General features: G+C 36.1%; 2 protein-coding genes across 3 annotated transcripts in view; one reads left to right on the top strand and one right to left on the bottom strand.

Moving 5' to 3' along the window:
- Positions 1 to 52,661: 52,661 nt before the first annotated feature.
- On the bottom strand, positions 52,662 to 200,348 carry LOC150096381 (calcium uniporter protein, mitochondrial-like). Of its 2 annotated transcripts, XM_090409152.1 has the most exons (7): positions 200,206 to 200,348; positions 168,123 to 168,225; positions 148,869 to 149,039; positions 129,296 to 129,400; positions 111,441 to 111,601; positions 91,825 to 92,028; positions 52,662 to 59,681 (listed from the first exon to the last, which is right to left on the bottom strand). In XM_090409152.1, exons 1-7 carry the CDS (start codon positions 200,296 to 200,298, stop codon positions 59,463 to 59,465), a joined length of 1,056 nt encoding a protein of 351 aa, XP_090265278.1. In that variant the 5' UTR covers positions 200,299 to 200,348; the 3' UTR covers positions 52,662 to 59,462. The 2 variants fall into 2 exon arrangements, with proteins under 2 accessions (XP_090265278.1, XP_090265279.1); XM_090409153.1 differs by lacking the exon at positions 168,123 to 168,225 and having other exon boundaries at positions 200,206 to 200,256.
- A 28,282-nt stretch (positions 200,349 to 228,630) lies between these two features.
- LOC150096380 (polycystin-2-like) overlaps positions 228,631 to 240,000 on the top strand; it is a 286,011-nt gene continuing 274,641 nt past the window's right edge. The window contains exon 1 of the mRNA XM_090409166.1: positions 228,631 to 228,954. Within this exon, the coding sequence (XP_090265292.1) occupies positions 228,759 to 228,954 (196 nt within the window). The 5' untranslated portion in view covers positions 228,631 to 228,758. The remainder of the gene's footprint in view (positions 228,955 to 240,000) is intronic.

The following is a 240,000-nucleotide window of genomic DNA, read 5'->3' as shown; positions in this document are numbered from 1 at the left end:
CAAAGAAGAGTTGTTTTGGAGTTCAAGCAGCTCACTGAGCCTGGCATTTTGGCAGCATTGACACTGAATGGCATTGAAAATAAATCTAAAGAAGACTACTGGTTACGAAAATCACTAAATCTCTCTTCGAACTCGCATCGCAACACGGCTAATTTTGTAGCGTATTCATCAAAAGACGAACAGATAGACTCAGTGAGAAGATGAAAATGAGTTCAGTTTTTTTGCGAGTTGTGCCTCCCAAAGTTTGAGCTTGGGCACAAAAGCTTTGATGTGATCAAACAGAGTGTGCACCAGTTGATCTTTGGATTATAACCGCGTATTTAGGTCATTCATATGCAACGAGATGTTGGTCACAAAGGCAAATTCATGATCCACTTCGGATCGTTAAATTCTGCAATTGGTTCCCCTTGGTTTGCATGAACTGCTAAATTTCGCTCCTTAAGTCAAAGACTCTTTTAAGAACCTTCCCTCTGCTCCACCAACACACATCACTATAATAAATCACATCGTCGTGATCCGCTTCGCACTCTTCGGTCAAAACCTCTTGGAATTGACGATGATTCAATCCTCTTGCCCTAATAATGTTGATGACAGTCACAATAACTTTCATGACATTCTCAAATCCAATAGTTTTCGCGCACAAATTCTCCTGACAGTGGTAATGGACGAAATCTTTTTCTTATAGTTCCGGTTCTTTCCGTAGCAGCGCAACAAACCCTTAGTTCTTTCCCACCATAGCAGGGGCAACCATCAGTTACTACACCCTCGAGGTTGGTTAAGCTGAGGTCGAAATGCTGGAGCGTTTTCTTGGGGGCTTCAAGAATACAGTGCCTTTCGTCGTTCCCTTCATAGGTACGAATGCTGGCAGTTCTTCTGTCATACAAATAATCTAAATATTACTCTCCAAAGGAAGAGAAAAATCAAAAACATTAACGAGGTTAATAGGGATGCTTGTTCTTGATTTAAATGAAACTGAATGCCCAAAACGTGAAAACATAACGTGTACTTTTAAATGCTTTTGGAAACATAACGAAAGATTCTGTGCTTTTAATAATTCTCAGAAGTATATGTATTGGTTTCAAAAAAAAAAAAATGCAACCCTTAATTTTACTACAGTAATAAATTCCCAACGATCACCAAATGAAAATTAACTTTCAGATGAGAGTCACATTGTCAAAAACCACATTATGGCAATTCCACAAGCATGGGAAGTACTTTTGAACAACAGTGCAAATTTAACAATAAGAAGATTAAGGAACAAAAAAAATAGATTGTATTTTTCACTTTATTTATTTTCTGTATGTTAGATTCAGTAAATACAATTTGTAAATAATATTTCATTTAAATAAAAAGTGTAAATTTAAAAAACAAATTGGGTGTCATTGATGTGTTATACAAATTTAAGTAAGATCATAACATTTTTTTTTCCTTGTGAAATTTCATGCCACAAAGTAACCAGAGACTTTTTTTTTAACTGAGTGAATTAAAAGTCTTATTTGTTCAATCAAGCCCTCAAATATTTCATGAAACTGTCAACTCTTGGAAGCAAAAGGAATAATCGGGTATTAAATTAATAGCCAGAATTTTAGTGGAGAAGATTTCACCTGAAAAATCACAATACTGTTAGAGTTTGGTTATTTTACAGAGCCATTAGATATTTTAAACCAACACGTTACTAAAACTCTTAAAAATATTGCTATAGAAAAAAAAAGGTATCATAGTGTGCAGATAAAACCAAGTGAATCAACATGCATATATCAACTAATACTCATCATTGGAAGAGAAAATGAAAAAAGTAAAACATTGACGAACTTAATAGCCAGATCCGTTCTTCATTTAAATGATACCAAATGATGAAAACAATATTTGAATGTATTTCAAAACTTTGAAAAAGCTGATGAATTTCTTGTTTGCTGTGATCATAAATATTTATCTGTGGGTAACATTTTTTTCTATATATATATATATATATATATATATATATATATATATATATATATATATATATATATATATATATATATATATATATATATATATATATATATATCACGTGAATTATACGTAAGCACAAGTGGGAAATCATATACTATGAACATCAGCGCCAATGTGAAATCAGAAGAATAAGAAAAAAATACTATCTTCTTCACTTTATTTAATTTCTTTATGTTAGATTCAGTAAATACAATTTGTTAATAATATTACAGTTAAATAAAAGGTAACAAAGAAATTAACAAAGTATATATATTACCGAGCTAATATTCATTTGAAATAAATTCCAGTTTCCTAGCTACACAAAATGTAAACAAACAAACAAGCCATCTACTTGAAAACAAAAACTGTATAAAATCCTTAATCAGGAATGAATAATTTTAGGATATGTGTCATAAGAATTTTACACTAGAAAAAGAGTCGTACTTCCCCAAACTGATAATACTATGCAAAACATCAAAGGGAGAATAGTGTCATGAAAAAGGTGACGTTCGGATTGTCGTGTGGGAAGTATTATCAAACCCTCAAGTAAGACCAGGATAATTCCAATCCCCCAGTCATAAAAGTTTACAAGTAGACACAACAATTACCAATCGCTGGCGGATATGTTAATCAGCAAAAGACAGTTTGAGGTTACACTCACCACCTTGGGAATAAAAACATAGTATGACCCAATGTGAAGGAATTAACAGTGTACCAAACGGACAGAAAATCTAAGGAACAAAAGTCAAATAGCTTTTCAGATTATTACAGAAATTTTGTTCTTTCCAGATTGTGTTTTTGTGTGTGTGTGTTCTGCTGTGGATAAAAATTCAACTATTTTTGAATATGTATTTGCATTAAGAAGAGTCATTCTGGAAAGACTATAAGTAAATTTAAATTATCATCAGAATTTCTAGACTATATACAAAAAAGTTATTTTAAGCCTTTAAGTCTCGTTTATTTTTAATTTATTTTTTTAAAATACCATTTGGTTTTTCTCTTCACAGTAAACTAAAAAAAACACCAATACCCAATTGTAAACAAGATAACGTAAATTCGAAAAAGAGGTCGTCATATGTAAATAATCTTTTAGTGATGTCACATCCAACTGATAGTGATGACTTTGGAGCAAAAAAAGTGTGTTTGAGGGACACCAGCATATAATTAAATTATTCAGAAAAACCTAATCACTGCCACCATCACGACTCTACTCTAAGAATTCCCACCCTTTAACAGGAAAGAAATACCCCAAAATGTATTGGAAAATTAGTACAGCCATCTATAGACAACCCAAGACAAAACATGACGACAATGTCAGATGTGTGTGTGTGTGTGTGTGTGAGTGTGTCACCTTGGGAAAATTCCAAGATATCTTATCTCAAAAACATTGCCCACAATTCCGTAGGCAAACCAAAACACCATGTGATATCACAGAGAGACATATGTTCCTCAGAAATTTCCAAACACATAACGTCACGATTCGTATCTCTAAATATTACCCATAATGCTATAAGCAAACCAAACACACCATCTGATGTCCCTGACAGACGAGGGCCCCAGCGAAATTCCAAACATTCCAAACTCTATAATAACACACATCCACGTCACAATTCATTATCGTATCTTGATCCTGATCTGGTTAAAAGTGTCCCACCAATCACGACACAATTGCTTATCCACTAACAAATTACATCACTTATCTTCATCTGATAATAATACACATCCATGTCACTATTCCTTATCTTATCTTGATCTGGTTAAAAGTGTCCCACCAATCACGACACGAATCCTTATCTGCTAATATATCTTCCTTTTCCATTCAAAACAATAACAGCACTTATTTACAACTAACAAATGACATCACTTATCTACATCTGATAACAACACACCTACGACACGATTCCTTATCTTATCTTGATCTTGATTTGGTCAGAAGTGTCCCACCAATCACGACACGAATCCTTATCTCTACCATCACCCATAATTCCATACGCGAACCAAAACACAAGAACTGACGTCACTGACACAGGGAAATTCCTAACATTCAAACTCATGACGTCACACACAATGACGTCATCAAATGAACAACGAATCACCTCACGATTCCTTATCTTATCTTGATCTGGTCACTAGTGACCACCCTACTACTGCGATTATTGCAGATGCTGAGTCGTAGGTCCTATGCGATGGTAGTGTGTATTCTCAAATCGTCTACTCAACTCGCTCCCTCCCCTTCTAAAATTAAATCCTGAGTGTGCCACTGGCCAAAGGATTTGTTTGTGGAGGCTGAAATTCTCATTTTCTTGTTATTAAAAAAAAATGAAGACTTTTTTGCAATAGTCGGACAATGAGATTTCGAATACCCCATGGCTAAATCACTCTAGATCTAAATTGTTTGTATGTTTGTCGACTTTTTTTTTGACCAGCAAAAACACTGGTTCACTAGTAACCCAAGTAGGGAAGGTATTGCTAATAGAGAAATTGACTGTTCGCTGGTGGGAACAGAGTATGAGGAGCTGTATGTGTGTGTGGGGGGGAGTGAGGAGTTCGTAATTATAGCAAGGTGAAGTTCGTCAGATGTAGACTTGAAACACAAGGGTAGCAACAACGAAATACTACCCGTTTCTGAATGTCAGTGAGGTACTTGGTTCACTTTTTTAAAATTCGGTATGATTTTATGACTCTCAATAAAAAAATATGAAATTTGTCCTCTCATTATTTTCGCAATAACTTATTTGGAGAGAGAGACTGACGTGACTCAACAGGAATGTAATATGAAACTGGGTGGGAATTGTTTCTTTGTATGAGAAAGAAGCTGTATTTTGTTTTCTGAGAACTGAAAGAAATCACAAAAACAAAAGATATTTAGGTTGGCAGACACATCTTTGTTATGCTTGTAAAATGATATTATTGCTAAATTATTTTTGTTAAGTTCCTTTGATTTAGTCACTTCACCCAAACACTCAGCCATTGTTTTAGATTATCGACTATAAATGTTGCTTGCCCTCAGTGGCTCACCTGGGAGGGGGAAGGGGACTGCCCCATAGAAGCAAAAGGGGAAAAAATAGAAAATTTTCCAAAAATCTTTTCCTAAATAAAATTACTTTTTTTAAAAAAAATTACGTTATGTTGTGTTTTCTATTTGTATACTACTTATGAATTAGCTATCATTGCAGATGCTCAGTCACAGGTCGTGTGCGATGCGTAGTGGGTATTCTCAAATCGTCTACTCGAGTCGGCCTCCCCACCCCCAAGATTAAATCCTGAGTGCGCTACTGCTTGCTCTAATACGTTAATATACAACGAAGTCAAGATTTTGTAAAATGAATTACATGGCATGTTATTCTCTTTATGGAGAGAAACAAGTGAATTAAATCATAATGCTAAATGAAATTTCGTGAGAGAGAATTCAAAGAAACTATTGCACTATGGTAAGCGGAGGGGTAAAGAAATGTACGTTCAATATAACTTTCTTATTTGAAATTTCCTTTTATTGAAACCTAATTCTTACATGACTCCGTGTAAGCCAACAGTCACTACCTCTGATGGACAGTAGTAGCTCCTGTTCGACCCGAGCCTCAGTCTTCAGGGCATACGGGAAAGCCAGGAACCTCCATTTGCCTCCTTAATCGGTTTCGTGGCCGTATCGAAAGTGGAACTCCATTCCTGACTCCTGAGTTCCTAATGATCCTGAAGGCCGAGTAAATGAAGGAAGTTTCCAGTTCACCACCTCCTATCTCTTAAGCAGTCAACAGGCATTCGAGATAAGATCAAATGAAAGAAGCAACAGTCATTTCGGACCTTAATTGCCTAAAATGTAAACAAAACAAGAGAAAGGTGAAAGATCCTGTTTCTTTAGCCAACCTTCAGATACAAGGGGTGAAATCAGAGGCGTGCTCTTCCCACGTTCCAACTTGGAGCTCATGTAAATGAAGGGGAAAGAAAAGGAACGACAGACAAAACTAGTTGACATAAATCAAGGGGTAAAAGTTTAGGTTTCCCTGCTCCTGAATCCAACCTTGAGTGCCAGAGGCGACGAGGGGGCTGAAAGAAGTAATTCATCCCTTGCTCAGTCTGACCTCGGTTTCCGATTGATACAGTGCAGCAGTATTCAAATAGTAGAAAAAGAAGATGAAACAAAGACGAGTGAAGGGAAAATAAGACAGCAGTTTGCAATGTCTTCCTTTATCCAACTTCTTCAGATTACATCTCAAGCGGCCAAAAAGAGTTTCCTCCTCCAAAATCGGCCATTCTGGAGTTCCGAATTATGTCTTCTGAATGGAGGGAAAGAAGATGGCAAGTGGCGATGCGTTTCTCCATTCTCCAAATCCGGAAATTAAACACATCAAGGGAATGGAGAAGCACGTTTGCTGCAAAATCTTCCAAATCCGACCTTGAAGACTTCACAGGGGAAAAGGCATTTACAGAGGCCTTGCTTGTAATTCAATTTTGAATAAGGTTCGAAGGTGTCCTCCTTTTTTCACATATTCTGGAATATCGGTTAACAGCTAAAGAAAGAAGGAAGAGAAGAGAAAAGTTCCTCCTTTTAAACAGCTTCCGGAACCAATTAGAAACAGGAACGAAGTTGCTGCTTTCGATAGGACCGCGAGAACCGATTAAGAAGCTTTGAGAGAGATGAAGGAATCTGACTTTCCCATACCCTGAAGGTTGAGGTGGAGTCGGAGAGGATTGGGGATTCGGCTATTTGATACTTAACCGGGGAAAGGAAGAGGGGCTGTTAGTGTCCATCAAAGGTCCACCGATTGCTTATTGGGATGGGAGAACAAAGGGAAGCGAGGAAGCCCTTTCCAGGAGACCCCGGCGCTCTTCTTATTTTTCTTTATTTCTTTTCTTACTTTAGATTTTATTTTTCTTCTTCCTTTGTTTTCATTCAAGCAAGAAAAAATCCCGAGTTTTCCACTGTAATAATGTATTGTATATTCCCAGTCTTTCATCGGAGGGAATAACACTACAAAAATCATAAAATAATAATAAACAAAAAAGGAACAGTAGATTACTTCAACATCTGTGTATATATCATAAGTATTTAATTATGATAGGAGTAATAAGGTTGATATTTCAAATCATTATGTAGCATCATGCTCACCTGGTGAAGATAGTAAATCTTTGGTTTTTCTCCATTTTTCAATACTGGACTATGTATGCATTAAAAAATGTTCACGAAACAAAATATTTTCAGTCTATGTTTCTAGATGTTTATGACCTCTCAATTGAAAATTTCCAAGATCTCTTATAGAACAGAGCCATGTGTGGGTAAGAGACTAAGGAAAAAGAGGTAATCGATTGATGTGTTTCTTGTAATCACTTAAGGCAGTTGGAGGTTGTAGTCAGTCGGAAAACGATTTTGTTAACTGTTCCAAAGAGGATGGGTGGATAGAATGAAGAAAATGGAGAATTTTATTCGGTATGCTTGGAGTTAGGGCTGTCCAGTGGCTGCTAAATTTCTTACATGATTGGATGATAATGGAAGAATGGCAGTAGCCAGTTCAGCAGAGCAATGTCAATGAAAGAACCTACAGAAAAGTCATAATGTGGAAACAGTGCGCCTATGGAAAAGTGACTAAAGGAGAGGGGCCACCTATTAAGCAGATCGACCCCTTCTGTATAGAAGCTTTCCTAGAGATTCACTAAGAATCTCTAGGAAAGTTTTAAGCGCTCTACATCAAATGCTAGAACAGTATTGCAAAGTATATCACACCTAATACTTCTAAAGTGTTAGGAGTTGAGGAAGAAAAGGAATGATTTGAACGAAAAAGAACGCAAATATTTAAGCGTCTGAAGAGATGTAATATTTTTGTGCCAGCATAAACTGGATGTGATAATCAGCCCAAGAAGAGAAAGCTGATGTTGATTGGTACGTTATCAAAAGTAAGTAGGAATTTGAAAGTTTATTATTACTAAAAAATTAAATTGGCGCCAAACAGTCAGTGAAAACTCCAGTATTTGCATCTATGAGGGCCCCCGTAATGTGGTATATACGTGACGTAATATATGAGAATCATAATTGGACATAATATGTAAGTTGTAGTGATCTCTTATAATATACAGGCTGACATAAAATAACTTTCCCTGTTTGGAGGAATCTGTAGCTAAAACCAATAAACGGAATGAGACCAAATTTTATATTGAGACTTCTGAAGGCATGGAGATGATTCCCGCGAAAAAAAGATTTAGTACCAAAAGTCGCGATAGGGTAAATTTTGGCGCTGGCGAAGCCGAAAGCAGTCAAATATTTGCAGTAAACACAAATAAGGATTATGCAAATTTTACTGTGATACGTCACAGCAGTTGCACATTTACATTTTAAAATTTTTTTGTCATTTTTGGGTTGGGGGGGGGAGCAAGTTTGGCACTTGCCACAGGCCTTCATACCATCGTTACTGTACTGATGGTCACGAGGTGACAGAAATGGATAAAACAGTTGAGTTAGTGACCACTCGCCAAGGATATATCATCCTAGTGAGATTACTGCTTCAACCTATGTGACAGGAACTAGACAGAATGGTTCTTATACAGCTGTAGGATTAGATGGGATATCACCTAGGGTTTTGCGAGAATGTACAAGGGAACTGGAAACCATTGACCAAACTGTTTAATTTAAGTCAGCTCTGGTAGAGTTCCAAGAGTGTTTCCACTCCATTGGGACTCTACCAGAACTCAGACTTAAATTAAGGAATCAAAGGCATTACCGCAAAACCCTAGCCGATATCCCATCTAATCCCACAGCTGTATTTACATTGAGAGTCTGCAATATCCTAAGAACCCCCAATATACTAATGTGGGAACAGAAGTATATATCAGGTAGTAGTAACCTCCCTAGGATGATATATTCTTGCATGGCCACTCAGTAGCTCAACTATTTTATCCATTTCTGTCTCCTCTTGTCCCTTTGCTTAAGGGAGGTTCTAAGACTGCAGTAGCAAATTATAGACTAATCAGTATCTCAGGCGTGGTAGTAAAAGTAATAAAAAAATTCGATAAAAATAGAATTCAAGAATGGGTAGATAAAAATATGATACTGTATGAGAGTCAACATAGGTTTTGTGAAGTGTCAGTCATGTTTTGTAATTTACTAACTTTTCATAACGTAAAGAGTGAAAGTGACCATGCCGTCTTGACGTGGGAGATTGTAAAACTCGAAGAATATTCAATCAATAAGGGGTATTTGTGGAACTACAAGGCAGGTGATTATGACATGCTTAGGAAGAAGCTTAAATCTGTACCATACAAAACATTGCAGGTAGGTAGTGCATGGGATAAACGAAATGAATTTGCTGAATTTTGTAAAAGTATTTGACAGAATACCACAGGGAACACTGTTACTCAAATTAGAACAAATGAGAATGGATATGACACTGGTTAAATGGACAAGAGGGTGGCTGCTGGACAGATATCGAAAAGTGGTACCATGTGCGGACTTGTTCATGGAGAAATTAGAAAATGAAATTCTAGCCAACATTGTTCCAAAACCATCAGTCTGGTGGAGATACGTTGATGTTTTTATCATTTGGAAAGAAAAAATAGAAAGCTTACACGTGTTCTTAAATAAAATCGACTCGTTTCATAGCAAAATCAAATTTACTTTAAAATTGGAAAACAATCAACAACTACCTTTTTTAGATAAATACTGGCCAAAAGACAAGAGAATGATATTAATTAAACGTACTATATATAGAAAAACCAACAGATACTGGACGGTGTCTGCATTTTACTTCCAATCATCACCATACACAAAAATACAGCGCCATCCATATGTTAAGAAATAGAGCCCAAAACATAGTCAAAGATATACGTACAGAACTTGCGCAAATATCGAAATCGCCATCTCAAAATGGTTATCCTCCAAACATAATCAACAAATTGCTTTATAAAACTAACCTCCAACAACAAAAGATAGCTACTCAGTACATTTCATCCATAGTCATCCCCTATGTTAGTTCAGTCTCAACTAAAATTGCTAGAATTTTGAAGCCTTACAACATCAGAGTTGTGTTTAAACCGACTACAACCATTAGACAGTTTTTAAGATCCCCTAAAGACAGCGTTCCATTTTTCAACGTTGGAGATGTAAATCACAACAGAACGGATACCTCAGGTTTCGCCATCACTTCTCAACTTCTAACCATGCAATAGATTGGGAAAACAGTTCAATGCCATATATAATTACAGATTTCGAATATTCAAAGCAGCAGCAGTGGTGGTGGTCCTACGGACAGGAAATGACTGAACATCTGGCTATATTCATACATTGTCACGTGAACTGTCAAATTTGGTTGCCTAACCGTTGTAAACGGTAACTGCATTCTTTCGTTTTTTTGCATTTATTTTTTTTCCACCTTTTTTAGTCTTGACAAAGCTAGACAGTATGCTAGCGAAACTAGTCGGCGTTCTTGTACATATGTGTATTAAACCGATGGTCTTATAATCAGAATACGTTTTTGTATTTATTACAGTATATAAAGACCAACTATGAATAGTCTAAATGTTTAAATTAAAATCCCTGAAATATTCATTATCATGATCATCAAATTCCCGATGGGTACGTTGAAGGAACTTGCCAACATAACTATGACAGTATTTACATGAAGTTTGCATCCATGAATTCAATTTTCTCTCTCTTTTTTTTTTAAACTTGAATATATTTCAGATAAATTACACACATCATGTAAATTTTAAGCAATAGTACTACATTTTCTTCTGCGTGACTGAAGAACAGATTCTAATTAATGCTATTATAATATGCATAACATGCAAGTGAGCTTCTTCTCTTCTTTGGTATTCTGCATTTGAGCAGGTTCTTCTTTTAGTAGCAGAAAAGTTTCCTTCCACTGTCTTCTGTTCTGAGCCTTCTCTTTCAAGTTTGTGTACCTGTCTCCATTCCGCATTTCATCTAGCATTGTTTTCCGTACTCTTCCTCTGGGTCTTTTACCGTCTATTTTTCCTTCGATGGCATCTGATGATTCCATTCCCTCTCAGAATATGTCCGATCCAGTTTTTTCCCTTGCTTCTTTTTATCCTCCTTAACAGACTTCTTTCTTCTTCTACTCTTTATAATACCTCTTCATTAGTTATTTTATCTGTCCATTTGATTTTTTACATCCTTCTCCAAATCCACATCTCAAAGTTTTCCAAACTCTTAATTTCTTCTTTCTTAAATGTCCAAGTTTCAGCTGCATACAGGGCAACACTCCACACAACATTTTATTAGTCTTTTCTTTAGGTTTCTATCCATTTTACTTCTGAATAAATTCCATTTTCTATTAAAGGCATCTCTTCCCATCGCTTTTACATCTTTCATCACTGCTAATAACACTTCCTAGATAAAACGTATTATTAGTGTATTTAACGTATAACATAATCAACGTCTTATTAGTGATAATAATACTACAGTAATAATTTACTATCGTAGTTCGCAGTTAAATAAGAAAATATAATTGCATGTTAAGTTTACATATTACAAAATAGGATTATTCAGAATATGTACAATTTACACCTCTTATTTTTGTTTAGTGCAATATAAGAAATATATATATTTTTTATTCAACTAAGATATAGTTAAATTATTTCCTGTCTACAAGGATTAAGTGTATAATCCTGAATGTATTCAATTTGTTTTTAATAGATATACATTTCACAAGAAGATTGTTCTCATAATTCAGACTATTTATAGTTATATGGTTAGCACATTGCAATCTGTTCAGAGTTCAGCGTGTTAGTGAAATAATAGCAATATTAATAACAACTATGATTATGAAGATTAGTTTATTAAGTCGTGCTTAGGCGGACTAATCCCACCTAATTTGTTGCTAGAATAATAATAATTCAGTACAATTAGCATTTTTTTCTGTTGAGTACAAAAATTTGACACTGTGTAAAGTATACATTTCTTACTTGCTTACTTTTTTTTAAATATAAATAATTTAATTTTCCCCATACTAATATCATAATTAATCATTATACGCCTTGAGCTTCATTAGCTCAGTCTATATAGACAAAACCCTTTGGTAGGAAAGACCTGGGTTTGATTCCTATGCATGTCATGGATGGAAATCATGATTCCCATCCATGACCTGATCTCTTTCGATTACAAGCGAGTTAGTCGGTCTCATAAGCAAAATCACGTTTTTCATCCCTCAGAACAGGCAAATAGACCCCATGAACACACACACAGATTTAGTCATAAAAAATATATACCTAATCCTCATTAGCAGTGGCTCAACCCCGTCCCCTCCTAATGAGGGGACGGGGGGGATAATCTTATACTAACCTTATATTATAATAATATTATACTTCTGTAACAGAAGTCACTAACCTTCGTGATAAATGAGATCAAATATCACATCTGGAAGATGAGGAAAAAACGTGCAAACAACATGAATCCTCCGAGCTGGAGAGACATCTCTGGGATGTGCTCTCGTTTCTATGGAGCTACATGACAGATGATGTCCGGTCCGACGATGAACCAAATAGGAGTAGGGTAAAGGGAGGGGACGTAACACCCCTGCCTGTGGTTATCAGTTTGAGATAAGCGACATAATTTATCAATGTAGATACGTGACGTCATTGTAGTGGGTGCCAGCCGTTCTCTTAATGCTGGCACCCACTCCTTGCGGAAATGTATACTGCCATGCATTAAGAGAAGGATGGACCCACCTTACCTCAGTCCTGAAGATATTTTCAGGCGCAAACTTTGTTTGCTTACACTTGGATAAAGGATTAAACTAGATTTATTATAGTGTAACCAACTTTCTAATATGTTCTGTTGACTTGATGCTACTGTCCTGTGGTGGGTGGACAATGTTTGATTAACTGTCTTATTTTGACCCTAACCCTCAAACCTAAATTAAAATTGGTTCAAACTTGTGTACTGCTAGATTTCATCGATTTTCTTCGAACTGATTCGTCTGGCTTGGCATTATTGTTATTAGATCTCCCTGGAGTCAAAAGATTCATGGGAAGGTCCCACTGTTACGCAGACTTACAGCTCATAAAACCATGCCTTAAATACATTCAACTTCTCTGCACACAACACATTTTTAGATAATCCAATCATTCACTACTCTCACACAGAAAGAAAAAAAAAATTTACTTCTCATCGCTTGTTCATACTCTTCTTATACATCATCTAGGGATGGCTTCTTGTTCTTCTCCATTCTATGAAAAACTTCAACCACATTAATCTGGTAATAATCCCTTACCAAGCTACATGTCTAAATCATATTCTCTCCTACTTCCTCCTATCCAGTATACTTCTTAACAATTACTTTCTTACTTCTACACAAGTGTCTTCTGCATCATGGTCATAATCCATGAGGTCATTACAATTTTAGTGATATATCCCATTAATTTTAGTTCCTTATCCACCATCACTCCCAGATTTTTATCTCCTCCTGTAGAATATTCCCACCAACCACATACTCTGCATTCCATCTTTGCTTCATTAAAACCTTAAAATTTGCAACATTGATCTGGCAATCTGCTCACTTGCCCACTCATTAACTCTGTTGATGATCTCTTGTAAATAAAGCACAGCAACTACTGTGTTCCTCATAACCTTTCTAACTTTGCATCATCTGTAAACAACTGCATATGTCTATTCAAACATGTAAGGTTATGCATTTTAGGGTGAAAAGATTAGCAGCAGTATACCACATTGATGGAACTGTACTCCATCAGATTGATAAGGCCTGGGACTTGGGAGTGTTGGTGGATAGGGAGATGAAGTTTAGGGGGCACATTGCAAAAGTAGCTAAATCAGCTCATCAACTCACTTGGTTGCTGAAAAATACTTTGACGAGCAGAGACAAGCAAGTTATTGTACCTCTGTACCGAGCCTTGATAAGACCTCATCTCGATTACTGTGCCCAGATTTGGTCACCGAGGTTTCTTCTTGATGGGGAGGAGGTGGAGAGGATCCAGAGGCAAGTGACCAAGATGATAGCAGGTCTATGGAATGAACCTTATGAGAACAAGTTGAAGATTTGTGGGTTGCAGAAATTAGTTGATAGGCAGAAAAGGGGAGATATGATTGAGACATTCAAATTGCTAAAGGGTTTCTATAGGATTAATTCAGGGGATATTTTTGAGATCAGGACTGGTGGTGGGAGAACTAGGGGGACATCTATGGAAGCTGGACAAGAGTGTGGTTAGCAAGGGTGTTAGAGCTGAGTTCTTTACTTTTAGGTGGTAAATGAGTGGAATAAGCTGCCAGAATCTGTTATGGGTGCTATGACAGTGAATGAGTTCAAGGCAAAGTATGATAGATACTGTGAGAATGACGAATAGTTGTGTGGTCATGATGTTTAGGGCCTCCCTGGAGTCGCCCGTAATAATAATAAAACCTTTCCCAATATTAGTAACATACAAGATAGCATCAGCCCCAAAACCTTGGGGTACCCCATTAGCAACTTTCCTCTTCTGGGATATTGCTCCCCATATACAACTTGAAGATATCCTATCAGATAGCTAATCTCAGACACTAATCTGTTTTCGTTATTCTTTCTAGTGTACCTACCAACCTGACTTGTGGTAGTTATCTTCAGACCTCCATGGAGTCAGACTCATCATAGGAGGTCCCTCTGTTACACACACAGTTCATCATGCACAAAATCTCACTTCTTCATAGAGCTTTCAGGGATGACCTCTTGTTCTCTCTCCTTCATACTCCATCATTCTGTCAAGAACATCTTCATGTTAATCTGGCCTCTCACTGCGAGTGGTAGAAGAAACCTATCAATGATGGCAAGTACCTTTTTGTTCATCCCATTTTCTTCACTCTACTTCTCCTGAATCTTTTTACTGTACTTTTTTTTCAGATCACAATTACTGAGATCTAAACTCCTTGTCATGTGTTTGCTGCACAGTGCAACCCATGGACATGTGGAAAGGAGAATTAGTACTGTTTTGGCCTTTGGCAGTCCTGGCTTGCCCTACCAGGATCACTCAGCTAGTGGGTTTGCCTGCAATGATGAACAGTATTACAGTGTCTCCTATCCCGTGGTCCAGGGATAGGGCTCAAGGCTTGTTGTGGTGCTGGCATTCCACTCACGAGTGCAGTCATTGCTTGCCTGTCAGTGGGCATCCATGTGTGGCTCCATGGTGCCTGGGAAGCTCTTATGACAGCTAACAAAACAATCTCTCGAGCATGAATTTTTCATCCTCAAATATTTTAGGATGAAGTACTGATATTGTAGTTACATGATTTGATAACAGAAGAAAGAGTAGACATGATTCCAGTATAAATGTACCAGTTTTTGTAAGCATCCATGCAACAGGTGAAAAGCCAATAAGGAAAATGTCACCATGTATTATTCAAAAGGATTTAGGAATGCCAGGATCTTCCAAAACAGTGCAGAAGCTACATTCTGGTGATATTCTTGTGGAAACATCATCTCTGCAGCACTTAGAAAAAAAAAAAAACTAGTCAGGGCAACATTAATGGGTGGAATAGCAGTCACAGTAACACCTCATAAAACATTCAACCTGTCTAGAGAAGGGATATCAGAATGAGATCTCTTTGATGTTCTGGATAAGAAGATATGTTCAGAGCTTAAAGATCAGGAAGTGATAAGTATGAGGTGCATTCTGATATGTAGGGATGGTTACCTGGGTCCAACCACGAACATCATCATTACTTTTAATGCACCTAATCCTCCAACATATGTAAAAGCAGGATATCTCAACTGTCCCATTAGGCTGTAAATCCCAAATCCACTGAGATGCTTTAAATGTCAGAAATATGGGCACATCCAAACTGCCTATCTTGGCTCTACCACCTGTATCTGATGTGGTAGTAAACAGTATGGCAAAAAATCTTACTCTGCAAAGAAAGCTAAACATGTTAAACTGTCAGAGAAATCATCTAGTCTACTCCCATGCATGTTAGAAGTGGGAGAAGGAAAAAGAAATACAAAAGATAAAAAAAAAAAAAAAAAAAAATATATCAGGATGCAAAAAGGAAGTTGGCCACCGTGACAGCTGTTCTTGAAATCCTTTTGTGCTGAGAAGGTGGCAGCCAATAAAACAGCAACTCAAACTCATGTCTATTCCACCATATGATAATTTCATTATATCCGAACTTTATATGATCATGAGTGCTTCTCTGTTTAGCACATCAGTCACATGACCTGCAGTCTTACTCCAGATGCAATTCCCAAAACTGTCTTATTCGATGAGAACCTACTTCTCAAAAAAAAAATGGCAAGGATAGATAAACTACAAGATACTCAACAGAAAAAGATGGATACTTTAGTATCCATTGAAAGTAAACTGAACTTACCAAATAATCCTGACACATCATGATATATCGATAATCTGTCCATAGAAGAGGACACTGGCTGTCCATACCTTCCAAAATCAATTGATAAATATAAACCTGACAAAGGTAAACTCTCAACACCTTGGAAATTGGCCAAGTCTACAGTCGAAATATAGTGGAGTTCACCAGAATATCAAGATTCTACTGCAGAAACACAAGCCATTCTTTTTAAATCCACCTTAAGGAAATTCACAGTCATTCGTTAGGACAGAACTAAAAATGGTCCTGCTTGTGGTGGATTAGCTATCCTAGTAGGCATTCATACTCCTTTTCAACATGTCCAGCTTAATACTATTCTGGAAGCAGTAGTGATTCACCTGTTAGTGAGATCTATTATTACAGTATGTTCAATATATTTATATTTACCACTGGATTATGAGCTAAAAGATACTGAATTTGATATCATATTTTAACTGCCTTGGTCCATACTTCTCATGGATGACTTTAATGGACACATTACTCTGTAAGATAGTGCCGACACTAATGGATAAGTACATGTCGCTGATTATATGCTCGAAATTAATGACCTCTTCCTTCTCAGTAACATTCAGTACGCTCTCCCATGTGTCTAACCACTTGTATTCGGCAATAGATCTTATCTGCTCCCCTGCCATTTTTCCATTGCTCATGGGATGTCAAACAGAACATCTATGGAAGAGATCATTTTCCAGTTATTCATACTGTATTCCCAAGAAGCATATTCTCCTATAAGGATGTCCATGTGAAAAATGGACCAGGCTGACTGGAGTACTTTTTCCCATCTTGCAAAATTTAATGTGAAGCAGTTAATGAAACACCTATCAGTGAAGCATGTAACAGATTGTGTTTGTCTAGGCAGCAATAAATGAAATTCCAAAATCATCTAAATTTTCACTGTATCCAAACCTTGGTGGAACCCTGGGCATGAAGCAGCCAAAACAGAGCATGGAATATATGTTGTAGATACCGTACCACATCAAATCTAATAGTTTTTAAATGTCTATTTGTCCAAGCACATCCTATGTAGTGTTAAATCGTGAATGAGGCTTGCCTTTACTAGACCGACACTCATTCGTGATCTAAACAACGAAAGGAGCTTTAAACCAGAGAAAATACCTGTACTGCTGGTCATAATTGTATTGTAAAGAAATAAGGAAGTGGGGGGAGGGTAAAGTGTATCATGTAATTGTGTATCGAGTGTAAAGTGTATCATGTAATTGTGTATCTAATAATAAGTGTATTGTGAAATATTATATGTGTAATTTTAATGAAGGAAAATAATGTGTATAAATCGAAATAAAGGAATGGTAAGCTACGGCAAACAAAGAAAACATGATGACTAAGAACCTAAAGGGCATGACCTTGATAAGCCCATATTGGAACCTTACAAGCAAGGATTAACTAATTCTCTGAGAGGAGCTCTCTCTCATGGGTTTGCAATGAAGCAATCTGATGCAACCGTGAATGTAAGCTCTTTGGAAGTAAAAGGTGAATAATCGAAAGAAGGGGGGGAGAAAAAGTAGGAGACAGAGAGTGATGGACACGAGGTGAGAAAACAGGGAAAGAAAAGGAGGTAGAAAGTGAGGATGATCTCCGACTAGAAAGGGAAAGCTCGGGTCTAAGTGAAACCTGAACCGAGATGTTTCCCCTTGAAGGATCCAGAAATCCCAGACAAGCACCTCAGATGTTCCCAGCTAACGGCAAAATTTCAGGTGCGCGTGAATCCATGAGACGGGAAGGAAAGAAATCTGCAGTGTGAACAAGGATCCAACTAGGATGCACACGTGACTAACAGGTGGTGATTCAGTGAAACAGTGAGCAGCCAGAAACGGTAAGGAAATTTTGTCCTTTCTAAAGTTAAGTGAGAGCGCTGAAGGAAAACACGTTAAGCAGTGTTGTTAAAAGGAAGACTGAAACTAGTTTAGTTGTCGGGGTAACTTTAGGAACATTGGACTGGTAGTCTGAAGAGCCATCAAGTGATTCTTGCTCAATCTAGTATGCAAATGTTACCTTAGCTCTTTTCCCTGAGATTCTGTCTAGATAAATTTGTATTAATTGCCCAAGTGCATGCCTTTCTTAGAGAATGATAAATGTGTTAATTTGTGAGATTTTCATGTGATATTGTTTGAATGTGATTTAATCTAATTAAGATAACAGAAGAATTGAATATTTCATGTTTAATGTAATTTTATTAGTGTAAAATAAAACTTTATGTTTTGTCATTTGAAATCCTGGTATTAAATTTGTGTTTGAGACCGACATTTGCTACTCACTAAACTACGAACCGTGATTAAGGGGAAAGAAAGACATAAGCAAATAAGAAAAAAAAAAGGGGCCACGACTGCAACATTTTGAGAGCCCCGAACATATCTAAGGTATAATAACTCTAACTGGCGCAGCATAAATATAAATTTGTTAGGATTTGTTACCCAGGGAAAACCTTACAATCCCTGACCACAGAGAAAGTAGTTATAAGACACATTAAGAATTGACAATCTAACAGTAGCATTTAGAACATAATGGCAGAATGCCAACACAAGTAAACCTTATAATAGGATTGTAGAGATGCATATGATGTAATTTCACAGTAATTTTTTAATAATCTGCATATTATTATATTTATTATGTGTACTTTTTTTAAAAAATTAATTATTTTTTTTTTTATTTTTCACAGAGATCAAGCTAGTATAAACAAGTTTCGAGAGTAACAATGGGAGCTACATCTGGTATTTATTGATCTGGAGAAAGCGTATGATAGTGGCAAGGCAAGAAGTCTGGATGTGCTAAGGGAGAAGAAGGTATCGGAGAAACATGTCGGACTGGTGCAGGAGATGTACAGAAATGTGAAGACAAGAGTTCGAACCTGCCTAGGAGAGACAAAGTTTTCCAGTGATAGTTGGCTTGCATCACAGGTCAGCATTAAGTCCATTCCTGTTTAATATTGTGATGGAGGTGGTGATGGAGGAGGTGAGAGAAGAATGCCTTGGACAATGTTGTAGCAGATGACATCGTGCTGTGTGCACAATTCCCATAACAATACAAAAGATACTTTTATAAAAGTTGTAAAGCTAGACATAAGGGAATAAGAAGGTTTTTCTTTTTAGTAAGTTTATCTTATTCTGAAAAAGTGGCAGCTAAACTGGAAAGTTGGAGAAAAGTACTAGAACAGAGAGGTATGAGACTGAGCAGAAGTAAGACAGAGTATATGTGTTGCAAAGTGGATGGCAGCCAGGAGACAGATCTGGAGCTGGAAGGAAATGTCATCAGGAAGGTCAGTGACTTTAGATACTTAGGTTCAACAATGAAACAGGATGGTGAGGCTGAGAAAGGAAGTGGATGCAAGAATACAAGCAGGATGGAGGAATTGGAGAGAGATGGCTGGAGTGCTATGCGATAAGAGGGTGTCGATCAATCTAAAAGGCAAAATCTACAGGACAGTAGTGAGACCAGCTGTGACATATGCTATGGAAACTGTGGCCCTGAGGAAAAATAACATCAACAGGAAGAAGGTAGTGGAGATGAGAATGCTTAGGTGAATGTGAGGTATGACCAGAAAGGATCGTCTGAGAAATGACTATGTAAGGGGAACCGTGAAAGTGACGAACTTAGGAGCAAAGATACATGAGGCAAGGTTGAGATGGTTTTGTCATGTGATGAGGGAGGGAGGAAGTGCATGTGGGAAGAAAGGTCATGCAGATCTATGTGCAGGGGAGGAGGAAGCATGGGCAGCCAAAGAAGAGATGGTGGAGGAGGACTTGAGGATGAAGAACTTGGATGTGACTACAGCCCAAGACAGGAGGTTGTGGAGGAGACTCACTACACAGTAACCCAATTAAGTGGGAAAAGCTGCAGAAGAAGAAGAAGAAGATTTATCTTACTTTTATGTAATGTCGAATAGCGTGTGTTGTGTTTATGTTTTCCAGATGATGACCTTGATATAGAGGTTGAAACAAGTGTTATATTTTCTTAATTGAAAGTAGAGTAATTGCTCTAACATGTCTTTAGTCTCCATAAATTCTACACACTGAATATGTGATACTATAGTATAATTTTCCTGAAGAAGAAACTTCATTTATTACCTACAAAAATAAAAAAAAAATAAAAAAATCTGATCTAATAGAGTACACACAATTCATAGATTTAGTCAAATCCTTCAATCTTTTAAGTTTGCTGTTTATACAATTCAACAAAATAACTGCTAAAATCAACACACTGAACTTTTACTTCTGAAAGCATATATTTCATTAAAAAAAAAAAAAAAAAAAACCCACAAATGTTAGGAAAAACTTAACATTATTCACTACTACATCATAGAATGTAAAGCTAACCTAACCTGTGAATATATTGTTTATATGGGAGTAGTGCTTTAATTTCAGTAACTACTGGTGTGAAATTATGTGAGTGAGCATTTCAGTAATGACACGTCACCATAGTAAACTGAACTGCATTTTATCAATGTTTTGCTGAAATAACTGTACATAGTTTTGTACATCATTACTTTATCTTATACTTCACATGAAATTTAATAACTCCAGTGAAATATAACTGGATGAGAAACAAAACACAAATTATGACTGTTAGAATTTCTAACAATACACAAAAAGAAAAATAATAATGGAGGAGACAATTTAATTGAAGGCTTACCTTTGTTTTAAATATAATATTAATTTACATACTTCAATATTTCCTTTATCAAATATTATAGATTATACAAAATATATGCCAGAGAATTATATGTGTAATACATAAATATAGGATAGGAGTTTTCTCCAAGAATATTTAACATATATACTGATTGATAACTATTACTAATTTTTGTAGTGAATTTTTAGAATGAATTAGATTACTGTGTCTCAAGAGAAGAATATGCAAGTTTTTTCCTTGTAGAAAATATAGTATCCAATGCATGCTAATTAGTATAAATTAGCAATTATAAAAGCAATAATTGTAATCTTTAATATTATTATTATTATTTTGGTATCCTCCATGAAGTTAACAAACTCATCATAGGAGGCCTACTCAACCAGCACCATGTCTATCATAATGAGCTTAGAAGTGACAAAAAATGTTATTTTCAGAGTACAATTTATAAAAACTGTTAATTATTTAAACAGATGAAAATTTGGCACATAAATATTGCATTATATGAAATTCATTTCCCTTTATTTGTTTATTTATAGAAATATTAACTCTGAACTATAGCAAAATAAAATAATAACCATAAAAATCATAAAAGACAATTTTATCAGCCTTTCTGATCATACCTACCTATGTGGAAAATTACTATATTTTCTATAAACACTATATACATATATGGCACCAAATATATATCACCAGATTTTGATCCCATTTTGGAAAACTCTAATCATGAAATGAACATCTCAAAGCGTTACTTGCTTTGAAATGTTAACCAGTTACTGCATGATATCACGCAGTTACTTCACAATGTTACCTGATAATATACATATTAAAGTGACATATAATTTACCAATTTTAAAGTAAAAAGTATCGACAAATATAAATTTGCTATAAATCTTTTACTATTGGCAATGTATAAACTAAAGTTCTAAAGATAGAAACAAAAAGTGAAATCACAACATTGATAATGATATAATATTAAAACTTGCAATTTGAGTACCACCTTTTTCTTTGTAGATGTAAAAATGAAGTATTACAATCTCATTTCTCAAAAATATCAATCCATTATAAGAAGTTCACAAAAGTATTTTTAAAGTATGCTTTCATTTCATAGTAAATTACAAGCTCATGAAAGCTGCATCTTTGTAGGATATCAAAATATATACATGCCAAAACAAAATTCATCTTGCTATCTAGGAATTCTGTTTATAATCTAATTATGAACATGTTTATATTATGTTAACCCTTTCAGGACCATGAATCCATAAACTTCCAAGAAACTTACTACCTTAATATATTTTTGTGTGTGTGTGTGTGTTGTGAGAGAGAGAGCAATTTAGATTTTATTTCACTGTTTATTTATGTAGAAAAGGCTAGCTAATAAAATCAATTCACTTAATGAAAATCATTGTCTCCACTGTTTCGGACTGAGGGAGAATTATTATCTGTGTAAAATATAAAATTATATCATGCTGTAGAAAAGATTCCCCCACCCAATAGCAGAACACTTGCTTTAATTTCTTATATGAATATCTCTATGGAGTCTGCTGACTCACTACAAAAGCCTTACACTAAACTTTATACATACATTACCTATTACATACCTCACTTTAAACATATTCACTGTTATTTTGATTCCATTCATTCACCACTTTCCAAGAGCCTCCATAGCTCAGTCAGTATAGGCGAAGCTCTTTGGTCGGAAAGACCTGTGTTCAATTCCCGTCCATGATGCGAGGAACCTTTATCTGGTCTCTTTCAACTAAAGGTGAGTTAGCTGGTCTCAACCAGTCTAAAGGGATAGTTGAGGAACAGGGGATCCTCACGCAAATAAATTAAAACCACTCTCCAAGCAAAAAATCTAGTCCACACACTCTTACAAACCACATTTTTACAAAACTTCCAAGAGTGTCCGCCCCTCCAGTTCTCTATTTGTCATATATTGAAAATTTTCTTTTATGTCAATCTTATGGAACCCCTCTAGTAACTTATAAGTTTCTATCATGTCTCCTCTTTCAACCTATTAACTAAACTTTGCAACCCACACATTCAATCTGTCCTCATAGTGAGCATTCCACAGACCTGTCACCATCTTGGTTTATTGGCTTTAGATCCTCTCAACCACCTCCTGCTTCCTAAGAAACCTAGGCTACCAAATTTGTGTACGGTAGTCAATATGTGATTGAATCATAGCCTTATAAAGAGGGAAAACAACTTCTCTATCTTTGTCAATGCATTCTTCAATATCCAAGTAATCCTTTGACCTAATTTTCCAACTTTTGCCATATATCCTCTGAACTAAAACTCTGTCATCACTCCAAGATCATTAACCATGTCAGTTTCCTTTGTATCATATTGTATCATAGCATCAGATATAAAATATGTAATATTTTCATCTCAGAATGCATAACCTTACATTTTGTAACATTATATTGACAACCATTATCCTTTATCCACAATGCCAATTTATTTAAATCATTGTGCAGAATATCTACATCACCATTATCAACTAATGTCCTCTCCAGTTTTGCATAAACAGTAAACAACTGAATATATCTCCCTTAAATCATTCTACTTCCAGAAATCCATTCCACTCATACACCAAATCTCCAAGCAAAAAATCTTAATCCACACACTCTTACAAAACTTCCACGAGTGACCACTGGTTCTCTATTTGTCATATACTGACAAATGTAACAACTTATGTAACAGTTTCCCCATGTGATACTGTATAATGCCTTTGTGAATTCAGCAGTATTATAGTATAGCCATTTCCCTTATCTAATTCTGCTATCTCTCTATTATAAAATGTAAGGCAATTCCACAGGACCTACCTTTCATAAAACCATGCAATACATGTAAAGCTGTTCCATATAATAATAATAGTTATTATTATTATATAGAAATTTCCATGGAGTGTGAAACTCACTGCAAGGAGCCCACACTAACCATTATTCACATGATAACTACTATAAATTTCTTTAAACTCTTACACAAGTCCTACAGGTGATCCCTTGTTTCTCTCTCTCTCTCTACTGGTCATGTACTGAAAAACTTCTGTATCAGTCTTATAAACACCCCTTTGGTGACTTACATTTTTATCATGTCTCCTCTTTTCCCCCATTCAAAGCAAACTTTGCAGGCCACAGATCTTTATCTTCATAGGGAGCATGCCATCAATCTCTGTCGCTCATCCCTGGATCTCCTTCACAATCGTTTCATAACAAAAACAAAACTAGTCACATCTTTGCACAGTAATCAAGATGTGACTTTATCCAAGCCTTATAAAGAAGAATAATAACCTCCTCATTCAGTAATCCAGTGAGCTGTTTTGTCCAATTTTGCAGTACATCCTCTGAACTTTAAATCCCTATCCACTATTACTCCAAATTTTGAGACTTATCAATTTTCTGCATCCCAGTTCTATGAATGCTATTGCATAGCATGTAATCTTTCATCCCAAAGTGCATACCTCATATATTGCATGCAAGAATCATCCTGCAGGATCTTTACATCACCTTTATTGATTATATACTCTTCCCCAGCTTTGTACATCAGCAAAAAATTGGACCTCTGAATATAGACTACTCCCTGTGGTGCACCACATATTCCTATTCTCCTGGATTCTACTCTGCCACATACTGCAAATATCTGTCAGCTACCCACTTCACATCCATTCCTATTTTCTCTAATTTACATAATAGATTTTCATGTGGTATTCTGTCAAATGCCTCTACAGAGTGCAGCAGTATCATGGTATAGCCAAATTCCTTTATCCAACTCAACTGTCTCTTTATTATAAAAAGTGACTATATTACTGATTGCAAAGGTAGAGCCCTAGCTCTACAAAGCCAACAAAAGCCATGTTGACTTTGCTGACTCCAGAGAGTATCATTTCTATTTACCTATTCCCGAATTTTACCCTTATCCCACTTTTTCAAAATCTAAGCCACTACTCTGGATAAGATAACTGATCTATAATTTGCTGCTTCAGTCTTGGAGCCTCCTTTATGTGAAAAATCATCTTGTTTTCTTTTCATTCCTTCATGACCTTGTCAAAGCAGAGACTTCAATTAAACAGCTTGGTCAGAAGTACATTTTCATAACACACAAATAAATATTCCATCCAATTCCACAGTTTTATTATTATTATTATAATTACGGGCTACTCCAAGGAGTCCTAAGACTTGTCAAGAGAGGCTCTAAACATCATGTCAAGAGCTTTCCAACATTTGCACAATATCTATCATACTTTGCTTTAAACTCATTCACAGTCATGGCATCTACAACAGCTCTGGCAACCTATTCCTACACTCATTCACTACTCTCCAAACAAAAAACCTAGTTCTAACACCCTTGCTAACTGCACTCTTACTCAGTTTCCATGGATGGCCCCTAGTTCTCCCACCACCAGACCTGTTTTGAAAAATTTCCTCTGAATTAATCTTGTAAAAACCGCTCAGTAATTTGTATGTCTCAATCACTCCTTTTCCACCTATCAACCAGCTTTTGTAATCCACAAGTCTTCAATCTGTACTTAAGGTTCATTCCACAGATCTGCTACAGTCTTGGTCACTCACCTCTGGATCCTCTCTGCCTCCTCCTGATCACCAAGAAACCCTGGCACCCAGATCTGGGTGCCAGGTCTTATCAAGGCTTGATAAAGAGGAAAAATACCCTACTTATCTCTGCTGGTCAAAACATTCTTCAGTAACCAAGTAATCTGATAAGCTGCTTTAGCCACTTTTGCTATGTGTTCTAAACTTTAGCTTCCTATCCACTAACACTCCCAAGTCTCTGGCATTGTCAATTTCCTGGAGTACAGTTCCACGGTATACAGCTGGTAATCTTTTCACTCTAAAATGCATAACTTTACACTTTGCTACATTAAATTGGCATCCATTCTTCTCTGCCCAGTCTGCGATTTTATCCATATCATCCTGCAAAATTTAAACAATAGTTAATACATAATCTGTATTAACTATTGCTCTACCTATATCATTAATGTACAAATTAAACAGTAGCGGTCCAAGAACAGAACCCTGATGCACAGCCCTAGTACAGGCCTTCTTTTGGACTAACTCCTGAATAAACTACTCTCTGATATATCTCCATCAACTGACCTCCTACCCACCTCACCAACCCTATATCCATCCCCGTGTGCTGCAGTTTAACACTGTATTTTGCAATATGTTAAGCCCCTGCAGTTTATTTCCTATCTCACACTGAACTCTGCTACAAACAACTGTGATATCTCCACCTGTATATGCCTTGCATTCAAAGTAATTCTTTCTCTCATAAACTCACCACATATCAAAAGAATTCTTTGGATTTCCTTTGGCCTGCTCAGCTAAGTTCCTCTCATAATTAGATTTTGCCTTCTTACTGTACTAGTCACTCTTCTTGCCTGTGCTAATGCTCATGATTGTGTGGGTATTCAGCCTGATATCTTGAATATGCAGTCTGATACTGCGCCATCAAACAACTCAAGGATATTTCACATGCACTACTACTGAGATCCTTCCCTTTTCTTATGCCACAGCACTGCTCGTAGTTCTGCTCTACACTGCCTCCCAAGTTTTTCATCATTAGTTGCTCTGTAGTTTTACATATATTCCTTAACTGAAATTTCCATATCAGCAACCTGCATGTCATTTCCCAATTGGAAGCAGACCCAAACCCTGGGTCTCTCCATCACATGGTTCCAAATAATTATCTCTCAGTAGCTGAATAAATTCCATTTCCACCCTTTTTCTCTTTCCATACTTGAATTTCTCATAATCTGCCAATGCATGCCATCTTTCTGTTCATCCTCTAGCCTATAAGCAGCAACCACCTGTGTATTTTGTCCTGCTATCCTCCATCTCATACCAGATAGTCCCTCCTGAACAACCTTTACTTGCTCCTGCTTAAATTTTGTTGTAATTCTTTATCATCAGTAATAATTACCTCTCACCCAATAGTCCTTCCACTCTTCCAGAAAATACAATATCTCTTATATTCTATATCCCTATAAATCATCTTCTGACAATTAAATTAAAGATGCCAAGAAATTATATTCTTGGTTTAAACCTTTATTCAAGTGTAAGCAAACAATGTTTGGGTGTACTTGTATATAGAGGCTAATGACTTCACATCAACTGCCTTAGTATCCCATAATGCAAAGCACACATCTTTTCAGATGTGTATAATGTAATATATTATGGGAAGGGCTGCTACCCAGACCAGTTTCGACCTTTTGAAAATTGCTTGACACTATGCACACCAGTACAAATATTTTCCTCCAGATAGCAGATGTAGACAGAAAAAGTGCTTGAAATAAACTGAATTATATTCATAGTAGATTTCACATCATGATTTCACATGCCTAAGAAATTCAAATGTAAAGTGAAATGGTTAACAAAGCATGAAAACACAAATGTTAGAAATGTATGAAAATAGCAAAGCAAAAAATTTAAATAACAATTTAAACAAACAAAATAGATCAAGAGAAATGCTGACATATGCCTTTAGGCAGACAAAGCAATTCTCACAATTCTGAAAATGCAATGCCAAGACATTTGGCAGTGAAAAAATGCAGTTAAAAAGTTATATCACATACATGATTATAGAAGAACAGTAATTAACATAATAATAATACGCATTAGTAAATCACTTAAGGAATTGACAACATAGATAAGAATATAAATTAAATTACACTTTAATAAATTTAATTTATATATTAAATAATTTAATTTATATTCTTATCTACGTTTTAAATTCCTTAAGTGATTTAGTAATGCATAACCAACATATAAGCTTGTCTACGAGAATATTCATTAGATAACTGAAATATGTATGAAAAGCATTTTAGAGTTTTATGAATTATGAAGATTATCTACTGAGGAAAATATGCAAATTTTTTTATGTTAATTCCGCCTACAAAAGGTTACAAAAGATATAGCTCCTTAGTATCATACTCCTTAGACCACCCATGACACTTGGCTAGAGACTCAACATGAAGTTTTTCAAGCCATTTCATGCTTCCAGTAAGCAGTGTATAGTAGTCTCACATCACCCATCATCTAAAAACATTCACAAACATCAATGCCATGGTGGGATTTGACCTATGGTCTATCAGTTGGAAAATTGAGACATGGTTTGCATATCATTGTTAAAATGTCTTTCACACTACTTCCAAATAGGCATTATTACTGAATGAAAATCTTGGCAAATAATATTTGATGATGAATTTACAATAAATTCATTATCTCATTTATACCAAGTAGAATTTTGTGAGCAAAGTATTCTAATTAACATTGAAATATAAATTTATCCTTGTATTTACATACTCCCTTTTAAATTCTATTCTATTCACAGTAGTAGCAATGCTGATACTGAATCACCAGGAAGCAAGAATATGAAAGTTAACAATGGTCTGAGTTGTCAAGAAAATTAACACTTTTTTTTTTTTTATAATAAAAACATAACTTGAAACTGCTACGTCTTGAGGCATCAGTTTGAAAAACACTGGTGCAATAATTTAATTCTATGATTTTATCTTTGACATTGTAATGGATTTTAATAACTGTAATAATTTTTAATATTTTCATATAACAAATTTTAAAACAAGTTTAACAAAAGCATCATATTTCTTGTTTCCTAAGAAATACATGAACATTTATATGGAACTGAAAGGGTTAAGATATCTAAAGCATATCTCATTATTATTTCAACAATCTAACTTGAAAAGTTTGTTAGCGAAAGTTCTTGTTTTAGTTCTATTTTATACTATTAGTTAAAATACAATAACAAATATAAACAAAAGTACAAAACTGTGGCAACATGCCTTTGCAGATTAATTTATAGCAGAATCTGAGCAAAGTAAGTTTAGATCAAGCAGCATCTAATCTATACTCTAGATCAGGTTTGTCCAATGTGGTGCCTGCTGAAATTTGAAAGAGTGCCATTCAAATAATTGTTTAACAGTCCTTATTTTCAAATAGAAAAGCTTAAAATTTTCAATAGAAGAAGAGCAGGTAAGTAACAATATTTGTACATTGAAATTTTCTAAATTTTTAACCAATCAATAACTTAGAAAGATTCATAAGCACAGCCAACTTATATCTTGGGTTAAAAAGCCTCTGAAGCTATTAATCACTTGCTAGATTTTGAAAGTTTTGAAGTACAAACATTGCTTATTTAATATTAAATAAATATAAACATTTAATATCCTCTACTGGAATAATGTTCCGATGCCAAGGTTAAGTGTTAGCTTTTCAATTAATGTGTTGAGATACCTTTGCTTGAATTATTTATGGTATTTTGTTCACACTGATAATCTTTCTGTTTGCATTTAGATGCTCCTTGGAATGTTTACACATTCAAATTTCTTAGCTAATGTCTTAAGACTTGAAATTTCCTAGATCCTATCTGCTCAGTTTGTACTGAATGTATCACTAACATTCAGTTTTACTGCCAATATTTATTATGGTTAGTATCAAGGATTTTTACAACTTTAATTTTGCATATACCATAAACAGATCTTTTATTTATAATTTTAACTTCTGTCCTTAAATTGTTTAACTATATACACATTTTAATAATTAACTTGACTTCCAGAATGCTCCTGAAACAACGAGCTTTGCTGTGATTAGTATTAATAATTGTACAAAGATTATAATCTCGATGTCCATTCAGTAGTATAGGAAGTTAAGAAACTTCCCTCCATCCATCATTTCTTATCTGAAATTAGCTGGGTTACTTAATTAGTGGTTATAGGCAGTTTAATGCAGCTAACCTTGTCATTCCTCCACTCCCTCGAAAGGATAAGTATTTTATGTCTGTAGATGTGTGTTCATTGGACTAGTTTGCAGGATGAAAAACCAGGCAACCTCCATATGACACCAGCTAACTCATCCTCAATTAAAAAGCCCGGATGAAGATTTTTTGTGTTCTAAATGGGATTCAAACCCACGTCTTTCCAACCAAAAGGCTTTTTCTACATCAACTAAGCTATGGAGGCTAGCAAAACATTCAGAATATTGATGTATAGTTGAGATTGGTCATATGTAACTAGCTTACAACTAGTTACTAAAACATACCATGATGATAGAAATTTTACACATAGTTGACTTGACTGGCATAAATTTCTTAAATAGCTCCATTCATTTGTTTCTAAAAATAATTGCACTTTTTTTTAAACTTTAAATGTTGAAAAAAGTTGCAGTTAGTTGTAATCACAGGTAGTAATCACCGGTGTGAAACATCATACAAAACATAAAATCATACAATGATTTTATGCCTTTGACATTAAATTATACAGATTAATACGGAATATTTGCAATAAATTAATTTATGACTTTTCTATTAAAATGCCCCAAATATGTTGTTGAAAATACTTCTTTATCTAAACTATCATAACATTTTATTATTATTCATATTTATGAATTTAGGGACACAAAACATGTGTTGAAAAGATTATTTTACTGATTAATAATAAAATAATAACTTGACGTTTCAACCCCTGTATTGAGGTCATCACCAGAAGGATACATGTGTATAAGACAAGCTACATGCTGTTGCACTCTGTACAGGTAAATTACATCTACGTGGTTAACTAATCTTTTTTTCTTAGCCTGCCCTCTAGTGATAAAAAAAAATTACCAATAAAAACTACAATAAACTCTGATAAAGCCCTCACATACTAGGATTCTTCTGGAATTATACAGTTCATATTGTTATATTACGATTATCTTCTGGATTTGTACAGTACAGGTTGCTATTGTTAAGGAGGGGAGGAAAAAAAAAAAAAGAGATTTTTCCTTGTGGTTGCAGATGGGTCCTCCACATTCTTGGAATGGTTAGACCATCATTTTTATTCAGATTATGTTTGAGCATTTCACAAGCTTCCTCAAATTTCCGCTCGAACCAGGTTTTGGTGCAGTGTTCCAAAATAATGGTTTGAGCGGAAGTTAGACCATCATTTTTATTCAGATTATGTTTGAGCATTTCACAAGCTTCCTCAAATTTCTGCTCGAACAAGGTTTTGGTGCAGAGTTCCAAAATAATGGTTTGAGCGGAAATTAAAGGAAGCTTGTGAAATGCTCAAACATGATCCGAATCTGAATAAAAATGATGGTCTAACCATTCCAAGAATGTGGAGGACCCATCTGCAACCTTCAATACAAGAAGTCTTGGTGAAGTGTTTTTTTTTTTTTTTTTACATGTATCCTTCTGATGATGACCTCAATACAGGGGTCAAAACATCAAGTTATTATTTTATTATTAATCAGCAAAATAATCTTTTCAACACGTGTGTGTCTTGTGTCCCTAAGTTCATAAATATGAATGCTGATCACCGTGTAACCTTAAAAGAAAGAGCGATTTTATTTTTATGATTATTTTTGTCCATCACAGGAGAAGTTATATTACAGTCTCTACACCATACAACCCACCACCAGCATGGTATTTATGTTATTTATAATATACATCAATAATGGTATTTATTAAAGCAAAATTATAATTTAGTTATCTTACTGCTGCTTTTACTTTCACTTCAAAAATATTCCTTTAATAGTTCATGATGTCGACTTCAATTTCAGCATTACAATATTATAGTAATATTGTAATGCTGAAAGTTAGTCTAGGAAAAACCCACTCCTGCCAGGCATGTCTCTCTTTCTCTCTCTCTCTGGTGTCGGATGAAGGAAGCCCTACAAGGGTTGTTTCAAATAAAGAACAAAGTAAGAAGCTGTGGATTAATGGAGGGTAATGGATATTTCATCCATTCTAAATAAGAGGCTTCTTCAATCCTACTTCTTGAAGCGACTGTCACTTCAAAACTTGGAGTTTGCATTAGTATCAGAGCTGCATTCAGAGCTTAGGTAGAGAGTCCTGTTCAAGAAGTATACAAAAGACCCTAAATTAACCTCAGAGATGAACTTTACATAGGTACATGGAATGTCTTGTGCTTCTGATGGGTACTGTTGACATTGTCTGCAGAGATGGAGAGATAGAGAATTGACATCCCGGGAATTAAAAACCAATGAAATGGTTTTTAATTTCAGAATGCAGGCTGGTGAACTAGTTGTTTATCTGAGGGGGGGAGATTCAAAGCTCCATGGAGTAGCTGTGGTGCTGAGGAAAGGTCAGGCAATAGGCCTGATGAAGAGAGTGTGATGAAACCTAGAGATTGTTTTGGACTGCCTGTCAAGGAGAGATGTTCTCTTCATTCTACGTGAGTTTACTGCAAAAGTAATAAAATAATTCGGCCTGAGCATGTCAGGTATTGTTTGGAAGAACATAACACCCATGTGAAAGACTGCTGGAATTTGCTTATGCAAACAAATTAGTTATTACTAATACCTGATGCCAGAAGCACCTATGGCATAACTATACTTGGACATCAAACACTGATAAGTCAAGGCACCAAACTAATTACATTCTGGTATTGCAGTAGTGAAAGACAAACATATCTGATGTGCAAACTGTGGCAAAGACAATCAACTAGTAAGAGCCAAAGTAAGACAGAGTCTCCAAACCTTCCAAGTCAGTTCTATCCAACTTAGAACTTAGACTGGATGTCAAAGTAATTCCCAGAGGGTTTACAGACGAAACTGCAGAAAGGGTTGATACTCATAGATACTCATCTGGAGACCAAGGATGATGATAATAATGATTTATGGTTTTAAATGCAAGGCAAGGACAGCAAAGGTCATATTGTCCCATATCAAAGGTTATACCAGTGCACAAGGAAAGACAATCATAAACATCTATGCCTGCAGCAGGATTCAAGCCTGCAACCTGTGGGTGGGAGAGCAGAGACACTAACTTTGTCCAGCCAGGTACACAGGAGACTGATGATGAGAACACATTGTATTGGTTACAATACAGGATACAGCCAAGAAATAGCTTGGTTCAATTAGCAAATCAATAGACACATGGATTGTGGAATCAAGAAGGGATCTGATTAATAGGAGGAAGTTGCAGAACCAAAGCGAGACATAGACTGAAGAATATATGAGATTATACAGAAATGTCAGAAAACACATCAGGGAGGACAAGGAAAATTTTAGATATGTTAAAATATGTGATGAGGTAGTTCCAGATGAGAAACCATTAAAAAAAAAAATGGTGTTCAGGTTAGTTTGCAAGTTTAATCCTAAACTGAATGTTACCAAAGATGGGAATGGAGTAGTACTAATAGAAGAATAATCAATCAGAGGATCTGATTGTAACAGATGTCATACTTGCCCCCAGTTGGCAAAAGTGACAATATGGTGCTGACGTGGATGAACAGGCATATAAAGGTATCAAGGCAGAAGGATATTTATGTGGAATTACAAAGCAGGCAACTATCACAAGCTTAGAAAGTAGCTTGCAGCAGTATAATGGATAAAGAAAGCAAAGTCAGTAGTGCATGAGAGATATTTAAAAAAAAAAAGCATCGACAGCTTGGTAGGTTGTATACCTGGAGTCTTGAGTGAAGAAAATAAAGCAATTTGTACTCAAATTGTTGACAAGAGAAACAGAAGGAACTGCAGATGAAAAACAGAGGAGCAGCACTGTGAGGGAATATACAGTAAAGATAATTAGGAACATTTGGAAGAGATCCTCTCTTGGGGGAGATCTCGAGTTGGAATCCTCTTCACTCAGGCCTGAGGTTGAAAGTGCAGTTAATGAGCTTAATAACTTATTATTTATTGTTGTTAATAAAGCCCCAGTCAGAGCAGGGGAGAATTCTCCATGCTTGCTGCACAAGTCATTACTTGAGAAAGAAGTAATATTTATTTGTTAATAAATGCATGCATAAGCATTCCATTTAGGCTTTTATTTTTGTAGACAGAAGATGTTTTAAGCTTGCATGGCAATAATCGAGCTTTGTGTTGTGTATCGAAGGCCGATACTTGCTCATCTAGTCAAAGCTACTTTGGCTTGCTCGGTTGTGGGAGCTTCCAGGTCCTCACTGCAGCACTGTTATTTCATGCACGCGCATAGCCATTTCCACTCCCTTCATGTCGTCTTAAACACAGGCCATACGCAATCAAAGTAGCTCTAGCCAGTGAGCTTCAGCCAGCCTTTACAAGTGTGCATGTTGCTTAGGAAAATTAAGTTACAACCAACTTTTTATGACGATGGCTCATAAAGAAGAACCATAGGGTAGAATTTGTATTCAAGTAGCTAACTTGAAAAAGATAGAATATCATTTGTAAAATAAATGTTGTATTTGTATGATTAAATGCACATAAATTTCTAAATATATAGTTTTAATTAGTAAGTAATTCATTATTCCGCTAATAAGACTTCAATCACCCCCTCTCACTTCCTGAATGATAACAAGAGCAAGTGTGAATTTCAAGACTTGCATTCACCTCATGAGTCAGAGTTACTTAAGGCTACAGGAGATGGAGTAATAAGAGTATTTCATATATACTGATAAAGATATAAGCACGTTTCTTTGGTAAAATGCTTCACTTTGACTGTGTGAAATTGTGAGAGGTAATGAAAGTAATGGATTTTTCTTGACACATTATCAGACTTATAGCTAATTTGTAGAGTGAGCAAGAAGCCATGGTAAGATATTAAATTTAAAAAAAATAGGTGTTGGAAAAACTGATTGGCTTCTGGCTGAGGATCATTCATATAGCACTGAATGGCTGAAGCCAAGAATTAAATTAGGTGGCAGATGGGTAAGCAATTAGATATGGTGATGATACAGCACTCTGCTGTAATTGCAGTAACTACTTTTTCAAAACCTACAGAAGTCTGACAGGAAAAGACAGCTACTTTTTTGATATTTTACAGGAGACTGTTGAAGATCTCATACATTGAAAAGGAGACAAATTAATGGGTTCTCAGAAGAATCCATAGAACGCCTTAAGAAAAGTGAGAGAAGAAAGTTAAAATACTTTTTGAGCACATACAAAGAATGGAAGGAGGACTTTTTCAGAACGGTTATACATGGTCAAGTTCCTGCAAAAATAGTAAGTGGTAGACCATCAGAGAGTTGAAGCCTCAAGAAAGCTTATAACTGGACCACTTGGTAAGAATTTGTATGGTGCAGGCATGACTGAGGTACAGAGTATGGCATCTGCTGATGTCGAGTGAAATTATGGAAACATTTAGCACAAAAAGGATATAAACCTATTGTACATCAGTAATATGGTGGATTTACAGATTAGATAATCCAGAAACTTGGCTCTGCAGTCATAGTACTTTTTTCAAGGCACTTCAGATTTCTCTCAAGAAGGGTGATGGTTTTTATTTCCATTAAGTACATTAAGTTAGCTCTTGAACAGACTGGCGACCAGTCTGTTGAAGAGCAAACACTCTGCCAATCAAGCCATCATTCAATGCATACATAATAAAATCAAAGTGTTCAGAATGAACCTAGTCCATTCAAGTTGTCAAGAAAAGTTAATTCTTATACAGTATTAGTTTTCAAATCAAGATCATGGTAAAATCTTGATTAAAAGCTTGATATGACAGCAAATAATGTTATGATTTTTCATATTAACATATGAAGGCTTTATAGTCACTGTTCATAAATATGAAATATGCTCCTTGATATATCTACACAATTTGTTTATTCCTATTGACTAGTTTTGCTGATACTATGTTCAGTTTTTTTCAGAAATCTGCTTACAAACTAGAATGTTACAAATACAAGAAACTTAATTACAAACTTAAGTTATGCAAAAAAAAAAGAACAAAAACATACTGCTCATTAAATTTTACTAGTTCATTTAATTATAATTGCAAATTACTATGCAACATGCCATGTTCATTGTTGAACTTGCGCCTATTGTCTTTTGTATCACGTCTATGCCGGCCTGGTTGACCGAGCAGTTAGCATATCTGCTCTCCAGCCAAAAGGCTGCGGGTTCGAATCCTGCTATGATGGCATGGATGATTGCGATTGTCTGTAGAAATACTAGTGGTGGATGGCGTTGGTGTAGTTGTGGTTAGTTGTAGTTGGTGGATTGAGTGGTGGAGACAGAGAGATGTAGAGTAGGTGCCCTCCCTCAATGAGTCTTTGGACTCCCTGGAGGTGTCACGTAATAATAATAATAATAATAATAATAAAGCAGAGTTTTTTTTTAACCAAGGCTGCACATGTTGAAAATAATGCTGGGTTTTTTTATTTGAAGGGCATATCACCTCTGCAGCCCAGCCTTTGTAGAAAATAAAGAATTTTTTTTCTCTCTCTGTATAAATAATAGTATGCTTTTCTTTCATGGTATGGAAAGTCAATCAAGATTTATGAGTCCTTCTTTCTCAATGTCTTTTCTGTGTTCCTTTTGTCTAATTTCTCTTGAATGGTTTGCCTAATAATTATATTAGGCAGACCATTCAAGATTAGGCAGTTATATTGCCTAATAATACCCCTACCTGAAATTTGAGGTAGGGGTATTATTAGGCAATACAGCCAGAGAAAAGAGATCTTGAAAAGTTTGTTTATAGTCTCATCTCTGGAGATGTTTGAATACTTACTGCATTTAGACTTATGATCACATCCATGGCTTCTGGCTTTGAAAATCATGATTAGGTTTAAAAAGAAATAATGTGGGGTAAGGCCTATAGATTTCAATACAAATATTAGATGAACGTTGGCATACTTTGCTATCCAATTGTTAGGAAAAGCACTAGAGAATATATAAAAAGACCTGAAAATTTAACCATTGTTTTTAATTCAAGAAAGTGATAACATAATAGCTAAACATGCGATTATGTTGTTGTGACAAGTCCAAAAACATCATGAATTTATCTATGTAACATTGAATAAAGTCCATAGGTAGTTACTGGCATAATAGAGGTCTTACATATTACACAAACAAATAACAGATTTCCACATGTGAAGTATAATGCCCTCGTTTCTGTTCAAGGCACTGTGTGAATTACTTCAGAAGACTCCTTGAACATTCTAGCAAAAAAAGGTCTTGTAAGTATTATGGCTTGGAAATGAAGGCCAATCTTCTCTGAATATCATATTCAGAGAAGACATGCAGTGAGAGTACTTTTCTCTTTCCTGTTCCATGCGTTTCTTTACAAGATCTCTATTTTGCCAATAACAACCTAGGGACTTTATGCAACAGTACACAGACTATACGTATCTAATGACATAATGATTAGCTATTACATTATCAATTTCTTTCATTTAAAAAAACAACAACAATAGTTAAGTGTTCAGATCTTTCTGTATGTTCTCTAGTGCCTGACAGTGCTGTCAACAAAGTGGACAGTGAAACATGTGGAAGTTCATCTAATCTTTGTAATAAAATCTATGAGCCTTTTCTGCATCATTTATTTTTGTGACAAGTCCTCATAATTTTCATACAAGTACATAATTAGATTTTTTTCAGTGAAGTATTGTGAATTTGTTATGTCAGTTGTTTTGCTCACATACAGAACAAACAGGTGGTCTCTGGGCTGAACTTCTGTTTCATGCACCTTGGGTGCTCCATATATTCTTGGTGTTTCTGGATGTATTAGAAGCTATGTTGTCTTTTTACTTCTTGTGGACAATTATATAGTTCTATGATCATAATATGTTTTGGCATGCACTGTTCATATAGCACCATAGCTTAGTCAGTATTAAAATTGAAAAAAAAAAAAAATAGTTTTCAAATCCTGCAAGATGAAACAACCTTTATAAGGGTCCTTTCTTTTAAGGCTTACACGGTGATCCGAATACATTTTGGAAAATTATGGAGACAACTACCGTGTTTGAGTAAAACTTTAGTTTAATATAAACCAAAATCCACATTCAACGTTTCGACCTTTATATCAAGGTCATCTTCTGGAGCATGTATACTATATACAGAGAAACAAGCTGTACTACAATCAACATGGTTTGTTAAAGTTACTGACCAACCATTACAACAATTATTGGCCTGACCTCTGGTGAAAAAAAAAAAAAAGTAGTAAGTAACCTTACATGATGTAGTAAGGTTTTTTTTTTATTTTTTCACCAGAGGTCAGGCCAATAATTCTTGTAATGGTTGGTCAGTAACTTTAACAAACCATGTAGATTCTAATGCAGCTTGTTTCTCTGTATAATATACAGGTAACCATCGTATAATGTGGTACTTATACAACGCGGTATACAAATCGTAGCATCCCTTGTTCAACGCAGTTTCGATATAACGCGGTCTACAATTTCTAGTAACCCTTTATTTTACTTTTTCATATTTTTCACCACGGGACTTAAAAATCAAATTTTATCTTCGTTAAATTTGTCTGCCCATATCGCGCAAGTAGTTATAAGTATCGAATTTAGTTTTATTGCATCACAGAATAAGGTACTGTACAGAGACTTTTGCAGTCTGTGTCATTCTCAACAAATAGTGCAATTAAAGACAGATGGAATAAAAACGGCGCTAAGTAATAAATCACACGTCCCCTCTCACAGAAACTATGCTGTACAGACTTAAGCAAAACCACAATATGTTGCACTGAAACACAGTATCTAACTAAAAACTATTGTCCAATTTTTCAATTATGAAATAAGTGTTTGTTTTATTGCATTTGAAATTCTCGATGTCATTGTGACAGATCACAAAGGCTAACTTAAAATAAAAGACTACCAAGAATTGAAACATGCCATATAATGAATGTGTGACTTCGTCTGCCACCTCAAATGCAAACAAAAAGCCATAAAATTCAACCAAGGTTGAATTTTATGGCTTTTTGTGCGAGTTGAGCCAGTCAGTAATGAGAAGTTCCATCAGAACGATAAATGACACCCTGTTGTGAATGTGCTAAAACTAATAGTGAATGTTGTTATGACATTTTCAGATGTTATGGAATTCGATTGAAGAGAATTAGCATTTCAACTCAAAACTTTTTGGTTGCTTTTGTCTTTGGGTCATGCGATCATTTGTTAATACCACACCAATCATATGCACGCCTTTATAGCTGCTGTCTTGTGTAAAACAAAATTCGGCTTGTACGTATTGTAACAATTAAAAAAAAAACTTGAATAACTTATAAGAGTATAAAAGGATATCACCTGTAAATCGTTGAAATGTCAGCAAAATTCTCAGACGTGCCACCTCTAGCACGGGTGCCATAGGTTTGCCATCTAGAGTTTACTGTATAAAGTGTTTATTGCTGAAAATTGTCTTCATTTTCTGTCAGGAAAGCGCATTTAAAATCATAGGTGTGTTAATCTCAAGCTGAGCAGTTTATTTTCTGGTGAGTTACATACATATGAGAATTATACAAATGATATCCAAGAGATTTCAAGTGGTGACGACCTCCGGCCACTTAAAGAACATGTACGAAATGTTATTTCTGAAGACAGTGATGACGATTAAAATATGCACTTTATTTTATTGCGTCTAAAACATTTATGCATTATGTGCAATGAAATTTATGTACAATTTGTAATTTTTATAATTTTATACTACGTATTTGTCTCATAGTTTATGTATTCTTAATGTACATGCATTACCTGAATTAAATAAAAATATTGTTTTTGTTGGATATGTCATTGTTGTTTATATAATTTAAAAAAAAAACGATTTCAGAACCTAACCCTACTTTTTCTATGTGATCTAAGTTTCGTCTAACACGATTTATATAACACGCCGTTTCTGAGGAACCTAACATCCACGCTATACGAGGGTTACCTTTATATGCTCCAGAAGATGACGTTGATATAAAGGTTGAAATGTCAGCCTTTATATCAAAGTTTATTAAACTTTGATATAAAGACCTTCATTGACCTTTATTAAACTAAAGTTTTACTCAAACATGGTAGATGTCTCCGTAATTTTCCAAAATGTAACCTTTATAAGGGCTTTGCCATTGAAGGTAAGTTAGCTGATCTCATACGGAAGTGGAGGTTTTTCTCCTAGAAACTCAGGTTTTTCATTCAACAAAACAGACAAACTAGCCAGAACAACATATGAAATTAACAGACATAATACACTTACCTCACAGCTTTTGTTGCTTTGGTTGAAATCCAAAATAACATAAATATCATAACCATGTAGTCTACTTTTAGTTTTTAATATTATGGTATGATAACATACATCAGCTAAAAAAAATAAACATGTAAAAACAATATAACATTCATAGGGCTGTCAATGTGCAACATATAGCTTCTCACAGTCAAGTCATCCTTACCTTCCTGTGGTATATATAGTAGGACACTGGCAAGCATTGACACTGCAAATGGAAGACTCTTATTCAATTATTTGTATGATTGATAACAAAATTAATTTAAAAATTAGTTTTTTCAGTTTCCTGGCAATTTGAGAGGATTGGTTTATTTGTGCAAACTATTGTTAATCTGTTATGATTTCCCCATTGAGAATGGTAGTGTAAATCATACTAAAATGATATTGTAAAAATGAAATCAAATTTAATGAAACTATCTAATAATATTAGACAATTTTCATTGACTGGTGTGAGACCACCTCCTGCATCTTGTGGATGCCTAAAGTGGCAAAAAAATATGTCTGGAATCAGCTTCTGGATTATCTAACCATTAGATCCTGCAATTGCTAAGGATTAAATACAATACAAAATCAGTGCTGTTACAAGAATTTTAACACAATGCTCCAGAAATGAAATTAATGGAGGTATTAAGATAAATTCTAATTCTTTAATTATTTTAACCCTTATATGTAAGTTATATAAATGAGTTTGCTTACTAACTGAAACAGTGAGATTTGGGAGGTAGGGGTAAAAGTGGGTTGCTGCCCTGGAGTCTACAAATCACAAAGGCACAGGAGCCAGTATCATGTTTGATTTTCCATAAACTTGGATGTTCACACTGCAGCTCTACAAGAAAATTAGGATGGAATTGTGTCTATTATTTTATTTATAAACTAAAAAGCAAAACTTTGACAAAGCTGTAAACAAAACAGTTGTCCTAATAACAAGTGCTGAATGCTCACTCAAGTTTAATAGTTACAAAGTTTTTAATAACGTAGTTTACTTTATTATATTCTTTGTTAAATAATCAAATGATTAAATATTTTTGTATCTTTATATTTTAACAATCTAGCTGAATACAATCAAGTTATTCAGTAATATTTAACTACCTAGAATAAAGCAATGTATTTCTTTGACAGAAGAAAACATAGATTAAATCTAAAATAACATTCGATTACTTGTTTATATTTTGCAAATAATTTCAGCTAGCATCATTAAAGACCAACAGATTTATAAAAACCATAGGAAATGGTACAAAATTCATCCAAATAATTCAGTGTTCATTCTGAAGATATAGGCTAGAGCAATATTTAATTTTTTTTAAAGTATTCATTGGACCTTCACAGATAAAGAAGTTTATCTGTGAGGTTCCAATTCTTATAATTTCTAATGAAGTCTACATTGTACCTGCTCTAATGATAACTGAAATTAATGGCAAAAAATAAACAAGCAACTAAATGCTGCCTTTTTCTCAAAGAGACTCTTGTCTCAGATGCAATCATTAGAATAAAATGTCTGTCACAGAGTTGGCTCCTAGTGTCCTCCATTAATTAATAAGTAAATAATGAGTAACATATAGTAGCACTACTTCCACTGCACTAAACTTGATTCAATTTATAATTCAATTTACATTTTTTCCCCTCTCTCTCCTCAACATAATATGATTTTTATCTTATTTCTGTATGCATTTACTATTATCATCATTATTTTTTGGTGCATACCTACAGTTGTGCAGTGGATATTATAATAGTCCAACACAGTTACTATTTCATAACTAATTTCCAATCAACGTTTTTTTCCCTAACTGGTCTGTTACTTGTTAGGTCTGATATGATCATCTTTTACAATTTTGATTACAATTTGATCTTCTAAAGTACTCTTAACTGCATCAGCCTTTGACCTTGGGATTTTTTTTTTTTGCCACTTTTGCAAAAAAAAAAAAAGCACCTTAAAATAATTGCCTGTTCTGTTCATAAATGTGTAAGAAGAGCTAATGTCAAATTCTTTTCTGCTGTCTTCATTTTTAATATACGCTCCTGCACTGATCTCAAGTATCTGTGATTCCCAATACTTAAACTCTTTATACCTAACCCAATTCTCCAGGAATCCATATCATAAAAACTGATTTGTACACTGTTACAACTGTATACTGCTAGCTTGGTCTTTTGACTGATTTCTTTCTTATTCCATATACATTTATTTAACTGGCTTCTGATCATCTTATCCTTATTCGGTTCTCTCTGTTAGTATTTAACTGCCAATCTAAATTAAAAATTGTGCCTAAACAACTAACAACTTTCAATAAATAGCTAACATGTAATCTGTTTATAGTGGTCACACAAATTTTATCTTATAATTTAACATTTCCCTACACTATATGAGTATCACAGAGCATAAATATATATATATATATATATATATATATTATTATTATTATTATTATTCAGGCCTCCAAGGAGTCAAAAGACTCTACGAGGGAGGTCCTTCCTAAGACATAAAGTCTGTCAAGACTCATCGAGGGGAGATCCCCCCCCTGAGAAACACAAAGTCTATCATACCACTCTTTAAACTCACTGACCGTTCTCGCTCCCACCACTCCATCAGGCAATGCATTCCACGGCTCAACCACCCTCCACACAAAGAAACCACTCCTTACCCTCTTGCTCACAGTTTCCTTTCGTAACTTCCAGGGATGGCCTCTTGTCATCACTCCTTCCCGCTGATCAACCAAGCGAAAGAACTCCCCGGTGTCAACCCTGTAACCACATCTCAACAGTTTAAAAGTCTCAATCATATCACCTCTCCTTCTTCTATCCACCAAACTCTGCAGTCCACATTCTCTCAGCCGATCCTCATAACTATCCTTGTACAGTCCTGAAACCATCTTTGTCATCCGTCTTTGTATCCTTTCCACAGTTAATTTATCCCCTTCAAATCCTGGGGACCAAATCTGAGAACAATAGTCCAAGTATGGTCTTATCAGAGACTTATATACAACGGAATGATAACCCTCTTATCTCTGCAGGTCAGTGTCCTTCTAATAATAACAGCAATCCTGTGTTACCTTCACCACCTTTGCAATATGTCCCCTAAACTTCAGGTTTCTATCAATCATCAACCCCAGATCTCTTGTCTCCCCTACTTCCTCCAGTATAACTCCTCCCATAGAGTATGCAGCATCCCATCGATGTTTCCCAAACCTGAAGACCTTACATTTTGCTGCATTAAACTGACACCCAAATTCATTTGCCCATCTATCTAGCTTATTTAAATCCTCTTGCAGGGCTACCACATCTGCACTATTATTAATAATCCTTCCCAGCTTCGCATCATCCGCAAACAACTGAATATCTCCCTGCAATCCACTGGCCATGTCATTGATATAAAGGTTAAACAATATAGGTCCTAGTACTGAGCCCTGTGGGACCTCACTTGTAATCCTCTGCCTCCTGGAAACTGCTCCACCATACACAACTCTCTGATACCTATCAGACAGTCAATCCTGAATCCAGTTGACCAATCTGACATCTAGATCCATGTGCTGCAACTTAAATATCAGCTTATCATGTGGCACCCTGTCAAAATGCCTTCACCAACTCTAAGAAAATTGCAGTATATGCCTTTCCCTCATCTAATGTTCTTGTAACTTTATTATAAAAGGCTAGCATATTGCTAAAACAAGAGCATCCTTTCACAAATACACGTTGATTCTCACAGATAACATTACCCTCATCTGCCCAATGCTGTATACGGTCCCTCACTACTTTCTCCACGATCTTAACAACTACTGATGACACACAGACTGGCCTATAATTAGACACTTCCAGTCTGTTACCACCCTTATGCAATGGCACTATCTTACCTTCCTTCCATTCCCTGGGCACCTTTGCCAAAGCCAGACTTTCATTGAAAAGCCACGTTAAAGGTACTGTCAATTCCCTAGCACATTCTCTCAAAACTCGTGGTGAAATACCATCCAGTCCCACAGCTTTACTGACATCCAGAGTACTCAGTATCTGAAACACACTCTCCTCCTGTACCTCCAGACCTCGAACCAGTCCTTCCCTCTAGCATTAAAACTGACTACTCTAGGATGAAATACTCCAATAAAGTGTTCATTGAACAATTCCACTATGTCCTCTGCATCAGTCACTCTATTCTCATTTTTATCCCACAATATCATTCTTCCACAGTCATTTCTCCTCCTACTGGCCACATAGCTAAAAAATTCCCTAGGATTTTCTTTGGATCTTAGGGCCAATCTCCTCTCATATTCCAGTTTTGCTTTCCTTATCACACTAGTCACTCTTCTGGCCTGTGTCTTATATCCCTCATGCATCTCTTCACCTGTCTCCTTATATCTCTTCCATAGCCTCTTTTACGCATGCAATTCCTGTTTAATATTGTTTGTCATCCACTTTACTTCAAATTGCGTCCTCTTTTTCACTTGTGGTATACAACTTACCATTGCTGATAACAAATATTCTTTCACAATTTCCCACGCACTGGTGATATCCCGGCCTTCCAATTCCTCCCTCCATGAAACTTCCCGAAGTTGACGTCTAAGACTATTATAATCACCTGCCTTATTATTCCACATAAGTTCCCGTCTCTTTGATACTCCTGCGTGTCTATTCATTTTCCAAGTCAACACCATATGGTCGCTTTCTCCAACTGGTGGGAGAGACGTCAACTCAGTTATTATCAACTCTTCTGATGCTATAACCAAATCCAAAACTTTTGAACCTCTTGTTCCCTTTGTTACATGTTGCCTAAGACATTTGTCCCTCAAGAATTCTAGAAATTCCATTCCCCTATTGCTACATGCATCTTCCTCTCTCCAATTTATACTACTGAAGTTAAAATCTCCCATAACAATCATTCTTCTTGCACTTGCCAAACTTAGCTGTCTAAACATCTCCTGGTCCCCATCCTCTGTGCTCCTGGGTCTGTAGCAACACCCCACTAAATATCCTGTCTTGCCTACCTCTACCTCACACCATACGCTCTCAAAATCATTTGTCTCACTTCCTTCCAAATTCTCCACTTTTAGAGGACATAGGTCATCACTTATCATAAGCAGCACCCCACCACCACGCTTTCCCCTCCTATTCTGACGAAAAATGCTATACACAGCGACTTCTATTCCTGTTGTTATATCCCCTTCTGTCAACCACGTCTCAGTGATCGCAATAATTTTTGGCAATATCGCAATAACACACACACACACACACACATATATGTGTGTGTGTGTGTGTTATTTAGTATTTAATGACTAGAACACTGAGAATTAAAAAATAAAAGCAGATTTTATTTGCACAACTAGTTTCGTCTTTCACAGACTTTTTCAAGCAAAAAACATAGAAATAACCAGCAAGATAACCATACAGGAACTGGCTCTGAACAGTACAAAAAAGCATTAGTAAATAACTGTTAAGGTTCAAGCCTTGATGAGTTTAAAAAAGAAGAACTCTCTCTAACTGTATTATTAGACATACACATTTGTTTAAGATCTCGAGCATGCCAATACTGGAGAGCAGAACAGTGACAATCTGACAAGTTGTAACTAAGATTACTGTTGTTATGTACAGGGTTAAGGATAATTTCTTTTGATTCTATTATTTTCCTTTCTATTTCGTCATAACAACGATGAATGTTATTTGACTTTTCCCAGAGAACTGGCTGTATGAGCCCTTCTTTGTTGGAATTTGCAGAAAACAAAACATGGCTAGATAAAGCACTGGCTTGTGTCCTATTGTAATTTATGTCTCTTTGATGTTCCTTAATGTGAAGTTCAATTGATTTTTCCATCTGGCCAAAGTATGATTTACCACAATTGAAGAAAATCTGGTGGACGCCAGGATATTTGAGGTTGTTATGTCTAGTCTTCAGCCGACTTAAAAGGGAACATAGTTTTGGTAGTGTTGTGAAGCGAGTCCATATGTCATATTTTCTTAGAATTTTCGCCAATTTTGGTATGACAGAGCTGATTAAGGAATGGAAAAGTTCCCTTTAAAAATTGTATCTTCATTGTGGCGAGGGAGAGGATTGAACATGAGTTTGTTGATAGTCTTCATTGAATAGCCATTTAGTTGACATGTCTTGCTTCTTTCTACGAAGAAGAAAGAAGCGAGAGTGAGCCAGATGTCTAAGTGTAGAAATAATCCCGAATTTCTGTGGAGGATAGTGGTGGGAGTGAGTGTGATATGGATAGATACCTGTCCATATGGGTAGGTTTTCTGTAAATAGAAATCTTAAATTTATCTGCTGAATGGGATAGTTTGACATCCAGAAAAGACAGAGAACCACTGACTTCCAACTCCACTGTAAACGTTATGTTAGGATGTATATTATTCAGGTGGTCATGGAAGTTCCAGAGGGATTCAAGGCCATGTTCCTAAATTAAAAAGATGTCATCAATACAATGTTTCCAAATCTTTGATTTTAAAGGGAAGGATGAGATAGATAGCCTTTTCTTCAAAATCTTCCAGGTAGATGTTAGCGAGTACTGGATATAAAGGGTTTCCCATAGCTAGCCCCGAATTTGAAGTATCTGGAATTAACACAGTGTGTCAATAAGGCTAAGATCTTCTTAGATACTTGTCTTTTAATAGTGAAAGAAGCTTGAAACTTGTAAATAAGGAAACTGGCCTTATTTACAAATGTTATCAAAACTGGCTATGATTTCTGTGTCTTTGATGGTGATATCCTTAAGGCTGGAGACAAAATCTGTTGAGTTTTTGATAAAGGATGAAGATTTGCCAGAGAAACATTTCAGAGAAGTGGCAAGATATTTAGAACGGTTGTACATTGGAGAATCAATACCTTTAACTATAGGACATTCTCCTTATGGACTTTAGGTAATCCATATAGACAAGGGATCAGTGGAATTGCCCAGAAGACGTAAACATCAAGGCAATTCCATTTTGTAGTTCACAAAAGATTGTTTGTGCAGTTATGAAGTTCTCTACTAGGATCTCTTTCTAGAATAGAATAAGTGTCAGTTTGTCACAAATCTAGTATCTTATTGTGATAATCTGCTGTGTTGAGAACAACTGTAGCATTTCCTTTATCTGCCAGAAGAAGAATAATGTCTTTATTATTCTGAAGATGTTTAATAGCCTGTCATTCTGAATAGGTGATGCAGCCTTCTCAATCTTGGTAAGTAATGTAATAATTCTTTTGGAATAGATCTCGGCGACAAAATGAAATTGACGCCTCTGGAGAGAATGTTCTTCTCAGCAGGTGAGAGGTTATAACTAGATTTGTTGATAACAACCTTATCTTGAGAGAGGTGTGGGTTTGGAAATTAAAGAGTTCTCTTGTTTTGTTTGAGAAAATTAAATTTTCTAATTAATTTCAGTTTGTTTTCATTTTGGATCTTGGAAGCAAAAGATTCACTCACTTCTTTAATATGGTTCCACATGACACTATCAAGCAAATTTCAATGTTGTTAGAAAGTGCACTTTTTTTTTTTTTTTTTTTTTTTTTAGCAAACAGAAAGGCTAAGGGAAGCTTATTGCCAAAAATTCTCTCGGCGAGTAGTTCTGATTTTGCTCTGTGGTCAGTTTAATGCAGCAAAATGTAAGGTCTTGAGGTTTGGGAAATATCGATGGGATGCTGCATACTCTATGGGAGGAGTTATACTGGAGGAAGTAGGGGAGACAAGAGATCTGGGATTGATGATAGATAGAAACCTGAAATTTAGGGGACATATTGCAAAGGTGGTGAAGGTAACACAGAGGATTGCTGCAATTATGAGAAGGACACTGACCTGCAGAGATAAAAGGGTTATCATTAAGTCTCTGATCAGACCACACTTAGACTATTGTTCTCAGATTTCGTCCCCAGGATTTGAAGGGGATAAATTAACTGCGGATTACCTTTGTCATCCGTCATACAAAGACGGATGACAAAGATGGTTTCAGGACTGTACAATTTTGGTTATGAGGATCGGCTGAGGGAATGTGGACTGCAGAGTTTGGTGGATAGAAGGAGAGGTGATATGATTGAGACTTTTAAACTGTTGCGAGGTGGTTACAGGGTTGACACTGGGGAGTTCTTTCGGTTGGTTGAACAGCGGGAAGGAGTGATGACAAGAGGCCATCCCTGGAAGTTACGAAAGGAAACTGTGAGCAAGAGGGTGAGGAGTGGTTTCTTTGCATGGAGGGTGGTTGAACCGTGGAATGCATTGCCTGATGGAGTCGTGAGAGCGAGAATGGTCAATGAGTTTAAGGAGTGGTATGATAGACTGTGTTTCTTAGGGGGGGGGGACCTCTCCTCGATGAGTCTTGACAGACTTTATGTTCTTAGGAAGGACCTCCCACGATGAGTCTCTTGACTCCATGGAGGCCTGAATAATAATAATAAATCCTGCTTGCCCGTTCCATTCTGAACAGTGACAATCTGACAACTTGTCCGATTGTCACTGTTCTGCTATCCAATATTGGCATGCTCAAGATCTTAAACACATGTATATGCCTAATAATACAGTTAGAGAAAGTTCTTTTTTAAACTCATCAAGCTTGAACCTTAACAGTTATTTGCTAATGCTTTTTTGTACTGTTCAGAGCCAGTTCCTGTATGGTTATCTTGCTGGTTATTTCTATCTTTTTTGCACCTGAAGAAGTCTGTGAAAGACAAAACTAGTCATCCGAATAAAATCTTTTATTTTTTAATTCTCTGTGTTCTAGTCATTAAACACTAAATTAAATACTAAGCATGTACTCAAATCGAGTAAATCAATCTATAAACATATATATAAATATATATATGATACATGTGTACTTGCGAATTTTATTATTGGAAGTAATTGGAAATACACAATACCATACTATGCCATATACTTTATAAAACACAAAGGATAGGACTTATGACATTGTGGCTTAAGTATATTTGGGATATGCAAAACTGTTTTACTTTATACAAACTTTTGGAGGAATTAGGGGGGGCGAGTGGATGTGTCATCTGGCTTTTAAAAGAAAACCCTTTAGATAATAAAGCATCTACCAGTTGCCCTTTTAACATTAAATGTTTTTGCAGACAGAATTACTGGACTAACCTGCTCTAGATAGCATTTTACCATTTAAGTGCACACTTTTGTCTTGTTTTATGAAAAAAAAAACATTTTTTGTAACAAAGTGGAAATATATAAATGGAAGATATCAAAAATAATTAAAATCAGCTGAATGTGTTTACAGATATATATATATATATATATATATATATATATATATATATATATATATATATATATATATATATATATATATATATATATATATAAATCCATAAATGATTTTTAACTACCCAAATGGCTATATAGATGAACTATAGCAATTAATTTATGCTTTATATCCATGTTATTTCAATATTATCCACATTTATTGACATGTAAACACATCTATGTCAGTAAGGAGGTTAATCGTCTTACGGGGATGAGTGAGACTATATATCTTCAGTTACTTAAATGCATGGCTCATGTAGCCTCATGATAAAAACATTTACCAGGAATTAACAAATATTATCTCTAAAGAACATATATAATGCAGATTATAAAGCATGTTGAAAAGCACAATACAATACTTTTGTAAAAAATGTTTATATTTGCTCAGAGCTTTGTTTCCTGATACTTTGCAATATAAGATCAACAAGGACTATTAGAAATGACAGATTTTTTAATTACTTTCTATTTAAACTTTGTATTCTATTTCTTATTAATTACATGATGCTCCATAAAGATTGACTACAGCTATTTCTAAAACATTTCTGTAGCATGAAGGAGAAATAGTAGTATCACAGCCAAGCCTAAAATGGACAGTTAATCCAAGATAGTTCAAGAGACCTCTGGAATATGAATATGAACAAATGCTTTCATGAAGAGCCCACTGCCAATTGGTATACTATAGTGAAAAAGAAAATACAATTACAAAGAGAAAAAAATATAGATCAGAGAGAGAGGACCTTTTGAATCTTAAGTGATACCTAACAATGTGAACTGTTAGAATAAACAACAACTTATAAGAAAAAACAGATACTAATATATGTTTTAATGAATACAACTTTCTCCTGTGGAATACTAAAATCCAAATCCACTTTCTTTTCATTTAACTTGAGTTTAAAAAAAAACTTATGTATTCAAAACTAAATTTTCTGTCTCAGTGTAAATTACCATTTACACTGAAATAGGAAACAATGTGAGTAACAGAAATTATAGCAGACTGTTGTTGTAATGGACAGAGGAAAAAAATGGCTGCCCAAAAATTATTACTGATAATTAAGATAATCCTTTCTTCTTGGGTTTGATATATAAATATATAATGGCTAGGAACATTAAACACCAATATTAACAAATTCTACTGCTACGAAACTAACAATTTTGTCCACATATTTCAAATACTACCTCCCCCAATAGACATGCAGGTCATCTGTTATTTATACTTGTTTTGAAAATGTATCATATAAACAAAGCATAAGGAAACCTATTTTTTGAATATTTTCTTCAGCTTCTGCTTATGCAAAAATAAGAGTTCGGGCATAAGGAAATCTATTTTTTGAATATTTTCTTCAGCTTCTGCTCATCCTTTTTCATTTTTATTCTGAAAAGGAAGGAGGGGAGGGAGTAAACCTGAAATGTGTTAAAGTTGCAGCATCAATTTCAATGTTCCAGGTTGAAATCAGTCATTTTCCTATCTTTAAAAATTCAGTTCTCTAAGCCTAATTATTTTTTTTTTAGTCTTAGTATTATTTCCTCTTTCCTTCACATGATTAATATTTGTATAGATATATGGATATCTTAAAATCATTTTATGGGTTCTCTTATGCCCGAACTCTTTAGCTTCAAATTTTGGTGATTATTTTATAGAAACTAGAATAGGTTCAATTATATAATTCTGGATGTACAATGAGTCCCTACATCACTCATCTGAAGGCATCATTTCACCAAAAGTACTATTTCATCATTTCACCAATATGATATAGAAACCAAGGTTCAGTGTTTCACATAGCACAAGTGAACTACACTTAATGTTCATTATAATAAATACCACTCTAGTGATATATATATATATATATATATAAACAGGGTAAGTGCTCAAATACATCGACTTTACCATGAATTTGTCTTCTATATTTTTTTTGTTAAAGACTTGAAATGATATCTTACATAAACTGAATCCAATACTGTATTATTTCTCACATGACCTCCCTAAAAGTAGGAAGATCAGAGAAACAACCAAATTTCCTAGTACAGTAAATAATCTTCAAAGTAAGAAATAAGAAAAAAGTGGAAAAGCAAAACATAACTGAAAGTAACTGTTTTGTCAAATGCACAACTTAAATTTTATTTAATAAGTGGCATTTACTTTTTAATTTCAGTTGATCCATTTTAAATCACTCCTATCTGATCCATTTAAGTTAATTTCACCTCTCTTATAACAGGAATAGTAATTACTTATATTCTGTTGAGGGGGGGGGGGGGAATGCTTTTATATAAAGAGAATCCTGTCAAGACAACAGAATTTTGTTTTCATAGAGAAGTCTTATTTATAGTGGTTCCAATTTCTGAAATATATGACACTTTTCAGACCGAGTTGATCTGAATTATTCCAGAATTTTAGTATGCAGGAACGCTAATAAAAATCTAATCAAAACAGCTGTCCTACTTAATCTCTAATATTTTGATAATAAAAATAACCATTTCCTTGGATTTCAATATAAAGCACTGACTCAAATAAATCAACTGAAACATTATCAATACAATGGCAAATAATATAAAACTGAATATAAGAATAATGTCATATTAAAAGTTTCTATAGTCCACACTAAGCTATATTAGATGAATAAAAAATGACAATATCAGTAAGCAAACATTCTTCAAATATACAGCTTGTTTGATCTGTAAACTCCTTCTAGAGAATGTCCATCAGCTTTCTAATAAAACAATCCATTCCCAAACTTCTATTCCACATGTCTTTTAATTAAAGATTAATCCTGCAGCATCATGTAAATTAAAATCCAGTTAATGTAAAATAAATTACATTAAGTATAACCAAATAATCTAAAGCTATAAAATATCACACTTTGCCAGCCTAAATGCTACATTTCAGCTCTTAAAAATATATATTTAAGTGCTTTTCATGAGGTTCAAAAATTATAAATAAAAAAAAAAGAGTAAATAATTGAAATTTTTAGCTTAATATACATTATTTAATAGCACAAATCAATTCCCAATATTCTCTGGTACTATATAAAAAGAAAATGTTTAAAGAATGGTTTATTGAAAAACACATTAAAACACTTTATATGAGTATCTTTTTAGTTCAGATTTTTAAATATGAATTTGTTTACCTAATCTTAAAATTTAGTATAAAAAGCATCACACTAAAAGATAATTTAAGATTGCATTTAGAAGCCAAAATTCAGAATTTTTTTTGTTGTTGTTGCTAAAATTATAAATATAAGTATTCTATAAATATTCTAAACATTCTATTAAGCATTCAATGACATTTTTTAAAAAAAATTATCCTGCTTAGTTTGAATTTTAGTTCAACTGTTCTCAACACAACTTATTGATGAACATATTTTACAGCAAAAGAAAAGTTATTATTAGATGCATTCAGATAAAGTACTATTTAAACTTGTGGTTTATCAGCATATGAAATGCATATAAAAATTAAATCAATTTCCATTCTGAAGTTCTTTTGAATGCAGAAAATGTTTAATCATTAAACTTGTATAAAAGATTTTAATGAAATTTATTATATAATAATCAGTCTTTATCAGAATGGCACAAAACAACAAATCTGTTATAATTCCAAACTTTATATAACAACCATAAACTGTATTTCCATTACAATACAGATGCAAAAAGGAATCCTGAAACTTAGCATTCCTTTCTGACAAAGTGATATACCAAACTCAAAATACTTGTCAAGAATTGCAAAAGGCAAACTAGGAAGAAAATTGATATCCAAAATAAAAAGGATGATGATAAAACTTCCTAAACACTGCAAAATACTGTATGTATGTCTTTTTCTTTACACACACAAACTAGCATATATTAACAATAAAATATTCACCAGATATAAATAATGAGTGTACATGTACTAAGTATTTATAATTCCTAAGAAAAATGCATATTTTAAAGTTTATTCAGTTGAAACATTAGCAACAAATGTTACCCACTCATTTTAAATGTGATAACCAATTTTACTACATTTTTGAAAGAATTTTTATGCTTAGAAAAACAGACCCATCCATGATTATTTTAACCATACAAAAATGTTTATTTAAATATTAAGAGCAACTTCAAGTCCAAAGATTTACATTAAGAATAAATTAAAGGACTGAATACAAGCTCTATTTTTTTTTTAAGGATTGGGAGAACTGCATGACATTTCAGCTTTTATATAAAATGTACAGCTTAAATGAAGGCACATGGCATCATTACTAGAGATGCCATCCTTTCTAAAAATATCCCTGGATAATAACTCTCTCAGGAAATCATACTTTCCACTCAAAAAAAAAAAAAAAGTTAGCAAACATAAAATATAAAAATCCATCAACTATAGAATAATTAATATAATAACATACATAAATACCAAATTGAAATATCCATATAATTGAATAACATTAAATTCCATTAAAATGTGCAAATGAATCTGTTAAAATACTTCCGATATCACAGATTTAACAAAAAAAAAAAAAAAAAGTACTAGCATATTTAAGAAAGATATTTTCACAGGAATACCTATTACCTCATAATTACATGATTAAACTATAATACATAATATTAAACAGTTTCCCATGAATGTATATATGATACAGACAGACCCTGAGATGTGAAAATCCATACTTAAGAAATTCCCAAGATACACAATATTTACACATAGTGTTTACATGAAAATAGTATGCATAAGCCAAAGCTCAGTCCCACATGCTGCATCATCCCAGTTCCTGCATGTTTCTTGTTATGAACACACCTATATAGTGCTTAATTTCATATTTTTTTTATTTTTCTAATTATTATTCACAATTACTGGTGGTAAGAGTGCCCTCAAATCAAAACATCAACCATGTTGAAAACATATTGCAATAGATCTAGAGATGAAATTACAGATAATAAAGAAATATGATGGTAGACAAAGCTTATCAGGTATAGCATTTGAACTCAGTCTTGGAGTATTGACAGTAAATACCATAGTCAAGGATGGCACATATATAAAAGAACATATTAAAGGAACAGCCAGCATGAAAACAACCATAATAACATACAAAATGTTAAGGTGCACTAATAGAGATCGAAAAATTGCTTATGATATGGATGGAAGACCAGATCCAGAAACACATTTCTTTGAGCCTTATGACAATACAAACTAAGGCAAGAAGTTTATTTGAGGACCTTATGGGAAAATAACCTGAAGGAAAACAGTCATTTGCACATTTTAAAAATTGTCCTGGCTTTCATAATGTGCACATATCTGGTGAGGCCGCTAGTGGCACTACTGAAGCAGTCACTTTTTCCAGAGTGGCTATAATCCATAATCAACGAAGGCCATATTCACTGAGAAAATATTTAATATGGATGAAACAGGCCTGCTTTATCAAAAAATGCTATCTCACACCTATTTCTGTAGAGGAAATTACTATGCCAGGACACAAAGCATCAAAAAAACAAGGTAACACTTTTGCTTGGGGGAAATGTATCTGGAACATGCAAGTTGAAACCATTACTTGTTCACAACTCCAAAATCCCAAAAATATTAAACAGTGTCACCAAAGCAACACTTCCAGTCAATTATCGATCCAATCAGAAATCATGGATAACTCTAGCATTATTTGAAGCCTGTTTACCAACCTGCTTTATTACTGAAGTAGAAAATATTACAATGAAAAGACATTCCCTTTAAGATACTGTGTATTTTAGACAATTCTCCCAGCCATCCTGTCCATTTGGACGATTTCCATCCCAACATAAAAGTTGTCTACCCTTCCACCCAACACTACATCATTACTCCAGCTGATGGATCAGGGTGTTATAGCAAACTTCAAGGCGTACTATTTACAGAGAAATTTGCCCAAGCAATTGAAGCACTGGATACAAATTCTGAAATAAACACTTAGGGAATTATTGAAAAAGCCTGGGAAGATGTTACTCCAACAAGTTTGAAATGAGTGTGGAAAAAAATGCTTGCAATTTATGTATTTAATACAGGATGTTTATCATTTTTTTTACTATTTAATATTTCTGCATGACATTACATGTTTATTTTTTGCATGTGCATTTGGCATGACAAAGTCTATTATAAAAGTTCCGACTTGCCTATATTTTGACTTGCAAAAGGAGTTGCAGAATGGTCTACTTATGCATATCAAGGAGTGTCTGTGAAATTTCCAATAGAACTTTCTAAAATTTCCAATAGAGCTAATGATAACTGTTTTTGTTCTTACCCATACATAAGCTACAAGATATTATACATTTCTCATAATGAATAAATGGCTATAATAAACTTTCAATAAATGGCCATGATAGTATGCCTATCATTAAAAAAATGTATGCAGAAATGACAGAATGCAATAAAAATTGTTATTTGTCAGTTCAGAAAAGACAGAATTCTTTTTTGATACTACTTTCATTTCTTAACAAGAAATAAATATAAACAGAGTTAAATAGCATGTTTGTGATAACTCTAAGAACTTTTAGCTTTCATTTTTGCATAATTATTGAAAAGAAATCCTGTCTAAGTTAAGAAAACATGTCTAAAAATGCTGATGGTAAAACATTTAATCAAGTTATGAAATAATTAAATTTGCTTACATTATGAAGTAAACCTCATTACTATTAAAACTAGACATAAAACAGCTTTTCATATTTGAAATGTAATTAATGCTATATCTTTTCAATGATTTAAGTTAATCTGTCATTCTCTACTCACTCCCCCCCCCCACCAAAAAAAACCATTCCCTTTGTTTTTTTTTTTTTTCTTTGTGTAAATACTAATCTTTACATGCTGATCTTTATTAACATCAAGACCTCCATGGAGTCAAAAGACACATCATGGGCAGTCCACTGACATATAAAGCTCGCTAAACCATACATGCATGGAGGGTGGCTGAACCATGGAATGCATTGCCTGATAGAGTGGTGAGAGTGAGAACAGTCAATGAGTTTAAGGAGTGGTATGATATAGACTTTGTGTTTCCTAGAAGGGACCTCCCACGATGAGTCTTGATAGACTGTTTCCTAGGAAGGACCTCCCATGATGAGTCTTTTGACTAAATGGAGGCCTGAATAATAATACCTCTGATTAATTCAAAGTTTCTTACCACACCCTCAGACAATGCATTTCATTCATCTCTTTATGCAAAGAACCTATTCCTCACTTCCCCTACTCATGCCCATCTTCTACCCATTTTCTACAACATTAATCCAGTAACAATCCTTTAATAACTTACATGTCTGAATCAAATACTTCTCTCCCCCCACCTTCTCTCCTCACAATACCTACATATATTTCCTAACTTTATCTTCATACCCTACATTCCACAAAATGGAAACTGATATTTATAAAGCAACTCTGTTCTTTTATAAAGATCAGCACAAAGTGCAGTCAGCAGATGGCAAACAGAAGTTAACAGAAAACTAAAATTAATACTTTGTTTAAAACTAAAATTAATAATTTGTACTACGTACTTGAACTACGAATTAACTTACGCTTATGTTAGTAGTCGCTGATACTTTTATAGTTACTATATTCGGGATGAAACTCTTTGATTCCGATCTTTGAGTTTCTTATTCGGTTTTAAAACAATCTGGGATTTAATATCCCCTTAATTTAAATAAAATTAATATTTTTATTAAGTAGTACTTAAATATCAGATTGATCTAACATCAGATTGATGTTATTTGCCATTCATAACAGAAGTACAGTTTATATGCAATGACTATTCAAATGATAGGTACTAAGCATCAAGCTATTTTTCAACTTTTTTAAATGTTCTTATTAGTAAAATTTATCAGAAAAGGACTTAGTTTAATTTGTTGTTCCAGAATATTAATTTTTATATTATAATGATTTTTTTTTAATTTAGAAAAAGGTGTCAAAAATCTTTTATCTTTAAAGTCATTTTTAATCATCTTTACAGTATTTTCCTGACATGATATTGTTCAGCAGCAGTGGCCAAATGTCTATCTGCAGACTGGATCTGACATGTGATGCACTGCAGCCCAGTCCATAAAAAAGATCACTGAATTATGTGTAACTGTTTTTCTACAGTATTTGTTTTTCTTATTCAGAAACTACTATTAATAATTAGATTTGTGTGTGTTACAACTTGAAAAATGGTGTAACAGTTTCATATAAAAAGAAAAATTTTGTATTGAATCCTTTCAATCCCTGATCCTCTTTTCTAAATCTGTATTTAGAAAAGTGGTCTTACTCTAATCTCATGAATCTTGGGTCTGGTGCTTCAATATACATAAATTAGCTAATGGCCTTTGTTGCTGTTAGTATAAAATTTATAGAATAATAACAGTCAAATAAGGGATTTTAAAAACATACTAGGTTTAGATGAAATTTTAAAGATTTTGGATGACAAGAGATTTTAAATATTGTACCATTTGTTCTTATGTTTCTGGAGAGATAAACATACTGCAACTTCTTCAATGCAAACCAGTGCAGCTCACAATCAATTCCATTCTCATCTCATTTAAATATACACATTATAATGTGAACAGCTGCTACTGCAACTGTTTGCGGTTCGATGTCCTATCCTGACAAACTGAAAAATTCCATGAAATATATAAACACTAAAATGAAAAAGATGCAGCAGATGAAAAAATACTGCCCAAAAGTCCAATCTTCACAGGACATCTAAAGTTAGTAATTTGGCATTTTTGTTGTGAAGACAATATTAAAACTGGAAAGCATGTAAAGTCAATGGTTCATATTTTAGCATGAAAATAAAGCAACAAGCTTACGGGTTGTGTGTGTGGGGGGGGGGAGCAGTAATAAATGCTTAATACATAACTGTGCCTGTATCGCTATCTGACAAATTCCTTTATCTTATATTTATTTATTTAACGAAAATGGGTAACTAAACAATAACTAAACCATTCTATTATAAAAATAGTTAAATAATACACATGGTTATTAATGCAAATAAGAAAACAAATACAAATGTATACATTTTACAAAAGTGAGCAATTTGATATTATGATAGATTATATTAGCTATTGAAAAAAATAACTGTGAGCACCTTTAAAATGATACAGTCAAACCCACTTATAACATTCATAAATATAACAATTTTCCATCAATAAATAATTCTGTAGCCACACTTAATATCACAACAGATTGGTGAAATGATCTATCAGTTACAACTGCATATTTCATTCTGCCAACTTGAGTGGATAGTATATCACTTTGCAAACAGGATGTAGGTTCCAAATCACACAATGACATGAATGTCTGTGAAAGTGGAAGATTATTATTGCTTAATGAAAGCTTGATAAGGTTTGAAGAAGTAATATATATCCAGTGTACATCTAGATTATCCCTACGTAATCTAGATATACTTTGCAGAGCTTACCCACATGCTGAATCCAGTTTAAGTTCATTCTTTTATGTGTGTGTGTGTGTGTGTGGGAATTCAAACCTACAACCTAAAGTGATAAAGCACAGACTTTATCCACTTGGCCCCAACTGCCTCAATAAACACTTAAAAACACTAATTTTGTAAATTTCTTTGCTATATGAATCTCACATCACCTACAGTGCACTATTCTATTGTATATATTAATAATGTAGGTAAGGAAAGGGTTAAATATCTGAGAACCTTGCCTAGAGAAGACCCAAACATGGAACTTTTATCACAGTTATATTATGATTCTAATAAGCATGGGGGGGGGGATTCTCACACTGGGCAATGAGACTTATTTTCCCCTAAAGGCATTCACAAAACACCGATAATCATGATGGGATTGAATCTCACAACCTGCTGGATAGAGAGCTAAAATACTAACAATCAAGCAAGATGACTACTATTGAGGCAAATTAACCAAAACAAACTGATAAGTCAAACCAGCAAAAAAAAAAAAAAAAAAAGTTTTAATGTTTAATCTTGTGTTGAACACTACTTAATTTAATAAACTTAGAGTAACAAATTCTTTTCTAGTTTCTTGCTGACAGAGTGTGGTTTTATATTCCATAAACACAGTATTAGTTTATATATAATATGGAATTGAATTTGAGGCTCTTATATACAGCTTGAAGTTAAAATAATAGCAGACAAAAGAAAATACTGATATACAAACCACTTTCTAATCAAAAATTCATCCTACATATCCATTTGTATCTTTTTTCATTAAATGTTATAATTGGGTTTGATTACAGTTTCCTTCACAAACAAATATGAAAAGTTATCACAAAACCATCACAAGTCTAATGTCAACAAAATAAGTATATAATAAGAATCTCAAACATCAAACATGAATTTGCTTAAAACTTCCCTTGAATATATCAATTGAAGTGTGTTAGTTCCTTTGCATACTTGTAAAATAAAATAAAAGGTAAAATCACAGTTGAAATTAATCTCCATCTGAAGGTTAAGTGGTTGTCTGGTTTGTACGTCTGCAATTAAGTGTACTTTCACGTAATGGTAAATGCAACTGCAGAGGATCTCTCAATCGCCTTAAATCATCCTCAACTTGTGAAATGGAATCCTTGATCCTGTTGTAATGCCATACATCAAAGTCATGTTTCTGGGCACTTTTGTGAAAAGCAAACAAGGATTTTCGATCCCACACATCAGGAAGAACATATTCCTGCAATACAAAATATATAAAGTGAAAAATTATCTATTTTTATGTATCAAAATTTAAGTCTACAAATGACAAAGTTTGAGTTACATGTCAGATACAAAAAGTCATTTACCAATTAATATCTAGTATTTAAATCATCAAATTGAAAGAGCAAAACTGAAAAGTTTATATTATTTTACTATAATCTAAATCCCATTTTCAATGATTTTATGTAAGCTTGTATATACTATTGGTATTTTCAAGAATTAGATGACAACATATACAGTGGTGTCGAAAAGTTAAGGACGAACTACATTTTTACCTGTATATGAAAAAAATTTTCATGACTAGTCAAATGTGGACATAAAATTGCCAGCATACTAATAAATTATATTACACAAAAAATGTGTCATAAGTTTCATACAAATTAAACTGCAATAGGTATTTGGCAAAAGTTACAAATTTCCTAAGTACGTATTTAAGGAATTAATGTACAGTGCTTACAAAAAACTATGCAGAGAGACATTTCAGTATGGAATATGTCCACCCCAAACTGCAATGCAAGCTCTCACAACATCATGCCATGCTTAGCACCAAGTGATTCAGGAATTCTTGAGGCAAACTAGCCCTCAGAGCAAGACCTTGTTTGTTTTCTGGAAGGGAATTTTGAGCAGCATGCATCTCCCTATTATTGCAGCATTTCTCAACCACCAAGGACCACTAAAATGCCAAAAACAATTCTACAGACCACTAAGTTACAGAGGCGTAACTGGGGGGGGAGTACCGCCCTGGGCAGCACTTTTGTGCGTTTAAGAAATCTTGCCATACTGTCTGCCAATAAAACTATATTGTTGTTCGCTTCACCCCTCTTTTATTATTCATCATTTTGCTACTACAAATTTAGCGGCAGAATGACGAATAATGAAAAGGGTGAAGTGAACAACAATGTAGTTTTATTGCTTCTGCCTTTGAACATTCTAATGCTATTTGTTGGTTTTTTTAAGTCTCCATTTGATTTCAATAATTTTTATTGAATTATTCAATTCAATAAAAATTATTGAAATCAAATCTTACTTATTCAATTTTAATTTGTTTTGTTTGGATAATTAAAAAATATATATTTATTCAATTAATTTAAATCCGTCTGCGGACCACCTGTCCCATCGTCGCAGACCACAGGTTCAGAAACACTACCCTATTGCATCCGAAATGTTGTTCTATGGGTTGAGATCTGGGAGTGTGCTGCCCACTCAATTTGATTAATATTCCCTGTCTCTAGAAGTATATCCTACTGCTCATGTACTATGTGGCACTATCATTCATAAAAATGAATTCTTCACCTATAGCACCACAGAATAATTGAACATGATGATCAAGAACTTTATTGTGATATCGTTTACTAGTCAGTCCTGTTTTTTTTTTCTAGCATTTGTAGCTCAGTGTGTTTATTAAGCATAATGTCTCCTCACATCATGACCCCAGCAACGCTGTGTCTATTCCCTTTCAGGATCATTCTCACAATGGCAAGCAGTACCACTTTCATACCAGATCAAGTGTCATCTAGAATTGGAAGAAAGACTAAAACAACTCATCTGTAAAGAGTACGTTAGACTACTGGTATCTTGTCCAATTTTTATGGATACAACATCACAGAGAAGCTGTGGATAAAGGGGGACACAGACTACAGGCCTTCAGGCATATAGGTCTACTTGTCACAGATGGCAAAAATCTGTCTTTATGCCTCATGGTAGATCAAGGGCGACCTCTTAGCAAATGTCTGGAATACATTTCATTGGTTTGAAATGTTGCCTGTAGCCGGATAGAATGATATGCAAGATTCCAAACTGGCAATCTCAGTAATTCTTCCCTGAACAAAAGATTTCGAGCAGAAAGCGGATACACATCCAAATCATCTAGATATCTTTGAGACATTATAAGACATCCAAGTTTGCAACTTTGTTCCTTCAAGAAAAGAGCTTCCATCAAACACAATTCGCTTAGCGCAGGCTTTTGTGCTTTATCTTGTATAACTAAAGATTTGGAGCAGAAAGCAAGTACACATCCAAATTTTAAAATCAGGCACAAAAGGGTCACGTGGTAGCACTCAACCCTTTTGTGCATGATTTTAAAATTTGGATGTGTACCTGCTTTCTGCTCCAAATCTTCAGTTATACAAATTGCCACAAACTAATTCATCTGAATTTGCAGTTGGAAGCGTTAGAAAGTGTTCATCCTTAGGTTTTAGACACCAGTGTATAATACAACTATAAAAAAAAAAAAAATTTACTACTTTTATATATTTTGCAAAAGTCAAGTTAGCATCATCAAATAATATACACAAGTATAGATAATTGCAGACACTACCTAGTGTCTGCAAATAGTGAGAAAAAATACAAGTGATGCCTATAGTCCTAACAGAAAGCTTGGCCAGTCAATTTGAAGATCGAAGAATGAAAGTCTCAAAGATATATATCAATTTTTTCATTGCAATCTGTTGAGGTTAGAGTAGTTAGATGTGTCATAGATATAATGACCTGAAAAAGTTGATTTCTGGTAGGCCAAAGTGGAAATGGAACCATCAGCTCACCATCCATCTTAAAAATATGGCATTGTAAAATCTCTATCATCCATAGCACACGAGATTTGTTCCTCTGAAGAATCTCTAAAACAAGAATTGGAAATTATCAAAGAAACAGCTTTACTAAATGGATATAATCCAAAAATTACCCAAAAAATAATTAACCACTCCCCTACAACTCAACCCAGACAAGAAGCCCACAGGACTTCTTGTCTGGGTTGAGTTGTAGGGGAGTGGTTAATTAGCCCACAGGACTACTCCTATACCATATATATTATTATTATTATTACGTGACACCTCCAAGGAGCCCGAAGACTCATCGAGGGAGGGCAACTGCTCTACAACTCTGTCTCCACCACTCAATCCACCAAACAACGAACTGTAACTACACTAAGGCCATCTACCACCACTGGTATTTTCACAGACAATCACAAACATCCATGCCCATGGCAGGATTCGAACCCATAGCCTTTTTGGCTGGAGAGCAGATATACTAACCACGCAGCCAACCAGGCCAGTAAAAGCTTTATTTGTCCAATGTGGGGCAAATATTAAAAGCATCTCTGATATCTCACCCATGACAAAAATTATGAAAAAAATACAAACTTGTTAATACATAAATACATGTGGAGGGATTCCAATTTAAACATATGCGGTAATTTATTTTGAATGTCTGAATTTAGTTCCTATTGTTGTTTGATAATTGTACTCACAATGTCTTATGATACATAAGATGAAATGTTTACAAATTAAAAAGTTATCTACTGTGGTATACATGTTATTTTATAGTTATGAATACTCCACAGATTTCACTATACAAGAAATTTCTTTTCATAGTCCAGCTTAGCTTTCTGTATAATACTCAATTCTTTTTCTGTCCTGTGCTTTATATACAACTCTTCTCACTCTTATTCTCATGATATTCCTTTCACATCATCTCATGTTATGAATCTTTCACTTAATAAGGTTGCATACCCATTTCACTCCCATCCTATTTGTTCTATGAACTCTAGGGACACATTCAGATACAGCATTATTTTAAGCATCTTTTCAAAGCTTTCCATTCATTAACTGATAACATGGGATCCAATGGAGAATTCTACTGAGATTGTCATAATTTCTAGATGTAGTTCAGTTTGGTACGTAACCTGTCCTGATAGAAAAATCCATATAGTTGGCTATTTCCTAAGGTCAGTACCTGGAAATGAGACACCTTCTGATGCTATGGTCAAATGTAACACTCTTGTCCACAAGTTGCTTCTTTCAAGTGCTGCTTGAGAAAGTTGTCTCACAATACCTCAGTAAATTCTCTTTTGCTCTTCTACTCGATGTTTATTCAGATAATTTAAACCATCCATGATTATTACTCATTTAGTATCCCATCGGGATAATTTGGTGATGCATTTCTTTGTCCCTAGCTCCTCCAGGTCTGTAACAACACTCCATCACATATTTCATTCTGCCTCCACTTCACACCATATAGCTACATGGGATGTTAATACCATTATTGTTTTCATGAGTTTCCACTCTAAGTAGATTCAAGTCATCTGATATCATTAGTACTCATTTCTATCATGTGTCATTTTTAACAATACTATACCCTTTGCAATCAATTCCCATTATTACATCTGAACTCTGAGAGCCAGGTTTGACTAATGCCAATAATTTTATGCCACAACGTATTCACAAAAGCAACAAACTTAACCATTTTGTTTCTAATGTTCCTGACATTTGTGTATAGACATAAGTTACTTCATTTCTTTTTTTTGTTGTTGTTATACTTAATCCAGTCTGCTTGGCCCAGTTAGGCAACTTTTTCTTTTCCCTATAAAATCAAAACATCATTTACTTACTTCACAAAAATATAATCCTTACTTCAGTCTAGTAAACCTAAACAAAGTATTGTAAATATCCTAGAGTTTACCACCTATGGTGGGACTGTAATATTAGTGATGGAAATATCTATCGAGCAACTAACTGTAGACATGTCAGAGAGACAAGGGATATGAAACTATAGCGCTCTCTCACTGCATGTATTATCTTCAGTCAACCCTAAGTAGTCAGGAATGCATCTGAAATCCTACAACTATTACAAGAATGGGGGAGAAGTAAATCCAAACATTAATCTGTCTGACCACTTGTCAAAAGCCCGACTGACTGATCTACTTTGTAACAATAAGAATAGGCATAAGATTTCTAAAGTTAATATAAGGCATCAAGGTAGGGTTGGGGCTAATGAGGGCCTTAAATTCATGTACACTAATACTAGGAGTATTAGGAACAAGAAGGAAGAGTTTTTGGCCATGGTTGGCACTTCCAGACCACAGGTTATAGGTATTAGTGAAACATGGCTGACTGTAGATGATATAACTAGTGGGATTGAATGTGATGGGTATAGTGTGTTCAGGAATGACAGAGAGAATAAAATGGGGGGAGGAGTATTGTTGATAATAGCTGATGAGCTACAGCCAAGGAGAATAGAAGTTGAATTGCAGGATAGAGAAAAGAGCACATTTGAGGCCATTTGGTGTGAGATTGTGGCTAGCAGAACTAAATATACAATTGGGTGCTGCTATAGAACAGGTGATGGAAAAGATGGTGGTGACAGTATGCACAAGCAAATAGAAGAAATGGGTGGAAGGAGGGTGATTATTATGGGAGATTTCAACTATGGTCGCATTGATTGGAGTGAGGAGAGGACACACGGGAGGAAGGAACTGGATTTTATGCGGTAATTAAGGGATAACTATCTGCGACAGCATGTAATGGAAAATACTAGGGGTCAGAGAGTGCTTGACCTAGTAATTACATCTGAGGATTTGGCTGTAACAAATATGACCACATTGCCACCAATCGGTGAGAGTGATCATAGGGTCTTAACTTGGGAGGTGGCAAAAGGTGCAGAATTTTCAATTAAGACAGGGTACATGTGGAATTATCGGGCTGGAAAGTATGACAAGCTTAGGAGTTTGATTGATTCAGTGCCATGGCATGTACAACTGCAAGGACTAGAAGTTGATAGTGCATGGGAGGTAGTTAAGAAGTGCTTGCATGAAGCAATGGCTGACTGTATACCTAGAGTCCGAATAATAAATCAAGTAGGGGTTAAATGGATGAATAACACCATTAAGCTTGAGTTGCAAAAAAAAGAAACAACTATAGAGGGAATTTAAGGAGAAGGGTGACTGGCAGGCACATGAACGGTATAAAGCGCAGGCCAGAAGGGTGACGAGTGTGGTAAGAAAAGCAAAAAAGGATTACGAAAGAACATTGGCCATGCAGGCTAAAGAGAATCCTAAACAGTTTTTTAGATAAGTAGCAAGTAAAAGGAAAAATGTACATGGCAGATGGATTTTAAAGAATGCCGATGGTAGGGAGGTAACTGAATCAGTTGAGATAGTTGAGTTACTGAGTGAGCACTTTGCAAAAGTATATCATCCAGGTGGTGACATTGCAGAAACGAATAAACCAGTAGATTATACGGGAATTGTGGTTAATGATGCGGAGGTGAGTAGTCTATTGCATAACCTCAATGTCAATACATCTGTGGGATTGGATGGTATACCAGCTCGTGTTGTACGAGAAGCAGCTAAAGAATTGTCAGTACCCTTGACCATTTTGTTTAATTTGAGTCTCGGGTCTGGGTTAGTCCTGAGCGGGTGGAAAGAGGGGAAAATAGTTCCACTGCATAAAGGTGGTTCCAAGACTGCTGTTGTAAATTACCGACCGATTAGCATATCAGGAATCATTGTCAAGGTCTTAGAGAAAATAGTCAAGAGGAAAACACAAGATTGAATAGAAGAAAATGGGATACTGTATCGGGGACAGCATGGTTTTGTGAAGGGTAGGTCATGCCTCAGTAACTTGCTCACGTATTATAACACAGTGACGGCTGAACTGGATAAGGTTAATGGGTTTACGGTGATTCTACTGGACCTTGCCAAGGCCTTTGACAGGATTTCACATGGAATTCTAATCAGTAAATTGCAGCATATGGGAATGGACATAGGGTTGGTGAGATGGATAGGAGGGTGGTTGACGGAGAGATATCAGAGAGTGGTTTACTCGGGAGTAGAGTCCACAAGACGGCCTGTGACTAGTGGTGTGCCACAAGGATCTGTTCTTGGACCACTGCTGTTTAATTTGTTCATAAATGATATAGGAAATGATCTGAGAGGAACAGTTCATTTGCTTGCGGATGATGCGAATTTGGGTAGGGCAATAGTGAATGCAGATGACGTCAAAATTTTGCAGGATGATTTGGATAGATTGGAGGTCTGGGCTAAGGAGAATTGATGTCAATTTAATGTGGCAAAATGTAAGGTTATGCATTTTGGGGTGAAAAGATTGGCGGCAGTTTACTGCATTGGTGGAACCGTGCTCCAGGAAATTGATGAGGCACGAGATTTAGGAGTGTTGGTAGATAAGGAATTGAAATTTAGGGTACACATTGCAAAAGTGACCAAAACAGCTCATCAAATCACTTGGTTGCTGAAGAATACGTTGACAAGCAGAGACAAGCAGGTTATTGTTCCTCTGTATCGAGCCGTGATAAGACCCCATCTAGACTACTGTGCTCAGATTTGGTCACCTAGGTTTCTTCTTGATGGGGAGGAGGTGGAGAGGATCCAGAGGCGAGTGACCAAGATGATAGCAGGTCTGTGGAATGAACCGTATGAGAACAGGTTGAGGATTTGTGGGTTGCAAAAATTGGTTGATAGGCGGAGAAGGGGAGATATGATTGAGACATTCAAATTACTGAAGGGTTTCTATAAAATTAATTCAGAAGATATTTTTGAGAACAGGGCTGGTTGTGGGAGGACTAGGGGACATCCATGGAAACTGGGCAAAAGTGTGGTTAGTAAAGGTGTTAGAGCTGGGTTCTTTACTTTTAGAGTAGTGAATGAGTGGAATGCGCTCCCTGAGTCTGTGGTGGATGCTGTGACAGTGAATGAGTTTAAGGCGAGGTATGATAGATACTGTATGAATGTCAAATAGTTGTGATGAATATGATTTGGGGCCTCCCTCGATGAGTCTAATGACTCCCTGGAGTTGCCCGTAATAATAGTAATAAGATGCACAAAGCAACAGGCATATTATAATTATTATTATCCAGGCCGCCATGGAGCCAAAAGACTCATCATGGGAGGTTGTTTTTAGGAAACACAAAGTTCATCATACCACTCCTTGAACATATTGACCATTCTTGCTCTAACCGCCCTTTCAGGCAATGCATTCCATGGTTCAACCACCCTCCATGCAAAGAAACCACTCCTCACCCTCTTGCTCACAGTTTCCTTTCGTAACTTCCAGGGATGGCCTCTTGTCATCACTCCTTCCCACTGTTCAACCAAGTGAAAGAACTTCCCAGTGTCAACCCTGTAACCACCTCTCAACAGTTTAAAAGTCTCAATCATATCACCTCTCCTTCTTCTATCCACCAAAGTCTGCAGTCCACACTCCCTCAGTCGATCCTCGTAACTGACATTGTACAGGCCTGAAATCACTTGTGATCTGCCTCTGTACCCTTTCCACAGTTAATTTATCTCCTTCAAATCCAGGGGACCAGATCTGAGAAAAATAGTCTAAGTGTGGTCTGATCAGAGTCTTATACAATGGAATATTAACCCATTTATCTCTGCAGATCAATGTCCTTCACATCATCTGCAAACAACTAAATATCCCCTTGCAATCCATTGACAATGTCATTGATATAAAGGTTGAACAGTACAGGTCCCAGTACTGAGTCCCGTGGAACCACACTTGTAACCTTCTGCTTCCTTGATATTGTCCCACCATACACAACTCTCTGATAGCTATCAGTCAACCAATCCTAAATCCATCTGACTAACCCATCAGATGGATTTAGGATTTCCTATGTGCTGTAACTTAAATATCAGCTTATCGTGTGGCACCTTGTTAAACGGCTTTGTAAAATCCAAAAAAATGGCAGTATATGCCTTTCTCTCATCAACTACTCTTGTTACTTTATTATAAAAGGCTACCATATTACTAAAGCAAAAGCACTCCTTAACAAATTCGTGTTAAGGAGTGCTCTTGAACTAATTACTCCAAGACCTTAGCAACTACTGATGACACACAAACTGGCCTATAATTAGACATTTCCAGTCTGCTACCGCCCATGTGCAGTGGCGCTATCTTAACTTCCTTCCATTCCTTGGGTTACCTTTCCTGCAGCCAGACTTTTATTGAAGAACCAGGTCAACGACGCTGTCGTTTCTTTAGCACATTATCTCAAAACCCATGGTGAAATATCATCCAGTCACACAGCTTTACTGATATCCAGAGTATTCAGTATTTGGAACACACTCTCCTCTTGCACCTCTAAACCAGTGCTATCCCTCTAGTATTAAGTAAAAACCTGCTTCTCCAGGATGAAATACTCCAATAAAGTGCTCATTGAACAACTCCACTATGTCCTATGCATCAGTCACTCTATTCCCATTTTTATCCTGCAATGTCATTCTTCCACAATTATTTCTCCTCCTACTGGCCACATAGCTAAAAAATTCCATAGGATTTTCTTTGGCTCTTAGTGCCAATCTCTTATATTATCCTGCATCTTATATTCTTCGTGTATCTGCCCCTCTCCTTATATCTCTTCCATAATAACAGCCTACTATTGCTGCTAACAAATATTCCTTCACAATTTCCCAAGCACTAATGATATCCTGGCATTCCAATTCTGCACTCGATGGAACTGCCCCTAGTTGATACCTAACACTATTATAATCACCTACCTTATAATTCAACACATACGTTCCTTTTTCTTTATTACACCTGCATGTCTATTCATCTTCCAAGTCAAAACCACATGGTCACTCTCTCCAACTGGTGGGAGAGAGATGTCATCTCACTTATTATCAGCTCTTCTGATGCTATGACCAAATCCAAAACTCTTGAACCTCTTGTTCCCTCTATTACATGTTGCCTAAGACATTTGTCCCACAACAATTCTAGAAATTCCATTCCCTTATTGCTACATGCATTTTCCTCTTCCCAGCTAATACTGCTGTAGTTAAAATCTCCCATAACAATCATTCTTGTTGCACTTGCCAAGCTCAACTGCCTAAACATTTCCTGCTCCCTGGTTTGTAGCAACATCCTGCTAAATATCCTGTCTTGGCTACTTCTACTTCACACCATATGCTTTCAAAACCATTAGTGTCACTGCCTTCCAAAGCCTCCACTCTTAGAGGACATAAGTCATCAATTATCGTAAGCAGTACTCCACCACCACGTTTTTCTTTCCTATTCTGCCGAAAAATGATGTACCCTGCCACTTCAATTCCTGTTATTATATCATCCTCAGTCAGCCACATCTCAGAGATCCCAATAATCTTTGGCCAGGCTGATGCTATCAGCACCACCAATTCATCTCCTTTATTTCGGATACTTCTGGCATTAGTATAGAGCATAAAAATGTCACTGCTTCTATACCTATCATTGTCCCCTCTTGATCCCACTGGACTCGGTGTTATCTGATGTCGTTCCCCCAAGAGGCCACCCCTGATACCATCCACCCTGGGAATTCTAGTTTCCCCTGCATTGACACACTGACTCATTCAGAAAACAGCAATCCAGATGCCTTCATCCTTCCTCATTCAAATGCAAGTGGTCTCTAGCATACAGTTCCCTTCTGTCCTCAAACACTCTCCAAGCATCCACATATTCCAATCCTCTCTTCTGACACATTCTGGCTATTATGGTTTTCAGTATTACTGGTCTTCTGCTCATCACTATCATACTGGCAACAACACACAATCTTTCCTCTCTCTGCTTTTTCTTTTGCACAACCTCAAACAAGAATCTCAGATCTCTCGCCACCCAATTTACATTGCCTCAAGTCATTTCATCCATCCTTTCACCCCTCTTAACTGCCATAGCCATATTTTCTATCATCCCTCTTCACTGTTATTTTAAATTATCAGAATCCTATTTGATGCTGTATATTTGTTGACAATACATTATTCCTTAATGCTATGCTATAGTGAACAATTTGTTATTCATATCCTTTGTAATAAAGACAAAGCTATGCACCATATGCAACCCCACATACTCTTCCTGGCAGAAACTCAAATCTCACCTCCCCCCAGCATCACTTATCTCAACCTTCCAAAATATCCACTCTGACATACCTTGCCAGAGAGCACCCAACCTTGACCTACTTTGGTTAAAAATATCCCTTCTCCATTCATTCCAATTCATCTGCTGTCTCTATCGCTCCCCCAACACAACCAACCACCCTGAGCTCCCTAAAAATCGACTTCCACAATCCCACTTTCCTAACAGCGAAATCATCCTCCTAGGAGATTTTAACATCCACAACACTAGCTGGCTTTCCTCCTCCAGTTGTACATATTTGCAGGCAAAGATGCTGAAACATTTGCCATCACTAACAACCTTACATAACTTGTCCAGATGCCAACCAGAATACCAGATAACTCAAACCACTCCCCAAACACCCTAGACCTCTTCCTCACCAATGACCCCTCCAAATACACAGTGAAAGTAGTGAGCTCCCTGAGCAATTCTGATAACAACCTAGTGCTCATCTCCTCCCCCATGCAACAATGTTTACACAGACACTCCCATACAAGAGTAGTTTGGCACTATAACAGTGCCAAGTGGGACAGCCTCCGTAACTTCTAATGCCGCATTTCCATGGTTGGACTATTGCTTCCGGCCTTCCAACCCAAACATATGCACCGAGCTTATTACCAAAGTAATCCTCACCGGCATGAATACATACATTCCACATGGCACTCTGAACTTCCATTCCCTAACGAAACCATGGTTCTCAAAAAGATGTGCCAAGGCTGTAGAGATGAAACACCAGACATACCACAACTGGCTGAAATCAAGAACCTCATCCTCCTTTAAAGCTTACACCGAATCCTGTAACAGATGCAAAAAAACAATCAACGCTTCCAAAACAGAGTTCGAAAGAGCAAAAAGCAGGAAACTAGCAGCCTGTCCAAACAGCAGCCGAGCCTTTTGGTCTCTCGTCAAAGCAATTGGCAGTAACTTCTGTCCAACACTATTCCCACCCCTATCATACCCAGATGGCTCTACTGCATTATCACCCACAGAAAAAGCCAATCTTCTGGCCTCATACTTTGCTTCAAACGCATGCATAACTGACGATGGTAAATGTCCCCCAACCATTCCAGACACCCAACAACAATGCCCCCTATATCCTTGGCCAGGATGAGATCAGAAAAATACTGTCCAAATTAGATACAAAAAAGTCTCCTGGCCCTGATGGCATTACCCCAATTGTTCTGAAAGTTCATGCTGCAGAACTGACCCCTATCCTATGTCACCTATATATACTCTCTTACTCCACTGGAATCTATCCCAGAAACTGGAAATTGGCCTATATTCAGCCCATTCCCAAGAAGGGTGACAAGTCACTGCCATCCAATTTCCACCCTATCTCGATCAATTCCCAACTCTTACACTATCTTGAAGACACTCACCAAATAAATGACTGCCAGTATGATTCCACCCCCGCTGATCAACAGGAGGTCTACTCACATACATCACCCATCTCTAAACAAATGCTATGAAGAGGTTTGGCGAATCTCAAGTGGTTGTGCTAGATATTTCCAAAGCCTTTGACAGGGTGGGTCTGGCACAAAGGCCTACTAGGCAAACTACCATCATTTGGTCTGACCCAGGACTTCTGTAGTTGGATTGCCAGCTTTCTGTCTGGACACACACTGTGTGTGATGGTGGACGGCTCCCTATCCTCTCACCATTCAATTAATGCTGAGGTCCCACAAGGTTCTGTCCTCTCACCAACCCTCTTCCTGCTATGTATCAATGACCTACTGCAATTGACCTCCAACCCAATACACAGTTTTGCAGACGACAGCACACTACACTCCTCGCTTGCATTTGATAAGCCTTACCCTACACAACTCACCTCAACCTACAGAACATCAACCACCACCACCCTCAACTCTGATCTCCACGCCATCCTACAACGGGGTTCGGATAACCTCATAAATTTCAACGCCAATAAAACCCAGTTCTGTACTATTTCCCATAAAAAAGAACCTTTTTTCCCAGTATCCTTTTTGATAGTACCCAAATTCAGACAGTTTGAGATCTCGCTTCTTGGAATCACCCTCACATCAAACCTCTCCTGGCATAAACATATCACAACCATTGCATCCTCAGCCTCAAAAAAACTAGGATTTCTCTTTCGCTCAAGACGTTACTTCAGCCCCGAACAGCTATTAACATTATACAAATCACAGATCCATCCAGCTATTGAATACTGCTCCCACATATGGGATGGGGTCTCTAAAAGCTCTCTCAAAATGTTCGACTAAATACAGAGGAGAGCAATTAGACTTATCAATGATCCATCCCTTACCAACTCCCCCCCCCCCACTTTCACACAGACATATGGTCTCTGCAGTATATATATTCTACAAATTTCCATGGGAAATGCTCATCTGAAATATCATCAATAATTCCTCCGCTCAGTACTAAGCTCATTGGAACACGTGCAACTGCTGCACAACATCCCTTCACAGTACACTTAGAAACAAACAAAAGAAATTTTTTTTCCCTCTTCCTTCATCCTTGCAAACTGCTGCACTGCAGAAGTCTCCCACCTGCTGTGTTTCCCAAGGAATACAATTTAAAGTCATTCAAATTAAATGTAAACAAATTCCTCCTTTCCCAACCCACTACCCATACAAGGTACTAATGTACTATAGGTTGACCAATCAACCTCCTGTGTATGGACTCAACATTAAAAAAAAAAAAAAAAAAATATATATATATATATATATTGTAGCACATTCCGCTATTTATTCTGGATTAGTCACAAACTTTTGCCCACCCAACCATATACATATATGAAAAATAAATATATAAATTCATAATGAAAATCATATATATTCTTTAATTCTATTACATACTTGACTACAGTTCAGAAGTAACTGATGGGGCTAATCTTAAGCAAACAAGAAATTGAATAAGAATAGTTTGTAATAAATGTCAAGAAATCTGATGTTTATTTTGTTCTTTTTATGATTTGAAATAAAATAAAATATTTTCAACTAGTGTAAAAAAGAAAAGTTTGAGGACAGAAAGAATAAATGGTGATAGCATACACCAAAAGTGTTTTGAAATACGGTATGGGAAGTATAGATCATGTCACAAGCGAGATAAACAGAATTGAGAACAGAAAGGACATGAAAATGCAAGTATCAGAGATCATGTAGATAGGAATGTAGTTGTAGGAATGAGTGAAGTTGAAGAAATGCAAATGATAGTAGAATGATGTGAGGAAATATAATGTGAGAAATGGTGTATCATGAAAAGAATGACCAAAGTAGAAGTAATGAAAGAAATTGCATAATAAGCAGCATTTTTCGAAGCATGCGCTTAAGTGACCAGAGAAATGCCTGGTGAGTAACATAGCACAGAAGAAAGGAGAGTACGCAAGAGTGTGAGAAGGAGAGTAAGAAGACAGTATTTTATAGTGATTCCATGGTCAGAGTGTGCTTGATGAGAACATGGAAAAATTGTGTTTTCCTGAAAATCAAAGAGGGAAGTGAAAGAGTAGACAGATTTGGCATATGAATGATTTGAAAGGAATCAAGCATAGAATGAGAGAGACTGGAATGAAGATTGTAATTCTGTTGTCATGGCATGATAGGAACAAACTGAAAAGGAGGACTATGATGCAAATGAGTCCACGTATAAGTCGTGTAGGACGAATGTGGTGCAGTATGTAGATGTTATGGAATAAATTTGATGGATGAAAGAAGTTATGACTAATGATATATAGATTTTCAGTTAGTGTCTGAACAAAGTATTGTTTGATGAGATAAGGACAGGGAAACAAGAACTATTAGAGAAAAAGCTGATGGGAGTGTACGTGAGCACCCTGGAAGTGAGCATGAGAAATGTGAATAACCAGAGATGCAAAACAGTTTCTATGGTTTCAAATCTAAATGGTGAAGTTATGAAAATATGCAAAGGCACCCATGCATCCAAGAGAATATTACAATTCTTGTATGTATGTAGTACATATATATCCCATTTTCCCTTGCATTTCAAGCTCAATGCCTTGTCACAGCCAAGTAACTTGGCTTCACTGACAACCTACATGATGCTCTGATAGGATGATTAATCCTATCTACATAATAGATTTAGTTTAATCCTTTATCCCAGTGAGAGCAAACAAAGTTTGCGCCTGAAAATATCTTCAGGACTAAATATAGTGTTGTACTATCTTATCCAGTAAGTAGTGCAACACCAAGGCAACTCGTGGCAAAGGTGGAGCAAGCTACCAGGCACTTCTAACCCAGTATCTCCCATATCTCCCATAATGCAAAACACATTTCCTATGTGGATATGTATACTGTTATGCATTAAAGGGATTGGCCATCTACCCAGACTAGTTTCGACCTTTATTGAGGTCTCTTCAGTGGGAGCCAGGCCCAAAGCTGGAGATACCAGGCAGAAGCAGTAGCAAGTCATCTGTGCCTATGGGAGTTGCCAAAAGGTTTATCACCTTTTTTAAAAATTACTCTGGATTTAGAGAAAGATGTTGAAAATTTATTTATCACTAGGTTAGACTATAATAGATTTAGTTTAATCCTTTATCCCAGTGAGAGCAAACAAAGTTTGCACCTGAAAATATCTTCAGGACTAAATATAGTGTTGTACTATCTTATCCAGTAAGTAGTGCAACACCAAGGCAACTCGTGGCAAAGGTGGAGCAAGCTACCAGGCACTTCTAACCCAGTATCTCCCATAATGCAAAACACATTTCCTATGTGGATATGTATACTGTTATGCATTAAAGGGATTGGCCATCTACCCAGACTAGTTTCGACCTTTATTGAGGTCTCTTCAGTGGGAGCCAGGCCCAAAGCTGGAGATACCAGGCAGAAGCAGTAGCAAGTCATCTGTGCCTATGGGAGTTGCCAAAAGGTTTATCACCTTTTTTAAAAATTACTCTGGATTTAGAGAAAGATGTTGAAAATTTATTTATCACTAGGTTAGACTATAATAGCTCCCACTGAAGAGACCTCAATAAAGGTCGAAACTAGTCTGGGTAGATGGCCAATCCCTTTAATGCATAACAGTATACATATCCACATAGGAAATGTGTTTTGCATTATGGGAGATACTGGGTTAGAAGTGCCTGGTAGCTTGCTCCACCTTTGCCACGAGTTGCCTTGGTGTTGCACTACTTACTGGATAAGATAGTACAACACTATATATTTAGTCCTGAAGATATTTTCAGGTGCAAACTTTGTTTGCTCTCACTGGGATAAAGGATTAAACTAAATCTATTATATAGTCTAACCTAGTGATAAATAAATTTTCAACACCTATCTACATAGTGTATTATGACTGTCAGTTGCATTTGTTCTTCTGGCTGATTTGCCTGGCTATGGAATGAAAAACATGTTTCTGGAAGGAAAATCCAAGCCACTTCCATATGAGACTAAATAACTCACAATTGAATGAAAAAAACTGTGATAAAGATTGTTCACATCCTAGAAGGGATTCAAAACCAGGTCTTTCCATCCAAAGGGCATCATCAAAATGAAATGAACTATGGAGGATCATATGCATGCACGCGCGCGCAAACACACACAATGGGGGCTGAGAAGATTCTGATAAACACCTAGAACAAAAATTATATTAAAGCAACTGATATAACCACAAGAAAGAACATGTAGCAGAGTTATGAAGGTAACTTATGTTCTTATATCCTTGTATGTTCTTTCTTGTGGTTATAAGTTACTTTAATATATATTTGTTCTAGGTGTTTTATCAGAACTTTCAGCCCCCCCCCCAGTATATATATATATATATATATATATATATATATATATATATATATATATATATAAAATTCAATAAATTTACCAAGAGATACCAAAATAGAAAAATATTATTCATTATTTGAAAAGATGCAAAGGCAAAACTAGTTTCATCTTCTTAGAAAACTTCATTGGGCACATAACATGAAAAGAGAAATACAAAAATATACATTACAAAAGAATAGCAGCTATAAATTAACTTGCAAACATACTGCTAACATTTTTGTATGTTATGCACCTGCTCTAAGAATATGAAACTAGTTGTATGCTCACATAATAAATGATATTTTTCTATTTTGGTATCCCTCGGCCTCTAGTCATTAAATTTATTTAATTATGTCACATAGCCATAATCCATAAGGGTAAATCCATTGCACCAAATATATATATATATATATATATACTATTTATTATTGGTATTAATATTGTTACTTATATTATTATTAATATTATTATTACTGGAAGCAGATATATATAAGGGTGATCTGAAAAGTTCTTGGCCTAACAATGAAAAAACGAATTTATAATTTCAAAATTATTTTATTTTTCAACATAATCTCCCTTAAGACATACATTTATTCTAGCGATGCTCTAGGGCCATTATCCCGTCCCTGTAGTGGTTCTCAGTAAGATCTGCAAAATACCTCTCTACAGCTGCAATCACTTCTTGATTCGAAGAAAAATGCTGACCAGAGAGGAAGAGATAGAAGTCAGACCTATTCCCCAAATCTGGGGAATAGGTTGGATGTTCCAACAATTCATAATGCAGATCCCTTAATTTTTCCATTGTCAAAACACCTTTGCGGGCAGGTGCATTGTCCTGATGAAAGATGATTTTTTTCTTCTGCAAACCAGGTCTTTTCTCACGAATTTTTTTGTCTAGTCTGGTTAAAAGATTAGAATAATATTCCCCGGTTATTATTTTACCCTTTTCAAGATAATTAATAAACAAAATGCTTTGGCATCCCAAAACACCAATGCCATGACCTTTCCTGCTGATGGAACTGACTTCTTTGGCATTGAACAACCAGCTTCTGTCCACTGTTTTGATTGTTATTTGGATTCTGGTGTGTAATGGTGAATCCAAGTCTCATCCATAGTAATAATTCAACCCAGAAAATCTGTTTTATTCTTGTTAAAATGCTCCAAGCACTGTCCGGAGATTTTCATGAGAGTGCATTTTTGATCTGCTGTGAGCAAGCGGGGCACCCATCTTGCACAAAGCTTTTTCATTTGCAATTTTTCATGCAAAATATATCCTACACGTTCTTTTGAAATGCCTATAGACTCAGCAATTTAACACACTTTGACTCACTGGTCATCCAATACCATATCGTGCCCTTGATCAATGATTTCTAGTGTTGTTACACTTTTTGGACGTCCTTCAAGTGGATCATCTTCAAGGCTGGTACGGTCACGTTTAAATTCGACAGCCCATTTCTTAATTGTCGAAAATGAAGGAGAAGAGTGCCCATAAACTTTTATGAACTACAAATGAATTTCTTTTGGCGTTAAACCTTCTTTTACAAAGATTTTATAACCGCACGATACTCAATTTTATCCATTTTAAGGAATACAGACAGCACTTTTGCTTCAGCTGTATAAAACAAACTACTTGCAATTTCACATAAATGCTTATGACAGATGTATCGACTTAGAAAAAAAAAAACTCTTGCCGATAGTGTTGCTATTTATGGTTGAGACCGAGAACTTCTCCGACCATCCTCATATATATATATATATATATATAAAAAATCGGCTTCTGGTCATTTAATCTACTTGAAATGTCTCTCATCCAAGTAAATCTGTTATATCATACACAAACACAGATAATGCTAAGGATTTAGGTGTGATGATGGACAGAAAGATGAAATTCAGAGATGCATTGCAAAAGTGGGCAAAATAGCATAACTGATCACTTGGATGTTGTACTCAGTAACAAGTAGGAATAAGGAAAGTTTATTTTTACCTTTATATGGATTTGATATGACTACATATGGACTACTGTGCACTGATTTGGTAACTTGAATTTCTTAGGGATAAGGAAGTGGAGGAGAGGATCCAAAGGTAGGTGATCAGGATTGTAGCAAGCCTGTGAAATGTTCTCTATAAGGGTAGACTAAAGATTTGTGGGTTACAAACTTAGCTGACAGAAAGGAAAGAGGAGACATAATTGAAATATATATGTATATATTACTAGGAGGATTTTATAGGATAGCTTATTATTATTATTACAAGGATATCACCATGAAGTCAGAAGCCTCATCACAGAATACCTACACTCAGAGCTGGCTGGTGGCGTGTGCGAAGTGTGCAATATACACAGGCGCTGCAGAAGAAAAGGCGCCTAAAAGATGTCAAAAAATATGAGATAAGACTTTAAACAAACAATGGTACAGAATGGTAAATATAATTATGAATGTACATCTTCTTCCGTTTAAGCTACTTCAGATCTTCCTGGAAATGAACAAATAAATTCTGAAATTCTATCCTGAAACCGATTATATCACTGTAATTTTTTATTAAAATTTACGAAAATATATTCTTTTATAGTTCTTTATTTTTTGATGTATCATAAATCAACTTATGATTAATTGTTGAGTTCCGTGTAAGGGCCGTATCCTAATTTTAATCGGATCGGATGCATGTGGTCCGGCCCTAAAAGTCGGCTTACTACTGATAACTCATTCTTCTCTACTTTATTCAAAAAAAATTTCTTGGAAAGGTGCTGAACATTAATCGCACACACAAGAAAAATACTATGCGCTGGTCCTGCCTACACTAAACTTTATACACACAATACCTATCATATCATAGCTCAACAGAAGTATGAACAGCAGTTAGCTAATGAAGCCAAAAAGAATCCTAAGGAGTTCTTTCGATATGTAGCCAGCAAAAGAAAGAATGACATTGATTGGAGAAAATGGTATAAAGACAGATGTTGCAGAATGTGTGGTGGAGACACTTAATGAGCAGTTCATAACGGTCTTTCAATCTTTTGAATGTGACTTCGTGGAGGGATTGAGAGCAGTTGATGATGGGGAGGAGAGACTGGCTGTAGGTGAGCAAGAGGTGTATGGAGAGTTGAGTAAACTAGATGTTAATAAGGCTGTGGAACTAGATAATATATCATCACGTATTCTGAAGGAATGTGCCAGGGAGTTGACACCTGCCTTGACATATTTTTTTCATACGAGTCTTTCACTCAGTCAAGTTCCTAAGGAGTGGAAAGAGAGCAAGATTGTGCCACTTCATAAAGGAGGTGATCGAACTCAAGCATCAAACTATAGGCCTATCTGTGTGTCAGGTATTGGTTAAATTGTTGGAGAAGCTTGTGAGAACTAGGATCCAGAGTTGGGTTGACAATAATGGCATTATCGTTGATGGACAGCATGGATTTGCTAAAGGGAGGTCATGTTTTAGCAATCTACTTACTTATTACAGTAAAGTGACTGCTTCCTTGGACAGAGGAGAAGGATACACAGTAATATACTTGGATTTCGCAAAGGCTTTTCATAGAGTACTTCATGATAAGTTGACAGTCAAAACAGAGCAGATGGGGTTGGATATTAGATTAGTGCATTGCATTGGAGACTGGCTATCTGATAGGTACCAACAAGTTGTGTATGGGGGAGCGATATCCAGGAAAAGGATAGTCACTAGTGGGGTCTGTTTTAGGGCCATTACTGTTTAACTTGTATATTAATGAAATTGGTGAAGATTCGGATGAAGATATTCAGTTGTTTGCAGATGATGCAAAGTTGGGACGAACCATGAAGAGTAGTGAAGATTTTGTGGCCTTACAAGAAGACTTGAATAAATTGAGTGATTGGGCATGGAAATGGGGATGTGAGTTCAATGTTGCAAAATGTAAGGTTTTAAAATTTAGAAAACAAAGATGGGATGCAGAATTTATGCTTGGTGAGGATATATTGTTGGAGGCAGAGGAAATAAGAGATCTGGGGGTGATAGTGGATAAGGATCTAAAATTTAGAAGACACAGCCAAAATTGTGAAGAGAACACAAAGGCCTCTGGGAATGATGCGGAGGACAATGAGGCTTTTAAGGCTTTGATTAGGCCACACATGGACCATTGTGCCCAGATATGGTCACCTGGTTTTCAGAAGGATGAAGAGATGTTGAAAAGGGTCCAAAGGCGACTGACTAAGGTAGCTTCTGACCTCTGGAATGTAGAATATGAGGAAAGATTGAGAAGATGTAATTTGCAGAGTCTAGTGGATAGGAGAAAGAGGGGAGATATGATAGAGACCTACAAGTTGGTAAGGGGTTGTTATAGGATCAATGCTGGAGAAGTTCTACAGAAAATAGTGGAGGATCAGGGGAGAACCAGAGGTCATCCCTGGAAACTGTATAAAGAGGGTGTGAGTAGGGGAGTGAGAGGAAGGTTTTTTTTTTGTGTAGAGTTGTGAATGATTGGAATGCCTTGCCTGAGAGTGTGGTGTCTGCAAGGAGTATGAGTGTGTTTAAGACACGGTATGATGAGATGTGTGTGTGATAAAAGGACCTCCCAGATGAGTCTTTGACTCCATGAGGTCTTGGGGTAGTAATAATGGTAGTAATAATAATCTCTTCTTAAACTTGTTCACTGTCAGGTTACTCAACTAATTTTGGCAATCTATCACTCACCACTCTCCAAAGCAATAAATCTAGTTTGCATACCCTGACTAACCACTCTTACACGACTTCCCAGAGGTGACCTCTAGTTCTATCTTTTTTCCTTTTATCCGTTCTTTCTGTTTTATCTTTCTAGTTCTATCAAATCCCTTTAATATGCAAGGCTTGTTCAAAAAAAAGACCGAACGTTTGCTATAAAGACTTTATTGCTCATTTTACAACATTTTAAGCACTGTCCCCTTCAAAGTAGTCCCCTCAACTGGCAATACATCATTCCCAATATTTCTTCCATTATTGGAATGCTTCCTGGAACGCAATTTCTGTGATGTGTGCAGTTCTATTATCACATTTTCCTGAATTTCCTCTATAGTTTGGAAACTATGTCCTTTCAAAGTGGTTTTAAGTTTGGGAAACAGGAAAAAGTCTGATGGGGCTAAGTCCGGAGAATAGGGATGGATAGGGCACCTGACTGATTTCAACACAGTTCTTTTTCTGCTCATCAGTCAACGAACGCAGCACGAATTTTGCACTGACACAATGCATCTGAAGCTTTTCAGTCAAAATTTGATGGCAAGATCCTATGCTGATGCCCACTTTGTCAGCAACTTTTTGGACAGATAAACAACAATTTCCACGAATCACGGCATGAACTCTCTTGACATGGTCGTCGTCATCTGTTGATGTGGAAGACCATCCAGGCCTGGGATCTTCACTGACTGATGTTCTGCCCTTTTAAAAATGGTTAAACCATTCATAGCACTGTGTTTGGCTCATAGAGTCCTCCCTGTATGCTTGGTTAAGCAGTTGAAATGTCTCTGTAAAATTTTTATCAAGTTTTCAGCAAAATTTTATACACACACACATGCTGCTCTTCGAGCTCTTTCATTGTCACTTTGCCACTAACCCGATGAACAACTTGTGCACATGCTCACTTCAGCAGATGTAACTCAACAACTAATGGCAGTTTGTTGTCAAAACCTGCCGCTAGGTGCACTCAGTAGCCACAGCATGCTCTCTGTGCTGGTTGGCACACTATTTAAAAAGTTCGGTCTTTTTTTGAACACTCCTTGAATATAGATTACCAGGCAAAGTTCACATCTTTTAAGTACCAACAGGGCAACTCATGCTGTATTTTTGTAAGCTCTTGTTCATGTCTGAACTTTCTATAGTCTAGAAAATGATGTGTACAGTATTGTGTTTAATTTGGTGAATACTGCAAGTAGCCAAAAATCCCACCTTGTCAAATGAGAAAATATAGTCAACTCTAGCTATAGCAAATGCATAAAGCCCAAAGAAATAATTTGTTATGGTGAAAGGTTGCAGCAAATTTTCTTTAGATCAGCATTGGAATTATGAGAATTTGGTCATAACTTTTTTTTTTGGATGTTGTAACAAGTGAATTCATTAAAACAGTATTTGCTGAAAATAGTGCAGTACATTACACTACACTGACATTGCAATACAGCACACTAACAGTACAGCACAAATACCTTTGGCTGGTTATATAATCAAACTGAATCTCTCTCTCTCTCTTACCCAACATCACCGTATAAGAGCTGCTTCAACATTAAGACTATCTATTAGGCATTTGTGCTTACACTTTCTTCCCCTTTAGTATTATTGATCGATACATTATATGCTCTGAGGTTTCAGCTGTCCACTCAATGTCCCTTTATATTTCACTGGAACAGCAAATATCCCTTTCACATTTGCTATTCCATTTCGCAGACATCACGAAGGCTAATCACGCTTGTAATTAATAAACCTTACTGACCGATATTTTTGCCATTATAGACTTATTATTCAGCACTTGCAGGATTGATTTAGCAGATGTATTTGGATTAGCATATTCTTGCTATCTGTGCAGTCATAATAATGGTAGTTGTTTTATTTTTATATTTAACTGTCAGAATATGCTTTAATATGTAATTCACTACTACTACTACCTGCTGCTTTCTTCATTACAACAAGGCCTTGTATGTTCAAATAAGATTATCAAATAGGCTCTAATCATGTAAATGGACATCGATATAAATAAAAATAAACATGTATATAAATGAATAAATAATCAGTTGTGATAAATATTAATTAATGATGTGAAATGTTGGACTAGGAATGCAATATTGGGAATGAAATGAAAAAGAACTCAGACAATTGAAGATATTTCAATGGAAAGTTTAATGAAGGACTGTTTAATAAAGATATATTTCTGAAACCAAATGAATAAATATAAAATTCATAATATAAAATTTTCCAGAAATGATATCTATAAAATTCATTATTTTAATGCAAGAGACTTGAAAGTTAAGAAGAATGAAATTTCACTTATCAATAAGCACTGATATCCTTTAGGTATATCAGAGCTAACTGACACAAACCTCCCTCTTAAAACATTTCTTAATACATTAATTTCTCTGAATCCTGAACTATCTACAGGGTGATCAATTTTCTCCATATCATCTTCCTCAAACTGAGTTGTAACAGCAGTTGCAGTATGATATGCATTATCGTGTTGAAAGAGACAGAGGTTTAAATTAAGGGGATAAAAATCCCTTATTGTTTTTCAGCCAGTATGCGAAACTCTAAGATCGAAAACTACGATCTAAGCATTTCATGCTGACGAACTATCGGCGAATCCAAGCGTAAGTGACCACTTGGTAGTACCACACCAAGGCAACTAGATGCAAAGGTGGAGCAAGCTCCCTCACTATTCTTGATATTTTCTCATAATGTAAAGTAAAGCAGTATTACATCTGCTAGGAGCTGTGTGTTTTTACATTATGAGAAAATATCAAGAATAGTGAGGGAGCTTGTTCCACCTTTGCATTGAGTTGCCCTGGTGTGGTACTACCAAGTGGTCACTTACGTTTGGATTCGCCGATAGTCCGTCGGCACGAAACGCTTAGATCGTAGTTTTCGATCTTAGAGTTTCGCATACTGGCTGAAAAACAATAAGGGAATTTTATCCCCTTAATTTATCAACTTCGCCAGAAAAATAGCCGTTTGGCTTTTCTTCTTAATTATGAGACAGAGGTTTGTTCTGTAAAACTGTCAACACAATGTAGGAAACATTACATTAACTAGAAATGTTACATATATCTGTAGGTATTCATCTAAGATTACAACCAAAAGTGTGAGCCTATACTATTACAGGTGCCATACTGGTATGGGAATATGAAAACCATAGGGAAAAAGGGGTACATTACAATTCACTGCTCTATCATAGATTCTGAGGCTTCCTTCAGTCCTGAGGTTATCTTGCTAGATCTTGCCATGCATTTCTTGGCGAGATAACTTTCTAACATTTCCATCACCTAATAATGCTGATTACAACATGCAGTGGTCACAATGTATTTTATTATTATTATTTTACAGCATCTCCATGAGTCTGAAGACACATTATGGCAGACCCTAATTAACCATTATACACACAAATCCTATCATAGCTCTCCTTGAATCCATTCACCTCAGGGACCTCACAACCAACTCTGGCAATCCATTCTTCTACTCATGCACACTCTCTGCTCCCCCACACTCCTACTAACCATACTCATAGCCAACTTCCATGGATGGTCCCTAGTTCTCTATTAGTCATATATTGAAAAATTTCACAAAATGGCCACGTGGTTAGCCTAGTGACTATGCGCTTTGCAACGATATGCCTGGGGAAGGAGTGTCCTAGGTTCGATTCCCGTCAGCGATATGAGGAGCTGAAGGATCTTCCTCAGCCATAGCCAAGTTAGCCGGTCTTGGGTGTGGACAGCAGGGTTTTTTCCCCAGTTTATTCTGGGGTTTTTCATCCCTCAATGCAGGCAAACCGGCCTTGAGAACTCAACACTACGGACATAGGATACACCGGGGCGTAGGGCTGACCACCTTATCCTGTCAACGGTTTGAAGTCCAATGATTAACTAACCCTAGATACCGCAAGGTAAAAGAGGGAAAAAGAAAGATGAGATGAGAAGATGAAAAATTTCACTTGTTCCAATTTTGTAAAAACCCCTTTAATCTATCAAAAGTTTCTATTATATCCCCTCTTTTCTGCCTATCAACCAAACTTTGTAACTCACAAACATTCAACCTATGTTCCATTTGCTTGTAGGAAATATTCCACAGATCTGTCACCATCTCTACCACTCATCTATGAATCCTCTCTACCAACTCCTGATCCTCAAGAAACCCAGGTGACCAAATCTGTGTGCAGTAGTCAAAATGTGGCAAATCAACTTTATAAAGAGGAATAATAATTCCATTATCTTTGCTTGTTAGCATGTTTTTCAACATCCAAATAATCCTTTGAGCTATTTTACCAACTTTTGTAATATGCCTTCTCAACTTCAATTCTCTATCCACCATCCTCGAATCATCAATTTCCTGTAATCCAACATGTTCAATATGATACACTGTATACAACAATTTTAATGCAAAATGCATAACCTTACATTTTGCAGCATTAAACTGACAATCATTAGCCTTTGCCCATGATGATGCCAATTAATTTAAACCATCCTGCAGGATATCTACATCCCCTTTATCAACCACTGTTCTTCTCCTCTCTCTCTCTCTCCAGTTCTGTACAATCATGAAACAGCTGAATATCTCACCCCCTCCCTCTTAAATCTTTCCCTATATCATTGATATACAAATTAAAAAGTAGTGGCCTTAGTACAAAATCTTGTACTTCATATTCATTTCCATTTGCTCCAGATTTTGTAATAGTTTTCCATGTAGCATTCTGTCAAATGTCAACTGCTGAAACAACTAACTTGATTTAGTAACTATAAATGGTTGAAGTTAACTATCTAACTGAATGCCACAATAGTTCAATTATTTCTAATTCAAGTGACTTAGAAGACTGTTCAAATCAGACTGGCTTCTCTTTCTTAATAAATACATGAATGGGAGAGCTTCCAATGCTCAGTCAGTATCAATGATGCTCTTTTAACCGGAAAATACTTGGAAACTTGGGATTTTCATCCTGCAAAACAGACAAAACTGATCAGAGAAAACACAGCATGATAGATAGAGCAAACTAAATAGGATAAACAACCATATCATGATATTGAGGGATGTTTAGGGGTCAAAGCTATATAACTAAGAGGAGACTTCCACATAGCCTTTAAAGGAATGCAGAGAACTGACCAGGGCTTCTGACCTAAAGTCCAATCCTCACCTTCTTGTGGTGCACCCTGTTAGGTATCTACTTGGATAGTGAACGGACGAGGATGGGCTGGTAATTTCGGATTTAGCTGATCAAATTGTATTGTTATTGGCTTAAACCAATATACAAAATGATGGTACAACATAACAGAATTTCATGTCGGCTAAGGCGTCGCTTAGTTAAACAAGGCACCTGTTGTTTTCGGCAGGAAACCAGGGCAAGCAGCGAAAAGTCAGCTACTGGAACAAATCCTAAAACCCAGCCCAACTCAACATCACCAGAGTTCAAGATTGGTACAATCAACAGGCAAAAGAAATGGAGCTAGCTGAGGAATTGGATAAGTACCAGATCAACATAATAGGGGTGACTAAAACAAAAAAAGGCAAAAACTGGTGAGATCTTATCGAGCAATAAATACAAAATGTTATATTCAAACAATGACAATCAAGGAAAAGAAGGAGTAGCCATTGTATTTCAACACTAAATACGAGGCTAATCTTCTTGAATGGCAGGCAGTCTCAAGTAGAGTGATGTGGGCAATATGAGATTGGGGAACTGGACAATGAGACTTATTTATGCCTATGGTACCACAGAAGGTTCCATTAAAATAGAAGTGGAGAAATGCTTTGAGGCTTTAGAGAAAGCAACTGACACAATGAAAAAGGAAAAGCTGGTCCTTGTTGGGGATCTAAATAGCAGACTAAGAAATGATTGTCAGTCATACAAAAATATTTTAGGAAAATTTGGAGAAAAGAGCAAAGCCAATAATAATGGCAAATACCTGTTGGATTTCTGCTCAGGACATGGACTGGTTATTACTAACACAATGTTCCAACATAAAAATGTGCACAAATTCACATGGAGAAAAGAGGCAAGGAATAAGAAAATTCTCATTGACTATGTTATTGTTGATAGTGATGTTTTCTCCCTGGCAGGACACCAGAGTGTACAGAGGATTTGAAATTGGAAGTGATCACCATTTAGTCTTGAGAGGATAAAATTGAATTTCATATTAAAAAGAAGAACACGTAAGAAAGTTTTAAAGCAAATAAAAGTTGAGCAGCTCTCAGATGTGAACTATAGACTAAAATACACAAACATTATTCAAGAAAAAATGAAAGCGTTTGAGAACAGGAACCAAACCTTGGAGATTCAGTGGCAAGCCCTGAAGAAAACACTGATTGATTCAGCCAGAGAGGCATGTGGTGAGGTTATCTGCAAGGATAGAAAAATCAGAACTCCATGGTGGACACAAGAAGTTAAAGAGGCAGCAAAGGAAAAGAAGAAAGCATATCAAAAGGTCCTGGCAAATAAGTCAGCTGTGCTCTTAGAGAATACAGAGACAAATGTAATTATTATTATTATTATTATTACGGGCAACTCCAGGGAGTCATTAGACTCATCGAGGGAGGCCCCAAATCATATTCATCACAACTATCTGACATTCATACAGTATCTATCATACCTCGCCTTAAACTCATTCACTGTCACAGCATCCACTACAGACTCAGGGAGCGCATTCCACTCATTCACTACTCTAAAAGTAAAGAACCCAGCTCTAACACCTTTACTAACCACACTTTTGCCCAGTTTCCATGGATGTCCCCTAGTCCTCCCACAACCAGCCCTGTTCTCAAAAATATCTTCTGAATTAATTTTATAGAAACCCTTCAGTAATTTGAATGTCTCAATCATATCTCCCCTCCTCCGCCTATCAACCAATTTTTGCAACCCACAAATCCTCAACCTGTTCTCATACGGTTCATTCCACAGACCTGCTATCATCTTGGTCACTCGCCTCTGGATCCTCTCCACATCCTCCCCATCAAGAAGAAACCTAGGTGACCAAATCTGAGCACAGTAGTCTAGATGGGGTCTTATCAAGGCTCGATAGAGAGGAACAATAACCTGCTTGTCTCTGCTTGTCAACGTATTCTTCAGCAACCAAGTGATTTGATGAGCTGTTTTGGTCACTTTTGCAATGTGTCCCCTAAATTTCAATTCCCTATCCACCAACACTCCTAAATCTCGTGCCTCATCAATTTCCTGGAGCAGGGTTCCACCAATGCAGTAAACTGCCTCCAATCTTTTCACCCCAAAATGCATAACCTTACATTTTGCCACATTAAACTGACATCCATTCTCCTTAGCCCAGACCTCCAATCTATCCAAATCATCCTGCAAAATTTTGACGTCATCTGCATTCACTATTGCCCTACCCAACTTCGCATCATCCGCAAACAAATGAACTGTTCCTCTCAGATCATTTCCTATATCATTTATGAACAAATTAAACAGCATTGGTCCAAGAACAGATCCTTGTGGCACACCACTAGTCACAGGCCGTCTTGTGGACTCTACTCCCGAGTAAACCACTCTCTGATATCTCTCCGTCAACCACCCTCCTATCCATCTCACCAACCCTATGTCCATTCCCATATGATGCAATTTACTGATTAGAATTCCATGTGGAATCCTGTCAAAGGCCTTGGCAAGGTCCAGTAGAATCACCGTAAACCCATTACCCTTATCCAGTTCAGCCGTCACTGTGTTATAATACGTGAGCAAGTTACTGAGGCATGACCTACCCTTCACAAAACCATGCTGTCCCCGATACAGTATCCCATTTTCTTCAATCCAATCTTGTATTTTCCTTTTGACTATTTTCTCTAAGACCTTTACAATGATTCCTGATATGCTAATCGGTCGGTAATTTACAACAGCAGTCTTGGAACCACCTTTATGCAGTGGAACTATTTTCCCCTCTTTCCACCCGCTCGGGACTAACCCAGACCCGAGACTCAAATTAAACAAAATGGTCAAGGGTACTGACAATTCTTTAGCTGCTTCTCGTACAACACGAGCTGGTATACCATCCAATCCCACAGATGTATTGATATTGAGGTTATGCAATAGACTACTCACCTCCACTTCATTAACCACAATTCCCGTATAATCTACTGGTTTATTCGTTTCTGCAATGTCACCACCTTGATGATATACTTTTGCAAAGTGCTGAGATCTGTAAAACTGGTCTGTAAAATTAGTCTGTAAAACTGGCTAAGCAAAAGTCATGGGAGGACTTTGGTAAGAACATAGAAAATAAATATCAAGAAGTGACAAGATATACTGGAGGTTATTGAAAAAGCTCAGAAATGGAGGAAAGAGTGCTGTTAAAGGAATTAGAGATGATAAATGTGACATGAAAACAGGAGAAAAAGATATCCTGGAAGTATGGAGTAATTACTTCGAAAAATTGAATGAAACATGCAGTGATGACAGCACAGTGGTAAAAAACACTGACCAGGCATGCAGTCAGGAATACAATCCATACTTGAAGTAAAAAAAGCCAACAAAAGCCTGAAATGTGGAAAGGCAGCAGGAGTAGATGATATTCGACCAGAAATGCTGAAGTATGGAGATATAAAAGTCTTACAGTGGTTGCAGTGCAACCACTGTAAGACTTTTATATCTCCATACGTCCGTCTGTTCAGAAGGCCTGGACAGATGGACGAATTCCAGATGATTGGAGTAGAGCTCTCCTAGTACCCATATATAACAAGGGAAATAAAACTGAATGTGAGAATTACAGAGGTATTTCATTACTGAGTGTTCCTGGTAAGCTATAGTCAAGTATACTTGAGAAATGGTTGAGGATTGTGGACGAGAAGCTTGGTGAAGAACAAGCTGGATTCAGGCCAAATAGAGGCTGTCAGATCAGATTTTCACCTTATGAAAGATTGTTGAGAAATTATGGAAATATAACAAAGATCTGTATTTAAGTTGTGTAGATCTGGAAAAGGCATATGACAAGGTGCCAAGAGTGAAGCTATTCAAAACACTACAGTTATATGGTGTTAATGGGGCATTATAGCAAGCAATACTTAGTCTTCTGAGTTGTAACTCAGCAGTTAGAATTCAAGAAAGTACAGAAAGGTGGTTTAATGTTAAATCTAGTGTCAGACAAGGATGTACATTATGAAGGAAAGTGGTATTAAACCTGATATCAAAATTGGAGATGTTAATCTCAGCTCTTTGCTTTATGCGAATGATTTATACTTCTAAATAAATCCAATACAAGTCTGCAAGATTCCATGACTAAATTGAATAACTGTTGTAATAGATATGGTATGAAGGTCAGCATTAAAAAGACAAAGACTGAAAACAGGAAGAAACATTGAAAATATCAATTGCATTGTGAATGGAGAACCTATAGAACAAGTAAAACATTTCAGCTACTTAGGAACAATTTTTAGTGAAGATGGCAAATTAAATATGGAAACAGAGAGAATCAACAAAGCTGGTATGGTAGGAAGTCAAATGAATAAATTTATATAGAATAAGAGAGAAATTAGCCAAAACACTAAATTAGCTGTATACAACACAGTGTTCAAACCAATTTTATCTAATGGATCTGAGAGCTGGGTTAGAAGTAAAGCACTTGACCAAAGACTAGAGACCACAGATATGAGAGTCCTGGGCATGAACAGATGGCATCAATGGCAATATCATATCAAAAATGAGGATATTAAAAAGAACTTGACATTGTCAGCATCCAGGAATGCATTAGCAGAGATAATCTCAGGTTGTATGGTCACTTAAACAGAATGGGAGAGGAAAGATTAGCAAAACAAGTGTTCTCTGGGTCTTTTTCCTGCCAACCTGGCAGGAAAAAGACCCAGAGGAAGACCGAGATATAGGTGGATTGATACAGTAAAAAGTGCCTTAGAAGACAGAAATATAAGACCTGATAATATTGAAGTCTTGACAAGTAAGACTGATTTGGAGGAAAATTGTAGATGGAAGTTAGTAATGATGTAAATTTTGCATGTATTGAATAGTACTATCATATCCTGTACACCCCTTGAGGGTATATATTAGGAATTTGATGATGATCGTGATATTGATAATGTTTATATAGAGCCAAGTTTCTTGGTTCTGGCAGACATCAGGCCAATCATGTTAAGGGGGGGGGGGGTGATGTGAGATAAATATTTACTCATCTGGAACTTGTAAACAGGGGAAGTTCATAGTAGCTTCCTGAAATATCACAAAAAATAATATGCTCAGATATAAAACACTTATTAAAGTATTATTTGTTGCATTACAATAATGGCCAACTTGAAATGCAATGCATATGTAAAGAGAAAGCAATCAGATATTATGTATAAAAATTGTATGGATTACATTGCTTGAAATATAACTGAATTTATATATTATATGCATATATAAAATTTGAATATAGTTACATTATACAAGACAAGCAATTATGTTTGTTTTAATCCTTTATCTCAGAGTGAGCAAACAAAGGAGGTTCAAGAAGGATATCTGCACATACATGAACTAGGATACTTGTCATGAAGTAAACATCAGTTGCCTCATGAGGCAACTGATGTTTACTTCATACTTCCTTTTGAATGTGCATATTATTGTGCATTATTAGGGTTACTATCTAGACCAATTTCAAAATTTACTGAGGTCTCACCAGTGAGATTTTGACTCAGAGATGCTAAATCCAAACAGAAGATTTTCCATATGCAATTAGCAAAATGGTGTATCACTATATTATTAAAATATTCTGAATTAGAGATAAACATAAAATTGTTTTTGTTTTTTCATTCGCTTACAAAGTAAATTATACTATACAAGAAATTATATGCTCATTTTAATCCTTTACCCAACGGCGCACAAAGTTTGTTTGTTATATGATGCATATGAATATGGCTCTCAGATTCAAAATTCTGTCATTTCCCAGAACAAAAAAATGGTAGCTAAATATAAAAAGGCACTACAAGAATTTGATCACTTTATATGAAGCAAATGTTATCGTAACTACCAATAAAATTACTTTAGTTTACAATACTTTTAAAATACAACATGTACCAGATATACAAAACAACTTGCCTTCCTTGTAAGTACAAAGTAAGCATACATAGCCATGGTTGTTCCATAGGTTATGAAATATGTCACAGGTTCCATAATATCCCAAGAATATTCCCACCATGTCAGTCGGGCTAAAATACCAAACTGAGCTCCCATTAAACCCAATCCTATCCAGGACAGGATTGTTGATTTCCTCTGGGATGCTTCCAAAAGTTCAGTTTTTTCCTAGGGAAAAACAAACAAACAAATAAATAATGTATAGTTCTTGAATAAAAAGTGCAAAAACACTACCAATATTATCAATCTCTGCAAGTATGGAATTCAAAGTTACGAAAAGCTTCATTATTTCACAAAGTAGTTTGGCCAAAAAATGACGTAATGACTTAAAATAATGCTGCATATAATAATGTAATATAATAATAATTACAAAGGAGATTGTAATTGTAGTAGGTACTAACGACTTAACTAGTGAAAAATTCAGTATGAGAGAAAATATGAAAGGGTTGTTGGAAGAGGGTGGAAGTGAAAATAGTAAGTATATTACCTTGATATGATAAAAATTAATTCAAAAGAGCTATGATGGCAAATGATTTGATGAATAAGCTGTGTAGAAGGATAGATGCGAGTTTCTGGATGTGTGGAGTGAGTCTGAGGGAAGATCAGATTTGTATAAGAGGGACGGCCTACACCTGAATGCATTTGCTATCAGGAGTCTTGGAAAAATTAATAACTGACATGAGACCTAACACAGAGAGTCAGGGAAACTAGCTAGTGAGAATATGAGTGTAAGAGAACAATGTTATATAATTGTGCTCATGACGGGAAAGGGCATTATCATGGAAATGGTTATGAGGAGAGAATGATTTCAACATTGTGTTCATCTGGTTCGGACCCATCAAATTGCGTGCAAAGATGTCTACATGTAAAAGGCACTAGAGAAGAATAAAGATCTGCAAGTTGTCCAACTGTGTTGCAAACTGCAGACAAGAGTATGAAAAAGAACATGCAGGTAGATTATTAAGTCTATATAATTCTTATGTCAATGTCAATATGTAGGGACTTCAGATTGTAGGTGTGTGAGACCTGGTAATCAGAATCAGACATACTAACTGGTATTGAGTGTAAAGGGTACAGTATTTATAGGAAGGTGTTATACCCTGATAAGCTTAGAATGTCATGATTCTACTTATCATTGTATAACAGAGTATAAACTATATACAATGCTTACTGAAAATATTTGTTATCTGGATAATAGTGATGTGTACTTTAAATACCAAGTGTATTAACAAGAAAAAGAAAGGAAGAAGGCAATTTGGGATTTAGCCGACCAAATTGTATTCTTATTGGTTAAACCAAAATAAAAAATGATGGTACAACATGACAAAATTTCATGCCGGCTGGGGCATCGCCCGGTTAAACAAGGCCCCCGTTGTTTTCGCCAGGGAACCAGGGCGAACAGCGAAAAGTCAGCTACTGGAACAAATCTGAAAACAAACCCCAACTCAACATCACCAGAGTTAAAGATCGGTACTATCAATGTAAGAAGCCTGAATGGCAAAGAAATGGAGCTGGCTGAGGAATTAGATAAGTACCAGATCAACATAATAGGGGTGACTGAAACAAAAAAGACCAAAACTGGTGAGATCTTTCTGAGCAATAAATACAAAATGTTATATTCAGGCAATGACAATCAAGGAAAAGAAGGAATAGCCATAGTATTCAACACAAAATACGAGGCTAATCTTCTTGAATGGCAGTCAGTCTCAAGTAGAGTAATGTGGGCAAATATGAGAATGGGGAACTGGACAATGAGACTTATTTGTGCCTATTGTCCCACAGAAGGTTCTGCCAAGATAGAAGTGGAGGAATTTTTTGAGGCTTTAGAAAAAGCAACTGACACAATGAAAAAGGAAAAGTTGGTCCTTGTTGGGGATCTAAATAGTAGAGTAGGAAATGATTGTGAGACATACAAAAATATTTTGGGAAAATTTGGAGAAAAGAGCAAAGCTAATAATAATGGCAAATATCTGTTGGATTTCTGCTCAGGTCATGGACTGGTTATTACTAACACCATGTTCCAACATAAAAATGTGCACAAATTCACATGGAGAGAAGAGGCTAGGAATAAGAAAAGTCTCATTGACTATGTTATTGTTGATAGTGATGTTTTCTCCCTGGTGCAGGACACCAGAGTGTACAGAAGATTTGAAATTGGAAGTGATCACTATTTAGTCTTGAGCAGGATAAAATTGAATTTCATATTGAAAAGAATAACATGTAAGAAAGTTTTAAAGCGAATAAAAGTTGAGCAGCTCTCAGATGTGAACTGTAGACTAAAATACAGAAATATTATTGAAAAGAAAATGAAAGAGTTTGAGAACAGGAATCAAACCTTGGAGATTCAGTGGCAAACTCTGAAGGAAACATTGATTGATTCTGCCAGAGAGGCATGTGGTGAGGTTGTGTGCAAGTATAAAAAAATCAGAACCCCCAGGTGGACACAGGAAGTTAAAGAGGCAGTGAAGGAAAAGAAGAAAGCACATCAAAAGTTCCTGGCAAATAAGTCAGGTTTTACTCTTACAGAATATAGAGACAAATGTAAGAAAGCTAAACAGTGTGTAAAACTAGCTAAACAAAAGTCATGGGAGGACTTTGGCAAGAATATAGAAAATAAATATCAAGAAGGTGGCAAAATATTCTGGAGGTTGTTGAAGAAGCTTAGGAATGGAGGAAAGAGTGCTGTAAAAGGAATTAGAGATGATAAAGGTGAAATGAAAACAGGAGAAAAAGATATCCTTGAAGTATGGAGTAATTACTTTGAAAAACTGCTAAATGAAACAAGCAGTGATGACAGCACAGTGATAAAAAACACTGACCAGGCATGCAGTCAGGAATACATATCCATACTTGAAGTAGAAAAAGCCATTAAAGGCTTGAAATGTGAAAAGGCAGCAGGAGTAGATGATATTCGACCAGAAATGCTGAAGTATGGTGGTATAAGAGTCTTACGGTGGCTGCACTGCATAGTTCAGAAAGCCTGGACAGAGGGACGAATTCCCGATGATTGGAGTAGAGCTCTCATAGTACCCATATATAAAAAGGGAAATAAAACTTAATGTGAGAATTACAGAGGTATTTCCCTACTGAGTGTTCCTGGCAAGATCTATGCAAGTATACTTGAGAAATGGTTGAGAAGAATTGTGGAAGAAAAGCTTGGTGAAGAACAAGCTGGATTCAGGCCAAATAGAGGCTGTCAGGATCAGATCTTCACTTTACGACAAATAGTCGAGAAAGCATGGGAATATAACAAAGATCTGTATTTAAGTTTTGTCGATTTGGAAAAGGCATATGACAAGGTGCCAAGAGAGAAGCTATTCAATACGCTGCAGTTATATGGTGTCAATGGGGCATTATATCAAGCAATACTTAGTCTTTATTTGAGTTGTGAGTCAGTAGTTAGAATTGAAGGAAGTACAGGAAGATGGTTTAATGTTAAATCTGGTGTGAGACAAGGATGTACATTATCCCCTCTGTTATTCATTATCTATATGGATCACATTATGAAGGAATGTGGTATTAAACCTGATATCAAAATTGGAGATGTTAATGTCAACTCTTTGCTTTATGCGGATGATGTTATACTTCTAAATAAATCCAATACAAGTCTGCAAGATTCCATGACTAAATTGAATAGCTGTTGTAATAGATATGGTATGAAGGTCAGCAATAAAAAGACAAAGACAATGAAAATAGGCAGAATCATTGAAAATGTCAACTGTGTTGTGAATGGAGAACCTGTGGAACAAGTAAAACATTTCAGCTACTTAGGCACAATTTTTACTGAAGATGGTAAACTAAATATAGAAATAGACAACAGAATCAGCAAAGCTGGTATGGTGGGAAGTCAATTGAATAAATTCATATGGAATAAGAAAGAAATTAGTCGGAACACTAAATTAGCTGTATACAAGACTGTGTTCAAACCAATTTTAACTTATGGATCTGAGAGCTGGGTCAGAAGTAAAACACTTGACCGAAGACTAGAGACCGTAGATATGAGAGTCCTGAGAAAGATTATAGGCGTGAACAGATGGCATCAATGGCAATATCATATTAAAAACGAGGATATTAGGAAAGAACTTGACATTGTCAGCATCCAGGAATGCATTAGCAGAGCTAATCTCAGATGGTATGGTCACTTAAATAGAATGGGAGAGGAAAGATTAGCAAAACAAGTGTTCTCTGCCAGGTTGGCAGGAAAACGACCCAGAGGAAGACCAAGATATAGGTGGATTGATACAGTACAAAGTGCCTTAGACGATAGAAATATAAGATCTGATAATGTTGGAGTCTTGACAAGTAACAGACTGATTTGGAGGAAAATTGTAGATAGGAAGTTAGTAATGATGTAATTTTTCATGTAGTACTGTCATATCCTGTACACCCCTTGAGGGTACATGGCAGGAATTTGATGATGATGATGATGAAGAAAGGAAGAAATTGTAAAATAGCTAAAGGAAAGGTTATGTACTAGTGTAAAAAGAAAAAAACGTGTTTACTTTAAGAAATGGAAAGAATATTTAAGAAGATATGCTAACGTTGTATTGATAGTAATGCTTAAATTTTGGTCAAATTGTTTTTTATTTTATAAAACAACAAAAAAAAAAAGAAAACAATCAAGAAAATTCTATGCTTACGTATACTTCAAGAGAAGAAAGGGGGAAAGCAAACCATTACCCCATACCGTCCCGTGCTAGTGAGTAGCGGGAGAATCGCACGCTGTGAAGTCACAAGCATGTTTGCGCCTCGGGTGAATGGCCAAGTTTACAGTAGCGGCTGATAGGAGAGGTATAAAAGGGTTGGAATCCCCCCCTCGATGTCATTGGGTCTTCTGGTCTTAGTCCTGTGTTCCTGAGTTGTGCCCCTGAGATTCTCGTGGATGTCCCGGTTTTTTTTTACTTCGTGGTCGGCCGCGTATCTAGGTGCCAATTCCATCACTAGCATGTGGAAGGAACGATTGTCGGCGAAGATTCTGATTCCAAACTTCCACCAAATAGTAGCAGGCTATACAGCACGAAGTGCTAAGAAATTAGAGGTCCATAAAGAAGATCGCATTGGCATATCGTCGATCAGAGGGAAAGAAAACAAAGCACATACATAAGTAAAATTTTGTTCTTTGATTTGTGTGTGAAAGCAGAATCTAAGAATTGTAAAAGAATTAATCAGCGAAGAATTCTAAGAATAGTTAAAAATAAGGACTGCAGGAAAGTGATTAATTTGATTTAAAGAAAGTATTAAATGAATAGGCAATGTGTGGTTGAAAATTGGTCCAAGAATATTATAATAGAAATTTGATCATTGGAGTGAATGCTTAAAGAATAAAATTGTTAATTCTAAAATTAGTAGTGTATAAAGGATATTTTGTATGGAATAACTAAGGTTAATTGAACGGTGCCTGTATGATCCTTTGTGACTAAGAGTGTACGATTTTCCCATAGCACGTGTATGAATTAAGAGCTTAATCTCACATAGAATTATTGTAACAAAGAACCCAGTTATTGAGTGTAAAGAACCCAATTATCATGAGGACTTTAGGACAAAGGGAAACAAGTGTGTGGAATAGTATGAGTAATCTGATGAAATTTGTATTAGATTAATGTCTGCTTATAATAGGAATTATAAAACTGTGTCTAGAGTGAGGATATAAAATTAGGGATTGTTTAATTAAGGTTCACAGTGTTAAATAGTTGTATCAGGAGAGATATATAAGGCTTATTGAAACTTAGTATGAATTTCATTTGAGTGACTAAATACTGTTAAACTTGATTTAATTCTTAACCCTTATTGGATGAAAAACTTTTCTTTGCGTAAATAGTATTGTATGTCTTATGTTAAATAAATGTTTGCTATTCTTTAATTAAATCCTGTGTCTGTATGGAATTTAATGCACCACCTGTGAAATAATACGGATCTAAGCGGGGAACTCATTCAATGTAAATTTTCGGTTACGATTGCAATTATTTGTGATACTTTGGCGAAGCTCTCTACCAACCTCTTGATTAATATTTGAATTAATCTAAGGGTTCTAAATGGCGCAGTAAAAAATAAATATTCTTAACAAAAGGTTGGTTAGGAAGAATCATCCACATAGGTTTTGGCTCGACCCCCAGGCTATTCCTTTGTGAACCAGAGATATCACGTGTCACACGTAAGAGATCCCTTTGATATACAAACTAACATATATGAAAATAAGGGGACGTAACAAGGATAGAGGGCAGGAGAAGAGGGAGCATGCTGCTAATGATATCAAATGTCTTGAATCCAGTTAGAATTGAGACCAATGACTGCAATGCTAGTAACAATCCATCATGTGGCAGTGAGATTGAAGCCATCTAGTGTGTAGTGGAATCTAATAAGATCAATTACATAGTGCGGTACATTATGAAAATTATGGAAACAACTACCATATTAGAGTTGAAGGAAAGGATTCACATAGTGGGGTGTTGTTAAAAACCTGGTGGATCAGTTGCTAGTGATGAAGAAATACATCACCATACAGAGATGATGGATACACAACGAGTAATCATAATGGGGGATGTTAATTACCAAACATTGATTTGGTAGCTATGAAATCACATGAGAAAAATGAAACATAATTAATTCAGCTATTGCAAGACAGGCAGCATGTGACAGAAGGAATTTGAGGTCAAAGAGTGTTAGATTTGATTGTAGTGTCACAGGGTGTTTCAGTTAAAGAAGCAAATTTTCTGCCTCCAGTTGGTGACAGTGATCATGCAGTACTCACTTGGGAGGTGACTAAATTTATGAATGTTCCATTCAGACAAGGTTACATGTTAAACTACAAAGCAGGAAATTATGACCAACTGAGGGGTATACTGGGAAGCACTTAAAAAAATACTTAAATGATGCAATATCAGAATGTGTCCCAAGAGTTTGAAGAATAAATAGAGTATGAGTCAAATGGACGTGTAATCTTATTAAGCAAGAAATTCATAAGAAAAGGATGATGTCGTTATGAAAATTATAAGTAGCAGGCTACAATAGTCACAACTTGTATGGAAAGCTAGGTCTGAGTATGAAAAGAAACTGATTCTGCGAGCTAAAGACAACCCACAACGATTCTAACAATATGCTGCAAGTAAAAGAAAGAATGAATATGAAAGAATAACTCTTCTGAATGCAGATGGTATGAAGGTGACAGATGCAGAAGAGGTTGTTCAGCTAATGAGTGCTCATTTTGCTAAAGGCTATCAACCTGGCGTATGTAACACTGAGTTCACTGCTACCTCTTCACTGGATGAAGAAACTCAGGTGTATAAAGAGGAGGCATTAGAACTGCTGCACAAACTGAATAACAATTCAGCAATAGGGACTGTTGAGATATCAGTACGGTGCTAAAGGAGTGTTCAGATGAACTGGTTATTCCTTTGACCAAGATATATAATTTAAGTCTCAGAACAAGGTTCTGCAGGAGTGGAAAGAATGTATCGTAATCCTATTGCACAAGGGTGGTGCAAAGATTGATGTATCCACCTATTGACCAATCAGGAGTGGTGGTGAAGATTTTGGAAAATTTGATGAGGGCTTGGATTCAGAAATGGGCTGACAGAGAATCACTACTTCGCAATGAACAGCATGGGTTTACTAAGGGAAGATCATATTTTAGCAATGCTCACATTCTATAATAATGTTACCACTGAGATAGACATGGGGAATGGATACACCATGATACTTTTTGGATTTTGCTAAGGCTTTTGACAGAATACAGCATGGAAGACTGTTGCGCGGAGTGATACATAGGGCGAAGCAGCAGCTGAAGCGATTACAAAAATGTCTACCGATTGGATCAGCTAACAAAAAGAAGCAAGTGTGTGATAAGATAAATGAGAACATGTTCAGGAGTGAAAGAAAAATTAAGGAGTGAGTGTTATATAGTGATTCAGCAGTAAAAGGTGTAATAGATGAGAGTTTGACAAAATCGTGCTTTCTTGGTGCAAAAATTAATAACATAAGTGAGGCTGTTAGAGCACAGAAGCATAAGGTGAAAGAAATGATAGTAGTGGCCAGAATGAATGATTTAAAAGGTAAAAAATTTGCTATGAGAGAGGACTAGAAAGAATTACTAGCGGTAGCAAAAGGAAAGAGTGAGAGAGTTAAGATAGTCAGTCTGTTACCATGGTATGACAGAATAGAGTTGAGAAGGAGGGTCATAATTGCGAATGACTCTATGCATAGGTTATGCAGGAGGAGTGGTGCGGAGTTTGTGGATCTGTGGAGTGAGTTTGATGGGCAAAAGGACTTATACAAGAAGGATGGTTTGCATCTGAATGGATTTGGTGTTCGGAGAATGGAAAAATTATTGCTGAATGAAGTGAAAGTGGATGTGCAGAAGCAGGGAAACTAGAGCTTTTAGGGAAGGTGGGGATGCTGTTAAGTGGACATGCAGACATCAGTGAGGCAGTTGATTGTAAGAATGTGTATAATATGCCTGAGTTAGGACGAAGGATAACAAACCAAAATGGGATAGTCAGTATAAGGCGTTAAAATAGGTATGGGGCTAGGGGACTTTGCACTTTATGTACACTAATGCCAGGAGTATTTCGAATAAGGAGGAATATTTGGTCTTCGTTAGTTCTTCCTGGCCACAGGTTATTGGCATTAGTGAGACATGGCTAACAGAAGATGATATAGTTAGTGGGATAGAATGTGAGAAATATAATGTGTTCAGGAAAGACAGAGAGAAAAGAATGGGGGGAGTGTTATTGATGATAGCTGATGAACTGCAACCAAAGAGAATAGAAGTTCAACTTCAGGATAGTGAAAATAGCACATTTGAGGCTATCTGGTGTGAGATTGAGATCAGCAGAACAAAATTTACAGTGGGTGCTGCTATAGACCAGGTGACAGAATAGATGAGTGGAGGACACATGGGAGGAAGGAAATGAATTTTATGCAGTTACTAAGAGATAACTACCTGAGACAGCATGTAATGGAATATACTAGGGGTTCGAGAGTGTTTGACCTAGTAATTGCATCTGAGAAATTGACTATTATGAATATGACCATATTGCCACCAAATTGGTGAGAGTGATCATAAGGTCTTGACCTAGGAAGTGGCTAAATGTATGGAATTTTCAATTAAGACAGGGTACATGTGGAATTACCAGACTGGTAAGTATGGCAAGCTTAGGAGATTACTTGGATCAGTGCCATGGCATGTTAATACAAGGGCTGGATGTTGATAGTGCATGGGAAGTGGTTAAGGAGTGTTTGAGAGAGGTAATGGCTAACTACATACCTAGAGTCCAGAGAGTAAATCAAGTGGGAGTTAAAAGACGAATAACACCATTAAGCTTGAGCTGCAAAAAAAGAAATGATTGTGGATGAAATTTAAGGAGAAAGGTGACCTGCAGGCACACGAACAGTACAAAGCACAGGCCAGAAGGGTAACTAGTATGGTAAGAACAGTAAAAGCAGATTATGAAAGGAAATTAGAAAGCAAGCTAAAGTGAATCCCAAACACTTCTTTAGATATTCTGCAAGTAAAAAGAAAAAATATGTATATGGCAAAATGATTCTAAGGAATGCTGATGGCAGGGAGATAACTGAATCAGCTGAAATAGTAGAATTACTAAGCGAACACTTTGCAAGAGTATATCATCCAGGCAATGATATTGCAGGAATAAGAGAACAAATAGCTGATACAGGAACTGAAGTGAATGAAATGGAGGTGAACAGTATATTACAGAACCTTAATGTAAATACATCTGTGGAATTGGATGGTATACCAGCTCGAGTCTTATGTGAAGCGGCAAAGGAATTGTCAATTCCATTGACCATGTTTAATTTAAGTCTCAGCTCTGGGTTAGTCCCAAGTGGGTGGAAAGAGGGAAAGATAGTTCCATTGCATACAGGAGGTTCCAAGACTGCTATTGTAAATTACCAACTGATCAGCATATCAGGAATTGTTGTCAAGGTTTTGGAGATATTAGTCAAGAGCAAAACACAGGAATCGATAGATGAAAATGGGATACTGTATGGAGGACATCACGGTTTTGTAAAGGGTAGATCATGCCTCAGTAACTTGCTCACGTTTTATAATACAGTGACGGCTGAACTGGATAAGGGTAATGGATTTACAGTGATACTGCTGGACTTTGCTAAGGCCTCTGACAGGATACCACATGGAATTCTAATCAGTAAACAGCAGCACATGGGGATGGATATAGGGTTGGCGAGATGGATAGGAGGGTGGATGATGGAGAGATATCAGAGAGTAGTTTATTCAGGAGTGGAATCCAAAAGAAGGCCGGTTACTAGTGGTGTGCCGCAGGGTTCTGTTCTTGGACCACTGCTATTTAATTTGTTCATTAATGATATAGGAAAGGATCTGAGAGGAACTGTTCATTTATTTGCTGATGATGCAAAGTTGAGTAGAGCAATAGTCAATGAACATGATGTCAAAATTTTGCAGGATGATTTGGATAGATTGGCAGTCTGGACTAATGAGAATGGATGTCAGTTTAATGTAGGGTTATGCATTTTTGGGTGAAAAATTAGCAGCAGTATATTACATTGGTGGAACTGTACTCCAGGAGGTTGACAAAGTCAAAGATTTGGGTGTGTTGGTGGACAGGAAGTTGAAGTTTAGGGGGGACACAGCAAAAGTGGCTAAATCAGCTCATCAGATCACTTGGTAACTGAAGAATACTTTGACGAGCAGAGATAAGTAAGTTATTGTTCCTCTTTATCAAGCCTTGATAAGACCCCATCTTAACTACTGTGTCCAGATCTAGGCCTATGGGTTTCTTCTTGATGGGGATGAGTTAGTGAGGATCCAGAGGCGAGTGACCAAGATGATAGCAAGTCTATGGAATGAACCTTATGAGAACAGGTTGAAGATCTGTGGGTTACATAAATTGGTTGATAGGTGGAAAAGGGGCGATATGATTGAGACATTCAAATTACTCACAGGTTTTTACAAGATTAATTCAGAGGAAATTTTTCACAACAGGTCTGGTGATGGGAGAACTAGGGCCATCCATGGAAACTGAGCAAGAGTGTAGTTAGCTAGGGTATTAGAACTAGGTTTTTTACTTGGAGAGTGGTGAATGAGTGGAATAAACTGCCAGAGTTTGTTGTGGATGCCATAACTTTGTGAATATATCAGACAGTCTCCATCCATGAGATTAAAGCAGCTCTTCCATCCAATTTCTCTGCCTCCGGACCTGATGGCTTTCCTGCATCTATGCTTCAGAAGGTGATGTTGAAGATTCTTCAAGACTTAGTCGGCATTCTCCTTTCCAGTAAAGCAATACCACCATACCTACATGCTTCAAAAACTATCTTCATTATGAAGAAAGAAACTTCAAGCTGTGCACCAGACTTTAGACCTATTACCATCGCCCTTGTGATATTTCTATCAAAATCTTAGTTGAATGACTTCAGCAACATATACAGCATGATTATAGACAGAAAGCTTTTGTCCCTTGGAAGGCTGTGCGGAGAATATTTATCTTCTTTCTTCTCCTCTCTCTGATTCCCAACGCCACCTTAAGCCTCTATATATGGTGTCGCTGGACCTCCAAAAGCCCTTTGATAGTGTCTCCCTTCCTGCTCTCCTTCGAGCGCCTGTCTATTGCTAGATGTCCAGAACCCTTTCTTTCCTATGTTATGGAGCTATACTTAGGTAGCTCCATCACTACAGGGCCCCTTTCCCGCAGTGCGAGGTGTTCGCCAGGGTGATTTTCCATCTCCCCTTTTTCTTTAACTGCGTCATAGATGAGTTTCTTCACTCTCTTCCTAGCCATATAGGCTACTCTATAGGCGCTTCTTCCTTTAATGCTATGGCCTTTGCAGGCGATCTTATTCTCGTAGCCTCTACTAAGATAGGCTTGCAGGAAATCCTTGACTGAGCAGTTGACTTCCATATTCGAGGCCTTTCTATTAATGTAGAGAAGTCCTGCTCTTTAGCTCTTGTCCCCTCTGGTCGTGACAAGAAGCTTAAGGTCGAGACTATAGAATTCTGCACGGGAGGCCATTGCATGCTTTGACCATCCTGGAAGAGTGGAGATACCTCAATATTATGTTCACCTCAAAGGGAAGGTCTTCTGTTCCTTCTATCCTAGAAGCTGGGATTGCTTCTTTGAGGAAAGCTCCTCTCAAGCCCCAGCAAAGAGTGTTTCTCCTTTCCCACTATCTCCTACCTCGCTTTTACTACAAGTTGGTGCTTGGTAGGACATATATCAGTACTGACCCAAATGGACAGGGCTATCCGTTCAGCCATGATATCGTGGTTCCGACTGCTGCCTGACACCCCTACTGCATATTTCCACGAAGGGTGAAGGATGGTGGGCTCAGGATTCCATCACTTATATGGCTGATCCCACGCCTGCAGCTGTCAAGAATCGTGAAGTTGGAACTATCTTCTTCCCCTATCTGTAGAGAGGCTTTCTATAGTCCATTAATACAAGAAGACTTTAGGCGGGCTAAAGGCTGATCCCATTATCAGGTACCTCAATTGAGTCAGCACCCGCAGAACACAAGAGGTGGGCATCTCTGTTGTACTGTTCTGTAGATGGTGCTCCTTTAAAAGAGTCATATCTGGTGCCTCTCCAGCATGATTGGGTAAGGGATGGCAATAGACTCACCCATCATCAACTACCCAATATTGACCTTATTGGGTAGTTGATGATGGGTAGTTGATGATGCCCAGATAGTGGGAACAGGGTAGTTGATGATGCCCAGATAGTGGGAACAGGGCGCCCACTAGCCTACAGCTATAATAATAAGGTAAACTATTACAAGAATAACCAAGATCTAGTTAGTAAGATACAGGAGGAGCATGGGGCAACTCCGAGGTTTACCAGCGCCACCATCCCTTTACATGGCATATGGAGCGCAGATAGCTATAAGGACTTAAAAAACAGCTTGGGCTTATGCAGAAGGATATAAAAGTTCTTTCCTTGAGGGACCTACAGGGCAAACACTGGTGGCATGGCATTGCAACTAGAGAATGACTACAATGATAACTAGAACAGGCATAGGGTAAAACAGTTGTAAAGGTTTAGGCCTATATCAAGTCTAGACGAGATGTCTGGACGTGATGTAAGGGTAGTACTGCCCATAACCAGTACAAAGATTAATAAAAAAAAATTAAAAATAAAAAAAAATCGGTGGTGTACCACAAGAATCAGCACTCCTTGATCCATTGTTATTCAATCTATACATTAATGACAATGGGAAGGATTTGACAGGCAACATACAGCTATTTGCTGATGATGCAAAGATAGGTAGGGTAATCAGGAATGCTGTTGATATGAATTACTTGCAGAATGATTTGAATAGGCTGGAATTGCGGGCTTAGGAAAATGGATGTGTTCAATTTCTAATAAAGTCATGCATTTTGGCATGATTAGATATCCAATGTAATATTATATTGGTGGGATTATGTAGAAGAAACTGATCTGTCTAAGGATCTTGGAGTGTTAGTAGATAGCAAGTTTCAGGGGGCATGTAGCAAAGATTGCAAATACAACTCAAAAGATAATTGCAATGCTGAAATGAACTCTGACATGTAATGATAGGGGGTGTCATCTTGCCTCTTTACAAGGCCTTGATAAGACCTCAATTGGACTACTGTGTGGAGGTCTGGTCTCCTGATTTCTGTTATGATTCTAATACAGTGGAGAGAGTGCAAGGAGAGTGTTAAAAATTATATCAGGATTGTGCAATACTGATTATGAAGACATACCGAGAATTTGTAGACTGCAGAGACTAGCAAATAGAAGAAAGAGGAGTGATATGATTGAGACTTCCAAACTCCCAAAAGAGGCATACAGGTTTTCAGTTGATGGAATTTTTCATTTTATGGAGGGTGGAGAAAGGACAAGAGATAAATGCCGTGAAGAAGGGGACAAAGGCTAGATTTTTCTCTCAGAGTGGTGCATGACTGGAATGAATTGTCATTGTCTGTTGCATGTGCAAGGAGTGTGAATGAATTCAAGAACAAGTATGATAGTTGATGCACGTAGTATGTGGCCTCCATCGATGAGTCCTTGACTCCCTGGAGGTCTCTCTTAACCTCCATACCGGCTGTGGTGGATGAAATAGTGAGACCAAATTGCACTTCCTATCCATGTAATTCAACAGGTGTTACAGAACTGTATTCAGATTTGGCTGGACGTCTATAGATGTCATGGCCATTTGGGATGTTAATAATAATATAAAAACACTTTCAGTGGTTAGTTGTTGTTTTTTTTAATTTATTTCATAACTTCAGAATAAACAGGCAATAAATGGATCATTATATGAAGACAATGGAAATAAAAACAAACCATATCCTTTTCATTCCTCAGAACTTGATACTATTAGAAAATGAAGGAAATTTATATATAGTCAATAAACAATGAGGTGTGGATGCTCAAAAATAAAAACATAACCCATCACTGAGTTCAGATTAGTTGGTTATTAAGGGCCATCAAAAAAGCTGAGGTGATGGACTTTTATTCCAAAGGATCAATCATGTGGCTAGAGAGTTTTTCAGAATGAAGAAAAACAGATATAATCCATATGCTCTAATATTATATCAAAAATCTACAGTACACCTGATCTGGCTAGAACAGGATCAAGGAATGGGGAAACTCTGAGGAGGGCAAGGAGTGTTCCAAGGAGAATATTATCTTTAATGAAAGGAAAGATAAAGAGATCTTGTTTAAATGGCTTATAGGATATCTTGGAAATCAACATAAAACATTTAATACAAAAATACTTATATTCTGTGATGAGTATCTCATCACATGTTCAGAATAAACAGACGACTAATCCTTTACTACTTGTGTGGCCAGGAATGATATTTTTGGAAACAAAGGAAAGTTTAAACACAGTCAATAAGTAATGCAGTGCAGAGGGTCACCACATCAAAAATATATTTTAAAAAATCAGTTAAATGAAATTTATTCAGAGGATTACCAGTAGCAGTTCAAGATTTACCATTTTCCAAAATTCTGATATATTTAAACTATTGCTGCTCTTCAGTTTAATGGACTGTGAAGAACACCATAACATTCAAAGTCTCTCAAATTTGAAAGAGTTGATATGAAATGTTTGTTTTGTTCCAAAGGATCTTGTACCTTGAGATTTCTAAGGATGAAAGAACAGATTCATTGCAGAGAATTAAGGGGAGAAAACAGATTCATTCCACCTATAAAATGTAGGAATTTTTAAAAGGATTTACACAAACATTTTTGTTTATCATTGTTATTTTATGACATATATGACTGTCACTTCCACAGCTTTGACTGTGTTCAGCATGTGAAATTGTGGAAAGTAATGAGCATAATGGGTTTTCTACAACACACTATCAGGCTGATAGCTAACTTGTACAGGGAGCAAGAAGCCACAGTAAGAACAGGTTTGGGATTAACTGATTGACTTCAGGTTGGAAAGGAAGTTAGGTAGGAATGTCTACTCTCTCTCTCTTCTCTTGTTTAGTATCTATGCTGAAGACATCATGATGCAGCATTGAAAGAGCTTGAGACAGGAATGAGGATAGGTGGTAAAATGATTCAGTAATCTGAGGTATGCTGATGATACAATACTCCTCTGTAATGACAAGAAGAACTAAGACAAACTCTTAACAAAGTTAATGAAATCAGCAACAACAGAGAACTTCAGCTCAATCCTAGCAAGACAAAAATTATGGCTCTCGAAGGAAATACAACCAGCGAAGCTCCTGAGAAACAAGTGTACCTTAATGGAGAAAGAATTGAGGAAGTCGGCAAGTTTGAGTACCTGGGATGATCCATTATTAATGTGAAGAACTGCTGTTCAGAAGACATCAGAAGAAGAAGATTAAGAATGGCTAAAACAACAGTCAGAGACTTGTCTGAAACCTGGAAAGATGGATCTATCTCCATGGAAACAAAACTTGAAGATTTTGGATGTAGCTATTTTTCCAACAGCAACTTATGGGTGTGAGACTTGGAACCTAAAGAAGTCTGATAGGATAGCTGTTTTTGAAATGGTGTTACAGAAGGCTGTTGAAGATATCATATACTGAAAGGCAGACAAATGAATGGGTGCTAGAAAGGATCAGTAGAAACTCCTTAAGGATACTGACAGAAGAAAGTTAAAATATTTTGGACACACTGCAATGATGGAAGGAGGACTTCCAAGAACAGTAATAGAAGGTAAAGTTCCTGGAAAAAGAAGAAGGGATAGACTGTCAATGAGATGGATAGTGCATCTAGAGTGACTTATCTTCAAAGTGAAACCTCCAAAAAAGCATATGGAGAGGACTGGTGTGGCATATCGCTGAGTATCTGAGTGAGCAGTGCACATATGTGCTTCCAACATCTAACATGCTTATGTAACATCAGTATTACAGCCTCATTTTGTACTGTGACTTTTAGGTTATATTGTAGTGTGTAAATAATTACTTTAGCACACACAGGTTAGTACTATTAGACTTTTGTGGAATCATATCACAAAAATTATTGAAGGTCTGCATTTATCCCCAATGTGTTTTAAACTCCCAACACTTCAGTAATGCAACTATTTATTGTCACATTAATCCTCTACATCATCTCTCTAGTAGAATCTAGGGAGAACAAGGGGAAAATTCTTTGTAGGACTTTGCATGCTTATTATTATTATGCAAAGTCCTACAAAGAATTAACAACTCATTGATGGAGGGTCTCTTTCCAGATTATATAATACCTATCATATATTTCTTTGAAACCTTCACTAAAAATGCACTTGCAACATCTGCCTATTTTGCATACTCACCACATGCCATGGAAGAACTTGAACCTCACGTTTCTTAACCACACTCTTACTGAGCTTTCGGAGTTGAACCAGAGTTTGTTCTTCTCCACCTACCATGAGCTGTAAAATGATGTGTCTGTACTATACAGGACACTTCCTAATTTCAAGTCTTTGCTCTACTGGTAACCATTTACGTTTGTTAGGTTCACAAGCATCGTTGAATTTCCTCTTTCCACTCAATTCTGTATAAAAGTGTATTCACTATGTAATAAAGAACAAAAAATTTTATGAAGCAACCACAACTTTGCTCTACCAAAGCTGAAATAATAATAAAGTGTACATTGGTACTGCTGTTGCTGTCACTGTGGTCTGCTTTAATAGTCGAAATCTTGGTAATGCAGACAGTACTGTTAAAATAATCTAATACAGAAATGAGTTGATAATAGCAGTATTCTCTGTGATTGTCAGCATGGATTTGTTAAAGGGAGACCATGTTTTACCAACTTACTTATATATAATAATAAGGTGGCAAATGTACTGGACAAGAGAGATGTATATACAGTGGTATACCTAAATTTTGCAAAAAGCTTTTGAAAGACTGCTACATAACAAGCTGCCAAATAAACTGAAATGGACGGGTCTGGATAACAGACTCTTGAGTAAGATCAGTGACTAGCTGTTAGATAGGTAGGTACCAGCAAGTTGTATATAGGGGTACAGTATCCCAAAAGAGGAAACTCACTAGTGGTGTGCCAAAGAGGATCTTGTACTGGGCCATTGTTTTTCAACTTATATATCAATAATAATGGGACAGGTTTAGCTAGAGATATGCAACTGTTTACAGATGATGCAAAATTGGTGAGAACAATGCAGAGTCAAGCAGATGTTGTGGCCTTATAGGACTTGAACAGATTGTATATGAATGAGCAGGTAAGTGGAACTGTCAGTTCAATGTTGCAGAAATTTGGTAGACAAGGTTGTGAGGCAAAGAAGGAAGCAGTGGAGATGAGAGGTCTGGGAGTGGTCATGGACAAAGACCTGAAGTTCAGATCCTTGTCCATGATAATAATCCATATGAGGCCTTGATCAGGTCTCATATGGATTATTTGAGCACAAATTTAGTCACCTGGATTTTGTGGTGACGAGAGTATGTTAGAAATGATCCAGAAAAGATTCAGGAAGGTAGAATATGGAGTATGAAGACAGATTGAGGGAATGTAATTTGCAAAGCCTTGTGAAGAGGAAGAGGAGACGATATGATTGAGACACATAAATCGATCAGGTGTTGTTACCAGGTTAAAATGGAAGAAGTTTTTCTTAGAATGAGAGGGAATAGAATAAGATGCCATTACTGGAAAGAGCTATAAAGAGGATGAGAGCAAAGAGGTGAGGAGCAGGTTCTTTGCAGGGAGAGTGGTTGGTGAGTGGAGTGCATTGCCTGAGTGTGTTCTGAATGCATCCTCATTCTGAATGCTTAAGACACGGTTTTATGAGCTTTGTGTGTGAGAGTGTGTATCTCCTGCGATGAGTCTCTGATTCCATAGAGGTTTAATAATAAACTGTTAAAAATTATAAACCATGCTATAGCAAACCCCACACTATGATACTGTTGGAATTGCTAAGACATTTGACAGTATATCACATGAAAGGCTGTTGAATAAATTGAAGAACATGGGATTGGCATATAAATTGACTTGGATAAACAGGTGGCTGATGGACAAGTATCAGAAAGTGGTCAGCTGGGGAAGATATGAATGTACCAATTTAAGGTGATCAGGATATTCCAAGGATCAGTTCTTAGCCAAATGTTGTTCATTCTAAACACTGATGATATTAGGAAGGACCTTAAATGAGATGTCTAATTGTTTACTGATGAGTGGATAGTCAGGGCAATCAGGGATGTACTAAGATAAGTACTGACAGAATTAACTGTTAAGAAAATAATTTGAACAAGCTAGAACTGTGAACAAATGATAATGGTTGCCACTGTGAACAAATGATAATGGTTGTCAAGTCATTGTCAATAAGTGTAAAGTAATGAACTTCAGCATGATGTTTCTAATGGCATATTATATTGGTGGGATTATACCTGAAGAAACTGATGAATCTAGAGATCTTAGAGTTATGGTGGATAAGAAGTTGAAGTTCACGTTGCAAAAACTGTAAATCCAACTCAGAGGATAAATCTGATGCTGAAACAAACACTGACAAGTAAAGATAAGGAAGTCATTTTGCCTCTTTACTTGGCCTTCATACAACCACTCCTGTGTGCATATTTGGTCTCTGGGTTCATGGAATAAAGAAGTTATAGAAATGGTGCAAAGAAGAGTAACAAAGGTGATACTGATATCAAGGTTACATAATGTAAATTATGAAGACAGATTGAGAGTATGTGAACTGTGGACACTGGCAAATAGGAGAAAGAAGAGAACAAGATATTGATCTATAAACTTCTGAAAGGGATTTACAGGATATTGACCGATGAAAGTTTTCATTACATGGAAAGAGGACAAGGGGCATCCATTACATTTATGTGCACAGTTAAGAAATGGGCGAGAGCTAGATTCTTCTCTCACAGAGCAGTGAGTGAGTGGGACAGTTTGTATGATAGCTGGTGTGGGTAATGCAAGGCCTCCCTCCATAACTCCCTACAAGTTTCTCATAATAATATCATATAGTTATCTAATATTTTGATAAACATTTGAAAGACTAATTAATTTAGTTTTAAGTGAAAATTTTATAATAAATCTGTAGCATAAGAAAATAAAATGTATATAAAAAAAGTAACACTGGCTGCAAAAAAATAATAAACATAAGAAATTTCATACTGCTATTTTATCACCACTTACTTTTTCAAGAGGCTGAAGTTCTGACTTTAATTTTTCTAGCTGTCCCACAAGTTTCATTTCCATCTCTATTTGATGTTGATCAACATGAAGTGATTCATATAACTTGCTTAATTTTGTTTTAACATCAGAAAGTGTTTCCATTTCATCGCAAGTAAGCTTACCTATGAAATCAAAATATGTAACAATTTCTGATGGAAAAGTTTTTAATCTACATTGCTAGTAGTTATCTAAATAAAAATTGAACTTTCTTCAAGCAAGCAATTTCCACATTCCATTTATTGCAAAATAATTAAATAAAGAAAAGTAATAATTGAAGTTTCGAAGCTGGATATCCAACTTGTTAGGGAAAAAAAATACTGACACTCCCCCCCAGGTTTTAGAATGAAAACAAGTGGTGATATGCATCATCTTCCCATTACATGTTGCCTATACCACTTTATTATTATATAATAATTTATAATTATAATTATAAAAATAATTATATATATATATATATATATATATATATATATATATATATATTATTATATAATATATTATTATTAACATCCAACCTCAATGGAGTAAGAGACTGATCGTGGGAGGTTAACATTATTGCACACAAAGTTCATCCAACAGTGCCTTAAACTGATTTAATGTATCTACATTCACAACACATTCAGGTAATACATTCTACTCACCAACCACTCTCCATATAAAAAACCCTTTCTCCTCTGCTTACATCCCCCTTATACAGTTTCCAGGGATACCCTCTTGTTCTACTTCCCCTCTCCCAATCTATGAAAAATCTCTTCCATATCAACCTGATAACAACCACCGACTAACTTATATGTCTCAATCATATTCCCTCCTCCTATTCATGAGGCTTTGCAATTTGCATTCTCTCAATCTATTCTCGTACTCCACATTTCAAAGACTACTGACCATCTTTGGGAATCTTCTCCGAACCCTTTCTAGCATATCCTCATCACCATGAAAACCTACTGACCAAATCTGTGCACAATAATCCACATGAGGCCTGATCAAGGCTGTCACATGATCAAGTATTTGCTTAAACTGATTTAATTTGTCTACATTCACAACACACTCAGGTAATGCATCCCACTCACCAACCACTCTCCATATAAAACACCTTCTCCATAAGTTAGTAAAACATGATCTTCCTTTAACAAATCCATGCTAATAACCACAGAGAATTCTGCTGTTTTCAACCCATTTCTGTACTCTACTTCTTCCCAATCTCTAGTATCTTCACAACTTCAGATATACAGACTGGCCTATAATTTGTAGCCACAGCCCTATCATCACCTTTAAGCAGTGGAACAATTTTACCATCTTTCAATTCCCTTGGAACTTGTGCTTGTATGTTACAGCCAATTCCCTGGAAAATTCCCTTAAGATGCATAGCGATATGTCATCAAATCCCATCACCATTGAAATCAAGTTTATTTAATAAATTAATAAAGAACCTACAGCATGGGTTATAATCAGTGGTAAGCTATGGAAATTTTAACAAATTTTAACTTAGCCCTTATAATACTTATATTGCGACTTCGTAGACTTCTGACAGATATGATAATTCCTTTAGGATATCAATCATTAATGCTAGATCTTTTAAAAATTCCAAACTGAGAAGTCAGTTTAAAAAGCCCTTATATTTATCGTCCGATGCAAAATGCTTGCATAAAGCTGGGTAATTTCTCCACAAAGCAAGAGCCGTTCGTAAACTGCAAGCTGCCTATCGTGGTATAAATACATGGCCAATCTTTAAAATTTTGATACCAAGGTCTTTTGCAATCATATTTAATTCTCGTTGATTATTTGGTGATTGATGATAAAAAGCATATAATTTATCCATAAATATTTCAAATTTATTTATTTCTTTAATGTTTTTTATCGAATCGTCTAATGCTAAGTGTAAATGATGAGTGCAATGCCAAATTACAATGTTGGGAAATTTTTTGTAGAAGTTTGCTGGCAGTTGTTCTTCCTTAAAAAAATTCTTTATTTTTAAATATTATTATAACTATAATAAATATTAAATAGTTCATATTTGGTCTAATGTATTAAAACTAAGAACTTTCATTGTTAAAAGACCATAAGATTTAATGATTACAAATACAAAGAGCCAACAAGTTTCACTATGAAAATGCTAGCCACTGTCTAGCATTTTCAAGGCTGTACTGGTGTGAAAACAAATGCATCGAGTTACATGAAAACATACACTTTACTCTAGCAGTTATATTATCAAATATAACTGCTAGGCCGTTATATTTGATAATTCGTGTTTGATGTCGTGCATGCATTCGAATGCTTCAGTCAGAATCTGGTACATGGCCATGTGTTGTGTAGTTTTTCACATATTGTAGTTCTGTTGAGCTGAGACAATTGATGAGATATTTCCATATGTCTTTAAGAATAGCACCTTGATTTCTATTTAAATTATTGCTGTACGTAGCACCACTGCTGCTTCTTTGGAAGTTCTGTGTCTGTAGTCATTCTCAATGTAAGGCATAGAACTGTTTTTCCAATCTATAACGTGATTTGATGTTGAGAAATGATGAGCTAAATCAGATGTGATGATTCTATTGTGATTGACATCCCCCACATGTTCCTTCTGTCTTATTTCAAAACTTCTAGAGGTCTGTCCAATGTAAGAAAGGCCACACATGCATGGAATTTCATATACTCCAAGAAATTTGAAGACAGGTATCTCATCTTTGGGTGATCTTAAGACTTGTCTGATCATGGTGGTTGGTTAAAAAACTACTCTGATGTTATGAGCTTTTAACATTCTCGCCAGTTTTGTGGATACTGAATTAATATATGGAATGACTGCTGTGGACACGTATTGGGACTCCGTTCCAGGTTGTTGGAGGTTGTCTTTAAAAAGACATTTGTTTAAAATGTTAGAAAAGTATCCATTCAGAGATAGAGTGTTAGCTATTTGTGACAGTTCTCTCTGTACATCTACTTCTTTCGAAATAGAACTTAAGGCTCTATACGAAACATATGAATGATGTTGTGTTTTTGTGATCTATGATGGTTAGACGAATAATGTAGATATCTAGCTGTATCTGTGGGTTTCTTGTAAATGGAAGTTGGACATTGTCATCTTCTCTCCTCACCAGTATGTCAAGAAAGGGTAGTTCTTTTTTCTTCCCCAGTTCCATAGTAAATTTGATCTTATTATGTAGCGAGTTGATTTTATTAAGAAACACTAGAAGGTTTTCCATGGTATCCTTCCAGATGATGAACACGTCATCGACATATCTCCACACCAAATCGACGGTTTAGGTGAAATGGTGGAAAAAATATCCTTTTCAAGTTTTTCCATAAATAGGTCAGCACATGGTGGTGACAGGGGGGGCTACCCATAGCTAGACCTTCCGATTGTTTGCATACTATGTTATTTACTTTGAAGAAATTTGATTTCCAGGCAATGATGAAATAACTGGATGATGTCCTGAGGGAAGAGATCTTTTATAATGTTGACCACCTCTATGACCGGTGCATTAGTGAATAAGGACACTACGTCTAGACTAGCCATAATATGTCCGTTTGTGATATTTTGATACTCTTGATTTTTTCCATAAATTGTTGCATAAAATGTAGGTTTCTGTTTGTCTAATTTTTCCTTTCATTAAATTTGCCAGATGCTTTGCTAGTAAGTACATAGGTGAGGATCTTCCATCAGCTATTGGACAAAGTGGTACGTTTTCTTTATGAATCTTCGGTGCTCCATAAAGGCGGTGAGTAATAGGGTGTAAGGATTTAAGTTGTTTTTTTAGTTCATCCGACCAACCTGTCATGTTGTGGATAAGAGCGTTAGTCTCCAGATGATTACTCATGATGGGATTTTTATCTAAGATTTGGTAAGTGGAACTGTATGCTAGTAACAAGTTAATTTTATTAAAGTAATCTTTCGAGTTGAGAATGACTGTTGAATTTCCTTTGTCCGCTTTGGTTATGATAATGTCTTTGTTGTTACGTAAATTGCAGATTGCTTTCTTATCATATGGAGTAGTATTAGGTATTGGTGGTTTTGCTGAGGCAAGAATAATCATACTATTGAATCTGATAGTGTTTGCTGTAGCCTCTGGAAGATGATAGACTTTTTTTTCTATCCCACATATGAAATCCATTTTAGGAATAAAATTCGGGGTGATAGCAAAGTTGAAACTCTTTTTAAGGATTTCTGATTCATGATTAGAAAGCCTGTAATCTGAGAAGTTGAAAATCACTTTGTTAATAGTGAGACCATGGTGCAACTGCAATTTGAAATCCATTTTATTCCTGAAATGGATTTCATATGTGGGATAGAAAAAAGTCTTTATCATCTTCCAGATGCTACAGCAAACACTATCAGATTCAATAATACGATTATTCTTGCCTCAGCAAAACCACCAATACCTAATACTACTCCATATGATAAGAAAGCAATCCGCAATTTACGTAACAACAAAGACATTATAATAACCAAAGCGGACAAAGGAAATTCAACAGTCATTCTCAACTCTAAAGATTACTTTAATAAGATTAACTTGTTACTAGCACACAGTTCCACTTACTAAGTCTTAGATAAAAATCTCATCATGAGTAATCATCTGGAGACTAATGCTCTTATCCGGAATATGACCGGTTGGTTGGATGAACTAAAGAAACAACTTAAATCCTCACACCCTATTATTCCATGCCTTTATGCAGCACCGAAGATTCATAAAGAAACCGTACCACTTCGTCCAAAAGTTGATGGAAGATCCTCACCTACGTACTTACTAGCAAAGCATCTGGCAAATTTAATGAAAGGAAAAATTAGACAAACAGAGACCTACATTAAAAACTCTCAACAATTTATGAAAACAATCAAGAGTATCAAAATATCACAAATGGACATTATGGCTAGTCTAGATGTAGTGTCCTTATTCAGTAATGTACCGGTCGTAGAGGTGGTCTACATTATAAAAGATCTCTTCTCTCAGGACATCACTCAATTATTTCATCATTGCCTGAAATCAAATTTCTTCAAAGTAAATAACATAGTATACAAACAATCAGAAGGTCTAGCCATGGGTAGCCCCCCCCCCCCCCTTGTCACCACCATGCACAGACCTATTTATGGAAAAACTTGAAAAGGATATTTTTTCCACCATTTCACCTAAACCGTCGATTTGGTGGAGATATGTCAATGACATGTTCATCATCTGGAAAGATATACGCAAAACCTTCTCGTGTTTCTTAATAAAATCAACTCACTACATAATAAGATCAAATTCATTATGGAACTGGAGAAGAACAAAGAACTACCCTTTCTTGACATACTGGTGAGGAGAGAAGATGTCCAACTGTCCATTTATAAGAAACCCACAGATACAGCTAGATATCTACATTATTCGTCTAACCATCACAGATCACAAAAACACTGCATCATTCATATGCTCCGTATAGAGCCTTAAGGTCTATTTCGAAAGAAATAGATGTACAGAGAGAACTGTCACAAATAGCTAACACTATCTCTGAATGGATACCTTTCTAACATTTTAAACAAATTGCTTTTTAAAGACAACCTCCAACAACCTGGAACAGAGTCCCAATAAGTGTCCACAGCTGTCATTACATATATTAATTCAGTATCCACAAAACTGGGGAGAATGTTAAAAGCTCAAAACATCAGAGTAGTTTTTTAACCAACCACCACGATCAGACAAGGCTTAAGATCACCCAAAGATGAGATACCTTTCTTCAAATTTCTGGGAGTATATGAAATTCCATGCACGTGTGGCCTTTCTCGCATTAGACAGACCTCTAGAAGCTTTGAAATAAGACAGAAGGAACATGTGGGGATGTCAATCACAATAGAATCATCACATCTGGTTTAGCTCATCATTTCTCAACATCAAATCATGTTATAGATTGGAAAAACAGTTCTATGCCGTACATCGAGAATGACTACAGATACAGAACTTTCAAAGAAGCAGCAGTGGTGCTACGCACAGGCAATAATTTAAATAGAAATCAAGATGCTATTCTTAAAGCCATATGGAAATATCTCATCAATTCTCTCAGCTCAACAGAACTACAATATGCGAAAAACTACACAACACGTGGTCATGTACCAGATTCTGACTGAAGCATTCCAACACATGCACACCATCAAACATGAATTATCAAATGTAAAGGTCTAACAGTTACTAAAGTGTATATTTTCATGTAACTTAATGCATTTGTTTTCACACCAGTACAGCCTTGAAAATGCTAGACAGTAGCTAGTGAAACTTGTTGGCTCTTTGTATTTGTAATCATTAAATCTTATGGTCTTTTAACAATAAAAGTTCTTAGTTATAATAAATATTATTATGACTATTAAACAGAAGTGAAAGAGGAACACTGTACTCCTATTTCATATTATGACATAATTTTTCAAGACCATATATGAAATTAGCTGTCCCTGCACACATATGAAGGTTCTCTCTACCATGACTGTTTTAGTGTCTGTTGAATTCACTGCTCATACAAACTATTGTATTTGTAGAGACTAGTAAGAACACTACACTTTTAATGCTTTAAGGGAACACAGTTTCTTAAAGTATTAAAATTGTAGTGTGAAGAATAAAATGTGCTATAAGAATCATCTTATAGCACATTTATAATGTTAGAAGAATCATCTTCTAACATTAGAAGATGATTCTGATAGAAGATAGAACATGACAGAAGAACCACTTATCTTCTTAGTATCTTATCATCTTCTTGGATAACTTCATTTTGGCATGACAATGCACTTTGGTTGAAAAGAGAAGGAATTCCATTTAAAACAGAAATAGCCTTTATAAGGACTCAAATTAATGTGAGTCAGCCAGTCTCATATTCGGCGGCAGGGTTTTCCCCCTACTGGAAACTTGGGATTTTCATCCTGCTAAACAGACAAACTGGTCAGAAAGCACATGTGATTAAAACACACAATAACAATGGCCTCATAGCCTTACCTGCTTTGGTCAGAATTTCAAATAACTTAGATCACTCCTCTTTTTCTCCAGAATCCTACTTGTGAGTTCATTATGATGCCATGTAATTTGGTCATACTTCAAAAAAAAACAGTAACAGTATCTTAAAAGAACTATTCTCCACAATATTTTCAAGACCAAATATGAAATTAGCTGCCTTGCACACATATGAAGATTCTCTTTACCATGACTGTTTTAGTGTCTGCTGAATTCACTGCTCATACAAACTGTTGTATTTGTAGAGAAAAGTATATCATGTGGGAGAAAAAATAATCTAAGTTATTGTAACCATGAAATTTCAATTCCTATACCAGAATAATTTTCAGAAGCATATATTTACAATACTGAATTTTAGTACTGTATTGTTTATTTTTGATAACTTAGTGTGCCTGTGTGATTTTTGGCCTTGGGGAATTGTTACTGACTTTATTAACTGAAATTTTGAATCTCACCTTCTTTGAACAGAAGGCAAAAGCAGTACTCACAAGGTAAACCACACAAGCATCGATTAGGGCAACCAGACAAGCCCACGAAAATCAAGTACTGTTTAATGACCTAGACATTTCAAAAATGGTCTGATGTCATGAGTATAATAAGTATACGTGGCAAAATGTAAAAGATGTGTTTGTGGGGAGACTGAACAGGAGATGAGAGAAAGTATGGATTGGCAGGAAGTGTGATATTTTATTAGACTACAAGTTAACGAATGAGCAACAGACTGAAGAAATGAAAGATAGCATAAATGAAATGGACTGAAAGCTAGTGAGACTGAGGGAGTGAAAACATACAAGAACGCAGAAGTGCAAGCAAATGATAAAGAGTGAAACTGTCATAATTATACAGATGTGATGCAATATTTGATGAAACATTTATTTGATAAAAATGCAGCATATGTTCAATGGCTTAAATTAAAAACTCCTACTTCTCATTCAACTTACATAAATAGCTTGAAAAAAGTCTAAAAAAGTTAATGATTCCAAAGCAGACTTCATAAGAATGACATGCAGTAAACTTAACTCCTACTCAACTGACAGTCAAGCCTTCTGGTCCCACACTAAGGATGCTGGACATAACTTCTGCCATTCCCTGTTTTCACATCTCTTGCATTCTGATAGTACCATGGTGACTTCACCCAAGGAAAAGGTAGACCTCTCAGCATCAGTTTTTTCCTCCAACTTTTGCTTCAAGAACCAAGGCAAATCGCTTTTGTGATTTGCCTTGGTTCTCCAAGCAAAAGATTACTACAAACTACCCATTGTATGTTTATGAACTTTCACCAGAAGGAAATCACAAAAACTCTGATTAACCTTGATATTAATAGGTGGTGGGAGAACTAGGGGACACCCATGGAAGCTGGGCAAGAGCGTGGTTAGCAGGGGTGTTAGAGCTGGGTTCTTTACTTTTAGAGTGGTAAATGAGTGGAATAAGCTGCCAGAGTCTGTTGTGGGTGCTATGACAGTGAGTGAGTTCAAGGCAAGGTATGATAGATACTGTGAGAATGTTGAACAGCTGTGTGAACATGATGTTTAGGGCCTCCCTCGATGAGTCTAAGGACTCCTGGAGTAGCCCGTGGTAATAATAATAATAAGGCTCCTGGTCCAGATGTGTTCAAAACTTGTCCCTCATAATTAATACCCATCCTGTATCTCCTAATAAGCTATCATATTCTACTGCTATCTACCCAACAGCATGGAAGCAGCCTATACCCAAAAAATAGAGACAAAAGTCAGCCATCAAACTTTCATCTCATTGTTCTCGCTTCAGTACTTTCAAAAGTGACAGAGAAGGTTATCAACAACCAGCTTCTTCGCTTACAGACTCATCAATTAATTATCGATCACAATTCTGCCATTCTTGTTCTACAGCTGACCTTCTCACCAATCTCACCCATCTTTGAACACGGCCCGTAGAAAGATTTGGAGAAACTCGTGTTGTCACCCTTAATATTTCAAAGGCATTAGATCATGTCTAGCATCAAGGCCTCCTGAACAAGCTACCATCTTATGGCCAACCTCCTACACTTTGTGATTGGATTACATGCTTCCGTAATCCACTGGTTGTTCATTGCATTTCATGGGGAATGGCTTCCTCTCATAAGATGAGTGAATAGAACCCTCATTCATGCACCTCGATGACCTTCTCTCTCTTTGACTTAAAATCCTATCAAAAGTTTTGCTGATGACAGCACTCTTCGTTCCTCTTCCTCATTCAAGAAATCCTGAAGTACAGGAAAACCTCACTTAACGCAAATAATTAAACCATCAATTAATGCACAATAAGCAAAATCGTATTAAGCAAACACAATAAACAATAGGAATAATTATAATTCATCCATCAGTTAACGTAAATTTGGAAACAAAATTACAGTATAAGCTACATTAAAAGATAAAATCATCAAAGCTAATAAAAATCAATTGCTTAAATTTTTATTTAATGTCTAAACATTTGATTGAGCTACTTTTTTTACAAAAAAATTAAGTAAAGATGTTTGAATAGTGGTTGACTTTTTCATCTTGTCATGTAATTTGCGATAGCTGGTGATCACTTTATCAAGAATTCAGTGGACTTTGAAGCTTCGTTCCATATCAGGATCAGCATCAAAAATTTCCTTAGCATGCTCAATCTGATTGAAAACTAGCTCAAGTTCTTTTGCAGTTAGCTTCTTAGTAATAACATTCTCTTTTTGTTCGCACTCCTTATCTTCTTCATATGCACGCTGTTCTTCTAGCTGGAAATCATTCTCGTTTAACTATTCTGAATGGGAATCGAGCAAATTTCTCACATCTTCATTATCCAGTTCATTAAATCCAAGTTCTTTTCCAATTGTGCTGATTTCTTCAATAATATTAGCTCTTGGATTTTGTGCACGATAAACTAACATAGGCTTGAGTTTAAAGTTGCTGTCTGCACTGCCTCCTAATAAAAGTATAAGACGATCTTTAGATACTTTGTATACTGGTTGAGATGCTTTAGTTTTAGTCGATGAAATAGAGACCAATTTCGTCGACGTTTCCTTAGCATGCTCAATCTGACTGAAAACTAGCTCAAGTTCTTTTGCAGCTTCTTAGTAATAACATTCTCTTCTTGTTCACACTCCTTATCTTCTTCATATGCACCCTCCTGAATTAATGAGACTTTACTGTCTCTTAATGACTTCCAGGTTTTCCGCTCGCTGCAGATTGGCAACAAAAAATTTCATGTTAGACTGATTAATCACTCACTTAAAGGGGGAAACAGTATCATTTCACTCAATTGCGTTAACTGATTATCGCGCATATCGAATTTGCGTTAAATGAGGTTTTCCTGTACTCAAATGATAGAAGCCTTGATATCTTCCATAATCAGTGACCAACACTGACCTCCACAACATCCTCAAATGGTTTTAAGACAACTTAATAAATTTTAATTCCATAAAAACTCAAGCCTGTCTTATTACCTACTTCATTCTCTCTTACTTTAGATAATGTTCTGATTTCTTTTCAAGATCAGCTTACGTTTCTTGGGCTGACTATCACATTCAGTTTATCTTAGCACAAACACATTACACACGTAGCCTCCTCAGCCTCTAAACAGCTTGGTGTGCTTTTCTATTCAAAACATTACTTCTCTTCCTCTCAACTCCTAAAACTTTATGTCTCAGATCAAACCAACCTTGAAATATTGTTCCCACATTTGGGGTGGTGCACCCAAAACCTCCTTAAGAATTCTTGATGATACAAGAAGAGAACAATCTGTTTAATAGGTAATCTTCCTTCACAGACTCCCTTCAGTCACTTTCCCATAGGTACTCTGTCTCTTTTCTATAGGTAGTTTCATGGGCATTGCTCTTCTGATCTGGCCACCACCATTCCTCCACTTTCTTCTAACTATATAAGAAATAGAACAGCCACTGGCCAACACCCATACACTGTCCAACTCTAAATATATTGAATGAACTTATCCTCTTCCTTCATTCCATCCATGTCAATTCTTTAGAAAAATCTTTCCCCATACTATTTTTTCCCACCAAGTACAACCTCAATTCTTTAAGAAACATAAATAGACTACTTCTTTTTTTTTTAATCATTTACCCACACACACACAGCACTGTAGTGTTATAGGTCTTGCAACCTTTCATGTGTGTGTGGGGGGGGCTTGATAAAAGCATCACAAACCACCAAACTCAAGGTCAGGTACCTCCTTTTCTTTCTATCATCCTTTAATAATGGTTTGCCCTTCAGAAAAAAAAAATCAATTCTGTATCTTTCAACTTCACACGCGAAGATGCAATGGTTGGTTACTTTCCCGTGTACTTCCATTTGAGTGGTATACCACTCTCTTCAACTATGCACCTGAAAATGACAGTCTCATTGACTATAGCTACAAAGTACGGCACAACAAAAATTTGAGATTTCTCCCCCCCCCTCCTCCTTGTACACTTATATTTGATATTGGCAAATTTTACTTGACATGGTTTATAACTGAGCACAGTTTTTTTGAGATAAGTTTCAACATGACAATGTTTCAAGTCTTTTGTGAGTAGTAATATTCAAAACAGTGGGTAGAAGAAAATACTGCTAAGGGCACACTTTGAAGAATATCATATTTCTTTATATTAAAATAAAAACTATGTGGAATCTTTATTTTTCTCTAATGCTGTGCTAGCAACAATTCAGGTGTTACAAGAAGGTATAAAAGCAAAGGAATACACACTAAATGACTATTTGTGTATAATACTGGAAATGGGATGTGATTTAGAGGTAACCAACTTCTGATAAGGTGTTATCATAAACTATCGTATTAGTCATCAATCAGTTCCATGCAATTTGAACACAATTACAGCTAAGAGATCAGCTGTTGCTGACAATTTAATGTTGTCATCTTAAGGGTTATCATCTTAATGGTCACCATTATGACTTCAAATTGACCTCAAAAGTTGTACATTCCTTTCTCACATCATGCAGTGGATTCTCTCAATCAGAAGTTCAGGACATGAACATGCTGGAAGTTTTTTTGTTTTTTTCACTTGCTTAGACTATAATAAATTTAGTTTAATCCTTTATCCAAGTGTAAGCAAACAAAGTTTGCACCTGAAGTATCTTCAGGACTGAGGAAACTCGTGGCAAAGGTGGACTAAGCTCTCATCACTTGTCTTAGTATCTCCCATGATGCAAAGCACATCTCCTTGCAGACATGTATAATATAGTGCTATTATAGTCTAACCAAGTGAAAAAAAACTTCCAACATCTTTCTCTAAATCCAGAGTAATTTAATAAGGTGAAACACCTTTTGGCAACTCGTATAGGTAAATGTGACTTCTCCATTACTTCCACCTTAGTATCACCACCTCTGGGTCTGGCTCCCACTGATGAGACCTCAATAAAAGTTGAAACCGGTCTGGGTAGTGGCCCTTCCCTTAATGCATAGCATTATACATGTCCGCAAGGAGATGTGCTTTGCATCATGGGAGATACTAAGACAAGTGATGAGAGAGCTTAGTCCAACTTTGCCACGAGTTGCCTCAGTGTTGAAGATACTTAACATCTCTGCAAGGGGATGTGCTTTACATTAAGGGAAAAATACTAAGGAAAGTGATCAGAGCTTAATCCACCTTTACCATGAGTTGCCTCAGATTTGGACTACGTGCAGATGCAAACTTGACTTACTTGTTCGTTTGCTTACTCGAGAAATAGGATTAAAAACCAAGTTTATATAAAATTACTTGGTATCTTGAATACATAATATACCCAAGTTAAAAAACTTTCTAAATCTCTCTCTCATTCTGAGATTAAACTAAATTTATTACAGGACATGAACAGCTATGGCTTATGCAAGAAAAATATTATAAACTGAAGCATTCACCCTTATTTTCATAGAAAGGCTACTACATACAGACCAAATATCACTGCAGACACTCAGCAATACTTAGATTCAATTTTCATGTTGGAAGGTTTACTACTAAGATTAGTCAGCAGACCACTGGAAAGCTGTAGTGTGAATCATATGACAACAGGTCTCCTACAGCACAGCTCTTGCATATTTGAATATTTATGAATAGACCATTTCATGGATTTACATACAGCATTAGCTGGAAAAAACAACCTAACTATATCCATCTCACACATCTGGAAAGCAGTTCTAAAGTTTGCTTTACTATGGAAACCGATTACCTGGGAGAAATGGCATGAAAAGCATATTCGATTATGAACATTTAGTGGAAAGTCTTCCCATGAACGCATGTGTAATCAGGGCCAAAAGATCAAGGATCAAGGTTTATAGAGATAAAAATTTGTGAAATATTCAGGTGTATATATAATTTTTGAAACGGTATAGTAGCCAAAATTCTTACTTCATACTCAAAAAAAAAAAAATAAGACTACAAATAGTAAACTTACACTTAGGACAAAAAAGTCTATTTCTTCCCAAAATCTCCAGATTTTATTTCACATATCACAGTTCCAACATCAGTGAGGTCATACTAATTCAATGACTTACACTTCCCTTTACTAAATGAAATTTATCTATCATTTCCTCCTCCACCATCTTTCACTTGTTCATGAACCGCTTATGTTCTTTCTGGTCTGAATGTATTTGCACTTTAGATCACTTTATTATCCCATATCAGAGAATGCCTAAATAAAAAATCACCTCTTTCTGATCTTCTTAAGCTCAATTTTTTTTACTCCATTCTGTTAATTTCACTGAATGTCTTCAACATCATTCTAACTTTACAAATCACAAACCACTTCGATTCTCTAAATCTTGCTACTCCCTAATCTGACTTCATTAAAAGCGAAATCATTCTAGTGACATTAATCGTAATAATTTAAGCTGACTCCCTTTTTCAGATTGTGTTGACTCACTAACAGAGATGACACACCTTTTGATTGCATTATAATGATGTAAAAAAAAACCATTTGCTTACTTACTGGATAATGCTAACCAATCTCAATTTTGTCCACAGTGATGCCTTCCTTCCAACATCCACTTATCCCATGTTCTGAACTATGTACGATTAAATAGTAATAATTTTGGTATTATTAAGATACCTCTGAAATTATTATTCTTTTTTTACTTGATTCAATTAATGTTTTAACTTCTCTGATTCTTCATCATAAATGAAAATCCTTGCTCTTCTCATTCCACTTTTACCTTTTATCAGCCATCTAAGCAGATAAACCATATCTTCAAGTTATTTCAGATCAGAGTAAAGCATGTCTTAACTGCCTTCATATTTAAATCTGTTTTGTATTTCTGATTAACTTGTTTAAAACTATTGCATTTCAATTTTTTTTTTTGTTCTGCCTGTACTAAGGACTGTCACAGTTATTATGAAAAAGAGCCAAGAGGCTATTTTTCTGGCGGCGTAAATTAAGTTAAGGGGATAATAAATCTCTCATTATTTTAAAGCCGGAGAGAAAACACGGAGATCGAAATCTAAGAGTTTCATGCTGAAGAGCTATCGGCGAGTCCAAGCATAAGTCAACACCTGGGTGGTACAACACTAGGGCAACTCGGAGCAAAGGTGGAGCAAGATCCATCACTATCCTTAATATTTTCTCATAATGTAAAATGCAGCTCCTAGGAGATGTATTACTGTTTTACATTATGAGGAGAGGTCACTACCCAGACCGGTTTTGACCTTTCTTGAGGTCTCATCAGTGAGTACGTAGACTTGAATAATACCAAGTTTTAAGTGAACCAAACTTACATATACCCCTACTAATGAATTGCCAGACAGTTGCCCTAGTATTGTACCACCCAGGTGTTGACTTACGCTTGGACTGGCCGATAGTTCTTTGGCATGAAACTCTTAGATTTCGATCTCCGAGTTTCGTATCCAGCTTTAAAATAATGAGGGATTTATTATCCCCTTAACTTAATTTATGCTGCCAGAAAAATAGCCTCTTGGCTCTTTATTGCAGTAATAATATTATATGGGTACACCGGTCTAGCAATTCGTTAGTAGGGGTATATGTAAGTTCGGTTCACTTAAACCTTGGTATTATCCAAGTCTACCTACTCACTGATGAGACCTCAATAAAGGTCAAAACCGGTCTGGATAGTGACCTCTCCTCATAATGTAAAACAGTAATACATCTCCTAGGAGCTGCATTTTACATTATGAGAAAATATTAAGGATAGTGATGGAGCTTGCTCCACCTTTGCTCCGAGTTGCCCTAGTGTTGTACCACCCAGGTGGTGACTTACACTTGGACTCGCCAATAGTTCTTCAGCATGAAACTCTTAGATTTCGATCTCCGAGTTTCGTATCCAGCTTTAAAATAATGAGGGATTTATTATCCCCTTAACTTAATGTCACAGTTATTATTATTTTGTGGTACCTACTTTACAATTCTCTATCTCCACTACTTAATCCACCAATTACACTGGACCACCACTACCATCACCACCTACACCAACAGCATCTACTGTCCACCACCATCACTAGTATTTTTTCGTCTGTAAATTGCAAGTGTTCTGAAGGCCGATTTGTCTGTGTGTGGGATGAAAAATCCAAGTTTCTGGGAGGGAAAAAACCTGCTACCTCTGTATGAGGTCAACTAACTCATTTTCAATTGAAAAAACAAACATATTCCTCTTGTCACAACAAGAATTAAACTTATGCCTTTTCTGACTGAAGGACGCACCATACCATTGTTTTTCCAATTGCACTATGGAGGTGCTTAAAAAATTGTGCTGCCGCTGTATGAGATCAACTAATTTACCTTCAATTGAAAGAAGCCTACATGAAGATTCTTTTCCTCACGATGGGAACTGATCTCAGGTCTTTTCCAAATCAAAGTACGAAACATTCCGTCATTCTTTCAATTGCGCTACGAAGGCGCTTAAACAATAAATGTTATAAAGAACCTAATCAGAAATTTCAAAACAGATTCAAAAATGCTGAGAATAGAAAACATGCCTCGAGGCAAATGACATGTGATTTCTGATTTAATGACAAAGTTGACCTAACCTTATTTCCAACAGAAATATCTAACCAGTTTTGAATCCTGATGGCTACTGTAACATCTCACATCTTCTCAAACTACTGCTGAGACAGTCTCAGTAAATCCCTCCCAAAAAGTGTTTGATAGATTACATTACCACATAAGTTGGTGTACAAGCGAAAGAGGATGCAAATAAATAGTATAATGATGGAATAGTATCTGAAAAAAAGGAGGGTAGCCAGTGGCATGCCTCAATGTTCTGTTCTTGGGCCTCTGCTATTTAACTTGTTTTTGTAAATGATATTATATGTGGACTGAAGGGATCTTCAGCTATCTACTGATGCAAAGTGGAGAGAATTATAAGTAGCACTGCTGATGTTAATTTCCTTCAGGAAGATTTGAATAGACTTTTGATTTGAATAAAGCTGTGGGGTTGTAGTTTTAACATTAATAAGTACAAAGTGTTGCCTTTTGAAGTGCAGAAATATAACACTGTGTACTATATTGATGACACTGTATTGTGGGAAGTGGATGAGATTTGATATTTGGGAGTGATGGCTGACAGTAAAGCGAAGTTTAGAGGGCATATTGTGAGTGTTGCAAAGACAGCACATCGTGGTGTAGCTATAAGAAGTATACTTGCACGTCAAGATAAGGAAATAGTTGAGCCACTGTATTTTATACACTGGTCAGATAACACTTGTACTACTGTGCTTAGACTTATCACCTGAATATTATAGGTATAATATTTCTGGAAAATTTTCCATGTTACTCTTCTAAATAAATATTAATTTTTATGGCTATTTTTGCCTATTTTTGTTTAGGAGTATATCTTTTTATAATGTCACTGGCTTTTTAGTCAATTTTTTTAGGGCATTACTGATGTTTTAAAGACAGATACATGAAGAATAATTTCAGACATACCTTTGTAGGATGTTCCCAGTTGTCTTCTTATTCAGCAGTATCCAGTGTGGTGATATACATTTGTATTACTGCTGAAGATGTGGAAATATTGGAGGGTTCCAGAGATGAGTGACTAAGACAATGTTGGCTATGGAGAGAGAGAGAGGTTGAAGAAATGTGGATTGGAGAATTTGGTAGATAGGATCAAAAGTGATACGATAGAGACATTTAAATTAGTCAGGGGATTTTATCAGATTAATCCCAAGGGGGATTATAAAAAGAGTAGAAGGCAAGAGGGGAAGAACCAGAGGTCATCCCTGGAAGTTAAGTTAGGAGTGTGGTGAAGAGGGGGCGAGAGCAGATTTTTTTGAGTGAATGGAATGCATTAAGGAATATGTTGTTAATGTAGAGAGTGTTAAAGATTTAAGATTCAATATGATAAATATGTTGTCAGTTGAATGAACCTCCTACAATGAGTCTGCTAACTCTATGAAGGGTGTAATAATAATAATAAAATAAACATATCTTACTCAATGCTTCCTTAATTTTTACCTGAAAAGGACCAAATAATTTTGAAACCAGATATCTAATTCCATACGTTCAAGTACATCATAAAATACTAAAATGCTCCAGAGTAAACTCATAATTTATGCTGCTTTCATACACATTCCTTTTTTCCCCCCCCTACATGAAAATATATAGTCAATTTTAAAACGATAAAACTTTCCAGCGTATCCAAAAGAGTGAGAGCAGGATTGCTTGAAGATTATCTAATCCTTAGACCACCCAAAGTACTAATATACGATGGGTTTATAACTTTCATGGGTGGGATTCACATAAAATGAATATATGTGAATGCAATACTGCATATTATGTAATGCAATATCAGAAATTTAAAGTTACAATACAATGATAATAATTATGTAATAATTTGCCAATAACAACTTGGTTTCATGCTCATCTGCCTTAAAAATCAGGTATTATATAATAAATCCTCTGAAAATCAAAACCTATTTCTTACCTGTTTCTGGAGGATTCACATAATATATTCGGTCATTTATTATAAGATGAAAATCACTCTGCATTAAAGATGCTATACTAGTAGAAGATGCAATTCTAGTTCCATCTGAAACATAAAAGTAACATAAGAGTTGATCAAATGACTTAACAAATAAGATCAACTTAAAAGAAAACATGAACATTATTAATTTTTATGGCTATTTTTGCCTATTTTTGTTTAGGAGTACCCCTTTTTTGTGTCATTGGCTTTTTAGTCAATTTTTTGGGTATTGATGATGTTTTAAAGACAGATACATGAAGAATATATGAGAATAATAATTTTGGGCATACCTTTGTAGGATGAACTGGTTGTCTTCTTATTCAGTGGCATCCAGTGCATAGCGATATACATTTGTATTACTGCTGAAGTGTATGACTGAAAGGAGGGGGGGAAGGAGGTTGGAAACATGGAGATAAAGGAGATGTGGAAGAATTGCAGGTGAGGCTAGAGGTATGCAAATTTTAAAATGCCTCACCCACAATTCTCCCATTATGATGCTCCTCTTCACAACAATCTGCTCATACAACAGTCTTCAATTATGACCAATGCCCATTTATGTGACGCTACATTCACTTTGACTCATTTAACGACATGAATCCTGTGCATCCAACATGCAGTTTTGTGAACTGTTTGTTTATGACATCGTTGATCACTGCATCTCTCTCTCTGTGTGTGTTTTGATGTTTCGCTGCAAATTACAAACTGTGTATTTGTTCTAATGGCAGATTAAATTCAAAGTAAGGGTGCTGTTGTTTCCGATAAAAAGAAAAAGATGCATAAACCATATGTTACATACTAAGGCTAAAAATAATTACATTTAGTGATGGTGTATTGAACACTGTGATGTGCCACAGGCTAAACTTACTGTAACATCAGTAATTGGACATAAAGATAAGGTTCTCAGTGAAAAGTGCTATACAGTTAATACTACAATTATTGCCCTTATTGCCAAAATGGAAAAATTTTTAACGGTGTAGTTGATGACCAAACTAGTTGGCATGTTGCAAAAAATGCAACTCAAATCATCCTGATTGTTGAAATCTAGTTTATGAATTGCAGAAAAAATGATTTGAGGCTGAGATATTTCTATGAGTTGCCTGGGTAATGGTAATCTTGATAAACATGTCATTCCTATATTAGGAGATAAAGTAGAGATAAAATGGAGATGAATCATGGAATCAGATGAGGGGCAGGCAAAAGAAGACATTATGGAGGAGATAAAGAATCAGGTATCCCCAGTGGCATAAGGAATATAAAACACAGGCTAGGAAGATGACAAGAGCAGTGAAACAGAAGTTATAAAATTATTCAATGAGTATTTTCTCAGGGTATTTCAAGCTAAGCGATTGGAAGAAGTGAGTGTATATCAGAAGTATATATCAGGAAAGCAATATCTTCAAATTTGAAATTGTATGTAAGCTTGATGTTAATAACAGGAAAATTGACCCTGTGAACACACACACACGGATTTACAGCCATGAATACTTATGACAATATGTGGAAGAGACAGGGTCCTCATCACATGTTGTTATGTCCATAGTCACATCATGGTAGCCAACCTCCTGGATAGGAGATGACACATGAATGGGATGGGATGTTAATAAGGCTGTGGGACTGGATGGGATATATTAAGAGAATGTGCAAAGGAAATGATTATGTCCTTAACTTAGTTGTTGAACAAGAGTATTGCCACAGAAATAGTCCCAGAAGAATGAGAGAAATTGAAGGCAGGGAAAACAGTGCTAATTCATAACGGAGAATCCATATCAGAGGAGTCAAATGATAAGCTAGTTTAGTTATCATATCATTTGTGGTGGTGAAGGTAATAGAGAGGCAGTTTAAGATAGAATGTAAATTTGGATTGATGAGAACAAACATCGTTCTAGATATCTTTTTTCATCATGGATTTATTAAGAGTAAGTCTTGTCTCAATAACCTGGTTATATTCGACAAAGTGACAAATGTATCAGACAGGATAGACTATTACATGATAAACTGCTGTTGAAATTGAGCAGGAGGGGGGGGGGATAGTCAGTTGGTAGCACTATTACAGAATAGTTGGTAGACAGGAACCAGCAAACTGCGTATAAAATTCAATTGTCAAAAGAGAAAGGTGGAAAGGAGGAGAATGCAGTGTTCTGTTTTGAGTCTACTGTTGTTTAATCTACATACTGATAATATAGTTCAAGGTCTAAAAGGAGATATTCAGCTGTATGCTGATAATGCTAAATTGGGAAGAGCAATCTAAAAAGTGGATTTGAATAAGTTGGCACTTCAGGAATGGAATGTCAGTGCAGTGTTATTAAGTATGAAGTCAAGCCTACAAGCAGCAAAGATAAAATGAGATTTACCATACTAAATGACCTCTGCTACAGGAGGTAGAGGACAGGTATCCAGGAGGGTTCGTGGATAGAGAGCTGAAGTTTCAGGGAACACATCAAAAGCTGTAATAATGAGAAGATTGCTGCAATAATGAGAAGGATACTGATAAGTAGGGATAAGAAAGTAAGAGTTCCACTGTATGAGGTCATAATCAGGGGCCCCCCCCCTCTACATTTCTGTGCACAAGTCTAGTCACCTAGATAAGGGTGATAAGAAAACATTAAAGACTATCCAAAAACTCTGGAATCTTGAGTACAAAAACAGATAAAGGGAATATGCTCTGCGGACCTTAGTAAATAGGAGAAGAGGTAGTACAAATGAGACATGAGTTGGTGAAACAAGCTTCTGGAGAGATATAGGAAGATACTGTATAGGATAATAGGGTCGGAAGAGAGGTTATCCATAGAAGCTGTATAAGAGTCACTTACAGAAGTGAAAAGGAAATTTTTTTTGCATGGCAGGTGGTGAAAGAGTGGAATACATCATCAGAGTGAGCAGTGAATGCTCCAATTCTGATTTCAAAGTATAACATGTAATGTGATCTGATCTCATCTATGAGAGATTGACCTCCTATGACATGCCATATAACTCCACAAGTGGCCTAAAAAAATACTAAACTATTTGTTTTTTATATTGCCATTAGACAAAGGATATATTTATTATTATTATTATCTGATATATTACTATACATATTAAAAGAAAGACAAATACCAAATAATATCCTAAAAGCTGTCACAAGTATATATGAAAATAATTAAATACAAATAAGATTAAATCATGAGCTATCATATACAAGAGAGATAAACCAAGGGGTCCGACAGGGATGTCCGCTCTCAGCAACTCTTTTTAATATCTACTTAAATGAAATAATAATAAAATGGAGTAAAAATTTACATCAAGGAATTAAACTTTCACCTACAGTTAACTTAAACACTCTCCTCTTTGCAGACAACCAAATAATAATTACAAATTCTGAAGATAACTTACAGAAAGCTATTTTAAATCTAAATGAGATATCCAAAGATTATGGCATGATAATATCAACGGAAAAATAAAAAACTATGGCCTTTAAAGGACAAGATCCAGCAAGAACTAAAATAGTATTAGATAACAAGATCTTAGAACAGGTGAATTCATTTAACTACCTAGGATGTATGATCACTTATGAAAATGAAAAAGATATAAACATAAAAATTGCAAAATATTTAAAAATAACAGGAGTAATTAACTCTATATTTAAACCAAACCTAGTTCAAAAACAAACCAGGCTAAAACTATACAATACATTAGCCCTGCTGGTCTTAATGTATGGAAGCGAAATCTGGACAATAAAACAAAAAGACAAACAAAGATTAACAACAGCAGAAATGAAGTTTATGAGAAAAACAGCAAAGTATACCCTATTTGATCACAAAAGAAACAAAGATATTATGAAAGAATTAAACCAAGAACCAGTAATTGAAAAAATTAAAAAATATAAACATAGATGGATGGAACACGTTCAAAGAATGAAAACAGAAAGATTACCAAAACAAGCCTTAAAGTACAAGCCATTAGGAAAAAGAAAACCAGGATTTCAACGATGACTTCTAAGGCCGGAACAGGCCATACTAGGCCTAAATCCTTGATACGTATGATGATGATGATTATTATCTGAGATCTACAGAAAGTCAAAAACTCATCGAGGGAGCATACATTACCCACACTAGATGTCACACCTTCTCTTAAACTCATTCACACTAGATGCATTAGATTATCGTTTCAACAGGCAAACTGTTCCTCTCATTCATTGCTCTTATCCCACTCTTAACTACACACAAACTGCCATGGATGTCTCCTTGTCTTCTCCCAACTTCAATATAATGAAAAATTGAATCAGTCCATCTCCTATAACACTCTCCGAGAACCTTATAGACTTGTCATATCACCCATCTTTCTCCTGTTTATCAGTGTCTGCAATCCACATACTCTAAATTTGTCACCATAATCTACATTCTATAATTCTGATATCATCTTTGCACCCTTTTCATGGCTTCTTTATTCCCGTGAAATCCACAGGCTCAAATCTTCATCTGTGGTCCAGGGCCTTGTAGAGAGGCAAAATTACTTCTTATCCTTATATTTCAACATCACAATTATCTTCCGAGTTGTATTTGCTATTTTTGATATGTGGCCTTTGAACATTAAATTCCTATAACTCCAAGATTAATAGCCTCAGTTTCTTGTAGAATAACCCCACCAATATAATATGCTGTTAGAAATCTGCCCATGGTTCCAGTCTATTCAAATCATTTTATAAGCACCATATAAATGCAGATGAATTTCATCAATTTGTGAGACCACCTCCCCACTTATTGGAAGCCTTAAGTGGCTTAAAAAGTTCCATGTTTGGCCTCTAGAGCAGGGTTTCTGGACCCTTTGTTCTGGCCCCTCCAGCCAAAATTAAAACAAAATGCTTTAAGAAACTTAAATGTTTCTATCATATCCCCTCTTTTTTTCCCATCAACCAACTTCTGCAATCCACATACCCTCAATCTATCTTCATGGGGAACATTCCACAGACCATGTTGGTCGCTCGTCTCTGAATTTTCTCCACAGCTTCCTCATCCCCAAGAATCCCAAGAGACCAGACTTGAGCACAGTAATCCAGATGTGGATCAAGGCCTTATAAAGAGGAATAACAACTTCTATATCACTTCTTGTTAATGTGTTCTTTAATAGCCACGTAATCTTATGGGTTACCTTAGCAATATGTCCTCTAAACTTTAACTCTCTGTCTATCACCACCCCTAAATTTCTAGCTTCAAATATTTCTCAGAGTACAATTCCATCAATGTGATACAGAGCTTGTAATCTATAAATTAAAGATACCAATATAATTGTATATAGTATATAATTATAATAATGTATATAGTATACGATATACATATAAACCTCTTCAGTTGATGAAACTCAGGTGTATGAGGAGGAGGTACTAGAGCTATTATAAATTGAATATGAATTCGGCACTAAGGACTGACAGCATATCAGCATGGATACTAAAAAAGTATTCAGCTGAAATAGCTTTTCCTGTGACAAGGCTATATAATTTGAGTCTCAGAACAGGAAAGATTCCACACAATTGAAAAGAATATATCCCTTTGCAAAAGGGTGGTACAAATACCAATGTGCCTAACTATCAACCTGTTAGTATCTCTGGAGTGCTGGTAAAGATTTTAGAAAAGTTGGTAAGAGAATGCATACAGAAATGAGTTGATAGAGAATTTCTACTTTGCAATGAACAGAATGGGTTTACTACTGGAAGGTCATGTTTGAGTGACTCGCTCACATTTTATAATATTACAGTCAAGGTTGGCAAGAAGAATAACAATGCTACTTCTGGACTTTGATAAGGATTTTGAATACAGCATGGAAGGCTATTGCATAAGTTAGAAGATATCAGATTGGATTTTAAATTATTACCATAACCGACAGATATCAAAAAAGTGGGGGTATGGAAGGTACGAGTATTCGAGATTGTAAACGTGTTCACAATCTCGAATTATTATTCAATCTTAACATTAATGACATTGTTATTCAATCTTAACATTAATGACATTGGGGAAGATTTGGCTGGTAGCATACAGCTGTTTGCTGATGATGCTAAAATAAACAGGGCGATTAGGAAGGCAGCTGATATGCAGTTCTTGCAGAATGATTTGAATAGGTTGAAATTGTGGGCATGTGAAAATGGCTACAATTTAATGTTAACAGATATAATTATGCATTTTAGTGTAATGCAATGTCACATTATATTGATGGGATTATGATAGAAGAAATTGATCAGGCTAGGAACCTTGGAGTTTTAGTGAATATGAATTAAGTTCAAGAGCCATACAACAAAGTTTGCAAATATCTCAGAGGATAATTGCGATGTTGAAATGAACATTGACATGCAACGATAAAGTCATTTTGAATCTTTACGTGGCTTTGATACAATCTCATCCAGACTACTGTGTGCAAATCAGGTCTCCTAGTTTTTGTGGTGATGTTGAAACAAAACAGTGGGGGGGGGCAGGGAGTGTATGGAATATGGATTATTATTATCCTAAGACCCCATGGAGTCAAAGACTCATCTAGGGGATTCCTTTGTCATATACACACAGCTCATCATATGTCTTAAACACATTTAAATTCTCTGCAGACACCAAGTTTGGATGCTCTCAGGCTATGCATTCCAATCATTCACAACTCTATGCAAAAAGCCTACTTCTCATTCTCTTGCTCACACTCTCTTTATACAGCTTCCAGGGATGGCCTCTTGTTCTCTCCCAGTCTCCCACCATTTTATGAAAAACTCTTCAATGTTAATCCTATAATAATCCCTTACCAACTTGTCTCTATTGCTCCTCTTCCTCCTATCGACCAGCCTCTGTAAATTGCATCTTCTCAATCTTTCTTCATGTTCAACATTCCCGATATTAGAAACTACCTTAGTCAATTGTCTCTGGAGGAACTAGAGGAAGAAAAAGAATATCATGGTTTGACAACATCAAGACGTGGACAGGAAAGAGCAGTGCACAACGGCTCAGATTAGCACAAGACCGCAGTTTGTTCGCCAAGATGGTCGCTGACCTTCGATAGAAGATAGCACAATAAGAAGAAGAAGTATGGCCACAGCATCTGCTCTACTTCCCCTTGGTTCATCCCAACTTTGTATATCTGCAAACAAATGAATATCCGTATTCAAGTCTTTCCCAATATCATTAAACATGCAGGTTACACAGCAATGGCCCTAAAATAGATACCCCAGAGTAACTATTGTAAGAGTAAAGATTGTAACTCAAATTACAATCATTCTGTCATTCTAAAACAACAGAACTCAGAGTTCTCAGCCTTAGTACACTTAAAGTAATTAACTACTGAATATTTTTCATGTAAGTTGTACAATTAAGTGGATGAGGAAATCATTTAAGTTTTGGCAGCTCAGCAGTCAAACAATATAAACATCAACACATCTTATCTAAACTTTAGGATTTAGATTAGCAGAATCAAGAATCAGAAATTAGAAATGGGGAAAAAGAGAATGAAACTTTGGGCCCATGGCTATAACCTCTTTTTTGCAAGTTATCTTGTCACAGGAAGAAATATCCTGCTGAGATGTCAGATGGAAACATGTTTTAAATACCAGAACAACATCAATAATCTGAAATTCATAAAGAAGGCAGATACATCAATGCTGACTAAATGCATTTTTTTTTTTTTTTTTTTTAAATTGTCTCCAAATGATTCTGGGAATGACTTTTTCATGGTAAAAAAAGTCAAACTTTGTATTACACACAGATTTAGTAGTAAATTAATAAATCTCTACTTATATGGTATACTGACTGTCCTGATCACTTCCTTCACTGTTACATTGTGAATGGCATTCACGTTGCAAAACAGAGACAATGAACATCTTGGAGTAATAACTTTAATTTAAAGAAAAATAATTACTTGACATTTTAATCTTCAAACACGTGACTTGTAGCCCCATGGGCTACAAGTCATGGGTTTATAGCCGGTGTAAATTGGAGGAATATAATGATCCCAAACTAGTGCAACCATGTATAAGTGAAATGGCTGCAAGAAGGGAACTGACAGAGTTTGAAAGAGGTACTGTGATAGGATGCTATTGCAGGTTTATCTATTCAGCAAATTGGACCATCCCAGGCCAACAATCATGATATCATAATGAGATGGAAGTGCAGGGAGTCAACTGCAAGTGTTATCCAAAGTGAACGGCCCACCATGCTCCCTGAATTTGACCTCAGTGTGCTGCGAAGGATAATATACAAAATCCACCATTCATTGGCAGACATGTTGCATGTGCATTTCTGGGCATCGACTGGAACATGAATCTGCACAAAAACATTCAGAACCCAGTTCACAACATGGGTTTCTGTGGTAAGACTACAATATGCAAGCCCTACATTACCTGAACCAACATGCAGCATCATCTTCAGTGGAGCAAAGAGATGTACAGTGGGATGTGGAAGCTTTTAAAACTTATGTAGAGATGAATCACAACACACCCTCTACTGAGCAGACAGATGGGCGTTGGGTGTGGTGTCTCTTACCAGAGTGCTAAACTCCAATTATGAAATTCAGAGGTGGCAGCGAGATGATATGGTCCTCTTTTTTTCCTGGTTTTGCTTTGGACCTCTGTTTGTGGTGCCACAGACACTGAACTCCAAGAAGTATATGAACATTTTGGACAATGCAATGCATCCTACTTTGAGGCATTTCTACAGAACTGACAATTGTTTCTTTCAGCAAGACAATGGACTGTGTCATAAGGCTGCTTCTGTAATTGTGTGGTTTGTGGACATGAACATCACTGCACTTGACTGGTCTCCACAGTGGAAGTCCAATGACCTTACCTGATGCTCCAGTTCATCCCACAGATGTGCAGTAGGGTTGTGATCAGGATAGGTCAATAGACGTCCATCCCACCACAGTCCAGGATCTCATTACATGCCTAGAGGAAGAATAGTATAAAATTCCCATTGATCACTATCGTACACTTGTGGAAAATATTTCTTTTATTTATTAAAAATAATCATATTTTTCTAAATAAAATCTGTTGTTTTATGCAGAAGAATATGCATAATATAAAGGCCCAGCAGCAGACCTCCTCTCCTGACCACACCCAACCTCGCATTTTTTTGGCAACACAATGGTACCAAGTGGAATGATGTCCAGAACCACTACACGTCCTTTCCATAGCATGCCTATTGTTTCTGCTTTTCTAACCTGCATGAGTAAATTGCAGAAATCATTTGCATAAGCATGAAGGCCTTCATCCCTCATTCTACCCAAAATTCTCGTCCACTTTCCAAGTCCTGGTTCAACAGAAAATATATGAAAGCAGTTGAAGGAAATAAACTCAGCTTACTGCAGGTGGTGTGCATCAAGAACCACCCCCTCCCAGCAGCACACTCACACTATGTTGAAGCATGGAGTAGCAATTACACCTCTTGTCCAAATGGAGGCCAGACACTCGCAAAACAATTCAATGCACCTTCTGTACTCTTGCACTTCCACCTCTCCCTCTCCAGCACCCAAAGATAACCTCCTGGCAAATCACCCTTTTACATGCCAGCAACCGAGTACCATTATGACTCCTGTGGTCATTCAGCAAAAAAGCAAAAGGAAGAATATTAAATAACCTGGACACTAAAAATTCTTCTGGTTCTGATGGCATCTCTCCTACTGTACTTTAATGTGCTCCAGAGCTAACACTTGTCCTCTATCATCTCTTTGTTTTAATAATGAAATGCCATGAGTTTACATAATAAGAAGAATTCTAAAAATGAAGGAAAACTCACAAAAACTTTATTACTGTAGAATTTTTGCCTAGGTATCATAGGCATTGTCAGTACAAGATCACAGAATGGAAATTAAACAATAACAGACAATTCTATAAAATGCCACCTAGTAGTTAATATAAGATAACTAAATAAGGTCAATAATTTCCACTTATTAAAACACACACACACAAACAAAAGCAGATCTTCCGGTTTGTCCAAAATAAGATAACCCACAAGAGCAAGGAATCTGATAGATGCCTGGATAACTGAGAGGTGGAAGCTTGTTCTTAGGAGAAGAGAGAAAGGTGGAGATTTTTCCAATGGGGGTGACAGGCAACAAAAATGTTCAGCGATTTTAAAACTTTTTTTCCTTTTTAGAAAAAAGTTTTTCTAAACTTTTGCTATGCATTCAGTAATGCTGTAAAACTCTATGTAGCTTAGAAATACCAAAGTGCCTTACATCGATTTTTACAGAGGTCAAGTCTCATGAGAACTATTACAAAAATAAACTTGTTTGTCTCTATGTATTTTAATGTTAAATAGTAATGTAAATAATCCTATGGGAATTGATTGTATTTACTGTTTTAACTAAAGTTTCAGAATGTCAAAAACAAAGGCAATGCTTTGCCATTGGAACTTTGTATAATAGCTATGTATAAGAGCACAAGAAAGTTGTTTACGATTAAGTGTGTGAGAAAGTTGTTTGCAAGCTCTGTGCATGAACACCTTCAAAGCTAGTATCAAAGAGATCTGCTAGTTTCAGAGAAGTTTCCGCTGCCCGGCAAGACAAAGAAAAAAGAGTGCACAGAGGAGGCCATGGCTGCTTAAAAACTTCAATTGTACAAAAACTATTTTCAGATTGTTTCTGTGAAACCTCTTTGGGCTTGTCAGTGATTAAATTTTCTTCATATTCTTCAGGATCTTCCCACTGTGCATCTAAATTTAGCAGGTTGGAATCACGACTTCTCAGAATGAGATTTAATTAACTTAGATTCATTTGAAAAGCCGCTAAAATCATTGGTACAATGTGGAAGAATGGGCTTCCAAATGGCTCGCATATTGCTAGCAGTAATTTCATTGGACTTTGCAACTTTATAACCAGGCTGAGATTTCTCTGGTTTGGTTAGAAAAGTCTTGCAAGGCATTCACTTCCAAAAAAAGGCCAGTTTCATCGACAGTAAATATTTGTGGATCACAATAGTCCCCTTCTTACACAATTTTCTTCAAAATCTCTGGATATCTCCTTATCTGCAATTGCAGCTTCGCCTGTAATTAGAACATTATGTAGACTATTTCTCTTTTTGAAACGCTCAAATCACCCAACACTAACATGGAATTCTTCTTCTTTTCCATCATTGATAGCACTTTCTTTCCAGGTTACAAAGAGACAACGCTTTTCATTTAATAAGGCAGTGTTTAGCGGGATCCGTTTTTGGTTACAATCTTCAATCCATGTAAAAAGACGTTTCTCTAATTCAATCATTATAATACTTTGATTTCGAGCGCATGCATGATGAATATGAAGCAGCCTTACCTTTCTCTTTGCATTCAGCAGTTGATTTACCCATTTTTGTGTTCTTGTCCTATCTTTGCTCTGGACTCGACTTGTTCATTTTTCTTTATTATTTCAAGTTTTTCTTCCAATCAGATTACTCTTTTGAAGATTTTCACACTTCTATTTTTTGCTCACTAATTCTTTTACTCATGATTAAAGGTTAGGAAAATAATTTAAAATAAAAAAGTAAGGAAAACAATTGCATGAGATATGATCAGCAAAATGCTATGTAAAGCAGACGACATAAATTTTGGCAATAAATTTGGAACATAGTGAACATGGAAATAGTGTGGTATGTCAATAATAAATTTAGTTTAATCCTTTATCCAAGTGTGAGCAAACAAAGTTTGCGCCTGAAAGTATCTTCAGGACTAAGGGTAAGGTGATATAACACCAGGGCAACTCATTGCAAAGGTGTAGCAAGCTACGAACACTCCTCTCCCAGTATCTCCATTAATGCAAAACACATCTCCTTGCGGATATGTCTAATGTTATGCATTAAGGGAAGGGCCACTACCCAGACTAGTTTCGACCTTTATTGAGGTCTCTTCAATAACATTAGACATATCCGCATAACATTAGACATATCCGCAAGGAGATGTGTTTTGCATTAATGGAGATACTGGGAGAGGAGTGTTCGTAGCTTGCTACACGTTTGCAACGAGTTGCCCTGGTGTTATATCACCTTACCCTTAGTCCTGAAGATACTTTCAGGTGCAAACTTTGTTCGCTCACACTTGGATAAAGGATTAAACTAAATTTATTATACTCTAACCAAGTGAAAAATAAACTTTCAACATCTGTCTCTAAATCCAGAGTAATTTATTAGAAAAGGGTGGCACACCATTTGGCAACTCCTATAGGTAGAGATGATTCTGCCTGGTATCTCAGCTTGGGCCTGGCTCCCACTGAAGAGACCTCAATAAAGGTCGAAACTAGTCTGGGTAGTGGCCCTTCCCTTAATGCATAACATTAGACATATCCGCAAGGAGATGTGTTTTGCATTAATGGAGATACTGGGAGAGGAGTGTTCGTAGCTTGCTACACCTTTGCAACGAGTTGCCCTGGTGTTATATACTTTCAGGCACAAACTTTGTTTGCTCACACTTGGATAAAGGATTAAACTAAATTTATTATACTCTAACCAAGTGAAAAATAAACTTTCAACAACAGTGTGGTATGTCATTAAAAAATAACTTCGTAAAATGTTTCAAATCAGTAACTAAATTATTTCATCCTGGTGAGTGATTTTTTAAAATAGTTAGACATAAAAAATGTATAGATTGAAAATTTTTAAAATCTGTAACATTTATTTTTAAGATAGGCACACTAATCGAATTTGGGTATCGAAAAAAAATGACGCACTAATCGAGGTATTATTGGTAGTGTGTACAGACCAGTAACATTATATATTTGTTGAAAAATACTGAGTTTGAGATTAACATAAAAGAAATTCTAAATATGCACTAATGGAAACAAAAAAAGAATAATAATAAAATAAATAAATAAAAAAATCACAAAGTTGATTTGCTTGATTGGAAAGTCTGGATAGTAGTTGAGTTACAAATACACTTAAAGTAGCAAAATTTCTTTCTTTTTGGGTTAATATGTCTAATGGTCAGGAGTGCATCCAAGAGAATTTTTTGGTTCAGTTTCAGTATATGTCTTGCTTCAAATAGACTCATTTGACTTCTTAATGATGAAAATACCTCATCTGATTCAATTGGCTTTGATTTTGCCATTTTAAAATGAATATCTCTCTCATTAGCTCTATTTTTAGGTGCACTTCTAATTCTCCAAGTTCATAATTTTCTATTTTTGAAGTTAGTGCTGTTGCAATATTGTGTATTTTGTTTAGTGAGAAGACGGGGCAGATGCATAACGGTGGAAGACAAGACTAAGCTAAGTTTTCATTACTGTGTTTAGTTTTATTTAATTTTATTTAATGTACTTAATGTTTTGTTTTGCTTGTAATTGTTTATACTTTTCTTATTTATTTATACTCCCTAATACTTCAGCGTTTATTTTTGACACTATTTTGAATCATTAACAATTACGCTAGTAGTCCCTCAGCAGTAACGAATGATGGCGGATTCAGCTGCAGTCGCAAATGGTGTGTCGCTAAGTCCTCTGCCATTTAGGCACTCTATTATAAGCAATATAATAAGGGAGTTTGTGGCATGCAGTATTTGTGGCATGTATGCTTCTCAGGAATTGGATATCTGGCTTGTGAAAGAGGAGGGGGTGCGTGTGTGTTTAAAGTGCAGGCAGTGGAAGGAAATAAATGCAGCAGATATCTCAATAACCGACCTTGTTGCTCCAGGAATGGGAAATGAATACAGGAAGACGAGTAGTGTGATAGGAGAGAATGAAGAAAAAAATGTGAATGAGAAAATAATAGTTGATAGTATAGAAGGAGTGAGTGACTGTGAAAGTTTAGGAGATGGTTTTGTTTCGGAGAATGAATTTCGATTTAGAGTGACTGACCTGCAGAGAGAGATAGAGGAGCTAAAAGAGGAGGTGGAATGTCTTGGGAGAAGTATGAAAGATGAGATAAGGAGAATGGAAGAGATAAATGGAAGGCAAATCAGAGTAAGGGAGAGAGAAAGAGTTTTGGGAATGATAGGAGAGGAGAGATTTGAATGATAAAAGAGGAGAGAATGGAATTGGATGTGGAAATGGAGAGAATGAAAACAGGAGAGAGAGGTATGGGAGTGCTAGAAGAGGAGAGAATTGAAAGTAGGAGAGACGAAATGAGAGAGAGAGGCATGGGAGTGCTAGAGGAGGAGAGAATGGAAACAGTAGGAGAGATGGAATGAGAGAGAGGTATGAGAATGAAAGAAGAGGAGAAAATGGAAACAACAGGACAGAGGGAATGGTAAGAGGTATAATGTATGGGGACTCAATGATCCGTGGTGTTCAAGATAGGATGCGTGAGGAGTGTTTGCCAGGAGGAACGATAGAAATGGTGGCTTTGGCAATTAAGAGAGGTGAAAGGGTGGATAAGATGATTGTGATGGTGGGAACAAATGACTTGAGTGGTGGTGTAAATAAAGCAGCAAGAGATATGAGATTCTTGCTTGAGGTGGTACGAAAGAAGACACAGAGAGGAAAGATAGTGTGTGTGTGGCCTAGGTATGATAATGACGAGCTGAGCAGAAGAGCAGTAATATTGAATGACATAATAGCTAGAATGTGTGACAAGAGAGGACTGAAATATGTGGATGCTTGGAGTGCGTTTGAGGACAGAGAGAAATTGTATGCAAGAGACCACTTGCATTTGAATGAGGACGGACGTAAGCATCTGGAGAGTTGTTGTTCTGAAAAAGTCAGTGTGTCCCAGGGAGGATGGTAGCAGGGGTGGCCTCTTGTGGGAATGTGTACTTGGGAGAAGGGAGGACAACATTAGGTAACACTGAGCCCAGTGGAGTCTAGAGGGGATAAAGCTGGGTATAGAAACAACGGCATTTATATGCTATATACTAATGCCAGGAGTATCCAGAAAAAGGGAGAGGAATTGGTGGCACAGATAGCATCAGCCTGGCCAAAATTTATTGGGATCACTGAGCCGTGGTTGACAGACGAGGATATAATAAGGAATAGAAGTCACTGGGTAAAGCGTTTTTCGGCAGGATAGGAAGGAAAAGCGTGGTGGTGGAGTACTGCTTATGATAAGTGACGACCTATGTCCTCTAAGCGTGGAGACTTTGGAAGGCAGTGACACTAATGATTTTGAAAGCATATGGTGTGAGGTAGAGGTGGGCAAGACAGGATATTTAGTTGGGGTGTTGCTACAGACCCAGGAGTAGAGAGGGTGGGGACCAGGAGATATTTAGACAGTTGAGTTTGGCAAGCGCAAGAAGAATGATTGTTATAGGAGATTTTAACTACAGAAGTATAAACTGGGGAGAGGAAGATGCATGTAGCAATAAGGGAATGGAATTTCCAGAATTCTTGAGGGACAAATGTCTTAGGCAACATGTAATACAGAGAACAAGAGGTTCAAGAGATTTGGATTTGGTTATAGCATCAGAAGAGTTGATAATAACTGAGATGACATCTCTTCCACCAGTTGGAGAGAGTGACCATATGGTTTTGACTTGGAAAATGAATAGACATGCAGGAATATCAAAGAGACAGGAACGTATGTGGAATTATAAGGCAAGTGATTATAATAGTCTAAGACGTCAACTTGGGGAAGTTTCATGGAGGGAGGAATTGGAAGGCCGGGATATCTGGAGTAAAGTAGATGAAAAACAATATTAAACAGCAATTGTATGCGAAAAAGAGGCTGTGGTAGAGATATAAGGAGACAGGAGAAGAGAAGATGCATGAAGAGTATAAGACGAAGGCCCAAAGAGTGACTAGTATGGTAAGGAACACGAAACTGGAATATGAGAGGAGATTAGCCCTAAGATCCAAAGAAAATCTTATGGAATATTTTAGATATGTGGCCAGTAGGAGGATAAATGACTATGGAAGAATGATATTGTGCGATAAAAATGGGAATAGAGTGACTGATGCAGAGGACGTTGTAGAATTGTTCAATGAACACTTTATTGGAGTATTTCATCCTGGATGAGTCAGTTGTAATGCTAGAGGGATAGGGCGGGTTCATGGTTTAGAGGTACAGGAGGAGAGTGCGTTTCAAATACTAAGTACTGTATGTCAGTAAAGCTGTGGGACTGGATGCTATTTCACCATGAGTTTTGAGAGAATGTACTAGGGAACTGACAGTGCCTTTGACTTGGCTTTTCAATGAAAGTCTGGCTGCAGAAAGGTGTCCATGGAATGGAAGGAAGGTAAGATAGTGCCATTGCATAAGGGCAGTAGCAGACTGGAAGTGTCTAATTATAGGCCAGTTTGTGTCATCAGTAGTTAGTAAGATCTTGGAGAAAAGTAGTGAAGGATTGTATACAGCATTGGGCAGATGACGGTAATGTTATCTGTGAGAGTCAACATGGATTTGTGAAGGGGGCGCTCTTGTTTTAGCAATATACTAGCCTTTTATGATAAAGTTACAAGAGCATTAGATGAGGGAAAGGCATATACTGCCATTTTCTTAGACTGAGTGAAGGCATTTGACAGGGCGCAACATGATAAGATGATATTCAAGTTGCAGCACGTGGGTCTGGATGTCAGATTGGTCAACTGGATTCAGGATTGACTGTTCAAAAGGTATCAGAGTTGGGTATGGTGGGGCAGTTTCAAGGAAGCAGAGGGTTACAAGTGGGGTCCCACAAGGCTCAGTATTGGGACCTATATTGTTTAACCTTTATATCAATGACATTATCAGTGGATTGCAAGGGGATATTCAGTTGTTTGCAGATGATGCAAAGCTGGGAAGGATTATTAGTAATAGTGCAGATACGCCAGCCCTGCAAGAGGATTTGAAAAAATAGATAGATGGGCAAATGAATGGAGGTATTGGTTTAATGCAGCAAAATGTAAGGTCTTGAGGAAACATCGATGGGACACTGCATATTCTATGGGAGGAGTTATACTGGAGGAAGTAGGGGAGACAAGAGATCTGGGGTTGATGATTGACAGAAATCTTAAATTTAAGGGACATATTGCAAAGGTGGTGAAGGTAACACAGAAGATTGCTGCAATAATGAGAAGGACACTGACCTGCAGAGATAAAAAAGTTAGCATTCCGTTGTATAAGACCCTGATCAGACCACACTTGGACTATTGTTCTCAGATTTGGTCCCCAGGATTTGAAGGGAAAAATTAACTATGGAAAGGTTACAAAGCAGATAACAAAGATGGCTTCAGGACTGTACAATGATAGTTATGAGGATCAGCTGAGGGAATGTGGACTGCAGACTTTGGTGGATAGAAGAAGGAGAGGTGATATGATTGAGACTTTTAAACTGTTGAGAGGTGGTTACAGGGTTGACACTGGGGAGTTCTTTCACTTGGTTGAACAGTGGGAAGGAGTGATGACAAGAGGCCATCCCTGGAAGTTACGAAAGGAAACTGTGAGCAAGAGGGTGAGGAGTGGTTTCTTTGCATGGAGGGTGGTTGAACCATGGAATGCATTGCCTGATGGAGTGGTGAGAGCGAGAACGGTCAATAAGTTCAAGGAGTGGTATAGTGGTATGACAGACTTTGTGTTTCTTAAGGGGGACCCTCCCCTCGATGAGTCTTGATAAACTTTGTGTTTCTTAGGGAGGACCTCCCACGATGAGTCTTTTGACTCCATGGAGGCCTGAATAATAATAATAATCATATTTCCTTTTAACTTTTCTATGAAAACACAATTTTCTTTGGTTTGTTACATTATCAATTTTTGCACATCCATAATTTCATTTTATATACCATTACAAAAAAATCATCATTAACCTTGTTTAAACAATTTGGATTATTCAGATATTTAATAAGTGATAGTAAGACTATCTCTAAGTAAATTAAAAAAAGTTGCTGTTTATTTTCTTTCCAAAGCTTATTACTCAAAAGACAATTTTTTTTAAAAATTACAAAAGAGTAAACTAAAAATTCTTTCAGTTATTAAGTAGATTTCTATCAAGATTTCTTGGTACTTCAGCAATTTAAAATATTTTCAGGAAATGCTGAATACTTATCCTTCCATAAATAACAGATATTTATGGAAGATATTTATGTAACAGATATTTATTAATTCTTGCAAAACAATTACTAGTTTTAAAATCCTTAAAATCTCTCAATCATACTAACTTTTTCCAACGTGTTTACTCACTGTTAAGAGTAATTATATTTAAGTGCAATCAGATTTTATTAAAAAATAATTAAATAATATTTATAATTATTTTACTAACTTTGATGCCACACTACATATGCACAGACATGAATGAAGTTGGATTAATGTGAACTCATGAAATACCCTAACTATTTTATTTATTTTTACAGCAAGAACAGAAATTTTCAGATTGAAGGGGACTGTTAAAAAAAGAAAAAAAAAAAAAATTTATAATTTCTTGGGAAATATTTCTACTTTTCTGGACAATTAGGAATTTTAAAATGTATAAATTTTCCTAGGAAATATTGGGATGAAACCCTGGTGGTATTCTATTCCACAGCCTGTTGACTGGAGAGCAGTTATGCTATCCATTCAGTCAATCATGCAAGCAAATATATTTCCCCACTCCTCTATGGAGTGTCAAGTTATTCTGGATTGTGTAGGTGTAGTTTATTCATATTGTAGATATCTATTCATAATGATGCTGTTGGAGAGGTATGCTGGAGAAAAAACATCTTTTCAAAGAGAAATCTCATCAAAGACATCTTTGATGAGTTTTGGCATCTCGTGAACTTCTTCTACACTGTCTCATTTTTTTTTTTTTTTAGTAAATTAATTAACTTATCTGTTACTGTTATTATTTGTAAAATAAGCAATAAACAAATTTCTTTGTTTACTGTTTAGTCATTCTGTAGTACTTATGAAAATGTTTATGTGCAAGGAAATGCGAATTTTTTTTTATAGCAACAATTCCTTTGTACGATACATTATGTAGTCAATAATAATGAAGGATGAGTTTATTAAAACGTATGTGTTTATTACACATGACAATAAAGAAATTTAATAGTTATATTTGCAAACAAGGAGTTATCTGAAGCTCCTTTATTTACTCTCCAAAAGATGAGTTCACCCATCAGTACTACAACTCTTATATTATGGACAATCTGGTAGATCTGCAGCTAAAATGGTAAAAGAATGCCACAATGATAGTTATGAAACAATATAGATAAAATAAACTATCAGACACAAGCTTGATACCCTACATGTAAGGAGAAGGACAATTACTTTAAAAAAGACTATATTCACAAGTGATAGATTATACTGGGAATCGGCTTCTGCTTTGTAGAATATTCCTGACCTAAATAAGTGCTAAAACTTTCAAACATCTGGAAGACTGTAATTTTGCATTTAAATCAATAACAACAAAAAACAACTATTTTGACTATGCCTCAAAATGATTGAATAGTTGTTTAACTTTCTAATTCCATTTACTTTGTCTACTGTGTATCATTATCCTTGACAATGGCTCAGTTACTGTTAGGCAAAATATTGAAATGAAATGATTTTTTTTTTACTTCTGTACTGTGAATAACTATTAGATTTCTTTACTAATAATGAAATGTTAATAATATTAAAAAACAAATTGTTATAAAATACAAAACATTCTGTTTCGTCACTATTATATGAAATGAAAGTTATCAAGGAATTAAAATATATTGTAATACTACAAAAAAAAAATTACTAAGTTAATTAAAAAAATCCTACCAACAGTTTGAATTTTTGCTCTATCTATCCCTTTATCTTCAATTTGTAAATTCTTTAAGAAATCCCCAACTGTACTGCTAACGGGTCTTAAGGCAAAACGACACCTCTCTTGGCGAGAAGGAAGAGGTACTGTGATGACTGGTAGTCCTTGTTGATAGAATACAGTCACATCTATAAATAACAATTATCCATTCTGTGAATTTCAATGGAGACACACACAGGAATACCTCGCTTAATGCGAATTCGATATGCGTGATAATCATTTAGTGTGATTGAGTGAAATGATACTATTTTCCGACTTTAAGCAAGTGCTTAATCAGTTAATGTGATTTTTTGAATTATACGAAATTTTTTGTCCCCAATCTGCAGCGAGCGGAAAAGATGGAAGTCATTAAGAGACAAAAGCGGTGCTAGTAATACAATGATTGTGCGAGACCTGAGATACAGTGAGTCTACAGTTTGGACTATAATAATTAAGAGCAAAGAATATAAAGAATAAGGAAAAGTTGTTACTGCTTCTTTAAGCATGCAGATCATCTGAAATAGAAGCCATTTAATAATTGTGATGAAGCATCTTCTATCACTCTGGATTACGGATTATAACCAAAAAAAGAATACCTCTTAGTACAGGGAATATTCAGGCAAAAGCTCTCAATATTTTTACCTCACTGAAAGAGACCAAATTTCACCAGGGATGTGAAAACATTACTGCGAGTTTAGGATGGCTTGACCACTTTAAAAATCGAACTGGACTGCATAACATAAGAATAACTTGGGAATCTGCTCATGCTGATAAAGATTCTGCAGCCAAGTTTCTTGAAGAATTGCAAAAGATAATTCAGGAGGGTGATTATGATGATCGGCAAATACTCAACGTCGATGAAATTGGTATCTTTTGGAAGCATATACCAACAAAAACTTTCCTATCTAAAAAGCATCTCAACCAGGATACAAAGTATCTAAAGATCATCTTACACTTTTATTAAGAGGCAGTGGAGACAGTGACTTTAAACTCAAACCTGTGTTAGTTTATGGTGCTCAAAATCCAAGATCTAACATTATTAAAGAAATCAGTACAACTAGAAAAGAATCTGCATTTAATAAACTGAATAATGAAGATGTGAGAAACTTGTTCGATTCCCATTCAGAACATTTAAGAGAGAATGATCTCCTTCATCTAGAAGAAGAAGCAGATAAGAAGTACGAACAAGAAGAGAATGTTACAACTAAGAAGCTAACTGCAAAAGAACTTGAGTTAGTTTTCAATCAGATTGAGTATGCTAAGAAAATTTAGTTCGATGCTGATCCTGATATGGAATGAAGCTTCAAAGTCCACCAAAATCTTGATAAAGTGATCGCTAGCTATTGCAAATTGCATGACAAGATGAAAAAGTCAAGCACGATTCAAACATCTATACTTGATTTTTTTTTGTAAAAAAGTAGCTCAATCAAATGTTTCGACATTAAAAATTTAAGCAAATGATTATACAGAGAAACCTGTGGAGAATTCATGACTATGTTTAACACACGTGAACCACAATAGTAGGTTTTTTATTATGTAAATATTTTGTCCTAGGTATCTTAGGCCATCATCAGTACAGTAAGGCAATACTAGGAATGACAAAAGAAAGGCACATATGTACAAAGGAATCCAAATTGCGTGCAGTGGAGTGTTGCGGCCAGAACTGAACTTAAATTAAATTAAACTAAATTACTTAAATTAAAATTAATGACAGTTAAGTTTTTATTTTACACAATTTTGTATGACAATTTCCCATACTTTAGGTATGGCAAGAACATCATTGCGGTTTAGATTTGGTCTGTGGAGTAGGGCTTCAGCACTTTCTTTATATAAACGTTCACATTTATATGAAGATCCGTGTAGAAGTTTTGTCTTTTTCCAATGGATCTTGTGGTTTGGGTTTTCAACTCTGTGTTGAGCAAGGCCTGATTTATGCAGTTTGATGAGGCGGATGTGGTCTTGATGTTCCAAAATGCGTTTAAAAAGAAGATTTAGTTTTTTAATTTAATTTAAGGGAGCAACGCGCCACTGCACGCAATTTGGATTCCTTTGTATGTATGCGCCCTTTCTTTTGTCATTCCTAGTATTGCCTTACTGTACTGATGATGTCCTAAGATACCTAGGACGAAATATTTACATAATAAAAAAAAACCTACTACTGTGGTTCACGTGTGTTAAACCTAGTCTTAAGCAAATGACTTTTATTAACTTTGATGATTTTATCCTTTAATATAGAATATACTACAATTTTCTTTTCCAAATTTACACTAACTGATAGATGGATTATAATTATTCTTATTGTTTATTGTATTCACTTAATGCAATTTCGCTTATTAATTGATGGATTAATTATCGCGTTAAGCGAGGTTTTCCTGTATTTTTTTTTTTTTTTTAAATGTGAATCCTACCCATAAAAGGCCTGTAATACATTACAATTATCACTATGTGTGGGCTAAATAATCCAGAAACCCTGACCTACAGACTAAATATGGAACTTTTTTAAGCCACTTCAGGCCAACAATAAGCAGTATATAGTATAGAACAAATACTAATAAGTAACAGAAATAAAATTTAAGCTACTGAATATTTAACTAGACATCGTAATCACATAGAATTTTGTACATATTACAAAAAAATTATTGAGAAAGAGGGCAGACAAAGTTATTCATAAAATGTATAAACTGAAAGCAGGTTCTGGAGGGAGGTAGTGTAATGGTATTCAAGGCCACTTTGTGATTTGGAAACTGGATGCTTGTTGTATGGGGGCAACATGTTCAAGAGTATTTTTCTCCCATCACATCTTCCCCTTCTCTTTTTCTCTTCACCTTATGTAACATTAAACATGACAAAGCCTAAATAAGTATAGTGTCTAGTGTCTCTGTAGTTAAAATAAAAAATAAACCTCTCTCCAAAATTCAGAAACATTTTAACTCAAAAATCACACAAAAAAACTTTCACATTCACTTTACTGATTAAAGTTAACAATTAAATGACGTACATCATCATCTTCAGTCAGCCAAACCAGATGTTCTATTTCTGAACATCTGGTTTGGCTGACTCAAATTTCTACTAAATCAATCCACAGGTCATCTTGCTGTGGTTGATTTAGTACTTCCTTCCACATTAAGGGAGGTAATTAAGCATTTGTGTGCATTCTGATATTCCTTGCAAAAAAAAAACCTAACCTAGAATCCCACCTTTTTGACCTCCTATAGCTTAAAAATTTCTTTGTTCCATTCTGTTTTATTCATCTGCTATCTTTACTGTTCTCCCAATTCTGAAAATCATTCCAACCTCTTTGACTTGCTATCTTCAAAACTCAATTTCATTCAGTCAAAATTTCCAAACGGTGAAGTAATCCTTCTTCATGATTTCAATGTTCACAATTCTAACTGGCTCCCTTTTTCAAATTTCACTGACCATGCTAAAAGAGGACAGAGATTGTTGCTATAAGAATGTTGCTCGTTCATCTCTCTACCATAATTCCCAACAATCCTCTTAACTCAACCAACACTCTGGATCTCTTCTTAACTAGTTCTCCTTTCAGATACTCTGTTCAGGTGACTGCTCCTCTTGGTAATGCAGACCACAATTTCATCCAAGTTTTGTCTTTGCCATTTTCAACCACACGTTTTGGCATTACAACTATGCCAAGTGAGAGGACTTACATGACTTTTACTCCTCCTTTCCATGGTAAAACTATTGTCTTCATTCTTCATATCCTAATACCTGTTGTGATCTTGTTACAGAAAGAATTCATATTGGAATGGAAACTTTCATTCCTCACTCTGTTCATATATAAACCATGGTTTTCCAAAAACGTGTGACAGGGCTATCCAAGAAAAGCAAACAGTCTTTCACAAGTCGTTTTGAAACACCAGCTTCCTTTGCAGCCTACACACTTGTAAAACCACTATTAAAAGAAAAAAGTCTATATACAATAAGGATAAATGTAGACACTCACTGTTTGTGCCACTAACAGTCACATCTTCTGATCCCTTGCCAAAGCTATTTGGCACAACTTTTGTCCATCTGTGATATCTCCTCTATCTCACCTCAATCAGAAGAATCTTGAATAACTTGAATACCACAAAGGTTATCAGTCTTGATGAAAAACCACCCATTGTGTTCAAAAGATCTGTTCCTGAACTAACACCTATTCTCTATCATCTATTCATTAAGTTGTACTCAGCTGACATCCATTCTTCAAACATGGAAAAAAGCTCATATACAACCAGTTCCCAAAAAGGGACAAAAAATGTTTATCATCAAGCAACTTCTCACACATCAGTTTTGTCTAAAGTAATGGAGAAAGTTACCAACAGTCAACTCTTCAACGCCTTAAATTAAAGATACCAAGAAATTATATATTTGATTTAATCCTTTATCCAAATGTAAGCAAACAAAGTTTGTGCCTGAAGTATTTTCAGGAATGGGGCAACTCGTATATAGAAGCTAATGACTTCACGTCACTTGACTTAGTATCCCATAATGCAAAGCACATATCCTTATGGGTATGTATAATGCTATGCATTATGGGAAGAGTCACTACCCAGACCGGTTTTGACATTTATTGAGGTCTCTTCAGTGGGAGCCAGACCCAGAGGTGATACTAAAGTAGAAGTAATGCAGAAGTCATATTTTCATATATGAGTTGCCAAAAGGTGTCACACCTTATTATTAAATTACTCTGGATTAGAGAAAGTTGTTGGAAGTTTTTTCACTTGGTTATACTATAAATTAAAGATACCAAGAAGTTATATACAGGCGGTCCTTGGTCGGGACATCCATAAGTCGGGGTGACCCGACTTATGGCATTCCATACTTATGAATGGGCTTCCCATAAGGATAATTAATAATACAGGAACTAGTTTCTTTTGCACATGTTTGAAGATTGGATCTTGAACTGTTTTATTCCTGCTGTGGAAAGTTATTGTTCATAAAAGAAAATCCCTTTAAAATTCTGCTTGTGCTGGACAATGCTCCTGGACATCTTTAGATGACCTTCACCCTGATGTAAAGGCCGTATTTTTACCACACAACACTACATCGTTACAACAGCCAATGGACCGGGGATTCATTTCTGCATTCAAGGCTTATTATTTATGGTGTACATTCCCACAAGCAGTCAGAGCTACGGAAGATGATGTGATGATCTTGAGAGAGTTCTGAAAGAATTCTAACATCCATGATGCCATCAAAAACATTGCTGATTCTTAGGAGGAAGTGAAGCAATCAACAATTAAAGGGGATGTGGAACAAACTGTGCCCTCAATTCATGGCTTCACAGAAGACATCACCAAATCCAGAAAAGTTGTGGTGAATAGTGGCAATGCACTGCAATTGGACATCAATGAAAATGATGTCATTGACTCACTAGAGTCCTATTCATAAGAATTAACCAATGAAGAACTTATGGAGATAGAGAAGCAGCTGATAGAAACAAGAAAATGAAGAATCAAAAGATCCAGAGCCAAGAAAGTTTATGACAAAAGAATTAGCTGAAGCCTTTCGTCTCATTGAAGTAGGATTTGCTAAGCTTGAGGAGCAAGATCCTAACATTCAGCAGCTTACAAAAGTTTACTGTGCAGTTAGTGAGAACATCAGCTGTTACCTTTATGAAGAAAAAAAAGAAAATGGCTGTGCACACAACCCTAGATACCTTTATCAAGAACCCGATTTTAATGGTAAGCTCCCCTCCTCAAGAAACAGAATCAAATCCTGAATCTCCTGCACCACATTCATCCACTCTAGCACTATCTCCATTATCATCTTCTGATTAATGTTAGTCTACCTTCTTGCCTCAGAAATGCCCCTTCCAGTAAACAAGACATTGATGCAACTTTTAATATTCTTTTTTTGAAATTTCTCCTATCTAAACTTTTTGTATGAGTTTGTTTTTATGTTCTGTTTGTTTGAATTAAAAGAAAGCGCACAATAGTTTCTGTAACTTATTATTACAGTAAAGGGACATTATTATTATTATTATTATTACACTGTATTATTATTGCCACATATGAACCCAGATAGTATTGTTGTTACTATTACCACATGTGAGCTGTTCATCAGGGATCCCAGTTACATACAAATCTGAATTAAAAACATTATTAGGAACGTATCTCGTCCATAACACGGGGACTGCCTGTACTTGGTTTAATCCTTTATCCTACGGATACTAAGGCAAGTGATGTGAAGTCATTAGCTTCTATATACAAGTTGCCCCAGTCCAAAATACTTCAGGTGCACTTTGATAAAGAATTAAACCAAGTATATAATTTCTTGGTATCTTTAATTTATAGTATAGCAAAGTGAAAAAAACTTCCAACAACTTTCTCTAATCCAGAGTAATTTAATAATAAGGTGTGAAACCTTTTGGTGACTCATATATGAAAATATGACTTCTGCATTATTTGAACCTTAGTATCAACTCTGGGTCTGGCTCCCACTGAAGAGACCTCAATAAAGGTTGAAACCGGTCTGGGTAGTGACCCTTCCTATAATGCATAGCAAAGGTTGGTCAATTGGTAGAGCCCCCCCCCCCTCTGCTACTAATAGATCACACAAAAAGTTAAGCAAGTTTGAGCATGGTTATTAGTTGGAAGGGAATCAATCATTCGATGCAGTTGGCACACTCTCCCTGGATGAGTCTTTGGACTCCCTGGAGGTGTCACATAATAATAATAATTATACCTACCCATAAGGATATGTGCTATTCATTATGGGATACTAAGGCAAGTGATGCGAAGTCATCAGCTTCTATACACGAGTTACCCCAGTTCTGAAAATACTTCAGGCACAAACTTTGTTTGCCATCACTTAGTAAAGGATTAAACCAAGTGTATAATTACTTGGTATCTTTATAGTATAACCAAGCAGGGGTGCTCCAGTAGTGTCTGGCACCTGTGTGCAAAACTTTAGTTGGTGCCCCTACCCCCCCCCCTCTCCAATAAAAAAATCAATTTAAAAAAACGTTTTTTTAAGTATTTCCTCCTCTTTGGCACCTTTACTATCCTGGCGCACGTGTACGTTGCACATATGGCCGGCACGCCCCTGTAACCAAGTGAAAAAACTTCCAACTTCTTCAACCTTTGAGGACTGCTATCTGATTAGTGACCACCAAACAATCAACATCAATAAGAAATCTCCTGCTCTACATCATGCACCTCTGGAGACGTATTTCATGGAAAGGTTTGAAGAAACGTGCCATTGCATTTGATATCTCCAAGGCTTGTGATAGGGTCTGGCATCGAGGACTTCTCAACAAATTACCATCATATGGGCTGCCTTCATCCTTGTAATTTAATTGGATTGTCAGTTTTCTCTCAAATTGATCCTTAGATAATAGTGGATGGTGTTCTATCTTCACTTTCCTGTTAATGCAGGTGTCCATCAGAGCTCTGTCATTTTACTCACCCTCTTCCTGATTCATATAAATGGCTTGCTTTCATTGACATCAAACCCTATTTATAGTTTTGCTGATGATAGCACATGCCACTCATATAACAAGCCTTGCAATGCTCAACAGCTCATGCTTCAAGATCATCTATAATAAGTGTTCTGAATCTGATCTTCATGGTGTCCTCGATTGGGGTGAAAGCAATTTAGTCAACTTCAATGCTTCCAAAATGCAGTTCTGTTTGTTTTCCCATAAAAAAAGACCTCAGATCTTCTCTGCTTGCTTTTGATAATGCTGAGCACAACAATCAAGACCAAATCTCTCTTCTTGCACTGACTCTTACTGCAAACCTTTCCTGGTACAATCATATCAATTCTGTAGCATCAACAGCTTCCAAAAATATTGGAATCCTTTTCTGATCAAAATGGTACTTCTCTGCTGAATAGTTACTTATTCTGTATAAATCCCAAACCAGACCAACACTAGAATACCGCTCTCGTATATGGTGGGGTGGTGCACCTAATGCCTCCCTAAAATTTCTTGATGCTGTTCAGAAAAGGGCCTGTTGATTAATGACAGCCACTTTCCCATAGAAGATCAGTTTCTGCATTGTATCTCTTCTACAGATATTTCCACGGCCAATTTTCAGCAGAACTAGCATCCATTATGCCTCCCATTTCTGCCAGATCTACAAGAACTTGAGCAATAGCTTGTTTACATCCCTTTACAGTCAAACTAGAAAGATATGGAACCTAATGAACATGCTATTCCCAGTAATCTTTCATTCCATCAACCTCAATTCTGTGGCCCAGCCTCTCCCATGAAGCATTTCCAAAGGACTAACAGATCTCCAAAAGTTCAAAAAGAATATCAACAGATTATTCTACTCCTGAAAGGCTGAAATAAGCTCTATCCTGTTCTACCTTTTCAGTGTGGGAGAAATAAAAAAAAAAAAATGATATTAATAAAATTATTTCATAAAATAATTTTTCAATAAAATGCATATATTTTTGATAATGCTGAGCTCATATAACTAACAAATTAATAAATAATAAAATATCCATAGAAAGATTATTTTTGGTTACTTTTTTTGCTTGGTCGCAAAATATATATTTTACTTAATTTTTTTTATTATTATTATCAACTACAACAACATAACTACACACCCTTTTTTTTTTTATGGAACAAAATGATTTATATATATATATATATATATATATATATATATATATAAACAACATTTCTTCAACAAATCTTCAACTTCATAAGATTCATCCCACAGACCTGGTACCATCTTGGTCACTCGCCTCTCAATCCTCTCCTCCTCCTCATTATCACCAAGAAACCCTAGCACCCAGATCTGTATGCAGTATCAAGGCTCAGTAAAGAGGAACAATAACCTGCTTGTCTCTGCTCATCAAGGTATTCTTCAGCAACAAATAATCTGATGAGCTGCTTTAGCCCCTTTTGCTATGTATCCTCCTAAACTTTTAACTCCTATCCACTAACATTCCCAAATCTCTGGCTTCGTCAATTTCCTGGAGTACAGTTCCACCAATATATATACAGTTAGTAATCTTTTCACCCCAAAATGCATAACCTTACACTTTGCCACATTAAGCTGACATACATTCTCCTTTGCTCAGTCTGCCAATCTATTCAAATCATCCTCCAAAATTCTGACATCATCAGCAAATAACTGAACAGTTCCTCTCAGATCCTTTCCTTATCATTAATGTACAAATTAAACAGCAGTGGTCCTAGAATAGAACTCTGCTTCATGCCACTGGTTACAGGCCTTCTTTGGGATTCTACTCCTGAACAAACTACTCTCTGATATCTTTCCATCAACCACCCTCCTATCCATCTCACCAATCCTATATCCATCCCGATGTACTGCAGTTTACTGATTAGAATTCTATCTGGTATCCTGTCAAAGGCCTTAGCAAAGTCCAACAGTATCACTGTAAATCCATTACACTTATCCAGTTCAGCAGTCACTGTATTATAAAACGTGAGCAAGTTACTAAGGCATGATCTACCCCTCACAAAACCATGCTGTCCTCCATACAGTATCCCATTTCCATCTATCCATTTCTGTATTTTGCTCGACCAACTTTTCCAATACTCTGACAACAACTCCTGATATGCTGATCAGTCATTGCGCCTCCTCCATGCAATGGAACTATTTTTCCCCTCTTTCCACCTCTTTGGGACTAACTCAGCACTGAGACTTAGATTAAACAATATGGTCAAGGGCACTGACAATGCTCTCGTTACTTCACATAAAACCCTAGCTGGTATGCCATCCAATCCCACAGCTGTATTAACATTAAAGTTCTTTAATATGCTATGCACCTCCATTTCATTTACCTCAGTTTCCTACATAAGCCTTTGGCTCTCTCATTCCTTCAATATCACCACCTGGATGATGTACTCTTACAAAGTGTTCACAGGTAATGATTAATGATCCCTTAGTAACTGAATTAATTCCATTTCCTACCACCCATATATCTCCTCCTCTTTCCAATCTATGTTCCCATAGTTGAAATCCCCCATAAATAATTGCCTGTACTACTCCACTCATTGAATCTATTTGCCGATGCATACTACCTCCATCATCTTTTCCATCCACTGGTCTATAGCAGCATCGAACTGTATATTTTGTTCTGCTGGCCTCTATTTTATACCAGACAGCTTCAAATGTGCTAATTTCACTGTCCTGCAGTTGAACTTCTACTCTCTTTGGTTGCAGTTCACTGGCTATCAACAATAACCCTTCCCCCCTCCCCATTCTATTCTCTCTATCCTCCCTAAACACACTATATCATTCACATTCTATCCCACAAACTATACCATCCTCTGTTAGCCATGTCTCAGTAATGCCAATAACCTAAAAATCCAAAATCGACATTACATAATTCCATCTTCGTTCCATGTTATAGATCCAAGCTGTCTCCTAAGCTTGTCATAATCACCAGCCTTATAGTTCCACACACAGCCTTTCCCTCATAAAAGTCGGCATATGGCTAGTCACAACCCAGGTGATCACTTTATGATCACTCTCACCAACTAGAGGAAAGTGTGAGACCCCACTCACAATTACATTCGCTGATGAAATGATCAGATCTAAAAACTCGATCCTCACATGCTCTCTTTCAAGTGCTGCCTGAGATACTAATCTCTCAAGAACTCAAGAAATTAATTACCCGTATTCCCAAATGCTATCTCTTAATTCCAATCTATACTGCCATAATTAAAATCACTCATAATAATTATCCTTCCTTTGTTTACTAATCCAAGTTGTTTATACATTTCTTCATCACCACCCTCCACATTTCCGGGCCTATAGCAACATCCAACTAAATACCTATCAACTTCCATACTGCCTCATAACCATTGCCACTATTTCCCTCTTTCATGTCTATTTTATGTAGACATAATTCCCCTGCTATCATCAGCAACACTCTACCTCCCCTCTTGTCCTTTCTATCCTAGCAAAAAATACCGCACCCTTCCATTTCTATTCCTGTTAGAATATCATCTTCATTCAAGCATATTTCGCTTATTCCAATGATTTGGGAGCAAATAAACTCAATCAGTAAAACCAATTCATCTCCCTTATTTCTGTTACTTCTGGCATTTGTAAACAAACACAGTAATTCGTTTTTAGGTCTATAACCAGTCCTATCCAAGCCACTTGTTGGCTGCGATTTGTTCACCACACCTGCCCAATCACCTTTATCACCACTTACCACATATCTGCTCAATCTCAATTTCCCCACCCATATCACAATATCATCTTCATACACACATTCGCTGCTACTTTCAACATCCACTCTTCCTGTCCACCCGGGCTCCCATTTCCCTGTTCTGGTTGCATTCCTGTTCTCTCTTCATCTCTCACACACTACTACTACTATTTTCACTGCCAAGCACTTCTGTCTCTTTAATACCACTCTCCTGATTTTATATTTCATCTCTTGCACATATCACACACTGTGCCTCCATCCAGTACACTCACTCCAAAGCCATTGAAATGCAACCCATTACGCCTGTATAATTTCATTCTTCCCTAGAACACATGCGATACATCCACAAACTGTACTCCCTTCTCCTTATACAGTTCTGCTAGCATACCATTCGTGATTTTGGATCTTCGTCACAACTCATTGTTTTCATACCTCGACAGCACCCTGATAGCCTTCCCCACTACACTGTTATCTTTCAGTCTTCTCAAGTAGGTAGCCACATCTGCTCTGGATAGTTCTGATCCTGTTGGATGACCAAATCTTCCTAGGAAGAACAAAACAAGGCTGCAGAGTACAGGAATCTTCAACCAGGAAGCCATTTGTTGGAAGATTGTTGAACCAGTGTTCTCTCTCTCTCTCCACATGTCAGGTGTTGATGGTAAGGCAGCTGAAGAGAGTTTGTCCATGGACCAGAAAGGATTTCTTGATTTTAGGTGAAGACTAGGTGGATTTATGAGAGTCTGGTGCAGGGACAGAAGTGGGTTACTCATTCCTTTATTAAATTCTTTAATCAAGGCTTGTCTTCTCCGTATATTTGGTGGAGCAATATTAGATAGGACAGGCAACCAGGGAAGAGGAGTCTTTTGCAGAGTCCCACTAATTGTGCACATGGTAGAGTTTAGCTGGGTTCTATAATGTTAGTGTGCGCGCTTCTTTCTCAGATGGGAGGCAGAGTATTCTGCTGCAGAAAATGCGAGGGCTAGCGCAAACGACCTTAGGACTTCTGCACCACAACCCCAGGTTGTTCCAGCAAGCCTTGAAATTATATTATTCCTTGTTTTAATTTTGTTGGACAGGTTGGTGATGTGCCTATTATAGGTTGGGCTTCTGTCGAGGCTCACGCCAAGGTATTTCGGGTGAGGCTCATATTCTACCATTTTACCACAGAAAGAGAGGTTGAGGTGTCGATTTGCCTCTGCATTGTTGAAGTGGAATACCGTGGACAAGGTTTTTGTTGGATTTGGCTTCAGGTACTACTGCCTGAAACACTCTTCCAGGATGTTCAGGTCTGTGTTCAAGGTTGATTCCAGGTTGGCAAAGGAGGTAAATTAGTGTAGGATGATCGCTAGGTCATTGGTGTACATATATTTGCCTTGAGCTAGTATGTGGTAAGTCGGACACGTAGATGTTAAAGAGTAAAGGGTCTAACACAGAGCCCTATGGGAAACCATTGTGGAGGAATCTGGGCCTGCCTTTTTTTTTCTACCGATATGCCAGCCGGATCTTTCTGTTGGAGAGAATGGATTCAAGAAGATCAAAAGTATTTTTGCACCTTATAATAATGCCTAGCTTTAGGAGGAGGCCCCTGATCCAGACTGCGTCATAAGCTGATGTTAGGTCAATGAAAGTGACTCCAGATTTAAGTTTCTTCTGGAAGCCTGCTTCAATCTGTGTTGTCAGAGGCCAGGACCTAGTGACAGCAACTCCTTCCTGACCTGAAGCCAGAAACTCGGAGAGGATAATCCACTCCTGCAGCCTTGCCATTCTTGGTGAGTTTTAACTACTCAACTGAAAATGACGTGTATATATGTCCAGGTTACTAAGGATGTGAAGTGCATATTAAAGTTTGATATTGCATTGAAATATATGATAGATATGAAGTGTAGAGAAGTGATGTATTTTATCCATATCGATGGTGACATGGTTAAGGCTTCCTGTACCTCTTCCCGAGATACTGGGTGTACAAGTTCAGGAAGCTCGGAGGCCCATTTACAGGTTTTTTCTGATGGAAGATTGCACAGTTATTTTATCACTCCAATAATAAGGTGGTGGTCTCCCAATCTTCTCCCATGAGCACACATGGCTTATAGTCATGAATACATCCCAGCCATATGCCGGTCCCGAGCACAGATAAAATCGGGGAGTTGGGGAAAGCAAAAGGTGAACTACCCTGTAAAAATCTCACCAGGAATACTTTGTGGGCAAGGCCTACAAAGTCATCTATGGCTGGAAATGACTGAAAGGGAAAACCAAGACCAGGTCTCCAAATGGGTGATGAAATTCATCTCCTGCCTAAAAACATTTGCAAACATCTACATAGTATTTGAACAAATATAATCTTTGTGCTCACTTATTCTCCTGCATACTTAAGTGGATGGTATCTCCAATGTCCAAGTACACCCCCTCTATAAATATTGCTTTATTCCTGAATATTTGTTTATCTGTTTATGAAGAATTCTGAAGTTCTATTATGATGTCGTAATTTGACTACACATCATTGTGATTTGAAGAGTCAGCTGAGTGTTATATGTTCTTGTTTCAAAATAGACTGTACTTACTTTATCACTGAAGATGGGTTGAGCTGATCTTTCCAAAATAACTGATGTTTACATTATTGATAAATGTAAAGCATTACTGTGCTTATGCATATTCTATGTTTGAACCACAGGTTCAGACATGCTACAAGAATATATGTACGTTTACTGCACAAAATAAGACCTTCATTCACCAACTTGCTAAAACCTGATATTCTGAATAGGGAAAGGCTCTTTGCATTTAATCATCACCAAGAAAAATGACATGGAAATTCTGATACTAAGATGGAATCCATGGTATGCAAGCATCCTAGTTCCTCTCCGAAAAGCAGAAGCTTAGAAACAAATGCCTCTTACTGAAGCCAAAAAATACAATGGTATTATAAAACAAATTCACTGTAGCTAAATATCCATTTTAACAAACTATTCTTGAGATCAATACAAGCTGTTCATCACTTTCTCTGAATTGGATATTATAGTTAACTATCACTAACTTGCCTGATCTCAAGAATAGTTTTAGGCTGGGCATGTCAGCCTAAAACGTGAAAAAAGAAAAGGATTTTAGTGGATTTTAGTTCTCAAGGCAAGACATTTAGTACAGCTGCTTATGAAGCTTTACTGGTGAATAATGTTCACCACAAGAAGTCTAGTTTAGTCTAATAAGATATCATTATACCCATCACTTTCTCTCTCTCTAAAAGCCTTTAGCAATGGCTTAACAAGCAACAGCAAAATGACAAGAATAGAGATGCAGGAATATGTAGTCTTTCGTGAAAAAAGAAAAGGCAAAAAAGGAGGAGGAAAAGTGTTTTTGATGATGCAAACGAGTTGTGCCTATCTAAGATGGAGATGCAAGGAGCAAATACTGATAGTGGTTTTGAAGCAGTCTGGTGTGAAGTGGAGGTGGATAGGTTGAAATGTTTAGTAGCATGTCACTATAGACCTGGTAATGTGGAAAGCAGTGAGAAGGAAATGTTTAGACAAACTGGTCTGACTAATAAGAAAAAGGTGATAATTATGGGCAATTTCAATTATGGTAGTATAGACTGCAATGAAGAGACAGTATCAGGAACCAGAGAGAATGAACCAGGAACCAGAGATCTTGAGTTTCAAAGAAATAACAACCTTAAGCAGTACATAACAGAGGCTACACGTGGATCAACGGTCTTGTATTTGATTATCTAATCAGAAGATATTGTTGTAAATGAAGTGTCACGTCTTCCTCTAGTTGCTGAAAGTGACCATAAAGTGATCACTTGGGTGGTGGCCAGCCATATCTGGACTTTTGTGACAAAGGGTTATATGTGAAACTATAAGGTGGATGATTATGACAAACTCAGAAGACAGCTTGCAGCGATATCATGGAATCAGGAATTGGATGGGAAGGAAATCAATGCTGCCTGGTCTCTAAAAAGAAAGTATCTAGCAGAGGCAATGACTGAGTGTATTCCGGAGGTCAGGAGATTAAATAAGGTAGGTATAAAATGATGACTGAAGAGGTGAAGCATGCATTCTGGAAGAGAAAGGCATTGTTGAGGTGGCACAAGATGAAAGGAGATAATCAGTTACATGAGGAGTACAAACAGCAAGCAAGGAAGGCGACTCACTTTCACAAATGACACTAAAAGAAATTCTAGGGAGTTTTTTTGATATGTGGTCAGTAGAAAGAATGATTATGGGAGGAGGATGTTGGTCAATGATAATAGGAGAATGATGAACACTGAGGAGGATATAGTTCAGATGTTGAATGTGCAGCTCATTAACCACCTTACTGGCCATTATGGATCAAATACGCTTCCTCATACGCTTCGTATCCATCATATATTTCAATGTAATATCAATGGTAATGCAATTTTGATATGCACTTCACATCCATGATAACCCTGATGTCTATAGATGTCTTGGCCGGTAGATTGGCTGGTTTGTTACATTATAACAAAATGTAAACCTTGAGAGTAGTGGGAATGGGGGGGAGAAATCAATGATGGTGAGTAAGCAGGAGATATACGAGGAATTGTGTAAACTTGATGGTAACAATGCCATGGGACTTGATGGAATTTCACTGTGTATCTTGAGAGAATATTCCAGGGAGTTAACAACTTTAATGTACATTTTTAACATGAGTCTTAGATTAGCCCAAGTTCCAAAGAAGTGGAAAGATGGCAAAATTGTTTTGCTTCATAAAGGAGATGATAAGACTAAGGCTTCGAATTATAGGCCAATCTGCTTGTCTAGAGTTGAGGTGAAGGTGTTGGAGAAGGTAGTGAGGACAAGGATTCAGAACTGGGTTCACAGCAGTAGAATTCTCTTTAATTGACAGCATAGGTTTGCTAAAGGAAGACTGTGTTTTAGCAATCGGCTTACTTATTATAAGAGGGTGACGAATACATTGGACAAGGGGGAGATGCATATACAGTAGTATATATAGATTATGTAAAGGCTTTCGATAGATTGCCACATGACAAACTAGTAGTTAAATTGGAACAGATGGGGCTGGATAGTAGATTAGTCTATTGGATTAGAGATTGGCTGTTTGATAGGTATCAGCATGTTGTGTATGGGGGGAGTGATATTCCCAGAAGAGGAAATTCACCAGTGTCGTGCCTCAGGGGTCTGTTCTGGAGCCATTGTTTAATTTGTATGTAAATGACATTAGTAAGGACTTTAATGGCAATATACAGTTGTTTGCAGATGATGCAAAGTTGGAGTTATGAGAAGTAAAGCAGATGTTGTAGCTTTGCAAGAGGACCTAAATAGACTGTGTGAATGGGTAGGTGTGGGGATGTAAGTTCAACATAGCAAAGCATAAGGTTTTAAAATTTGGGAAGCAAAGATGGGATGCAGAGTACAGGACTAGTGGGGATATTTTAGAGGAGGTGGAGAAGAAAGATCTAGGAGTAATGGTGGATAGGGACTTGAAATTTCATGCAGATTTTGTGAAAACTGTGAGGACAACACAGCAGATTATTGGAATAAGGGGAGAACACTGATGTGCAAAAGTAAGGATGTTTTGATTCCATTTAGTTGACTGGTTTTCAAAAGGATGATGAGATGTTGAGGATTCAGAGACAATCGACTAAGTTGGTTTCTGGTCTCTGGAATGTGGAATATGAGGACAGATGGAGAGAATTAAAATTACAGAGCCTAGTGGATAGAAGGAAGAAGGGAGATCACGATCAAGACGTATAAGTTGGTAAGGGGGTAATTACCAGATTAACATAGATGAGATTGTTCATAGAATATCTGGAGACAAGGGGGGGGGGGACGAGAGACCATCCCTGGAAGCTGTATAACGCAGGTGTGAGCAATGGGAAGGAGTTGATTTTTTGCATGGAGAGTGGTATGCATAGTAAGAGTGTGGTGACTGCAGGACAGTGAATGCATTTAAGTCGAGGTAAGATGAATTGTGCTTGCAAAAGTGGGACCTCCCAGGATAAATCTCTTGACTCTGGAGGTCTCGTGATAATAAATATAACGTGGCTTTGCGCTTCTCAACCATATGCCTGGGGAAGGAGTGTCCTAGGTTCGATTCCAGTCGGTGACGTGAGGAGCTGAAGGATCTTCCTCAGCCATAGCCAAGTTAGCCAGTCTTGGGCATGGACAGCAGGGTTTTTTCCCCAGTTTATTCTGGGGTTTTTCATCCCGCAAAGCAGGCAAACTGGCCTTTAGAACTCAACACTACAGGCCATAGGATACACCTGGGCATAAGGCTGACCACCTTATCCTGTAAACGGAGTGAGGTCCGATGACCAATGGACCCTCGACACCGCAAGGTAAAAGAGGGTATAAGGAAGATGATGAAGATGATGATAGAAGAATTTTATGTTCTTCCTATAGTCTTAACTTCTACTACTGTAGCATCATCACAAGTACCTTAACACAATGAGAAAAGAAAACAGCTTTAAGATTTAGCCACTTGTATATTTGGATATAATCCACTTAAATTTTAAATAAAAAAAAAATAAAAAAAAACTGGGAGACATTATGAATCCCCTCTTATATTAATGTGCTTAACATGAGGTTAAATGTTTCTTTAGTATTTCTTTCTTTTAGGGTTACACGGTGATCAGCATTCATTTTAAAAATTTTATGGAATTTACAACTGTGTTAAAAAACTTTTTTTATTATCCTGATGTTGCGATCTTCACATCAAGATCATCATCTGGAGCGTGCATAAATATACAGGACAAGCTGAGTTACATCATTAACTGTAAGCTAGAGAAAAAATGATTTGATCACATGTTATTCTACTGGCGTGACCTCTGGTAAAAAAAAAATAATAAAATAAAATAAAAAATAAAATAAATAAAAATAAAAATAAAAAATAAATTTTTACATCAAGCTAAATTCTATTTTACAATGACAGGAATAAACATTCTTTTAGATGGCTTTCTTTCAGAAACAACTGGTGTCCTATTTTTAGTATTACAATTCTTATTAGCACCTTTAAAGTGTGACACCTTTAAACCTCCTGTTTCACACTTTAAAGGTGCTCAAAGCCACCTTTAAACCTCCTGCAAAATCAAAAAGCTTACTCAACTCATCCAAAGACCCACTCCACTAGCTCACCCTGGAGTATACCGGATTTATTGTACGTGCAACATACCATATATAGGAGAAACAGTATGCACTATTCCTATTAGACAAAAAGAACATAAACGACACATTAAATATAATAATTATGGTGAAGCTGGCCTATCTGATCATGCCCTGAATACCTCACACAGAATTGATTGGAAAACCACCAGCTGTCTACATCACACTAGAACATGGTACGAACGGAAATTCAAGAAAGCCTGTGAAATTATTATCAACCACCCCAATCTGAACAACAATGATGGTCTAAAAATCCCAAACATATGGAAGGTATATATTCGACCTTCCTCACCAAGAACAACTATAAACAGGACTGTAGAAAATCCAGTATTGTAAATCAAAAATAAGAATTGTAATACTAAAAATAGGACACCAATTGTTTCTGAAAGAAAACCATCTAAAAGAATGTTTATTCCTGTCATTGTAAAATAGAATTTAGCTTGATGTAAAAATTTATTTTTTATTTTTATTTATTTTTTTATTTTTTTCACCAGAGGTCATGCCAGTAGAATAACATGTGATCAAATCATTGTTTCTCTAGCTTACAGTTAATGATGTAACTCAGCTTGTCCTGTATATATTTTTATTTTTATTTATTTTTTTATTTTTTTCACCAGAGGTCATGCCAGTAGAATAACATGTGATCAAATCATTGTTTCTCTAGCTTACAGTTAATGATGTAACTCAGCTTGTCCTGTATATTTATGTACGCTCCAGATGATGATCTTGATGTGAAGATCGAAACGTCAGGATAATAAAAGAAGTTTTTTTTAACACGGTTGTAAATTCCATAAAATTTTTTTAATGAATTTCTTTAGTATTTCATTTTTTTATATGAAATACTAAATTTTATTTGAAGAATCTGCAGTTATGCAAAAGTTTCAAAATTTCAATATTCAAATTGCTTTATTATTATTATGTAAAACCTATATTTCAGTAATCAGTTAAACTCACCATCACTGCTGTTAGGAACCATTCCAGACAGATTCATACATAATATTCTTAAAGCAGTCAAATGACCACAGCATCTTAAATGAAACTGCTTACATCTCCATCTCTAAAACAATAAAAAATATAACATTCCAATGTCAGGATAATTGATGTAATATAAAATATGAACTAAAATTACTTCATGTTTTTTTGTATAGTTTGGTTATTTGTACCACTAACAAATAATTTAAAAATCCCTGCTTAAATTGTATAAAAGACATTGTCGTCTTCAAAAGGCCCACTGTCAAACATATAACTCATTCATTGTTTCCACACTCACCATTCTCTCAGGCAGTGTAATCCACTTCCCATGCAAAAAACCTGCTATTGCTCTCCTGGGATGGCTTCTTGTTCTACCCTCCCTCTCTCTCTCTGCCCTTCTATGAAAAATCTCTTAAAAGCTGATCCCAAAAATGTGCCTTATCAACTCATGTCTCCATCATAATACCGTCATCTTCCTATCCAAAAGCTCTGCAAATTGTATTTCCTCAGTCTTCCTTCATACCCAGCATATTCTGTGCAAACATTATATGTCAATGTTCTCCACAATCTGTTGTGATATTGTCACAATTTTAGTACCATGTATAATTTTAAGTCTTTGTCTGCATATACCTTATCTCCTAAAGACAACCCTAGCAATTGTGTACTACGCATCTTAGCCTTGCTTTTGAAGTTTTAAAATCTTACATTTTGTATCACTGAACTGGCTACTCCATTTGTCTGCTCACTCACACAGCCTATTGAAATCCTCATTTAAGTTCAAAAACCTTCTCTATCACTCACTGTTTTTCCCCAACTTACTCTGCATCATCTGCAAGCAACTACATATCCAGATTTAAACCACTCCCAATATGGTAAAAAAATATAAAATATATATATAGTCATATCATGTATATAATTTTTTTTTATTCTGCTAGAGTCCTATAAAGCCATGGTAGGCTTCATCAGGAATATAAAGATTAGAAAATTAACTATATAAAAAATAATAATAAATCTTGAAATATTAACTAAAGTCAACAGAATCCATGCTCTAATACACTAGTTCAAAAGCTAAGGACAAACAATATTTTTACCTGTATATGAAAAAACTTTCAATGACTACAGCCAAACATGGACATAAATTTATTGCTAGGATACTAATAAATTATATTACACAAAAACACATTTTAGAAAATTATGGAGACAACTACCATGTTTGAGTAAAACTTTAGTTTAATATAAATCAAAATCCACATTCGACATTTCAACCTTTATATCAAGGTCATCTTCTGGAGCATATATACCATATACAGAGAAACAAGCTGCACTACAATCTACATGGTTTGTTAAAGTTACTGACCAACCGTTACAATTATTGGCCTGACCTCTTGGTGAAAAAAAAAAAAAAACTTACATCAAAGCTAGAGTCCTATCATTAATATTATCTATTGGTTGTAAAATTATATTGGGAGCAACAACAAGTCTATAAATATATATTTTAACACCATGATTATACATATAAATTCCGACCAGTTGGTATGGAATGGTTTCCAATACTAGCTGAAGGTTGCCTAGAGTCCTGAAGTATGCGCTGAATGTGTGCCATCCAGATTCTTGGAATTTTCATGCCACCATTATTGTTGATATTTGGGTGGTTTATCAGAATTTGGCAGGCTTCCTTAAATTTTCTTTCGTACCACGTTTTTCTATGGTGTAGAGAGTGGGAACTTTTCTGGTCGATTTGATGTAAGGTGTTGAGAGTGTGATCTGAGAGGCCTGCTTCACCAAAGTTGTTTTTAATGTGTCTTATGTGTTTTTTTTTTTACTTACATATAGGGATTGTACATCCTGTTTCACCAATGTACAGTATGTTACAGGTGCAGTTGATGCAATACACTCCAGGATGTGCCAATGGGAAGAGTGGATCCTTAGAGGAGTTGAATATGTTTTTAAGTTTTGTAGGTGGTTTAAAGGTGGCATTGAGATTGTAATGGTGTAGGATTCTGTTGATTTTTTCTGATAACCCTTTAATGTATGGGATTGCTATGGTTTTACTGTAATCTAGATTCTTTTTTGATGATGTTTTATGCAGTACTTTATTAATAGTATTTTTGTTATAGCCATTATTTATAAATGTGTTGCTGATGATTTTTAGTTCCTGTTTCAGAGCTAGCTGGTTAGAGTAAACTGTTATAGCTCTGTTTTTAAGAGTGTTAATGACTCCATATTTTTGTGATGGGTGGTGGGATGATTTGGCCAACGTGTGTTAGTTTGCGGTAGACCGTGAAGGATAGACTGCCTGAAGGAAGACATGTGACCAGTGTATCTAAGAACAGGAGAGAGTTCTGATTTTCAATTTCGATAGTAAATTGTATGTGTTCATGTTGTTTGTTCAGGTGGCTAAGGAACGTGTTTAGCGTTTGTTGCCCATGTGGCCATATAACGAACAGATTGCCAACGTATCTAAGCCACACTGTAGGTTTCAGAGTGGAGGATTCAAGAGCACTTTGCTCAAATGTTTCCATATAAAAGTTGGCAATTGGTGGGGATAGTGGTGAGCCCATGGCCATACCTTCTTTTTGTAGGTAAAATTTATTTTGCCACATGAAGTAACCGGAATGTAGTACGTGGATGAAGAGGGCTGTAATGTCGGGCGGAAATTTGTTCAGTAGGAGAAGAGTTGTGTCAATGATTGGGACATTTGCGAAATGGGCAGAAATGTCGAAACTGACTAATAAGTCATCTTTGTTGAGTGTTATGTTTTTAATTTTGTTTATATAGTGTTGTGTGTTCTTCATATAAGAGAGGGAATGACCTACCAACTCCTTCAGTGTTGACGCTAATTTCTTGGCTAATGGTAATTATGGCTATCTATACCTTCCACAATAGGAATAGATAGCGGCACATTTAGTTTGTGTACTTTCGGGACACCATATATTCTGAGAGAGCAGGCGTAATGGGCTATAAGTTTTTTTAACCGTGTCTGATGGCCATGATGGACTTAAGTAATTTCTCTGTTTTATTCTTTATCCTGTTTGTTGGGTTATAGTTTACCAGCTAATTCATCTGATGGATGGATGGATGGTGACCTGTCAAGGATGACAGTGGCATTGCCTTTATCCGATTTTGTTATAATTATGTCTTAATTAGCTTTCAGAGACTTGATTGCTGTTAGTTCCGTTTTTGTAAGCTAGTTTTGTATGGTTTTCTTATTGTTCAGAACATTACTGATTTCTAATCGTATTTTATTGGATATATTATTGGGTAGGGACCTAATGCCTCTTTCTATGTGGTAAATAAAATACAATTTATTGACCATTTTAGGTGCTACTGCATAGTTAAGGCCTTTATCAAGTAGCACAAGTCGGCCGCTATTTAAGGTGTGGCTTGATAAGTTGATCACATGGTTCTTGCTTGCAAGTGGTTGGTCACTCCTCGTCTCCCTAGTTTGTTGTTCACTGTTGGAGTTACTTACCGGATAGGAGATCTTTTGATTGGTTGGATACGTATGATTGGCAGCCATATTTCGCCGTTGTTTCATAATGTGAAATTTGGACTTGAGTTTTTCTTTGTTGTTTTCTAGGATATATTTGGTCGAATTATCAGTAATTCTTTCATGTAGTTGTAGAACATCTGGATTTATATAACTCGATAGTTCGGATTGCAATTATGAAACCTGATTTTTCGTTATTGCTAGGTTTTTGCGGGCTATGTGGATTTGCTCTCTAATTATAGCTTTCTCTGTGCGGTCATATATATGAGGTGTTTACCATACCGATTGCTACGCTTGCGAGTATCATTTCCATGGATGATGAAGATCGTTTCTTTTAGGCTTACAAGGTGACCCGAACATATTTTCGAAAATTATGGAGACAACTTTGCGGATGATGCGAAGCTGGGAAGGATTACTAGTAATAGTGCAGATGTGGAAGCCCTGCAAGAGGATTTAAATAAGCTAGATATATGGGCAAATGAATGGGGGTGTCAGTTTAATGCAGCAAAATGTAAGGTCTTGAGGTTTGGGAAACATCGATGGGATGCTGCATACTCTATGGGAGGAGTTATACTGGAGGAAGTAGGGGAGACAAGAGATCTGGGGTTGATGATTGATAGAAACCTGAAGTTAAGGGGACATATTGCAAAGGTAGTAAAGGTAACACAGAGGATTGCTGCTATTATGAGAAGGACACTGACCTGCAGAGATAAGAGGGTTATCATTCCATTGTATAAGTCTCTGATCAGACCATACTTGGACTATTGTTCTCATATTTGGTCCCCAGGATTTGAAGGGGATAAATTAACTGTGGAAAGGATACAAAGATGGATGACAAAGATGGTTATGAGGATCAGCTGAGGGAATGTGGACTGCAGAGTTTGGTGGATAGAAGAAGGAGAGGTGATATGATTGAGACTTTTAAACTGTTTAGAAGTGGTTACAGGGTTGACACTGGGGAGTTCTTTTGCTTGGTTGAACAGCGGGAAGGAGTGATGACAAGAGGCCATCCCTGGAAGTTACGAAAGGAAACTGTGAGCAAGAGGGTAAGGAGTGGTTTCTTTGCGTGGAGGGTGGTTGAACCGTTGAATGCATTGCCTGATGGAGTGGTGGGAGCAAGAACGGTCAATGAGTTTAAAGAGTGGTATGATAGACTTTGTGTTTCTTAGGAAGGACCTCCCACGATGAGTCTTTTGACTCCATGGAGGCCTGAATAATAATAATAACCGTGTTTCAGTAAAACTTTAGTTTTAATATAAACCAAAATCCACATTCGACATTTCGACCTTTATATCAAGGTCATCATCTGGAGCATATATACTATATACCCAAAAACCAGCTGCACTACAATCTACATGGTATGTTAAAGTTACTGACCAACCGTTACAACAATTATTGGCCTGAACTCTGGTGAAAATCAGAGGTCAGGCCAATCAGTATGGTAAGTTAAAGCTTACTTCCTGTACCAAATCAGTACGGTAAATTAAAGATATTTCCCTCATGATCAATCGGCTGGCCTTTTTAAAGAGATGCAGAGACAGTAACCTTATTCCTATCTGCATCAAGCTGAAAAAGCAATTTACGTCCACTAAAGCACTTCGTATATATGACCGCACAGAGAAAGCAATCAAGTCTTTGAAAGCTAATCAAGACATAATTATAACAAAATCGGATAAAGGCAATGCCACTATTGTCCTTGACAGGTCAACATCCATCCATCAAATGAATCAACTAGTATCCAATAACAGCACCTATCAGCTGGAAAACTATAACTCAACAAACAGGATAAAGACTAAAACAGAGAAATTACTTAAGTCGGTCACTTCATGGCCATCAGACATGGTTAAAAAATTTATACCCCATTACGCCCACTCTCTCAGAATATATGATGTCCCGAAGGTTCACAAACAAAATGTGCCGGTATCTATACCTATTGTGGAAGGTATAGATAGCCCTAATTACCACTTAGCCAAAAAATTAGTGTCAACACTGAAGGAGTTGGTAGGACATTCCCCCTCCTACATAAAGAACACACAACACTTTATAAACAAAATTAAAAACATAACACTCGACAAAGATAACATATTAGTCAGTTCCGACATTTCTGCAATTTTTACAAATGTCCCAATCAATGATACAATTCTTCTCCAATGGAACAAATTTCCGCCCGACATTACAGCCCTCTTCATCCACGTACTACATTCCAGTTACTTCGTGTGGCAAAATAAATTTTACCTACAAAAAGAAGGTATGGCCATGGGCTCACCACTATCCCCACCAATTGCTAACTTTTATATGGAAACATTTGAGCAAAGTGCTCTTGAATCCTCCACTCTGAAACCTACAGTGTGGCTTAGATACGTTGGCAATCTGTTCGTTATATGGCCACATGGGCAACAAACGCTAAACACATTCCTTAGCCACCTGAACAAACAACATGAACACATACAATTTACTATCGAAATTCAAAATCAGAACTCTCTCCTGTTCTTAGATACACTGGTCACATGTCTTCCTTCAGGCAGTCTATCCTTCACGGTCTACCGCAAACTAACACACGTTGGCCAAATCATCCCACCACCCATCACAAAAATATGGAGTCATTAACACTCTTAAAAACAGAGCTATAACAGTTTACTCTAACCAGCTAGCTCTGAAACAGGAACTAAAAATCATCAGCAACACATTTATAAATAATGGCTATAACAAAAATACTATTAATAAAGTACTGCATAAAACATCATCAAAAAAAGAATCTAGATTACAGTAAAACCATAGCAATCCCATACATTAAAGGGTTATCAGAAAAAATCAACAGAATCCTACACCATTACAATCTCAATGCCACCTTTAAACCACCTACAAAATTTAAAAACAGATTCAACTCCTCTAAGGATCCACTCCTCCCATTGGCATATCCTGGAGTGTATTGCATCAACTGCACCTGTAATGTACTGTACATTGGTGAAACAGGACATACAATCCCTATATGTAAGTAAAAAAAAAACACATAAGACACATTAAATATAACAATTTTGGTGAAGCAGGCCTCCCAGATCATGCTCTCAACACCTTACACCAAATCGACTGGAAAAGTACCCACTCTATACACCATACAAAAACCTGGTAAGAAAGAAAATTTAAGGAAGCCTGCCAAATTCTGATAAACCACCCAAATATCAACAATAATGGTGGAATGAAAATTCCAAGAATCTGGATGGCACACATTCAGCCTACTTAATATTTAGTATCCAGCATACTTCAGGACTCTAGGCAACCTTCAGCTAGTATTGGAAACCATTCCATACCAACTGGTTGGAATTTACTGTATATTCCAGCGTACAAGTCGACCTGGCTATACGCCAGGTCAACATTGGAATTTTTTGAGTTTAATTCAGTTTTTATAGTATACTCATCGTATAAGTTGACTCGAAAAATTTCTTTTTCGTATTGACCAGTTGACCAATATTGAACTAAAGTGCAATGGCTCCTTTTAAAAGAATGAAATATGATGCGAGTTTTAAGTGCAAAGTGATTAAATTTGCAAAAGAAAATACTAACCTGTGTTGCTGCACGTCAGTTTGAAGTAACCGAAAAACTAGTTCGTGATTGGAGAAAAAATGAAACTTTAATAATGAAAATGCCAAAAAATAAGTGCGCATTACGGAAAGGAATTTGTTAGTAGCCTCTTCTGGAATTACTTTGGTAACTATGTGTGAATGGGTAGCAAAAGCATGGGATGAAATAAAACCAGATACAGTAATAAAATCTTTTAAAAAATGTGCTATATCTAACAAATTAGATGGGTCGGAAGATGATTTTGTTTAGAATGATGAAGAAATTGATGCTAAATCTGATGGAGAAAACGAATACAATTTATATGACGATATACCGAAAGAAATTACAGAACTAGAGGTAGAATGAACTTTTTATACATTCAGACAGTGAAAATTAAATTTTAATTATGTAGTTAGTTACCTACCTATTTTCTTTTGTAAATAAATAATTAAATAACATATAAATAATTTTTTTTCTGTAAATAAATTTGATATAAGTTGATATATTTTTACTTATTTGCCCTTTTTATGTATTGGTAATAAATTTAACAGAGTATGATACGTACTAGTTTTTTCTTGGAAAGCAATCAATTTTTGACCCCGTGTATATGACCTAAAAAATTTAGTACTTTTTTTTTCAATGCTGAAAAGTCGATTTTTATTCCGGAATATATGGTATATGTATAATCATGGTGTTAAAATATATATTTATAGACTTATTGTTGCTCCCAATGTAATTTTACAACCAATAGATAATATTAATGATAGGACTCTAGCGTTGAAGTTTCTTTTTTTTTTTTTTTTTTCACCAAGAGGTCAGGCCAATAATTGTTGTAACGGTTGGTCAGTAACTTTAACAAACCATGTAGATTGTAGTGCAGCTTGTTTCTCTGTATATGGTATGTATTGCTCCCGAAGATGACCTTGATATAAAGGTCGAAACGTCGAATGTGGAATTTGGTTTATATTAAACTCAAGTTTTACTCAAACCAGGTTGTTGTCTCCATAATTTTCTAAAATGTATTCAGATCACCATGTAAACCTAAAAGAACGGATTACACAAAAAATGTGTTATAAATTTCTTACAAATTAAACTGCAATACGCTTCTGGCAAAAGTTCCAAATTTCCTAAGGATATAGTTAAGGAATTAATGTATAGTGCTTGCAGAAAACTATGTGGAAAGACTTTTATATTCGGTATGGAATATGTAATGCAGCTCTCACAATGTTGTGCCATGCTTAGCACCAAGTGATTCAGGAGTTCTTGAGGCAAACCGATTCACTCCTCCTTCAGAGCAATGATAAGGCCTTTTTTGTTTTCTGCAGGGAAATTCTGAGCAGCAATGCATCTTGCTATTGTGTTCCAAATATGTTTTTTATTGGTTGAGATCTGGGGAGCATGCTGGCCAATCGATTCAATTAATATCCTTAATCTCCAGAGGTATCAACCACTACTCGTGTACAATGAGGTGTGGAATTGTCATCCATAAAAATTAATTCTTCACCAACAGCACCATAGTTCAATCAAACATGATGCTGAACAACTTCGTTGCAATATTGTTCACCAGTCATATTCCCTTTTTCCAGCACTTGAAGCTCGGCATGTCAATTAATCATAATACTTCCCCACACCATGACCCCAGTACCACCATATCTATCCCTTTCAAGAACATTCTTGCAATGGTAAGCAGTACCAATTTCACACTAGAACAAGTGTGTCTAGAATCAGAGGAAAGACTAAAATGACTCATCTGTAAGGAGTACATTAGCCCATGTCATGTCCAATTTTTATGGATACAACACCACTGAAAACGTGCTCTACAATGAGCTGTGAATAAAAGGACATTACAGGCCTTCAGGCATATAAGCCTACTTGTTGCAGTTTTTCGAGATATCAGCAAACCTGCTTGAATGGAGCTGACTTGCAAGCTGACCTGCCATGGCGTGTCGATTACATTTGGTTGTTATAACCAAAAATCAGTCTTCATGCTCCATAGTAGAGTGAGGGCGACCTCTTAGCAAACATCTGAACACATTCATTGGTTTGAAATGTTACCCAGAGTGTGGATACAACAACATGTGAGATTCCAAACTCATTGGCAATATCAATAATTCTGCAGCCTTCTTCAAGCTTTCCAATAATACCTCCTTGCATGAAATCATCTAGATGATGATGTCTTTGAGACATTACAAGACATCCAACTTTGCAACTTTATTCCTTCATGAAAAGAACTTCTTTCAAAACACAATTCACTTAGCGTAGCCTCTTGCCTTTTATTCTGTTGAGTGTTACATGACTCCTTTGCATACAATTCAAAAATTTGAATGTGTATCAACTTTCTACTCGAAACTGTCATTTATACAAATTGCCACAAGCTGATTCATCTGAATTTGCTGATGGAATCTTTAGAAATAGTGTTCATCCTTGGGTTTTGGACACCTTATAGTGTTCATCCTTGTATACGATGGTTGATATTTGTTGGCATATCATATGCATATTTCATTGTGATATCAACTATCATTTTTAAATGATTCTATGAACATTGATTAGAGATAGCATTACATCCAAGCCTCCATGGAGTCCAAAGACCTATCGTGGGATTTCAAGGATTTATTCTGCATTTACATGTATTCAAATGGAACCTTCATTTTCCTGAAGAAGTATACTATAGTGAAAAGGAGGCCAGCAGAATAAAACATTTACATGTCATTATATCTGATTATTTTAAGCATGACTAATAACCAGAGAAGCTTTTATTATTATTATCCAGACTTCCATGGAGTCAAAAGACTCATCGTGGGAGGTCATTTCTAGGAAACACAAAGTTCATCATACCACTACTTGAACCCATTGACCATTCCCACTCCAACCACTCTCTCAGGCAATGGATTCCAAGGTTCAACCACCCTCCATGCAGAGAAACCACTCCTCACCCTCTTGCACACAGCCTGCTATCGTAACTTCTAGGGATGGCCACTTGTCATCGCACCTTCCCACCATTCCACCAAGTGAAAGAACTCTCCAATGTCTATCCTGTAACTGCCTCTCAACAGTTTAAAAGTCTCAATCATATCACCTCTCCTTCTTCTATCCACCAAACTCTGCAGTGCACATTCCCTCAGTCGATCCTCATAACTCATATTGTACAGGTGATTTGACTTTCAAATCACCAACTCTCTGATACCTATCAGTCAGCCAATCCTGAATCCATTTGACTAACCCGACATTTAAACTCATATGCTGCAATTTAAATATCAGCTTATCATGCGACACCCTATCAAATGCCTTTGCAAAAAAAAAAAAAAAAAAAAGGCATTATATGCCTTTTCCTCATCAACTGCTCTTGTCACTTTATTATAAAAGGCAATCATATTACTAACATAGCTTACTATCATAATTAACACACTATTCCGTAGTTTTGTTTGTAACACTAATATCATGATTCATCACATAAGAGTACACCAGAGAGAGTCTTATACAGAAAGATCCAATTTGCCAGTTTTGGTCATTCCCCTGCATATGTGATCCTACATATGCATGTTTTAAGCTAGAAAGGGAAAAAACTCTTGCTGGAATGCTTCATGTTAGGGAAATGACCTGCATGTGAATATCACTGGAGGGAATTCTCATCATGTTTAGAATAATTTATAAATTCTCTTAAAGGGCTTTTCATATATAGTGTCCTCTCAATTATCTAGTTCTGACCAGAAAATCAATTTGCTGGTCAGTCAACTGAGGTTATGATTAAATCAGTGGACATGGATGTTTGGAAATGCCAGAATCAAAAAAAGTTCCATATTTAGTCTCTATCGCAGAGGAATTAGATTACCAAACATTTAGTCCAATTACAGTGCATAGGAACTACAGGATTTAAAAAAAAAAAAAAAAAAGTTGTTCAAGCTGTAACCTGTTCAAGAATTGGCTAGTTAAAGGTTTGGTGATTTGAAAGTCAGATAATTGAGATATCACTGCTAGTCTAACATATTTGCTGCATGCAGCTGATACAATTAAGAATTTAACAAAAACCAAAATCAATTTGGAACTGAATGAACTCCAATATGCCAGACTGTTTAAATACTTTCCGAAACGCCTTCATGAGATCTCGCACTTCATTGTATCATGGATGCACAATTCTTATCCCCAAAAAGTTGTTCATTAATTATTATTATTACCCAAGACCACATGGAGTCAAAGTCTCATTAGGGTGGTTCTTTTATCATACCGTGCTTTAAACACACTCAAATTCTCGGCAGACACCACACTCTCAGGCAAGGCATTCCAATCATTCACAACTCTACATGAAAAAATCTTGCTTCTCACTCCCCTACTCACATCCTCTTTATACAGTTTCCAGGGATGACCTCTGGTTCTACCCTGATCTGCCGCTATTTTCTTTAGAACCTCTCCAGCATTGATCCTATAACAACCCCTTACTAACTTGTAGGTCTCTATCATACCTCCCCTCTTCCTCCTGTCCACCAGACTTTGCAAGTTGCATCTTCTCAATCTTTCCTCATACTCGACATTCCAGAAGTTAGAAACTGACCTTAGTCAGTCACCTCTGGACCCTTTCCAACATCTCTTTGTCCTTCTGAAAACCAGGTGACCAAATCTGGGCACAACAGTCCATGTGTGGCCTAATCAAAGCCTCATACAATGGAATAAGAATCTCCCTACTTCTACAAGTCAGTGTCCTCCGCATCATTCCCAGAAGCCTTTGTGTTGTCTTCGCAATTTTTGGCGATGTGTCCCCTAAATTTCAGATCCTTATCCACTATCACCCCCAGATTTCTTATTTCCTCCACATCTGACAATATATCCTCACCAAGCATAAATTCTGCATCCCATCTTTGTTGTCCAAATTTTAAAACCTTACATTTTGCAATAGTGAACTCGCATCCCCATTCCCGTGCTCAATCACTCAATTTATTCAAGTCTTCTTGTAAGGCCACAACATCTCTACTCTTCATGGTTTGTCCCAACTTTGCATCATCTGCAAACAACCGAATATCTCCATTCAAATCTTCACTAATATACCTACTGAGCAATAAGGCAAAAGTTGCCACTCTCATGTATGGTATGCAAAAATATGCACACACTGAAATATGACATTAACAATCATCATCACATTTTTGATTTGTAGCCTCAAGGGGTGCACAAAATACTACATGATAAGTTTACATGATTACTAATGTCCTACCCCAATTAACTTCCAAATTAGTTATCTATCATGACTGCAACACTGTCAATCTCATATTTTGGTTTTCTCTCAATTCACCTTAGATCCTGGTCTACTTTTTCTTGCCATACCTTTGCAAACCTTTCCTATCCCTTCCTGTTAAAATAATAATACTATTTGATATTAGCGTTGCTCACTTGTTATTAAATGATCATGCAAAATCTCTAATAACATCTTCATTTTTATCTTATGTTAGAGGTTTAATGGAATGAAAACAGCAATGGGAAATTATTAAAACCAATGTTTAATGCTTGCAATATTTTTTCCCAGCTACACAGACATTTTCATGGAGTACAAATAGAAGTGTACATTCATAATCAAGTTTAAAAAAGGTATGAACAACACCCAAAAGATGAAAAAATACATTTATTAAACTTACCGAGATTGTTTCTTGATATTTTGCTGGTTTTCTACCTAGTATCTACAGAACAAAATTAAAACTGACAAGCACACAGCACTAAACTAAATAAATATCAAAAACAATTCAAACTGAAACTGAACTAATGCCCTTACTTGGTACCCTCTAGATAACCACAAGTTAATTTGGAGAAATCAAGCTATCAGGTATCAAAATAATGGTTCCCAGATCTGTGTCAAATTAACGCAACCCTACTTATTATTAATGTGTAGTACTTCCATGGAGTCCTAAGACTCATCACGGGAGACCCAAACTATCCACACAATCTATCATACCTCTCCTTGAAACCATTAACAAAGCACTTACAACTGACTCAGGCAGCCCATTCCATTCATTCAACACTCTCCAAGCAAAAAATCTAGTTCAACCACACTCTTACCCAACTTCCAGGAATGATCTCTTGTTCTGCTCTCTTTAGTCAAGTGCTGAAACATTTTCCCTGCATCAATCCTATCAAAGCCTTTAAGTAACTTAAATGTTTCTATAATACATCCCCCATCTTTTTCACCATCCAACCAACTTTTGCAATCCACAAACCCTCAATCTATCATCATAAGGAACATTCCACAGACCACTCATCACTTAATGTCCCCTCCAAAAAAAACACAGGTGACCAGACCTGAGTACAGTAATCCAGATTGGATCATATCAAGGCTTTATAAAGAAGAACGATAACTCCCCATCATGAATGTCTTAAAACTTCTTAGTTTTAAGACATTCATGATGGGGTGTCGTTTATCGTTCCGACAGAACTTCTCATTACCGGCGAGCTCTACTTACACAAAGTTTCAACCTTTGGTTGATTTTTATTGCCTTGTTTGCATTTGAGCTGGAAAGGGAACTCACACAAGCATTATATAGCATGTTTCAATTCATGGTAGAATTCTATTTGAAGTAAGCCTTTGTGATCTGTCATAATGACATCGACAATTTCAAATGCAATCACACAAACACTTATTTCATGTAATTGAAAAATTAGACAAGAGTTTTAGTTAGATACTGTGTTTCCGGTGAAATATATGGTTTTGCTTGCATCTATAGCATAGTTTCTGTGAGAGGGGTACATGCGATTCATTATTAGCGCCATTTTTATTCCAGCTGTCTCTAATTGCATTATTTGTTGAGAAATATATTACACAGACTGCAAAAGCCTCTGTACCTTATTCAGGGATACAATGAAACTAATTTTTTTTTATTGTATCCCTTGCATCTACAGTATATAATGGCTGTTGGGGAAGGCATGTTGTTTTTGTGTGGGAGGTATATATGCAAAATGTTTTAATGTCTTTTTTTGTAAAGTGAAATCAGGGGTGCCAGTTATACGCGAAGGCAAGTTATATTCGACGGTAAGTGTTCGCTGACAAGTTAATTTAATGATGTTGGCCTGAGGAAACTACAATATTGTAGCATTAGTCCTGTGATTGATAACTAATTTAAATGCGTACTTTTATATTTCTCAACATGCTACACCATATACATAAGTGTACTAATACCCTTTATGATTATTCCATAATTAATTATTAATACTTATTTACTAAAATAAATAGCCAAAAGACTTCACATCGGTGATACAAAATTATAAATTAAGTGGATATTAAATCCAACATTAAACGTTAGTTTAATGTACGAACTTTAAAAATATGGGAACCACGTGCGTTCGTTATGCATTTCTCACCAAGCATCCGCCAGTAGGCAGAAATAAGCAGCGGCAAGTGCATTATTGTTGCGTATGTGCACTGTTTTCTTTTGCTACTATAAATGGGAATTATAAAGATAATTTAATTTAGGCATATAATAAAATGTTGATTTTTTTGAAACTATAAAAAAATGCATTTGATTTAAGTTTATTTAACTGTAACAAAATAGCTCTCTCGAGTTATTTTGTTACAGTTCTACTGAACATGGCTGGCAAAAATAGAAAATGAAAATTATCACAGTCAAATAGGAGTGAGTTCCAAAGCTGGTGGACTGAAGAGTATGGCATGATTAACAAAGACAATAAAACAATGTGTTTTATGTTCTGGGACAGTTGTGTGCAGAACGTCGTCAGTAAAACGGCATTATGAGACAAACCATAAATTGCTCCTTGAGTAAAGTAAGGACGAACAGAAAGAATTTATTGCTCGGGCAATTAAAAATAGGAATATCCAGTCAACAACCCTAATGAAATTTATTGGCAGTCATTCAAATATAACTGCTGCTAGTTTTTTTGCCTCAAATGTAATTGCCAATTACAATGGGGAATATATAAAAGAAGCATGGTTAAAATGCACACCAGTTCTCATTGAAGATTTTGAAAACAAGGAAAAAATTATTCAAAGAATAAAAAGATATGCTTTTGGCTAGAAACACAGTGAAAGATAGAATCATAGAAATAGCTAAAAATATAACTCGTCAGCAAAAAATAGATATAAAATCTTCTGGTTTAATTTCTCTTTGTCTTGATGAGAGTATCGACATAACTTGATCAGCTCGTTTAGCAATTTTTATTCGTTATTCTGTTGGGAATAATATCAAAGAAGAATTGATAAGCAACAACAACAAAAGGAATAGATATTTGCAATGCAGTTGTAAATGCACTTGCTGAAAGAGATATAGATCCTTCCAAAATTGTATCAGTAACTACTGATGGTGCTTGCAGCATGACTGGAGAGGAAAATGGATTCGTCAATTTATTTACCAAACATATTGGACATTCAGTTCTGGGTTTTCAATGTATTATATATTGGCAGGTTTACATACACAGTTCAGGCAATTTGCAGAGACATCAAAATTTATTTTGCATCCAGACACATCAGCAGATAAACTCAATTTGGAGATTTTCGAGTGGCTGAATTTGGAAGCTATAGAAATGCAATTAATTGATTTTCAATCTAGTTCTATATGGAAACAAAAGTTTGTTGATTTGAGAAATGACTTGGAAATAATGGAAAATGATCGATTATTGGGCGCAATTAAAAAGAATGCAGAAGAGGAAATATTGAAAACATGGAATGCTATTCCTGAAACCTTTTGTTGTTTAAAAAAACTAGCGATGGCTATATTATCAATTTTCTCCTCTGCTTGTGAGTCATTATTTTTCGAAATGAATTTTATAAAAGACAGTTTAAGAAATAGAATGACTGATGAATCTCATTCGCCATGTGTATTACTAACAGTGACAAAATATGAACATGATATAAAGCATTTGGCATCTAATGTAAAACAGCAAAAATCTCATTGATATAATGTTATTGATAAATTAATAAATTGATAATAGGTTGATATTGATTTGTATAAGACAATGTGTATGCCAAATTATGAGTTCATTTTTATGAAATTCTATGTTAATTTTTAAACTTGTCTCGATAAAATACTGCAATTAATTTTGTACTAATTTTTCCCCTATTAAAAACTACATGGCAAGACAGCAACTTGATTTGTAAACTTTTGTCATGCACACATAAAAAGGTTTGCCACCACTGGCCTAGTTAAATGTATTGCCAGTTCCCCTACACATTGTCATAAAATGTAAGCCAATATTCCATCCAATCCCACAGATGTATTTGCATTCAGATTCTGCAATATACTAAGTACCTCTAATTCTTCAACCACTGCTCTGACATCAGTCCCTGTTCCTTCTGTCATAATATCTTCACTTGGATGATGTACCCCTACAAAATGATCACTGAGTAACTCAAAAACTTCATGTGCCTCTGTTCTCTCTCCACCATCTGCACTGATTCAAGTTATCCTTCCATAGTCATTCTTCCCCCTACTTGCCATATAATGAAAAAACTATTTGGGATTTCCTTTCACCTGTTCAGCTAATTTCTTCTCATAATCTGATTTTGCCTTCTTTACCATGCTGGTCACTTTTCTTGCTAGATACTTCTATTCATGAGTTACCTGGTTACCTTTCTCCTTATATATATCCTGTACAAGATTTTTTTTTGTTTGTTTTCATCCATCTAACTCCCTACCCAATTTACCCTCCTGACCTTGAGTATACAACATGATAATGCTTTTTCTGGATATCCCTTGACTAGATATCCCATGAACATCCTTGTAGATCATTATGCCATGGTACTGCTTCAAGCTGCTTCTAAGTGTATCATTAATCACCTGCCTTGTACTTTCACATATACCCTTTCCTAACTGGAATTTCCACGTTTTGATACCACCTAAGTCAAGACCACATGATCACTTTCCAAATCAGAGGCAATGTAGCCACTTAATTATAGACAGGTCTTCTGATCCTATAACAAGATCCAACACTCTCATATCCCAAGTCCCCTCCATCAGAGTCTGCTCCAAGTAATTATTTCTCAGTACGTGTATAAATTCCATTTCCTACCTGCCACGTGATCTTTCTTCCTTCCAATCTATGTCTCCCCATAATAATTACTTGACTTGCACACACTGTATTTGAGGTCAGGAAACTGCCAATCCTAACTTGCCATACAGATGCTTATGAACGTAATTTTTGTATCCTTCAAGACTGTATATTATATGATCTAACAGTCTGTCCACAGTAGGCTAACGCAGGTACAAAAAATTAAGGATGCACAAGAGGATGAAGTTTATCTTTAAGGGAAGAATGAAGGTAGTAATCTGAAAGAAAGGTTTGAAAGTGACATGGAGATGATATATGATCTCCATTATAATTATCATTTTTATTATCCAGGCCTCCATGGAGTAAAAAGACTCATCGTGGGAGGTCCTTCCTAAGAAACACATCGAGGGGAGGCCCCCGTAAGAAACGGAAAGTCTATCATATCACTCCTTGAACTCATTGACCGTTCTCACTTTCACCACTCCATCAGGCAATGCATTCCATGGTTCGACCACCATCCATGCAAAGAAACCACTCCTCACCCTCTTGCTCACAGTTTCCTTTCGTAACTTCCAGGGATGGATGGCCTCTTGTCATCACTCCTTCCCGCTGTTCAACCAAGCGAAAGAACTCCCCAGTGTCAACCCTGTAACCACTTCTAAACAGTTTAAAAGTCAATCATATCACCTCTCCTTCTTCTATCCACCAAACTCTGCAGTCCACATTCCCTCAACCGATCCCCATAACTATCATTGTACAGTCCTGAAACCATCTTTGTTATCCACCTTTGTACCCTTTCCACAGTTAATTTATCGCCTTCAAATCCTGGGGACCAAATCTGAGAACAACAGTCCAAGTGTGGTCTGATCAGGGTCTTATACAACGAATGCTAAATGTTTTATCTCTGCAGGTCAGTGTCCTCATTATTGCAGCAATCCTCTGTGTTACCTTCACCACCTTTGCAATATGTCCCCTAAATTTCAGGTTTCTATCAATCATCAACCCCAGATCTCTTGTCTCCCCTACTTCCTCCAGTATAACTCCTCCCATAGAGTATGCAGCATCCCATCGATGTTTCCCAAACCTCAAGACCTTACATTTTGCTGCATTAAACTGACACCCCCATTCATTTGCCCATCTATCTAGCTTATTCAAATCCTCTTGCAGGGCTACCGCATCTGTATTATTACTAATAATCCTTCCCAGCTTCGCATCATCTGCAAACAACTGAATATCTCTTGCAATCCACTGTCATTAATATAAAGGTTAAACAATATAGGTCCAGGTACTGAGCACTGTGGGACCACACTTGTAACCCTCTGCTTCCTTGAAACTGCCCCACTATACACAACTCTCTTATACCTATTGGACAGCCAATCCTGAATCCAGTTGACCAATCTGATATTGAGAAAATGGCAGTATATGCATTTCCCTCATCTAATGCTCTTGTAACATTATCATAAAAGGCTAGCATATTACTAAAACAAGAGCGCCCCTTCACAAATCCATGTTGACTCTCACAGATAACATTACCGTCGTCTGCTGTATATACGATCCTTCACTACTTTCTCCAAGATCTTACTAACTACTGATGACACATAAACTGGCCTATAATTAGACACTTCCAGTCTGCAACTGTCCTTATGCAATGGCACTATCTTACCTTCCTTCCATTTCATGGACACCTTTCTGCAGCCAGACTTTCATTGAAAAGCCAGGTCAAAGGCACTGTCAGTTCCTTAGCACATTCTCTCAAAACTTGTGGTAAAATACCATACAGTCCCACAGCTTTACTGACATCCAGAGTACTCAGTATTTGAAACACACACTCCCCTATTATACCTCTAAACCTCGAACCTGCCCTATCCCTCTAGCATTAAAATTGACTCTTCCAGGATGAAATACTCCAATAAAGTGTTCATTGAACAATTCTACAACGTCCTCTGCATCAGTCACTCTATTCCCATTTTTATCCCACAATATCATTCTTCCACAGTCATTTCTCCTCCTACTGGCCACACATCTAAAAAAATTCCCTAGGAGTTTCTTTGGATCTTAGGGCTAATCTCCTCTCATATTCCAGTTTCGTCTTCCTTACCATACTAGTCACTCTTCTAGCCTGTGTCTTATACTCTTCATGCATCTTCTCTTCACCTGTCTCCTTATATCTCTTCCACAGCCTCTTTTTCGCATGCAATTCCTGTTAAATATCGTATGTCATCCACTTTGATATCCCGGCCTTCCAATTCTTCCTTCCATGAAACTTCCTCAAGTTGACATCTTAGACTATTACAATCACCTGCCTTATAATTTCACACACATTCCCATCTCTTTGATACTCCTGCATGTCTATTCATTTTCCAAGTCAAAACCATATGGTCACTCTCTCCAACTGGTGGGAGGGATGTCATCTCAGTTATTATCAACTCCACTGATGCTATAACCAAATCCAAAACGCTTGAACCTCTTGTTCCGTCTATTACATGTTGCCTAAGACATTTGTCCCTCAAGAATTCTAGAAATCCCATTCCCTTATTGCTACATGCATCTTCCTCTCCCCAGTTTATACTACTGTAGTTAAAATCTCCCATAACAATCATTCTTCTTGCACTTGCCAAACTCAACTGTCTAAACATTTCCTGGTCCCCACGCTCTGTACTCCTGGGTCTGTAGCAACACCCCACTAACTATCCTGTCTTGCCCACCTCTACCTCACACCATATGCTTTCAAAATCATTAGTGTCACTGCCTTCCAAAGTCTCCACTCTTAGCAGATATAGGTCGTCACTTATCATAAGCAGTACTCCACCACCACGCTTTCCCTTCCTATCCTGCCGTATCACTTCAAGCAAGAATCTCATATCTCTCGCTGCTCTATTTACACCACCACTCAAGTCATTTGTTCCCACTATCACAATCATCTTATCCACCCTTTCACCTCTCTTAACTGCCAAAGCCATACTTTCTATCGTTCCTACTGGCAAACACTCCTCACTTATCCTATCTTGAGCACCACGGATCATTGAGTCCCCATACATTATACCTCTTACCATTCCCTCTCTCCTATTGTTTCCATTCTCTCCTCTTCTAGCACTGCCATACCTCTCTCTCTCATTCTGTCTCTCCTACTGTTTCCATTCTCTCCTCCTCTAGCACTCCCATACCTCTCTCTCTCACTCTGTCTCTCCTACTGTTTCCATTCTCTCCTCTTGCACTCCCATACCTTTCTCATTCCGTCTCTCCTACTGTTTCCATTCTCTCCTCCTCTTGCACTCCCATACCTCTCTTATTCCGTCTCTCCTACTGTTTCCATTCTCTCCTCCTCTTGCACTCCCATACCTCTCTTATTCCGTCTCTCCTACTGTTTCCATTCTCTCCTCCTCTTGCACTCCCATACCTTTCTCATTCTGTCTCTCCTACTGTTTCCATTCTCTCCTCCTCTTGCACTCCCATACCTCTCTTATTCCGTCTCTCCTACTGTTTCCATTCTCTCCTCCTCTTGCACTCCCATACCTTTCTCATTCCGTCTCTCCTACTGTTTCCATTCTCTCCTCCTCTTGCACTCCCATACCTTTCTCATTCCGTCTCTCCTACTGTTTCCATTCTCTCCTCCTCTTGCACTCCCATACCTTTCTCATTCCGTCTCTCCTACTGTTTCCATTCTCTCCTCCTCTTGCACTCCCATACCTTTCTCATTCCGTCTCTCCTACTGTTTCCATTCTCTCCTCCTCTAGCACTCCCATACCTCTCTCATTCCGTCTCTCCTACTGTTTCCATTCTCTCCTCCTCTAGCACTCCCATACCTCTCTCATTCCGTCTCTCCTACTGTTTCCATTCTCTCCTCCTCTAGCACTCCCATACCTCTCTCATTCCGTCTCTCCTACTGTTTCCATTCTCTCCTCCTCTAGCACTCCCATACCTCTCTCATTCCGTCTCTCCTACTGTTTCCATTCTCTCCTCCTCTAGCACTCCCATACCTCTCTCATTCCGTCTCTCCTACTGTTTCCATTCTCTCCTCTTCTATCATTCCCATACCACTTTCTCCTTGGCTATTTTTTTCTGATGTACCCCTAATAGATGGAATGGAAATAGTTTTGCTATGATCCTGTTTGTCAGTTGCAGGAGGGATTGGAGTGCATGCAGTATTTTATGTATTTTATATGTAAGTAGCTATTGGCTAAAATGATGTTGTAAAGGTTCCTGAGCTCAGTTTCAAGGGCTGTGTCATTTAAACCATGGCATGGCAAGTAAGTGTTTTGAGAATTCTATACCTTAGGAAATTGTGACGTGATTGCATATGTAAATACCTTCCTGTATGAGTTGGTTTTCTGTAAATGGAAAAAGTTAATTTACTATTTGTTTAATAGAGACATGTGTATTAAACATAGTATATTTTCTCTTACATGAAACTACTATTCAAAAATATACAGAAAAAGGATAATGAGCCATTAGGAAGTTGTGTCACTAGGGTGTCTAGAAATTGAAGACAGCTGTTGCTTTATTTTGCTATGGTGAAGTTTATTTTAAGATGTTGGCTATTAAGATGCACTAAAAATGTATCCATGTCTAGACCATGAGGCCAAATAGCAAAGACATCAACACAGCACAGTAAACTATTGGTTTAAGTGTGGCTGTATGAAGTATTTGGTTTTCAAAATATTCCATATAGAAGTTATTCTGAGAGGGAGGGTAACCCATTGCAATCCCACTGATATATTTTTCCTGTCCATAAGAAAGAACCTGCATACATATTGAATCTGAATAAGGTTTAAGATCTTTGGTAATCTCTTTGGGCCAAGATGCAGCTTTTGTTTAATAATTTATGCACTTTTTTTTCTTTTGGGATTTTGTAGGATCCCAATCTATATTATTTAAATTAAGGGGATATTAAATCCCGCATTGTTTCAAACCGAATAAGAAACGCAAAGATCGGAATCAAAGAGGTTCATGCCAAATATAATAACTATAAAAGTATTGGTGACTACTAGCGTAAGCAAAAGCACGTAGTCCAAGTACGTAGTATAAACTAGGGCAACTTGTAGCAAAGGTGGGGAAAGTTTCCATAATGTAAAACCCATCTCCTAGGACCCAGGAGATGTATGATGTTATACATTAATCCCAATAAAATAACCCCAATCTATAATCTGATAAGTAATAGAGTCCTTAAGAAGATTCCCATTTTTCTATTGGAATGTTTGGTCCATAATAACAGTCACATTTCCCTTGTCTGTTTTTGTTAGAATGATTTACGATATTTATGTTACGACATTTTCCTAGGTGGAATGTTATTTTTGGGAGATTACAACAGAAAAATGAGACTTCTTCTCAAGGACTCTGCTACTTATCAGATTATAAATCAAGATTCTACAAAATCCCAAAAGAAAAAGCTATATAGATTATTAAAAAACAGTCATATCTTTGCCAAAAGTTTAGATTATCAAAAATCTCAAACCTTATCATGTCAGATCAATCCAGATATATGTGGTCCCTAATATTCATAAACCTAATACCCTCTTTGTCCAATAATAGACAGCATAGATGTGATTATTTTCAAAGCGAAACTACCACCTTTCAACCTAACTCCATTATTCAAAACAATTAATTATCTAAAAAAGAATAACAATTTTATCATTACTCAGGCAGACAAAGACAAAACAGTAGTCCTTTTCTTCATGCTTACACAGTGATCAGAACACATCATCAAAAATTATGGAAACAAGTACCATTTTAGAGTTAAACTTTAGCTTAATATAAACCAAAATAATCACTTTATGTTTTGACCTTCACATTAAGGTCATCATCTGGAGTATACACAAAGAAACAAGCTGTACTATAATCTACACGGTATGCTGAAGTTACGTTGATTTGGTCAGCCATTAAAACTACTTGCCTGACCTCTGGTGAAAAAAAACTTCAGAAGTACACTTCAGTTTACTTTAGAAGAAGAAAAAATCAACTAGCTTTATTAGACATTTTAATTTTAACCTTGACATAAAGGTCGAAACGTCGAATTGTAAATTTTAGTAATATTAAACTAAAGTTTTTATTCAAACACGGTAGTTGTCTCCATAATTTCCAAAAATGCATTCGGATCACCATGCAAGCCTAAAAGAAAGGAGACATTTTAATTCTTTGTCAAACAGATGGTAGTTTACAATTTTTTGTTTTTAGAAAAGAAACACATACTGATTGTTATATCCACTAATTCTCATCATCATCTTAGTCAAAAGATTTGGAACTCAATTATTAAAACCTTGTTACATTGTGCTTATAATATTTGTTGCACTGACCATTCGTATAGAAAAGCAAGATAGTACATTACCAATACTCCCATACTTATTATTGCTGAGGAAACAGCAATCTTTCCAAAGCCAATGTCCTGCTCTTTCCTTGTTCAGATGCACTCCATCTCTTGCATGTGACTTGCATCTGTAATTAAATGCACTCTAAAAGATACTCATATTCCAAACCTCTTTTCTACACCTTCTTACTATCATGTCATTTATTATCACTGCTCATCTCCTCATCCCTAAAATATAACCATGTAATTCCACACCAAGTAATTACTCTCTGCTGTCCTGTCATGCATATTTTTGATATGCGAATTTAACTATAACACTCTTCTCAAATCTTCTTGTTGCCTCAGATCACTTGTACCAACCAACCATTGCTACCATCTCATCTGCACTGTGACCTCTTTTCACACAATTGTTTCTCCAAGCAAGTAATGCTAAACTCTTCAAGTATCTATGCTGCACAACCTGAATCATCTAATCCCCACAAGTTACAATCCTCACAGTTCAATTCATTCTTATTTCACTGGGATTCTTCACTCACTCTATCTCTCTCTTTCCCACACTCTTTCCCCCCTCTTTAGTCATCCCTGGAAGTTGATAAAGAATGTAGTTAGCAAGAACATTAGGACTAGATTTTTCACTTTGGTGAATGAATGGTTGCCCAAGATCAGTTCTTAGTGCTTTGTCTGTTAATGGTTTCAAGGAGAGGTTTACAATAGATATTTTGTTGATATTTTGGGTCTCCAACGATGAGTCAGGACTCCATGGAGATTCCCATGCGATAATAATCTCTCTCTTTTCCCATTCCTCATTCCTGTACCTTTTCATCTTCTTCTCATTTCCCTTGTTCCTACACACTCCCCTCTCTCATTTTCTTATTTCTCTTTTCCCCTATTCTCTTTCATTTCCTTTGTTCTTCCATATACACTCTCTCTCTCACTCTTGTTCTGCTCACATGAAATAATTTTTTTTTCATTCCTCCTAATCTCCTTGATCACCCTCCTCAACTCAGTCCTTATACCTACCAACTCCTCACAACCACTATTTTTCTTTCTATCTTTCTCTCTTTCCCCCTCTTCCAAGTATCCTGCCCTTGCAAAATATTCATCATACAGTCAGAGCCATTCATCATGGCAGCCACATTTTTATTCTCTATCATATTATTTTTAATTATATGTACACTTACAACTGCTCTGTATTCTTATTATATAAGTCAAGTGGATATTAGATCCCACATTATTTCAAAAGCCAAATATAGAAACTATGAAAGTTTTGTAAGGAAAGTTGACCAGAGAGCTTACGGGAATACATTCCCTGGCATTCACAAGTTGCTTTAGTATGAACCACATAAAAGACATAGGTACCACCCAAGCCTCTATATATTTGCATTTTATTGGTCCATTTTGATAAGGTTTCCCTGACCTGACAGCTCTTGCTGAACTGAAGCCTTTTTGGCTCTTTATTTTAGTAATTGCTCTGTATTCTTTTATCCTCAGTTGTGCTATTAAAAATGCATCTATATCATCTTTGTTTTTGATATGATTCTACCACTGATGCCATCTAATCTGTGATCAAATGTTTTTTAACCCAATATTCGGATCCATATGTTAAAACTGGTCTGAACACTGTTCTTGTACACTGCTAGTTTCATGTTTTGACTAATCCATATAAAGTTATTCAAATAGTTCTCTGCCACATTAGAAACTCATATTCTATTTTCACACTTTTCCATCTTGATTAAAAACTGTCCTAAACAATTTAAGTTTTTATTGATTCTATGTGTTCACCCTGTGAGCGTGATAGTGAAAAGTAAAGTGTACTGCACAGCAAATATCAGAATGGATTGGGTTAAACATTGGTGTGAGATGGAATGTAGTGTCCAGACAAATTTTTACCAGTCACAGACTGGATTATGAAAAGGTTACAAGTATAGTAGAGGAATAAGTCATTATTTGGGATTATGGCTGAAGCAAAAGGCTATGGAGACCAGTGTATTATGCCTGTTCAATGCATGTGTTCTAGTTGGCTTGCTTATTTAGGAGGATGAAAAAACCAGCCACTTCCACATAAGACTTGGGGAAATAATAAGACAATTTCACACCACACATGAAAAATCTGGACTATGAAGATGACAATGTTTTAATAACTCAAAATAGTAATAAAAATCTGCTAAAGCCTCTTATTCCCTATAGGGAGTAGGCCTATCTAAAGATTGAGGAAGTGACACAATCTTCACTGGTGACCAATCAGAAATAGTTGGCTCAAGACTATCACTAATTATAAATGGCATCTGGTGAAGACAGGCAGACATAGGCTACCATCTCATGATACCAGCTAAATTAGAAGTACTGTATAAGACAGCTGAAAAAGCTAGATCATGTTTAATTAAATTAGTTTCATATTTAATGAAAATATCCAGAAATGATATTGTTCCTGAATATTTCTTTTTCAAAGTAAATTTTAACCTAGGATGTATGTTAGTAATTTTAATTTAAATATGAATTAAGCAAAAGCCAATTAAATTTAATTGGGTTTTGCTTAAACTGAATCAAATACAATATTATTATAATATATTATATATATATATGTGGCGGCTGAGTTGTTAGCGTATCCACTCTCCAGCCAAAAGGCTGTGGGTTCGAATCCCGCCGTGGGCATGGATGTTTGTGATTGTCTGTGAAATACAAGTGGTGGTGATGGCGTTGGTGTAGATGATGCGGATGTAGTTCGTGGACTGAGTGGTGGAAACAGAGAGTTGCAGAGTAGGTGCCCTCCCTCGATGAGTCTTTGGACTCCCCAGACATGATATTATTTCTGATGATTCCTTTTTCAAAAGAAATTTCAACCTAGGATGTATATAATTAACTTCAAGTAGAAAGGTAAATAGAATAACAAATATAACAATGTAAAGTAGCCAAAGAGATGGTTTTGGATTAAAATTTAAGATTTTTCTCTCTTCTGGGTTAAGAGATATCCAAAGAATTCCTATTACTTATATAAAAATTCTCACTGCCATCTTCAAACCAATTAATAAAATCCATATACTACCACCTTATCTTGTTGCTATAAGGTTGTGTGATCATAATGAATTCCATCCCAAGTAATGTCAATTTCATGTCGAGCCAATCATAATTTATGAAGCATAGTAAGTTGAATATTGCTTTAACATTTTGAAATACACTTTTTAACTGATCTTCCTTTTGACCAAAATACAATAAGCCATCTCCACAAGTGCAGAAGACACAATTTGGTGTAAAATGGATGACAAACAATATTAAACAGGAACTGCATGTGAAAAAGAGGCTATGGAAGAGATATAAAGAGACAGGTGAAGAGCAGATGCACGAAGAATATAAGACACAGGCCAGGAGAGTGACTAATATGGTAAGGAAGGTGAAACTGGAATATGAGAAGAGATTGGCCCTAAGATCCAAAGAAAATCTTAGGGAATTTTTTTTTAGCTATGTGACCAGTAGGAGGAGAAATGATTGTGGAAGAAAGATATTGTGGGATAAAAATGGGATTAGAGCGACTGATGCAGAGGACATTTTATTTATTATTATTAGTAGTAGTAGTTTATTTCATCCTGGAGGAGTAAATTTTAATACTAGAGAGATAGGGCAGGTTCGAGGTTTAGAGGTGCAGGAGGAGAGCGTGTGTTCCAAATACCGAGTACTCGGGATGTCGGTAAAGCTGTGGGCTTGGATGGTATTTCACCACGAGTCTTGAGAAAATGTTCTAAAGAACTGACAGCTCCTTTGACCTGGCTTTTCAATTAAAGTCTGGCTACGGGAAAGGTGCCCAGGGAATGGAAGGAAGCTAAGACAGTACCACTTCATAAGGGCAGTTGCAGACTGCAAGTGTCTAATTATAGGTCAGTTTGTGTGTCATCAGTGGTTGCTAAGATCTTGGAGAAATTAGTTAGGGCCGTATACAACATTGGACAGATGAGGATAATGTTATCTGTGAGAGTCAACATGAATCTGTGAGGAGGCCTCTTGTTTTAGTAATATGCTAGCCTTTTATAATAAAGTTACAAGAGCAGTAGATGAGTGAAATGCATATACTGCCATTTTCTTGGATTTAGCAAAGGCATATGACAGGGTGCCACATAAGCTGATATTTAAGTTGCAGCACATGGATTTGGATGTCAGGTTGGTCAACTGGATACAGGATTGGTTGTCTGATAGGTATCAGAGAGTTGTGTATGGTGGGGCAGTTTGAGGCAGAGGGTTACAAGTGGGGTTCCACAGGACTCAGTACTGGGACCTATATTGTTTACCCTTCATATCAATGACATTGTCAGTAGATTGCAGGGGGATATTCAGTTGTTTGCAGATGATGCGAAGCTGGGAAGGATTATTAGTAATAGTGCAGATGCGCCAGCCCTGCAAGAGGATTTGAATAAGCTAGATAGATGGGCAAATGAATGGGGATTTCAGTTCATGCAGCAAAATGTAAGGTCTTGAGGTTTGGGAAACATCGATGGGATGCTGCATACTCTATGGGAGGAGTTATACTGGAGGAAGTAGGGGGAGACAAGAGATCTGGGGTTGATGATTGATAGAAACCTGAAATTTAGGGGATATATTGCAAAGGTGGTGAAGGTAACACAGAGGATTGCTTCAATAATGAGAAGGACACTGACCTGCAGAGATAAAACAGTTAGCATTCCATTGTATAAGACCCTGATCAGACCACACTTGGACTATTGTTCTCAGATTTGGTCCCCAGTATTTTAAGGGGATAAATTAACTGTGGAAAGGGTATAGAGGCAGATAACAAAGACAGTTTCAGGATTGTACAATGTTAATTATGAGGATCAGCTGAGGGAATGTGGACTGCAGACTTTGGTTAATAGAAGAAGGAGAGGTGATATGATTGAGACTTTTAAACTGTTGAGAGGTGGATACAGGGTTGACATTGGGGAGTTCTTTTGCTTTGTTAAACAGCAGGAAGGAGTGTTGACAAGGGGCCATCCCTGAAAGTTACGAAAGGAAACTGTGAGCAAGAGGGTGAGGAGTGGTTTCTTTGCATGGAGGGTGGTCAAACCATGGAATGCATTGCCTGATAGAGTGGTGAGAGCGAGAGCGGTCAATGAGTTTAAGGAGTGGTATGATCGACTTTGTGTTTCCTAGGAGGGACTTCCCACAATGAGTCTTGATAGACTTGTGTTTCCTAGGAAGGACCTCCAGCGACGAGTCTTTTGACTCCTTGGAGGTCTAAATAATAATAATAATTAACTGAGATTGGCTCAATATGAAACTCACATTACTTGGAATAGGATTCAAATAATGTCATTACATACAATATTTTGAAATATGAAAGTTAATTCCAAAAAAGTGTTGAAGCCACATAACATCAGCCAAACTTAAATTATAATGACTGCCTTTGTACTCTAAATTTTCGTTAACTGTATGATATATATTTTATCCCAACAATTTCTGACTGCATATATCAAAAAGAAGATATTATAAACCACGTGTTTCGATGTTCAGTTGTATTCAAATTTCTTGTATTTTTCTTCAACCCACATTGAAGATGTCTTATAAGACATGAAACAAAAATATCTCAAGTTTTTATAACTACACAATATAAGCATAACAAAAAATCAATTTTTAGAATTCTTGAGGGACAAACTTCTTAAGCAATAAATGATTACAGAAACACGAGACCGTAGTCAGGTGACCAATGTAATGATAAAGTACAGCTTTAGTAGAGCTGTTTAATTATGATTTCATTCCTGGGGGGGGGGACAGAAAGGAGAGTTCCTTCCTGTCCTTCCCCTGATCAAAAGGGAATGAACAGGATGTACTTTGAATACTGAGCTCTAGATTCCAGTATATTAAGGTTACTGGATTTCCACACTTCCTTTAATATAAATTAAACATGCTGAGAAATCTTTAATTTATAGTATAACCAAGTGGAAGAACTTTCAACATTTATCTCTAATTTAGAGTATTTTAGTTTAATTCTTTATCCAAGTGTAAGCAAACAAAGTTTGCGCCTGAAAATATCTTCAGGACTGAGGTAAGGTAGTGCAACACCAGGCAACTCCAAGCAAAGGTGGACTAAGCTCTCATTACTCCTTGTCTCAGTATCTCCCATAATGCAAAACACATCTCTTTGGAATTTGCATTAAGGGGAGGACCACTACCCAGACCGGTTTCAACCTTTATTGAGGTCTCGTCAGTGGGAGACACCCCCAAACGTGGAGATACTAAGGCAGAAGCAATAGGAGAGGTCATATTTACCTATAGGAGTTGCCAACAGGTGTACCACCTTATTATTGAATTACTCTGGATTTAGAGAAAGATGTTGGAGTACTCACTGCTCAGATTGCAATAAGGGTCAAAACCAATAAGGGTAGTGACCTTTACCATAATGCATAGCATTATACATGTCCATAAGGGTATGTGCTTTGCATTATGGAATACTAAGGCAAGTGATGTGGAGTCATTAGCCTCTATATACAAGTTGTCCAGTCGTGAAGTTACTTCACATGCAAACTTTATCTGCTTACACCTGGATAAAGGATTAAACCAAGAATATAATTTCTTGGCATCTTTAATTTATAGTATAACCAAATGGAAAAACTTTCAGCTTGTTTTAATGGAATTTGCTAAGCAACTGACAATGCCACTGATATGTGGTCTAATGAAAGTATTGCAACTGGATGAATTCCTAATGGATGGAATGAGGATAAAATAGTCACTACATAATGGTGGTAACAGAAAAACTGAGGTGCCAGTTACAAGCTAGTGAGTTTCCAGGAGCAGGGGATGAAGAAGACACCAAGAATCAAACTAATTTACTTTGCACAATCTGGAAGAACAGCTAACATCCATCTTGAAGAACACAGAAACTACATTCATTATCTGCATTACAGTTGTTCTATCCATAGCATGGCTACATATAACTGAATTTAATGGGGTAAAACCTCCCTTCTATACAGAAATAGATATAAATCTGAGATACCATTTCTAGAATTCTCCACAGCATTACAACATTCTTCAAATATCAACAAATTCACCTGCCTCATTTCACCAAAAATCTAGAAGACCATATTGTGACTGACTTTTGCCAAGCATCACCAAGCATCCATTGAATCATCCACAGAGGGTGCTAGTTAGGACCCTCGTGGATGCAGGATCCCACCTTTCACACTCAGTCTGCATTTGCCTTCCAGCTGTTGTGCCTGCATGCATGTGCTTGGTGTAGTTTTTTGTACCCATGAAGATAACCGAGGTGAAATACTGTCATGATAATTTAATAACTAAATAAAATTACTTAGTTAATTATCTGTAGATGTTTTTTTTTTTTTTTTTACTTTAAACATCAACATGAGTGATAATTAACATCTAAGCATCCATACCAGAAAATTCATGAAAACAGGCAGGAACACAGTATAATCAGACCATATCTGGTTTTTAAGCAGAGATCTGGTTGCCTGGATATATGTAGGTGGCAAGGAAATATTAGAGAAAGAACTGAAGTGTTTCAGTGAAACTATTTCAAGCTTGTCAAACATTGAGGAATGAGAATATATTGTAGGGATGTGCTCTGTAGAGCTTGGAGGAGGAGCAATGTAATCGAGACATAAATTGCTATGTCTCGATCACATTAGATATTATTGCATAAGGTAACAGCCAGTGAGAGAACAAGAGTTCATCCCTGGAAATGAATAAAGATTATGTGAATAAGGAAGAACATCTTTTGTATGGAGATTAGTGAAAGAACTGCATTGTTATCTGTAGAGTGTAGTTTCCTGCAAGCATTCCTGTATTTTCTTTTTTAAATTTAACAGTGTATACAATTGCCTTTTAAACTTATCCTATTTCTGAGAATGCCCACAGTGGTATGGACATGTGCACAGAACACCTACTAAAAGGTTTTCACAAATTTTCCAAAATGGAGGAGAATGACAGATATTAGCAGAAAGACCTAGAAGGAAACAGATAGAAAATATCAAAAGTATATACAGCCTGAACTCTTACAAAAAATTAAATAACTTGGATGTTGATAGACTGGACTGGAAAGTAATTCCTCAAATCACCTTAGGTAGATGAGGATGATGATGACTTACTAAATGTCACTAAAAAGTTACTGTTTATGATGTTGCATTGTTTTTCCTCACATCACAACAGTTTATATAAGCATTTTATCATAGCTAATTCTGCTTCATATAGCTTATGATGTACATAAAACACCTTCAAACTAAGTGTGTATGTATATATATATATATATATATATATATATATATATATATATATATATATATACACACACACACTCCACTATTTCCTATATAATTTTTATTCTGTTTGTTCATCTTCTTTCTTTATTCTTTTTGCTAGGAAGGTAATTCTGCCACTGCTGTTAAATTTTTAATTACACTGAGGAAAAGGTTTATTATTATAAAAATCTAATTTCAGAGAAATGGGGAAGGAAAGTTACAGTTTTTATGAAATTGATATTTACGCTTTCTTCATCCCTTTAAACATTCATTAATTTTTTTATTATTATTATTTACCGTAAGTAAGTAGTAAAATATAATAATGAATGTCCCAGATGATGAATTTTTACAATTCATCATCTAGGACATGAAAACATAAGTTAATAATTTAAAAATAGCATATTTCAGCTGTCAAAAATACATTTAGTTAACAGTCGCCATTAAAATGACTTTTTTTTTTTTCATTTGAATTCTTCAAAAACCGAAAAAAAGGTTACAATCATAATACGTTACCTTGCATACAGGTAACTGCCTTCCTGATTCCAAAAGTTTCGAGAAAGTTATCAAATAACTTCCCGCATCACTACAACCAATTTTAAGTGCCATGATCGTGGCACACAATACATCATCCCTGAGTTTTAAATCCGATCTACCGCGGTAACTCAAATTAGTCAAGGCATTCGCAAATAAACACATGCGCCGCTGTACATGTTAGAGTAATTTAATTTTTTGAATTTATGGAAATATGCGAATATATAATTCTTATACATTAAAATGGGATTTCTATTCTTGTTTTTCTTAATTTCTGATGCAATTTAACTCAATAACTACATATAAATAATTTCTAAATATAGAATTAACGTAATACACACATTTACGTAATCTGTGGACAAAGTATTTTCCAATACCAGCTACAGCTATCGTTTCGATTTCAAATTTCAATTTGTAATAATCTAACAATCAGGATTGATAGAATCACCAAAATAAAAAAAGAGGGGGAGGGAAACGACCTTTGTTCAAAAACTTATAAGTTAATTTTTTTTCTGTTAATAATACTACTAATAAGAATAAGAATATCGCAGTAGTAAGAGAAAAACTATATGCAAATAAGTTTCATTTACGAATTTGCAAACCTGTGGTTTTTTGTACTGTGGGGAAAATCATTTGAAGCTCCGAAAAGAAGCAATTATTCCACAGTTATTTTCAAATATAATATATAAACTAAATTAATATTTATATAAATTAATTTAGGTGCTCTATAGCCTAAGTAAGAAGAACCACGAGGGATGCATGCAAACTTCGGTTGGAAAGACCTAGATTCGCATGATGCCATGAATCTGGGATTTTCATACTGAAGACGGATTAACTGTCTCGTACGGATGATGGGATTTTTTTTTTTTTTTTTCGCCCAGAAAGTCCTTCTTAAAACAACCACACATCTGCTAGAGAACACAACCCAGTTAATAAATAAAAATACTTTTGCGAAGCAGATTAGCGTAATGTGGAGAGACCACATAGGCAGAGTGTGGCTGTATTGAATGGCCGACCACGACTAGTACTGAGTCATTAACATATCATTTAATAAGTTTTTTAATTGTTTTTTAAATTATATCTCAGATAGATTTCATACATAGATACAGTGATAATTATATATACACGATTAACAATTATATAACAGATACTTGTAACAATTATATAACAGATACTTGCAAGTTAATAATATTCTTAAATAATTCTTATATATATATATATATATATATATATATATATATATCCGTCTATATATATATATATATATATGGGGGGGGGGGAGAAACAGGAATTGCTTTAATTTTCATTCTCGCTATAATATTTATATAGCGCCTGTTTCAACTCTCTGTATGTTCCTAGGTTTCTGTCATCGAACGGCAGTTTGTTTATCATGTCAGGTACCTAGAAGTTTCGGGTGGTTTTGGCGTACTGATTGTTGTACTTATATGTTATGTAGTTTGTTGACTGTGGTCTTTTTAATTGATATGTTGTCCTGGTTACTCTATAGGTTGGGCTGTAGTAACGTTTTAACATGACTGTGTCGTGGCATAAGTGTTTCACCTTAAATATTTTGTGTTTTGTCTGTGCTTCCTGCATAAGTGTGGGTTGTTCACTGAATATCAATTTTATCATTTTATCTTGCAACCATTGTAACCTGTTAAGTCTGTAGTCTGCACAGAATGCATATGATGTGATTGCATATCTTACAATGTTTTCACATAATATTTTATAGATTAGTATTTTTATGTGGGTTTGGGCAATGTCTTTTAATCTGTATAATTTGCTTGCTATTATCCTAAGCTTGGTATGTAGGTAGTTTATATGGCTATTCCAACTTTGATCAGCATCCAGGTAAAGTCCGAGATAACATGTTGTTTTCACCTGTGTGATGGTTGTGATTTTAGGTTCTGCGCTTTGTGTATGGGAGGATGAATGTCGGATAGTGAGATATTTAATTTCTATGGTCAGGGTTTAGGGGTTTTTGAATATCATTTGCTTTGTTTTTCCAGGGTTTATACAGGGTGTTCGGGATAAATTTGACATATTTATAATTAATTATATTTTTCCGTAAGTTACATGTATTAACACACACTTCTCTTCATTTAAAAGTTTGGACCCTTCTTCATTCATATACAAGATGTCAGAAAGGATGGATAGCTGGAACCCACCTGAATCATGGAAGAGAATAACTTGTATCATGATGATTCGTGCCCGCCATCAAAATAAGGATATTACGACTGCTGCCCAATGCTCCCTGAATACAGTAAAAACAATCAGGCATGAACTAGAGACTTGCAATGGTGACTATGAGGATGTAGCAAGAAGAAAGATCCCTAGCAGACGATCTGATTGCGTTCGTACAGCAGAATTCCTCGCAAATCTGCAGGAACAGGTGTTGAAGAACCCTGGCATTGGAATTCGGGCTTTGTTCGTGGAGTTGCTAACTGTAGTCAAGCCCTGGATAACAAGGGTAGCCAATGGTAGGCCGTATGTATGGCAGCAGGATTCGGCCCCTTGCCACACCTCTGGGAAAAGTCAGAAATGGTTGTCTGAAAATTTCTACGACTTCACCAGTCCAAATGTTTGGCCTCCAAACTCCCCAGACCTTAACCCCATGGATTATTTTGTATGGGGCGCAGTTGAAAAAGACACCAATCGCACTTCCAGTAATACAAAAGCCCAGTTAATGGATAAAATTAAAACAGTTTTTGCTGCCCTTCCCAGGGAGACTGTAGCATCAGCTTGTTCGAGGTTCCGAAGCAGAATTGAAGCTGTGATCGATGCTAATGGTGGTTATTTTGAGTAAATCTTGTTGATAGTATTGTAATTAACTCTGCCTGTAATGTTTTTTTGTCAATTCATTAAATTTAATAGATACAAAGAAGATTTTCTTTTTCCTTACGAAACTGTCAAATTTATCCCGAACACCCTGTATATATGCCGTTTTCGGTTAACCAGTTAGTGATTTGATTGATGTCGTGTTGCATATTTGTGCAAGCGATATTTGCGTTGTTATGAATGGATACTATGGCACTGTCATCTGCATACTGGAAGATTTTACTTTTTAGGGAAAGGTAGTTTATGTCGTGTGTGTGTATATGTTAAATAGAATGGGAGATAGGACAACTCCTTGCAGTACTCCACAGGTTACATATACCTATTTGCTATGCTGATCCTGTACGTGTGGTGTGCTTTCTGTTTTTCATGTATGCTTTAAACCATTGGAGTAGACGACCTCCAATTCCGATATGCATTAGTTTCGTTAACAAGGTTTTGTGTGTTAGTGTGTCAAATGCTTTTGTTAGGTAAATGAATACCACTAATGTTATTCTGTTTTTATCCAACGCAGCGTTTATTGGATCTGTGAAATCTTCCAGGGGTGTTGCTGTTCCTTTATTTTTTTGAAAGCCATATTGTGTTTGGGTATGATTTGAAATTTTTCAACGTATGTGGAGAGTTCTGATACACGATGCGCTCCATGATTTGGTTGATTACGTGGCGATGGGTCTGTAATGACTTATGTTTCTTGTTCCCTGTTTGTGTATGGGTGTGATTAATGCAGTCTTCAGTGTTTCAGGTATGTGTCCCGTTTCGAAGATTTTATTTAACAGTTTTTGTATAACTGGAAGTAGGTTGGTTGAGTGTTTCTTGATGTCTTTTGGTCTGATTCCGTCTATCCCTGGTCCTTTGTTAGGGTTAATTTGTTGAATTGCCAGTGATAGTTCTTCTTTTGTTACTGTGGGGAACCACATCGACTGGGTTGCTCGTGGACCTAGTGGAGAATGTTCGTTTGTGTAAGGAAAGGTTGTTTCGTGTAGTTTTTGGACAGAGTTCACGAAGTGCTGATTAAAGTTGTTTGCCAACTATTTGAGGGATTTGGGACAAAGCTGTGTTTTATTGTTTCTCAGGCAATGGTTCTGTGTATATTGTCCAGCATTTCATTAATCAGGTGCCAGGTTTCCTTTATGTCATTCTGAGCTGTTGTTAATTTGTTGCTGCAATAGTTTCTTTTTGCCGTTCGAATCTGGGTTGTTAGGAGATTTCGTTTTCTTTTGTATTCAGCTTTTAAAGCGATATTGTTCGGCGACTTCTTAAGTTGTTTCCATAGGGCATCTTTTCTTTGTATGTCTGTTAGTATGTTGTCTGTTATCCATGGATTTTGTTTCGTTTGGGGACGTATTTTTATTTTTGTTAATGCGTTGTTATATATTTTGTTAAATGCAAGTTTAAGATTATTATATACAGCTTCAGCAGAGTCTAAAAATGCTATCTGCATCCAGTCTGTTTTTCTGATTTCATCGTTTACTATTGTTTCGTTTAGAATGCTATAAGACAGTTTTGTAGTCTCAGTGATTTGTATGGGTTCTGGTTCAGTGTGTAACTGTAATGCTGTGAATTAATGGTCTGCCAGTTTGCATGTTATGGCGGCTGCTGTGTGGCATTTTGGAGGGGCCCTTATATTTATATGATCAATGCAAGTGAGGTTATTGTGTTTCCGACTATCTCTTCTCGTGTATACTGTATGGATGGGGTTATGTTATATGCCGATAATAAGTCTAGGTATTGTTCTGTGTTGTTATTTATGTTCCTAATGTTTATATTAATGTCTCCTATTATTATCAAGTATTCTGAAGTGCCTAGTTCCGTGGCTGAAAGCCATCTGTTTGGTTCTTCTAGAATTTTGTGGTGCTTAAGTTGGGTGGTCTGTATATTGTGTTTAATATCAGGGAGTTTTCCTGTTTGATGTTTTTAATTTCGATGCATATGTTTTCTGCGTACTCTAATTTATAGTTTATTTCTGTTACTTCTAGTTTATGTTTGGTAAATATTATTATACCACCGCCTCGTTTTGTTTGTCTGCAGTGTTTGTGTTGTTGGAAGTGTGGCATTTGGTAGGTGGATGCCTCTTCGTTTGTCGTAGATACTTCAGTCAGTATTAAATGTCTATTTCGTCTATATCTTCCTTCAGATAAGCTTGCAGGGTCCGTCAGTATTTTTGAATGCTTCTGATGTTGATGTGGAGAATAGATAGTCCTTTTTTCGGGATTGTCACTTGTTTCCATTCTGTTATTGATTTCAGAATGTGGCAATTATCATGTTCCTGGGTGATTACGTCTGCTTGATGGTCTTCATTCATTTTGGTTGATGTGCTGTTCCTTCTTTACGAGTTGTCAATATTCCTTTCAATGTGGCAGCCTGTTGAGGTCGTCTACGGATTTTATTTCGATTGGTTTTGCGTCTTGTGTCTTTCTAAGCAATATTTTGCTATCTCTTATCCATATAAACTGGTAATTTTTTCTGTTTTTACTTTTCTTGCTTGGTAGAATATTTTCTGATAATATGGCGTTAGGTATTCGGTCAAGTATATTGGGGTATTGTCATGGTCTCCTTTCAGATCCTTGAGTACTGGTTTTTTAATCCTGCTAGCTTTTATAAGTGCAGTTTTTGTTGGGCTGTTGGTAAGACGCACTACGACGTGAGAAGGACGGGTATTATTTTCTCTTTTCCTTTTTTGTGGTAACCGATGCACTGACTGGATGTCTCTTGATTCAATGGGATAGCCAATTTTTTGGCTTAGTTGTATTACGGTGTCTCTTAGATGTTCCGTAGCTATTTCTGGGAGACTATCTATGAGGAGATCATTTTTGTGCTCCTGTTGGTTTATGAGTTCGTACTGTTGCTTTAAAGAGTTTAGTTCTTGCCGTAGTTCCATTGTCTCTTTAATTAAATTATGCTGTCTTTCCGTTAGCTCTTTAACGCAGTTTTTAATTTCTCTAACGGTCTGTAATACACCTTCTACCGAGTTATTATTAAATTTAATAAATTCCTCATATTGGTTGAATTTTTCTGTAATTTGTGCGGTATGTTTCTGAAATAGTTCTCCAACAAAATCGATTCCACAGTCTTTTAGGTTTTGTAATCTATTTTCAAGTAATGCATTTAAAGTTGGCTCACCTGGGTTTCCGTTGTTGCTTTCTTTGTTTTTAATTCCCTCTGTTGTTGATAGCTGTTTACTGGCTGCGGTTCTTTTCTGCATGTGCTGTTTTCCGCCTGCAGTCGAAGGCGATATTCCTTTGTTGTCTCTGCAATGGGGCACTTCCACTCGTCACGATTCTTGTTTGATTTTCACTGCCAAGTAGCCTCAGACAATCCTGAACATAGAAAATGCATGTTTCTCTGGCAGTTCCTACATGTTACGTGGTTTTCTTCCCCCATTAAGTCTTCTTGGCATTTGTAGCACTTCATATTTCTTGTTTGACGATCTTGATGTAATTTCTAATATGGCGACTTCCTTTGTTCTCTTCTGGAGTAGTTGACCAACGTATACTTCGAACTTTGAATACTTATAATTTACTTATTACTTAACAGATACCTACAGTTTTTAGATCAATATGTTCGTCTTGAAGCATGGAATTCACTGATGTACTTTAAATTTTAATTCACAAGAAAAGATCTACTTTGCAACTTAAAATATGGGAGCATCGAAATAGCATGCTTGTGACCGCTTGCTGCTAAAACGCCCTCTTATAATAATAATAATAATAATAATAATAATATCAGCCTGTATAGCTCAGTGGAAGTGGGTGTGCCCTCCACTGCGCTAGACCGCTTGAATTAAGAGTATCGCAAACTCTATTCGAACAGCCGGCAGGAGGAACTTTTGCTAAACCTGTTTTCCGACCGGTTCCCGAGTTAACCGATCTAACACAGGTAAGCGGTCTTTTCTCCCTGAAATCCGGTTTTGTCTCTCGTAAACTCAAGAAAATCAACTGTAGAAGCCATGCTATTTTCAGACAGTAAACCATTAAGTTATGATTAGAGACCACAAGAAGGCAGCAGCATCTCTTCACCGGTCCCCTGTATAATTAGTGATAGTCTTGAGCCAAAGTTAGATAGGACTAAAACGACCTCGCCTATTCCCTATATGGGAATAAGAAGCATTAGCTAATTTTTTTAATAATAATAATCATCCTTACATTTTTGCTATTTGGCCACATGATCCAGACAAAATGAACGTTTTTAGTGCATTTGAATAGCCAACATCCTAAAATCCACTTCACAATGGAACAGGAAGCTAATGACTGTCTGCCCTTCCTAGATACATGACTTCCTGATAGTCCGTATCTTCTTCTTCTGCTTATAGAAATCCCACACAGACAGTGAGATATTTGCACAAATATTCACACCACCATCATCCAGCTCAGCAGTATAGTATCTTAAAAACACTAACTCACAGAGCCAGAGCTATTTCCTCCAATGACAATGCTCATACCACAGAACTAACTTGCATCACACTTTCTTAGCCAATGGTTATAATCGCCATAGAATAGAAAAAAATACTAAATTCTCCTGGAAATCTCCTCCATTGCCTATTGCAACATAACAGCAAAACTGTTACCATCCCATACATTCAAGCCAAATCTGAAAAGACATCTAGAATGTCTAATAAACATGAGCTACACAGCATATTTAAACCATAACCCATATGTCAAATTGGCAACTCTCATCCATTTACCTAAGTCGAACTCTCTTCTTTATCACATACAGGAGTTTATTAAGTGCCCTTGCCTCAGTATATATACAGACAGGAAGAACTGTTGACATCTGCTTTGGTGAACATAAAAAATACATTCGGAACTATCGTTATGGCAAGTCGGGTCGAATGCCGTAAATATCCCTTGACACGGGATCAAATGAAAAAAACAAAGGTGCTACACAGAAGTCATTATAATGACTAATTTGACTTATAAGTCAGAGAGATTGTTTCTGGAAACAACAGCAGCCTAAAACATACTCTAAACCTCAACAAGTATAGCTGTACAAATTTACCAAAAATCTGGGAGATGGTCATTTTAATATCTCATTAATACTTTTTTCGCTCTTTTTTCAACATAGATGGCGCCAATATAGTACTAAATAGTCTCACCATTATACCAAATTGTTGTTAATTCGTGTATTGTGACAAATGGTTCTTGTGCTTTAAACATGCTGGATATAATACCAGCGAAAAATACACAAATAATTTAATAAACATTAGTCATTTTTTATAATTCTGTGTTGTAATCAGTACAGTTAAAATAAACTAACAATAAGGGGCTTCGAAAGTCTCAGATCTCAGATCCACATATATGAAGTTGCAAGATGACCCATTGCACACTAGTGTCATGTGTATCCACGAGAGCAAGAAGAAGGCATCTGTTTGAATCTTTCGATTTGGGATGTATGTCTTAGAAGTTATACAGTTTACAAGTAGTTCTTGAGTACAAAATTATGAAATGTTTCACGGAGACTGAAGAAGCTGAAATTCGAACCTTACTCAGAGAATTTGGTTTCTAGTAAGTATAACAATAATATCACACTAGCATTGAAATGAATTTTTTGCTGAGCACCTTTGGCAAACATCCATGGTCACATTATGATTCGCATCCACAGCTTATTGGTTAAAAGATTAAGATGCTCTGTGGTATGTCCATCTATTTGGAAATACCGCAGAGCATCTTCCCTCTTCCCCTACATATTCACTCACAACAAAGTCATGCATGCAAGCACTCACGCATACATACACACCCAGCGTTCATGAAACCATAAGTCCACAAAGTCTCTTAGTGATCAAAGCTAGCAAATGGGAGATCTCCACTTACCTCTTTAAGAATGCAGAGAACCTACCTGGAATACTGACTTAATGTCCAGTCCTCACTATTTCATTTAAGAGATAAGATTTTCATGAGGGATTCAAGTCAAAAAGCCCAAAGTCAGCTATTTTCACATGATCCACATCACATTTGAAGAATTCAAGAGAATCACCATCAGAATAAGAAGTGCCAATGGAAAGCAAGGCAAAAAAAGTATCATAGAGAAGCCATATCGACCGAATTGGTGTTAGAGATAACTTCAACAACAACAACAGGTGATATTCATCCAAAAAAAAAAAAACAATTACAACATGTTCTTTATATTCAGACAAGAATGCTCATGGTAGGGAAGGAACAGCTATAGACTGTAGTGACACATTAACTACAGTTTTAACAAGATAATTTTCTTGAAAGGTAAACAATGTCCAGTAGAGAAAAGTGAGAAATATGAAAATGAGAAGTTGAACAATGACACTTATTTGTATATATGTTGCCATACAAGGTTCGACTAAAGAAAGTTCTGCTAAAAATATCCGCAGGTGCCTTTTATTCCCCTATAGGGAGTAAGCGAGGCCATTTAGCACTAAGTTTGGGAGACTGCTGAGAGAGTTCCATCTCCAATGGTAGCCAGTCAGAGATAGCTGTGCCCACGGCTACCACGAATTATACTCAGCATCCTGTAAAGAGAGGAAGCTGACAAGTACCATCTCATGGTATTTGTTATTAGATACCATCTCGTGGTATCTAATCCTAACATTATATTTTGGTGTATCAAATAATGTGGTTTCTAGGGTCGACTTTCGTCAATTTACAGGAAGATAAACCCGAGTTTCCGAGAGGGAAAAAAAACCACTTATCCATGCCAGAAATTCACTAACTAAATCTATTTGGTGGTAGACTCGTTCCTCAACGACATGCTGTAATATTTTCTAGTTGTGTAGATTTGATTCTAATCACAGACGAGAGTAATTTTTTATCCTAGAAATTATTCTCTTAATGGTTTGTTTAATGACAATAAATATTTTATTTTCATTAAAGAAACCAGTAACTCGGGGGGGGGAGAACTACCATTAAATTCACATGCAATTCACACAGCAATGAGGATTGTGCAACCCTATGAAAATGACACAATAGCAAAACAAATGGAATAAGTGTGCGGAACTGAATCTAATTGAGAATATAATTATTGTTGCATAACTATTCTTATGTAATTAGAAATAAGCATGGCGAAAAACCAGTGTCACATATGTAATAAGAAATAAGTCTTAAATATAAAGTAATCGAAATAACAACTGGTCTCACAAAAGACAATGCAGCACTTCCAAATTTGTGGTGTTTTTTAGGGAATTGATCATTGTCTCTTGAAAGAAGACAATGCAGTGAGTCATAAGGCTGCTGTAACTGTGTGGTTTGTAGACTCTCACCCCACTTGACTGGCCCCGATCTTAACCCTGTTGACAATCTGTGGGCAGGCCGTACTTATGCACAGTTGCATGAGACTCTAGCTGGGGAACCCCGTAAAATTAGAACCAATTTAAGGATCTCAAACAATGAGATAAGGCCTGCCTCGAGAAAAGTGTAAGTTCGGCTGTGTCTGTGGGATGAACTGGAGCATGAGGTGAGGTGAAGGGACATCCTACCGACATCAACTTAACACCTAAATTCTCATTGATCGCTATCGAATGAAAGTGGAAAGAATGCCGCTTTGGATTTCTGTAGTCATCATGGAGAAAGAACCCCCTAAATCTTATTAAGGGCCCCAATGCTGTTTGTTTCTCATACTATGAAGTCGTTGACTTCTTTCTAAGCAGTGTATATGGTAAACATTATTTACTATAATGTATATATGTATTGTTTGTTAATAAAAATATTCCTTGTAGAAATGGAGTTAGCATCGTGTTAGGCCTTAGGAAGAAGGAGCATGTTCTATGCTCCGTTGTCGTTGATGACTAAGGGGACTTTTTCTGAACCTTTCTTCTAATGGTTGCTCAGTTAGTCGATCTCCGACCGAGCCGAGTAAGGTTTTTCTCCTGGAAATTTGGGTGTTCAATCCCACAACACAGGAAAATTTACCATCTGAAATAGTGGAGAACATATACTATTTCAGACAATAATATATTGTGTTATGGTCAGTGGCTGTCTCCCACACTCTTCACTGGGTGCTATTTAAAGATTAATAGTTTGGACCAAATTTTCTCTAATTGGCTTAAAGGTGGACTTTGACTACCCCACAGATTTTTTTTCACACAATAATACTAGTAGGGATTAGAATGCCAAGATAGATGGTGGCAGTTGGTTATTCTCGTTTTCTTTTATGTAACACCTGGCTAGGAAAATGCACTTGCTTTGCATTGATAATATACTCAGATGTGAAAGAAAGCTATGGCATTCGGACAGTTGATAAACATACGGTGTCAGAAGAACTTCAATGACAAGACATTTTGCCACTTACTGAAATTGTCAGACTATAGGAAACGCGCCTAGATACGAATTTGCCAGGGTGCCAAAAACCTAGCTACAGTACTGCATCCCTAAATTAAAAACAAAAATTGTATGACTTAAAAGTGCACATATATTTTCTTTTAGGAAATAAAAAGACAAATTATGATAAGACTCAGGAAACAATTCAATCTCCATTGGTAGACAGTCAAAGCTACAAGCCATTATACACGGAAACCGTGATGTAAGAAGGCTTACAAACGTCACCATCTCGTGGGCCATATGCCAATACTAGGTTTATTGTCTGTCATTTATAGTCTGTGGATCCTAGGATCGATTTTCTTGAGTTTAAGGGAAGAAAAACCCTCGTTTCCGTGAGAAAAAAATTTTTCCTGCCAGAAGTTGACTACCTCGTGAACCAGTCAAAAAAAGAAATTATGGGAAAAAAAGACATTCGGTCACCATTCTTCAGGTGGCCTAGTGCTGTGGACGTATACGCCACTTCCACTAAGCTATATAGACTCTAAACTTAGAAAAAACTGAATCTTGGGAACTTTAAAGATGCTCTATTCACATCTGTCGACCCACACTAGGAGGGCGCTTAAAAAAAGACAGTTCACATCAATGGATTATTATTATTATTATTATTATTATTATTATTATTATTATTATTATTATTATTATTTAGGCATTTGACAAAATAAATCTTTTAGAAATTTTACCTACACAAACCTTGATTTTTATTTTTAAATTTTAAAAGTTTTGGAAAATCACATTCCCTTCTTTGTCAACCACACTGTTTGGAAAGAAGTTAACAGACAATATAGTGTGAGGAAGAAGCATCCTGTCAGGAAGAAACAGCCTGGCGCCCACCTTAATAAGATGTATGACCTCCTCTTGCTGCAATGACTGCAGCAATCTTATAGGGTATATTTAACACATGTGCACAATAGCGATCAAGTGAATTTTGGACCATTCTCCCTGTATGCATATATATATTTATATTGAGGTCTGGACTGCTATGGGGCAGATGTCCCACAACAGTGGTACATCTGCCCTGCAACAGGGGAAATCACCTGATGCTCCAGTTCATCCCACAGATGTTCAATAGGATTGAGATCAGGGCTATGTGGAGGTCAGTCAAGTGTGGTCACGTTGGAGTCCGCAAATAATGCAGTTACAGCAGCAGCCTTTTGACTTAGTGAATTGTTTTGCTGAAAGAAATAATGGTCATTATCGTAGAAGGCCACAAAATAGGAATCATTGCGTTCGCTCTCTCTCTCTCTCTCTCTCTCTCTCTCTCTCTCTCTCTCTCTCTCTCTCTCTCGCTCTCTCTCTCTCTCTCTCTCTCTCTCTCTCTCTCAAGAAGATTCAGATACTTCTCAGAGTTTGTAGTGGTACGAACATCGAACTCGGAACACAAGTCTGAGGTGAAGCTAAGGAAAACAGAACCATACGATCACGCCACTACCTCCGAATTTCATAGTTGGGGTTCTGCACTCTGGGAAGAGACGTTCATCAAGCATCCGCCATACCCATCCATCTGTTCGGGAGTAGCGTGATTCGGCGCTCCATACACAGCTTTCCAAGTCCCACTGTATACGCTTTTTGCACCATTGAATAGAATAGTGCACGTTGGTTTGGGTAATGTGGGACTTCCATATTGCGGTCCTAACATCGAAACTCATTTTATGAACCTCGGATGGGAATGTTTTTGTTGATTCGTGTTCCAGTCGATATCCGCAATTCCACACTCAACGTGTCGGCCGAAGAACAGCAGTTTTCACATGTATATTTTTTATACATGGATATTAGCAAATTATCCATGTATAAAAAAAAAATATATATATATATATATATATACATGTAGAAAGTATTTTACCTTGGGTATAACAAATGTTATAGATACCAAGCTATTTTAAACCTGGCTTTACTCCATTTCCCAAGTAAGCAAACAGACAAATAAGTCAAGTTTGCGTCTGCTCATAATGCAAGTCTAGCTGACCCTGCAGGTAGTGCAAGACCAAGGTAACTCATGGTAAAAGTAGAATAAGCTCTGATCACTAATCTTAATATTTACCCATAATGCAAAGCACATCTCCTGGGAGAGATGTGTATGATGCTTTGTATTAAAGGCAAGGGGCCATTACCCAGACCGGTTTCGACCTTTATTGAGGTCTCATCAGTGGGAGCCAGGCTAGAAATACCAAGCTTTTAGTAATACACAGCTTATAAGTATTTTACCAGAACAAGTTACCATAAGGTGTTTTAACCTGATTTGTCTGTTTGCTTACTTGGGAAATGGAGTAAAACCAGGTTTAAAATAGCTTGGTCCATCATCATCATCATCATACGTATCAAGGATTTAGGCCTAGTATGGCCTGTTCCGGGCTTAGAATTCATCGTTGAATTGTTTAAGAGGACGTCCTGGTTTTCTTTTTCCTAATGGCTTGTACTGCTTGTTTTGGTAATCTTTCTATTTTCATGCTTTGAACGTGTTCCATCCATCTATGTTTATATTTTTTAATTTTTTCAATTATTTTTCAATTATTCTTGGTTTAATTCTTTCATAATATCTTCGTTTCTTTTGTGATCAAATAGGGTATACTTTGCAGTTTTTCTCATAAACTTCTTTTCTGCTGTTGTTAATCTTTGTTTGTCTTTTTGTTTTATTGTCCAGATTTCGCTTCCATACATTAAGACCGGTAGGGCTAATGTATTGTATACTTTTAGCCTGGTTTGTTTTTGAACTAGGTTTGGTTTAAATATAGAGATAATTACTCCTGTTATTTTTGAATATTTTGCAATTTTTATGTTTATATCTTTTTCATTTTCATAAGTGATCATACATCCTAGGTAGTTAAATGAATTCACCTGTTCTAAGATCATGTTATCTAATACTATTTTAGTTCATCCTGGATCTTGTCCTTTAAAGGCCATAGTTTTTTATTTTTCCGTTGATATTATCATACCATAATCTTTGGATATCTCATTTAGATTTAAAATAGCTTTCTGTAAGTTATCTTCGGAATTTGTAATTATTATTTGGTCGTCTGAAAAGAGGAGAGTGTTTAAGTTAACTGTAGGTGAAAGTTTAATTCTTTGATGTAAATTTTTACTCCATTTTATTATTATTTCATTTAAGTAGATATTAAAAAGAGTTGCTGAGAGGGGACATCCCTGTCAGACCCCTTGGTTTATCTCTCTTGTATATGATAGCTCATGATTTAATCTTATTTGTATTTGATTATTTTCATATATACTTGTGACAGCTTTTAGGATATTATTTGGTATTTGTCTTTCTTTTAATATGTTAAATAATATGTTACTTTTAACTTTGTCAAATGCTTTTTCAAAGTCAATAAATGCAATATATGTATCTTTTTAGGCAGAAGGCTGGATGTCTATACATGATCGTCATTTTCTAAATCCATTTTGTACCTCTACAATAAAGTTTTCGGAATATTTCATTAGTTTGTTATTTAAGATTCCGCTGTATATTTTGTAACATGAATTTAGTATACTGATACCTCTATAGTTTTTAGGGTCATCTCTATTACCTTTCTTAAAGATAGGAATCACAATTGCTTTTTTCCATTCTATTGGGGGAATACCAGTTGAGTAAATTTTATTTAAAAATAATAAGAGTCTTCCTTTGAATCTTGTTCCTGCGTATTTATATAGTTCTGAACCTAGCTTATCTTCTCCGGGTGATTTTCCGTTTCTTGTTTCTTTCAGGCTGATTTCTAATTCTTCTTCAGTTATTTCCTTTTCATTTTCGTTAATTGTTTGCTAGTTGTCTTTTTTAAAATATTTGTCTGTCCACAGTTCTGTGTAGTAATTTAGAAATTCTTCTAATTTCAATTCGGTGTTTATTTTTATGTTTTCTTTGGTATTTGCATTTAAGTGTTTCAAAATCTTATATACATTGGGTCTTATTTTATATAAATCATGTTCTAAATTAGAAACAAATTTATTCCATGATTCTCTATGTCTTTTTCTGACTTCTCTTTTAGCTATGGCTCTTATTCTTTTATATTCTATTTCATCTTCTAATCTTTTACTGCTTAACCATTTGTGATAGGCTTCTTTTTTCTTTTTGATTATTTCTTTGATTGTATCATCCCAGATCTTCAGTTTTTTCTTTTATTGAATTTTGTGGTCTTTCCTAAGCTTTCATTTGCTGCTGCATTTAGTATCGTTTTTATATTAAGCCATTCTATTTCTATTTCTTCATTTTGTTTTAGTTTTTCTAGATACTAGTTAATTCTTTGTTCATATAGCCATTGTACATTTGTGTCATTCAATAGTCTAGTTTTATAAACAAATGTTTCAATTTTTCTTTCTGTTCTTGTTACTTGTAGCCATTTAGGTGGTAATCTTAATTTTATTTTAACAAGGAAGTGGTCACTGCTTATTTCATATCCTCTGTGAACTCTAACATCTAGTGAAAATTTTGATGTCTTTTCATTTAATATGAATAATCTAATATTGATTTCCATCCTCTTGGTGCCCAAGTATATTTTTGTGTCTTTATGTTTATAGAAGGAATTCATTATTTTTAGGTTATTATAAACTACAAAGTCAATCAATTTTTTACCATTTCTGTTTAGAGTATGTTCTCCATGTATTCCTATATTATTATTAATTTTCGTGTTTCCAATTCTTGCATTTAAGTCTCCTGCTAAAATTATGTAATCATTTTTATTTATTATATATGTTTTGTAGCTGATTATAAAAATCTATATTATCCTGTTCTCTTCCTTCTTCTGGGGCATATAAACCAATTATTGTTAAATAGCCTTTATCTATTTTTATTCCAGCTTCTATTATTCTTTCATTCCATAATTTATAATGTTTTAACTGTTTTGAAAGGGAGTTATGAATCCAAATCATGACTCCTGCTTGTGCTCTTTGGTCTCTGTCGACTCCACTGTATATCACATTAAATATTTTCAGTTCTCATAGTTCCTTTTAATTTCTTTTTTTGTTTCAGTGATTACTGCTATTTTAAAATTTCTTTCATTTAATAACTGGTCTAATTCTATTTCTTTATATGCTATTCCTCTTACATTCCAATTTGCTATGTGTATTATATTTTGTCGTTTCCATTTTCGTTTTCCCTTTTCCATTCCAGGGTCGTTTCCCATAGATTCAATCCGATAATCTTTTTCTGTCAGCTTACAAGTATGGTTATGTTCTCCATGTCAGGGGACTAGCCTGACGATGGAATAGTTCAGTGGTAGGGCTGCTACCTTAAGGCTTCTGAACTCTCCTTCTTCCGAATTTAAACCCATAGGAGGAATAGGGTATATTGAAGGGGAAAGGGTAGATTATAGAAGGAATATAGTAAGGTTTATAGAGAGGACATAGTTGTAAGGCCAGAAATGAAAAGACCCCATGTTTTAACATATACTTAAAGACACAAAAATATACTTGGTGCCCAAGTATATTTTTGTGTCTTTATGTTTATAGAAGGAATTCATTATTTTTAGGTTATTATAAACTACAAAGTCAATCAATTTTTTACCATTTCTGTTTAGAGTATGTTCTCCATGTATTCCTATATTATTATTAATTTTCGTATTTCCAATTCTTGCATTTAAGTCTCCTGCTAAAATTATGTAATCATTTTTATTTATTATATATGTTTTGTAGCTGATTATAAAAATCTATATTATTCTGTTCTCTTCCTTCTTCTGGGGCATATAAACCAATTATTGTTAAATAGCCTGTATCTATTTTTATTCTAGCTTCTATTATTCTTTCATTCCATAATTTATAATGTTTTAACTGTTTTGAAAGGGAGTTATGAATCCAAATCATGACTCCTGCTTGTGCTCTTTGGTCTCTGTCGACTCCACTGTATATCACATTAAATATTTTCAGTTCTCATAGTTCCTTTTAATTTCTTTTTTTGTTTCAGTGATTACTGCTATTTTAAAATTTCTTTCATTTAATAACTGGTCTAATTCTATTTCTTTATATGCTATTCCTCTTACATTCCAATTTGCTATGTGTATTATATTTTGTCGTTTCCATTTTCGTTTTCCCTTTTCCATTCCAGGGTCGTTTCCCATAGATTCAATCCGATAATCTTTTTCTGTCAGCTTACAAGTATGGTTATGTTCTCCATGTCAGGGGACTAGCCTGACGATGGAATAGTTCAGTGGTAGGGCTGCTACCTTAAGGCTTCTGAACTCGCCTTCTTCCGAATTTAAACCCATAGGAGGAATAGGGTATATTGAAGGGGAAAGGGTAGATTATAGAAGGAATATAGTAAGGTTTATAGAGAGGACATAGTTGTAAGGCCAGAAATGAAAAGACCCCATGGCCCTCGAGTACTCTAATAGCACAAGGGTCATAAAGTAAGAAGAGTTGGCTGATAAGGCCCTATAGGAAAGATTAAAGTAAGTGGGTCTTCCTCAAATTAGAAGAAGAAGAGGATAGATCCAGCTAGGGGTCCATGGGAGTGCCGCTTCCCTTACAATCAAGATGATTGCCCCTTATGGCCCTGTTGGTCCACGAGTCCTTATTCAGTATATTCGGACCACCCTACCATAAATATATATACACACACACGCACGCGCATGTACACACACACACATGGTGGGCTCCCCTATCCGCCACCCAGTGGACGCGCTCTCTAGGGGTTACAGGGTCCCCTGAGAGAAATAATTTGAGAGTCTCCCCTGAGAGAAATAGCTTGGTATCTTTAATATTTATTATACCCAAGGTAAAATACTTTCTACATTTATATCTCCTCCTGAGATTTTTATTTAATAAGGTTAAAACATTTTATGGTAATTTGTTCTGGTAAAATACTTATAAGCTCTGTATTACTAAAATCTTGGTATTTCTAGCCTAGCTCCCACCGATGAGACCTCAATAAAGGTCGAAACCGGTCTGGGTAGTGGCCCCTTGCATTATGGGTAAATATTAAGGTTAGTGATCAGAGCTTATTCTACTTTTACCATGAGTAACCTTGGTCTTGCACTACCTGCAGAGTCAGCTAGACTTGCATTATGAGCAGGAGCAAACTTGACTTATTTGTCTGTTTGCTTACTTGGGAAATGGAGTAAAACCAATTTATAAACAATTTTATAATTGTTTTATAATCTAAGCAATTTTATAAACTTGGTTTTAATCCTTTTTCCCAAGTAAGCAAACAAGCTGGCAAGTGATGTTTGCACCTGAATATTTTCAGGTCTGAGACAACTCATGGTAAAGGTGGAGTAAGCTCTGATCACTTTCCTTAGTATCTCCCATAATGCAAAGCACATCTCCTTGCAGACATGTATGATGCTATGCATCAAGGGAAGAGCCACTATCCATATATATATATGTATGTGTGTGTGTGTGTGTGTGTGTGTGTGTGTGTAGAAAGTTTTTATCTTTGGTATAATATATGTTAAATTCTTTAACATATATTACCTTGTGTATAATATATGTTAAATTCTTTAACATATATTATACACAAGGTAAAATACTTTCTACATCTATCTCTCATCCTGAGATTTTTATTTAATAAGGTCAAAGCACCTTATGGTAACTTGTTTTGGTAAAATACTTATAAGCTCTGTATTACTTAACTTGATATTTCTAAGCCTGGCTCCCACTGATGAGACCTCAATAAAGGTCGAACCCGGTCTGGGCAGTGGTCCCTTGCCTTTAATGCATAGCATCATACATCTCCTCAAGGAGATGTGCTTTGCATTAAAGGCAAATATTAAGAATAGTGATAAGAGCTTATTCCACTTTTACCACAAGTTGCCTAGGCACCACTTTGCGGTCACCCAGACTTGCACTATTTGCAGGTGCAAACTTGACTTATTTGTCTGTTTGCTTACTTGGGAAATGGATTAAAACCAGGTTTAAAATAGCTTGTTATCTTTAACATGTGTGTGTGTGTGTGTGTGTGTGTGTGTGTTTAGAAAGTTTTTTACCTTGGGTATGTTATATATTAAAGATGCCAAGCAATTTTAAATAAAACTTGGTTTTAATTTTATTTCCCAAGTAAGCAAACAGACAAGTGAGTCAAGTTTGCGTCTACATGTAGTGCAAGTCAGGGCGACTCTGCGTGTAGTGCAAATCTGGAGACTCCACACGTAGTGAAAGTCTAGGCAACTAGTGGTAAAGGTGGAATAAGCTTTGATCACTATCCTTGGTATTTACCCTTAATGCAAAGCACAAACCCTAGCAGAGATGTATGATGCTCTACATTAAAGGCAAGGGCCACTATCCAGACCAGTTTCGACCTTTATTGAGGTCTCACCAGTGGGAGCCAGGCTTAAGAAATGTCAAGGTTGAAATAATACAGAGCTTATAACTTTTACCTAAACAAGTTGCCAAAATGTGGTTTGATCTTATTAATTAAAAATCTCAGAATGAGAGATAGATGTAGAAAGTTTTTTACCTTGTGTATGTTATCTCATCTCATCCTAAGATTTTTAATTGATAAGGTCAAAGCACCTTGTGGCAACTTGTTTAGGTAAAAGTTATAAGCTCTGTATTACTTAAACATTGGCATTTCTTAAGCCTGGCTCCCACTGATGAGACCTCAATAAAGGCCGAAACCGGTCTGGGTAGTGGCCTTTGCCTTTAATGTATAGCATCACACATCACCACTAGGGGATGTGCTTTGCATTAAGGGTAAACACCAAGGATAGTATCAAAGGGTATTCTACCTTTACTACGAGTTGCCTGGACTTGCACTGCGTGTGGAGTCGCCCACACTTGCACTATGAGCAGAGTCGCCCTAACTTGCACTACGTGCCGGTGCAAACACTTGACTTACTTGTCTGTTTGCTTACTTAAGAAATAGGATTAAAACCAAGTTTTAATATATATATATATATATATATATATATATTAAAATCATTCATAGACTTAGGCTAACTATCTGGGATATATATGAGTGAAGACTGATTGCTTACCAATCTGAAATTTTTAGTTAGGATTACCTGCTTGGTCCATTTCCTTTGAAATAAAATGCATTAACTAACTATGGTAAGAAGATAGTAGAATTACATAATATTTACACATGTTTGCTGATGAGAGGAACTTTTTAAAGACTTTTACTGCAGGTTCCAAGTCGCTGTTCTTTTGCACAGAAAATTTTTTCTTCTCCTGGAAAATAGTTTTTAACTCTGCAACTTAAAAAAATCGACTGTAAAATTCATATTATGTTCAGACAATAATATGCACATATCATGGTTTAGGACCAGAAGACAGCAGTTGTCTGTCATGCAGTGGCGGCCCGTGAAGTTTTAAGTGGAAGAGTGCTGCCTATACAAAATAATTTTAAAAAATTCTTTTTTTCCTAATTAGTAACCAATTTATTAATAAATAAATCTACAGATTTATTTATTAATAAATTGGTATTGAAAAATAATAAATTTGGTAAAGAAAAAATGATGGCATCATCTCAAAAACCAATGACGTCACGCTTCCTTATCTTATCTTAATCTTGTCACTGGTGCATCCCATAGAAAAATTCCAAACATTCCAAACTCATGACATCGTCATCTCAAACACGTCACGATTCCTTATCTTATCTTGATCTTGATCTTGTCACTAGTACATCTCCTACTACTTTTGTTAAATTCCGTGATCCAGCATATTGAGTGTATTTTGCAATGGTTTGAGTGAAAGGACATCATACATTAATGGTAGGCTGACCATATTTCCTTGAGACAAAAACGGGATGGGGGTTTTGTAATATTTTGTATTTGTGGAAAAGTAAGACAATAAAAAAAGTTTTACTTTGCCCAATATGTATGGTGATGGAACGTTGGTAATTATTGCTTCTGATTTGGTACGTGACGAAGAAAATTTTGGTTCATAAATTTTATTGAGCAATGTCGACAAGCCGTCATTTGCGCGAAAACTTTTGCCGTGACCCACCGTATGATAAGCAACAAGAGCTTCACTTGCTGCAATTTTATCACTTTCGCTATCACCATCAGGTCTCACCATCAACGAACTAATTAAAAAAAAAAAAAACTGAACCCGTGTTTTCAGCATCCTTATGTTTCTGGCTATGCATTAAAGTTGCTTCTGCTTCCATGAGCAACGGGAAAAAGGACATTATAATGTTGGCATACCACTTTTGTTTCATCATTGCACAGCATGTCCAGTTTAATAAATTTGAATTATTTCTGGAGATCGTCATTAAAACTACAGTTTCGCCTCTTTGACATTGCAAGGATAGATTTAAAGCTTTAGAAAATACGAAATTTAAACCACCGGCATTGAATAACAAAGCCACCGGTTAAGTTAGCATATAGACAAAACAAAATGTTGGCATTACTTGCGCGTCTGAGACGCGCAAGTATTGCCAATATATATATATACAGTATATGTATATATCCTGCACTGAAGTCCTACTTGGTGTTAATTTACATATATTCTGGTTTAGTGTGCAGAAACGAAACGAGTACGCACGCGCGCGCACTTACGCATATTAACCTCTTTGAAAGGTGCAGGGAAGAAGCATTGGACAGGGACTTTTCGTCTCTTTATGTTGGTACTTGAGAGAACTTCATTTGACTTATTTCCACTAATTTCTCTCTAATTTTTTGTGTCATTATGTCATTATAACATTTGCGTAGTGGCCCTTTTCGGCTCTTTATAGGTCACAGATTTTTGTTATGAAATAAAAGTTTGTTGATCATGTCGAGTATATAAGAAGCACTGGGCGGATTTTCCATAATGATTCTTACATTTATAAGTGAGGTATCTGGTAGTTTGTTAATGTAGTCTTGCTATCTGATATGTCCGCGCGGTTAGCCTAGTGGCCCTGCGCTTCGCAACCATATGCCCCGGGAAAGAGTGTCCTTGGGTTCGATTCCCGTCGACGACGCGAGGAACTTAAGGATCTTTCTCAGACATAGCCAAGTTAGCCGGTCTTGGGCGTGGACAGCAGGATTTCTTCCTTCACTTTATCTAGTGTTTTCCATCCCGCAAAGCAGGCAAACCGGTACCGTGAACACACACGGATTACAGCCAGGAATACTGACCCAGCCATAGGTCTGATTCGTCAGCTATGCCGGTTCCGGAGCCCTGATAAAATTTGGAGGAGACTGAGAGGGTGTCGTCCCTCCCCGTAAAAGGGGACTCTCGGATGTGTACCATCACACGGAAAGGAATGGCTATCTGATATGCTGTTCTCGTTATTCTGTAGTTATGAATGAAGTAGTATTTTAACATGAGTGTCTAGTGGCATAGGTGCAGGATCATTGTTACGGTGTACATACTGTATATATTGTCCCTAGGCAAGCACTATTCAATAGTGGGCGCCTGGGAGTGACATAAAAATTCCATCAGTAGGAGCCAGACCTAGGAAGATACTAAGATTAAATCAATGTGGAAATTACATATTTTCCATATACAACTAAAAGGGATATCACCTTATTATTAAATACTCTGGATGGGAGAGAGTTGTGGAAAGTTTTTCAGTTGGATACAATATATTATATTTGACAAGAAATTATATTCTTGTTTTAATCCTCTACCCAAGCATACGCAAAAGCAACCTTACAACGTCTACTTGTATATAGAGTAATACACCTTTTTTTTTTTTTTCTTCTTATAATTGTACGTATGAGTTCTGCATTGATTCAACCCATCTTCTCGGGTCCCATAATGTTTTTGCATTATGGGAAGGGTCACTATCCAAAAGGGTTACAAAGGTCATCGATGTGAAGACACCTTTAGATATACAAATAGACTAGTCGTGAAGTTACTTCATGCTTATGCTATAGGATAGGATTAAAACAAGGATGTAGGTTATAGGATTAAAACAAGAATATACTTTATTGTGAAGTATAATTTGATGGATAGTCAATGCGTCGTATCCTGCAAGGATGAATTAGTTTGTTTGCCTCAATTGCCCATCTAATACATATATATTAGATGGGCAGTTGGATATATTAAAGGTTATCATTTCCTTTTATCATATCGATTTTGTATTTTCAATGATTTTTGGTGCTTAAGGCAAACAAACCCCTTCATTCTCTCAGGATGTTCATTATTTGTAATGGCCACATATTGCATGATCCTCAATATTGGCAAATGTCTTTAACAATCTTACAAATATTACACGTGCCTCAAAACTTAAAATAGGTTTTACCAGTTACTATAAATTATTTCACATTTCACTAAACACAAAATCTAATTATCAAAGATCTCAAGCAACATAAACTGGATATATATTTAAGAACCACAGAAAAATAAATAAAACACTTGTGCTCACAGTTAGATTATGTTTAAACAATATGAATGATAGTTCAAATCGAGTTTTAATATACGCATTTTTGTGACAGAATTTGTATATTTTTCCATATATATAAATCCATTATTAATTTCAGATGTTTTGGCATTAAAGTTAACTACACCTATGAAATAAAAACAAAGAGAGTAATTAGCAACTTTCAAGCAACGATTTCACCCCACCCCCCCTCAGAGAGGGTGAAACTATAACCGATAGTTGAGTGCCTTCTCTGTTTTCTTCCTAGTTAGTATTCCCACTTTTAACATAAGTCACTTTTAAAATCACGAAAGTAAAACTCTTAAAACATTAACTAGGATTTGAAGAAACAACTGAACCCGACAGGGAACCGCAGACTTGAAGATTAGGATATTCTTTACTTTGGCAGAACAAATGATAATGGCGATAATCATAAAGCAAAAATGCTATTGTGGTTTAAAAGAATTAAAAAAAAAAAACTTCCTAACTCCTATTACCGCCATAGATATTCACGAAGCTAAGAATAATGACAATGAAAAAGAAATCAGGAGAAAAGCGTGTTTTTTTTTTATAAAAATTGAGATATTTGATCTGAACGCATCGCATAAAGAAAAAGAATTTGAGAATTCATATCAACAGTCACAATATTTTTTCGACAAAACACACAACAGTGATATTCTGATAATGCCGTTGATGCTATGATAAGTAAATACGCACGAGTATGAACGATGTAAGGGAGTAAATTTGGAAATGATTCATTAGAAAACAATAAATGTAACAAAAAATTAAAAGAGGGGTTAAAAACATCCCAAAGGCCTTTGAAAAGAAGACAAAACTCGAGCAGAAGATGATGGACATTGATAACGTGCGAACAAGTCAAGAACGTAGTTTCAAAAAGTTGCAAGAAGCATTCAGTACCGTATTAAAGCAAATGTTCATTAGATTAGGTCTTAAATCACAGAAACAGGAAAGAAGAGGAAGAAAAAAAAAAGAAAAGAAAACTAGAACGATCTTAATCTTAAATAGCATAAAAAGAGAAGTAATACTACATGTATATAAATATATAAAAGACGAAAGTTTTTGATCAGTAGAAAAAACGAGTTTGAGGAGGCAAAACAATACTCAAGAGGATGATAAACAATGCTACAAAAATAAATAAAGAAATAAATAATGGAAAATAGAATGTGCAAGGAGGCGAAGAGTTCTTGGACTAGAAGAAAAAGCAAAAGTTTTCTGAGGAAAAAAAAAAAAAAACGACACCATACAGTATAAAAGGTCTAAGACATTCATACAAGCATTTAATTACATTAGACAGAAAGAATTTTTTATCAAAATAAACTATTGAATCTTAAAACATTTGGTTTTAGCACATTCTCGTTGATTAAAGAATAAAACTTAATAAAATGCATTTAAAATTGCCTCGGACTGAACAAAAAACAAATCGGGACGATTAATTCATATGTTATATATATATATATATATATATATATATATATATATATATATATATATATATATATATATATATATATATATATATATATATATATATATATATATATATATATATAGATGTAGAAAGTATTTTACCTTGGGTATATATATATATATATATATTTTTTTTTTTTTTCCTTCAGAATTCATTTTTACTTGGTTGGAATATTATAAAAAAGCTTTAATGACTGTTACCGAGAGATAAAAAGATGACAAGATATATTTAAAAAGATACTACTAGTTTACTAGTTTCGTTGAATAGATCAACATCCTCAGGTATCACAATCAAAGAAGTATATAAAAAATTACAGAGACTTAAAATTGTAATAACAGAACAAGTATAAAAAGACAGTAGCGTGTTTGTAAAATCTTGGAACTTTTAAATAGCAAGACTTACTCAGAAATTGCTAGTGACCCTACGATGGAACTACACAATAGAACTAATAATTTATTAAAAACCACCTTAGAGTTACAAAGAAACATTCGGCTTTCTCTTAGGTCACTTCATCCCTTGATACCTCGACTGTATGGTCTCCCCAAGATTCACAAAAATAACTGCCCACTCAGACCTATAGTTGAGGGCATACACTCTCCTACTTATAATCTCTCCAAATATCTCGCGAGTTTTCTAAGAAATCTTTCTGGAATTTCCTCTTCGCATAAAAAAAACTCTGCAGATTTTGTTAGAAACAAAATCTGCAGAGTTTTTTTCAAGGACATCAAACTTAAAAAAACAGATTTAATGGCCAGTTTGATATTATTTCTCTCTTTACAAATGTACCTGCTCAAGAAGTCCTCGATCTTCTCAAGAACAAATTATCAAAAAACTCTTTGCTCTTCTCTCCCATTGCATAAAGTCAGGATACTTCAAATATGATAATAAGATCTACTTACAAAACTCAGGTCTGGCTATGGGCAGCCCACTCTCTCCGATTCTCGCATATATATTTCTCAACGATTTTGAAGAAAAAGCTATTAACTCCTTTCACTTTAAACCAAAAGTCTGGTACCGCTATATTGACGATATTTTACTCATCTGGGAAGACGGTGTCGATAACCTCTATTTATTTTTAGACCTAAACAAGTGCCATGAAAAAATCTCTTTCACCTTCGAACTGGAATCAGATGACTGCCTTCCCTTTTTAGACCTCAAACTTACCAGATGTACTGAGAGCATTAAAATCTCAATTTTTAGAAAGCCTACTCATACTGACAGATACCTTCATGCTTCCTCCCATCACTATCCTCCACAAAAATGTGGTATTATTTCCACCTTAGCTCACCGAGCCAAATCATTACTTACAGAAGAAACAGAAATTGAAAATGAACTCCTTTTTCTTAAAAAAACTTTTATTAATGACGGTTTCTCTCCAAAGAAAATTGACAAATTTCTTTCCCCCAGGCACTCAACTACTTCTGAAGATCCCTCTCCCCAAAGAGCCTTCATCTCCTTGCCTTACATCAGCTCTCTTTCTGCTTCACTACGCTTCCAAAACTTCGTTCATTACTTAGCAAACATAAACAGAAACATCTTCCTACTCAGTTTTCAGGAGTGTACAAGATTTTGTGTGATTGCAGAAAGCCATACTATGGACAGACCGCTAAATCCATCCTTCTACGTTTGGATGAACATCGTAGAGATATCTCCTATAACAGGACTAGAGCTAGTGCTCTCTCTAGCCACGTTCTCTTTTCAGCTAACTCAGACGAAGGCCGCCAACACATTGTAAACGGGACTCAAACTTCTAACATCCATGTGTGCTACGATGAACTCGAAAGAAAGATTGTCGAATCCAGGGAAATTTCTCTAGATTCCTCTCATATCAACAACAGCCTGAGTTACAATCTCTCTGACGCACACGTTGCTTCTGTTCAGTACTGGCGCACTCTCGACAGCGCGTGGTATACGTTTGTTTGGAACTCATACTCGCATTTGTTTTTCAAACACGCAACTGTCTTTTTATACTTGTTCTGTTATTATAATTTTAAGTCTCTGTAATTTTTTATATACTTCTTTGATTGTGATACCTGAGGATGTTGATCTATTCAACGAAACTAGTAAACTAGTAGTATCTTTTTAAATATATCTTGTCATCTTTTTATCTCTCGGTAACAGTCATTAAAGCTTTTCCATATATATATATATATATATATATATATATAATCAAACAGTAGTTAAAGTGCTTTTCAAACACATGCAAATCCAATGAATATCTTCCGTCGTTTTGAATGAAATTACTAGGGGGAAACGGTGGCAGACGAGAGGTGATTTAGTTGGTTGTATTCCCTAAACTGCCGAAATGTCCAGTTCTCCCTTGAATAAATTTGTTGAAAGAGGGAGATACAATTTATCGTTACATGGATGAGAGAAATAATAAGATGATGACTTGCATACCACTCGAAATATATTTTCTTTTAAATAGTATACAATTAAAAACATTTAAATTCAAAATAATTTAAATTGCGTGGCAAATAACTATTATAATAAATTCTGCTGAATATTATGTATAATAACATATAATAGTAATATGTTATACGGTACTGTATTCGTAAATTAATTAATTTTTAAAAAACTAGAAAAAGATGTTCCAAAAAATGGTTCATATGGATGCCAAAAACTAAAACGCAGCCTTGACAATTATGAAAATTCAAATTATGGAGGTTAAACCTAAACGATATCACACATTTAGGAAGGGAGAGGAGGTGTGAAGGAAATCTGGAAAATATATATTTTGTGATGCCAAGCATTCTCCAAACGATGCCTTAAACATTATTTTGAGAATAAGAAATTGAGCGATTCTGTGTTCGTATGTGTACGATAAACATACTCCCGATATCAAAATATTAATTAACTGCAGATGCCCAAATTCATTTCAAAGATATAAAGAATATCCCCTGCACCAGAATACTACCATCTTATTCTTAGAATAGTTTCGAGGAGTTTACAATTTATTGTTATGGAGTAAAGGATATGCAATGATCGTAAATTTTAGTCACAAAAGATGACGATTTACATTGAAAATCGTAGTCTATGAGGACAGCTTCAATTCTATGCGTTGAGATAATTCTTTTAAACCGTCCTGGTTTGCTTCGATTAGATTAGACAGATAAGGATCATGACATCAATAGCTCATGAACGCTGACTTCATATTGTGTATTAAATCTCTGAATTCAGGACATTAGATTTTTAAATTAAGAGGTGTGTGGGGATGAGGAGAAGAATGAAAGTACCCGCGCGCGAGAGAGCAAAAAAAAAAAAAAAGTGGGTTGATCTGATATTTCTCGATATCCTAAATGCCATTTTCCTTCTCTCTGTCATTACATGTAACACGACACTAACTACGTTGTGTAAGTTTGTCCTTTACAGATTTTTTCATGGTTCAGGGGAGTTTCAAACAGTTCTCCTTGACAACGGAAGCTTCACTAAGTAATGTTGCTGTCCTGCCTACGCCATCCGTATGCTCTTATGATAACGAAGCACGTGACCATAAGCCACACCACCACGTGCTTTATCTGCACCAATTAAACACCAGTCACGGGCTCGACGGAAAAGACAAAGTAAAGCGAGCCACCCTACCGGAAAAGTTTGAACGCTGTCTCCCAAGAGACAGCTGAAAAGTTTTGTTCTCTGTAGCAAAGTTTGTTTCTCAGTCGCTAAAAGTCTGTAAAGCTTACATCTAAGTTCAGTATCGCGGCGACCATCCTTATATATTTTCGAAATGACCAACCCAGCAAGTAATCTCCCGAATATGGCCCGTCCATTCAGCGGAAGGTCTGCCTGGGCTGTGACCGATGTTAGTGAACCTGACCGGGACATAGAAGCGGACGATCAGATACAGCCCACTATAATTGCTGATGTAGTCCCAGAGCCCGATAGGTCAGGCTGCTGGTATAGTTTTACCCGTGCTATAAGAGGTGGGTATAGTTATGAAAGAAAGTTCTTTTCATAGGGAGTGAAAGTGTGTGTTTGTGTGTGTGTGTGTTACGCTAATCATTAGTAGATTGGAAGTTTACTGATGTTACTGAAAGTTTTCAGTTAAGTTCAGAGGTCTCTTAAATAAAGCTGTCAACTTTTGTGTGTGTGTGTGTGTGTGTGTAATGATATCATCAAACTTTATTTATTTACGTTACATCGAATAACAAATAATGTACTTTGAAGCCACATAAACATTAGATCAAAAACGTATTTTTAATTTAAGGCTGGAAAAATTTTAAATTCTTTGCCGTTATTCAAACTGTGGTTAAAATCAGTTATTCCCCCCTTTTTGTAATAAAAAAATAACGGCTTTCAAGCAATCTGTACTAAATATTTGAATTGAGTTGCTCCATTATGATAAAATTACCATTGTGTTGGAGTAATAGCTAGATTTTAAATGAACCAAAATAATTACCCGAACGTTTTAATCTTAAAACGTTCGGGTAATTATTTTGTTAATCTCTCACACACACACTGTGTGTGTGTGTTCTCCAGATGTTAACTTTGATATGAAGATTAAAACGTTCGGGTAATTATTTTGGTTCATTTAAAATTTAGCTAATACTCCAACACAATAAACACATTACAATCCATACTGCATACCAAAATATCACTAATTTTTTCAAATGCAAATCCTGCTAGCTTGAAATCTAGTGAGAGAAAAATACATAAACACTAGAGTCCTGTTGTTTATGTGGCTAGAGATCAATTCATGAAATTATCCCGTTTTAAAAATGCTAGTGATTAGTAGTGGACTAATCTGTAATTAAAATAAGGACTGAGGTTGTTATTGTCAAATTAATTGACTACAGTCCTGGAGTAATAAGTGTCTGAAATCCTGAAGTAGGGGATTGTTTAAAGACCTACAGTCCTAATTAGCGACTTGTTTGAAACAGAAATGATTTCGGTCAAATATGTGAAGGAGTTGAATAAGTTCATTACAAATACGTTCTTCATTCCACCTTTAATTCCCCTACAAAATTAAAGAATTTATTTATTTATTCTAAAGGATCCCTTCTCTGCCACCTGGAGATATATATTGACACTCCTGTAACTTGTCATACATAGATGAAACAGGAAGCAATTGCAACCGGAAAAGGAACACAAACGACACATCACATTTAATAATTATACAAAATCGGACCTTTCTGATCATGCTCTGGACTCTATGCAGAATAGACTGTAAAGGCATCTGTTCCTTACGTCCTATCAAAAACCTGAAACGACAGCATTGAATGCAAATTTAAAGAAGTTGTGTATGCATCTGTTCCTTACATATCATATCAAAACCTGATAAGAATGCAAAATTAAAGAAGCTATGAAAAATTCTAATCAACTACCGTAATCTCAGCAGTATACCATACCTAAAAAGTTCAGTAATATGGATGGTATACATTCGACCCATGTAATTTCTGTTTCGAGCAGGTCACAGATAAGGACTATAATTTCCAGCAATCACCAACTCCAGGACTTTAGCCACTAATTACTTCAGTGCTCTAAGTTAATTGGGCAATAACAACCTCGGTCTTTATTTTAATTATTGATTACGCTACCGCTAATGTTGCTAGCATTTACCAGTATTTTTAATTATATGAAATTTATCTCCAGTATAAATCAGAGTTTACGGTTGACAAAATTATCAATACATTACACAAAATATCAAACTAACTTGTTTCTTTGTATATTTATATGTGCATCACATGATCTTAATAGAAGGCCGAAATTATCTTTTGTTTTATGCAGTGGCCGCTCGTGGCTTGAAATCGTGGGATGCTGCAACTTCAAATATACATACACACTGTAAGCACAGGGTATACGTATTTGGATAAAATATCAAAATTATGGTAAAAATTTTAAAAAAAAATTGAACATGAAAAAATATTGTTTATTATCGATAAAATTATACAGTTTGGTATAATTCAAAATTACTTAAAAATAAAATCCATTATGATAACCCCAATAATGTTTTAAAACAAAAACTATAATATAACAAATGCTATGTCTTTAATTGTAATGTCCAAATATTTAAAGAGACGGAGTAAACACGATAAGCATTACGAACACTCTACCACTGGCGCAAACTGCATATAAACAACAGTGGAACTGCGCTACGGACAGTGCCGCATTACGCTAATAGTTCGCAACTCACTATGACGTGCTATGCTTGCGCGTAGCAATATGACACTGGTAAACACGGTGCCGCTAGCGTCCTTCGCCCTCCTAAGTGCTACAAGATGGATTTTTATTATTTTTTATACAAAATAGGAGAATTGTATAGGATTGTTGATGATAAAATTAAATATTACAAGCAAATATAAATAAATTAATAAATATATTTATATAGCTTGAAAAATTGGGGTGCTGCAGTTCCAAGTGCCTATGCACGAGTCTCCCCTAGCGAGCCTGTGTAGCTCAGTGGATGTGGCGTTTGCACACCACCGCGCTTGGCCGCACGAAGGAAGACTTCATTTCGAGTCTAGTCGGCGACTAGAGGAAATTTTTCTAAGCCTTTTTTCGACCGGTTCCCGAGTTAGTTCGATCTCTGGCACGGGCAAGCAGGTTTTTCCTTCCGGAAACTCGGGTTTTTCGTCCTGTAAACTCAAGAAAATCGACCGTAGAGCCCACATTATTTCAGACGTTAAATATATTGTGTTAGGGTTAGGGACCACGAGATGGCGGCACATTTGAGCCGTCTCTCTTCACTGCGTACCGCTTAATTAGTGATAGCTTTGGGCCATCTGTCTCTGATTGGGTACCAGTGGAGATTGAACTGCCCACTCAGTCTCCAAAAGTTAGATAGGGCTAAATGGCCTCGCCTACTCCCGTATACGGGAATAAAAAGGCGTTAGCTGATTTTTTTTTTTTTTTTTTTTTTTGTTGAAGGATACTCGTAAAAAATAGCGACCAAATTTGGTTGTGGTTCATTGGACAATCGGCATGTTTTGCATGAACTTATAGTAGTCATAAAAACAGTTTATGGTTACTATAAGGCTTCTATGTATTATCAGTGAGTGTGAAATCTCTCTAGCTAGTGATTTCTGGGATGAAAAACCTGACCTTTTGAGTGAAAAAACCATGCTAAGACCTGCCTGACCATATAAGTCTTATATGCCTGACCATATAAGACTAACTAATGCGTGTTTAGTCGAGGAAACTTTTAAAAGTGATAGTAGGGGAATAGAACCCAGGACTTTTAAGCCAAAGGGCTTCATATTCCTATTGACTGAACTACGGAAGATGGGTATCAGGTCGAGTCAGTTTGGTCCCATAACGCGTAACCAGTAGCGCACTCAGGGTTTAATCTTAGGGAGAGGTGGTTGAGTAGACGATTTGAGAATACACACTACGCATCGCATACGACCTATGACTGAGCATCTGCAATGATCGCTAATTCATAAGTAGTATAGAAATGGAAGATACGACACAAAATAAATAAATTAAAAAAAAAAACAATTTTAATTAGGAAAAGATTTTTGGAAATTTTCTAGTGTGTTTTTCCTTTTTCTTTGAGGTGGACCAGGTCCCCTTGGCCCCCCTCCCCTCTGGGTGCACCACTGCACGTAATCATAACGAAAAAATATTAGCCATTATATTCTACGGATTTGATCCAGTTTATATCAGACTTATATTAGAATTATATAATCCTTGGAGGCCAAAACCTCTCGATTCCCAGTCTCTATTGCACAAAATTGAGGAAGTGTCATATGTGCAGGAAGTGAACATCGATCGAAGCAACCAATAATCAAACGGTACCAGGGGCCGAACTGTACATTCGATGAAGAAGAAGATCCTTCTCAGTTTTTTCATTCTTTTATAGTGTCCGAAGTGCTATGAATGGTAGTATAGAATGACATTCTTATTGGAAAAGCACCAGCTTTCGATTGATCAGTGCCAGCATTTCCATTTCTTAGCATTTACTAACATTATTTATTGTCAACTGAGATTGGAGTTGAGGCATCCCTCGAAATTTTAAGAAATGCTCAACGTGACCTTGTTCTTAACCCAGTCGTTTATCGAGAGAGAGAGAGAGAGAGAGAGAGAGAGAGAAAGAGAGAGAGAGAGAGAGAGAGGAAGTGCGTCTTTGAGGTCTATTGACTGTGTGCTATCGGATTGCTGAAATAGGCTCCCTTATTGTCTTAGGTAATTCGTTTGATAAATCATTCGCCATGAGGACCAGTCAATAGTTCTCTACAGTCAGCGAGGTGATGAAATTAGTGTGCAGAACATTTCCACAGCCTAGGTTGAATAGGCAAAAAAATTCGCAAGAACAATCATAGAATTATTTCTAGAGTAGGCATCCTGTAGGAAGTAATAAATATGCAGTAGTGTATTATTTGATTTCCACCAAGCTGATTTATATTTTTTAAGAACTCAGAAATGCGAATCTGAAACTCAAGTTAATCTCTCTCTCTCTCTCTCTCTCTCTCACACACACAGTGCACTTCGCAACCATATGCCTGGGGAAGGACTGTCCTAGGTTCGATTCCCGTTGGTGACGTGAGGAGCTGAGGGATCTTCCTCAGCCATAGCCAAGTTAGCCGGTCTTGGGCGTGGACAGTAGGGTTTTTTCCCCAGTTTATCCTGTTTTTTTTATCCTGCAAAGCAGGCAAATCGGCCTTGAGAACTCAACACCACAGGACATAGAATACACTGGTGCGTAAAGCTAACCACCTTATCCTGTAAAAGGTTTGAGGCCCGATGATTAATAAACTCTCGACACCGCAAGGTAAAAGAGGGGAAAGGAAAGATGATATATATATATATATATATATATATATATATATATATATATATATATATATATATATATATATATATATATATACACTCTATTAAAAAAAAAAGTAGTAACTGGCTTATTATTATTTTAGATTACGTATGTTAACAGCTCCGTTCCTGTTGATAGATACTACTTCAATTTAAACAATAACAAAATTTTATCTGGCCAAAGTAAATTCACAGTGCCGAAATTCTCAGTTAAAGCAAGTTGAAAAAGACGAGAAAAAATACGACGAAATTGAATAATAAAAACACAAGTACCTTACAAAAAAAGGTGAAAAAAAAATCCTATAAATGTAGGATAAGTCCAAAGAATGTGGACTACCTCATCATCTAAGAAAAGTGCACACCTCTGCCAAAAAAAAAGACTTCTAAATATAGTTTATAACTATTTGTTCTATAAATTTGGCCCTGTATCGACCTTTTTTTAAAAAACAAGTTGGTAGAATATGCTAAGTAAGCAGTAGAAAAAGTTAATTTTGAAAAGGTTGTACCTCTGTTCTCTCTTATTATTAAAGTTTTGCATTATGAGCTTCCTGAAAATCTTCCTCACTCTACAAACATCTCGATTATCTTGGGATAAGTTTTAAGGGCGATCCCCAACTAGGTCCTTTTCTAATCAAGATCGCAGGCCACACATTTAGATTAATTTTTATTTCAGTAATTCTTTCATATCAATTCTACAGGTGGGTTATCTTTTATAAGAGGCATGGAGGGGGGGGGGAAGCTAATTTCCTAAAAATGGAAGGATAAATCCTTTCGTTTTCCCTATAAGGAAAATTTGTATTCAGCTGAAATTTGAATTTAGTGGAAATTGAATCTAAGTCTTTCCTGTCAAAGAATAATCGCTGCTGAATGCTTAGACTGCGTTTGATAAAAGTTTGATCAAATTTTATCGGTGTTCATTTTTATTAATGACATCTCAAACAGCAACACCACTTTCCAACCACAAGGCAACATCTCGTGGCTCATTGGGATGCTGCCTTGTGGGTGGAAAACAAAACTATTCTCCGCTCTCTGCAAAGCTGGCTGAAGGTGACTGTTAGTACCTTTACCCTCACTATGACGAACTATCTGGCAAAAGTTTCATACAGTTTGCTTGATCCGTGATCAGAATTCCAATCCCTTTCTGTCCCCAATAACACCATGCAAAAATCAAGCACCACTGCATTTTCTTTAATAGCAATTAACGCATTCATTCCCAAAAATGAAAGGTAAGGTCTCTGTATACATTTCTCATCACAAATTACTATTCTCGTATATCTGCATGCTTAAGGCAGGATTTTTGAATATCTTTTCTCAACTAGAACTTTATTATATGCTTGGTCTAAATCTATGATTAGATATGGAAGAAAATCGTAGGTATTGGCAATTATTGGCTTTAATGAAACACTCACATATATCTGTGTATTAAGTTGTCAAAAAAAAAAAAAAAGGGAAACAGTCATTTTAAGATTACCTTCATCCTTGATTATTTTAAATTTAACCTTCCTGGACCTCCGAGAGCCCACATTAAAAAAAAAGTATATGAATAAATCTATAATTATCACATACAGAGCTCTCCTAAATTCTCATTTTCTTTTATTCATCATCATCATCATCATGCGTATCAAGGATTTAGGCCCAGCATGGCCTGTCCCCGCCTTAGAAGCTATCGTTGAATCGTTTAAGAGGACGTCCTGGTTTTCTTTTTCCTAATGGCTTGTACTTGAAGGCTTGTTTTGGTAATCTTTCTGTTTTCATTCTTTGAACGTGTTCCATCCATATATGTTTATATTTTTTAATTTTTTCTATTACTGGTTCTTGGTTTAATTCTTTCATAATTTCTTCGTTTCTTTTCTGATCAAATAGGGTATATACTTTGCAGTTTTTCTCATAACTTCACTTCTGCTGTTATTAATCTTTGTTTATCTTTTTGTTTTTTTTCGCTTCCATACATTAAGACCGGTAGGGCTAATGTATTGTATACTTTTAGTTTGTTTTGTTTTTAAACTAGGTTTGGTTTAAATACAGAGTTAATTACTCCTGATATTTTTAAATATTTTGCAATTTTTATGTTTATATCTTTTTCATTTTCATATGTGATCATACATCCTAGGTAGTTGAATGAATTCATCTGTTCTAAAATGCTGTTATCTATTACTATTTTAGTTCTTGCTGGATCTTGTCCTTTAAAGGCCATAGTTTTTGATTTTTCTGTTGATATTATCATACGATAATCTTTGGATATCTCATTTAGATTTAAAATAGCTTTCTATAAGAATTTGTAAGAGTCTTTCTTTTCTATAAGAATCTATAAGAAATAGCTTTCTATAGAATTTGTAATTATTATTTGGTCGTCGGCAAAAAGAAGTGTGTTTAAGTTCACTGTAGGAGAAAGTTTAATTCCTTGATGTAAATTTTTATTCCATTTTATTATTATTTCATTTAAGTAAATATTAAAAAGAGTTGCTGAGAGGGGACATCCCTGTCGGACCCCTTGGTTTATCTCTCTCATATATGATGGTTCATGATTTAATCTTATTTGTAGAGGCCTGTGTGGCTCAGTGGAAGTGGCGCTTGCGTCCTCTGCGCTTGGTCTCTCGGAGTTTGACTTAAGTTCAAGTGTATTCGCCAACTGGAGGAAATTTTTCTTAGCCTTTCTTCGACCGGTTCCCGAGTTAGTCGATCTCTGCAAACGGGTTTTTCCTCCCGAAACTCCGGTTTTTCATCCCGTAAACTCAAGAAAATCGGCCGTAGTACCCACATTATTTCAGACAGTGACATATTTTGTTAGGGTTAGGTACCAAGAGATGGCAGCACTTGTTTGCCAGCCTCTTCATCGGTGGTTGCTATAATTAGTGATAGACTTGGGCCAGCTATCTCTGATTGGCTACCGGTGGAGATTGAACTGCCCACTCAGTCTCCAAAAGCTAGATAGGATAAAAAGGCTTCGACTACTCCCTATAAGGGAATAAAAGGCGTTAGCTGATTTTTTTTTCATATATACTTGTGATAACTTTTAGGATATTATTTGGTATTTGTCTTTCTTTTAATATGTTAAATAATATGTTTCTTTTGACTTGGTCAAATGCTTTTTCAAATCAATAAATGCAACATGTGTTTCTAAATTGTATTCTCTTCTTTTCTCTATTATTAATTTTAGGCAAAAGGCCGGGTCTATACATGATCGTCCTTTTCTAAATCCATTCTGTACTTCTAAGATAAAGTTTTCGGAATATTTCATTAGTTTGTTATTTAAGATTCTGCTATACATTTTGTAACAGGAATTTAGTATACTGATACCTCTATAGTTTTTAGGGTCATCTCTATTACCTTTCTTAAAGATAGGAATCACAATTGCTTTTTTCCATTCTATTGAGGGGATACCAGTTGAATAAATTTTATTTAAAAATAATAAGAGTCTTTCTTTGAATCTTGTTCCTGCATATTTATACAGTTCTGAACCTAGCTTATCTTCTCCAGGTGATTTTCCGTTTCTTGTTTCTTTCAGGCTGATTTCTAATTCTAATTTAGTTATTTCCTTTTCATTTTCCTTAATTGTTTGCCAGTTGCCTTTTTTAAAATATTTGTCTGTCCACAATTCTGTGTAGTAATTTATCTGTGTAGAATTTTTTTTTATTAACTTACGTAATACAAATTAGCATCTTTAGTGAAGATTCCTTAGTATAAATCATCATTCAAGCAGGGCTCGATAAATTATGTAAAATCTTAATCGTTACATAAAAAAAATTACTCGCTCAAAACCCCACCCCTGATTTTTTTAAAATTATATATTCAATAATTCAAAAGGAATTTCACCAAATGTATGCTTGGTTGTTGAGTCCTGCCTCATTGGGTTTACTAACATCACTTCAACTTATATTCTATAATTTCATAATCGTACACATTTCCACTCTTCTCGCAAAGTTTGATCCTATCAAAACCATCACAGTGGGATTATCCAAATTTTTCTACCTTTCATCTTTCTGGGTAAACTCTATGTGTGCCTCGACAACGCTAGGCTGCTCTAAGAATGAGCAGCCGACTACTGGAACTGTTTCTAAATCTGTTTTTGACCTGTTCCCGAATCAGTCGATCTCTGGCAAAGCGTTTTTTTTTCTCCTGGAAACTCCGGTTTTTCGTCCAGTAAACTCAAGAAAATCGTCCCTGGAATCCACACTATACCATACAATAAATATAATGTTAGGATTAGGGCTTGCGAGATGGCGGCACTTGTCAGCTGCCTCTCTTCACCAGATGCTGTGTATAATAACTATACAACTATACACTATACTATATATATAATATGATAGCCTTGGCCCAGTTATTTCTGATTGGCTACCGGTGGAGATTGGACTACCCTCCTCGGTCTCCAAAAGTAAGACATGGTTAAAACCGCCTCACCTACTCCCTATATGGAAATAAAAGGCGTTAGTGGATTTTTTTTTTTTTTTTTGCATACATGGCAATGATATGCTTAATTTTGAAAAGCTTAATCACCCTCATGAATATATCCTTCCTGCATACTATTCTTTAATTTTTCATCGTATTACTATGATATCTCCATTTTAGTTGGATTAATCGCAAAGCTGGAAGTCCCCCCCCGCCGAATATTTCTTCAAACTTTCATAAGAAAGAACACATACAATTTACAGATAATATATACTAGTGGTCGACGATAGTGACACTACGTGTTGATGGTAGAAGTGATACTTGAAGGATTAAGTGAGGGAGACGATGAGTCTTTGGACTCCTTGGAGGTGTCATGTATTAATAATAAAACTACTGAAGAAATTTTAATACAGACGAGGATGTCTGTTCCGTAGATAATGCTCGACAAATGGTTATATGCTTGCTAACAGGGAGAACAATTACCTAACCACATTTCACTCTTCTCTATACCAAGATGGACGGAAAAAACTTGAGTGAGCTTAGATTTAGAAACATCTCCATAGTCCGGTCAGTCATGAATTATGTCTGGTTTCCAGTATCGTTGCAATATAAAAGGAACTTTTATATAATTTTTATATGCAATATAAAAGGAACTTTTATATATAAAAGGAACTTTTATATAGGCTTGTCAACAAAAAAGTAAGTAAATTCCAAAATGCAGACAAACAAATCACAGAACCCATGTACTTTACAGAATATAATTAATTACGCTGCTTTTACAGTCGTGGGTTTGCTGAGCGTAATCCAAACCAACCAAGTGGTTTTCATATATAAGGGTATAATAATTAATTGATCGTCCCTAATGTCATATTCGTATTGATAAAGTACCTCACGCTTGAACTTCATCATTTGATAAAGCTTATCGATTAGTACTTCCTGGTTTAATGTTTCACGGAATTACTTTATTTTTTTATGGCAACTTCATGTACTGGTGAAAACTTATTGCGCACTCTTATGCATACGCCATACTAAGCTTAATACTAGGAGTGAGATAAGGATTAGACCAGTGCTTTTCAAACCTTTTTTGATCGCGATCTCTAGTAAGAAATAACATTTTACATTACTCCGTACACACGCACACACAACTTAAAATTTCAAGAAACAATGCATGATTTACTGCATCAACTAAACACAAAATCGTAACAAGTTAATATCAAATTAACTTTTAAAATTTACCATTACTGTATTTGTAATTATTTGCACACACACGCGCGCATGCGCGACTTTATTAGTACGAAATATTTTTGCTGGGTGGTCAGCAAAAATATTTCGTATTAACTTATGCAGGAAAAAGGTACCAGATCTGAAAAAAAAAGTACTAAATTTTCATCTTTCATTTCACTCTGTTTACGACATTTTACGATATTACTACCTTCTTATCATAGATGAAGTCAATGTTAAACTGCTAAATTAACACATGTACAACAAATATGAAAAGAAAAAAAAGTCAAACTCATCTCACTATAGTCATCTATGAGTTCAAGAGCTGCAGTTGCCAATCATCAATAACCTAAGTCCCAAAGTCCCAGTTGTAACTCTAGCACTATACATGTATTAATTTACCATATAATTTTTAGTTTCATTTTAGTGTTTAAAATAATATAACATTAAATTTTCAGTTATTTATTATGCTATTACGTATATACAGGGGTTCCCGCTCACAAGAAAAACACTGGAAGTATTTATTCATTATTTTTTTTTATCAGATTTTGCTAATTCAATTAACTCTTCAGAAATAGTAAAATCTGTAGCTGAGGAATGTTTCAATTTTT

This window comes from Typopeltis vanoorti, chromosome 19, assembly GCF_054136105.1.
Source record: "Typopeltis vanoorti isolate ZY-2024b chromosome 19, IOZ_Tvanoo_1.0, whole genome shotgun sequence".
Taxonomy (NCBI): domain Eukaryota; kingdom Metazoa; phylum Arthropoda; class Arachnida; order Uropygi; family Thelyphonidae; genus Typopeltis; species Typopeltis vanoorti.
This window is presented reverse-complemented; position numbering and strand designations above follow the sequence as displayed.

Coding starts and splice junctions, on each gene's coding strand:
- LOC150096381 (XM_090409152.1), bottom strand. CDS start 200,298: ATGGCACTTAAAATTGGTTGTAGTGATGCGGGAAGTTATTTGATAACT. Junction 149,040..168,122: donor GGTTCCTAACAGCAGTGATG/GTGAGTTTAACT, acceptor TGTTATTTATAG/ATGTGACTGTATTCTATCAA. Junction 92,029..111,440: donor AACTTCAGCCTCTTGAAAAA/GTAAGTGGTGAT, acceptor GTTTTTCCCTAG/GAAAAAACTGAACTTTTGGA.